The 288,358-nt window shown below is 43.5% G+C and overlaps 2 protein-coding genes across 11 annotated transcripts; one reads left to right on the plus strand and one right to left on the minus strand.

The window, feature by feature from the left end:
- The first annotated feature begins 17,235 nt into the window (after positions 1-17,235).
- On the plus strand, positions 17,236-43,364 carry LOC114597929 (NACHT, LRR and PYD domains-containing protein 1a-like). 3 transcript variants are annotated; one of them, XM_028731417.2, is made up of 16 exons: positions 17,238-17,428; positions 24,967-24,998; positions 26,621-26,668; positions 27,443-27,493; positions 28,126-28,155; positions 30,722-30,772; positions 31,892-31,935; positions 32,051-32,100; positions 32,716-32,936; positions 33,036-33,286; positions 34,098-34,229; positions 34,425-34,563; positions 36,859-36,912; positions 37,207-37,287; positions 39,616-39,888; positions 40,494-43,364. In XM_028731417.2, the coding sequence occupies exons 1-16, from the start codon at positions 17,391-17,393 to the stop codon at positions 40,520-40,522; spliced, it is 1,524 nt and encodes a 507-aa protein (XP_028587250.2). In that variant the 5' UTR covers positions 17,238-17,390; the 3' UTR covers positions 40,523-43,364. The 3 variants fall into 3 exon arrangements, with proteins under 3 accessions (XP_077785945.1, XP_028587250.2, XP_077785944.1); XM_077929819.1 differs by lacking the exon at positions 34,098-34,229 and having other exon boundaries at positions 17,236-17,428; XM_077929818.1 differs by lacking the exon at positions 27,443-27,493.
- A 44,508-nt stretch (positions 43,365-87,872) lies between these two features.
- SCHIP1 (schwannomin interacting protein 1) lies at positions 87,873-220,985 on the minus strand. Of its 8 annotated transcripts, none has more exons than XM_077929824.1 (9): positions 220,767-220,985; positions 176,119-176,883; positions 107,591-107,709; positions 97,849-97,966; positions 96,757-96,954; positions 95,839-95,962; positions 92,940-93,033; positions 91,603-91,653; positions 87,873-88,976 (listed from the first exon to the last, which is right to left on the minus strand). In XM_077929824.1, the coding sequence occupies exons 1-9, from the start codon at positions 220,770-220,772 to the stop codon at positions 88,925-88,927; spliced, it is 1,527 nt and encodes a 508-aa protein (XP_077785950.1). In that variant the 5' UTR covers positions 220,773-220,985; the 3' UTR covers positions 87,873-88,924. The 8 variants fall into 8 exon arrangements, with proteins under 8 accessions (XP_077785950.1, XP_077785951.1, XP_077785952.1 ...); XM_077929825.1 differs by lacking the exon at positions 220,767-220,985 and adding an exon at positions 177,223-177,377; XM_077929826.1 differs by lacking the exon at positions 220,767-220,985 and adding an exon at positions 177,146-177,354.
- Between the last annotated feature and the right edge of the window lie 67,373 nt (positions 220,986-288,358).

Below are 288,358 nucleotides of genomic sequence, written 5' to 3' on the forward strand. Positions count from 1 at the left end.
CTCATGCCAGCCTGGGACCGTGGAAAGGCTTGCATCTACATAGTTCGTCAGATGGCATGTTTAGCTTCCCATGCAAGCAGGGATGGGAGAATTTGTGAGTTTTTGGGTTCTCTCCCTTTCTCATTTCTCCAACATTAAGTTCAGGTCTCCATATTTCCAGATCAGGTTGTGATAGAGATATCTTTTGCCACACCAAGACTGAAACTCAGAAGTAGGTCTTAGCTTTGTCCCTAAAGCATCCCAGCCCCAGTCCCCGCTCCTCTTCATTGTTTCTACCCTGCTCAGCGTTGCCTGTTCACATTGAGACAGGATGTTGCACTTGGTGAAGTCAGCTTTTTGAAATTTTTTTTTATTACAAGGATATGCAATCAAAAGCATCTGTAATGAAATTTCACGTTCAGCTATCAGAAGCTAGAAGAGCTGCTGATTATGATTTCCAGCTCTAGCAGAATTATTCAGATTTTTAAAAAATCAAGCAAACCTGCATAATGTATATAGGTCACATAGTTCTGTTTTTCTAGCCTGGTGTGCAGAACTTCTTCTTTAAAAAAAAAAAAAAAAAAGCAAATGTAGCCCTGGAGATACTATTTGTGTGTGTGTGTCAGAAACACATGTGAAAATGTGCATTTTAGAAGTTTATATATTCACCACCATTTTAGTGCAACTTCTAAAATGCACATTTTCACATGACTTTCTGCCTAATATACACATTGCTGAAAAGCAATTCCCCCTGATATAAGGCATTTTTGTACACATTACTGGGCCGGAGGACTTCTTTGTGACATTTGGAAAAGTGCAAATTTTGAAGGAGGGTCTATGTTTCAGTTTGTGAACTGTTTTTGGAAGTATTCCGCTTGATGGTTTCCCCACAACCTCTTCCTATGTTCTTAAGTGTGATCAATTTGGTATGTTTACCTTTAAATGCAAACGTACCATATTTTTCCATGTATAAGATGCCCCTATGTATAAGACACCCCCTATTTTTGGGGACTTAAAATTAAGAAAATGGGGGGAGATTGCCCCCGTGTATAAGACTACCCCCATTTTTAACATTATTTTTTAGTAAAAAAACACAACCCTAGCCTTATACATGGAAAAGTACAGTAATTTGAACCCAGCTCCTAACACACATGCAAGTGGCATCCCTCTCACAGAGTTGGGAGATACTAAGTAGGTTAGAATACCATCAGAAGAACCCTGTGGACGGAATGCTTTACATGGATGTAAGTGGGTGTAGGGTTAACCATGGAGAGACCATAGCAGTCAAGCCGGCTGGTTTATGTGTAAAGAACCATCTTTAAAAGAACCATCTTTAAAACAAGCGTACCTCCTGCTTAATATGGGGCCCTTTCATCTGGCAAACCTGTAAATTCAAATGCAATTCCTTAGCATGGCTTGTGAGAACATCCTTTAATAGAGGAGGGGAAAGGAATATCTGCCTGCATGTTTCCCCCTGCGACTCTGTTGTCCATACATTTGGCTGCAAATATTGTTATGGCTTTCCTGTTAGATTTCTATGAGCAGAGCTAACAGTGTGGATTGCCCCCGTGCAATATCTGGACTTGACAAAGGAGTGTTGATAGTCTTCAGTGTTCCCATGGCAGTTCAGAAGGCTCAGTGATGGTCACAAGAGATGCATCCATATACTCAGACCCTTCTAACCAGGGGGCAGAGCCATGGTGTCTGAGCAGTTTGAGACAGAGAGCTCAGATTAGGCTTCATAAGCATCTTAGTGGGGGGGGGGGGTGTGTGACTGTCTCTCCCTGAAGATCTGGTGGGGAAGTGGACTTTGGCAGTCTGTTGGGGTGCTTAAGTTGTACCTCCACCCCTGCACAACCTGTCTGTCAGCAAAATACTCTCCCAAGTAAGCATTGCACCCCTGGACGTTTCGCAGCTGTGTGTGTTTCAGGCTACCTATGATGTCTATGAGTAATTGGGTGGCTTGGAGAGGACCCAGAAATGATGGATTAGCATAAAACCCAACATCCTTTTCCCCCTTTTGTTTGAACTCTTTCACTTTACTGAACGGATACCATAACTTAATTGCAAGAGTTTTATCAACCAACATTTCAAGTAGCTATGAGAGAGCTCCATCTGCTGGACATAGTTAGAAATTGTATCTCAGGCCGTCTGCAACAGAAGTCCTTTGCATTTATTTAACTTATGCTAGCAACGAATCTCAACATTTGGAACTGGAAGGAACCTATTGGATTTATTTAGTTCAAACTTCAAGATAAGATATATGCTGCCTAAAGTATTATCTTCGCACTGGGGCTTTCAAATGATACTGTTCACTCCCCTAAAAAAAAAAAAAAGAGAAATATTTATGTAGCATCAAACCAAGCAGGTTGCAGTTTACAAGAATATAGGCCAGAGGTTCTCAATCCCCAAGGCACAACTTGGGAGAGTTCTTCATCACACAAAAGCTACGATTATTCTGCGGTTGCACTAGAACCTTGCACTTTTCAGGTCCTGCTCTGGGCTTAGGCGTTCTCTGGTGTGACAGTCAGCCATAGTGGGCTTCTGTAGCTGTGGTGGCAGCAATCCAAGAAGTTCTGGGTCAAGCCACCCTTGAAATTTCCCACTGTGTAACTTCCCACAATGTCCCAGGATGATGCAGAATCAGGAGCATCATGAGAAGTTTAAGAGGGTGGTTGGATCCAGTGGTTTGGCACTACTCATAGGCCAAGCAGCAGCAGCAGCAGCAGCAGTCCCAGCCTGGGAACTGAGCTCCTGGCCTCTGCTCAGTGGTGCCAGATGCTGATTCTGTCCCTGCTCAATTTTAAAGTAATGCCCTACACATTTGCCTGTTGGTGCATTGACCAGCAAGGCAACCCTGTGAAGGAGGAGGAGGAGGAGGAGGAGGAGGAGGAGCATCTTATCCACCCTCCCTACTTGTCCAGTGGCAGGGTTCTACCAGCTGCCAGCTTACTCAATGACATGATTGTTGGGATGTGTCCAGGGAGACGGGGGCATTTGGTAGGCCCCCAGCTGGCTCCAGCCACTGGCTGGCAGCCGGGCGAACTCCGGTTCTCGGAACAGGATCAATCAGCGACACAAGCCTCAGAGACCTTTAGAGACCTGGCACGCTCTAATCAGCAGAGTGAATAAATTCTCACAATGGAAGTGGCGGGCAGAAACATGCGTAAGCGTTATTTACAGGCGTTTATTCAGCATCAGGAAACAAAGGAAAAACATGTCTGCTTCCCTTCGTGTCCAAGTAGAACAGCAGTATAGCAAAAGCAATATACAAAGGGAAGTTCCCAGCAAGCTGTGCTGGAATGTAAACAGGCATGTGACATACAACTATCCACACGTCTGTTCTAAAGGTGAAATGGAACTATATCCCAACAATGATGACCTTCTGATGGCTATGGTCTGCCTACACCACTGGAAGCAGACATGGTGGCTGGGAGCCACAGGAGGGGACAGTTGCTCTTGTGCTTGAGCCTTGCTTGCTAGTTTCTCACCAGCATCTGGTTGGCCACTGTAAGAACAGGATGCTGGACTAGATGGGCAGGCTCTTCTTCTTATGTACTACTGTTTATTTCTTCCTCTCCCAGGAGCGGGTCTTGCCAACATGGCTCTCTGTCTACTTGCCAACTGGTACAGGAATTATTATGTTTGCTCGCAGAAAGCTCATTGCTTACTTGGGTGGTGCTTCATAGAGTCACAGAATCGTACAGTTGGAAGTGACCCCAATTGTCATCTAGTCCAAGCCCCTGCAATGCAGGAATCTCAGCTAAAGCATCCATGACAGGTGGCCATCCAACCTCTGCTTTGACAAACCTCCAAGGAAGGAGAGTCCACCACCTCTCGTGGGAGACCGTTCCACTGTCGAACAGCTCTCACTGTCAGAAACCTCTTCCTGATGGTTAGTAGGAATCTTCTTTCTTGTAACGTGAAGGCATTGGTTCGAGTGCTACCCTCCAGAGCAGGAAAAAACAAGCTTGTTCCTACTTCCTTGTGACAGCCCTTATATTTGAAGATGGCTATCATATCTCCTCTCACTCTCCTCTAAACATACCCAGCTCCTTCAACTGTTCCTCATAAGGCTTCATTTGCAGTCCCTTGATCTTCACATGGTGACTCAGTTGAACTTTGCTGCCCTGAGACTCTCCCAGCCTCTCTTGTTCTGTGTGCCTGTTGACCAGACAGCCAATAAAGTACTGCCACCTCCATGGGAGAGAAGCGATTAAGCGAGCCTGCCAGTCAGGATGCCTAGAGCATGGCCACACTGCACTCTCTTTTCCCAAAAGGCTGGGAGTGATAAAGTCTCAGTTCCCCCCGTGTTTTGTTTTGTTGGAGCTTCCAGAACATCTTCCCCTGAAGACTAATGACGCTTCCAGGCAACCAAAAGTTACTTAATGCATGGGGCCAAAGTCAGGGGTGATGAACCTGGGTTCCTCCAGATGTTGTTGGACACGCTTCCTGACCATTGGCCATGCTGGCTGGGACTTGTGAGAGCTGGAATCCAGCAGTATCTGAAAGGCCACAGTCCATCCATCCTGGACAAGCTTACTCTAGTGAACATTAAAGAACCACACTTGAACCCCTCCTCACCTATTTGGAACCCTGGACTTATGACTAAGCTAATATGATGTCAGGGGCTGGACTGAGGAGGAATGGTGGGAACCCACCTGCCTTTCCTGCACCTTCCCGAGAAGAGGAGGACAGTATAGATTTAGAACAGTGGTTTGCAGAAGGTCATAGTTCAGAGGCTGCAGAGGGGAGAAGCTGGAAAATATTAGGAGAGGAGCACGAGGGAGAAGAAGCACCAGTGGAGAGACAGCTAACAGACTCAGTGTCTCTTGAAAGCATTCCTGATCCCCCCTCCCAGAACCAGGCGTGCCTTGAGAGTGTTGTTGTTGTTTAGTCGTTTAGTTGTGTCCGACTCTTTCTGACCACATGGACCAGAGCACGCCAGGCACTCCTGTCTTCTACTGCCTCCCGCAGTTTGGTCAAACTCATGCTGGTAGCTTCGAGAACACCGTCCAACCATCTCGTCCTCTGTCGTCCCCTTCTCCTTGTGCCCTCCATCTTTCCCAACATCAGGATCTTTTCCAGGCAGTCTTCTCTTCTCATGAGGTGGCCAAAGTATTGGAGCCTCAGCTTCAGGATCTGTCCTTCCAGTGAGCACTCAGGGCTGATTTCCTTCAGAATTGATAGGTTTGATCTTCTTGCAGTCCATGGGACTCTCAAGAGTCTTCTCCAGCACCATAATTCAAAAGCATCAATTCCTTGGCGATCAGCCTTCTTTATGGTCCAGCTCTCACTTCCATACATCACTACTGGGAAAACCATAGCTTTAACTATACGGACCTTTGTCGGCAAGGTGGTGTCTCTGCTTTTTAAGATGCTGTCTAGGTTGCCTTGAGAGTAGTAGATCAGAAAACTCAAAGGCAGAAAGCACAGATCAGCTGGCACAGGGGTGACATAGAATAGTAGGGGCTGAGGGGGTGGGACTTTACTTGGAGCAGCACCATTATCTAAGAGAGACCACATGCCTTCTTCTCTCTGTGCATATTGAATAAACTACTTGGTAAGAACTCTTTTTGGGTTTTTTGCTTCTAGGCATCCCACCTTGAGAGGGATAGGATTCCCTGAAGCCTTGACATATGATAAACACCACCACAGAACCTTGGGTGTGGAGGAAAATAGATGCCCCTTGTTACCCAGGGCTTTTCCCCCAGCCAGAACTCAGTTCCAGTACCTCTCAGGTGGGCACCATTGCCATTATAAGGGAACAAGGGAGGCGTTCATGGTCAGTTCTGGCACCTCTTTTTCTAGGAAAAATAGCACTGCTTCTGCCTGATCCTGTTAATGTTGTTATTAATTCCTATGCAGAATATTGTAATCCAGACAGACAGTCTGATTGTATACCTTATGAACACCTTCACCTTTTTAGGTTAAAATGTGTTTTTTGTTTTTGTTTTTAAAAAAGACGGCCAGTCCCTGCAGAGGAGTCTGTGGCGATACAGTTTAAAGATAAAAAGAAGGTACTGTAACTTCTTAAGATTACCACACATTAAACAACAAACTAATACAGTAGAGGGCTTACTTGCTTCGGAGTTATGATACTGGAAACAAAGTTTAGGGAAGAAAAGTATTGTTTTAAAAAGTGTATAAGCTGCTAATACAGCGGGATATGAGTAAAGCCAAGGGCCTAAAACACCTGCAGGAAATAGATTGGGGAATAGAAATTGGGGGTTGGGTGAGGAGAGAATGGATTTGGATATGGGAGAAACTCTCATGTCAGCTAACATTAAAGAGATAATGCAAAAACTTCCGTACATTCACAAAAACATTTTGGCATTATTATGCCAGCAAGACTGTAATGATAGGGGTAGTTATAGCCATATGTAGTGAAAGCATCGACATTCTGGGATTGGAAAAATGAGGAAATTGGCAAAATCACGTGTCAGCAAGTTATGAAAACCCCAGAGCTGGCACTGTTAAACTTACTTACAAATGAAAATCAGGGCTTGACTGACAAACCTTTCATTGGATTCCTTCTGGTGACAGCACATGTGGTCATTGCCCACTTCTGGAGAGGCCTTCTAGGGGCTACTTTAAAATCTTTTTATAGAATAGTGTGGCGCGTAGCCCTCACTGGAAAGCTAACACACCAATTACGCCTGGCGAGAGCAGCAAAACCCAAGGGCATTTTGCTGGAGAGTGGTGGAACTTTATTTCCTTTACAAATACTCTAGAAAGTCAAAGGCCCATCCCTGGGGTTTGCACTAATATATGGATTTCATGATAACTGCCCCTCATTTATATGAATGCCTGCTACTATTATGTGGGAATAGTGATTATTACAAGGGTGAAGATATCTCCAAAGTTGGAAGCTGTACTTCTTTGGTTTTAATGACTTTGATGATGTAACACAGCCGCAAAACGACAATAAAACTGTTGTGATTAATTGATGCAATATGTTTTGCGTTGTACATTGTCATCGCTTTTTTCTCATGAAGCAAAATAAAAATATTTAATAAAAGAATGCGTTTGTCTCGATTAATTTAGATCAATCATCCAATGAATGGGAGCGAGGAATAATGGCCATTCCCATCACCAGGCTGGGCAGTGCAGATGATGAGAATGACAACAGCGAGGGTGAACATTGCTCCATCTCTGCAGGTGCTCTGCACATTTTTCACACACACCTCAGTTTGTGGGGAGCAGGCAGTGGCAGGGTATTGATGAAGGCTTGGAGGGCTAGTTTAGGTTTGCAGGCCACCAGTTTGCCACTCTTCAACTAGAAATATTTGCACTCTGAAACATCCTTTCTCCACCTTGGGTCACCAGATGTGGTTGGACTACAACTCCCATCATACCTGATCACTGCTAGCTAGGGATGATGGGAACTGTAGTCTAGCAACTTTGGGAAATCCAAGGGTGAGAAAGAATGCTCTAAAGGCTGAAGTGTGTATTTTGTGGAAAATACTCTGGATTTTTTAAAATTTATTTGGTGTTGTACCGCTTTAAACAGTCATGGCTTCCCCCAAAGAATCCTGGGAAGTGTAGTTTGTTAAGGGTGTTGAGAATTGTTCAGAGGCCCTGTTCCCCTCACAGAGCTACAATTCCCAGAATTCCCTTGTGAGGAGGACTTGATTGCTAAACCACTCTGGGAACTGTAGCTCTGGGAGGGAAATCAAACTGGTCTTCTAACAACTCTCAGCACCCTTAACAGACTACGGTTCCTAGGACTGGGGGAAGCCATGACTGTTGGTATGATAATACCAAGGTATGATAATACCTTAAATGTATAGCTTTCATGCAGGTGTATAGTTCCACCCAAAGCGGTGGTTTCAGGGGAACTTACTGTCCACCTAGCGGCGCTGTGGGTTAAAACCACAGAGCCTAGGACTTGCCGATCAGAAGGTTGGCGGTTCGAATCCCCGTGATGGGGTGAGCTCCCGTTGCTTGGTCCTGCTCCTGCCAACCTAGCAGTTCGAAAGCACGTCAAAGTGCAAGTAGATAAATAGGTACCGCTCTGGCGAGAAGGTAAACGGCATTTCCGTCCACTGTTCTGGTTCGCCATAAGCGGCTTAGTCATGCTGGCCACATGACCTGGAAGCTGTACGCCGGCTCCCTCGGCCAGTAAAGCGAGATGAGCGCCGCAACCCCAGAGTCGGCCACGACTGGACCTAATGGTCAGGGGTCCCTTTACCTTTACCTAGTTCAGGACACTATAGAATGGAAAGGTAGAAAGAAAACAGAAGAAAAAGAAATTTCAGTTAATTTTTCTATATCAGGATTGTTTTGCCCCCAGCATTCATGCTTGAAGTACAGGTGGGTTGAATTTGGGTGCCATCCTGCTGCAGAATGCCCCTCTGCAGACATCCTGTCCTCTGCTACAGCAGTATTTCAGCTCACACCCTTGTTATATGTATAAGCAAATGGTAACCTAGCAGTCTCATTAGCTCAGCTCTCTTTGTGACCTTTCCATTGTCTGCAACACTTTACTCTATATAACACACTCAGCAGTTTCTGCCGTTCTGTGATATTCTCAAAGGGAGAGGAGATTAGAGCTTTCCTGAGAATTTGCATTGTACGGCAGAAAAATAAAAAATAAATAAATAAAAGATCAAGAAACTTTGAAGAGAGGGAAGGACAGAAAGGATGAAAGCCAAGACAGAATGAAAGAAGAGGGTTTTTTTTTTTTAAAAAAAGTCTCAAATAAGTAGTAAAATAAAAAAGCAGAGTGCAGAGTTATTAAGTTAGGCTTTTACTCTAAAGCTTAAAGCCCCAGGAAGCTCTCTGGATGATATGAAAAATAATGAATAAATACGATATTCCCAAATCTGCTACCTTAAAAAAATTATATAAGAAAGGACGTAATTTTAAATCCAGTTTTGAAAAGCTGGCTGCTGTACTGAGTCAGGTTAAAGAACTTCAGGTCAGGGTGATGGTGGACTGTGGCCCTCCAAGCCTCTCTTTGTGGCCCTTGGGAGAGTTAAAAGCATGTGACCTGCATAGCAGTGGCAACTCATGATGTCAGTGAGTCCCCTCTACAGGGGTACCTCGGGTTACATACGCTTCAGGTTACATACGCTTCAGGTTACAGACTCCGCTAACCCAGAAATAGTACCTTGGGTTAAGAACTTTGCTTCAGGATGAGAACAGAAATGGTGTTCTGGTGGTGCGGCAGCAGCAGGAGACCCATTAGCTAAAGTGGTGCTTCAGGTTAAGAACAGTTTCAGGTTAAGAACAGACCTCTGGAACAAATTAAGTACTTAGCCCGAGGTACCACTGTAATTGTAAATGCTTCAAAGCCCATTTTGCCATGTGGCTCTCACTGTGGCCAATGATTCCTCATAGCATTCAAAGCTTCCTTCAGACAAGATAGCACAATGACCTTGGAAGGTTGGCTTCCTGATTTCCGCAAAGGCTTATCCCTTTGCCCCAACACCTGGGTGCTTAAGGAGAAACTTCCAAGTCCAGGCTGCTGCTGCTGCTGCTGGCCAACTCAGGTTTTATGGTGATGTGCACAAGAGGGCCTCATTGAGTACATGGGATGCGGGTAGTGCTGTGGTCTCAACCACTGAGCCTCTTGGGCTTGCTGAAGGTCAGCTGTTCAAATCCCCACGATGGGGTGAGCTCCCATTGCTCTGTCCCAGCTCCTGCCAACCTAGCAGTTCGAAAGCACACCAGTGCAAGTAGATAAATAGGTACCGTTGTGGCAGGAAGGTAAACAGCATTTCTGTGAACTCTGGTTTCCATTGCACCAGAAGCGGTCTAGTCCTGCTGGCCACATGACCTGGAAAGCTGTCTGTGGACAAACGCCGGCTCCCTCGGCCTGAAAGTGAGATGAGTGTCGCAACCCCATAGTCGCCTTTGACTGGACTTAACTGTCCAGGGGTCCTTTACCTTTTTACCTTTTACCACTGAGGAGCACTACATGAAGGCTGGTTGCTGCTGCTTCTGTGCTTTCCAAGTTCACCCAATGCAAGGAACAGCTTTATCATTAAAAGTAGCTTTCCACTTTGCTTGTTCACCATGTTCCTTTCTTTGAAGATAAAAGTCCATGCATGCCAACTAGAATTCAGTTTTGGGGGTGCAACATCATTTTTATGGACCTATGAGCATGTGGGAACCAACCTTGGCTTAAGGTAACAGCATCTGGATAAACTGAGCCTCCTTTTTGCCTGCAGATGTGCTTGGTAGGCAGATAAGTGTCATCCAGATGCTATAATGATTAATTCCTGGTGGGAAAGATGAGTCACAACTGTCAGGCTTTGAACTGATAATTCTCTCCAAATGTGAACCATAGAATGCTATGTAGTGTTCAGATAATTTGGTCCAAAGTGCTGTTGTGCAAGACATGGCAGGCAACTGTCTATCCAAGTCTGATGGAGTGGTAAAAGGTTAGCATTGCTGATGGAGCCAGGTGTAAGAATGTTATGTACTGAGTTGAATAGGATTCAGAATGCAGCAGTCTGATTGGTCCACAGGAGCCACCCAATCCAGCTCCAGGTGGAAGTGAATCCACGACCTGATTGGCCTACAGGAGAATCCCGGAATTAGCCAATCACGTGGGGTCCATTGTGTAAATAATGTATATAAAGCAGACATTCCGGGGGAACTTTCATTCCTCCTCACTGCTATGAGCTGAATAAAGAGCATGAAATCCACTCTCGACTCCGAGTATAATTCAAAGAAGCAGGAGAATGATCTATAATTTTGCCTCACCATTATTATTTATGGAGGATGGGGTCCACCTTTTAACACAGCTATCTACAAAATTGGATGATTTGGGGTGATTTTCCCCTTTTCTAGCAGCCATTCGTACCCTGCTGGTTCAGGTTCTCTGGCTCTGGGTATAGCCAGGGTGGGGTGGGGGAGGTGCAGGAAAAAGAAGAGAGGAAACTTTCCTTCCATGAACTTCCTCTCGTTCGCTTATCTTAGGCTCCAGACAATTGTCTTTCAATGATGGATGGCTGCCAGCAACTGCATGACAGCACAAGCAAAAAACCCGACTGTGGTTAAAAAATTACTGTTGTAGAATCAGTCAGCATATAGTTTCAGGTACATACTGAGCGTGAATCACACTTCTGTAAATAAACATGCTGTGTAATTGCCTTAAGATCCTGATAATTTAAAAGATAAAATTTTTGAAAAGCTTCTCTGTAAGAGAGCACAAGCAATAGGGTTAGAGCTTCTTGCTAGTCCTTCAGCTCAATTAAGATACATGCTGCTTTGAACAGATTTCAAACCTGTGTTAGAAGACGGGGGCCAAGCAGCCTTGCCTTGGACCCCTTTCCTATAAAGAGCGGTGTGAAACAGGGTTGTGGTCTCACCCCAACTCTTTTTGGTCTATTCTGTTGCTCTCCCATGCCTTCATCTTGACTGAAGATGGTGTTTGTTTCCATCCAAGAAGTGACCTGGCACATTTCCATGCCAAGGAAAACGTTTGGTGAGTCCTTATGCAAGATATGTTGTTTGCAGAGGTGTAGCTGGGGGGGGGGGGGTAGCGGTGGGCACTGGGCACCACACTGCGGGGGGCAGCACTGCAGCATGCCTGAGGCACACATCTCTCCTGGGAGTGGCTCAGGTGCCTGCAGGCTCTGTGCTGCCTGAAATGGCAGCGTGGGGCTGCATCTGTCTGCCACCTCTCCCTCAGTCACTCTACAGCTGGGGGGCGGGCAGTGAGGCTCCTGCCCCAGCTTGCCCCGCCCCCACGGGTGGCTTGCCCCAACCCTGGGCACAGGGCACACACACCGCCCTGGGCGCCCAAGCAGCTAGCTAAGTCACTGATCATTTGCAGATGACATGGCACGCTCCGAGGAAGGTCTACAGAGACTCATCAACCATTCTGGCCAATATGGGAGTTTGGCCTTAACATTACCCAGACAAAGACCAACATCTTGGGTCAGGATGTTGTCAGCACTCTACGCATCAGCATTGACGACTGCATGCTTGAGGTGGTAGATGATTTTGTCTACCTGGGCTCCACCAGGACCAGCAAGCTCTGGCTCATTGATGTTGAGCTGGACAAGCGTCAAGGCAGCTACAGCAATGACTCGCCTCTCCAAAAGGCTATGGGAGAATGTGATGCTAAAGTCCAATACCAAGATGAAGGTCTACCAGGCTTGTATGTTGAGCATGCTGCTTTATGGTAGTGAGTCATGGGAGACCTAAACCTGCCAGGAGCAATGCCTCAATGTCTTCCATGTGCAATGTGTCAGGAAGATTTTGAGCAGGACAGAATCTCAAACAAAGATGTGTTCTCCCAAGCTCACATTCCCAATATGTTCATACTCCTGTCTCAGCGACGTCTACGCTGGCTTGGTCATGTCCACAGAATGGAAGAGTGCAGGATCCCCAAGGATGTGTTCTACAGGAAGTTGGCTTCAGGCACCAGACCTGTTGGCAGACCAAGTCTACATTACAATGATGTCTACAAGCGTGACATGAAGGCTGGCAACGTTAACCCCGCCATGTGGGAATCAAATTTGCAGGCTATTTCAGACAGTCCCTGTTTATAACAAGAACAACAACAAAAAGGAAGTGGGAGTGAATCAGAATTAGTTTCAAATGGAAGTGTTTATGAGCAAATCTGTTGATATCATGGATATTCAAATCTGTTCATATCATGGAAGACTTTTTTTTTTTAAAGGCTCACCTTTTAAAATGACTTTGGTGCAAAAACCAACATGCAAAAGTGAATATCCTACAAAAATGAAAATGGGATTGACAGGAGAGAATGGGCAACATTCAAAGAGGCAAATGAAGTTCAAAAGGGAAAGTTGAATGAATCACCAGTTTCATGCTTGGTTTCTCAATGTGTCTATTATGCTGCTAGGGGAAAACCCTCTTGAGCAGGTGGCCTGACCAACATTGTAAATAACAGGCAGGAGCAAAACACAGAATCCTCAAGTTTAGAGATCCAGGCAGTTGCTGCTTTTGTTATAGCTTCCTGCCATTGAAAATAGCATAGTTAGAGAACCCTGGGAAAGTAAATATTTGAAACCAAAAGAGAAGGAGTAAACAAGAAGTAGAAGCACATACAGTGGTACCTCGGGTTACAGACACTTCAGGTTACAGACGCTTCAGGTTACAGACTCCGCTAACCCAGAAATAGTACCTTGGGTTAAGAACTTTGCTTCAGGATGAAAACAGAAATCGGGCGGCGGTGGCACGGAGGCAGCGGGAGGCCACATTAGCTAAAGTGGTCCTCAGGTTAAGAACAGTTTCAGGTTAAGAACGGACCTCCAGAACGCATTAAGTTCTTAACCCGAGGTACCACTCTATAGGTAATATATCTGCATTCTGTTACAGAGATAGCTGACTGGTGACCCATGGGCCAAATATAGCCCCAACTAATATTGCCCAGCAATATTATTGTGGAAAATTGCACAATTTTGTGGATGCTACAACAAATTTTAATCAAATCTTGGTTAAGCAATTTCTCCACAGTATCCCTTCTGAAGTAAAGCAAAATGTTTTCACAATTAAAGCAATAGAGAGATTAGGGACATGGGAAGATGCATTATGTATTCTAGCTCCCCATTATTGGCACTGACTGAGAGTGGCTTTCCAGGATTTCAGACAGGGTTCTTTCCCAGTCCTACCTGCGAATTAAATCTGGGTCCTTCTGCAAAGCAGATCCCCCACCTCTGAGCTAAACCTTTCTCTTTCTAATTGTGTATGTTAGGTGGGTTTAATAGGATGTAAATGTGTATGTATGTATGTATGTATGTATATGTCGATAAAATGAGATAAAACAGCTAACTAGCAGATAAACTAAAACATGACAAATTTAAAATGCCACACAAAAGGATGTTAAGTGCTCCTGGGAACATAGGAATCTGCCTTATATAGAATCAGACCATTGGTCTCTCTATCTCAGTCTTGTCTGCATTGACAAGAGCAGTTGTCAATGCAGCTCTCCAGGGTGTTGGATGAAGCTTTCTCCCAGCCCTACCTGGAGATGCTGAGGATCTTCTGGGAACTTCTGCATGCAAAGCAAATGCTGCACCTAACAGGAAGGGCCATAGGTTAGTAGCAGAGCATCTGCTTTGCATGCAGAAGGTTCTCGTGTCGGCAGAAAAGAATAGTGTTTAAGAAACGTGCACCAGGACAGAACATCTCTGGGCAGAAATTCATTGCACAATTGCAGAATGCACAAATATCTTGCATTTCCTACAAAAGAGACACAAAGCTTTTGAATCCTGTGTGTATGAGCGCACATATATGTCTTCATGTAACTCATCCACGCTTCCATTTCCCCTGCTGCTTTTGCCCAGGAGATCCAATTCTTTAGTGCTGAATCAGAGCAAATGTCAATTGGGTTTTCTCCGAATTGACATTTGATCAGATTTAGTGCTAAAGAGAGAGTTTTCTGGGGGAAAGGAGCGGGGCAAAGGGAAAACCGCTCAGCCTGGAAAGCACAGAACAAGTGGAAGTGTCGGTGAGGTTTCTCTCTATGGAACTTACGTCTCTGGAGGTTTGCCAAGTGCATGCAACAGTGCCAGTGTCTTTTCTTTTTTCTTTTTAAGGAGAAAGGTAATTTCTGGGAAGAGAGCCAGTGGCTCTTACGCAACAGGGCAGTTTACAGACTTGTTGGCATTTGAGACAGTAACGTTTTCACGCAGGTATAAACAAAGAAGAAGCAATGCAACATGGATGCAACATATTCCTTTGCAAACTTGTACAGACAATAACATCATCTTTCTTCAAACTTCCTGGTGGGAGTTGGAGAAAGCCTTGTAGGCAATTTAGTTCAACTCCCCTGGTTAATATAGGAAACCCAGATGTTCTTGTGAACAGAAGCTGGTGCACGTTCTTATACTGTGGAGTAAACACTCTCCATGATTGCTTTCATTGTACACACATTTACAGCCTCCAAATTGAAGGTGGACTTCTTTTTCCTCTTCGTTCATGGAGATGTAGAGTTGGAAAAGGGCCCCTGAGGAGTCCAACTTCCTGCAATGCAGGAAAATGCAGCTGTCCTGTACAGGGATGGAACCTGCAACCTTGGCGTTATCAGCACCACACTCTAACCAACTGATCTATCCAGCTGATCTATCAAGCAAGCTGTCCACTTTCCTGTTTCCCCAAACATTTCTAGCATGTTTACCCACAGAAACATTTGTTCAGTGATATCCCCACCCCCAAGTCATCTATCTGTGTTCTTCTTGTTTTACTGTTGTTTTAATGTGACTGACACAATCAGTACTTAGCACACTCCCACCAGTCACTAATAGGAAGGGAGGGTTCCCCCGAACTCCGTCTGTGTGCAAAGAGGGTACCTGTGTCCACTGAGCATCTCTTTTTGCTAAGCTTCCTGCAAATAACCACAAAAACAGGCAGTAAAATGCAAAGGAAACCGATCACTTCTCACTAGGCATATTCATTCTTTCTTGCAGCTGTTTCATACATGAGGTTATTCCCCCCCCCAATAGTTTGCTGTAAGTTAAAACAGGCAAAGAGGAACAGGATCCTATTATCTATCTCGTTATCTCTATACATTATTCAAATATTCACTTGCTGTAGCTTTTGTGTGCAAACCAAGGGCAAATAATTGCACCAGGAAAAGGAAGGACAAAGTTTCCCTTGCAGCAGGAGAATAAACAGTCCTGTTTGTTTTAGCCACTGCTACTTGAACGTTCAGACAAATGCACCGAAGGCAAGTTTTGTAGAATGCAGTGGTCAGGTAGCAACAATCTTTTCCCAATGAAAACCCTAGTCTCTTCTTGCCCCCAGCCCCATAGCCACCTTGTTTCCCATTACAGCCAGCAGACATTCTCTACAACAGCAGTAGTCTTATTCCACAATGTTCATCAGGAAGGAGTGCTTTTCCTCCCCTATATGAGTTTCATCCCTTGCCTCCTGGGCAGCAGCTGCTGTTAAAAAAATGAGAGGCAGAACGTGGAGCTGGGATAGGCTTTTTTCTCCAGCCCAAGGGCCACTTACTCTGATGAACAACCTTCCAGGGGCCACATCCCCAGTGAGGGGCACAGGCAAAAGCATGTGGGGCAATGGATGCATGACTGTGTGAAGATGAATTTCATCCACACAAGAGTCATTGATGTCTCCATCAAGGCAGGCAAGCAAGATCTGCTATCACAGGTCAAAGGAACATTCCATCCAGGCAAAGAAGAAGGCATGGAGCAGGGCTGAAGGGGCACATTTGGCTCATGTGCACACACTGTCATTCAATGTGGTGGTAGAGCAAGAGAACAAAGCCCTGCCTCTCACTAAGCATGCCGAGGCAACATGTGAAATATACACTGCCTACCCATAGATGCAATGGTTTAATTCATGACATCTTCCCACCTCATTTATTTGAGGGGAAAGAATCATTGTCCACATGGGCCTCTTTGCACCCTGAGCAGTGTGTGCTGCTCCTCTGCCACCCAAATCGTAGCCCTGGCCTGGTGTATATGTATGAGTCAGGCCGTAGAATAGCAACTTCCTTGGAATGTCATTTCAAAGATCGATGAATGAGTTCATTCATTCTTGGAACCTGAATTATTGGGGTGCTTTCTTAAAAACCTATTTGAGATTGCATTAATTCATTGTGTATGCAGCTATGCTCTTTTCCAGAACCAGTGTTCTGCTGATCGCGTTCCAATTGACCTCATGTTTAGTTGGCTAAAGCTGAAAAGTATTTATGCTTATGTACTTCTCAGTCCCATTGATTTCAACGACAGAGGGAAAGGACATGCTTAAATCATCTCTTGAAATTAATGAGACTTAAAGTGGACCATGCACCTTGTAATAAAAGGTTGGCTGGCCATCCATCATATATGATCTAATTGAGTTTCCTGCATTGCACAATGTTGTTAAGGACAGGAGAGCGCTGTAGGCAAAAACAAGCAAGATGCAATAACAGTCATGAAATTCCTGCATTACGGGGGTTGGGCTAGATGACCCTTGGGGGTCCCTTCCAACTCTATAATTCTGTGTTAACTCTACAGCTGCGCGGGTTGCTTTTGTGGTGTGGAGAAACGTTCTTTTCATTGTGGCTTTTTTATTTTGCGCTACTAAGAACCTCGGAACAGCCTAGCTAAATCGGGTCGAGAAGCCCACATGGTGGGCTTGAAGAAGGAAAAGGACTGCCCTCATTTCATATCTGAACTGACGAGGACCACCCAACACCTTTCGGAGCTAGGCGCGGATTAAACTGCGCCCGGCTTCCCTGCCCTCTCGGGATTTCGCGCCTTTTCGATAATTGCCTCTCGGTTGCCAAGCCAACGCGCGGGGCTGGGCTTCGACCTGCTTGGGCTGCTGCTGCTGCTGCTGTTGCTGCTGCTGCTGCAGCCGCCACTTCCCCTCCGGATGCGTCCTCGCCCGCCCCCCACCCTCCGGCCGCGCTGCCTCGCAGCTCATCCTCCTCCGCGCGAGGGACGTTTCCCCCCAGCGCCTCGCCTCCGTGCACAATGACCAGCGGCCAGGAGTGCGGGCAGGTGCAGGCCAGGTGAGCCCGGGGCCCAGCGTGCGGGAAGCGGGCGGCGAGGCGAGGGTACCTCGGCGAGGCTCGAGGGGCACCAGCGCCCAGCCCTCGCTCGCTCGTTTCGGCGCCAAAGGTCGCCCACCCCGCGCGCGAGGAGAGCGGCTTGGAGCGCGCGCTTGCGCTTCCTCGCGTCTCCGGCGCCTGGACGTGGCGGCGGAGGGAGCACGCGGCGCTCGGCGCGATAACCACAACAACAACAATGAAGGGCGCCATTGCATAAGCTGAGGAGGATAATAAGTCCTGGCACTGAGGGGAGGGAGGATGGCAAGGATGGGGGAAATGAGGGGTGGGGGACATGAATCGATCCCTTCGCTCGAGGGGCGGTGTTCTGTGGTTCTTTGTGCCTTTCCCTCTTCTTCAGGGAGGCAGGGGAAGTCTCCCCACATCACCCCCTGCTCGGCTCCCCTCTCCCCACAGCCGCGGGGCGCGTCTCTTTCTCCTGAGGGAAGGCGCTGGCGGGGCGCGCGCGCCTTTGAAGCGCCTTTGGGAGAGGCAGGGTGGAAGATGGAGACGAAGGCTGCGCGCAATGATCGACCCCGGGGCCGGTGATTTCACCTTGCTCCTCCGTGATCCGGAGGCAGGGCTGGGCACGGGGAGAGGGCCGCGTTTGCTGCTGGTAGGTAGTCAAAGCGAGGGTAGGGTAGTCAAACTGAAACGGAATACAGAAGAACTCGCCAGGGGGAATGGAGAATGACATGATAAACCAGCCTGGATAGCTCAGTTGGTTAGAGCGTGGTGCTGAGAACAGCAAGGTTGTGGGTTCGATCCCTTGCAGATTCCTAGAGGATCCTCGGGGACTCTTCCAACTCTATGATTGTATGGTACTACTCACCTATGATTCTAAGTGTGTTGTGGTGTAAGTAGGTTTCAAGGGACTCGCACAGGGACAAAGAAATACCCACACCGCCTATTTGCACTCTCCAGCTGTGGGAAAAGTGAAATGACGGTTGGCGATCCTTTAGGAAAAGGGATCAGAAGCAAAATTTGCATAGTGCCACTTAACAAATCCAGGACCCACCTGCCGGAATGGTAGGCGCCATTCTGATCCACTGCACCTCAAAATGAATATTGTAGGCAGAAAAAGTTACCCAAGATGATCTCTCTGCAGAAAGGTTGCAAAGTTTAGGGGCCTAGGGGGTTAAAAAAAAAGGCACAAAAGGTGGGAGCATCATAGAGGTGCATAAAATTATGCATTGTGTAGGGAAATTGGATGCGGAGAAGTTTCTCTCTTTCATGATACTACAACCCAGGGCCATCCGCTGAAGAAGCTAATTAGCGGGAGATTCAGGATAAACAAATGGAAGTACAGTGGTACCTCTGGTTAAGAACTTAATTCGTTCCGGAGGTCCATACTTAACCTGAAACTGTTCTTAACCTGAAGCACCACTTTAGCTAATGGGGCTTCCCGCTGCCGCCGCGCCGCCGGAGCACAATTCCTGTTCTCATCCTGAAGCAAAGTTCTTAACTTGAGGTAATATTTCTGGGTTAGTGGAGTCTGTAACCTGAAGCGTATGTAACCTGAGGTACCACTGTACTCATTTGCACAGTATTTGCATAGCTGGGATGTTAGAGGAGGGGTAGTACTTCTGGTGGGGGACATGTCATGCTCCTTCTGGGATAGTTAGTCCACCTGCACAGGAAAAAACTTTAAGAACTTGAAATGTGCTACTTAAATACTAAGTATTATTCACTATAATCTCCAATAATAGGAGAATCAGCAGTAAAGGTAAAGGTTTTTTCTTTACTTAATAGGAGAATATTGGAATACTTTAGTGCCTTCCTTTAGAGAAATCCTTTTTACAGCTTCAGACTCAGCACTTAAGGTGCAAGTAAAGAAATAGGTCCTTACCAGCAGTCAGGATGCTTTTCAGCTCTTTACTGAAATGCCTGAAGGCAACATCTCTTTCCCTTCTCCCCCCAAAATAACCATACACTGTTTCTTAGGCTAGACCTCTGTTCTAGGTCTGTAAATTTTTTGACCCACATATTCTGCAACTTTTAATTCAATCAGCTGAGATGTATTGCTTGAGAAGAGTGATACTTTCAATATTACTAATAAGCGGAACAGAAGAAATATAAATAAAAGCAAATGGTGGGTATGAGACAGGAAATACTGCTTAAATACTGTACGGCACTATTATATCCTTTGTTCTGCTGCTATATTTCAGAGAAAGGGCAAGTAGGGCTGGATCTAGACACATCAAAGAAGCGATTCAGTTAAATGAATTGTAAACTTCATACAGCGGTACCTCAGGTTACAGATGCTTCAGGTTACAGACTCTGCTAACCCAGAAATAGTACCTCAGGTTAAGAACTTTGCTTCAGGATGAGAACAGAAATCGCACGGTGGTGGTGCAGCGGCAGCGGTGCAGCGGCAGCGGGAGCCCCATTACCTAAAGTGGTACCTCAGGTTAAGAACAGTTTCAGGTTAAGAACGGACCTCCAGAACAAATTAAGTTCTTAACCCAAGGTACCACTGTACAGGAAAATCCCATGGGTGAAAAACGGGACTCCACAGCACCATCTGGTGTCACAGTGTTATAACGCATATAAAGTGCTTTATATTTACGAATGTAGCTGAGTCCTAAGACAGAAGTGTGTAAAATTATACATGGCATGGAGGAAGTGGTAAGGTGTTAAGTGGTGCATCAGTTGCTGTAATAAATATATAAATAAAACAAGCCATAATAAAATCTGTTAGCGTTTAATGCACCACTTTCCTCTTCTCATCCCTGAACACCTGATGTGCCACTATTTCAAATCTTACATTCTTTTCTGGTGCACTTGAACACAGGAAACAATGGTTTGCAATTAAACAAGGATCCCAAACCATGGTTTGAGCCAAGCTTAAAAGCAAATGGAATTTGGTTGAGCTTGTGGTTTTGGAGTGGATTTGCTGGGAATCTTGAATTATGGTGCATGGGGTAAAAGGAGGAGCCTGAGGACTGGTTATGCAAAGATCACTAAATATATGGCTTGAGGTTACATCTGAATGCACCTAGTTATAGGCATGGTTCACACCCTGTTTTGTCTCACAGAGTGATCACTTTTGCTACCTTGTCAGAGAGAGAAACTTCTAGAGTCAAGATAGAAAAACATTGAGAAAAAGATGGCCACATCCATCTCACACAAGGCTGCTCAGCCAAGTACCCATTCAGAGAGAATTGCTTCTAGAGAAAAGTCTGAGGAGATTATGCAAAAACATATACCTCATTGTCTCTGACAAAGATTCTTAACAAGAACACATTGAGCTTTTCATGGCCTCATTAATTGGTTTTACAGGGTGATGCTTTCTGTATATACAGTTGCTTCAGGTTGAGTGCTTTCGGGTTGCGCTTTGCGGCGACCTGGAAGTAACGGAATGTGTTACTTCTGGGTTTCACCACTCGCACATGCACAGACTGTCAAAATGACGTCATGCGCATGCGCGAAAGCGGCAAATAACGAGATGCGCGGATGCGGGTTGCGTTCGCTTCAGGGTGCGAACAGGGCTCCGGAACGGATCCCGTTCGTATCCAGAGGTACCACTGTATAGTATATATATTTTAAACTTTTCCCAATTTTTTAATGCTAAGAAAGTGTTTTAATTGTGGAGAAACAAGTTGTTCCTTAGCAATTAAAAAAAGCACGAATAGGTTTGTCCTCTGAAGCTACACCCCCTGCTCCCAGTAATTTGGGGCCTATTCTTTTTTGTGTGTGTTTTAGTTTTTCCTCTCCAGCTGGAAAGATTAAAAGCTTACTGTTTCTTTTACATTTATGATCCTCATAAAATCATTAGATAACTGCCATGAGTCAGAGTTAGGTCATTATCAAGCATGTCATTCTGTGTATCTCTTTATAATACACAGAGGGCTGACAACTCAGGTTTCAAACCACATACTTCAGTATTATCTCACTTTGGAAGCAATGCTATGCACAAGAAGCTGGTGAAAAGCAAGAAGACATAAAGTCATCGCAGAGCTAAACCCGGTTCAGCAGTAGTGCTGCTGCTGCTTCTCCTCTGCCTACGCCTGGCAGAGGCAAGAAAATAGTGTTCTCCACCAGGTTGCCAGGTCATGTGACTGGGCTGAATGGGCCTAGGAACATTTATGGTCCTACCTCCACCATGCTGCTGAAATGCCTCTCTTTTGGGACTTATATCAAGCTCAGCTCAGCCAGCTTCAGCATATCACTAGCTGAGCCACAGAACCCCAGCTGAGCTGGAGATGTGCTCACCCTGGCAGACATTGCCACCTTATCTGCCAGTTTTTGACCCTGCTCTTGTAGCCTCTTCTGTTCATTTGATACATAGGTTTTGTGCAAGAGCAGTCTTGATGGACACTTCCATATTGACAATAAAGTTTATTCGTTATCATTTTTGTTTATTAAATTACTTACATAGTTGTAGGTTGTGCTGGCTTCCCATACGTAGGATAGATCCCTTAAGATTGTATTCAACTGAGGCTTACTCAGAGTATACTCATTAGAACTAATGCACCTAATGTAATCGGGTCCATTAATTTCAGTGGGTCTTTTCTGACGAAAACATAGCTGAACACTGCTATATATTCAATAGAAAAAGGAACAGCAATCAACAGCATCCTTTTCTTTTTGTAAGTGTGCTTTTATTATTTCTGGATTAATTTGTAGACAGATCTGTGGTCTGTGAAACACTGTTGTCGAAGTCGATAAATAATTTGAATAAATATTTTGCAGTGTTGTAAAATGGTGTTATTTTATAATGAATTTAAAAAATTATGTGTGTGTGTGTGTGGGGGGGAATGAAATTCAAACACAACGTAACCATAATTCTGGTGCACAGATACCCTTTCATTTGTTATCTCATGCAAGCAGTCACATAAACAGTGGCATAGAAGGAAAACAAAAGCGTGCAAGGCACTCCTAAGTTTGTATCATTATTTGCAGATGGAAAGCTTAGTCATAAGTCTCAAACGGTTCATAGAGTTGACTATCAGACTTTCAGGTCAATGTGATCAGCTATCAGTTTTTCTGAAGCTTATTGTTTCCCTAGCAGTGTTAGGAAACAGAGATATGAAAGACCGGAGCTAAATGGCACCTTACTCCTAGCAGAACATCTAGATGCACTTTTTAAATAACAAGAATACAAAGCTGAAAATGAAAAGCCAACAAGATGCCTATGGGAAACCAGCAAGCAGGTGCCATTCACAAGAGCACTATCCCTTCCCACAGTTTCCAGCAATGGGCGTTCAGAAACATACTTGTCTCTGACCGTGGAGGCAGAGTATAGCTATCATGACTAGTAGCCACTGAGAATTGTACCCTCCATGAATTTGTCTAATCCTCTTGAAAAGCCAGTATATCTGAATATAATTTATACTATATTCAGATGTATCTGAACAGCAAATTAGCTGAATATCGTAGAACTATATGTCTTAAACATTCTCTGAGTGTCAGCTCTTAACTTTGTTCTTCTGAGGCTGTGACTGTGTATTTTTATATCCAACATTTTTATTTTATGGATGGTTCACAATACCAGTATGAAATGGATTGATATTTTGTAATCTGTCCCCCCCCGAATAAGTATCAGCAGGAAACCATGCACAGAACTACAAAACTATATATACCTTTAGTTTAAAATCGCCGCTTGCATGAACATAATGCATGAAATGGCAACATTTAATATTAGTGACAACGCATTTTGAGAGAATTACGTTCAAGCTAAGACAAAGGTTTCGTTGTTTCATTTTTAATCAGTGCTATAATGCCTATTGATGTTTTGGAGAAAACAAACAAGGCACTCAAAATGACAGGTCTTCTTCTGCCCTACCCTTCACTACTGTTTTCTTCTCTGGTTTCCTAGGAAAGAAAATACCATTTCTCTGTGTCTGTTTCGTGGCCAGATAGCTTTTTTTTTTCAGTTGCAGTGGCTGTTTTGTTGCAAAACCCAAAATGACTTGGTGATAAAACTTCAGGCACGAGCAACAGAAACCCAAGATGCAGTGTGTGTTTAAATGTGTAGAGATGTGGAAGAAAAGGCACACTGAAATAAAAATAGCAATTTTAAAAAGCCACAATTAACAGGATTAAGCAGCATATTAAGGAAGTAATTATAAGAATGGGAACCTGGCTTAAAGTACATACGCCATAATCGAGACTCCGTTCAGGAGCGGGGCTACAGCTGGCTAAGCTGGTCTATGCCTGGCAGAGGGAAAGCAAGCCTTTAAAATAGAGTTTGATCTACAGCACACTTTTTGTGTTATGCTGGGCTGCCAGGTCATGTGACAGAGCTAAACAGAGTTAGCCCTTGCCTGATCTCGTCCCCGCCACTTCCTTAGAACACCCATATTTGAGGGCTTATGCTGGTGTAAGTTGACCCTTTTCCTTAAAAAAATAAAATACAGGTTTGCTGAAGGAATAGGATGAATGCGGCCATTCGGGAAAGGGTGGGGTGGGGTGTAATGTTTACACTCTGGCTCAGAGGATATCTACATCGGCATTTTTGCCAGGGGCATCGGCACCATGAAAGCTGAACCAGAATATTCAAGTAGCATCCCAGTACAGTCACAATCCTGGTTTAGATTATTACAGAGATCTTAGAAATTTGGCGTTATTTATTCCTACTCATTTGGAGGAGGGTGAAGTGGCTGTAAGCTTCAAGAGAGTCAGTAGGGTGAAAAAGAGAGAGAGAGACTTGCTTTGTTGGAGGCAGAGTCCTGGGTGTTATGTACTGAAGTTCTCACCCTGGGCCAGCAGGGGGATACTGTAGATAGTTTTCACTCAGGTCCACATATGCAAATAAGGGATTGAAAGTGACGTTCAGTGATTGGATAGTTACAGAAAGTGGTTACTGTTGCGTTGTAGTGGAGCTCTATATAAGCAGGCTGGCTGAACCCTTCAGTTCAGTTCTGTTCTGGCCTGTGAATAAACGAGCTGTTTGAAGAATCACTGTGTCATCTGATATGTTCACCCACAACTTAACACTGGGCACCTGAGGTGGACCCCAAAATGGCGCCTCCTTCCCCATCAGGAACGAAGGATGGTTGGGGAAGATCTATAGCGGAACTCAGGGAGAGGGAGAAAGAAAGATCAACATTGGGATGTGCTGCCCCAGTAGACCCTGTTGCCTGAGGCATCACTTCACCAGGCCTCAAGGGCAGGCCCTTGTCACACACTGATTCCTCAATCAGTAGGATTGATGTACAAAGCCTTGTATTGATGCTGCTGAGCTTTGACTCTCTGTTCTAGTCATGCTAGCGCAGAAACAGGACTGTGTAGGGGGTAAGGGGTAGTAAATATAAGAATCCTGCACATTCACTCTCCTAAACAGACAACTTATTCATAGACTTCTCTGGTTAATCTGGTTGTTACAGTATAGCTTTATGTGATGGACAACACAGAAATGGTTAATGAATGAATGTATTCACTATTATGTTTGTGACTCAGTTGAACAATTATTTAATGCTTCAAAAATGCTATAGGAGAGCTCATATTTTAGTTCTGCAGTAACAAAAAAAAATGGTTATATGTTCTTTATTTTCCAGTGAATCTGAAGTTTCAGCTTTGGATGATAAAGGTAACAAATTTTTGAAAGCCTATCATTCCCCCCCCCCCCCCAGTAGATTTGTTTTAAAGAATCATTAATTCTGTTGAAATAGATGTGGATCATGTAGCATGGTTGTACCAATGTCAGGTCTCTGAAACGTTTTATTTTGTTTTTCTAATGTTTTATCACTGTTGTTCTTCCTGCAGAGCTCTGTTATGTATTCTTATAAATGTGTTTGAAATTCAGCAGTAATTTTTGAGACATCCTATTCTATAGTAATCCTGTTAATTCCTGAAGTAATACTTCTGAAGTTAATGGTCCCATGATTGCAAACAGTGGATTTGTGGTCAACATTTTACACTGATGCTTCACTGGAACTTTAAAAAGTCACCACTGCCTTTTAAACAAGAAACATTTATGTTTGTTGTGGATTGATTTTCATGGAGGAAGGGCTGTAGCTCAGTGGCACAACATCTGCTTTGCATGCAGAAGGTCACAGGTTCAATGCCCAGCACGCCTGTGGTTTCCCTATCTGAAACCATGGCTTACAGTGCAATTCTATACATGACTATTTTGAATCCCATTTCCCTGAAATTGACTCCTAGGTAAATAGATATAGGATTGCAGCTCAATCTTATGCATGCTTTCTCAGAAGTAAGTGTCAAATTAGATAAGTTTAATTCTAGTTCATGACAATTTTTGCAGCTTCCATTTTTAATATTTTCCATCCCGTACTATTTCCAAAGTAATATGTGAATGTTTAAAGAGAATTATGCACAAATACTGAAACTCCGCTTTTAAAAAAGCAATTACTTATTTTTAAGATGTAGTCTTGGGGCTGCCTTAAATTTTTTCTTCTTCTTTGTTAGAACAGTTAATATATGCATACGTGCATGAAGCTGCTATAAATTACAGTTGCTGCAGCAGAAGTCTGAAAAGTATGGCAGCTAAAATACACCTGGGTTGTGACTGGAGCTAACAACATATGTTGTCCAATTGTAATGCTGCCTCGTTGCTCTTCTATTGTTTTCTGATTATGTGCGCTGCTCTGGAAAAAAATTAAATGACAGGGTGGCATGTACACTTTTGAAACAGGCAAGCAACAAACAAATTTAAAATATTGATTGCCCTTCTACTTTATGTAGACAAAGATTACAAGGATTTAGCAAGGATTAAGACCCAAGTTTAATATGTACTAAACTAAAAGATGAGCTAATCACATATCAAGTTACTACTGTGCATTGCAGAATAATAGCCAAGTTGACTTCCTCCCGAAAACACTAAGGATATGCCTTGAGGCTAATTACTCAGGCCCAGGCTCTTCCCCTTCAACTTTCTTTTGAATGTTGCCTTGAGCAGCAGAATTATTCCCAGGGCAGGGTTGGGAGTAGCCAACTTTTTGCTAAAAAAACAAAGAGGAACGATGCCTTGATCAGCTAATTCTTATGAATGGAAGGTAGTTGCTTAGAGGTCTGCGACTGCAATTATTTTAGGGATAGGGGCAAAACGTTGAGCTGGAATCATTCCCAGTGTTACACAACTGGCCCATGAGTCTGTGGAATAAATTTCATTTATTCCCCCGTGTTTGGGAAAAGGTGGGGAAAGATACTGTGTGCTGAATTCCCAACTGATATTTTATCTCCTCAAAACAGATAGTAGCAGTTCTAAAGATGAAGATTCTGCTCAGGAAAACAACTTGGGTAAATATGCTCGTAATGATATACCAAATACATGTGCATTTTAATGGAAGTTGGAAAATGCTACCAATAATCTAAAAAGCTGAACAAACACAGAATAAATTCAATATTACAAAAAACCCCAACAGTCTAGATTTAAGTACATAAATACAAAGCAAAGCAAGAGTTAACTGACACTGATACTGGGCTTCCTGCACTCCAAGGAGCCTGGCTTAAAGACAGGTCAGAGGGGAGGTGGTCCTCTCACCTGGCTAGATGACATAACAGCTGTTGCTAGTATCCTTGCTTGCAGCAGCAAAAATGTTGAAGAGGCCAATGATAGTCTCTTCCCCAGCCTCCTGGAAGTACCAGCTATTGGTGCAGGTCTTATTCTACAACCTCTTTCAGAAGAGCTGGTAGAATACACTACAGTGTATTGGGGTTGTGTTACAGTATAACAGGGGTGCCCAAACTTTTTTCAAAGAGGGCCAGATGTGATCAAGTGAATGTGCATGGGGGCTGACCAAAGTTTTTGACCTTTTTTAGGGTTGAAGTTGTTGAGCTTTTGTAAGGATTTGAGCCCAATAAATAAACTGCCCTAGGGGGGCTGGATTAGCCCCCCCCAACAGGCTTTGGACATGCCTGCAGTATACGGTTCAAACTATTATTATTATTATTATTATTACTACTACTACCACCTTGTGTTGTGGTCTTAACTGCACCATTTAAAAAGTAAAGCTTAATGTTAAATAACTGTTTCAAAATTGCCAAGGCTAAATAGATTTTCATTTCGTCAAGGTAACGACAGTTCCCAAAGCGACTCGGAAAGCAGCTCTGAAAGCAAGTCTGGTCAGTAATTGAATCATACCTATTCTATATATTAAAAGTGGATTTATTTTCTAATGTGAATCTTTATATAGCTGAAACAGCACCATTCACATATGAGAGGAACATATTAAAGGTTGGAGGGAACCCCCAGGGAAGAACACTTCCCGCCCCAATTGTCCAATGGCATCCCTGGAACCTTGGTGGGAGCACTCCATGCTGCAACACTTTGTTGTAGATCGCACTTGCTTATATTTCCTTAATGTCTCTTTAAAATGCATCTTAAATTATTGAAATGACAGCCACCAGATATGAATTTAAGCCACCTGCTTGCCTTTCATTGGGTATTCCTTTGCTACATTTTGTGTGTGCGTGGCTATTTATCAGTAAAGAGAAAAAGGGGAAAGAAGGCAAACGCGACATTGTATTTGTTAAATATTGGTGTTTAGCTGGTAGTCACAGCAACAGCAGGCCATAAATATGCTTAGAAATTGGCAACAAATGTGGCAAAACAGGATGATCAGGAAAACAATGGGAGGAAATGGCTCCCCACAGTAACTGGCAAATGTATTTTGTTGTTAATATGCCTGCACTTATTTATATTTTAAACAAATGGACACTGCAGTTTATGTTTAATGAGGCCTTTTCATTTACAGATACAGATGAGGCAGATCTAAATGAACCAAGTGAGTGCTTTTTTAAAATTTTATCCTTACTTTGAGAAAGATCTATAAGAGGATTCTTGCAAGGTAGTAAAAGCCATGTGCTTAGATGGGAGTGAGTGACTTTTGAGTGTTTATGTTAAGTGGGACATGAAGTAGTTTAAGGACGATTCTTATTGAAAATTTAGCTGAGACCATTGTATATGGCCATTATTGAATGTACATAAAATTCAAAGAATACCCTTTAATAAAGCACTATGGCCCTATAGTTAAATACATGACAAGTTTAAGGAAAGATGGAGGACCTCAGTGCTACTAGCCATGATGTCTAAACAGAACCTCTATATTCAGGTCTGGATAATTATCAGGTATGGGGGAATCATGCACAGATAGGCTCTTATTTCTTAAATATACAAATACAAACAAAGCTTTCCTACAACTATGTGTTGCAAATAATTATGTATGCAGGCATTACAAATAATAATGTTTTACCTGAGGTAAGAAAGAGGGGTGCTGGTTTTTTGCATGTATTTACACATTCTTTTCCGTGATGCCACAACAAACTGAAATTTAGTCCAATAAAGACCTTAGAAGGACAGCTGCTAATTCCATCAAAAACCCACAAATCTTTTCTGTCCTCGTTTATTTTTGTTTCAGTTTGTTATTGATTATTAGATTTCTCACTTGCTCTGCACCAAAAGGTCCTACAGCAGTTTACAGCAATTTTAAAAAAATAAATACAAACAGTTTAGAACAAATTGCAGTTACAAGCATAGGGTGAGTCCTGAACTAGCTGTTGTTGCTGTGAATTGTACTGTACCTTGCTAGGTATGAGTAGCACTGAGTATGAGTAGCGCTTACTACACTGTTAAACTGATCGTGGGGAGCAGGTGGCGCTGTGGTCTCAGCCACTGAGCCCCTTGGGCTTGCTGATCGGAAGGTCGGTGGTTTGAATCCCTGTGACGGGGTGAGCTCCTGTTGCTCTGTCCCAGCTCCTGCCAACCTAGCAGTTCGAAAGCATGCCAGTGCAAGTAGATATGAATTTGTATCAGGTACTGCTTTGGCAGGAAGGTAAATGGCGTTTCCGTGCACCCTGGTTTCCATCACTGTGTTCCATTGTGCCAGAAGTGGTTTAGTCATGCTGGCCACATGACCCAGAAAGCTGTCTGTGGACAAATGCTGGCTCCCTTGGCCTGAAAGTAAGATGAGCGCCACAACCCCACAGTGAAGAATCACAGAATGGCAGTCATGATATACTTCTAAGGCTGTGTGGGATACCAGTAGAGGAAGGTATACAAACAATTCTGCACATTTTTTTTTTTGTAGTACAGGACTTAGAATTTCCCATAACATGATATGTGGACCTCTAAGAAATCACCAAAATGGAGGGTTATAGACATAGGCTCCGTTACTTCTTCTTCTTCATCATCATCATTTCATTTCATTTCATTTCATTTCTGTATTGCTTTTTTTTTGGGGGGGGGGACTCAAAGCAGTTTATAACCTACATTAAAATATCAAATAAAACCCCCCAGAATAAAGCATTACTGAAAAAAGCAAAATATAAAGTATACATTTAAAGACAATTAACATTCATTCAAACATAATTAATAGGAAACTAAAATATCGTAAACATTTTTTTAAAAAAACACTAAAGAGGAGGTCAATTGCAGAATGCACATTTAGCAGAGCAAAGTTAACAAAAAGAAATCTTAAACATTTCAAAAGAAAGCATTACTAAATGAAGTCAAATATAAAAGGCACATTTGAAACAGCATAACTAGTAAAAGAATAAAATATTCTCGTAAGTATAGAGCATATCTGCTGCTGTAGCTGCAAATCCTGCCAATAGCGGTTCACGGAGGGGGCTTTGGATGCTCATCTTCAGTGAGCTGGGTCTCCACAAAAAGACAACCAAGACCAGGCTTCCTCAACCTCGGCCCTCCAGAGGTTTTGAGACTACAATTCCCATCATCCCTGACCACTGGTCCTGCTAGCTAGGGATCATGGGAGTTGTAGGTCAGAAACATCTGGACTGCTGAGGTTGAGGAAGCCTGAGCAAGAAAGTCTCTGGCCTCTTCAGCAGCCTCAGCTTTTGTAGCTGGAGTCAATCTGGGCCCTGCCCTCCCAGGCCAGGTTGAAAAAGGCCTGCAAGATAGGAGCAGGTCTTTCAGGACTCACAGCCAGCTTAGCTGAGCAGAAGCACTTTAGCCTGGTGAGGTGTAATTAACGATGCCAGGTTCCACTGTTAGGGGAAAACATAATATATACTAATAATAATTCTGCAAGAAGAAGCACTATACAGTATTATCAAAAATGAATAGTGAAGCTGGGAGAATTGTGGCTTCATCCCTGTGGCACAAGCAGATTTGAACAGATTTTTGCCCAGAACGTTGAAAGATGTATGATGAATAAAAAGTGTAATATGATAAAATGCAAATTTTAAAACCAAAGGAGCCTTCAAATAGCCACGGTGTCATTCAGAATGTCATCTTTAAATATCTGTGGAGAAGTCTTGCTTCAGTTTATGATTCATTCCAAATAATGATGTACAGAAACAAATCAAAGAGGCATTTTTTTGTGTTTATAGATGAGGATCTGAAAATGAAAGAAGAACTGCCGCTGCATTGTGTTGAATCAGGTATAATACTTTTCTTTAAGAATAACATGTATCTGACAGGAGGAAGGTTTCTGGTTTCCCCCGAATGTGATTTTATGCATTTTTTTCAATTCATTGTAGACAGAGTTCCAAATTTTAAAAATTTTGTTACACCCCCACCACATATGTAACATCGTTCCTTCCTCATTGTTATGCCTCCAGCATTTATTTGATTTTTGCCATAGGTGGTCATATACCATATAACATTTTTAAACAATTCTCTTTAATTGTGTAACATGCTGTGAACTTGATATCCTTTTGCCAGAACCTTTTCCAGTGTTCCATCTGTATTGGGTAACCAAAATCCATTGCCCATTTTACCATTGCCTCTTTTATCTCCTCATCTTTTAACTCCCAATCCAATAATACTTTGTAAGTCTTTGATAACAATTTCCTATTATTTTCTAGTAATTATTTTTCTATTTCTGAGATTTCTTTTTGGAACCCAATTTTAATGTCTGATTTAAACACCTCATTCAATTGATGGTACTGAAACCAATCTGTGCATAACTGTCTAATTTCCTCGAACTTTTTAAAATTTAAGTTGACCCCCTTCCTCCTCCTGGGAATTATGAATATCAACATCCCCAAGCAGAAAAAAAGAAAGTATTTTTATACGGCACAACGGTGGCGAGAATGCTAATAGCAAAGAGGAAGAGTGGCAACTCACAAATTGTGAATATTTATAGTTAGCAAGAATGACAGAGGTAATTAGAGGCCAACCTAGCCAAAAAGGATTGGCTATGTGTAAGAGATTACATGAAAAAAAATTGTTCTCAAGCTATATCCTGGTTATGTTTTGACTAAATCTTGTAATGAGTATAATGGAAAGAGAAAGAATTGGGAAAATTAAATGAAATAAAGAGTAAATAACACAGTAAGAAAAAGATCTGTAAAAGGAAACCTCAGTGAAGTCACGGGTGGAAAAAGATTTGTATGGGAAGATGTATAATGTATTAAGTTAAGAATTTATGCTGTAGAGAAATCAAGAATATATGTATATGTACAATTTATACTCAATAAAAATCATAACAGAAAAAACATGTATCTGACAATTTAAACTATTTTCAGTTTAAGAAACTTCTCTCTCTTTCCATTTAGAAGTTAATACCCATCGACACTGTGAACGCTGCAAGATCCCACAAGTAGGTGGTTTTTTTTAATCCAGATACGGACTAGTGTTAAAAGTCGTTTCATAAATCCAATGCTAATGTCCTCCTAATTTGCTTTTCCCATTTTTATTTTTATTTTAATATAAAGAACCAGCATGAACAAGTAGCTCCCAGAAAGCTTTCTAGAGGACGATTCTGGTAAGTTTTGGTCAATATAATTGAAAATTACATCCTAAAAAATGTCTTTGTTTTATTTTTATTTTTTTGCATGATTACACAGTACACAGACATATATTTGGCAAATCCGAATGCACACTTGTCTACTATTGTGCAGTAAAGGAAGCGGAAGAGCAGAAGGGGACCTACAGGGTGGAAATAAATGTTGCATTCTTCCAGTCGTTCTGTCTCTGCAAGCACAACAGCTTTCCAAACGAAGCAGTCCTCCTTTCTCCCTGTGCCTGTGTGCTGTTCTGGGGGTACCCCTGACCTCCTCCGCAGAGCAAATTTTGGAGGGTACACGAGAAGAGGAAGGGGAGCATGACATCATTTTGAGCATCTGCTCCGTTACTTCCGGGTTGCCGCGGAGCGAACTCGAACGCGCTCAACCCGAAGCACATTCAACCCGAGGAATGACTGTATATAAATGTATTTTTCACATGTATTTGGAAGGACAAGAAAGCGGCAGAGGAAGCACATGCATATATCATCCCCGTTTGTCAGAGTCGTCTGCGCCTGGACTTAACAGTCAGGGGTCCCTTTACCTTTATGCTGTATCACGTACTGAAAACTACGCCTTATGTGTCACATATGCAGGTTGAAGTTGGACGACGAAGGAATTTATCAGTGTACAATCACGGGGTTGATCTTCGAAGTAACCAAAGCCGCCGTCATTGAGTATTCCCTTTTGTCTTGGACCAAGTATGCTGCTTACCTTAAAGATCCCTGGATTGTCGTGGGCCCCATATTTGACGTCAAGTGCAAATCACCTTCTGTTCTTACTTCCATTCAGTTTCCACACGCCCTCTGCCTGAATGGTAAGACTTGCTCAGTGAATTTAAACATATTTGTCTATCTGCTGGGGCACTTACTCTGTTTTTAGGAAGCGTTCAAAAGCGTTCAATGTTTCTCTGCAGATCATTCCTCTGACATGACCTTCAACGTGTTCCATTTCAAAAGCAACGGCCCAGAATTTGAGCGTTCTGCTGATCACTCAACCACACATGTCAAATGGCGTGTGAGCTCCCTGTCCCCTGTTGGCCCAGTTATTGAGAAATACGATCCAGTGTGTTACCACGGGGTTGTTATTTTATACAAAGTTGTCAACGACCACCCTTCCTTGAAATTCCATGTGTATGTTGCCGGCAACAACAGCTCGTTTATAAAGGTAAGATCAACTTTTGGGCGATGTCTGAATCAGTTTCTTTGCTGCCAGCATGGCATTTTCCTGTACAGTGGACGCTCGGGTTGCGAATGTGATCCATGCGGGATAGATGTTCTCAACCCGCAGAGTTCGGAACCTGCAGCTGCGCGTCTGCTCATGCGCGGGTTGCGATTCGGCACTTCTGCGCATGTGCGACCACCAAAACCCAGAAGTAACCCGTTCCGGTATTTCTGGGTTTCGGTGGTCTGTAACCTGAAAAACGCCTGTAACCCGAGGTATGACTGTATTCCAGTGCCCACTGGAGCTGTCAACTCATGAAATAAAAAGTTCTAGCAAGTAAGAAGGACCTGGTGGCCGGTCAGGAGGCGAAGGCTTGTAGGACAAGGTGGAACTTGCAGACCCCTGAAGGCAGAGCCTATAGGAACACTGGGTTCAATTGGACACTGGATGAGGAAAGAAGGCTATCTTTCAACCCCTCCTGTCTGACCGCTAGAGCCCCAGATCTCAAAAACTTGTTTTTCCCCCAGTGAGTTGGAAACTCTAGTGTGTGCAGCTAGGAGAATCATTAGGGTTCCAGTTGCTACAACAGGATATTCAAATGAATACTGCAGAAACTGCTTGGTCCTAGTAATTGTTGTAAGAATCACATGATTGTTGCATTTAATTTGTTAGAAAGCGAGGGAGGGAACCACAATTTCTCAGTAAAGGAAAGAAGTTTAATATATAGACAAAATCTCCAACAAGTCTAGGTAGGTCTTTGATTTCTTGACTTAGGCAATCATGATTTTAAAAAAAAGTTCTGTTTTAATTTTAGGATGTGTCAAAAACCATACAGCGCTCTTCCAATAGATTCATTAAAATTGAGAAACCCCCTTGTCATAAATTACTCCAAGTTGGGAAGAAATACAAATTAACTAGTGTCCCAGAAGCTGACATAAACCCTGAGGTATGTTCTTTATTCTTCTATAATCGGATTGTCAAGATGCATGTCCTTGTCTAAAAGATGATGATAATTGTCATTTGTGCAGTGTTCCTGACACGTTGTGACATTGTATACATGCATTATATAAAAGCTTAGCTAGGAAAACAAACCTTTTGCTTTGACAAATGGGTTTTCAATATTCTGATATTCACTTTCTAGGAAATGGAGTTTGTTGATGACTCTACGCTAGCACAGAAACATTTCTTTGAGGTATATTTAGAACATCCAACAGAACTTGTGTTATCTTTGATGGATGTGGAGTCAGAAGAAACTGTGTGGAAAGCAAAGCTACGAGAATGTGAGTTTTCCTTAGACACAATTCATTACATAGTATGTGCAGTTAACAGTGTTTGATTTATTTGGGACTTCAATGATGTTTAAATCTGTTTCAATTTTTGTACAGTATATTGCATGTTGTTGTTTTTCTTATTTGCATTTTTCAGATGTGGTAGAAAGCGGGGTATAATTTTTAAAAGCGAACAAATAACCTGATTTACAGTTCAGTCTCATGTTACACTCCCAAGTAAATGTGCATAGAGCCTCAATAATGAATTGCAGCCAACATATTTGGCTGCAATCCAAATGAGACTATGCATATTCCGGTCACGGTCCCACTCACAAACATAGAGGTTCTTTTTCCTTCTTCTGATAAGAAAGCTGCCATCCAAAACATTGCAGAACTAGAGAAATTCGGTTGTGTGAAACAGCAGATTCAAGAAAAAAGAATATCGGGCAAAAATATGGCATGTGATGAAAGTACGCTGCCGTTAATGCAGTCTACTTTCTCCCCCAATCACCAAACTTGGGAAGAGTTAAGAGACTAGTCTGAGGTATGAGTTTAAGGGAGCAACTCTGCAAAAAAGAAAAGTGGAAGCATATATTGCTATTTCTGTTTTCTATCAACAACAAATAAAAATATCAGTGGGAGGATATTATTTTGAATAGGCAAATGCTTTAGATATACAATATTTTTAAAGCATTGTTTAATTTGTTTCCTTCCGCATTGTGTACATTTCCCCATCTTTCTAAATTATATAACCAATACAGCAGTACCTTAGTACTCAATCAGCTTGGCTCCCAAACAAATAGGCTCCCGAACGCCACAAACCCAGAAATAAGTGTTTCAATTTGCAAACGTTTTTCGGAAGCCAAACGTCCAACGCAGTTTCCGCTTGAGTGCAGGAAGCTCCTGCAGCCAATAGGAAGCTGCGCCTGGTTGTCAAATGGTTTCAGGAGTCGAACGGACTCCCAGAATGGATTAAGTTCGAGAACCAAGGTACCAGTGTATACAAATTTAAATGAATCTGTGCAATTATTGGCCATATTGACACTCATGCTCCAGCATTCTGTTTACTCCTTCAGTAGTTGAAAGATGTAGCATGAGTGGAGCCAAAAGCACTTTTCTCTCATATTACTGTCATTTGGTTCTCATGCAATGGCAGTTATTACCACATCATTTAATTCCCCAAACAGAATCCACTTTCAGTAAAAAGCAAGCTTCCAGATTCCTATTTTTCTATAATCGCTACTATCCAAAGCAGGCACCCCCAACCTTCAGTCCTCCAGATGTTTTGGACTACAGTTCCCATCACCCCTGACCACTGGTCCTACTAGCTAGGGTTCATGGGAGTTGTAGGCCAAAACATCTGGAGGGCCGCAGGTTGGGGGATGCCTGATCCAAAGCTATCAAAACAGTTCACCGTGAATAGTATGGCCTCTCACATGAGCCAGTATGGTGTAGTGGTTAAGAGCGGTGGACTCGTAATCTGGTGAACCGGGTTCACGTCTCCGCTCTTCCACATGCAGCTGCTGGGTGACCTTGGGCCAGTCACACTTCTTTGAAGTCTCTCAGCCCCACTCACCTCACAGAGTGTTTGTTGTGGGGGAGGAAGGGAATGGAGATTGTTAGCTGCTTTGAGACTCCTTAGTGTAGTGATAAAGCGGGATTTCAAATCCAAACTCCTCTTCTTCTTCTTCTTCTTCTTCTTCTTCTTCTTCTTCTTCTTCTTCTTCTATGGATGATGCATTTTCAAATTACATATGATGATGCTTCTCTCCAAATCCAAATCTCCAGGTGATAGGTCCCACCAGCTTCATATGTTAATTAGCTTGCTGTTCAGGATGGACAGCTCCTATGGTTCTCAACAGAAACCCTCCCATAATTACTTCCATGCTATGCTAAGCATAACAAGCTACACAAGGCAGTCTCTAGGCGTAGGGGCACTGACCACCTGATTTTTTTCTGATGCCATGTGACCAAATGGTTTTGAATGTCCTCCTAAAGCCCTACACGACCTTCTGTTTGGGTTTACAGAGAGTGTTACTTTTAAGATTGGGCACTCTTTTCCTTTTTTTTAACTTGTCATTTACTTATAATACAGTCAGTGAGATGCAGCTTCTTTTGTGGCTAAAAGCCATGGAGCAAAGATAATTGTAAAAAGTCCTTTGATTTATTTTATTTGTGCTTTACTGAGAAGCGGGGGGAACAGATTAATACTTCTTCTTTGTGAGAATTGTGGCATATTCGTTTGCACTGCCAATTACACGATACAGCAGGCCTTAATTTTCTTTTGAAAACATTTCTATTTAACAGGTGACTGGATCCTACATAACCAGAATAACAATAAGCAGAAAAGATCCACTAACAGTAAGTTATTATAAAGCAGTATGCATGAAACAATCAGCTGGGAACTTCTCCTGTACAATGTACAGCTCCCAATTGACTTACGACTTGTGCAGAAGTTTCCAGTGGGGCTGTTAAATATATTTGCTTAGTTCTTCAGGATTCCACTACATGACTAGGCAGCACTCTTGTTAGTGCACAAGTTGCTGATTTCCCTTTCCTTCATCTGTAGCTTACATTCAAGCCCACATATTCTTATTTAGAAAGCACAACAACTTACGTATTTTGAAACTATGTCCTTTGCCATGTATTCCTTAGGCACGAGACGACGGAAATCCAGCACCAGTCTTTCAGAAGATGAGCTTTGTAACAAACGGCTAAAAGCCATCAACGCTTCAGGTAAAGGATTTTGTGAAATTAAAGAAGATTAGCATCAAGCCATGTTCTAAGCCTTTCATACTGCAATGTATTAATGTTACATTTTACTTAACCTGGGTGCAACTACAATTCCACCTGGAAAACCCATGCATTTGTATTTGCACAAAGATTCTGAACACCTAATTTGAATGCAGCTATCTATATGAAAGCATAAATTTAACCTGTATATTACCGTGTCTTTAGGAATCCACTAGAGGGAGTTCTTCGATCATTTCAATACATTTTAACAAACCATATTTTTTAAAAATTTACATTGATCAGTATACCAAGGTTTGAACTAGATAAAGAACTAGTTGGCACAGGAACAAAATCAACCCTTTAACTCCAGTAGAAAATTGCTCATGATGCCAAAGGTAGTAAGAAACTGTTGCCATCATAATAGGGTTCTCCACAGATAGGATGTACCTATTTTTGTGGATTTGTGGTATCAAAAAGCCTTGAAAAAGAGCCTATAGGAAAACAGAATGCTAGAAAAGTGGGTGATGATAGAGATGGCTTATTTTGAACACAATGCGACCACACTTGGAATACTGTTAAAAGGTAAAGGTACCCCTGGCCATTAGGTCCAGTCATGGCTGACTCTGGGGTTGCGGCGGTCATCTCGCTTTATTAGCTGAGGGAGCTGGCGTACAGCTTCCGGGTCATGTGGTCAGCATGACTAAGACACTTCTGGCGAACCAGAGCAGCACACGGAAACGCCGTTTACCTTCCCGCCGGAGTGGTACCTATTTATCTACTTGCACTTTGACGTTCTTTGGAACTGCTAGGTTGGCAGGAGCAGGGACTGAGTAACGAGAGCTTACTCCGTCGTGGGGATTCGAAGCGCTGACCTTCTGATTGGCAAGTCCTAGGCTCTGTGGTTTAACCCACACCTCCACCCACGTCCCTGGAATACTGTTACCTCACCTCAAAAAGGATATTGTAGACCAGGAGAAGGTCCAGAAAAGGCCAATAAAAATTATGGAGGTTACAACATTTGGGGCTTTTTAGTTTAGAGAAAAGGCAAGTGAGATAAAGTGTACAAAATTACACACAGTGTAGAGAAAGTGGGTACAGAAAGGTTTTTCTTTCTGTCTTGTAATACTAAAACTTGGGGACATCCAAGGATGCTGAATGTTGGAAGAGTCAGGCCAGACAAAAGATTTCTTCACACAAGTACTTCTTTACATGGTTCAACTAAGGAATGTGCTCCCACAAGCAGCAGTGATGGCCACCAATGTCACTTAAAAGAGGATTAGACAAATTTATGGAGGATAAGGCTATAAATGACTACTAACCATGATGGCTATGTTGTACCACAGGTGGCTCTGTGCTCTAAACTACTGAGCCTCTTGGGCTTGCCGATCAGAAGGTCAGAGGTTCAAATCCCTGTGACGGGGTGAGCTCCCATTGCTCTGTCCCAGCTCCTGCCAGCCTAGCAGTTTGAAAGCACACCAATGCAAGTAGATAAATAGGTACCGCTGTGGCAGGAAGGTAAAAGGCGTTTCCATGCACTCTGGTTTCTGTCACGGTGTTCAGTTGCGCCAGAAGTGGTTTAGTCATGCTGGCCACATGACCTGGAAAGCTATATGTGGACAAATGCCAGCTCCCTTGGTCTGAAAGCGAGATGAGCGTTGCACCCCATAGTTGCCTTTGGACTTAACCATCCAGGGGTGCTTTACCTTTTACCTTTACCTGTTGTACCTCTATGATGGGAGGCAGTATGTTTCTGGAAATTCAGGACAGTGCTGTTGCAGTCAGGTTCTGCTTCTAAGCTTCTCATTGACTTGTCCACTATGAGAACAGAAGGCTGACCTAGATGGGATCTCGCCTTATCCAGCAGGCTTTTCTCACGTTATTGTGTAACATGGGTCTAAATAACCAGAGAAATTGAAAAGGGGGAAAGAAGGCAAACTCATTATCCTAAACACATTGTGACACTGAAAATTACCAAAAAGTTATACAAGTCTAAATGATGATGATGTTGTAAGCCACTTTGAACAGTGGAAAGGTGGCATACAAATCAAATTATGTATGTATATGTTGCAGGCCTGGAATGTTCATTCTCTTTGTGTTTCCTGATCTGATAATTTGTGTGTGTGTGTGTGTGTGTAAGTTTCTTCCAAAGAAAAGGCAGTGATTAGCTGCCCCTGCCTAAGATGGGAAGGAAGCACCCCAAGTTATATTTGAATGCTCTCCTTTCTTCTTCAAGAATAGAAATAGATGGTAATTTTAAAATATCCATTCCTCCCCCCTCAGGCCAACTAAAAGCAATAACGACATAACATAGTTGTATTCTTCTGCTTTTAGATGGAACGAAAGCTTCAGCAGTACTAACTGATCAGCAGCTGATGATTCTTGCAAAGAAGATGGGTAAAAACTGGAAAGTAATTGGCATTGAATGCCTTAGCTTGTCCATCGAAGACATCCAGCAGATTGAGGCAAAGGAAGAAGATGTTAATATGTATAAATGCATGATGTTGCGGAAATGGAGGGATTCGGAACAGAATAATGGAACTGCCCGCAGTTTATATGACTGTCTTAATGGTCAGGCATCCCATGATGTGCTAGAAACTCTGACAGGTAAATATCAACACTCTTTATACTTTGCGTATGATGTTTCAGATATTTAGGGTGAGGCAGAATATTTTTAGGATAGCAGAAGTGGTTTCTAAGGCTGGATCTAGACACATCAAAAAAGCGTTTCAGAAAAATGTGTTGTAAACCTTAAAGTGGGAAATCACATTGGCAAAAGATGGGACTCCACAGTCACAATGTAATAACACATATAAAACACATTTCTTTACTAATGTAGCTGAGTCCGTAGTGCCTTCACTTTATGGAAAACGCATCACATATATTTTAATGGCCTGGGGCAAGCTGTGGGAGCAGTAGATCCTGCAAATTTCCAGTATGTTAAGAGAACAGATATTAACGGCAGTCACTTGGGGAGTGTCTCTTCCATAACCACCATCCATTCAACTTCCGGAGCAGTTTTGCAATTGATTCTAAAGTGTTTGTGAATGTATTTATTTATGATATGGCGAAGGATGGACACACATGGATACAGATGCCTATGCCACATGTGGACCTCAACTTTGTTACTACTGTAAGAGGCAATAACTGTCTGTTACGCCATACTTAAATTCTAAGCAATTCCTTAATTCTCATTTATTTTTGTTTTACAGGTTTTTTAAGAGCAGATGCAAAGTCATGAGGAAACAGCTTGAAAAAGAAGAAACATCAGGAATCTCCTTCCATGTACATTTTCCAAAAAAAGATGAAAAGGAACTTTGTCGTGCTCTGCAAACTGTTTTAATCTCTGGAGGGTTTCCATGAAGTGACAAAGATAGGCCAGTTGTGGAAACTTTGGAGCAGAAGAAAGAAAGAAGAAAAGCATGTGGAACTGTGAACTCATGTAAATGCTTATCTACTTGTTGCTTTTTTACACATGACTTCCCAGCCTGCCCTGCTGTCGGAGATTCGGCCTTCATGTGTGTTTTACCCGTGCAAGGAGAATTAATGCCTTCCAAAACCCTCTCAGGTCTCCTTGGGTTGCACTGCCTGGATTAACTGGGATCTTCGCTATCTTGTCTTCCACGTTCATACCAGAGTTCAGGGACGGACTGTGGTCTTTCACATTTCAGCGGTCAAAATTCACTGCCCTCTGCCTGTCACCTGTCATTCTGCTCAATTCACTGTGTCATAGTTGCGATGTCCTGTGGCTCCCCTAGGCTTGGAATTCTCCTGCGGCAGAACTGGTTGTGCTGCCCTAAATCCATCTCTGCAGCGTTATGCATCAGACACACACCTGAGAAGGGATTTTTCTACACCCCCTTTGTGAAGATACAAACAGGTTTGTCTTTTCACTCCCCATGGGTGCAATTGCACACACTGTGGTTCTTCATGCTTTCCCTCCGCAGCATTCCTGCTATAGACTTTCCCAGTCACTTGTTGAAGGGAATGAGAAGAGACTGAAAGCTTCCACTTAGACATATTATGTGCAGTGGTACCTCGGGTTAAGGGACGCGGGTGGTGCTGTGGGTGAAACCACAGAGCCTAGGACTTGCTGATCAGAAGGTCGGTGGTTCGAATCCCTGCAACAGGGTGAGCTCCCATTCCTTGGTCCCTGCTCCTGCCAACCTAGCAGTTCAAAAGCACGTCAAAGTGCAAGTAGATAAATAGGTACTGCTCCGGCGGGAAGGTAAACGGCGTTTCCGTGTGCTGCTGGCCACATGACCCGGAAGCTGTAAGCCTGCTCCCTCGGCCAATAAAGCGAGATGAGCCCCGCAACCCCAGAGTCGGTCACGACTGGACCTAATGGTCAGGGGTCCCTTTACCTTACCTCGGGTTAAGAACTTAATTCATTCTGGAGGTCCATTTTTAACCTGAAACTGTCCTTAACCTGAGGTACCACTTTAGCTAATGGGGCCTCCCGCTGCCACCTCGTGGTTTCTGTTCTCATCCTGAAGCAACGTTCTTAACCCGAGGTACTATTTCTGGGTTAGTGGAGTCTGTAACTTGAAGCGTCTGTAACCAGAAGCGTCTGTAACCCGAGGTACCACTGTATAATGCTTTGAGCCACATTGAAGTCATCATGTGGTTTTGAAACAGCGCACCGAGCAAGCATAGGGCTCCTCAGAACCTTAGCAGGAGTTGCTCCGTGACAAAAGTGCTAATGTCAAAAAGCTCTCTGATGAGCAACTTGATTACAGTTTCTAGTCTTCTGGCAATGTGTAACTGTGGGGTATCCGGGGCACACTTTCAGGTATATGTGGACTGACAGGCACAACAGACCTCACAGACATCTCCAGGTGTTTTTTGTTGTTGTTGAGGGGAGTAGGAAGTGCAGCTTGGCAAAATACATAGGCAACTCTCTTCCCCAACATGTCAAGCTATTGAAAAAAATTATGTACCAAGAAAAGCTGGATTCTGAGACCTTTAACCATTCAAACATAGCAAATTTGCTTAAATTCTGTTTAGCTGTTTTATATAAGCTGGTTTTATTAGCCACAGGGTGGTGGTGGGTAAGCAAGCAGTGCAGGTCACTGAAGCCCTACCCTGAGAAAGACTTGAAATATCCAACCATTTCTCTGGCGTCTGACATTTTAGCAGATGTTCCTTGCAAACTATATTTTTTATAGCAATGGGGACTAGAAACTTACCTTTCTGAAAAGAGTGAGACTCTCAGGAAGATGAGTATTCTGCATTCAACACCACACTTTGACTTTTTTTTATTTAAAAAATGCTCTTGTTGAATTATGGTGTACGTACAACCTTGCTCTTTTTCTAAGAGCTTTCTAATACCGTATTGGCCTGAATATAAGCCTCACTTTCCCCCCACATTCCGACCATGAAAAGTTAAAGTGCGGCTTATATTTGCGACCTTGCTGTGGGCAAAACAGCAGCAGGAGTGTGGCAAAACAGCGCCCGCCCCACGCATAGACCCCCCCATCCTCTCTCCCAAGGACAGGAAGGGGGAGAGCGAGGAAGGGGAAAGGCTGCCCCCCCCCCCGCCCAGTATGCAGCCAGGAGCTGCGAAGAATGGAGCGGCTTATATTCGGGTACTTTTTCTTTCCCCCTCCTCCAATTTTAAAGGTGCAGCTTATATTCTTGTGCAGCTTGTATTCGGGCCAATACGGTAATACTTGATAGTAGATTCATCATCCCCAGTAAAGTGGCAATACTGTTATTGTTTTTAAAGGATGCAAAACGCTGTGAATCAAGTTTTAGATCCTCAAGGAGTCATGTAGTATCAAACTCTACTGCGCTTGGGACACATCATGTAGCATAAAACCAGCATCCACACACTGCCTGTTTCCTTTTAGAAGGGCAGAGTAGCTCTAAACATTGTAAAACCATTTTACAGTTCAGCATTGGCACTACGGGAAGATTTTGCATCTCTCTGGGAATGTAATTTACATGTCGCCCCCCCCCCCAAAGGTCACCCATTTCTTACGTGGTACATTTCTGTGTTGTACATATTTCCTTGGAAACAGACTTGACTGTATGTTGTGTTAATCCTTTTTTTTTAAAAAATAAAATAAAAATTGTGTCAATCCTTTTTTATTTAATGGAAATGAAATGGTGAAACCAGTTTTGCCTTATTAATGACCTTGGGCCAGTTAGGCTGAAATCTAAGTATTCTAACTGTTCAATTAGAGCTGTCATAAAAAACATCTTTAGCAACAACAAATGGCTGGTTGGTTTTTCCATCCAACCTGCTGAAATAATGTTATTTGATAGTAAGAGTGTTGAAAACCACACTTGTGCTTTCAATAAATGTCTCGCTGCCAAATCCCTGTTATGGAAAATGGCGGTTTGCAGATCATAGTTAGCTGGCTCTGACCTTCTCACAGTTCCTGGTAGTGTTGTAGAGTCATGGAATTGTACAGTTGGAAGGGACCCTGAGGCTCAGCTAGCTTGACCCCCTGCAATGCAGGAATATGCAGCTGTACCGTATGGGGATCAAACCTGCGACCTTGGCGTTGTCAGGACCATGCTCTAACCAACTGACCTTTTAAACCAACTACCACCCTCAGAAGGGACGCAGTTGGACTGTGGTCTAAACCACAGAGCCTAGGGCTTGCCGATCAGAAGGCCGGCAGTTCGATCCCCGCGACGGGGTGAGCTCCCGTTGCTCGGTCCCTGCTCCTGCCAACCCAGCAGTTCGAAAGCATGTCAAAGTGCAAGTAGATAAATAGGTACTGCTCCAGCGGGAAGGTAAACAGCATTCCCGTGCACTGCTCTGGTTTGCCAGAAGCAGCTTAATCATGCTGGCCACAAGACCTGGAAGCTGTATGCCGGTTCCCATGGCCAATAAAGCAAGATGAGCGCCACAACCCCAGAGTCATCCATAACTGGACCTAATGGTCAGGGGTCTCTTTACCTTTACCACCCTCAGAAGTGTAGAAAGTGGCTGCCAGGGAGGGGGGTTTCTTAGTAGCAGTCCCTAGGTTGTGGAACTCCCTCACTCCACAGATTCAAACCTAGGATCTTCATTGCACAGAGTTTGCTGCATGCTGGAAACACAACTCTTTATCCCGCCCTTTGACAGCATAAAGTTTTGTTTTCCTTCCTTGTTGAAATGAAATCATAACGAAAAGGAAAAATAAAATGAATGAATAACATTGCTCCGATATAATTTAAAGAATAATTTATTTGACCATAAATATAAATAAGTTTTTAAATACATTATATAAATTACTCATAAATTACTTATAAAGATAGCTTATTTTTAAATATGGCTACGCACTGCTTCCACCACGGGAGGCTGCAATGCTTCTGAATGCCAGTTGCTGGAATCCACAGGACAGCAGAGTGCTCATGTGCTTGAATCCTGTTTGCTGGTTTTTCCTGCAGGCATCTTGTTGGCCACTGTGAGAACAGGATGCTGGACTAGACGGGTCACTGGCCTGATCCAGCAGGCTCTTCTTAATTGGACAGCACCATAAGTGTGCAGAACGCTTGACACTATTAGCAAAAAAACCCAACCCCAATAAAAAAACAACTCTGTGTCCTGAATTTCTTACTTCTAAAGAAAGTAGTTTAAGGTGCAATATGACCAGATTTTTAACCCGGGAGGGGAAAAAGAAAAAAAGTGGAATTCTTCGTATTTTGGTTTTCTGCAACATATTTTCCCTACACAGACTTATGAAAGCAAGGCTGAAATCCTAGACCATTTACTTGAGAGTGAGCCCAACCAAACTCAATGGGACTCACTTCTGAGTAGACGTGTATAGGATTGCCTTGTAAATTCCTGACATTTTATTTAAGAAGGCACTTGGTTGTAATCTACACAGCAGGTAGCCACCTGACTGGCAAAGGAATGCATGTAGATTCTCAGCCTGCTGCAGAATTATGAGGATTTCATTTGGGAATTTTTTTTTGCCAAATTGATTCTGGGGCATTTCCCTTCTTCTTCTAGCATATGTGATGCAGCACACTGGTTTCAGCATGCAGATCTCTTATCAGGCACACATGTCGTGGTGGATTTTGCTCTCTACTTGTGGTGCATTATAAACCAGATTATGCATGATAATCTGTTATGGGTGCTGCTAATCCTGTTTCATTGCACTGTTTTTAAATAGATGAAGTGTATTTGAGCTGTTTCTATCTATGATTCTATTCTCCCCACCACCTCCCTTTTAAAAAAACTAAAATATTTGAGGATCCGTATTACATTTGCATTTCTAGAGACTTCCCATAGAGGTGGCTCAAGGTTCTGTCTATGGTCTGAGTGAGCTGCTGCAAAGTTAGAAGAATTTCGCATTCCTTCATCTCCATTTCAAATGTCTTCCTGGAAGGTTGTTGTGGTGAGGGTGGTGGCTGCTCAGTGATGTTCTGGCTGGCTTTCAAAGCCTATAAAAGATGCACAATCAAAAAGAAAGATGAATGCAGGGGCACATTCACACATAACTGATGCAGTACCTAATTGTTTGAAACAGAACAATGCCTCACATTTATGAAATGAGAACAGAAAAGCATGCTACCATGAGGGGGAATGGAATGGAAGAGTAAGAGTCAAAGTTATGTTAAGATTTAGAAAGCCACAGGTTCTCCATTGCTGTTTGTAACTGCTTAGAATATCAGACATGCTAATTGCAACATTTGTAATTGCTATGAATCATCAGTGTTTGTTGACATCATAATCCATCCTTCTGGATACATACACACACACGCCCATGAAAAGTAAAGATGTGAGTTTAATGCAACTATAGGTATTTTCTGTCTGATCAAATCAGTTGGTCTGACTATTACATCTTTCATGAAGTTTATGAAAGAGTTATGGAATTCAGTAACATTACAGGATTCAAAGAAGGCAAAGCAATATTAATAATAGTTCAAATATATATATCTACCTGCATCATAATGCTGACAGCACGAAAAAGATCTGAAGAATTAAAATCCTTGATTTCCACCATATAGTGTTTCAGAATTTTATAGATGGTGTCCATGCAAGCAGTCTGCAAGAAAAAGCAACAATAAAGATATAAGCAAAGGTTCTGGAAGATTCCTTTACACAAGACAAATAAACTTGCTGCCATCTGAGGATGGAAATTTACCTGATCAACAGCATCATTTTCTCCTGAGGGACAGAGTCCAGGCTGAAATCAAAGATGGAAGGTGAGAAGCATTAATTTCACTGCAACCATGAATTTGGCTAACCCGTTGCATTTGTTAGAAAGTACTTATTGTAATACCTTCAGTGAACTTCCTCCCATACAGGCCTTCTGGATCTTCTCTTCATTCTTAGGATTTTCAGGAACATTATATTCCATTGTACAATTAAATTGCTTCTATAAAAGTGAAGAAAATATCAATTGAATCAGTACACAGTTACTGGGTGCAATGGGAATTGTGTTGAAGACCTTGCATCACGGCTTGGTCATGGCTACTGACAAATATCCAGAGAGCACAGAATGGCCTAGGCTTTCAAAGAAAAGGAAGTGCATTTGAGTTGCACTTCTTCTTCCCATGCTTGTTTGCTTAGAGGTTCAGCCTGCAACATCTCCCCCACCCCCTTTGGGGCATGAAAGTTTACACATCTGTAATATGCACTATGAAGAGTGACATATGAGCTATGCTGTACACCTTGTAAACAAGTGTGGGAACCTCTGTAACTGCTCACAAAGAAAATGCTGCCCTTACTTTCAGACTGAGTTGGTTCTAACACCACCGTGAGGCGTACTAGTAACTGGGTTAGGACTGCAGCCATTCTTTTTTATTTCTATTGAACTTTCAGAGAAATCATTCCAACTCACTGTGCTTGCTATTAAGTATTTAGCATAAAAATGCACGAGATAATGTTACAATAGCGCTCAAGAATATGAACCTGCTGCGGTACAGCAGGTTGACCCAGATATTCCAGCAGTTGCCATCATCACCAGATTGGCATGGCAATGACTCATTCTGTTGCATGGTTCAGAAATCAGGGAGGGAACATAGTAGGTATTTGTTTCTGAATGTGAGAGAGAATATACTGCAGATTATTCATCAATCCCCACCACTGTCTCTTATTTCCGGAGTTCAGAGGTGAGTGCCAGTCCTTCATGTAACTAAAAACAACCCAAGGATGACTGAGCATGTTCAGAAGTATGGAGCACTGATTGACTGTTGGGTGCAGGAACAATTATGGAAAGCTGGAAGATAATATAGCTGGAACTCAACATTTTGTAGCATTTTGTTGCAGGCTCTACTTGTAATATTCCACAGTTTTTCACCTATGGCACTGTTTGGTCCTTCTACCTTTTCTGAGACAGGAGATGCTCTTTCACAGGTTCAGTTCCCACAAGGAGGAAAAAACTGAAGGCATAACAGTGTTTGAGCAATATGCAGTGGCGTAGCGTGGGGGGTGCAGGGGGGGCCGGCCGCACCGGGCACAACATCTGGGGTTAGGGCAAATCCACGGGTTAGGGGGCGCAAATCCACGGGTTAGGGGGCGCAAATTACTTGCCTTGCCCCGGGTGCTGACAACCCACACTACGCCGCTGGCAATATGTATTTACAAATATTTTAAGTGCAGCAGGACAAAGAACATGCAGGTCCCTAGACAGAGAGTGCTTCAAATCAGCTGCAAGGATTCAGTCCCATTTTCTTTTGTTTTGCTAGATTCAAAACTGCAGGATGGGTTTTGCTGCCCCGACCCTGGCAGGTATGTGTGGTCTGTATTCTGAACTCCAGGAACAAGTCAGGATCAAGGCAAAGTAGCTCTAAGCCATGCAAAAGCCTAGAGACAACCATATCTTCAGTAGACAGAACACGATAGTATTCCCATAGCAATATATTTCATGGACGTTCGAGCAGTGTGCCATTTGGAATACATTTGATAAGGTTTTGAGTGTGTATGCTCAGGCAGCAGTTTTTCACAGTGTGCTTTTCTGCAGAGCAGGATGCGCAGTCCTATCACCTTATTGATCCCAGTTGCCATTTAGCAGAGCTTACTAGAGAATGGATTGCGCGCGCTACTTTTTGAACTTCTGCAAAACTGATTATGCCCTTCATTACTATTAGTGGATTTTTTAAAAAACCAAACCTGAGCACTGCAAATCAACAAGCTGGAGTCTTAACTGTTCAGTTAAAAATGGTCACAATAAATGACAGGCTCAAAAATCAAAACAGAGCAAGTTTATATCACGTTATTACATAGGAATTAGCCCCGCTATTATATAAGGAATAAAGATTTCAGACCTTTGCAGCCATGGCTTGAATTTAAGAAAGAATTCAAGTGGTGGCTGCAAAGATCCTTCCTTTGCAGATGCAATGAATTCAAGCCACGGCTGTGGCTGCAAAGGAAGAATCAGGAACGTACCTAGAGGGTGCTCCTGGTTCCTCCTTTTGAATTCGGAGTTGCTGTTTTACCTGTCATGTGGTGTCAGGTGATACGCAACCGGGCAAGTGTGGTTTGGGCCAAACCACATTGCAAGCCAAATGGGGAAGACGGGCAGTCCTAATTAGGCCCAGGAGCTGAAGTCTCCCCGTCATTGCTGCAAAGGAATAGGTGGACTGTGTCCTCAGTTCTCTGCTGACAGGTGGCCTCAGTGGGCAAGAAGCACCTATCCCCAGCTATAGCTGTTTATGGACTGGAATAGCCCTAGTCCATGTCCTGATAAAAGAGGCCAAAGGCCAATTTACCCAAACCGCACCCACCTGTCCATCAACTGACATCACTTGTGGCATCAGCTGGTGGGTGGGAGTATTGGCTGAGGGGGGCTGTTCCTAGCAGGGAACAGGTGCTCAAGGGTGTCGTGGACTGGCCAAGATGGGACAATGCAGATGGACAATTGATCAAGCACTTGGGGAAGGGCCCAGGCTGGATGTGGGGACCTCTGCCAGGAGTGGAGGAATCTGCAAGCAAGGATCCTGGAGAGGCTACTCCCTTGTGTCTCATCCGTTGTTGCTACAGGAGCCACGAATTCTGCCTTCCTCTCCATCCCTGACTCCCATGCCAAGCTTGTCAGAGCCTCTCTCTGATATGCTCACCTTGGCACGTCAGATATTGGGAGTAGCTCTGCCCAGAGGCTGTTGTTTCACCTGTTCCAGCCACCTCTCAGGAGGCAAACACCTCCCCTGTCACGTAGGCCCAGGAGGAATCAAAAGAGAAGGAAACAGAGTATAGCAAGAGATTGCAGAAACGCTTTCAGCCTTAAGGTGAGCTCACTCCATTCCTATACAGTGGTGCCTTGGGTTAAGAACTTAATTCATTTCGGAGGTCTGTTCTTAACCTGAAACTGTTCTTAACCTGAAGCACCACTTTAGCTAATGGGGCCTCCTGCTGCTGCTGCACCACCGGAGCACAATTTCTGTTCTCATCCTGAAGCAAAGTTCTTAACCCGAGGTACTGTTTCTGGGTTAGTGGAGTCTGTAAACTGAAGCGTCTGTAACCTGAAACATCTAGGATAGACAAGGTGTGGGGCAGCACTGCATCAACATCCAGAGCTGTAGCTGTATTAAGGACTAACCATGCATATTGCCTGAAGTGCCTCAAGACAGAAATTTGCATATGCACTAGAGTAATATAGGGATTAAAGCAGGCTTCCTCAATCTCAGCCCTCCAAATGTTTTGAGACTACAATTCCCATCATCCTTGACCACTGGACCTGCTAGCTAGGGATCATGGGAGTTATAGGCCAAAAACATTTGAGGAAAGCCTTTATAAATAACTCTCCATCAAGCCTTCAGCAACTAGGAGCCAGGAAAGCAGCAGGATTAAACCCTTGCTTGGCAGATGCCATGCTGTTCAGTTCGGCTGCATCCTGCTCAATTCAGCTGCATGCACCTGTACCTTGTTGGGGACGAAGCACAGACAGCCAAAGGCAAGCCATGACAAGTACTATTGACTGAGCAAGGGAGAAGTCTCTTTTGCAATAACCTGCAAAAAGCAGGTTTCTCCCTTCTTTTGGCAGATTGGCTGTAAGAGGGATGTCTCTCAGTTCACACACGATGTCTGTAAAATATAATGGGTGTTGCCGGCCTTAAGTGGAGGGGGGAGGGGGGAGGTGGCAGCAAGAAAGAAGTCTGTAAAAAGTTTTGCAATGTCAGTGCCAGGGAGCATATGAGGGCTAATTCATATGCACACATATTATCACTTACAAACTGCTTTCTGCAGCTCCACTGAAACTCCTCTCAGCTCAACCAAAACCACTGGCACTCTCCTCATCTTTCTTGACTCCCTGATGCTTGTAACACCATGAGCCCTTGGCTGTTCTCTTTCCCCCAAATCACTCATTCAACATTTCTGTAGAAGAGGAAATACTTTCTCGACTTTCCCCCTCTTTCACGAGTTAAAACTTTTTAACTTTTTCAGTCCACTGTCCCTCAGACCTTCTGGGGGGCCGGACTATATATTTTTGGGAGGGGGTAATGAATGAATTCCTATGCCCCACAAATAACCCAGAGATGCATTTTAAATAAAAGGACACATTCTACTCATGTAAAAACACCAGGCAGGCCCCACAAATAACCCAGAGATGCATTTTAAATCAAAGGACACATTCTACTCATGTAAAAACAGGCTGATTCCTGGACCGTCCATGGGCTGGATTTAGAAAGCAATTGGGCCAGATCCGGCCCCCAGGCCTTAGTTTGCCTACCTATGAGTTAAACTCTATAACACTCTTTATATACTCATTGTACAAGATCACCTTTAGTCTGTCTGCATTTTGCAGGAAGGACTCAGGCACCTACCAGAAATTTAAAGGTAAAGGTAAAGGTACCCCTGCCCTTACGGGCCAGTCTTGACAGACTCTAGGGTTGTGTGCTCATCTCACTCTAGAGGCCGGGAGCCAGCGCTGTCCGCAGACACTTCCGGGTCACGTGGCCAGCGTGACAAAGCTGCTCTGGCGAGCCAGCGCAGCACACGGAAACGCCGTTTACCTTCCTGCTAGTAAGCGGTCCCTATTTATCTACTTGCACCCGAGGGTGCTTTCGAACTGCTAGGTTGGCAGATGCTGGGACCGAACAATGGGAGCGCACCCCGCCGTGGGGATTCGAACTGCCAACCATGCGATCGGCAAGTCCTAGGCGCTGAGGCTTTTACCCACAGCGCCACCCGCGTCCCTTTTAGAAATTTAGGTTTGTGCAATTGAAGTGGATCAAAACGTTTGTGTCACCCTGCTGCAACACATCCACTTTAAAACAAATGAACAGTTTGCAGTTAGGAAAGTGACAGTGAAACACACTGAAAAATTAATTTATTAATAGGAACACGTATAACCACTGTGTAAGGAAACCAAGGAAACTCACTGTTGTATAACCTCCCCACAAACAAATCAGAACAAATGCTCATTATAGACTGCACACAGTTTAATCTCTGTGTATGCTTTCTGCAAGCAAATCAGGATACATGCCAATGCTAATGCTAATAATGTTATGTTCTTCCAAGAAATAATGCTATACCTGGAGCTGATGCAGCGCCGTATCAGCTGCATCCATCAGATGCGAGGAAAGAACCAGGCAATCGCTTAAATTGGCTGCCAGGCCTTTGGTGGCTAGTCCTTTGGTGTGAAGATGATAAGCCAATGAGCTGGGCAGGCTTAGGCAGACAAAAGCTACCAGGAACCAGGAACCTGGAACAAAGTCAAGAGCCACATATAGGAAATGGAGGTCACAAAGATCCCTCTGACTTGGCAAATTACTTCCAACACTTTTTTCAGTTTCTTGTGCAACATCTTCCTGTCTATATCAGAAGCATAAAATAAAGAGAGAGAGAAAATGGTCCCAAACTCTCCCCTGCCCCCTGTCACCATATACAGATACTGCAGTAGCATTACAAAACTTGTGCATTTACTGATAAAGCCCCAAACTTACATAATATATAAAGACCATGTTTAGCTATTGCAACAGATGATATTGCACATATATGTGCTAGTACAGCTGATTTAAAAAATAAATAAAAATCTGAGCATGCTATACTCTACTGTGGCTTGCATACAAAACAGGATTATAAGACCGCAGTACATAATGTCATTAAAAACACTAGGATATCTTGGAAAAATCACACCATTGTTCTTTTTAGAAGTTTAAAGCAAAACTTCGGCACAGTGTCCAAGGACCAATGCTCATAGTCCTTGTTTTGTCATCCTATTCAGGAATGCTTAAGCAGGGAGGATCACAAGTTTTTTTTTTTTGGGGGGGTGAGCGTAGGTGAGTAATCTGCAGATCATTTGTAATGGGCTGGGTTGTAATAACTCCTGCCTTCAAAAAGAAACAAAATCCTAAAGGTGCTAATCCCATCTCTTTCCCTAAGGGTGTGTTCTGAATGCAACAGGCAGCAGTATTTCACAACAAAGTACAGGATACACAAACATTTTGGATAACCTGATGTGAAGACAAATTCAAAATTTGGCACTGGAAACAGCCTAATGAAAGCACTGGTGACATGCTGTTTTTATTGGAATTATCCGTATGTTTTTAATAGTTATTTTATATTTATATATTTTTGTAAATTCTATTAATGTGTAATTGTTTTTTAAATGACTCCCCCTATGGTTTTAGGACTTCCTATTGTCTCCTAAGACAGACATATGCCAACAAAAACAATTTTTTATCTTAAGCCATATAAAAACTAATAATAATAATAATAAATTGCACAATTTTAAATCCACACATACACCAACATATTCTACCCCCAAAATCCAACTAAACAAGGTGACTTGGCAGTAGTTAATCTCGAACACACTGCTGTACCAGAGAATAATAAACATCACTTTAAACAATGCTCCTTTTTGTAAATCAGCACAGCTCTGCAGGATATAACCCTTACTTCAAGTGTCACAACTGACCCCTGGAAGCACCACCGGGCATGCTGGCTCCTCCACAGTGGGGAGACGTCAGTGACTCAGTCTTGGCAAGACAGAGGGACGAATGGAAGAGCAAAAATAGGTCTTAATTTATGCCCAAGGCTCTTGATGTTTACAGAGCCAAGGCTTGCCCTTGGAGCATAGAGAGTTAAGAATAGACAAGGGTGCCCCAAAGGAGAAGTCAGGGATTGGCTTTCCAGAGCCTTTACCATTTAATCCCCGCTATCTCGTCCCATGGGGACGTGGGTGGCGCTGTGGGTTAAACCACAAGAGCCTAGGGCTTGTCGACCAGAAGGTTGACGGTTCAAATCCCTGCGACGGGGTGAGCACCCGTCGCTCGGTCCCTGTTCCTGCCAACCTAGCAGTTCGAAAGCACAAGAGTGCACCTCAAAGTGCAAGTAGAAAAATAGGTACCGCTCTGGCAGGAAGGTAAACAGTGTTTCTGTGCGCTGCTCTGGTTCTCCAGAAGCGGCTTAGTCATGCTGGCCACATGACCCGGAAGCTGTACGCCAGCTCCCTCAGCCAATAAAGCGAGATGAGCACCGCAACCCCAGAGTCGGCCACAACTGGACCTAACGGTCAGGGGTCCCTTTACCTTTACTTTATCTCTTCCCATAAGACGAGGCTTGCTGGATCAGACCAGGGTGGCCCATCTATCCCAGCATACTCTTCTCACAGTGGCCAACCGGATGTCCACAGGAAGCCCACAAACAGGATCTGAGCGCAAAGGCGCCCCCCCCCCCCTGTTGCGGTTTGCGACAGCTGGAATTCAGAAGACAGTGGAGCAGCGTTTCCGAAACTTGGGTCTCCAGCTGTTTTGGGACTACAGTTCCCATCATCCCCGACCACTGGTCTTGCTAGTGATGCGAGTTGTGGTCCAAAAGCAGCCGGAGAGCCAAGTTCGCTTGCTTTTTGGAAACACTGCATTGGACGCTGAGTACACCTGCCTCGATGTTTGACATTGAGCGCTGGGCGTAAGAGAGAAACTTTTATCCGGCTCTTTTAAAGAGGGAGATAACACCGAAGTGCTTAAACTTCAGACAACTCCTCGCGGTAGCTAAGCAACTTCCTCGCTCCTCTCCTGCTCAGCACCAGACCCCAGACTCGTCGCGATCTAGCCCCGCCGCGATTTGCATATCGGACGTGATTGGCTGAAACGGGGTCTGCTAAAGACCACTCACCTGGAGAAGTGGGTCCGGCGCTGCTGCTGCTCTTGCGCATCTTGGCTGCTCTTTCCAAACTGCTGGCTGGAGGTGTTGCTTCGAAAGGGGCTCCAATCGTCTTGCTACCGTCTCCGCTGCCTGCGGCAGCCTTTATAAGCCAGCGCGTTGGAAATGGATTTTCCCCTTTTTCTCTTTCTCCCTCAGCTTCGGCTGACTCATCGGTAGAACTTCACCTTCATTCATTTTTCTGGGTGGGAATTTTGCGCGGCTTTCCGCGCCACCCGCTGCGTAGGCTTTTCTTCCAAACAATCCCGAAGGTGCGAAAAGAAATAAATAAATTTCGTTTGCTATCAGTTCCAAGTACCGCTGGAATTGATTGACAGATGGAAGGAGAGAGCTTCCCGCAGCAAGTCGAATATGCTGCCATGCCCAAAGGCAATATTTGACGACAGAGCTGTTTCTTTGGGACTCATGGCATGTTCGATGCGACTTGGGCTGTGTGTATACGCTATGTAACTTTACTGTGGCCAGATTTCTTTTAGGAGGATAATAATAATAATAATAATAATAATAATAATACCTTTATTGTCAATGTACAACCTGTATACAATGAAATTAACCGAGTCTCCCTCCCTCCCACAAACACTCGGTCTCATTGCACTCTGTGTGCTTGTCGCACAACAGACACCAATCCCGAAAGTCACATTGAAAATGTGTTTTCAATGGGCTTTAAAAACGTTTGATAGTGTGAGCCTATGCAGATCATAGAATTGGAGAGTTGGAAGGGACCCGGAGGTCAACCCAAGCCTCTTCAAAGCAGAATAAATATATACTCAGAAGGAAGCCTCAATTGAGTTTGATCGGAGTTACTCTGAGGAAACTGTATGTAGGATCAAAAGCATATTATTAGAGAAGTTAGGCACAGGTTGCATCCAGACAATCTCTTTATTGAGCATTTATCCTGATTTGTTTGGACAAAGTTTGCAAGGACATCATGCAGCTTCCCATCAAGCGCTATCTCACACAGTTTCCAGTGCATTTCCCCCATCACTTTCTTTACTGCAAAAACTCCACTGAAGGAAAAAAAAAAGGGGGGGGAAGCAGGTTAGTTGTGCAAGAGCACCAAATTCACTTCAATTGTGAAAACTGAATTTGTGGATATGTGATTGGATCCCAGTACTGAAGTGGAAAAGCAACCTTCAGTGGCTAAGCCACCATAGAGCCACCACAGGCATTGCTTGCATGCATTGTTGTGGGATCTGGCTGTCTCCCTCTGGATGGTGTGATGGTTATATAGTCTCTGGGTACCTGTCCATTCCATCTGGAAGTTGGCCCAATCCTAACCAGGTGTGCTACACCTTTTGCCATCTCACAATTACATACCCGGCAGTATTCTCCATTTATCTCAATGAGGAGGATTGTATTGCCCAAAAGAGATGGATGCAAGCTGGTTCCCCCAACCCAGGTTTTTCTGTAACATGCTATTGAGTCAATAATAGTAAGCTAGTGGTGGGTTTATCTAGACTATCCACACATTGTTCCTCTTCACTTGTTATTCTGCAATGTGTTCCTGCATTTTTGCCAGCTGGAGCGGCACTCTTGCACCAGAATGTAACAAAAGCTAGACACTGACCTGGAACATTCATGAAAAGTTATCGGGCTTTTATCCTCAATTAAGAACATTCATACATAAACAGAAATAGCACAAGAGAAGCTTGAGGCAGTTTTAAGGCCAAACCACATGCCATGTGGGAGATCTGTGATTTATAGACACACATTCCAATTTGAATGGAGCAGCAGCAGTGGTGTGTGTGTGTGTGTGTGGGTGTATGCGCAAATAATCCTTCCTATCTCATCCCATTCCCTGTATCTAAAATGCCCTGCAGCTGCTGTAAGCCACAGTGAGGAAATGTAGGTATGATGATATAGACATCTGTATCTTGCATGCTACAGGCATAAAACCAGTTTTGGTTGGAACAATTAAGATCCCCCCCCACCTTGGTTTTACAGTTAAATGTACATTAAATGTGCACTTACTGTTTTAATTTTGTAGTTTGCTTTTTTTGTACACACAGTGGTTTCTTTTTTTAATGGTGGGCAGTTCATAAATTCTATAAATAAATAAAACTCCCTTTTCCCCATATATTTCGAAGGTGATGAGTTTACAGTGTGCTGTTTAGGTGTATTAATTGAAAGATGTATTAATACTGTTTGTAGATGTATTAACTGCTGTAAATTTATTAACTGAAATAAAAAAAAGGAATGCAAAATTGTCTATCTCCAGCTGGGAAGGCTAGTCAAGGTCTGGGTCCTTTTTCATTTTTATTACAGGGGGCTTTTACCTTTTATCATAAAATAAGCACTAAACAGTTGGATTCAGTATGCTTGAGGATTTGGTAAAAAAAAAAAGGGAGTAGCATCTACTAATCTTTCTATCTTTTTAAATTTGTATCAGTGCAATATGGAAATGCTACACTTTTCACAATGCAAATTCATACTCAGAATTGGAGTCACGTTGTGTGATGTGGCCATTGGCATGTTGTGTGAAAATGTATAAAATCCCAATGTTGTCCTTGAGCCATACATTAAAGGTAAAGGTAAAGGGACCCCTGACCATTAGGTCCAGTCGTGACCGACTCTGGCATTGCGGCGCTCATCTCGCTTTATTGGCCGAGGGAGCTGGCGTACAGCTTCCGGGTCATGTGGCCAGCATGACTAAGCCACTTCTGGCGAACCAGAGCAGCGCATGGAAACGCTGTTTACCTTTCCGCTGGAGCGGTACCTATTTATCTACTTGCACTTTTTGGCGTGCTTTCAAACTGCTAGGTTGGCAGGAGCAGGGACCGAGCAACGGGAGCTGACCCCATTGCGGGGATTTGAACCGCCGACCTTCTGATCAGCAAGTCCTAGCTCTGTGGTTTAACCCACAGCGCCACATATTGCAAACATACATTTCAGTTCCACTTGCTTGTGGGTATGACAGGGCTAGGAAGAGAGTTAATTCCTAAATTATCTTGAATTGTGAGGACTGATTTTTCCGCTTCAAATATATGTATATCGTGGCAACAAAGTGAGTTCTGTGGTTTTAACTTATCTATTTACCTGTTCAGTGTTAGTGGGCCAGATAGCTGTACAATGCACTACAATTTGACAATGAAATACCAACTTTAGTACACATGTTCAGGATGCAATTCAACGTTTTAAAGTCATACAGCAAGGCTCACTTTGATAAGCTGCAGTACAGAGTTCCCAACTAAACCCTGTAGGGTGGTCAAACGTGGCAGGGCTTGCTATCAAATTCAGAACTTACCATTACCCTGTCAATTCCCCTGTCACTGGTGGGGAAATCCAATCTTTACTGCAGAATCAGAGCAAATGTCAATTGGGTTTTATCCTGATTGATATTTGCTTCAATTTATTGCTTAAGAGTGGTTTCCTGGGGGAAGTAGGAGGGCAAGGGCAAAACCACGCAGACCTATGCCTAGGAAGCTTAGGACAAGTGGGAAACTGCTTGCACCTGTGCTTTCTAGGCTTGGGGCAAGCACAGGTCTGGATGAGCCCTTAGTCAGCTGATTGGTGCTTGCAGCAAGTGTCTCTTGCCAATTGGGAGCATGCATTAAGGCTATCAGTTGCTCCATTGCATACAATGCAGGGAGAACAGCTTCATAGGCCAAATTAGGACCCCCATGAGATCTAATTGGTCCATGAGCAGGTGGCACTAAAACATGTAAAGCAATATCTCACGACTGCTAACAACCTCCTTAAATCTTTCTAATTGACATCACTGGTATTTTAACTCTTGATGCACTGTGCATGTCAAAATGTAGCACCAAAAGTGAGACTTATCAACCATTGTGATAGTATATGTGATCAGCTGCTGCTTATATATTCATCAGATATAAGTAACGGACACTCCTAAATTCTTAACTATGAGACAAACAAGCAAGGAAGATGCAGGTTGGTACAGTTTCAGTTCATCTACTACAAGTAGTAGAAATGGGGAAGTCCCCAATTATCATTCATTTCATAACACTTTTGGAGTTCAGTGGGTTTGCATTCTGTCCACATCAGGCAGTAGGATTCAACATCAGTGAAAATGAATTTGAGAGGACATGAATAACCAGGTAGATCTCTATGAGAGATAACCTGACTGGCTCCATGTTGTCTTGGGCTTTCTGAGTCAATCCCCAAACCTTAAACTTGGCCTTGCAGCAAATTAGCAGCTAGTGAAGTTCTTCCAATCAGTAATTAAAAAAAACCACCCATAAAATTGCAAACTACAGAGACAATTAGGTAAGAGCCTGGTAGTAAACTGGCAGCCAATGACATCTTTCCAGTTAGGAATTAAAACAGCCATAAAGGCACAAATTACTGGTGCTATTAGGTAACCGTCAGCGACAAAACTGCAGCAGCACCCAAGACAATCTGCCACTACCAAAAGCCAAGCCTTCATCATACCATCAAAAATGAGCAGTGATTGGGTCAGTTGGGTTTCCTGGTAGAAAGCATTACAAGGATACTGCTCCCAATCACAACTTTTCACCCACAGCAAATAGCAGCCATTGGAGCCCCCAGTCTGGATTTTGAATACATCAGTGGCCAAGGGTTAAATATCTCCCTTACGCTCATGCTGCTTCTCCAATCTGGATTGGTTCCTCCAATGGCTGCTATGTTGTAAAAATATCAACCCACCAAGTATACCAGGGTCAGTCATCAGCTCAATGTCACATCTAGCTAGACCCTTTTCAAGCCATGCTCAGTGGAGTGCACCAAGGTTTTGAAAGGCCCCAAGGAAAGATGTTCTCCACTGGAAGATGTTTTTCCAATTCTATGATTCTATGGACCTCCTCTTATTTATTGAATATATTTATGTATTGGTCAAAACCCCATAGGGTGGTTTACAACATAGAACACTAATGTCAGTACATAATAATATCTATACAGCAGGCTTCTAGCGCTGCCAATAGCAGATGATTTTCAAGCCTAATTGCTGGGGTGGGTGTTGAATCTTCAAGGAGTGTGCAGGTCAGGAGGGAAATGGGACATGCAGCTTCTGGAATGTGGCCTGTGCACTGAAAAATATTCGCTGCCTCTGAACTAGAGAACATTTAAGTAATTCAATTATATCCCTGCTGTCACAGTCTTTTGCTTCTGCCAAGCCGCAGAATAATTCATTTTTCCAATTGGTAGAAGTCTCTCCAAGACATTGGAACAAGTTTCAAATTTTTAGGGCACTTCATCGATATTGTCGCAAGAGAAGCCAACCACTCCCTGGAGACAATGATAGAAACCATTGTTTAACCTGCAATGGGCTCTAATGTAACTAACTTTTAATTAATAAGGTGGTAATTCCCTGCTCTGATTTAATTAATTGCAAATTGTTTCAGCAAAGGGCTCCACTGAAAGAGCAAAGGAAAACAGTGAAGGGGAATTGCTCCAATGACTAATCCTTCCAGCAGCAAATGGTAAGGAATTATATCTACAAACTTAATCAAAGTTCTAGGTGTGACTGCAGTCACGTAAAGGCCCAGTTCATGTGTGACACTAACTAAGCCAAATGATGGATAAGCACCGATGCTCAAGCATGCAGGCCCCAGGAGAGGTCCTCTTTCTGTCCTCCTCCTTCTGCAAACTAAAGCTGCGGTTTGATTTAGTATGCTAAGACATGAACGTACCCAGGTTCATTATTTGGCTCACTCTAGACCAGGCATAGCCAAACTCAGCCCTCCTGATGTTTGGGGACTACAACTCCCATGATCCCTAGCTAGCAGGACCAGTGGTCAGGGATGATGGGAATTGTAGTCCCAAAAAACACCTGGAGGGCTGAGTTTGCCTATGCCTGCTCTAGACAAACCATGAGCTGTACCCAAGGTTTGTTCTATGTTTGTGGCTTGTCTGGAAGAGACCAATCATGAGCCTGAGTTTTGATGACATTGTTGGCCAAGGTAACGCAGTGACAGTAGACCCGGAGGAGGGACAAATGCTCTCTGCTCCAGGAACCCACACATTCACACTAAGTCATGGTCTAGCTTAGTGTTACATGCAAACTAAGCCTTAAGTATTCCATAAAACTGGAAGGGTGATATGCATTTTTAAAAAATTTATCTTTAGAATGACCACAACAGACCTACAATATTATTTCACCCCTTATATACCCAACTGATCGCTGTGCTCTGTGGACGAAGATCAGATATCATGTCATCTGTATGAAGTGGATCTTGAGCATGGGAGCACATGCCCTTTGGAATATCCTTCTGTTACATATCAGATGGGCATCATCTCTATTGTAGTTTTTGGGCTTATAGAAGGCCTTCCTTTTCAAGGAAGTCATTTAAGTGGATTTTTTAAATATCCCAGTCAGAATCTGTATTGGGGTGTGTGTGTGTGTGTGTGTGTGTGTGTGTGTGTGTATCTATATATGCACATGCAATGGTTGTAGTAGTTTTTGTTTTTGTTTTTAATTGTTGCATTGTTTTGAGATACTTTCTAGGAAGTGATTCATAAATGGAATGAAATAAACAAATACATCATAAATAACCCCCCTGTGTATGTGTATCGGGAATCTCCATCTTAGCTTTTGTTCAGAACAATTACTAAGGGACCAATCAGGGAAAGTTTTAAATACAGCAGGAAAATTATTTTCATTTTTGGTGTGCTTGTTTAATCTACCATGGTCCACAAGAAAAATGAAGATGCAATAGTAGTCCACGGTGAACCTCAGTTTATCCATACGACTGACACATGCTATAGGCAGGAAAAGCTACGTTAGCAATCAAAAGCACACTATTGGGTCTTTTTCCTTCCATTTTTTCCCAAAGGAACTTAGTGTAACATATATGGTGGATCTTATTTTATACTCACAAGAAACCAGTGAGGTCATTTAAGCTGAGAGACCATGACTGCCCCAAGGAAAATTTCAACCAGGCTCCCATTCCCAAATCTATAAAGGTAAAGGTACCCCTGCCCGTACTGGCCAGTCTTGCCAGACTCTGGGGTTGTGCGCTCATCTCACTCTATAGGCCGGGAGCCGGTGCTGTCCGCAGACACTTTCGGGTCACGTGGCCAGCGTGACATCGCTGCTCTGGCGAGCCAGAGCTGCACACGGAAACACCGTCTACCTTCCCGCTAGTAAGCGGTCCCTATTTATCTACTTGCACCCGGGGGTGCTTTTGAACTGCTAGGTTGGCAGGCGCTGGGACCGAACGACAGGAGCGCACCCCGCCGCAGGGATTCGAACCGCCGACCTTTTGATCAGCAAGTCCTAGGTGCTGAGGCTTTAACCCACAGCGCCACCTGCGTCCCCATCCCAAATCTATAGTTTCATTAAAGTTCATGGGAAGTTCTTGCACAGAAAGACCCAAACCCAGTGCTATTTTTCTAGAAGAAGAGGTGCTGGAACTCACCATGAGCACTTCTCTTAAATAAATAATAATTTATTATAATAGTGCCCACTTGAAAGGTGCCGGAACTGAGTTCCAGTGAGTCCCATCTGGGGGGAAAAACCCCCTGCCCAAACCATTCATTTTTTATGAGTCCCGTTAAACTCAATGGTGTTTTGCCATCTTAGGGGATTCATTGCTACAGGACCTTGTGATATCAATTAGGACAAAGCACAAGCCTTTAAAAAAACCCCCAACCTGAATAGCAGTTGTGGGGACTCCTGAATCAGACTAGGATTATGGTTCAGTCTCAATGAACTCCGTATTGGCTGCCTGGACTCAGTGGTGGAGGAGGCGGGGGTGCAGTGGGCATGGGCCGCCCCAGGTGTCATCACTGGGGTGTGTGTGTGATAAAATGACAAAAATATGAGTTTAAAAATGTTTTTCAAAAAAAATTGGGCTCACGAAATGTCAACAAACGCAATGAAACGTGGCTGGCACTGGGCACCACACCGCAGGGGTGAGCACTTACCTTGGGGCCTGCAATGTGTCCAAGCCACGCATCTCTCCTGGGAGTGACGTGGTGGCTTGGGCACCTGCAGGCTCTGCACTGCCTGAAACGGCATTGTGGAGCTTGTGTCTGCCCACCGCCTCTCCCTCAGCCACCCTACAGATGAGGGGAGGCTGCGCCACGCCCCCGGCTGCAGGATGTGTGCGCCACGCCGGTACCCGAGCGGCTAGCTATGTTGCTGCCTGGGCTTCCTGACCTGAAAAAACCTCATTGCTTCACTGTATCTTACCCTGAGCTTAACAAGAAGCCAAGGAGGCTGAGCTTTGAACGTCTGAGATTGGTGGACTTGCTTATTTTGTTTTAAAGGGATGTCCTCCCTTCTAACTTTCCACCAATGACCTTTCCCTTCAGATTCTGACTAAACACCAGGAAGACCTTTCTGACAGTAAAAGCTGTTTGATAGTGGAATGAACTCTGAAGAGAGGTGCTGGACTCTGTTTTAAAGCAGAGGCTGGATCGCCATCTGTCATGTGTGCTCTAGTTGAGATTCCTACACGCAGGGGGTTGGACTAGATGACCGGGTGTGTGTGTTGCTTTTTCAAGTCTGTAATGGGGGGGGGGGGAGGCAGAAAAAAAATGCTGGAACTATCTAATGTAGATGCACTGGGATTTAGCTACAGTTAAAGAAGTTATCAGAGGAGAGCAGATTCATGGAAGAAGGTTTGCTTCTGTGCTTGTGGTCAAACTGATCTTCATATTTTTGATGAGACAGGGTTCACACCAATGGCCCCCTCCATTCAAGAACAAATAGGTCTGGATTAATAAGATGGGGAGGGGGCTTTCCTCTTTAGCATTCCTATCTGGTATGACCAGCTAATATACTAAGGGACTTTGTGGCAATCTTAGCCTTGGTATTTAAGCCTTTGACTGAGTTGATATAATGTCACAGAATGCTCCTGATCACACTCTGCTGGATAATGAAACTGGAAGCAGCATTGCAGACAGCGTGCGAGAAAGTGGGAAGGAACTGAGAAATCTGTTTGGCTGTGACTAAAACCTCAGACTAGATCTAGGAATAGACGACATGTGCTTGTGATGTAAAGAGTGTAAGTGAGAAGGAAATCGAAAGGACCGAGGATGCATACACAATATACATTTAAAGCACACAGTCATTCCCCAAATCCTGGGAACAGTAGCTTGTTAAGGGTGCTGGGTGTGATGGAAGAATGCTTGACCTAACTTTTCTTTTGTTCAATTTGACGGAACAAGGCACTGATCTTGCTTGCATTACATACAGTATGGTATCAGCCTCTCTGTGACCTTCCTGACTCTGGAAATTGCAAGGAGTCAAGTATCGATAAGTCATCTGTGATGCTGGGAAATCTCCCAGAGTAGCAATTATCAAAGAACACACTTTTCTCCAGATACTGGGACCAGGGTATAATTTATGACATCTTGGAATTAGTAAGATAAAACTTGCTGACTCTAAACAAAGGAACTTGCACCAGGCATCTCACGTACACAAAACGATAATTATTAGGTATATCTGACAGGGAAGTTACCAACTCTTGCTTCCAAAGAAATGTTTATTGCACCCTTTCCACTTTACGCCAGATTTTGGGAGATCCAAAATCCCATTTAAGATTTTGAGTGGTTCAACCAGCCCATTGTGGCCCCAACCATTTCCCACCTTCTCAACACCTCTCTCAAGAACAACTGTAGCCCTCCATAGGACATCAAACCAAAGAAGGGGCAAGATATCTATTGCATAATTATATGCTGGGGAGTGCCTAACTTTCATGGTATAGAGGTCTTGATCTGAGCTGTGGGTCCTGAGCTCATTCTATTCATTCTGTTGGGGGGTTGCTTTAGGGGAGAGCTAAATAATTTTGCTTCTTTCGCTATCTTCTGAGTCCGTACCAAACGTTATGCTCACCCACTTTTGCCTTTACTACAGTTTAGGAGGATTGTGAATGTATTGGTTAAGTACAGCTGTGGTATTTATGCTGCCTGAACCTATTATTGTGAAACTGATCTATGTATGCTTCCTTTCTTGTAATAAATAATATCTTTTTTATTATAATAATAGTCACACAAGACTAGTAATTTATTATTTATATGGTGCCCATCTGACTGGGTTGCCCCTGCTACTCTGGGCAGCTTCCAATAAATTATAAAACCACCATAAAACTACAAGGTGTGTCCACAACCCCTGTCTAGTCCTGTTGTACTGGATGAGTTTCGGTTGGTAAGGCTCAAGGATACCCTTAAGTAATATTTCTTGGAACCTGGACCTCTACCCCAAAATCCTGCCTTAATGGCACCACAATCTCTGACTGTTTCCTAACTGTTTCTCTATTGATCTGACATCATGAATGGCCCTGACAACATTCCATCCCATAGAAAATAACTGGAATAATTCCTTTCCATCCAAAATCCCCCCCACAAAATCCTGGAAAGTCTTTAAGAAGCTATACTCATATCTGTTTAGTGATCACTTTCACTTCTTTTGAGAGAATGGTCTCCTACGCCAGACTAATCACCACAGCTAGAGTCTCAATAACTTTAGCCAAAGGGTGGGAAATCTACAGGGAAATGGGAAAATCATAGAAAGTCAGCAAGCAACTCTGTTTTCGTTAACCACAGCACCTTTATCAGAAATCAGTAACTAAGACAATAATACAAATCAGAAAGTGATGAAAGATAGCCAACATGAATAAGTAATGAACGTGATCATCTTTCCAATGAAATCAATAGCAAAACTGCAATTTGTTTGAACCCATATCTTTACTGCCACTGGATACTGAAGAATTCTCATTCTACAATATATTGGAAATAATGTACATATGCAATAATAGTAATAATAAAAAACCATTGGAAAATTACAATGGTAAATGTGACTTGCATTATTTCAAGGAATGTCTATGTCTAAAAGGCTGCTTTAAACTCTTCTTTGTCCCCCACCCCAATGCATAAAGAGGAGGGGCAGGGCTGAATTCTCTCTCTCTGACTTAATTTACTTATATTAAACTAAGAATGTTTATATTTTCTAAGAGTGAGTCTCACCTGAAGGCTTACTTCTGAGTAAATATGGACCGCTAATTTCTGTGATTTACCAGGGATTAGGCTCAAAGAACAGGGATTGTCTTTAGTAAACAGAAATAGTTGTGCCTAATGCTTTCTTGCATAGCCTGTGTTAAGGTTGCCAGACATCCCCGTTTCCCGTGGACAGTCCCCGGATTTATAAATCAGTCCCCAGACAAAATCCATTGAAGTTGAAAAGTGTCCCTGGATTCATTGAAAAAAATCTGGTAACCTTAGCCTACGTGATATGGGAGTTAGAGGTTGGAAAACAGGAAATGGGTGGATTATTTTCTAGCCAGCATATAGAAACACCCGCACCAAAAGTGCTCGTGTAGTCTGTGTCAATTATTTAATCTCTGCCAGTTCAGATGCACGTCTTCTCTGGTGCATCTTTAATCCAGAGTGACATCTGGAGTACAGAAAACTGTTTCACGATCACTTACAAGAGAATATAGTGACAGTGACCTAATAAGAAAATACATATTTTAGCATCGGTGGGAGGGGACCTCTGCCTCTGTGGAACTGACGCTGTGATGAAAACTCTCAACTGGTTTTACTGTAGATACGTCAGGTGCTTTTGTGATATCTCAAGGCTTCTGGAGCAGCCTGCGTTGGTTTAGGAACCCTCAGAGGACACCAACTTTATTTTGGAAGAGTCACAAATTATGTGGCCTAGAAATGTAACTTATGTATATTTATAGTATTATTTCGCACTTTTACTTTCTCTCTCCTTTTTCTCCCATATTTTTTCTTCTTCTGTCACTTTACTTTTGTAACTGAAATTCTTTTAATAAAATAACAGGAGCTAGGAAGACAAGGAAATATCTGAGAGGTGGTTTAGTGAGTGAGAGCAGGTAGCGGAAGTTATAGGTCTGGATAGGCACCCCATGATTGTAATTGAATTTATGAAACCACACACTTGTTAAACTGCAATAAATAAACAGAAGTTTATGTTCCAATTTAACCCTGACTGGACTCAGTATTTTACCAGGTAGGGCCTGGGTGGTGGCAGCAAGAAATAAAGTGGTGGCACAGGGATCAATAGACAGTGAAACGTCCGGGGACCCTGTGTGAACGCCACAGGGAGTTGAAAAGGAGAGGATTTGGAGAGACAGGTTTTAGCTTGGGAGATGGGTTGGGAGTGAGAGGAGAGAGAGTTGGTTCTGGGTAGAAATATCCACTCTAAGGAATATATCACAAGCTAGAGAAAGGAGTCTCTGAGCTTAGTGTGAAGGACAGTGTGTGGCGTCCTGTGAGAGTAATAGGCCAGGAATTAACTGGGAGGCTGAGGCTGAGCCAGGAGAAGTAGAAGCTGGAAAGAGACAGTCTACTTAGGTCTCATTCCAGTCAGGAGGGGAGAGATTCTGCTACAAAAAGAGAAGACTCCCAAACCAGTTAAGAGGGGTGTGGTGATCCCTTGGGTCTGTTGCTTGGAGTATCTCAGGAGTAGGGTTGTCAAAGGAGTTGTGTAACTGACAGGAAGTACCACCTTGTTTAAGAACCAAAGTATTAAGCGGCAACAGATGTGCAACAACCGAGAAAGAACTGAAGTGAAATAACTGGAAATAAGCTGAGCATTTACCCTTTAGTCTAAAAACCTGTAACATCTACCTGAAGCAAGGTAACTGAACATAAGCAACTGAGTTTAAATGAAGCTGTGCTTGATTAGAAGTCCAGAGCATCAGGTAGATTTAGTATAAATATTATTAGGTGAACGGTCACCTGAAATAACATTATAACCTGAAGTATCCTTTGTTTTACCCACTTTGTCATAAACTTCCTTTGTTCAATAAAATATTTCTTGTTTATTTGACCAAATCCTGCCTGAGACTCCAAATCTTTAAGTTTTCCCTCACACAAGCCCCCCACTAGATAATCTGCAGTAATTTGTAAAAAATCGTGTAATTGGTGTACTGTGAGGTGGTTGCACTATATTTAAGTGAGGGCCGGACCAACAGCACCAGGGGGGAAAGTGCCATTGTGATGTCGCAGCCGGCACCAGGCTTTTGTATCAATATGTAAGTATATATGTTGCAGAATTTTTATACCGCTTAATTGTAGAAACCTCTACGTTGTAAAAACTACTTAACTGTAAAAACATATATATATTGTGTATGCATCTGTGTATATAGGAATATGTGTATACATGTGATATCATGCATGCAGGCACACACAATATGCAAAAATGCAGCCTGGATATCTCTCTCTCTCTCTCTCTCTCTCTCTCTCTCTCTCTCTCTCTCTCTCTCACACACACACACACACACACACACACACACACACACTACTACAGTAGCAGGGAGCTGGTGTTTTTAAGAGTCAAGCTATGCAAAAGAACAGTAAATAGCCAGAGACACTTGCTGTATGACTAATGCATGATGTACTCATGGCAAGTCATGCATGCAGAATGTGCATTAAAAATGCTTTCATGGGAAGAGGCAGGGGGAGGGGAAGCTGCAGCCACACATCTTGCTTCCTGAGAGAAAACACATTGCGGAACCTTGCAATATGGAGTTACAACACTGAACGGGTTCCATGAAACTTAAACGTTCACTGAGAACTTCCAGTTGCATGTTGAGCAGGCAGAATATACTGTGGTGTTGCTTTTGTTACAAAACTAACAGTATAGGTTACATTGGGCCTGGTTCTAGTTTCACGTAGATACCTTTCTGTTGCAATGTAAATTTGTAACTTGTCATTTTTGCCTGTCAAATCAGATCAAACCCAGCTTTGCACAGATGAGATGTGACTTTCAAAACAACTCTGGTATTCACACATTGGAATACTTCTATCTGCCATAGGCAGATAGATAAACCACTATTTGGGGATGGTAAAGGTAAAGGTAAAGGTAAAGGTAAAGGTAAAGGGACCCCTGACCATTAGGTCCAGTCATGACTGACTCTGGGGTTGCGGCGCTCATCTCACTTTGTTGCCCGAGGGAGTACAGCTTCCAGGTCATGTGGCCAGCATGACTAAGCCGCTTCTGGCGAACCAGAGCAGCACACGGAAACACTGTTTATCTTCCCGCTGGAGCAGTACCTATTTATCTACTTGCACTTCGTGCTTTCAAACTGCTAGGTTGGCAGGAGCAGGGACTGAGCAACGGGAGCTCACCCTGTTGTGGGATTCGAACCACCAACCTTCTGATCGGCAAGCCCTAGGTGGTTTAACCCACAGCGCCACCCTGCTGGTACATGAGAACAAAAAATGCAATGGCAATCAGCTTCCATTTCACCCATTTGTAACCTTCTCCATTTTCACAGGGGAGCAATTCTCATCCCCAAAATTATGGTTGGCAGACCTGTTCAGCTCCTCCTTTTTCAGCTTCACTGTAGGACAAAGATACACATTTTATGAGGTTTTAACAGTTTTATTATTCATGGCCCTGGTATTATTTTTATAAGTTGGCAGTTTATAAATATTTTTATGAACAAGCAGACGTATATGTTAATGGGTTCATTATATTCTGCACTCATTAGCCTGAATGTAAGACAATCAGACCCCTTTATAAATTGTATAACACATCCTTCCATGTCTGAAAAATTCACCAACATTTTGGTGATACAGGGATTTACTGAACTTTATTTATTTGATTCATCAGTTAAAATACAGGCAGTTAATAAATTATAGTTGGTTTGCAGTCCTAGAAGCAAATCTTTGCTTATTTCTGAAGCTACATGATCAGGTTTTGATGTGATCTGTTTCTCTATCCATCACACGAAAATAATTCTGTTGAAGTTAACCAGGTCAACCTCGATTTGTTACATCATGAGAACGTGTTTGTCATTTTACAGAATGTGCATTTTACAATAGCCAGTGGTTTCCTTTGTGGTTAACTAATATTTTGGAACCAGCTAAGTTCAGGAAGAAATTGAAAGCTTGTGGTGAAAAGTACCAAGGTATACACTGTGGTTATTTATAGTCATTTGCCAAGCTTACTTTTGACTTTATGTTGCTTCTACTACAGGCAAACATTCTGAAACCAGTAGGATGTTTACAGTAACTGAATATGTTGCTATGGAAAGGAAGGTGAAAGGCAGTAAGAGAAATCTCCTAAGACAGGCATGGCCAAACTTGGCCCTCCAGATGTTTTGGGACTACAATTCCCATCATCCCTGACCACTGGTCCTGTTAGCTAGGGATGATGGGAGTTGTAGTCCCAAAACATCTGGAGGGCCAAGTCTGGCCACGCCTGTCCTAAGAGGAATCATTCTGATTCAAAGAATCACTCTGGTCCAAATGGAAGGCTTTTTAGTTTAGAAAAACAGTGATCAAGAGGTGACACAATAGAAGTTTATCAAATTATGCATGGCATAGAGACAGTGGATAGGGAAGAGTTTTTCTCCCTCTTGCATAAGGCTAGAACCTGTGGATATCTACTGAAGCTGTTATTAAGAAAAAACTGCTCCTTTCCCCTTATGGGGTATCCAAGAGCCCATATAGAGTCCTAACGTAGGTTCCCTATCAGAAGGATAAAATAGCAGAGGCCAACCAGAGAATATTTAGAAGCAAAGCAGCTAATAAGCCTGATCTTTGTTAAAACTGTTGCAACAGGTATCCCCCGCTCACTCTATGCAGGGAGTGAGGAGAGGAACCCCGAACAATGGTGTGCAAGCCCTTATATAGACTTTTGAAATTGCCCACCCTGTAGCTCAAGACCACCCCCAAAACATCATATATACATCAGAGGAGGCGGAGGTCTCCAACAGAAATAAATCACAGGGGGTGGTCTACTGCGGAAATCCTGTTTGTCAGGATACCTGACAATGGCCACTGATTGCTCCACCTGGGCAGCCTGGCCATTTCTTTTGAGATGCTAAATACTTAGCTCCTGAATCCAGGTCACAGGCTCATCATATTCAAATACGCCCTCAAGACAGGATTTGTGAGCCAAGAGGCAATGGGGAGGCTTTCCCATTTCCTTCCTCTCTGCAGAGAATATTTGAGGTCACTGGAAGAGTCAAAATGGCTTCAGGATTGCTCTCCTGTACTATTTCAGACATGTGGTTTATATACTTATGTGTTTGCCTTGTAAATTTATGAACATATGATTTTTATATATGAGGCCTTAGAATTCCTGTAACAAAGCTAAGTTTTGGATGCCTCAAAACAGATAAAAGTATTTCTTCATGAAGTGCACAGATAAATTGTTGCACTCTCTTCCACAGGAGGCAATAATTGTCATGACCCCTGACCTTGGGGCTCTCTTGAGTCTTCCATCTTGTGTGGGGGTTGTGTGTGCTTTGGTTACATATATACAAGCAAGGGAAGACTTGAATCAGTATTAGTATATCATGGAGAAATCTAAATGCAACAGAAAGCATTTACAGAAAGCAACTTTGTTTTGGTGGGGAAGCTTTCAAGTGATCTGATCCAGGAAAATGTTATACAGTGGTACCTCAGGTTACATATGCTTCATGTTACAGACTCCACTAACCCAGAAATAGTGCTTCAGGTTAAGAACTTTGCTTCAGGATGAGAACAGAAATTGTGCTCTGGCAGCGCGGTGGCAGCAGGAGGCCCCATTAGCTAAAGTGGTGCTTCAGGTTAAGAACAGTTTCAGGTTAAGAATGGACCTCTGGAACGAATTAAGTACTTAACCTGAGGTACCACTGTACTACATACTTCTGTGGGTTGTACAAACTATCTGTGAGCAGGTTGCATGGAACAGAAACAGAAAAGAGAACTTCTGAATTGTTTTGGTTTGATGTCATTACGATATGTTTCTGGGCACGATATTCACAGATCAATTGCCAACGCTAGATGAATGATGCCTCAGTAATGTAATGTTTTTGTTATCTGTAATAACGTAGTTCCCTGACATTTGTATGCCTCCTCCTGCATCTTGTCCTTCCCAGTTTTAGCTTCTGTAGGTGTAGAGACCAAGAGAGCTGAGAAATGTCTTTCTTCTCACTGCTAAGGAGGAAGTGAGAACCTGTTGCTGCTGTGCCACAAGAATCACTTGGCCTATTGACTCATACTTTCTCTGCGTTGCCTGAAACCCCTTAACATGGCCCTCTGTTTCTCTCTCTTTTCCTTTGTCAAGCCAAGTGAAAAACTTAGATCAGGATAGTTTCATCACCTTACATCAGTGCAGTTCATCACCTCCTAATCCATGCTCTCTTATTCTGACCAGCTTATTCTGTCTGGGATTTTAATTTTAAAAAACAATTGTTTCCATTTTATTTCCCCTGCCCCAATTTCCCCTCCCACTGTTATCAATGGGGGAGAGAGAGAAAATTCTTAGGTTAACTTCAGGGCTGTCAATTTCTTTCTGCTCTTTTCAGGAGTGTGTCAGAGGAAAAGGAGGCTTTTGAATCTGCAAATGAACCACCTGTGAACAGAGGAAGTCCATCTGGCCCAGCATTGTTGACAATAGCAGCAACTCACTAGGGCAGGGGTCAGCAACCTTTTTCAGCCGTGGGCCAGTCCACTAACCCTTAGAGCATGTGGGGGGCTGGACTCTATTTTTTTTTGGAGGGGGGGAGGAATGAACGAATTCCTACGCCCCACAAATAACCCAGAGATGCATTTTAAATAAAAGGACACAGTCTACTCATGTAAAAACACGCTGATTCCTGGACCGTCCACGGGCCGGATTAAGAAGGCGATTGGGCTGCATCTGGCCCACGGGCCTTAGGTTGCCTACCCCTGCACTAGGGTTTTAGGCAGGAGACATTCCCACTCCAGATAGAGCTCTGGACCTTCTGCATGGTTCTACCATTGAACTATGACCCTTTCCAACATAGGAAGCTGACTTACACTGAGTCAAACCATTGGTACATCCAGTATTGTGGACACTGGCAGCAGCTCTTTTGGGTTTCAGGCAATAGATACTCCCAGCCCTACCTGGAGATGCTGGGGATTGAACCAGGGACCTCCTGCATGCAAAGCAGATGACCCAGCACTTAGCTATGGTTGTTCTGCATGCCTCTTTCAAGCTGAACTGTCAATGAGACACTACTGGTGGCATATCTATGCTCACCAAAATGTTTGAGGATTCTTCTGAAGTCCTAAGTGTAGCACTACCAGGAGGGCTGTTCTCCTCCATTTCCACTTCATCCTTCGGCTGCCCTTTGGGCAGTTTTTAGGATTGTAGACCTGGATCCTTTTGAAAGCTCGACAAGTAATGAAAGCAGGGTGACCATCTATCCTACTTTTACAGAGGACAGTCCTCTGCTTGAAAGTGCCCTGACTTTGAAGGCTGCCCACTCCAAATCTGGTTTAAAGATAAGGAACTATCAAAAGAGAGAGCAAGGGCCTTAAATGAGGTCACATTATGAGTATTTATTCATTTATATAAAGCTTACTTGCCAAAACGGCTTCTAAGCAGTTTGCAAGGATAAAACTAGGTATATATATAAGATATATATATATATCTTATATATATCTATATCTATATATAGATATAGATATATATCTATAAGGTAAAGGGACCCCTGACCATTAGGTACAGTCGTGACCGACTCTGGGGTTGTGCCACTCATCTCGCTTTATTGGCTGGGGGGAGCCGGCGTACAGCTTCCGGGTCATGTGGCCAGCATGACTAAGCCACTTCTGGCGAACCAGAGCAGCGCACGGAAACGCCGTTTACCTTCCTGCTGGAGTGGTACCTATTTATCTACTTGCACTTTGACGTGCTTTCGAACTGCTAGGTTGGCAGAAGCAGGGACCGAGCAACGGGAGCTCATCCTGTCGCGGGGATTCGAACTGCCGACCTTCTGATCTGCAAGTCCTAGTCTCTGTGGTTTAACCCACAGCGCCACCTGCGTCTATATATATATATATATATATATATATATATATGCATGCATATTTAAAATACACAAGAAAACAATTTCATCAGAACATTAAAGCAAAAACCCATAACTAAAATGCGCAACAAACAAGCCCATTAAAACAGCAAAACAGTTACAATAGCGTAAGCAGGCAGTCAAAACAATTAAAACAGGATGTTGAGTCAGGAGATCGGTGGAATGCTTTGTCTAAACAGGTGTGTCTTCAAGAGATGGCAGAGTGCCAGTACCAATGGGGCACTGGTGCCACCACTGGAAAAGTCTGCCTCTGTGTTACCACACTTATGCAACTCTAAATTTGACAGCTCCTGGGCATCTTTCCAGGGAATTCTGGGCATTTCCACTACAGTATTACGCTTCCCTCATGTCAAACTGTTACTTGGATAGCATCAATTTAACACACTGTTTTAGGGAGATTTAGGGAGGGGGGGACTACCTCCCCAAACTCTAGGAATGAATAAGTGCTAGGATTTTGATTAATTGGAATATGGATTAGAGTACAAGCTACAGAGTTGTGCTAGACAGGGGATTCCTGGGCTGGCTTATGCAACCCAGCCTGGCTGGCTTAGTGAAGAGCACACCTGTTAACATGACAACAGGTGTTGATGAGCCATCAGGGAGGAATGGCCTGGGGAATGAGATGTTACCAAGGTGATAGGGTGTGGGTTTGAGGGGGCAGGAAAATGGACTTGTTGTTTTTAGCAAGGGTTGCTGGGAAGAAGGAGCAGGAAGAAGAGTTGGGATCCATCTTTGGGGCAGGCTGGCTGAAGAGATGCCTTGGGTCCCAGGGCTGCACTGCTGTGGGGCACAAACCTATATTTCTCATTCATGGCGCAACTCATTTGTGCAGTGATAAGCAGAACTGGAAGTCTTACTGCCTAGGGAAATGGCTCTGAAAATAGTCATCCCAGAAACCAGTGCTTTCCAAGAGCTCTTTCTTAGGCAATCTAGGAGTATAAACTTCCCAGCCCTTGCATCTTGCCAGTCAAAAATTTTGGGGGATGCCCTTTTGCTGAAGACTTGACAGTTTCCAAATCAAAATCTATTGAGTAAGAACAACAGGCTGAAGGCAAGAAATTGCTCTTAACTATGAATAATTTGCCAATGGAGCAGGGAGGTTGATGAGAGGGATTCGTGGCCAGAGGAAGCACCATAGATCAGTGGCAGAGCGCATGCTTTGAATGCAGAAAGTTGAGGCTAAAACCCCAGCATTTCCAGATATGGCTGGTAAAGACCTCTGTCTGGGAGATCCTGATTTGCTGCTGCCTTTCAGTATAGCAGACAATAGTCTGATTTGATATCAAAGCAGTGTCCTGTGTTCTTGCAGTTTCCATTATTGTACAGCACTTGAGGTGTTTTTATGAAAAACGCAACACTATAAATTAACAACAAAATGCCAATCAGTATGTTGTTGTTGTTTAGTCATTTAGTCATGTCCGACTCTTCGTGACCCCATGGACCAGAGCATGCCAGGCACCCCTGTTTTCCACTGCCTCCCGCAGTTTGGTCAAGCTCATGTTGGTAGCTTTGAGAACTCTGTCCAACCATCTCGTCCTCTGTCATCCCCTTCTCCTTGTGCCCCCAATCTTTCCCAGGGTCTTTTCCAGGGAGTCTTCTCTTCTCATGAGGTGGCCCAAAGTATTGGAGCCTCAGCTTCAGGATCTGTCCTTCCAGGGAGCACTCAGGGCTGATTTCCTTCAGAATGGATAGGTTTGATCTTCTTGCAGTCCATGGGACTCTCAAGAGTCTCCTCCAGCACCATAATTCAAAAGCATCAATTCTTTGGTCACCAGCCTTCTTTATGGTCCAGCTCTCACTTCCATACATCACTACTGGGAAAACCATGGCTTTAACTATACAGACCTTTGTTGGCAAGGTGATGTCTCTACTTTTTAAGATGCTGTCTAGGTTTGTCATTGCTTTTCTCCCAAGAAGCAGGCGTCTTTTAATTTCGTGGCTGTTCTCCCAAGAAGCAGGCGTCTTTTAATTTCGTGGCTGCTGTCACCATCTGCAGTGATCACAGAGCCCAAGAAAGTAAAATCTCTCACTGCCTCCAATTCTTCCCCTTCTATTTGCCAGGAGGTGATGGGACCAGTGGCCATGATCTTCGTTTTTTTGATGTTGAGCTTCAGATCATATTTTGCACTCTCCTCTTTCACCCTCATTAAGAGGTTCTTTAATTCCTCCTCACTTTCTGCCATCAAGGTTGTGTCATCTGCATATCTGAGGTTGTTGATATTTCTTCCGGCAATCTTAAATCCGGCTTGGGATTCATCCAGCCCAGCCTTTTGCATGATGAATTCTGCATATAAGTTAAATAAGCAGGGAGACAGTATACAGCCTTATCGTACTCCTTTCTCAATTTTGAACCAATCAGTTCCATATCCAGTTCTAACTGTAGCTTCTTGTCCCACATAGAGATTTCTCAGGAGACAGATAATGTGGTGAGGCACTCCCATTTCTTTAAGAGCTTGCCATAGTTTGCTCTGGTTGACACAGTCAAAGGCTTTTGCGTAGTCAATGAAGCAGAAGAAGATGTTTTTCTGGAACTGTCTAGTTTTCTCCATAATCCAGTGCATGTTTGCATTTTGGTGTCTGGTCCCTCTGCCCCTTTGAAATCCAGCATAGATATGTCTTATAGCCTGAAGGGAAGGCCCTGTGCTCTGTCTCATCACCTTTAGATGTACCATAAAATATGGGGGGTGGGGTGGGGGTGGAGCAGGTAGGCTCCACCTCGCAGAATTGATCACATGATGTTCCTTGTGCACACCATTTGAATGGCAATGCCCATCAACTGGGTGGAGGCAGCCTCCCCAAATACAGTGGTACCTCAGGTTACATACGCTTCAGGTTACAGACTCCGCTAACCCAGAAATAGTGTGGAGTCATAGAATCATAGAGTTGGAATAGACCACAAGGGCCATCAAGTCCAACCCCCTGCCAAGCAGGAAACACCATCAGAGCACTCCTGACATATGGTTGTCAAGCCTCTGCTTAAAGACCTCCAAAGAAGGAGACTCCACCACACTCCTTGGCAGCAAATTCCACTGTCGAACAGCTCTTACTGTCAGGAAGTTTTAGTGCTTCAGGTTAAGAACAGAAATCGTGCTCCAGCGGCACGGCAGCAGCAAGAGGCCCCATTAGCTAAAGTGATGCTTCAGGTTAAGAACAGTTTCAGGTTAAGAACAGACCTCCGGAACGAATTAAGTACCGTACTTAACCCGGGGTACTACTGTATTGAGGAGTTGAAACACTACTGGTAGAGATTTGGCTGCCTCTATTGGATTGCTTTTTCTCACGGCAGTCAATACTTTTTAAAAATTTCAACAAGCCTTCTGCTGCTGAGTTTAATATGATGATACTCTTGTTTCTTTGCTTTAAAATGGTGTTGCTTTATATTGATTTTCTATTGCTGTGGAAGCTGCCTTGATTACAGGAAAGTTTAGGAATTCCTTGCGAATAAACAAAGTAAGGGTAGTTGGCTTCTTTCTGATTCATCTTGAGTACAGGCTCCAACTATTAGTTTGTGATGCAATTTGCAGCTCCTGCCTTCCTTGTGAGTTATGTAGAGAACTGGATGTCACAATCGTAACAAATAGCATGCTTCTCAGCTCGCTTTATCAAAAGGATTTTGTGGGAAAAGCTGTGATTTATAACCCATGAATACTATTCATAAAAGACACGGTGGGCAAGTTCAGACTTAATGGCGAGCCAAACTATAGAGAATAAATGTGTTGGTGTGTAAGGGGCAAAAGTCACAGCCACTTCACTTCTCCTGGAATTCTGCACAGCTGAGACTTAAGCTATGGTTTAGTTTAGTGTTATGTGTGAACCACAAGTGGTAAATCAAGAACAAACTTCAATTAAAGTACATTGCTTGTTTGAAGTGAGGGAAACTGAGTCTGAGCTCGCAGGTAACACTAAGCCAGACCACGGCACAGCTCCTGGTAGTGCAACAGCAGAGGAGGTGTGACGTGGTGCAAATGAGGCCAGTTCCTGTGTGTTCAATGATCTGGAATAAGTTCCAGAGTATGAAGTGGCCCCCAGCAGTTAGCTAGGAAGGTGGGTGGGTGGGAATCCCGTTTTCTATTATCTAACCTAGAACACTGCCCTTAAAACAACTGTCAGCAGCTGCTCTGACCTTTAGGACAAGGTTTCTTGTAACCTGCACGCTTTTGCCATAATTAAAACAGGAACTGCTTATCACAGAGGATTTTTATCTTACTCTGCTGGCTGGGTGAAACCTGTTGACAAAGAGCTCTTTTAGTCTCGTTTGGGAAATTTGAACACCATCAACATGAATTCTCTGTGAAACTATGTAAACATGTGTAACCCCTCAACCCTACATAAACTTTGAAGCGAGTCCCATTCACTTTCAGTTGTCCTTACCCTTATATCAGCGGGTTTAGACTGAGGTACTAGTCGTCAATGTTTTGTTGTTGTTGTTCTCTTTTAAAAAGCCACACACACAATTTAAGGTTGTGTTTACATAGCAGGCCAATTATTACTATTTAAGCAAGGTTGCCATTTGAGGGGTGTGTGTGTGTGTGTGAGAGAGAGAGAGAGAGAGAGAGAGAGAGAGAGAGAAAGAGAGAGAAAGAGAGAAAGAGAGAAAGAGAGAGAAAGAGAGAAAGAGAGAAAGAAAGAAAGAAAGAAAGAAAGAAAGAAAGAAAGAAAGAAAGAAAGAAAGAGGCTCTTTAATTCTTCCCTCTCATGCAGTTTTTCTGCTGAAAAATCACCCCTTGTTGTTTATACTTTATTTAAGAAAAAGATAGATATCTCCCTTTCTCCTACAAGGCATACATTATGGCGTCATGGGAGAGACTGGTTTTCAGGATGCTCGCAGTGCATGTAAGATCCCTTTACACTCACTGACTTAGATGGATGAGAAGAGAAACCAGACTGGTGCCCTACATATTTTCATTTCTTTGAAATGCTGTGTACCTGAGCTCACTGGAGAAGTAAGCTGCTCCCAGTGGTTTCTCATCTGGATTGGTTTACGTTTCACTACAGGTTCATTGCCAGGGTAGAAAAAGGAACCATTTGATGCCTGGAGGAAAAATTATCCTAGGCAGTTTAAAGATGATGGAGTTACTAAGGGATTATTATTTTTTTAAGAGAGAACGTTGGAGCAGATAATCATCTTCCAGCACTTATAAATGTTCAGTTCAGGATTAGTAACACAAATGTTAAGGAATCAGACTCCCTTTGAGGATTTAATTCAGACAACTGAAAGTGACATGAATAGTTTGATCTCAGCTGTGCGCTACATCCCGTTACTTCTATCTCTAGATAGTAAAACAATTTACATAGCTAATTGAAAGGCAGACTTGGCACAGCATTGGCAAAACATCATTCAGAAGTTTGGGCTTCTCCCCTAGAACTGTTCATTGGCACAGCTTATACAGACACAGCCATATTACACTGATTATCTTAAGTATAGAAAAATTCTTGACTCTTAGAAACTGACACAGGGGAGAACTCCTTTCATAACCACAAGCAGCTTTCTGCAGCAGGAATGGCCATAGCTACTTACTGGCAACAGTGGGTTTGGGGCAAAATTTTGGGAGATTGCCCAAACTGAAAACATGCAACTCACCAAAAGAAAGAGAAAACTTCTTAGAAATGTGTTTTCTTTGGATTTCCCAGAGATCTCATCTGAAGATGTTAGGCCACAATATCACGTATCTCTATATTATATATACAGTATACTAATTGAAACGTACTTGTAAGCACAAGATGATTGATCTAATAGAGTGCAGCCCCTATTAAATAAAACTGCATAAGCCTATTTTCATAATGTATTTCATCCCATACTACTTCTATTTTTCAAAAGACTACATAAAAAAAATCTTTTTCAAAAAATTGTGCTTAAATGATAGCTTTAAAAGAATAGTAACTTTAGAACTAACCATTTAAACCACCAGAAAACAAAAACATGACGACAGAAACTGAAAACAGCTTTGGAGACCACAAGGTGGCAGGCACTTGTAATAACCATTTGTAAGATGAAACGATGATAGAGAATAGCTGTGATCGGAAGCGATATGACTGACTCAGAAAGAATGTTACTTTAAAAAAATGTAATTTAATCCATTAATCTTAGGATCTACACCAGCACAATATGTTTAGTGCAGGAGACAGCGAGTACAGGAAATATATAGTTATCCAACCATTTAAAATCACTTCAGTGTTTCTAAGAGATGGCTGTAGGAAGAGAAAACACTGGAAGTAAAAGTTAATGAAAAATGAAAAATCACTCATTTCCATGATGTAGTTAGAAGGCATTTATTGAGGTAAGAAATTGCCATTCTGATTAAAAAATGTTTACGCACAAGAAAACTAAAGCAACAATGTGTGAAACTTCACATTGGAGAACATATTCTAGGTTGATCCAACTATAAGGTTCTCCTGGGGCAAATTTTGCCAAGAGTGTGTTTGGTGAGTTGAGGGTTTGTTTGTGTGTAACAGGAAGACTTAGGAATGCTCTGAGATGGTCCAATGCCCATTTCTGCCTGAGGTGCAATGACAAAGCCTCTCTTGCTACTCAAGTCAAGATGCATATTATGGAAGTATGGCCAACTTATTGGGACACCCGAGGCAGCAAATGCCATAAGCATTCCTTCTCGTCCCTGGTAGTAAAGATACAGCTATGGTTCATTAAATATATAGCAACATGCTGCACTTTCATGACACTTATAATCAGCTGGTTAAAGCAGCTAACTCACTCCATTTATTGACTGTTATGGCCCTGGGAAATAAATAAATAATAATAATAATAATAATAATAATAATAATAATAATAATACAGTGTTACAATTCCCAGTGCGAATTAACAAATTGTTGTTGTTGTTATTTTACATCCCACCTTTTCCCCTGACAGGGACACAATGCAGCTTACAGATAAAATAACACAAGCTAAAAACATAGAAATAATAATAATAATAATAATAATAATAATAATAATAATAATAATAGACAATTAAACATAGGACTGTTGGAACAAGATGGTCTTCGCCTGCTAGCAGAAGAACAACAAGGATACAGTCTGCCTAACCTCTCTTCTGAGGGAACTTGTAGCTCTTTGAGGGGAATAGAAGTCTCATAGCAAGTGGGACAACCCTTAACGTATTATAGTTCCCAGGATTCTTTGGTGGAAGCCATGACGGTTTGAAGGGGTATGATTAGGAGGTAAATGTGTTAGTGCAGATGGAGCCCAGGCTGGGTTAACTTTCAAGGTGTTCAGATTACACAGTCAGTACAAAGTGACTACCCAAGATATGTGCCACATAGACTATGTTGGTTTTAAGACTATCAATTTCAGTGAAGATCCCTGAGATTCATGTCAGGCGAAGTGAGAAGGGAGCAGAGGCCTCAACTGTCTAGGCCACAGCTGTTCTGAAACGACTGCCAATACATCACACCGCCTGAGGCTGAGAACTCCTGGCTTGCCCGAGACAACTCATTACTTCTCATTTGTGGTGATGGGCCTGTCTCTCACCTCTCTTCCAATTATTTCAGTGGCAGTGAACCAAGGCAAATAAAGAGGAGCGAATGACTGCCGGCTTCACTGTGCTACACATTTGAAGTGCATGGCTGCTGCACACAAGGCCACAAGGTTAAATAAGCTCCCACAGGTTTAAAATGCCTGTCCAGGAACATCGTTGAAGGGCTCGTTGGCTTTTCTCCACTCTCGACTCAGGGCTAAAACAGGAATGATTGCAAGGAATCACGGTTTGCATTTGAGCTAAATGAGGGGAATTGGTACTTTTGGTAGGGTTTTCCGAGGCAAGTTCTGAAAAAACAAAACCCCAGTTCGTATGGTACCTGAGGTATTTGCATGGTAGAAGATCTGTGAACCTGTCCCTTACTGTGCAGATGGCATGCATGTACCATGATCTCCACACCACTAACCACACAGAATCCCCAGCTGCACTATTTCCCCTATTTTCTGAAAATGAAACTGCATGTTCACGTGAAGTGATGAATAAACACGTTGCTCCTGCACTCTCTGTTTTGGCGGATATTCTTGGAAGTTGCACTGAGCTCCACTAGCACCTTAAAGACCAACTAAGTTAGTTCTTGGTATGAGCTTTCGTGTGCATGCACACTTCTTCAGATACACTGAAGAAGTGTGCATGCACACGAAAGCTCATACCAAGAACTAACTTAGTTGGTCTTTAAGGTGCTACTGGAAGGAATTTTTTTTGTTTTGACTATGGCAGACCAACACGGCTACCTATCTGTAACTGGAACTGAGCTCCACTGTTTGCCTGGTGTTACCCTATCTGAGGAAACAGTTTGTGGAGAACCCATGCACCTGAGAGAAATGTCTACAAGGGAGAGCAGCCACACAAAATATTTATGACTGGAAGATCTCCTCTTCTTGGCATCATGGCTTTTCCTTCACCACTCCCTCCAGTTCCGAAGCAACATACAGACAAAGCACTGTGCGGACATGACTTTCTCAGCTGTGTGATGGAAGCAATTACCGTAACTGCATAACTAATGTTAGAAAAATTCTTGTTGATTGACAGGACTGCCTTTAGGCAGTGTGACGCAGTCAACTCAGGCAGCTGACATTGCGTGTTATGAAAGGGAAGTAAAATCATTAGTTCTTTACCATTATTGTCTTTGTACTCCTTGTGGCATTTTCTCCCTCACGTGCCAAAATATAAAAAATGGGCAGCTTTGGCTACTATGCACCTTGATTTTTGAGGAAGGAAAGAGTGGAGGCAACTTACCTCAGATGACAAAATATATTCTGTCCTATATCTGAAGGACTCAGGGGGAAAAAAAATCAATCTCAGGACCACACTTGATGTGATGGTGGCAGTAGGGGGTGTCATTTAAGGGAGTGAAACTTAATTGTTGCAGTTCTGTATGTATTATTATTATTGCTATTACTATTATTTAGATTTCTTAACCTCCACCATGAAGCCACATAGTGACTGTTCTAATTCTATGTGCTTTAAATATTATTATTATTATTGATTTCTTAGCTTTCACCATGATGTTTGAGGGTGGGTAACAAAATAGAATTTTAAAAGCAGTTTAAACAAATCAGAGAATACTCAATGTAACATGCCATCAAATCTAATGCCCACCCTAATTTTTGCAACATATTTGACAAAAAAAGTATTATATTCAAGTAAATACGGTTGTTTGGGTTTAGTCACACAACTGCCTGAATCAGAGCTAGAGGAGGTTGGCGCCCACTTTTAACCACAAAAGGGAGCATAAATGAGAGTAATAGATGTGAGCTTCCCTGCAATCTTTCACCCCAGTGCTTCTCTCCTCACGTGATTTTTGCTCAGCCACAACCACTTTTGGTATCATCAAAGCCGACTTATGTTTGGGTAGAGAAGCTGCCATGAAATAAGTCACAGGTGGGGGGAAAGTCAGTGCTCCTTAAACACACAACCGCCACCATCACATCTCGTTTGATTCTTAGACAGGGCTTCCACATATTTACCTTGATAATTTATTCACAGGAATCGCTTAGAAAGTACCTGCACATTTTGCCTTATAACTTTCTTCCTGGCACGGCTAGAGACTTCATTTTTTTTTAAAAAAGTGAAAGTTCAGATTATGGGACACCTGCTCTGGGGCACCAGTGAAAACCTTTGTGGGCACCATTGCATTAGCTCCTGGTTTATTAGATTTTCTGAACCAGACCAGTGACTTAATCAATCACAAACACAGTTTAATCAACCTTGGTTTATGTTAGCCATAGCTTGTTACATGCAAAGCAGGCGCAACAAATTTCTACAAAGCAACTTTTACTTGTTTATTAAAAAAGCATGTTTGCTATCACACTTTAATAATACCTTTATTGTCATTGTACAACCTGTGTACAATGAAATTAAACGAGCCTCCCCCCGCCCACCCAAACACTCAGTCTCTTATTGAACAACACACCACCTCGCAAGTCAATTTCGCTATGTTATTTTCCGTTCAACAGCCTAACAGCCCACGGATAGAAGCTATTTTTTTAGCCTGTTGGTAAAAAATACCATCTTCCAGATGCTCCATCCTCCAGATACATATACACATACAAATTTTAATTTTTGGGGGGGAGGGAAGTCAAGCCTATGCCCTATCTTAGAGAAAGCAGCTAAAAAACTGGCACCTTCAAAGCCAAAATTTCTACTTCACTCTGTGAAGCATAGGGATTGGAGGGTAAAATGGCTTCAGCTTTATTTTGGCTTAGGAGCAGGCATAGGGAACCGAAGGACCTCCATGTGCTGTTGGTTCTATTTCAGCTCCAGGCAGCATGGCCAATGGACAGGGACGATGAGAATGGTCTTCCAACAACGGCTGGAGAGTCTTTGGTTCCCTGTTCCTAACTCAGATGTACTTATATGCATATTTATTACACATATATCTTTAGCCATTGTTTTAACTGCTTGCTGCAGCCTCTTTAAAACCAATTCATTCCTTTAGGCCCAATAATCTGGTTACAGTTCAGAAGAGCGTGCATGGGAGGGAAGAGAGATGTCATTACATGGCTACCCCTGCAAACAATTAATCTTGCACAATAAATCACTATGGAATGGCTTAGCAGAGTTTCTCAGAGCAGCACTGGGCGTTGTGCAGTGCAGCTTCCACTGCCATTCAGATAGGTGGTTTATTCACCCTCTGTTTAATAAATACATACACCCACTACTCAAATTTCATTTATTGTGGGTCATTTTGAGTTGTGTTTTATTGTTATTAGCCGACATCTGTTTTTGTTTTTTTCCAGGGGCAGAAGTAGGATGTGGTTGCTTTACATAAATAGGTAAATTATAATGCACAATGGCACTCTTGCATCAAGTGCACAGCTTCGGTTAACAGGGAAAAGCTGAATTTGTGATAAGCATCAGAATACTGTTTAAACTGGCCACATGACCTGGAAGCTGTACGCCGGCTCCCTCGGCCAATAAAGCGAGATGAGCGCCGCAACCCCAGAGTCGGCCACGACTGGACCTAACGGTCAGGGGTCCCTTTACCTTTATCTTCTTCTCTTACTTACCAAACTATAAAAAACAAGCTATTTCTGCAGTGCATTCAAAGATTTGAGTTTCCCTTTCCAGAAGAAGAAAAAGATGGGGTGATTTTAATAAAGAAACAAATGCGTGAAAATTTAATGCTACCCATATTCAAAGTCGGGATGGTGAGTATTTAGAGAATGGCACTGCCTCTTGTCACCATCAACACCTCAGCTGCTCTCACTGGACTCTACTTTTTGCATATTCTGTTTCTGACACTTTCCAATTTGGACTTCCCACTCAAGAGATTGGGTTCACATCAAAGCTGTAGATACAGAATCCCCTTTTAAAGACGAAATCCTGACTTTAAGAAGCAGAAGGAAGAAATTAACTGCTAAAGGCAGTCAGATATTCCTGCAATCGTAACAACTAATTTAGCTTCGCGAACGCTGTGCTACCCCTGCTCTATACTGTGCAAATCTATGGAGACCATTTCCAAATGGTGCTTTTCCTAACTGATATAAAGCCTCTTTCCCTCTAACCCTACTATTCCATTGTATTGGAAATATGAACTTTTATGTTTCCTTACTTTTCCTGTCTTGCTTAAGCAGTTTCAGGCCTGGTCTACACATGAGCATAAGCCTTGCTGGATCTTATCAAAGGCCTGTCTATGGGTCCTATATCAGCCCAAGGGTCATACTCTCCTATAGACAACCTTCTAGGAGGCTGTGTTCGTTTCCTGAACCAAAGACTCTTCACTCTTGATATACCTAGTCCAGCATCCTTATTTCCCACATTGGTCCACTAGGTGGCTCTGGTAAGCTCACACACTAAACAAGGAAGCCTTCTCTGGTTGCTCTGGCAACTGAGAACTCAGATATACAGGCCACATCCTCACTATGCATTTAAAGAACTACGATGCCACTTTTAACAGTCCTGGCTTCCCCCCGGGGGGGGGGGGGAATCCTTGGAGTTGCCGCTTGTTAAGAGTGCTGAGTTGTTAGAGGAGGCCCCTGTTCTCATCAAAAGAGCTACAATTCCCCAAATGGTTCGAAAATCAACATGTCTTCTCAGGGGACTCAAGAGAACTTAAAGCTGTGTGAGGGGAATAGGCATTTCCTGTGCCGTAAGCCACCCAGCGTGGCCCAGCCAGATGGGCGGGTGTCAGGGGTTCAGGGAGAGAGGCACAGATGAGGGAGGAGACTGAGAGCGAGGGGGAAGAATCCAGGAACGAGGAGGAGGAGGATGACAATGACTTGAGGGTTTCCATGAGTCTTTCAAGTGAATCGGAGGATTCCCAAAAGGGGGCGCCCCTGGTCAGGCCAAGGGGAGCCACAGGGGGGACTCGTCAGGAGCAGGGGAGCAGCAGGGAAACCCCGAGTGGGAGTTGGAGATCGGGGCCGGCTTCCCCGCCGGAACGGAGTGAAGAGGGTGGAGTTCCCAGTGTGACAGACGAAGCAGAGCAGGAAGCAGAGAGGGGAAGGAGATCGGGGCAAGACGTCCTGCCGGAAGGGGCGGAGAGTAGTACAGAGAGTAGTGTAGCTGTCAAGAGGAAGGTCAGAGGTAGCGAACGCGCGCCAAGTTCAAATGTGGAGGCGCGCGGAAATGCGGAGAGCCCGGAGGAGGAGCCTGGTCCCAAAGCACGGAGGAGGGGGGAGCAGGCGTCTGGGGACTCAGCGTCAGGGGAAAGCAGGAGGGAAGGAACCCAGGGGGGCAGAAAGACCCTGCGGAAAAGGAAGGACAGGAAGAGGTGGACTAGCACAAGCCTCTTAAACTGGTGTAGAGGCGGGACTGATTCAGAGGGGACTTCAGCGGTCTAAGCGTAACAGACGTGGGGCTGCGCGCCTCGGCTGTGGAACAAACAATGTACTTCAATAAAGACTTTTGTAAATAAAGTGGACTTGGCGTTGGTCTCTTGTGAGCTGGGACCTGAGGCGGCCCTGACAGCGGGGTATACAGTAATCATTATAATTATTGTCGAAGTACAGTTACCAGGATTCTTAGGTGAAAGCCATGACTGTCAAAAGTGGCACCACGGTGCTTTAAATGCAGAGGGAGGATGCTTATTCCCCCACAGAGGATGCTTATCACCTATGGGCTCAACAGTCTCTCACACTGGGTACCCTAAAGATTGCAATTAGTCCTGTGGGTTAAACCACAGGGCCTAGGACTTGCTGATCAGAAGGTCGGTGGTTCGAATCCCCACCACGGGGTGAGCTCCCGTTGCTCGGTCCCTGCTCCTGACAACCTAGCAGTTTGAAAGCACATCAAAGTGCAAGTAGATAAATAGGTACTGCTCCGGCGGGAAGGTAAACGGCGTTTCCGTGCGCTGCTCTGGTTCGCCAGAAGCGGCTAAGTCATGCTGACCACTGTACGCCAGCTCCCTCGGCCAATAAAGCAAGATGAGCGCCGCAACCCCAGAGTCGGCCATGACTGGACCTAATGGTCAGGGGTCCCTTTACCTTTACGGTCAAACAAGCCCACATGCATCTGTCCCACTTCCCAATCCCATGCAACAATATGACGCCAGCAATATTTTAGCAAAAAAGAAAAAGAGAGAGAGTAAAGGGTGGAGCCCTCCCCTTCATTCCATCCCAGTGGGGTTGGCCTGCCAGCAGCAGCCCAGCTGGCTACAGTTGTTGTTCCTTTGGCTGTAGGGGCTGTCAGCCAGTCAACTGGCTGCTGTAGATGTGACTGTTGCTTTAAGGACCTCTATCAGAGAATACTGGGTCAGATGGCTAGAGCCGGGGAAGTTAGTTCAATGCAGCCTGGGTGAGACCTAGGCAGTTATTGATTAAAACAACATAAATGTTGTTCACCTTATCACTTCTGCAATTGTTTCCTGACCTGAAAGATACTACAGTGGCTGCTCAGCCACAGGTGTAACAAAGTCATAAATCAAAACTGCTGCTTTTGCCTCAATCTCTGGCAGTCTCAGTGGAAGTTCAGCTAGATGGTAGAGTCAAGCAAAAGGCTTTGCTGGTGGAGAATCAGGAGGTGGGTTGTTGGGTGGGGAGGCAGGTGTTTCCAACTTCCCATCCTCCCACTGGCAGCCACAGAAGTCCCACAACAGGGCCCTTGAATAAGCAGCAACTTTGAAAAAAACTGCAATGTGATCTAGGCCCCATGCACCATAACGGTATTACAAAAAAAAAAAAAAAAAAAAGGCTTAGAACATTTTATTTTTCAGCTCTCTCAAGGTGATTTTTTTCATAGCACAAATAACAAAAGCAAGAACCTAGAAGAGCATCTTTTTCCTTTTCTTATTTCACATTATACAGTGGTGCCCCGCAAGACGAATGCCTCGCAAGACGAAAAACTCGCTAGATGAAAGGGTTTTCCGTTTTTTGAGTCGTTCCGCAAGATGAATTTCCCTACGGGCTTGCTTCGCAAGACGAAACGTCTTGCGAGTTCTTGTGAGTTTGTTTCCTTTTTCTTAAAGCCGCTAAGCCGCTAATAGCCGCTAAGCCGTGCTTCGCAAGACGAAAAAACCGCAAGACGAAGAGACTCGCGGAACGGATTAATTTCGTCTTGTGAGGCACCACTGTACTTAGTAAATAGGGATGCTCGGGAAAAAGAGGTTAGTCCAACTCCAGCTCCCGTGAGCCCCAACATCTTGAGGGGTTCAGGTTCCCCATCACTGGCAAATGTAGTTGCTGCTTCCACTGAAGTGAATGGGAGAGATGCATGGTAGCTGGGTTATGAATTTGGGAAAAAGGACAAGACTCACAGAGGTTGTAGCTCGTATTAAAATGCATGGTGATAGCAAGTGCAATCTCAGCGGAGAGAAAGTAAAGAGAGAGAGAGAGAGAGAGAGAGAGAGAGAGAGAGAGAGAGAGAGAGAAGTAATCAATTCCCATATCAAGTGTGTTAGAGTTTAATTCAAGTTTACGTATACAGTTGAGGTGTCATTTTCATTTTTCAGCCCACATAGTATTTTTGTTAACTTTAAACCTTACCTTTGTGCCTGCCTTCAAGTGAATCTATAATAACTTATCTGTGTTCTAAGTGAATAGTATTTTTTAAATATATATATATATATATGAAGAGAGACTTTTCATATTATATATATCTATATATAATCTGAAATGAGAAAAATAGGAATTTCACATGTACTTCAATGAATATATTACAGGTGAATTACTATGTTGTCCCACTAGTCAACAAAAAGACATATCATATGAAAGAAATTTTTAATTTTTATTTTACATATTTATACATAAAACTTTCAAGGTAACTCTTTCAACTCAACTGCATGTTAATAGCACATCTAAAAATGAATGTCAGGTAGTCAACATTCACAAAATGTTGAAAACTGATTAAAATATACATATTACTGAAAGCTACAACTTCACTACGAGGCAGGCATGTATGTTTTCTCTCTCACTTGTATAGCACCGTCAAAATTACAGTCTCATTTGTTTAAAACTACGCTGAAAAACAATAAAAAGTAGCCAATGGTAAAATACTGCTTTAACTTAAAAGGTCTCTCTAAATAAACAAAAATAAAAGTTAAAACTACCCTCTCTCTTCTTGTTTCCTCTTCACGTTTGCAATGTTTATAAGTACTGTACATTTTGTTCTACAATAAGATTATTGAACTGTCCAATATTTAGTGGCACAAGTAAAAAATAAAATAAACCCAACAGCAAATAAATTAAAAAGCATAGGCCAACCACTGGACATAAAGCTTCAGACATTGGGAACAATTCGCCAAGCACAGTCGCTGTGCATCTGCCATTAGCTTCAAGGAAGGGTTCTTGTGGGGGGGTTCCTGGTGCTTGGCAGATTGCGCCCGGAATCAATGACTAACACTGATTTTTCTTGTGTGCCACCCGTGGAGCATCAGCGTTGGTACAACCACAGAAGCAAAACATTTTAGCTTGTTTCTTCAGTTCTGATGGCTTCCGGTTTTATTTTGCTGGCATCTTCTCTGCCATGTGCTTCTGCTGACTTTCAGCGTGTCTGAAGGGAAATGGGGAAAAAGGAACGATATTACGTAGATGCAATAAATGAAGATTTTTATTTTATTTTTTACTGGCAAAACTTAAAGGCTGCAGAGAAGGAAGGAAGCGCAGCGATTGCTGAAAAGATTGCTTGAAGAGATGCGTTAGCTTTTGCTGCAATTATCTAGCCGGCTTAAATAGTCCTTTTCTTCAGGACTCCTCTAGGCTGCAGAAATCCAGCACAGGAAGGAAAATAACAACCACAGTCTTCAGGAGGTAAAATCAAGAAGAGCACCGGGGGGGGGGGGATTTCAAGGAAATTGCTTTGGAATTGAAACTGTAAGTTGCAATAACATTGAAAGGAAGTTTTATTTGGGGAGCAAGGGGAAAAGGAGGAGAGTTTCACCTCCTTCCTATGGATAGGAAACTTATTTGTCTTAACACAATCCAAGGATGTAGCAAGATGACCCCTAGGTCCCTATTGTAGCAACGCTTCAAGATATAAAGAACTAAAAACAACTCGCATCTGACCAACTGCCCTCACAGAGGGCATCTGCATGGCTAATTAAATATGTTATTGATTCCAGTAACTAGAAATGCAAACTGCTTCCAACATGAGAAAGTAGTTTTGTAACACCCTTCCCCAACCAGGTGCCCTCCAGAAGTTTTGGATTATGACTTCCATAAGCCCCAGACAGTCCCCACAGGTGCACACTGTGGACCCAATAGAAGCCATGCTTTCTATTCATTAAAACAGACTCGTACTTCAAAGTTTCTGGGCACCAGGTTGGCGGTAGGCTGTTTTAGAAGAACAAGGGAAAGAAAAGAGTGCCAGGGTTGCGGAGCAGAGAGTCAGACCAGGAAGATACAAGTTTAGATAGACATACATCCACGAAGCTCATTGGGTGATGCTGGGGAAAGTCACCATCTTTCAGCTTAACCAACTGGTCAGAGGTGCTGAGATGGTAAAATTGAGGTGGGGGAGAGAGAAACATCATGCACCCTGAACTCAAACTCTTGATTATTTTCATATGCAATTTGGTATTCAAATTAGAGACCATCCAAGAATATACAGAACCATCTCTCTGTAGATTTAGCAAGAACTGTTCAGTCTTTGTATCCATAAAACATAAAACACCCACAAAACATCTCTCTCTCTCTTTTTAGTTTCTTCTGCTTAAACAGCTCGCACTTCAACTATGCAATGAGGCATTGTACCTACACTTCCTGTTGCTGATCTCTTTTCACCCAGAGACAAGCGGTTAGGGGGAAAAACACCCCATCACTGGCACACATTCCTTGAACTTTCGCTTGCTGCCTTCGTGTTTGTCCCTTCTTCTCCCCTCACTAACAATAGTTCATAAAGCAGGAAGTGAAAAGCACCAGCATTGTGTATGGTAGTGGCAGAATCTTCTTTTTTTTGCAAGACACAGGTGCTCTCAAATCTGAGCTACCTGTTGGCTCACAGGAGAAAAAACACCAACAACCTTCCTTTTCTCTGGAGGGGAGCAACAGGCAGAGTATGGGCATTGCTGTACAGTCATACTTCATGTTATGTTCTTTCAGGATACGTCCCGCGGTGACCTGGAAGTACCGGAAATGGTTACTTCCGGGTTTCACTGCAGACGTGCAAAATGACATCATGGCCATGAGCAGAAGTGGCGAATTGCAACCCGCGCGTGCGCAGACGTGCCGCTGCGGGTTGCACTCTTTTCATGTTGCGAACGGGCCTCCGGAACGAATCCCGTTCGCAACCAGAGGTACCACTGTATTACAAGGTGAAGCAGCAAAACCACTCCGCTGTCTGTGATTTGCAGCAGCAGATTTCTGCAAGAACATACTATAGTGAGCACACCGACCTTTTCCTCTACGCAGAAGTCCTCTGGTAGATGTCAATGACGACTTGCTCACCAGATTATAGTGGGGGAGGGTAATGGGGAAGGAAAATGCCATGCCGAAAGACAGACACATAATGGCATGCGAAAACACACACACACACACACTAGCCCTTCCCTGGTCTTTGCGTAAAGCGGATGAGATTCTGCCTCTCTTCAAAGTTTTCTTAGCTACAAAAGCAGAGAGAATTCAACGAAGTCAAGTGCTGAGGGTGTGTGTGACAGAGTGCTAGGGGTGGGCAATTATTATTATTATTATCATTATTTGCTGTGGACTGACACACTCTAATATTTCCAAACTTGCTTGCAGATCAGAATGCAACTCCCATTTGGATTACTCAGGTCTCCAGATTTTGGAAGGTACCCTGAAGATCATCTCATCCAACCCCCTGCAATGCAGGAATATGCAGTTGTCCCATACGGGGATCGAACCTGCAACCTTGGCATTATCAGCACCACGCTCTAACCAGCTGAGCTATCCAGATATATACATGTTCCCTGGAGTTGCAGAGGTTTCAGTGCAGTGGAATAGCAGGCAAATACCACAAAGCAAGAGGCTGTAAGAGAGGCGATTTAGCATTTTTGGCTGCTGAACCTTCTTTAACCAGCCAATCTGAGAAACGTGAAAATAACCTGGAACAGAGGGTGACAGAGGATAGATAGAAGGGGAGTACATAAAAGGTTTGCACTGAATAAGAAAAGGCCTGGATTAAAGGGATCTGGGAAAGTTGAGGCGTTACTGTATTTTACCTTGTTGGCAGCAATGGTGCTAAATTACCATGGTACTGATAGGGGGCCGCACTGTAAAAGAAATATTACAGAAAAAAGAAAAGAATAGTTGGGTTTGCTTTGGTTCAATTAAGTCTCATCTCTGTCTGCAGGTGGCAAACAGGTTTCTTCCTTTTAAGATTAAAAACCAGCACAGGATTTGACTGAAGGGCCACAGCAAGAGCAGAAGTAGATATACAGTATATTCAGACTGTTGGTAAGATGCTATGAATCAAACCAGAGAACAGTAACTTCATCCACCTGATAGTCTACACGCCTGCTTTCACTACAGAGGAGGCAGCAGCTGTGAACTGCACCCCCTGCGTCTAATTTTTGCAACAGGCCCCACTCTTCGACAAGACAATTGAAACCACTTCTGGACAAAATGAAAGCATGGTTGCTAGCCACTGACACTATTATTGGCCTTTTCCTCTGAACTGCCAGGACCTAAGGTCAATGCACACCCAGATTTTGCCTTTTGGAGTCTTCCCAGGTCTTGAAATTATGTCTAAAGTCACTCTGATTGATTCTGCCCACTACAGGGCTTGGTAGCTGGACTGAATATGTAAGGACAGCTTTTAGTACAGAGGGGCAAGCTGTTAATAGGGCACATTGTCTACCCAGTAAAGTAAGGAGTGAGAAAGGATTGTTGCAAGATCATTAAAAAAAGATAATTCAGGAAGGGAAGGGAAAGTTAAGAATAGATGGCAGCTACCTTATCAAATGGAGAAAACAGAAGCTGGGATTTCTAACAGAGGAGGCATCACAAAGGCAGATTCCAGAATAAAGGAAGTTTTTGTCTCTATCTTTAGGACCACTCTCTTTGTCTGCCCAGACAAATTTACCAAGTTTTACATTTCCTAGCAGCAATAATTTCCCAAAATTAAAGGGCTCAGCCCCATGTTGCTGCAAGCAATGAGAGAAAGTTATTAGGCATTGGATGTTAGATTATAAATGGATTCAATGGCCAAAGAAGTTTCACTTATAATCTGATAGAGAGTGTGGATCACTGTCCAAATCTGCCATTTGTCATACCAGTCATGGCAACAGGTGCTTAGAAAAACAGCAGCAAAAACAGTTGCTTCGGTGCAAACAGCACTAATAGTGGTAGACTTACGTTACTGAACCATTCATACACACATACCCTAGCTTTCCCCCTGACAGTTATTATGTTTCTGTAATTTTGAAATTACTTTGACCCTGAAATCTGTTTTTGGATGAAGGGCATTTTATACATCAATTAAAATAAAATATATCGTCACAACAAAACGGTCTAGAGAGACCTTTGCAACAGGACGTATCTGAAAAAGGTTACCAACCTGGTCAAATCCTCAATGTCTACCAGCATAGCATCCTGTTCAGTGTGCAATTCATCCCGAATTAGCAGCAGTTGCACCAATTCTTCATTCAAGCCTGACAACAACAAAAAACAAAAAGAGTGTTTAAGTTCAGTTAGCCACAGTTCTCCCCATGTCTAACATTTTGGAATCTGTTAGTCACCATGGTACATGGCTCTCACTCCAAGAAACAGAAGGGTATTTGGCTTGGCATATAAATAAGGGAGGCGATGAAGTAATGGAACAAGAACAATGGCCGGTATTGTTAAAAACAAACCTTAGTAAAAAAAATATCACCATGACACTACTGTAGATCTCACGAGAGAACCAAGGATGACTTCCCAAAGCAGAATGCACTCTTTAAACTCTTTAACTTAAGAACCAACCCATGGAACTTCTGGCATTTTTCTGGTTGTGGTTGGTGATGGAAAATCCTCAAAACTGGGTGTGATCTATCAAGGCTGAACTTGCATCAACACATTGGCAGGGAAATAAGCTTGGCTGTCTATGATGTCAGCCTGTTTCTACAGAGGCAAGAAAGTGTTCCAACTGCAACAGCTACCAATGGTGCCAGGAACTGCCATTGTGTTGTGCGCCCATTCAACAACCAGAGGACTAAAACCCCTGCTTTCTGCGCTGTCATTAGTAATGGTGAGGTTGGCGGGTACCAGGGACAGGGACTTTTCAATGGCAGCCCCACAATTCTACAATTCACCTCCCTGGTACTCCACTAAATCCTCATTCTGCTAGTTTTTAGACTTGGGTCATAGGACTTTTATTTATTTATCCCACAATCCTTTTCAGTATTGATTTTAGGATGGTTGTTTTATATTGCAAACAAATTATTTGCATTTTTAGTGTACAGTTGTATATCACTTTGGGAGATTTTTTGTTCTGAAAGGCAGGTGATATATAAGCAAACAAGCATATTTTAAAAATACAAACACAAACTCGAGAACCAAAACTCATGAAATGCATGTCACTTACCCAATGCTCTCCTTAAAAAATTAAACTAAGCCAAGTCATGGCAGAACTGATTTATGGGTATTTTCTAGCAGGTCTACTGATTTTCTAACACCCTAGCAGTAATTCCAAAGTAGCAGACAGCACTAACAGACTTCAGGGGAGAATTATTCACATTTGGCTGAGCATAGCTCACAGGTGCCTAGGCAAAGAGCCACACTGCAGCTGCTTTGACTAATTTGATTAATAAGCACACATTGACATGGACCATGGAGTCATGTGCTAATTTCCTTTTATTTAGAGCCTCTTCTGACTGTAATGAATTAATTCGTATCACTGAAAAGCATAGCAGTACTTGGGCTCTAAAAAGGACAACAACAACAAAAGAGCCCAGCGGAAGGACTGCTCACAGGCATAATAGCTTTAAAGGCAAAGGTACCCCTGATCGTTAGGTCCAGTCGCGGACGACTCTGGGGTTGCACGCTCATCTCGCTCTATAGGCCGAGGGAGCCGGTGTTTGCCCGCAGAGAGCTTCCGGGCCATGTGGCCAGCATGACTAAGCCGCTTCTGGTGAACCAGAGCAGCGCACGGAAATGCCATTTACCTTCCTGCTGGAGTGGTACCTCTTTATCTACTTGCACTTTGACATGCTTTTGAACTGCTAGGTGGGCAGGAGCTGGGACCAAACAACAGGAGCTCACCCCTTGCGGGGATTCGAACCGCCGACCTTCCGATCGACAAGTCCTAGGCTCTGTGGTTTAGACCACAGCAGCACCCGCGTCCCTTATAAAAGCTTTAGTATAGCCTAAATATTGCAAAGGGCTGAAGTTGTCTACTTATGCCTTTGCACAAGATGTAATGGAAGAGAGCTGGAAACATGGGAATCTCCTGCTTCCTCTTCTCTACACAGTTCCAGGTATCATGCAAAGCTGGAAGACACGTACAACCAACCATGGTGTGCAAGAGGCATCTACTGCTTTTTTGTGCAAGATCCCCACAAATGCATGGCTTCCTAGCCCCCCCATTTCTGCATCTCATGCAAAAGCACTCTAAATAGTAAAACTAAAGAGAGAACTCATATTCGAATGCTATTGTTTCAAGGATTGCTGAAAAGAGAGTGACGTGCAGAGGGCCTCCTTCTTCCTTAGTTGGCATTAGATTACTGAATAATAGCCATTCCTGACCTAACGTCTGAAGCTCAAAAGTCACTTCCAGATCTGTGATTTCTCTTCTCCATATCTAAGACGAAAAGTACAAGAAATACAACGTGCCACGAGCTAGCATGGAATAAAAAGCCCAATATGTTTTGATTTAAAACTTGCTTTGGGGACAATGGCCCCCAATGTTATCTGAAGAGAAAATGTTGGCATTGAAGATATTTCCCTCTAGTACAGTGGTACCTTGGTTTTAGAACAGCTTAGTTTATGAACAACTTGGATTAAGAACGCTGCAAACCCAGAAGTAGGTGTTTTGGTTTGTGAAGTTTGACTTGGAAGCAGAACATGTTCCATTTCCTGTTGAGTGTGTTTCATTTGTAAATTGAGTCCCCTGCTGCTATGGGAAAGCACACCTTGGTTTAAGAACGCTTTGGTTTAAGAAAGGATGGATTAAGTTCGTAAACGAAGATACCATTGTATTGGAGATGGCATAATCCTAGGAGGACAAAGATCACTGATCCATCTAGGTCTGTATTATCCACACTGACCAGCAGTGGTTCACCAGGATTTCAGACAGGGGGTCTCTTCCAGCCCCACCTGGAGGCCTTCTGCATGCAAAGCAGATGTTCTACCACTGAACTACAGTCCTTCCTTGGTTCAGTGTTGGTGTCAGCTCTCACATGCAACGGAACAGTTTCTATTCCCTTAAGCCGAGGTGCCACGAATAGCGAAAGGACAGAATACCAAGGGAGAAGACTTACTTTCTATCTGTGAATGTAGATCATTGACTATCACCTGTAGCTGCCCAATCGTCATATCTCTCAGATCTGTGGGCTTTAAGCTTCTTTTCATCAAGCATTCACTTATATGAGGCATATGTGGCAGCTAAAAAGAACGACAACAACACTTTAGGCCACTGTCATGGCCGGCAACAATGACAAAAAAGAACTTCTGTCAGCATATTTTCTAATGTATTAGCAATAATAGCTGATGATGGTAACCTACTATATATTAAGCACCCTGAGCATTAGTCATTAGGTACTGAATGCATAAAATTTATCAAGTTTAGATACCACATACTGTAATAAGATTTTATAAATACTATACTCTAACAAAGGGGGAAAAACTTTATTTCCCCTGCATGTTCTGAATCAAATATATTAAATAAGTATGCTCCACTTTTAAAACTCATTTTTTACATCTCAGATGGAGTTATAAAGGTAAAGTGGCCGCTGACCATTAGGTCCAGTCGTGGCCAACTCTAGGATTGCGGCGCTCATCTCGCTTTATTGGCCGAGGGAGCTGGCATACAGCTTCCGAGTCATGTGGCCAGCATGACTAAGCCGCTTCTGGCAAAACCAGAGCAGTGCACGGAAATGCTGTTTATCTTCCCGCTGGAGCGGTACCTATTTATCTACTTGCACTTTGATGTGCTTTTGAACTGCTAGGTTGGCAGGAGCAGGGACCGAGCAACAGGAGCTCACCCCGTCGCGGGGATTTGAACCGCTGACCTTCTGATCGGCAAGTCCTTGGCTCTGTGGTTCAACCCACAGCACCACCTGCGTCCCTTCCAGATGGAGCTATAGGCTCCCCCAAATTCCAAAAAGCTTTATTGCAATTGGAGCAACTTCCATGGCTAGAAACAACTGGCAGGCATTGATCTTCTATAAGATACTTACAAGGTCAGCTACGGGAGATTTTTTCCTGTTTTGCTTTTCCACCTCTACTTGCATTTTGGCCATTGGTTTTGCCATTGCTAAGGCCATTTTGGCTTCAGCTTGAAGTTTCTTTTGCCTTGAGAGAAAATCCATGTCATCTAGGGATTCAGATTCCTCTTCAGTAGTGTCTCTGTCAGAATAGGAAGAGCTCTGCTTGCTCTAGAAAAATAGACACAACACATATATATATACAATCAAGCTTGTCTAATTCAGCGGCTAGCAATTTAATCAATGAATTAAAACAATAAACATTAGCTCTAGCCTTAATGTGAATGGCATGAATCAGAAGTAAACCAGCCCTCTGCCAGAATTGTGTTTAGATCCTAGGGTTAAACCTTTGGCACCCCTGCTTTAAAGGACACCAGATGTCTGAGCTGGGAAAGAATTATGCCTGAGACATTAGAGAACTGCTACAAGTCTAAGCAGATGGTATAGATCTAAAAGGATCCCTGTGTTGCCACACAAAATACCTCTTTATATCATCATACTGCGACTGACACCACTCTTCACCTGCTGATGGCAGGTGCAGTTCAACCATACCTGGAGGGCACTAGGTAAGCTATCCCTGGTCTAAAAACTATACCCACTTGCCTAATTGACTGGCCAGTGCTAAAAGCAGCCACTTGCCCCATAATATTTTAGGGTTGCCATTTTGAAGAGCAAAAAAGAGGACACTTTTGCCTACTTTTAACTATGGATTGCTATGACAGCTCTACCCATGAAAAAGAGGATGTGTCCTGGAAAAAGAGGACATATGGCAACCAATGTTCTTAGGGCACACAACCCAGTCACATCAGTTATCCATAAAATGGTGGCGCTATTTATATATTTTATTTCTTTCTTAGTACTGTTTTGGCTGCCAATATTACGTTGCGTCAGTTTGTTTCTTTGAAGTGTATAATATTGTTTTGACAGTTGTAGCATTTCGTTCTTTTTCTTTTTATGTTTTAAAATTAATAAAGGTTAACTTTTTAAAAAAGAAAACCTGGAATTTGGTGCACATTTCCTGACATTTTTCAAGGGATCAAGACCTTCTGTAAGACTGAAACTCACCATGGGAGACAAAGGTGTATCCAAACTTGTTTCGGTCTTGCTGTCGTCAGCATCGCTATCTTTGTCACTTCCGCTGTCATTTACAAAACAAATCTGTAAATTCATCCCACTTTGTAACCTTGAACAGAGAAAAAAAGAGGGAGAGGGAAAGAGAGATTGGATTATCACTCCCTGCAACAACACAAAATGTACTTTGGCTCTTGGTTTCTTATTCTTCTAGAAACTTTTGCCATTTCTGCATACTCCATCAATGTTAAGTGCCAGTCATCCTTCGTTGGAATTGTTTCTTCTTTCTGTCTCTGGGCATAAATCATTCTGGCAGCTGTAGCAGTGTACATAAATAATTTTTTTTTGCTCTTTGGGTACCTTTCCACCAATTATACCTAAAAGAAAAGCTTCTGGTTTTCGTAACAAAAGTTATCTTCAACATTTTTTTCAACTTATTATAAATCACTTCCCAAAAAGCTTCTGCCACCTTACATGACTACTACATATGGAAAAAGGTACCCTCCTTCTTTTTACATTTCCAACAGGTATCTGATTCTGACTTATACATTTACTGGGAGTTTGGTATCATCCCCTATGTTTCCTTTTCTCTGCTGGTCTCTAGAAACCAGTTTACATGCTTGAGTAACTTGTTTACCATTGCTTGAGCTTTATTTAAAGTACAGTTGTACAGGCTAAAAAGAAAAAAGTTGGGTTATGTATGAGAGTTTATCATTACGACATATTGAGATGATCCAAATTTAGCAAAGTTTAGCAAATACATTTCCAAGTTGTAACTGTGCTAGATTCGAAAGCGAGGGGGGAAAAGAGCAAGCATTCTGAGAAACGTAATTTATTTATTTTTTTAAAAAGTTACACATGTAAATAATAGAGATTCTCATTCTGAAAACAGTTAACATGTCTGAATAATAAAATACAACATTGCATTTAGAACTCACTTATCCCAATTTGTTTTTACTGTTGGATTTACAGTTGACCACAAAAGACGAGTACAGATTTGTATTTCTACCTGATGGGGTAGATAGGCTTCAGACTTGCTACTTCTACTTTATATATTTTTTTACTAGATCCCCAAGAACTAGATCACCCAGAGTCAGGAGCAAAATGCAGTTAGAATGAAAGGGCAGGGGGCAACTGAGCCCATGATGTGTACCAGAACTGAACTGACTCACAGTGTTTTTCGTATAAAAATCCACTCCTAGTTAGCTTTCTCCATTTCAGCAGCCTGATTTAGGTGGGAAAAGCCATTTTATTGTTCCCATTGCTAAACAACTCAGTTGTAAACCCTTGCCAAACTATTGCAAGCCACCCAGGGATCTTGACCTACCTTCTGCCTAATGCTGTTTTACATTATTTTAGAGAAATGCAATCAGCTGCCGTTGCCTGTGTCCAAAACAGTAATTTTCCCTTCACCTGATTAGCTCTGAGTGCTCTTGTGCAGAATGGCTGCAATCAAATTCAAAAGGGCGTTCTTCACACCCAGAGAACTTACCGTTTTTTTGTACACTGTTGAGAAAAAATATATCACACAATCTCTTGTGCATGACTGGCCAGGAATGGCCTCCCCAATTAAAAAGAAGAAGAAGCTGAAGCATTTAAAAACCACTCAGAAGATCTTTTCTAGAACTCCGTGCCTAATAGCATTATTGGTAATCAATACCTGCTTAAAATGTTGATCTAGGCAAGCCTACCCAGACTTGCCATTATAATGTAAAAGATAAAGGTAAAGGTACCCTGCCCGTACGGGCCAGTCTTGACAGACTCTGGGGTTGTGTGCCCATCTCACTCAAGAGGCCGGGGGCCAGCGCTGTCCGCAGACACTTCCGGGTCACGTGGCCAGCGTGACAAGCTGCATCTGGCAAGCCAGCGCAGCACACGGAATGCCGTTTACCTTCCCGCTGGTAAGCGGTCCCTATTTATCTACTTGCACCCGGGGGTGCTTTCAAACTGCTAGGTTGGCAGGCGCTGGGACCGAGCAACGGGAGCGCACCCCGCCGCGGGGATTCGAACCGCCGACCATGCGATCGGCAAGTCCTAGGCGCTGAGGCTTTTACCCACAGCGCCACCTGCGTCCCTCCATTATAATGTACAGGTACATTATTATTTGTTTTTAAAATACATTGGTTTTTATCTACAGTTTAGCAATTCTATTATGTCTGTTTTAAAAGTCTGTTTCTATTGCTTAAAAAAAAAATTGAATATTTTATACCAGGGGTGTCCAACTTCCAAGAGACGGCGATCTATTCCCACTATAAATAAACTGGCAGTGATCTACCCATTGGATTGACCAAAGGTGTTGAGCTTCTTTCGTGTGTGGTTTTTTTTTGGGGGGGGGGATGTGTCTAAGATCAACCACTCCTGCCAACCTAGCAGTTCCAAAGAACATCAAAGTGCAAGTAGATAAATAGGTACCGCTCCGGCGGGAAGGTAAACAGTGTTTCCGTGTGCTGCTCTGGTTTGCCAGAAGCAGCTTAGTCATGCTGGCCACATGACCCGGAAGCTGCACGCCGGGCTCCCTCGGCCAATAAAGCAAGATGAGTGCCGCAACCCCAGAGTCGGCCACGACTGGACCGAATGGTCAAGGGTCCCTTTACCTTTTAAGATCAACCAGGGACACCCCGCAATTGACCAGTAGGTTGCGATCAACCTGTTTGACAGCCCTGCTTTATACCATTTTACATAAACGACTCAGATTATTTATTAAGCAGAATATAAGTCTTGATAAACAAACAAACAAACAAACAAACAAACAAACATACATACTGTACATACATATCATCTGTAAAGTTGGATCTAAATAAATGAATAAAATCAGAATACCTGGAAAATCAGTTCTATACAAATATGCCACCTAGCTTCAACACGTATTCATTTAGAAGACACCGGCCTTCTGGCACATAAGGAAGGCTTCTGTGGAGCAACTTCTGCTCCTTGGATTTGAACATCATCTTGGCATTCATTCAACTGCTCACTTTCCCCTCCTCATTCAAATACCCTCAAGATCTCCCAAAGTGTGTCAATCAAAAGGCTTTAGAAAGAGCACATGCCATAAATCTGCCCACACACCCTCTTTAAAAAACCCACCACAATAATTATATGCTCCTCACCACATGGCCTTTCCTTGCGATCTCATTGTTTTAATTTACAACCTTCTTCTCCCACTGCCCTACTGGCCATATATTCTTTGACTGAAAGCTTTGGGAGCTGGGGAATCCACCCTCTTTACAAATGTATGCTAGACACCCAAGTGGCCCATTTCTGAGCACTGCAGAAACCTCATGGCATAAGTGATTGGAATGGAATTCATTTTAAGAACAGAACGGTTGGTTGCAATTTAGGAGAACTTCAAATAGCCTGCAAAAACCAGCAGCATCCTGTGTTGTGTATGTTTCTTCTTTCTAAAGTTTGTTCTTATGTTTGTGGAGCATTGCTAGGATCTGCATTTTGCCATAAGGATTGCAATATCTCTTCCCAATCCAGTTCATACATGTGGGGAGGAATGAGGCCACACCTGCACGCTCACCAAGCCAATGCATCTGCCCTGTTTCTGATGCTCCTGCAGGTCGATGTGGGGCTACCACATCCGAGGCTTATAAGGAAGTGGAATTGTCCAGTCTGGCCCACAGGTGCCTTTATGGGTCCCAATGATAAAAGCAAATGTTGAGTGTTACAGAAAGACTGCTCTGAGCATTGTTCAGAGATGAAACTTTTCAGTTAACATTGTTTCATGATAGACACACAAAAATCATTTACAGTGGACGCTTGGGTTGTGAACGTGATCCGTGCGGGATGCACGTTCGCAACCTGCAGCGGCACATCTGCGCACGCGCGTGTTGCGATTCGGCCCTTCTCTGCATACACAAGGTGTGAATTAGCGCTTCTGCACATGTGCGACCGCCCAACCCGGAAGTAACCCATTCCAGTACTTCCAGGTTTTGATGGCCCGTAACCCGAAAAAACACAACCTGAAGCGTCAGTAACCTGAGGTATGACTGTATTGCACTAGTACTGTACAGTGGTACCTCAGGTTACATACGCTTCAAGTTATATACGCTTCAGGTTACAGACTCCACTAACCCAGAAATAGTGCTTCAGGTTAAGAACTTTGCTTCAGGATAAGAACAGAAATCGTGCTCCGGCGAGGCCCCATTAGATAAAGTGGTGCTTCAGGTTAAGAACAGTTTCAGGTTAAGAACAGACCTCCGGAACGAATTAAGTACTTTACCCGAGGTACCACTGTACTGCCAATTTTAATTGCTGTACATTGAGTACTATTTTAGGCAAAGGCAGGATAGGCATTTCCTTAAGGGAAGACCAAGAACAGTCCTACCCAGCAGCTCTATCCCCCAAAGAACCAGGGCTTTAGGCTGTGTTACTTGAACTTAGTGGAACTAAACACACTTATTATTTAAAACATTTAAAACCTTGTTCTTCAGCCAAAAAAGGGTTATAAAAATCAGTAATAAGATACAGTCCCCGTCTTCAGCTTTACAGCCTAAAAGATATGACACAAAAGAGAAAGCGATCATGAGGAAGAAAGCAAACTCAGGCACGACTTCTTAGTTGCATAGTGCTAATTAAGATATGTATTTTAAGATATGTATTTTAGTCAATTAAACAACCAATTAAATTTGTGTAGAGTTGCCTACAGGTAAAACAGTATATCTGAAGTAAGAAAGAACTTTTCTGATGATATACACAAAGGTACTGGCCCTGTGTGTGAATGAGTTTCTCGTAAGATGATGGCTGCCACCTGCAGTTTTTATAAGCATTTTTTTTTTTAAAAAAAGATTAATCTAGCTGAAGAATCTGTTAACCACTGTAACTCTGTTTTTTAAAAAAATCACCATTTATAAATAGGACCGTTGCCTGATTTTAAAAAAATCTTAAAGTCATATGAGGTTTAGTCAATTAAACCTGCATAAATGTGCAGGTGGGAAAAATAGAACTCTAGATGATTCGTGAATGCATCAGGGCAGACATCATAGGCTGTTTATTATCTTTAATACAAGTGTGTGCGTCTGTGTCTGTCTCCAGATGTCAAGAAGAGCAATTCCTTCCCGTCTAAAAAGGGGGAATGTCTCTTCAAAAATGATTCATGAAGCTGAGCAAGGATGCAGGGTGTGTGTGTGTGTGTCATGGTTCCAGGATGTTTTTCAGAACAGAAGCAACAATATGATCTGCCAGAGCACCAGGACACTCCTTGCTCTGGCAAGTGAATGAGGTGATAGATTTTCAAGTTTGTTTGGGACAGATTAAGTCAGGAAGTTGAGACAAACCTCCCTAGACCCATGGAAACATCTGGAGAGACCGACTGGATCAGAGTTTTCAATACACATTTTAAACTGGTTCTAAATCGTGGTTCTGTATGGAAGTGAGAGCTGGACCATAAAGAAGGTTGATTGCTGAAGAATTGATGCTTTTGAATTATGGTGCTAGAGGAGACTCTTGAGAGTCCCATGGATTGCAAGAAGATCAAACCTATCCATTCTTAAGGAAATCAGCCCTGAGTGCTCACTGGAAGGACAGATCCTGAAGTTGAGGCTCCAATACTTTGGCCATCTCATGAGAAGAGAAGACTCCCTGGAAAAGACCCTGATGTTGGGAAAGATGGAGGGCACAAGGAGAAGGGGATGACAGAGGACGAGATGGCTGGACAGTGTTCTCAAAGCTACCAGCATGAGTTTGACCAAACTGCGGGAGGCAGTGGAAGACAGGAGTGCCTGGCTCTGGTCCATGGGGTCACGAAGAGTCGGACACGACTAAATGACTAAACAACAACAACAACAAAGTCATGGTTCTAGTTTTAAGCTGCTGTTACAGCTTTTCCCAAGAAATGACAGACAAGCTGACATGGTTGGTGTTTACTGTGTTTTTAAATTGTGTTTATATATGTTAAAAAGCAATAAAACGCATTATAAAGAAAGGAAGAAAAGCAACAACAGAAGCCACCCAGCACCAGTGGATTGTCCAAAGCTGAATAGCAGTGCCTTTGGCCCTCTGTGCTCGCTTAAATCAGCAGGCAACACTTTAACAACCTATTTACTGGTATAATGTACATAATGGTTCCTTTATTCCAAAATCGAACATGATCTCAGCCACAAGGTGGCCTGTAGCACTTGCTTGCAACTTTAGGCATCCTTTTATCATAAATAAGGAATGGGTTGTAATGGAAGCCACATGCACATTAAAGGATTAAATTTAAAATTCACCAATCATCCAGTTATTTGTGCATACAGAGAGCACCTGCTAAAGTATTATATTAACTTGTGTACAAGGCAGGGAGAAGAGATTATTTTTTAAAGCGTTCTTTCGATGATGCATTCGGCTGGTCTCTCTAGTCAGAAACAATTCTTCCATAAAGGTGTTTATTGTGATTGTGGTGATGTTATGCTTCTGACCATCTGGACTTTTATTCAGCCATCTCCCTTGACAAAATTCCTAAGCTGTGTAATGTCAAGCCATAAAAATGCTAACTGTGATTTATAGCCGCCGAGACTCTGTAGACAATACAGAAGCATATGGGTTTTTTCCTCCTCTGGACAGATATGGAATATCCATACAGCGACTGCGATTCACAGAAGAACCATTCCTAATTTGTTATTTCATTAAGAACTTGAAATATGATGGTAAACAAAACATATCACCAGGCAGACAAGACATGTGTAACTAATAAACATGGGCTTTGATTCATGCTATTTCTCCTTTGCGCCCCCATCCCCAGGAGATTTAATCTTGTATTACTCTTCAGTGGAAATGGACAGTAAAATATTATTTTCCATTTACTTTAATGGCTCTTTGGATGCATTATTAATATGCAATATATAATGAATAATTGCATACTTACATTTTTACGCCATGTCTTTTTCTGCTGCACAAGACATTCAATGGGCTTTAGGCCTGAAGCATAAATTATAGCTACCCGGGGAAGGGTGTGATAACATATACTGTTCCTTTGCTTTATTCTAGCATTGTTTGCAAAGGGAAATAGATTAACTCCTTACTCCTTAGTGAGTCATAACCTCTGTTCTTAATACCAGCACACACGTTATAGGGGAAATGTTGAGGAGTTCAGAGAGAGAAAACTAGGAGACAAATGCTGCAGTCCTAGAGAGACTTGCCTGAGAGCAAGTACCACTGAACTCAATAGGATTTTTTCCTGAGTAGCCATGGCATAGGAGTATGCTGTAAGTTCCCATCCTATGCACATCAACTAGGCAGTGAGTTTGTTTAATATGATAGGACTTATGTCCAAGTAGCCATACATATGATCAGAATCAGGGCCAGTCTTCAATATCTATCAGGCTATGTATATTGACTTGTATGCTTAAATTGAGATGGAGGTACTGATGGCTACTGTACTATTAATATGAGCTGAAGCTTTCTTTTTCCCCTTTTCCTTCCTGACTCTTGTTGTTAAATTTTCTATTAAAAGGTAGCCAGAGTAAGAACCAGGCCTTCTTGTTCTTTGTTTTCCAAAGAACCTCGAAAATCAGAGGAAGAAAAACAACAGATGACTTTCAATCAGTGCTAGGGTAGGAAGTCCACACTTGGCTGCCCTTGCCTCCTCAAGGAAATCTGACTTTTGGGTTCCTGTGCGTGGAAAACAGACCCTTCCTGGAAACTCTGAAAGTGCCAGGCTGTGCCATTCAGAGACTATTTTGCCTGAACCCGTACCCTTGCAGGGGATCAATGAATGTGGCTTTGGGGTGCAAAGAAAAGCCTAATCAGTGAAGCAGTCAGGGCATTTGCATGTGTGAACTTGTGTCTGCTTGCATGAGACATCCATGCACCATATGTTTCGTGCTCTACCATGAACCTATGCCACAGAAGAGGAAATACTACCAGAGCAGTATTTGACCGTGTTGCAAGCTTGTGGAGTGGGACAAATCTGGCCTGGCACATGATACCTTTGTTAGGTAGGGCAGGCTTAGGGAGAGACTGGCCCAACATCACCCAGGAATCATCATGTCTGAACATAGATATGAACAGGGGTCTCCCCAGCCTGTGATTTTGGAGTACCCTTGGAAGGTGTGGCTTCAAGAGGAGGCAGGCTGTCATGGTGAGTTCCTATGCTTCAAAAATTTACCACTATACCACCGCTGAGGAGCTATTACAACTGCTACTACTGGAAGGTAACAAAATTAGGTGCCTGAAACATGAAGTTTTTCTGCAGTGGTTGTGGCCATATGCAACGTGGTGCGCGATTAATACAATTTTTACCCCCCAAAGTGCCACTTTAACTCAGGTTGTGTGCTCAAAGAAAAGTAGAGAGCTGAGCACCAAATATTTGGGGTGTGGAGGCACCCTTAGTCCAATTCTTATTATTGTCAACAAGGGATCATGGCCTCTTGTTTGGGCCTCAAAATGGAGAATGGGATGTTGAAAGAACTCTTGTCCTTTATCCTTCCAGTTAATGCATTGCTTGTTTAAATAACCAGGAGCCACAAAATCCTTTTTCCAGTGATAAACTGGAGAATGTATATTTTGATGAGTCTCCCACAGGCAATAACAGCTCACCACTGCATGCACAAATGCTCTTTGGTTTCTACATTTATGTTGAAAATAAATTTTCATCAGGACTGACCATTCACACACTTTTATTTATCATGCCTATATAAAAGTTTGGTTACCATTAAAGCGTTTACTGCTGCTGTGGCATTTGTCCGTGTTAAGCGTGCAGTATTCAGAATTTTACAACAGAGGCAAGAGACTGGATTTCTTACAAAGTATAAAGGGCCTTCATATCTTCTCAAAGAATATACAATTATATGCCAGTGTAAGACTGGGGGTTTGGGTGGCTGTACTCAAATTTATGTCCTTGAGTTCAGATGTCTGAAGGGAGGCAGTGCTGCTTCATAAAATTATTTGTATTTCTTTGTAATACATTTGAAATCTCCCACTAAATCCAAACCTTTATTGCTTAGCCCAGGCATAGGCAAACTCGGCCCTCCAGATGTTTTGGGACTACAACTCCCATCATCCCTAGCTAACAGGACCAGTGGTCAGGGATGAGGGGAACTGTAGTCTCAAAACATCTGGAGGGCCGAGTTTGCCTATGCCTGTCTTAGCCAAAGGCAAACAATCATACAATAGTACAAAAAGCGAGACGACACTAAATATATGACTTTAACAAACGAAAAGCATCATGACTAGCCACTGGAACAGCCAAATAAACTCAGTTAAGTGCAGTGTGTAACTCAGTGTAGACTTCAAAAGGCTTTTAAGTAACACTGATAATTCAAACAGTATCCATACTTAAATGTGCTGAGCGCTTTTAAAATCTTTAAAGCAGCTGAAGAAATTATTCATTACAGATGTTACTGACGTTTCTTTAAATATTTATATCCTCACCTCGGCTGAGTTTGAGATGGCTTATGGAACCATACCTTTTCCCAACATGTTTGAAAGGCACACAGAATGAAGTTCTGGGAAAGTGACTGACAGTCACAGAAATGGAAGCAAGCATGACATTCACACACAACATTGGAAATGCACGGGTACTGTTGGACAAACACATGCCGGGGGGAAGACAGAAGATGAGAAGCTTAGAAGCTCAGACAGTTGAGGGGTTTCTCTTTGTAGTTAAATCATGAATGGACAGAACACTGAAGATAATGTCACAGTCTCAAAAGCCTGGACTTGATGATATTATGCCACGCGGCATAACTCTATGATATTATGCCACATGGAAGCTATTAAAATGATAAATGTTCACCGTGCCATTTTCACTCACCGAGAAGAAAGGCTTGGCTTTCCACTTTTACTACAGCTGGTATAAATTCCTGGGCCATCATCAAAGAAACTTCCAAGCGCCAGTTTTTGCCTGATAGACTCCCTCTCATTTTTTTGAGCCTGGAAAAGAAAAAAAACACACAACCAGAACAGTCAAACCGCTGACAGCAAACCACATTCCTGTAAACAGAACTTTAAAGTTAATCCAACATTTTCAGCACTCAATGTTATAATTTGAGACGAGATAAAGCGCCAATGATATAATGTACCCTCTTGATTTGTTTCAAATAGAGAATACATGTTGAATATTGTCTCAGGCTAGTCACTAGGTGATCCTGACACAAGTGTTATTTCAGTTCATTTTCGCCTTTGTCTACTGCCTTTCAACACTGCTATACACAAGGCAGTGTATGAGCCACAGAAGCAACAGAATACACAACAAACACCACACATCTTATAACAATCTGACTCAATGCAAGAAGTCATCATTTGTTCCAAGTTCTTGAGTCCAGGAAGTGGGAAGATGGCTTGCTATGGATGGGGTTGCACTACTCTGGAAGGAGCAGGTCCATAGCTTGAGATTACTCCTGGATCCAACTGTCATTTGAGGCACATCTCTAGCTGGTTCACCAGCTATGGCCCCTTTGGGAGAGAGATAACTTGACCACGGCACTCCATGCTGTACTTCCAGATTGGACAATTCTTGCCTAAGCCAACCACGGTTCTGAATTTTATGATGATGATGATGATGATGATAATAATAATAATAATAATAATAATAATTTATTTGTACCCCGCCCATCTGGCTGGGTTTCCCCAGCCACTCTGGGCAGCTTCCAACAAAGATTAAAAATACATTAAAATGTCACACATAAAAAACTTCCCTAAACAGGGCTGCCTTCAGATGTCTTCTAAACATCAGGTAGTTGTTTATCTCTTTGACATGTGATGGGAGGGCGTTCCACAGGGCGGGCGCCACTACCGAGAAGGCCCTCTGCCTGGTTCCCTGTAGCTTTACTTCTCACAATGAGGGAACCACCAGAAGGCCCTCAATGCTGGATCTCAGCGTCCGGGCAGAATGATGGGGGTGGAGACGCTCCTTCAGGTATACTGGGCCAAGGCCGTTTAGGGCTTTAAAGGTCAACACCAACACTTTGAACTGTGCTCAAAAATGTACTGGGAGCCAATGTAGGTCTTTCAAGACCGGTGTTATGTGGTCTTGGCGGCCGCCCCCAGTCACCAGTCTAGCTGCCGCTTTCTGGATTAGTTGTAGTTTTGAAGTCCAGGGTTTGCAACCTGTGGTCCTTGGCCAAATTTCATTGAATGGAGAGAGCTTAGAGGGGCTAAAAAGCCAAAATGTGTGTGTGTGTGTGTGTGTGTGTGTGTGTGTGTGTTGAGGGGTGGAATTCCCCTGTAAGCAAACTGTTCAGATCTCTGGCAAGACCTGGCAGTTTGCAGTTCAGGAGGAAAGAGTGTAAAAGAGAAAAGGGGGGCATCAGAAAGTGATAAAAGTGGCTGCCCACCCACTCTTGGCCATGCCCCATTCACCACTAGCATATGGCCCCCATCAGCTTACCCCAGAGCAAATGCGGCCCTCAACAGAAAAAAGCCTGCTTGTGGTTTTCCCACAGGTATCTGGTTGACCACTGTAAGAATAGGATCATAGAATCATACATATGTAGAGAGTTGGAAGGGACTGCAAGGGTCATCTAGTCCAACCCCCTGCAATGCAGGAAACTTTTGCCCAAGTTGGGGCTTGAACCCACAACCCCGAGATTAAGAATATCATGCTCTACCTACTGAGCTATGTTGGACTAGATGGGCCTTTGGCCTGATCCATTCTACAAACAAACAAACAAACAAACAAACAAACCAAACCAAACCAAACTGCAAATACCCAGTTCCCTCTACGGATTCAGCCTAAGCAACAATAGGTTTTAATTCATACTTTTGTTTATTAGAGTTGGAAACTGGTGCCACGCTGTCTAATCTGAAGCAATTACAGCCTAGTGATTTTGAGGAGCATCACCATTAGCAGAATTCATTAGTGATTGCCCATAGATACGACTGCCAACTGAATGCTTCCAAGAACCATCCTTTGAAACGTATGGCGCACTATGCATCTGGTATATAGCTTTTCTGTCTCAAAAAAAAGTGCAGCGGCAAACGAACTGCAACATGAGGGGAAAATCAATAACTTTAAGAGCACAGTGGCTGAACTTAATAAGCTGGTATATTCATTTTCACTTTGCCACAAGTGCTGCTATAACAGAAAAGGAACCTCAGGGGGCTCTCTCATTAGATTTTGTTTTTCGTCCAATCTATTACATGCTACTGAAGATGCTTCCATCTGCACTGCTGTTTTATGAAGCTGTTTTCCTGCAGTGGGGGGAGAATTCAGAGAAAGATGTGGAGACAGCTGTGTAAGGATAATCTCGGACACTGTCAAAATAAAATATAAATCTAGATGTAGCAGCATCCAGTCGCCTAGAGGCTAAACCACTACAGAAGGAAGGAAAAGAAGAGGCATCATAAAAGAACAATACGCAAAACAAAAATACAATTAAATAATAAAAACCAAGAAATACCAGTCAAGCATTTAAAAAATCTGTAAGGTTTGACAGCGGCAGACATCAATAGCCAACAAAAACTATGGTGAACAGAATATTTTCAGCCAGAATGGCCTGTTTGGTGCATATCATAAAATAATAGAGTTGGAAGAGACCCTGAGGATCACTTTTGAATTAGCAGGAATATGCAGCTGCCCCATGCAAGGATCGAACCTGCAACCTTGGCACTATCAGCACCACACTCTAACCAATGGAGCTATCCACGAAGCTTTCGCATGGAAGTTTCTACATTACTCCCAACAGCAGTCCATGCTCACAGTAGCCACAAATCACTCCCAAAGCCCAAAAGGCATTTGTCAACTGCCGACCACCGGAAGTCCCCTCCTTCCTTATCACGCTGGCATTGATAGAAAGAAGACACTCGCTATTTCTCATGTTAGTAAGAACGAGTGGGACCTGCAACAAAAGGTGGTCCCTGTTTCCCCCCATTCTTTTACCCCCACCCTCAGTTCTATGCAGCCACTAACATGCCCAATCCTCACATGCTGCTTTTGCCCACTCCCAACCCTTCAAAGCTTCTTTCTAAATATTATTTGTACTTCTGAAAACCTTAAGGTTTCTCTAAACTGATAGCATCACCCTTCTGGTGTGTGAGCACTGTGGCTGTGTCTATGGAAAGAATGAAATGCATAGGCTAAAGAGGGAACGAGGACTATCACCCAGCACAACATCCTACAAGTAAAGTCCTCAACAAATCAATTTCCCTCATCTTCCAAGTTTGCTGCAGGAGCTAATTCCACCATCTGGGCATTGCACTGGCCAGTTTTTGTTTAAAACAAACTTTTTTTTCAAATACACATTTGCAATGTTAAAAAGCAATACCACATAATACGTTATCCATCCGTCGGTGAATCAAGTGTTAGTTCACAGAGCTTGCTACATGTGAAAGTCTCAGTGTAAAATCTACAGATTTCCTACACACTGCATGCAGCAGTTTAAAGGGCAAATATTGACTAAGGTTGCATGTCGAAATCCAGATCTATGGCTCTGAAGCTAGGGATGCTTTAGTCTGGAAAACATTTTTAAAAGCAAACTGAGCTGATTCACATTTCCTGGATTAAATACCCAAATTGGAATGCACTTTCAGTTTCCAGGATGCTTAGAACTTTGCGATAACATTCCCTGGCTCATAAAACATGCCAAATATGCATATGAAATTGCATGCATTGGGATAAAAAGCATATAAATATATTTATTTTAAATGCATGTTATGTAAAAAGATAAAGAAAATAAGGCGTTGCGTGTGTCTGTGTTGTATCCGACACTGCTGTTCCACTTGTGCAACAGAATTCCCGCCTCCCTTCTCCTGTAACCCCCCTTTTTTGTTTATTCAACACAATATATATATACACCACTTGATTGTAGCAAAACGTCTAAGCAGTTTACAAGAAATATTATGACTATCAATAAAAACTTAAGAACAAGTAGTTAAAAACATTAAAAAAAATAAAATCAGAAGTAATTGAAAAAGAAATTAAACATGTCAACATCTGTGTGTCAGGATAGGCTTGCCTAAACAAAAATGTTTTAAGCAGATACTGAAAGGAATAGATGTGAAGGGACCTGCCTGAGGTCAATAGGCAGGGAATTCCAAAGTGTAGGTGAAACTAAAAGAATGATTTCTTACAAGTGCGGAGCAAATATTGGGTGACACCTATAACAGCGCCATTGCTGGAGATTTAAGCAGTTGAGTGGGCACATATGAGGTTAAACATTGGGGACCCTCTGAAGTTGATTTTAGGGGTGCATGAGGGAAGGAGAGACAACTCCATGGTTTTAAATTGCAGATCAATGTGTGACAGAAACAGACTGCTCTATCTGTCCCTATTTGAAGCCATCACACTTGTAGAGATTAAAAGAGTGTGCAATTTTCAGCTCAAGTGCTACACAGTAGTGATTTGCAAGTACTTGTGCATCAGTGCAATTGATCTGTTGGTTGCATCACATCTATGCATAAGATCTGCGGCCGTAATACTTAAGCTACTCATGTTTTACCTACAATTAGAGTGGCTCATGGGAGGACACGGAGAGAATAAAAAGACTAATTAAATTGTGAGGATGATGAAAGTGCAAGCAGTAGACCCAGGGTTGAAGTTGTTGACCTTTCCTTTTCTTAGGATTGAAGCTTTGTTTGTTTCGCCCCCGTAAATGAACTGCCACAGGGGCTGGATAAAACCGGCCAAAGGGCCCGTTTAGCCCCCCAAAACGGACTTTGGACATGCCTGTGCGGGTGGAGCAATGACACAGTTAGCACAGTAACTAATGAGAGCACGGAAACTGGCATAATTAGCATCATCATAAAATGGCAGGCAGAAAAGCATCCTTATGGCTGCAGCAAAAGTCCACAGCAGACCACCAGAGGGTTACTAGAAAATTGTTTTATGCATTTTTAAAATATCTTTTTTTTTTTAAAGGAAGTGTACACACACTTATGGCCCAACAATGTTGGTTTTGTTTTTCACTATGTGGTAGCAGGGGTCATGGGGCCTTTCCGATCCATTAGAAAGCCAAATGTTGCACCTGCATATTGGAAGCTTGGGGTTTACGCTATGAACGTTGGCAGCTAAACAACAGTTGAGGAAGCTGGCCAACTCATCTAAAGAGAAGTTAGCGCTAGCTATTATAACAGGTTTACAAGTCTGCTGGCCAAATATTTATATGTTTATACACTGCAAGGTTGTTTCACAGGCCATGGATCTACTTTTTAATAATTCTCCTCTCCTCCTAAACGTTTGCAAGTTCAGTCTCCAAAAACTCAGCAGCCTTCCTATTGAAATCGTCCAGCTCATGGGGAGTTGTTGTTTTTTAATTTTAGACTGACTACTGGGCTGTATTCAATGCTAGAGACCCATTGAAGGCAATGGACATTGTTAACTTAGGTTCATTGATTTCACTGAGTTGACTCTGAGTAGAACTTAGGCAGTAACATACCACTTTAAACAGAATCCTTGGAAGCGCAGTTTGTTAAGGATGCTGAGAATGGAACCCTTGCTTCTTTAAGGGTAAAGGGACCCCTGACCATTAGGTCCAGTCGTGACTGACTCTGGGGTTGCGGTGCTCATCTCACTTTATTGGCTGAGGGTCATGTGGCCAGCATGACCAAGCCGCTTCTGGAGAACCAGAGCAGCGCATGGAAACGCTGTTTACCTTCTTGCTGGAGCGGTACCTATTTATCTACTTGCACTTTGACGTGCTTTCGAACTGCTAGGTTGGCAGGAGCTGGGACCGAGCAATGGGAGTTCACCCTGTAGAGGGATTCGAACCGCCGACCTTCTGATCGCAGCAAGTCCTAGGTTTAACCCACAGCACCACCAGTGTCTTTACAAAACTACAATTCCCAAAATGGTTTAACAGTCAATCCCTCACCCCAGGGAACTCTGCAAATTGTAGTTAGGTGTCCTCTAACAACTCTCAGCTAGAATGCAAAGATCTAACACAGCCACCATAAAACTCAGGATTCATGTTTGGTGCAATCTGGTTCCATTAACATGAATGGTTGTTTTGATACATGATTCAGTAAAACCTGGGTAATACCTATCATGTGATCTGCTGCACAGATATAATATCAAGAGATATTGAGATGTAACTCTCTGGGGATGCCTCCTAAAGCTTTAAGAACTTACAGGTCCTTCACATAATAGCGTGAATTACATTTTGTTCTGTAATACAAGCTTAATCTGTATGAAAGGGGGGGAAAGTAGTATAAACCACCACACACACAATGCAGTTGGTTTCACCACTGCCGTACCATCAAGGGTAGCCAATGTGGTGTTCAGAGGCCATGTCAAGTGTCTGCTGACACCCTGGGAGGGGGTCAGGAACACTGTCAAAAGCCCACTGGACCTACTGCAGCGAGGAGACAAAAATCACACAGGGAGGACACATGGAGAGTGTCTTGCCCAAGGATCCTACAAAATCTGGATCCAACATGGGTGGCATCCTCCAGTGCCCACGTCCTATTATTTCACAAAATGCTCATATTTTTTATGCAGCTTTCATGGTGTTAATTTACCAGGATATATTCTATTTTCCTGGATGGTTTCAATATGGCAGCTATATCTTCAAAACCATTTGCATGGCCAACCCAGTTCTACCTAGTTATGTCCTACTAGCTCAGATGATTAACACTGCCACTTCCTTTCAGTCCATTCTGTTCTCTCAGCAGGTGTGGTGAACAACTGTTGTCTTCAACACAGTTTGGAAAGAACCAATTTAGCCAGCAAGATTTGCTGCAAATATGTAGAAAATCACCCAGGGCTGAAAGTAACTCGGGATACAGGAAATCTCCAGATGTAGCACTTTATTTCCAAGAGTATTTCTTGATCTGGCCCAAATTGGTGTGCTTCAAACAAAACTTCACTGGATAAGCTTTGTGGCCCCTCTGTTTTATTGATGCTTTTTATGGTGCTTCAGAAATGCTGCCGACTTACTCCTATCATTTTGTCTGAATTGTTAAAGGAGAGCCTGAGTCTCACAAAAGCTAGCAGGATCATTAGCTGATTGCTCAACCGGCAGCAATAACACGTCAGAGGATAATTTTATTGACCCTTTTAAAGGACACTTTATTCCAGATATTACCAATAAATGAGTTTTATGTGTTAATGGTGTACATTCACGGTGAGCTTTACATTGCATACATGCACAATGAGAACAGTATGTCAACATTCATATGAAACTGACAGGTCTCTTATTAGGTATCATTGCCTCTTTCCTCTCACAATACAAGGCCTTTCCTATTAAGAGGATATGTTCATGTGCATATTCTCTAGAACACTTTACCAGCGTGGCATTTATAGCAATAGAAATATGGCTGCAAGGAGGGTAGACAGCCAGAAATGCAAGCCGTTAAGAGTTCAGAACAAGTCAAACTGTACTTCCATTGTTCCATCTCATTTACTGCACATAGTTTACTAAGTTTTCTAGAAACACGAACAAAACACCATAATTAGAATGTTTATTTAGTCTGATAGTAACATAAAGGCAATTCAAAGATGGCAGAATCCAAAATTAACTTGTATTTCAAATATCTAGGCTTCAAAAGAGCCAGAAGCAAATATTTTAGGTACCAGCCAAGGAGCGAGATTGAAAAATGATATATTCTCAGACACTAGTATCAGAGTTTCTGACCATTATGGGATTTTTTAAATAGCAAATTTATAAAGCTAGTGTGTTGGAAGTTCTCCAACTATGAACATATGAAGCTTCCTTATAGTTAGCCAGACTGCAAGTCCCTAAGTCACATTCTGACTATTTCATGCTACAGGAGATTCCACTAAAGGGAGATGTCGAGGGCTGAACTTTTGGGACCTTCTGCGTGCAAACTGCATGCTATGCTTGGAATTACGGCCTCCCCCAGCTGGTAGAACAGCCTCCATGTCCCACAAGGTAGGTGTCATTAGCTTTCCAAAATTAATACATAGTGTTGCAGAATTAAATAAACACAAAACGAATTTGTAGCCAACACAGTAGGTATCACTAAACTTTCCATTAAGCCAATGTGACAGTAAAATGTGTCAAATTCCCTACATAAGGGAAATCGGTGCATTCAGAAACCCATCAACAGATTCTTAAGGCAACAAGTTCTGGCCAGAAGAAGACAAATATAGAAAGAGTGGAACTTTTGGGCACTCTTAGGCTAAGAACTGGCATATTCTTGTAATTTGATGTCAAGACCTCAGCCATGCAGCTAAAGTTATTTTTAAGTATGTCTGTTATTACCAGACATAGACAATTACTATATTTAAAGTTCCATATTGCAGCTGGCATGCTTTTTAAAGACATGCCAATGCAGCAGTTTATATAAACTCTCCACACCCTGGGTAAACTCACTGTACTGTTCAATTTAAAAAGTTTCTATTCAATGGGTTGGTGGTGGGAGCAGTGAGAAAGAGAGAGAAAAGGAAAAAAAGGCCATTCAAGTTTCAAACATTAATCTAAACTGGATTGCCTAATTTACTACAACATACTACATCAATACACTCCTAGCACCTGATTCCCATCGATCTGCAACGCTGACAGTTAAAATGTTTTATATAGCAAAACCAAAAAGTATGTAGAATGCAATATTCTGAACTAAAGCTTAACAGAAAGTTGGTGAAAACATTTATTATAACAACAAATGTCATTATATAGCGAAAGAAAGAGACAGTGTCATGAACATGCACATTTATTTCTGTTTTTCCATCCTTGAAGGATGTTTTGTGAATGCTTTTTCTTTCTTTTTTTTTGCAACTGCACGGCCCTGATTTGTTTCTCTCCTGCAAACAGCAGCAATTGTTCCCAGACAAAAGAACCCCTTTGTGTCTCTTACCTTTTTATAATTCCCCTCCACATCCAATGTGGATACTTCAGTGATGATGTCATCCATTCCATTACTATCCAAATGCATTCCTTTAACCCTTAAAAACCCCTAGGAAAACAAACTGGTCACTTTCTCTTCTGCCTGCAACTTATTCTGCGCTTCAAGTCTCCTTTCCCGAAGCCCATTCATTAAAACTGCAGTTTCAGGTGGCAGCTTAAAACCAGACCAGTAGTTTCAGTCTTCTTTTTCGTGCAATGAGAAGGTCCATTCCCGGCTGTTAAAAGTCTCTTGTCCTCAGACACTGGGACCTGTCAGGAGCCTGATCTTCTCGCCAGCTGCTATCACCTACCTCTGAAGCATGCAGCTACAACCCACTCCAAAGTACGCTGCTTTTTCTTCTTCTCCAAATAAAGTAAAGGCTGGCTTTGAGCTGAAGCCAGCTGATTACACTTCTTCGCCAGTTACACAAGGAAAGCAACAATCTTCCTCTAGTCACTGGTAGTGCAGGTTAAAAATAGATGGAAAGGCCTGCCTAGCAGAGTACACCAGAGCAAAACACACACACCCCTGCTACGTACAAAGCAGAATGATATAAAAAGCCAAGGCCGCATGGCCCGCAGCATAAGCAGCAGGCCAGAGGGCCCAGAAGCACACGGTCGTCCCATCTTTTAAAAGGAGCCCCTCTATCCCAGGTTGTCCAGACCTGGGGCAACTCCAGCCTCCAATGCAAAAAAAGGGGGGATAGCAGAGGAGCAGGGGTCAAGTACAACCTGCATCCAGCCTTTCTCAACCAGTGGGTCCCCAAATGTTGTTGAACTACAACTCCCATCACCCCTAGCTAGCAAGGCCAGAGCTCAGGGATGATGGGAGTTGTAGTCCAACAACATCTGGGGACCCACAGGTTGAGAACAGCTGTATTGACTTCTTTTTCCCCCCCTCTTTCTTTCAAATTGGTAAGTAGGTTTCCTCGATCTAGCTAATTAACGAGAGCAAAGAAAAAAACCCAAGTAGATAGTTACAGAGCATGTCCAGTATCACTTCCATTTACAGACATTTCTTTGGATGCACATTACTTACACATGCGTCCCCTGAATCCTCTCTTGGGCAATTTTTCTGCTTCAGGGACTCGCTCAAAAAAACCCCCAGGAGTACTGAAAATAACTGGGCTGTAGCCAAAAGTGTTACTTAGCTGACTGTAGGGCTTTTCCACAGTGAAATGGGGAGGGAAGTGGTTCTTAGAAATTCCCTCTCCTCCCTGCAAGCTCCCTCCCCACTGGGAGACCCCCCCACCCTCCGGAGCAGATTTAAGAGGGCTGCTGTGGTGGTAAGTGGTGGGATCCCTGAAAATTCCTTCCTTCCCTGCTCTCCTGACAGAACCTTTACCATCAGCTGACTGATGCCACTGGATACAGCTAAATATTTTTACTATATACAGTGGTACCTCCAGTTGTGAACTTAATTTGTTCCGGAGTTCCGTTCTTAACCCGAAACTGTTCTTAACATGAGGAGCGCTTTCGCCAATGGGGCCTCTTGCCACCGCCGTGCGACTTCTGCTCGCATTCTGGGGCAAAGTTTGCAACCAGGAGCATCCACTTCCGGGTTAGCGGAGCTCATTACCAGAAGCGTTCGAAAGGAGGACGGTACGTAACCTGAGGGTCCACTGTAAGGTAAAGGTAAAGGTACCCCTGGTAAAGGTACCCCAGACTGTCACGGACCAGTCACGGACGACTCTGGGGTTGTGGCGCTCATCTCATTCTATAGGCCGAGGGAGCCGGCATTTGTCCACAGACAGCTTCCGGGTCATGTGGCCAGCATAACTAAGCCGCTTCTGGTAAACCAGAGCAGTGCACGGAAACAACGTTTACCTTCCCACCGGAGCGGTACCTATCTACTTACACTCTGATGTGCTTTCGAACTGCTAGGTGCGCAGGAGCAGGGACTGAACAATGGGAGCTCACCCTGTTGTGGGGATTTGAACCGCCGACCTTCCGATCGGCAAGCTCTAGGCTCTGTGGTTTAGACCACAGCGCCACCCGCGTCCTGAGGTTCCACTATAGTAGTTTACAATAAAAGCGTCTCTGAAGTTCAAGCGGCAGCCTGGAAGGTTGGCTGCCAACCGCAACGTTATGAGATCAGCTCGGGGATGCAAAATGCACGTGCTTAGAACACTTCGCCTCTCAGATTGAGACAAAGCCCCACTGACAGGTGCACATCTCAGGAACGCTCGGAGCTTAGTGACACCGCATGAGCGCACGCTTTGGAGATGAAACCCCACACATTCCCTGCTGCCTCTCACGCTGTGCATCTGGAGTCCACGCTGCTTTCCCATAAAAGCCAACAAGCCACTTTGGGGTCATGTCATTCATTAATCTTGTAATAGCAGATAACTGACACCATTCTGCCTTGTCTCTCTTGATTTTGTGAAGTCTCTTGTTTTTTATGAAACTTCAGAACAGTAGGATGATTATAGCACATGTTTCATGTTAATGGAAGCAGGAAACCACCCCGCCCACCCAAAGTAATTCAGTGAAGGAGCTATCATCAGGAGAATTTCCTGGAAGCACAAGGGATGGGGGCAGGGGGAGGACCGAAGCCATCTTGAGATTAATTCAAGCCTTAGTTGGTTAGACCTTATGGCTTATTACAGAGCCCCTGTGGACTTCTCATGTTGTGGTTTCATGACTCATCTTTTAGGGTCCAAAACAGTGAGTTAGCTACACATTTAGATCACAATACACCCAATTCAGCACTAGTACAGTGGTACCTCGCAAGACGAATGCCTCGCTAGACAAAAAACTCGCTAGACGAAAGGGTTTTTTGTTTTTTGAGCTGCTTCGCAAGACGATTTTCCCTATGGGCTTGCTTCGCAAGACGGAAACGTCTTGCAGGTTTGTTTCCTTTTTCTTAACACCGTTAATACAGTTGCGACTTGACTTCGAGGAGCAACTCATAGAGCGCGGTGTGGTAGCCTTTTTTGAGGTTTTTAAAGACTTTGGTGATTTTTGAAGCTTTTCCAAAACTTTCCCGACACCGTGCTTCGCAAGACGAAAAAAATCGCAAGATGACAAAACTCGCGGAACGAATTAATTTCGTCTTGCGAGGCACCACTGTAGCTGAATTTTGTTCTTGGACCCAATTTAAGGTACTGGCATTAGTCTACAAACAAGTGTTTCTTGATGGAGGGGCATATGATGGTCTTGGGAATGGGGTTCAAAAAATATGTGCAACATAAATAGAACATTAGAACCTGCAAAATTTTATTACATTTGAAAATTCCAATATAATAATTAGGAGACCCATGCTTGAAAGGTCTTTGTGTGGGATTTTTATGTTAGCTAAAAGGGGCATGGGTTAAAAGAGATTGAGAAATACCGTTTTCAAAGCCCTAAATGAGGAAGGCCCATAGCTTAGCAGCAGAGCGTCTACTTTGTAAGGCCCTGGGTTCAATCCCTGGCATGTCCAGACAGGGTTGGGAGAGGTTACTACCAGTCTATGAGTGGTGTTCCACAAAGCTTTGCCCAGGGCAGACCCATTGAAATTAATGAACATGATGAAGACAGGTGTATTAATCTAAGGCTTGCCTTCGGGTTGCATGTTCTCCCTCAGGAAGAAGCTGCTACAGAACATTTCCTTTCCTTTTTTTTATTGACCGCAGTTTAAACAAAGTTTAGGTTTCAGGTAATGATGTTAATCTTAACTGTGGTTGGTTAAGATTTGTTAAGTTTTACGACCCATTATAAGACGTTGTCTGTTTCAAACTACGGTATAGTTAAAATGAAACACAGCTGATTGTGGTCAGATGAAACTACAAGTTGAAGCTAATAAAAAACGTAGTGGTTTTGTATCTCAGAAACGCCCTCTGCACACAAAAATGTGTATTCCACACACCACCACCACCACTTCTGCTATCCTTCAGAAAAGCCCTAAATGCAGGTGTGCCCCCCCCATCTGCAATCAGGAGCTTTTGTGGTTGTTTGAAAATAACTGTTTAAACATTGTTTTTGCTGTTATTTCAAATCTTGGAAATTTCATTTTGTACTGTATTGGTTTGATGTAATCCACCTTGGGAGGGTAAATGCCCTAAAAAGTAGGTTAGAAAGCCATTATGGGGGGGGGGGAAACCCCACCCAAACTCAGCTTTGTGGCTGCAGGGATAGGAAGTAAATGAACCCAAGGTGTGCCATTGTCTCACTATGTTGCTGGCATTTAATCAGTCGAACCTGCATATCCAACAAAGGAAAAGCTTCTAAAATACTACGGAATACGTGTGTAACCAATGAAGGAAAATGCTTCTGTCTCTGGATTTTCTGACTCTTAAGGTCCTACTACAGCAGCACTGTCCAACACGTGGATAGAAGCCATGAGCGCTGGCTCCTCGAGAGAAAGGACTGGTTTGGGTGAGAGAGAGAGAGATGGTGCTGGACATTCCAGGAGCCAGCCCTGAGGAGAGGACTGCCTTGCCCCCTCCCCTAAACGCTGGCTGTAAACAGACTTGGCTTACTCCCAAGTAAACACGTGTGAGGGAATGGGGGACCCTTCCTAGCAGCTGCCATCCCACTCACACGCACTGGCTCCTCAGAGAGAGAAAGGGCTGGTTTACGTTTACTCAAAAGGAAGGGGTGGGTTGGATCCAGGGGAAAGGGCTTCTACAGGTTTCATCCAGTTCTTAAGGTGGTGCTTGAAGGCTGTCAACTCTGCAGTTCAGTTTACACAATTTCTGTTTCGAACTATGGGGGAAACTGCTGTGGTTGACCAGTGCCCCTGACTCATTTGAAAAACAGCAAGAGTCCTGGGGTACTTTAAAGACATAACACATTTGTTATGGCATGAGCTTTTGTGAACAACAATCCGTGCATCATGTTCTGATTATGTAGGACCCTGTCCTCAATGTTATTTTCTTATGCTATTACAAGTATACAAAGTATGTATTTTTAAAAATATATTGATTTATGATGAACTTTTCAGGTTTTATGGAAGCGATTATCATTTGTTATTATTTTTATCATGAGCTCAGCCAAATATAATGTGTTTAAGCTGAAGAATGACAATGGGAGAGTGTGGTAGATCACTGCCAGTTTTTGATTTTGGATGGTAGATCTCAGGCGACTTGTGGTTGGACTTGCCTGTACTACAACAGCAGAGATTTAAGGTATTACAACCTGCAGTTGTTGATGGCTACATCGCTTTATCAATAGTATTTTCAGCAACAAGGTGAATCATCTTTTTTGTCTGGACTCCATAATGACATCAGAACTTCCCAAGGCCTTTTCGCAAATGTAGGCTATTACATTTCACTTTCCTCCCACAAAAGCACTTAGGATGATGAGACTACTCATATCTACGTGTAAGTGCTTTGGAATTGGATAAGTGCCTAAATTTCCAAGGGAGGAAGCATTAAGGAAGACAATTTGGGTGACCCACCCCAATGAAACAAGAACTGGTGTGAAATGTATACTATAAGATTATGAGATTATAGAACTGCCTTTAAAATCCTCCCTCTAAATCTCCCATAAAATACCCATAAAAGATTTGACCCTACAACACATTTACTAGCAACTCTAAAAAGGCAAGACTATTTAAAAGATCTCTCTAATACGCACTATTCAAAAGTTTAACAGAAGGCATGCATTAATATATTGGGCCAGCTAAATTCAATTATTTTCCTAGTAGGCTTCTATGTAATTACTTTTCTGCATGTAGGAATTATGTTAATATGCTTTACTTTTTTATGGCTCCCATCCTCACAGCTGACTCAGCGTGTCATTTCCTAGTGTTGCTAAAATTAATTCTTCCTTCCCCCCCATTCTATCTCCCCTCCCCATAACATTGACTTATACCTATAAGCCAATTATCAGTTGAACAAAAGAAAAACCCATTCATTTACAGGGGTGCAGATTTACAAGGCAGGTTTGTTAGTTTTACTGCTGTGAACTTTAAATTGCAACAAAATGTTCACACGTCATTCACAGCTTTTCAGAATACTCACATGCTCCCTTTTCCTGAAGGCCACAATGGCACTGTTAGTGGGATGCAAGCTTTTTTCCCATTTCTCCGTGGGAGTGAAAAATGAGTCAGAATTAAATATGCCCGCATTACAAGCAAATTCATCTTTTATGTATGTGCTGCTGACAACTTAGTAAGGACATTAAAACCATCTTGCACAACCACCGAAAAATACTGTACTGCTCGCTGATGCTACATGTTGCCTGACTACAGTAAGTATAGGAGAAGCAGCAAAGTAAATGTAAAATTGTACAGATTATAGTTGGGAATCAAAGGATCCTCCTATACATATTCCTCATAACCCATGAGATCAGAGGGAGAATGAAGAAATTAAGATGCATGTGATAAATGCACATAGTAGTAGTAATAATAATTTATTGCTTGTACCCCGCCCATCTGACTGGGTTGCCCCAGCCACTCTGGGCGGCTTCCAACAAAATATAAAGGAACACACCCAAACATGAGACATTAAAAGCTTCCTGAAATAGGGCTGCCTTCAGATGTCTGTGAAAAATCATATGTTTGTTTATCTCTTTGACATCTGATGGGAAGGAATTCCACTACCAAGAAGGCCCTCTGCCTGGTTCCCTGCAACTTCACTTCTCACAATGAGGGGACTGCCAGAAGGCCCTCAGAGCTGGACGACGGGGGTGGAGATGCTCCTTCAGGTATATAGGACCGAAGCAGTAAAGGCCAACAACACTCTGAATTGTGCTCAGAAAAGTAAAGGTAAAGGGACCCCTGACTATTAGGTCCAGTCGTGACCAACTCTGGGGTTGCGGCTCTCATCTCACTTTATTGGCCGAGGGAGCCGGCGTACAGCTTCCAGGTCATGTGGCCAGCATGACCAAGCCACTTCTGATGAACCAGAGCAGTGCACGGAAATGCCGTTTACCTTCCCGCTGGAGCGGTACCATTTTATCTACTTGCACTTTGACGTGCTTTCGAACTGCTAAGTGGGCAGGAGCAGGGACCGAGCAATGGGAGCTCACCCTGTCGCGGGGATTCAAACTGCTGACCTTCTGATCGGCAAGCCCTAGGCTCTGTGGTTTAACCCACATCGCCACCCGCATCCCTCACCCGCTCAGAAAAGTACTGGTAGCCAATGTAGGTCCTTCAGGACCGGTGGGCAGGCACACATATCACCTGGTTGTAGTCTTCCCCACTCTTGATGAGGGGTAGCACAGTTGGCAGAGCATGAGACTCTTAATCTCAGGTTCATGGGTTTGAGCCCCACGTCGGGTGAAAGGTTCCTGCATTACTGAGGACTGGACTATACATGATCCTCGTGGTCCCTTCCAATGCTGACATGTATTGTATTTCTTTTTAAAATATAGCATCTATTCCCCTGTCTGCATATATATGTATAAATTCACATATACTGCTTTCAAGTCACTGTCATCCTTTTCCTTCTTCTTCTTCTTCTTCTTTTTTTTTTGTGTGTGTGTATACCCTGGAAATAGCCCATGTAATTTTAGCCTGTGAAAACAGCTTGTTGGTGAGAATTTTCTGGGTCTTTTCTCTAAAAAAATTGTTGAACATATTTCCTTGAACACATGGGTTGCACTCTCCCAGACGGTTACTCCCCACTCCCCGCCCCAAGCACCTGTCTTGGAAAAGAACCGAAACATTTTTTCCAAGTCTAAATGCTAGCTGGGAAGCAGTGGGGAAGAGTGTGCACGCATGTACATGGTTATAGCGTGTGCACAGTGCTCATAACCTTCTATTCATTTTGCAGATGTGTCCAAAAGCTTGGAGATGCCTGCTTCGACCAATGCTTATATCAGACTGCCTGGTCACACCAGGTGTCTAAAATCTTATGATGGCAACAATGAATTAGGCAAGTATATTTCCAGCACAGATTATGCATGGAAATCTATAAACCAGGCATAGGCAAAATCGGCCCTCCAGATGTTTTGGGACTACATTTCCCACCATCCCTGACCACTGGTCCTGTTAGCTAGGGATGATTGGAGTTGTAGTCCCAAAACATCTGGAGGGCTGAGTTTGCCTATGCCTGCTATAAACCTACTGAATGTTTTAAAAAAGGCATTTGCCTAAGCCAAAATCATGGCTTCCTGACAGTAGCTTTGGACATTTTAAAAGAAAGAGCAGGAAAGGAAGCACAAAATAGTTGCAAAGCCTAGGGGGGAAACCCATACACCAAACTTGCATAGGGGAGGTAGAATGCAGGAGCCCTGGACACAGGAACAACTTTTCCCCACCCAAATGACGTCCTGGAAATTCAGTTCACTTGTCCAAAGCTATTTGAGTAATCAAAATAGCCTGAAACCTCCTGCTGCTACTGTAACTACTGGACAGCCAGATCAACAAAAGATTTGGCTAACACAGCCCCAAACCCTGGACCTGCTATGGAGCTTGATCTGTCTCTGGCTGAGCAAACATTTTATTGGAGAAGGGGATAGTTTCCTAGAGGAATCGAAACAATATACTGTATATATATATTCCTTCTGTGTTTTGATGTGCTTTGTGTATATTATTGCCAGATCTATAGGTAAACATAGTTGTGGAACTCCTAGAGGCTTCTAGGGAAACGTCCAATTTATCCCAGATATTATTTTGTTTTTGGAAAAACAACATGTTAAGCTCTAAGATCAGCATGGGTATGAAACTTATATGTAACACCACCAGCTTCCCCTCCAAAGCAAAGGGAACATTTCAGGTTGTTTCTGGAACTGACAAGGCAACCCATTTGTGAAGCTCCCACAGTCCAAAGCCAGTTATTTGTGAGCAAGTCATTCCGACTCATAACTGCAGAATCACGCTTCAGACCAATGATGCATCTGTGCTGGGAACCACCATCTAAGCAGTTGAGAGTTAGAAGTGGGAGATAATAATTAGGAGCCATATTAAGAGTTCATTTAGTGTGGATTAATGTATAGAAAATGCACCCAGTAAATTTAAGCAGAGAACCAGGGACCCAGTAGGATATTCTGCATTAATAAATGTGTGGAGGTTATGAAAATTCTGTATTAATAATAATCTAATTTTGTGTGTCACCATTGATCTGGGAAGAGATTCAAACTGATGACCTAAATAATACGAAAGACTTTCCTCCCCCAGAACAGTTCTGCAATAGTAGATCTATAAACCTTTTAGTGTTTCCTTTAGCCATTAATGGCTTCTAATACATTGTATTCAGAAATAAACATATCATAAACCTATGGTCTTTGGCAAGGGTAGATACAGTGTTCATTTAAAATGTTCACATTCATGGGAAGTTGCCCTGAGTCAAATTAAAGTGGGAGAATCCTGGTCATTAGGATGAGCGAGATTTGTGTGTAGATTTCAGGGAAGGGTGAGTGCACCTGTGTTCAGAGCACTCATAGATCCAACCCCAAAGGGGTTTTCTATTGGTGGAAAAATGGGCCAACCAGCACCTGGCTTCCAGGCTTTGCAGAATTGCCCTCAAGACCAGGGCTCTCAAAAAGCTTTGGATGAATTGCTTCACCAAAGTCTCCTGACTAAACTCCTATGCTAGTCAACCTGTTGCCCACTAGCTGTGCTGGCTGGCGCTGATGAAGTCCAAAACTGGTAGAGGGCATCAGGCTGGTGAATACCTATGGCATCCAGCGTTCATGCTCATGCAATTAGCATTGTGTTAGGAGGATAACTGGACTGAGTCTACTGGGTCTTCAGAAGAGGTCTTCAGAGGGCAGTCTTCTCTACAAATGTAGATCCTTGACATGATTTAACAGCCTGATCATGAAGAGCCTGTGCATGTAAAGATAGCTCCCCTCTTCCCCAAAACATGAGGACAGCAGGGGATACAATTTGAGAGGTGGCAAAAAAGCACATCTTCTCCTTATTATGGGATGGCAATTGTGCAATTATGATGAATGTCTGAATAGAGCTCTGTTCAATATCACATATATACTGATGGGTTCTGAATTGGTTGTGACTACCCAAGAAATAGTAAAACCTTTTCTTTATTTTTAGGGGAAAATCAAAGCCTCCCCACTTGAACAATTGGACTTCTTGTTCTTCTCCCTAGTCTACATGCCCTCCAAATCCTCTGGCCCTCTCAGCTCCCTGGTGCTTGTTTTCAGTGTGTGCTTGGAGGGGGCCCCTGGAGGGGTTGCATGCATGGAAGTCGGTAGCGCAGGCATATTTGGAGCACCAAATACAGCCCCAACAGTACCTGAATTCAACAACAACAACATTTTTATTATTTGTACCTCGTCCATCTGACCGGCCACAAGCCACAGCACCCCTCAAATCAAAACACATGCTTAAAAACCAAGAGGCCCAGACTGCATAAATCATTTAAAAGGCCCAGTTTGCTTGCTGCTGAAAAGACCACACAGATGGTGCCATACGAACATCGCTGAAAGGGATGCTCCTTAAAATTAAGGAAGGTATAGATAAAGAGGAGATACAATTAGGAGTCACCCACTGAAACTGATCGGTAGTAAACTGAGGACAGACGAAAGAAAGTGCTTCTTCACACTGCACATAATTAAGTTATAGAATTCACCACCATATGATGAGATGGTGGCAGGTGGCTTGGATGGTTATAAAAAGGATTAAACAAATTCACAGATGACCGGCCTGTCAATTAAAATGGAATCTCTCGACTGACAACCTCTGGGACACACCAGGCGAAGGCTGGTGCCTTCAAGTCCTGCTTCTGGGCTCCCCAGAGGCGGGTCACTGCTGGAAACACGAAGCTGGACTTTGATCTCTTTGATCTGATCTGGCTCTTCTTTTTTCCTTCCCCAGAGGAGTAAGCAAATCGTCCCTAGGCACAATCAGGAGACACATGATGCAGCCACTATGCTGAAACTAAGCAGGCCTCCTGGGTTGGATTGCTGCCTGGATGGAAAAGCATCTGGGGACACTATGGACCTTTGTTCTCAGTTCCATCAAGACAGAAAAGCAGGATATAAATCTAACAAAGGAGTGTGTTCAGGAAATCACCAGGCTGTGAATGCTACTTCCAACGACCCCATTATCCAGGGCAAGGGACCAAATGCAGCCCATGGAGCCACTGATAAGTGAGCTAGTCTTTACCTTCCAACCTCTTCCTCAGGGTCCATTCTGTAAGTTGTCCAAGCTAAGATGCTAGTGGAGCTTTAAAAAATGTAACTACATGGTTTATCATTGATAGCTAGCATCTGAATAGTGCACAAAATTCACATTTGTAGCCAGAATTTGTGTTTGTTTTTTAATACACTGATGTCCTGCATTTCCTCCAAGGAACTGCGGGTGGTATACGTGGTTCTCTTTTGCCTCGTGGTTGCATGGGGATATGAGCCCTGGGCTCTCCTGGGTCCTAGTCCAACACTTTAACTACACACTGCTCTCATATTCAGTGGCAACAAAACCATGCCTATTCACTCACCTTACACATACAAAACTTTTTTTAAAAGCGGCTTCTACACTTAAGAAGAATCCTCTATGCCCATTAAACACATTCTGTTTGCCCTGATCTGCCAACAGTTTTGCTTGGAGACCATTAGTTCCAGTATCCTCCCCCAACTGCTCATAATTTTCTGAATATTTCATATCACCTTTAAATCTCAGGGTCCGTCACTCATTACGGGTAGTTTCTTAAAGCTTGCACACCTGGGTTTCACCCAACCAAGGCTGCGTACGCATGATACCTTTAAAGCACCTTTGTAGCACATTTCACCCCCTCAAAGAATTGTGGGTACTGCAGTTTACCCCTCACAGAGTTACGATTCCAGCAACCCTTAAACTACAGTGCCCATAATTCTTTGAGGGGGTGAACTGTGCTTCCAATGTACATGAAAGTTATAGAGCCAGATTTGAGTAAGCTGTGGCGCTAGTGGAAGTCAGAGCAATAAGTCTTGATAGCTCAAGAGGACTTCCCCTCGTTTCCTCCTCAATTCTGCTCAGGAGGGTTGGAAGGTCCCCCAGAATAGTACATGGGGGGGGGGGAGGAGAGGTTGTTCCATTAGTGCAAACATTTCTGCTTGCCAGATGGAACTATCTCCTTGGCATGATGGTATCACCCATGATGTGTACGCAGCCTATGACATCAGAATAGGCCCAATGGAATCGACAGATTTAGGTTAGTCATGATTGTCTAGCCTACCAATTTCAATGCATCTGCTCAAAGTATGTCTTAGTCAGACACTAGTCATAGCAAGGCACATAAAAGATCAAGCATGTTAGTAACAGTACCATACAGGTATGCTCAGAGAGCCAGGATTGGCTGCAGTTCCTTGACAAGTATATACTCAGCAGCAAGCACAACATTAGGTGGCAAATGATATTATGTGGGAAGGCCCTTATTCATCTTTTCTTCTAAATTAAAGGAGAAAGGGGCTCCAATATTTAAACAGCATAGCTCTGAAAAGTAGAGTGTGTTACACTTTAACAGGATACAGATATTCTCTGCTAAGGGCAATGGGGGGAAAAAAGCTCTGATCTGGCTTACAGTATGATGCAAAACAAGGCATTTATTATTTAACCACAGATGGCACTTGTGACAGCGGCAGCGGCAGCTCCTGACATTTTCCCATCCCCCGCTGAGAGAAGCTGCCCTTATGGCCAGGCCTGCTGAAATCTAATCATTTATAGCTTCCAGTGTGATGCTAAAACCCTGGATTCCACATCACAGATGGATTAAAAATGCAACCTCCAGGTTAATGGGTTTGTTGCTTTTGGGGTTTCCCCCCGCTTTTGGTGAACTGTGTCACCCTAACAAGGTGTTTTACACAAGACACCTTCCCTGCCCCACTTTTCTTTTAAAGGCAACAATTTTGTTTTGCAAAGGTTTCCCAGGTTCATATGCAGAACTCAGCAAGTGCCCCCACAGCGGAGATGGGTTATGATCAAACACATACATAAAATGCAGAAATGTGTCAAAGAGCAGGCCATCCCAATATCAGAAGCCGTTCTTGATGGTGTTCAGTGCACCCTTCTCTTAATCACGGTTGCCAAAGAAGCGGCTTCCATTTCAAAGGGAACAATGGGCAACCTTTGACCCCTACCAGATTACAAAATGTGGCTGTGGGGCATTCTTTGTGACACAGCAACTGGGCTATTTATTAAAATGCCAGGAGGTGTCAAGCCAAAGTGGTGCTATTGACTAAGCAGAACATGGGCTAAAATGTGCAGAAATCCAAAAACGGGAGAAAATGCAAGTGGAAATATTATTATTTTTTGGGGGGGGGAGCAGTTATCCTAAAACTGTTTAAATAGAATTTTAAAAAGCTGCAGCTGCTCATCACTTGGTTCCTATTTTTGCACTTCTACCTTCATTATGTGTAGGAACACAGAAACTAAACATGCTGTTCCCTACAGAGACTTTCCCTCTCCATCTTGGTTCGCCCCTTTCCCTACAACACTTGCACTTTTCTGTAAACAACTTGCAAATTCAGTATATTTGGCTCCTCTACACCTTTATTTTATTCCTGATTACGTGCTGTGCAAAAAATAAAATAGGCTGAATCCAGACTAAGTTAGTCACGCTCTAGCCCCACTGTAATCAATGGGAATTAAGTTCTCCATGACCCTGTTGATTTCAATGGGACAAAAGCATGACTAATTTGGTCTGGATCAAGTTCAATAAATTTTAGAAGGTGGGAGTTGAGATATATGTGCTAAAGATTGGAGTTGAGCCTATGAAAAGGACTTCGTTCCAAACATAGACTGGGTTAGCACCAACACCAATGCAACTTTCTGTGTTTCGTTTGGCATTAAATATTCTTTTAACTGTAGATTTAAAATGGTATATCACCACTCATGCAGCACCAACCACAGCAATCAAGCCAGAATCTAAATGAATCACTTCTACTGGGATAGGAAACCAGTCATGTAAAGGTGGAGTGCGAAGATATAAGATGGGAGAAATCCATTTCTCAAAGCAGCTTGAAATCTACACAACTAATATTTTGCTTCTCGGCGTGTCCATGCATACAATAAATGTAAAGCGTTTGAAAAACAAATCCCTCCAAAAAGAAGCACCTTTCAGGAAACAAGGAAGCAATATTTCCAGAGGTAGCATGCTAAATGATGTGCTGTCTACAAAACATAGTATCTGGATTCTTTGAGACTACAAACAACAAACATAGACTGAGCTACATGCATCAGACATGTAAATTCTTACACCTCATCACAGTCAAAACATGCCCACACCAATTGTGCTCACAAGGAGAATTTAACATTCAGACTACATTCAGATTACTACACGTATTTTAATGACAATTATTCAGTTAACCATCTTTCCCTAACATCCTCCCCACAGTATCGTCATCCACTAAATGGCACAAACCAAAACCTATACTGTTGTTTTGTTTTGTTTTTAAATCTGTATAATGCAGATAAAAAGCTGTTTTTGAAGTGGAGCCTTATCATTTGATATACGGAGCTGCTTTCCTTCCCTGTAAAAACAGGCACACACAGGGACTTGGCAATAGCTGCTTAACAACCTGCTATCTTAAAAGCAAAGTAAGGATTATTTGTCGGCTTCCCTCATTGTGCCCCTTAATAGTAGCCCTGAAAAGAGAACACCAACAAAACAGCAGCCCAGAAATCCTTCCATTTAGAAAGGTGACCCAATTTTACATAAGCTGAAAGGAAGCAACCTGCTGCATCGAAATAAAAAACAAGTAAAAAAGGCAGGCCTCTTCCCTCCTCTCTTCTAAAAGGGATGATGCCGATTATGGCAGAAGAGCTTTTAATTCTTACCTGATACGAACAGTTTTCCTGGTGTACCATCTCAGTGCATCATACAGAAACCAGACACCGAGAGCCAAGAATGTTTACAGAAGCTGCACAGTTAATTTTTACAGCATCTGAAGGAGAAAAGAACGCCCTTGTAAACCGAGAGGCTTCCCGCAGATTAAAATGGATGCTGTTTCTGCCGTTTCAACCTGCGCAATGGCACTGGCTTTGCTAGCGAGGAGCGCAGCAGAGCTGTTCTCCTTAGGGAACGAGCAATGAGGTTTAATAACATGTAGCCAAGACTGCTCTGGGGGAATTGCGGGGTGAGGGGGTGGGGGAGGCGAGCTCACTCATCACCAGCACAATCAGCCAATTATATTATAGACACAAAGAAAAAAAAGATGAGTGTGATGCTGGTGTGACCTTCTGGTGCTTTATGGAGGCGGTTAACTGATGTGGAAACATTCTAGTCCTCATTAAAGAGAAAAGGGAATGCAGAAAGATAGATCAATAGATTGCCTTGAACCGCCAGCCCTGTTCTCCGTGCAGTCATTTTTTCTGACAAAGCACATAAGACAATATTTGACTCTGTTTTAGGAGCTTAAAGAGAAAGTAGCATTTTTTTTAAATAAAACATCAAAATACATAATCCTATCTTTAAAAAGAAATACGCAGATAAAAGGACACATTCAGACAAATATTATGATAATGAACAACCTTTCCAGATGCAAAACAAAACCTCCTGGTATTTCTCTCTGCAGAATGATCATGTATTTTACTAAGAAATATCCAAGATATTAAATCACTCAGTAAGACATAGTAGTATGTGCTGGGGTGGGGTCATTACTAATATCTGAAAAACTTGGTTGAATTTTTGACAACCTCTTTTCATGTCTGATCTGGAGCAATTATAGGGTGCAATCCTATTAATCCAGTTCCGCGTGCAGTTTCAAATTTATCCTTCAATTTCATATCCTTGTTGGTGTCATTTTGTTAGCTTCTTTAATGCAAAATTAATGTTGGCTCCTAAAAAAAGAACAAAGGAGCTATCTCCTGTCCCAATTATATTTTGTTTGCTCAGAAAAGACCGGCTGCACATGTGTGTTCAAAAAGTGAAAAGGAAAAAAACAGAAGTACCTTGACCCAGAGATCAGAATGGACCCAGATGTCTCTGCAGCACACACAGTCCACCAAATAAACTACAACGCAATGGGTCAACAGGGAAGTAGGAACCAGGCATTACCAAGCTCACAGGACCAGTTTGGAAGTAAATTCAAACCATGTGTAAACACTATGCGCATGTGCTTCTGTGGGCATCACGCTCATATAATCCTCCGCTCCTACTTTCCTGGCATAACCACAGGGAAAGTAGAAGCTTTCAGCAGTTCTCAACCTGTGGGTCTCTAGATGTTGTTGGACTACAACTCCCATCATCCCTGAGCTCTGGCCTTGCTAGCTAGGGGTGATGGGAGTTGTAGTTCAACAACATCTGGGGACCCACAGGTTGAGAAAGGCTTTAGCTTCTGCTCCCAAACTAACCAGTGTTTCTTGTTACATCCAAACTCAGAGAACTCTGGTTAACAATTGTTCAAACAATCAAACCAGAGTTCAACTGCATTCAGGCTTTAACACTTGCTTTTAAAGCTTCCAATCCCATACCCCACCCCTCTGGTTGTGCCAAAGGAGGTGAGAGCGCATGGGCATGAGGTTTGTTGTTGCTCATGCATACAGTGCTAAACCAGGGATGACTAACCTGTGGACCTTCAGATGTTGCTGGACTCTAGGCCTGGGCCATGTATTGATACTAGTTTGAGGGCCAGGGCACAATGGTGTCTTCACCTGGTGGTATATCGCAGGTGAAACCGCCGCCACCGCTCCTGACTCAGGAGTGGCAGTGGTTTCACCTGCGATATACTGCTTGGGTGAAGACGCCATTGTGCTCTGGCCCTCAAACCGAGGGAAGAACGAGCCGGTAGGTGCCAGAAATGATGGAGCTTGTCCCTCCCTCAGCATGCTGGGTGCTGGTGGCGGAGGGACTCCCTCTACCGCCGCGCTTGGAGGAATGAGTTGGATTGGGCCTGGGCCTTCAAGGCACCAGGGTGAAACTGCCAGCCCGATGCAGCTTGTTTCTCCCACTGCTTTTCAACATCACAATGTATCACTATATCGCAATGTTTGGCTGGTGATACATTACTTTGTTGAAAAGCTAATACAGTCGTACCTCTACTTACGTATCCCTCCGGATACGTAAACTTCGGGTTGTGAATGCGGCAAACCTGGAAGTGTATAGTTCCGGGTTTCGCCATGCTCCCATGCACAGAAGAACTCTATTGCACCACATGTGTGCGCAGAAGCGGTGCCTCTGGATACAGACTTTTCAGGTTGTGGATGGATTCCTGGAACGAATTAAGTTCGTATCCAGAGGGTCTACTGTATTGCCCAGCACTGCTGGACTCCATCCCTGACTGCTGGTCGTGCTTGCTGGGGCGGATGCAAACTGCTGCCTGACAACATCCAGAGTGCCGCAGGTTAGCCACCAGTGTGCTAAACCATAGTTTAGTGTTACATCCTAAATGGGCCTCTCTGCTGTTGTTGCATGTAGCCTCTTGGACACCTTTCCTCATTTCTCTCAAGCAAGGCAATGGCTATTTGGCAAGGGCAAAGGGGAGACAGATTACTTGTCAGTAATGAAGCATGGGTGCTTTGCTTTAACCATTCTTTGCATTCTGGTCAATGCACCTAAGCATGCTACACTGAGAGCAGCAGTCTACCCCAAATTCTACTAGAACTGAGTTCAACTGAAATCTGTGCGGCTGGTACACATAAGAACATAAGGAGAGCTTGCAGGATCCTCTCTTTGCAGGATGACCCTGGAAAGCCCACAAGTGGTAAACTGAGGTTCTGCCTGTAAAGCAATCTGCAAGATTATGTATTTGCTTCCCAGGTGTTTCTGCTCCTCTCCCTTAAAGCCAAATACCTCACAAATGGTTCCTCTCTTATCTGCCCATTAAGCAAAAGCTGTGCAGTGCAGTTAGAAGAGAAGAGGTCATGCCAGCGGAATCCAGGCCTGAAATGATATATTAAAAACAGAACTGCCCAAGGAAGGGAGACTGTTTCCCAGCAAAGGAAATTGCCTGGAGCACACATAGTAGGTGAAGTATCTTGTTTGGTTTGGAGAAACAGGAAGCAAAAACGGCAGGAAAGTTTTCCGTATTTATTTTGTTGACAAACTCTTTTTCTTTCAACTGTGCATGAGAAGGCTTGTTTTATTTACAAGAGAAAGCTCTAATTTGTTCTTTAACTATAATTAATTTCTGCTATAGCACTGCCTTCACCAACCTGATGCCCTCCATATACAGTGGCACCTTGGTTCTCAAACGCCTTGGTACTCAAACAACTTGGAACCCAAACACTGCAAACCCAGATGTTTGAGAGCTTTCTTTGGAAGCCGAACGTGCTCCGTTTTGAGTGTTACACTTCTGGTTTGAGTGCCACAGTTCCGTTTTGAGTGTTACCCTGAGGTCTGTCTGTCTTTGCTATTTATTTTGTGTTTTTGTTTTTGCGGCTTTTTAGTTTTGTTTTTAGGGACGCAGGTGGCACTGTGGTCTAAACCACAGAGCCTAGGGCTTGCTTATCAGAAGGGTGGTGGTTTGAATCCCTGCGACGGGGTGAGCCCCCATTGTTCGCTCCCAGCTCCTGCCCACCTAGCAGTTCAAAAGCACGTCAAAGTGCAAGTAGATAAATAGGTACCCCTCCGGCGGGAAGGTAAAAGGCATTTCCGTGCTCTGCTCTGGTTCACCAGAAGCGGCTTAGTCATGCTGCCCACATGACCCGGAAGCTGTCTGCGGACAAATGCCGGCTATAGAGTGAGATGAGCGCCGCAACCCCAGAGTCGGCTGCGACTGGACCTAATGGTCAGAGGTACTTTTCCCTTTACCTAGTTTTGTTTTGTTTTTGTGACTGTGTGGAACCCAGTACATTGTTTATTGCTTTCAATTTTATGGATAAATGGTCTTGTTAGATAGTAAAATTCGTGTTTAATTGCTGGTTTAGGGGTTGTTTTTAAAAGTCTGGAACAGATTAATCCATTTTGCATTACTTTCTATGGTAAAGCACACCTTGGTTTTGGAATGCTTTGGTTTTGGAATGGTTTTCCAGAATGGATTATGTTTGAGAACCAAGGTACCACTGTATTTTGGACTAAAACTCCCATCCGCCCATGCAAAGGCTGAGGTAAAAATCTATTAAAAACAAGGCAGAGGATCACAGTGTGAGCATAACTTCTCCAGTGCTTTTTCTTCAGGCTCATATTACGTAATGCTTTCATGCCAAATATAGGTACTTTTTTGTTTTTTTAAAATCATGATAGAATTTCTCACTTCTTACATCGCTGGCTCATCAACAACTGAAGTGACAGTGACTCAGAGCTGTTTCACACCTAACAAATTTCTGACAAGTGTTACTTTTATCTTTGCAGGATACAGCAATGGTGTGGCAAGGTGCAAAGTAGGAAAGACAGCCATTCACATAACCGCTAATTTCTTTTCTGGCGATCCCTGCAGGATGGGGGTTTTCTTCTTATTTCATGCTACAGAAGAATGTGGTAAGCCAGTTTAAATGGGTTGCGGTCAGGACCCAATCCAGCAGTGAACTGTATAAACATCCACTTGCATCCAGATCTTAAAGGGAGACCATGGCTGAGTCTCCAAGTGTATGAAGCAAAGGCTTCTGATACAAATGAACAGCCTCCATCTGGGGTCCAATCTACCAGTACACCTAGAAATCTAAGGAACTGGCATGGGCAGCACAAGATACCGATTTTACAGAAGAAAACAACAACATTGTGCTCAGAAATGGCGAATCCTCGTGTTCTTTGCTGACCGCGAAACCCTGCCAGCTAGTGGCTAATGAAAACAAAACAAGTTTCTTGTACTTTTCTCCCCTTCAAGATGGCAGTTTTGAAGTGTGAAGCCACAGTACCATTGTACTGGAACAGAGACCAGCCGGACGTTCACTGGCTCAGTCCCCATTTATGACAAAATTATCTCTCTGCTGATTGGTCAGCAACCTTCTTGAAAATTTAGTGCAAATTAAAATTTAGAACCTGCCTCTAAGCTCCTCCATTCACCCCAGTGTCTCTGTTATTGTAAGAGGGAGAAGGAGAGATAGAGCAGGCCTCTTCAGTACACTCATGGTCCAGGTAAGGAAAAAGTAAGTTCCACCTCCCCCTCCCCTTGGGGGAGGATGAAGCTAATGGGGAAATTAATTGGGGACAACCTGGATGCGACACATAGCAAAAGTCAGGCAATGGGTAGGCATGGGCATCTCTGAGAATTTTTCAGTGGGGGTGTTCCAAAACACTAAGATGGGGAGAGGGCTAGTCATGAGAATAAGTCATAGGCAGGGCCAGATGACTGTGGGAAACCCTCAAGCACAAGAGCACACCTCCCCCGGTAGTTTTCAGCAGCTGGTATTCATAAGCTGACCTCTAACCTTGGACACAGACCACAGTCAACCTGGCAAGTAGCAAGGGATAACCCTATTCTCCAAAGTCAAGTAGGACATATGGTCATCCTAATCACTAGTTTTGGAGCATCCACTTGGATTACTGTCTGTTGTATGGCACTGACCTTCATTTTTAGGAAGTCTTGTGTTAGACTTCTTCATTGTCTTATTCGGCCTTTGGTTCACTTCAGTTATGAGGATTTATTTGTTGCTTCCAGTTTATTGCCTTTGTTTTAATTGCTGCTCCCTTTTACTAGCATTTAATTCATGCGTTATACTGCCATGTTTAACTCTTGCTTTTAGTAAATGTTCCTAGCTGTTTGTAGGGACGTGGGTGGCGCTGTGGGTTAAACCACAGAGCCTAGGACTTGCGGATCAGAAGGTCGACAGTTCGAATCCCCGGAACGGGGTGAGCTCCCGTTGCTCGGTCCCTGCTCCTGCCAACCTAGCACCTCAAAGTGCAAGTAGATAAATAGGTACCGCTCCGGAAGGTAAATGGCGTTTCCGTGCGCTGCTCTGGTTTGCCAGAAGCGGCTTAGTCATGCTGGCCACATGACCCAGAAGCTGTCTGCGGACAAACACCGGCTCCCTTGGCCTATAGAGCGAGATGAGCGCGTGACCCCAGGGTCATCCACGACTGAACCTAATGGTCAGGGGTACCTTTACCTTTATCCTTCCTAGCTGTTTTCTTTTCTTTTTCCCAGTTACCATGTCCTTTTACAGTAAGGTGGGATATAAACGCTTTAAAGGAAAAGAACATTGCGAACTCAAGCCAACCTTCCTTAAAAACCTCCACTAATATATTCTTATCTCTTCCTCCCTGAGCCAGGATGTGCTGAGAGCAAAAACAAACACTCTCTCATTGCTTAAATTCACACATGCTTTGAATTCACCAAGCCTGCCGGAATGTTTCACAGCCCTGCAGGCTCTGTTACACCCTATCCTGGTATTTCAGGTATTTCTATGGCTTGGAAACTCTTAATCCTCTAAGCAGCTGAGAGGGAAAAGAAGGGATATGGCTTTAGTGAATGCAGCTAACATGCAGCAATTATTAAACGCCTGTAGGAATAACTCCACACAAGGGAGGCCTCTAGAGAAATTAGTTCCCTTTAAAATATTATGTAGGTAGCAGTGGCATAACACATGCAGCATATCAGAACTTAACCTTCCATTACTGTGGAATGAAATCCAGTGGAGACTCGCTTAGAAACTGAAGGCCTGTGACCTATGCATCAGGATCACTTTCCCATTGTAATTAATTAGGAATACCTGAGTGAAAAAGATATGTCTACCAAGGCACAAATCAGGAAATTAATAACGGGTTCATCCGTTTGAGCACAAAAGTTACTGATAAATGCAGCTACAGTAATGCAATTTCAGATGTCTTCTACCTTTGTTTAGTATCAGAAACATTCATTTAATTTTTGTTGCCATAAGTAGCCAGGAGAGGTAGCAGATTATAGAGACCAGCACACCCTCCAACATTTCTCTAATGAAAATAGGAATGTCCTATTCAATTAATAATAATAATAATAATAATAATAATAATAATAATAATTTATTTATACCATACCCATCTGCCTGGGATGCCCAATCAATTCTGTGCAGGTTCCAATATATATAAAAACATAATGAAACATTAAACATTTCAAAACTTCCCTACACAGGGCTGCGTTCAGATGCCTTCCAAGAGCTGTATAGTAACTTTTCTCCTCGGCTTGAGGGTCACATAACTCCATACCCTCCAACATTTCTCCGATGAAAATAGGGACATCCTAAGGAGAAGCAGGACATTCTGGGATCAAATCAGAAACTGGGATGGCTTCTGTAAATCCAGGACTGTCCCTGGAAAATCGGGACACTTGGAGGGTTTGGACCAGGGTTGGCGAACCTCAGGCTTGGGGGCCCAATGTGGGTCTCCATGCCTCTCCAACTACCCCATGGGACTCTCCCCAGCCCCATCATCATCCCCCAGGCCCACACTGGCCCTGTGTCACATTCTTTAGTGTTTTTGCCTGTCTGGAATGTATCATTGAACCCTGAACATCAATCTTGCTTGCCCTGATAGAGGATATTGAGGGGTGTGCAAGGGTGTTTATAAACTAGCCTACTGCACAAATGTAGAATTTATGTGCATTGCCCCACCTCCTTTTGCCTCAGGCCCCATCCATCGCGTTGCCCAGAAGGGAAGGCAGCCTTGGGGTTAAAAACATTTCACTGCTGTATGGAAGGAACACTCTGCTCCCTTGTTCTGATGTCAGGAACCAGCGCTGAGGCACCAACAATCATGGAAGTTCCTTGGCCCAGTACATTGCATTAAGTAATATTTATATTGATACGGAAGGGGGGGGCATGTCTTCTTCACCTTCTTCTTCGCTACAATATATCCACTTATTTCCAATTGTCAATGTCAAAAGGGACTAAAATCTATAAAATTCATAGAAAATCAACGTGCCAATTTGCTCAATTTCTCTAGGACTCCATGACACCTCCCCTGTCCTCCATAATCCCTCAAGCATGGTGTCAAGACCCTAATCCTGTCAAATCACTCTGCCAAGCCTTTCCTCCGGGCAATGCCAGGTGGCAGGCTATGCATACATGGACCATTGTCTTCTCATCACCTGTACTCAGGATGTGCTTATCTGCGCATATCTCCAGCTCTGCATATTCCCCCTCCCTCCTCCATACGTTAATCCTGTGTAACCCAACCTCTTCTTAATGTATTCATGATGTAATCTGTGTAACCCAACCTCTTCTTAATGTATTCATGATGTAACTGGGATGTATTTTGCACTGTATTCTGGGACATGGAGGGAAGTTTCAAAAGTTCATGTCACCCCTTTCTCGCTGTTCAATCTCGCCTTCAACCTGTTGCGCAATAAACTTGGATCTTCTGCAGTTTGCTCCTGTCTCCGGCTGAGCTCATTTTCCTCCGCAGGGACCCGCGGACTTAGTCCGACGAGCTGGGTGGCAGAGCAGCCTCGCACCCAGATTTTACCGTAACAATATTTATGGACATATTGATTCCATATCTAAAAGACAAACAGTGACCACACTGGTGGATAATGCATAGCATTGCTGTATTTTTTCTCCAGGGCCTAGGAAACATGTAATTCCAGGTGTATGTGCTCCTGTTAACTTAGGACCCTTATACTGCACATTCTACTCTGGATGTCATGCTTTAAAATTCAGTACAGCTTGGAGTATGGAGACTCTTCCCTTATGAAGCAATAACTGCTCCATTGGCTCAGACCATCCATCATCAGCTTTTCCATTGGATGGCATTGGAGAGAAAAAAGCGAGGTTCTGAGGCCCTCTCCAACAACTTGACTGGGACAAACCCCCATTTGGTTCCTCCGCTCCACAAACTTATTCCAGCTGTTTCATTACATAACTCTGTAGATAACTTTCATAAGACTTTTGAAGACACACCTCTTTACCTGGGTATTCTATTGAACTCTTGACCTGAACTTCCAGCTTTAAATGTTTTTTATACTTTTAAAACTGCTTAAAGCCTATTTTGGCATTAAGCGATATATTATTATTATTAACAACAACAACAGCAACAACAACAACAATTACTACTACTACTGCTGTGGTCTAAACCACTGAGCCTCTTGGGCTTGCTAATCAGAAGGTGGTCAGTTTGAATCTGCATGCTGGGTTGAGCTCCTGTTGCTTTGTCCCAGCTCCTGCCAACCTAGTAGTTTGAAAGCACACTAGTGCAAGTAGATAAATAGGTACTGCTGCGGCAGGAAGGTAAACGGTGTATCCATATGCTCTGGCTTCCATCACGGTGTTCCGTTGTGCCAGAAGCAGTTTAGTCATGCTGGCCACATGACCCAGAAAGTTGTCTGTGGACTAACACTGGCTCCCTCGGCCTGAAAGTGACCATTGGTCCTGTTAGCTAGGGATGATGGAAGTTATAGTCCCAAAACATCTGGAGGGCCGAGTTTGCCTGTGCCTGGGCTAAGGCATAAACCCTACACAAATCCAGAGTGGAGTCTCTGAGACAGCTGGATGACGTCTTGTACACCTCCTTCCAGCAACGCCTGCAGTCAGCCTAGTGCCAAACGTACTTCTCTGCTTTCCTTTGGACTACATCAGCAAGGCCATGGGGGGGGGGGCTCTTGTCATCTGGGCAGCTCAGGACCTCTATACACCTGACCAGGCTTGTGGCAAGGGAAGGTCACTTGAGTGCTGCTAATGCCGTGGTTTGACTTCGACCCCGCAGTCACGCTCTTGAGACAGATGGATGCCTACAACAGTAATGTGAGCTGGCACCTTAATTTTGCTTATTCTTCTTCCCCTCCCCCCTTGTACGTGTATTTTGTACGCAATTTTAAACTGCAAACTGCCTTGGGTGCTCAGGTAGGAAGGTGGTATATACATGAAGCAAGCACATAAATCAATCACATGAGAGAGATACTGTGGCCAGGTTTCCTGCTGAGAAGGCATGGCACTACAAGAATATTGATCCGAGGTTCCACACACCCTTTAGAAGCTCACAGATATTCTTCAAGCTTATAATCATTATGTGCTTAAGCTCAATGTGGTTGGCACCGTTCTGCAACTGGCCTCAGGCCATTTTACCACACACCCACATTTCATTCCAGGAATGGGGAGCCTCTAAATGCTCTCAGACTGCAACTCCCATCGTCTCTGACCATTGAGCGTACTGGCTGGGGCTGATAAGAGTGTGAGTCCTGCAATAGCTGGAGGGCCACAGGCTCCCAGTTGCAGCTTTATTTTCTGATTAAAGCAGAAATCTACACTCCAATCTCTCTTATATTGTAATAACAAGTAATAGAGATTAGTCACTGGCTGGCCATTTATGAGACAGTTATATCCACCCAGCCCTTACTCACACAAATGACATATTACATTTTGCTATGCATACCTGCCCATAATTAGTCATACTTTTTTTCACTGCCAGAGGCTAGAGTTTGCACAAACGCCAGGGGAAAGCTATTTATTTAAAGAAGAGGCAGCTCTAGCTTTCAAGGAACTTGGAAATGTATGTAGAGAACAGTCTGGGGGGAAATACTGTTCTTTTACTCATGCTTTAGTCGTAAGGCTGACGGTCAAAGTATATCCTCATATTTATTTTTTTAAATAATTCTGAAGTATTTTAAAGTGTTTTGAGTGTAACCACTGCTATTTTTCTAGAAAAAAGAGGTGCTGGAACACCTCCCTCTTTCTCTTACAATGGCAATGGTGCCTACCTAGGAGGTGCCAGAACTCACATGAGAGGTGCCGGAACTGAGTTTGGGGGTGTTTCAGATGGGCGGGGGAAAGCCCTGAGTGCTCCTGGTAATGCTTTAGCATTAAAATTGGTAACCTTTAACCAATGGCTACCCCACAGCCTAATTTTCCTTACAGAAATGTTGTGAGACCCAAATGAGATGTCGAACATGAAACCCTGACTTTGAAGGAAGGGTAGAACTAAAACAAAACTGAACAAGTCCCCCCCCCCCCCCCCCCCGGGCCAGACTGAGAATTAGAAACCTGTCATTTAAAAAAATATGAAACAAGGACCAGGCAATAGAATGTGACCTGCAGGTCATTTATTATCTGCCCATATTCTGGGCAAAAGAAATATAAAATGTATTCTGTAATGAACAACAAAACATGAATCTTGACAGATAACAGTCTTGTTCTCCTAACTAGAAGTATATGAATCACTAAGGTATTAGATACTTATCCAAGGGGTTTACCATAATCCACATAAAGCTGTTTTGAATGCCTGGAAAAATCACTATCTTGTCTGAAAAACAAAAATAAGTAGATTGCTTCAAGGATTTACACAAGCATGAACCTGACAACAAATGACATTCCAGTGTGGAGCATAACATGTTTTCTCATTTCATTCCCTTGTTGCCAACCTTGCATGCTTCTAACTACAGCATTCCCCTGACGAGGGGCTATCTTCAGCCCCAAACACACTGGGCTTGTTATTGAATATATTTGTCTCCACACCCTTCTATGAACTTCTTTTGTCTGCTGCTTATTTGGGCAACCATCTGAAATAAATAAAGTAAGGTCATTATATATATATATATATATATATATATATATATATATATATATATAAAAAATAAAGGTTCATAAATGTACCAAGCAAACACGTACATAAATATATAAACCACATGTCTGAAGCAGCACAGGAAAACAGCCAAGAAGCCATTTTGGCTCACAAACTGACCAAATGTTTTCTCTGCAAAGTCAAAAGAAAATGGAAAAGCCTCCCCATAGTCTTTTCCTTCACAAATCCTGTCTTAAGGGTCTGTGTATGAATAGGGTGAGCCTGTGACCTGGCTCAGGAACTAAGTATTTATTATTACAAAAGACTGGCCAGGCTCCCCATGGTATCCAATCAAGTAAGCATTAACAGGTAACCTGCCAGACAGGAGATAAACAACACACTCAGATTTCTGATGTAGACCGCCCTTTCTGTGATGTAGGTATGATGTGTCTGGGGGGTGGTCTTGAGCTACACCCCTTCTGTGATGTATGTATGATGTTTCTGCGGGTGGTCTTGGACTCCAGGTGGGCAATTTAAAATGTCTATATAAGGGCAGGCACACCTGGGTTCTGGGTCCTCCTCCTCCTGCGTGTGAAGGGAGCACCCTGTTGCAACGGTTCAATAAAGATCAGGCTTACTAGCTGCTTTGCTTCTTAATATTCTCTGGTTGACCTCTGTTCTTTTCTCCAACCGATGGAGAACCCACAAAGGACTCTATAAGGGCTCTTGTGTCCCCCATAAGGGAATAAGGGCAGATTTTCGTTTATTACACATCCTTTGGTGGAACCCAGTAAATGTGTCTCATTGCACTCAAGAGATGTAGGTAGTATTTGCAGAAGTCTCAAAGTGCTGCTTAATCTGCTTCATTCCCATAGTGGAAGATGCCAAATATTGCGTCTACATTTTACATGCTCCTTCTGTGTCAATGCTAAAACTCCAGCAGTGGTGGAGCAGAAGTTGTTCTCCAACACCATTGCACCATTATTCTGGAGAGGAACCACATGGAACAAGAATGATGATCATTTATTTATATGCTGCCCATCTGACTGGGTTACCCCAGCCACTCTGGAAAGCTCCCAACTAATTAAAACACAGCAAGACATCAAACATTAACAACTTCTCTATACAAGATACCCACTTAAGATCAGACAAGGTACCCATTGATGGCAGGGAAAGGGTAGCTCTTAGCCTCTTGGCCTCCCCCCCTCCCGCCCCGCCCCGGGACTTCGTAAAACCTGCAAAGGTGAGCATGTTATTTGGAAATTTGAGTCAACATTTCCAAGAATGCTAATTTGCCTCTTCCGAAGCAAGCTTCTGTTTGAGTCACATCAGCTAAAGTAGCAGATCTCCTGCCTACAGCCTTGAGTAATTCACTGCCTCTGTGTCAGTTCCCTTGTGGTAAATGAATAACCCCAAAGGCCAAGATCACAGAGCTGTTGGATGGCTAAGCCGAGACAAGGAAATGCTTTTCGCCCTCAGTTTTAGAGAGCCTAGACTAAACGTACAACAAACCATGACAACATGTTAAAAGTCATAGCTATAAGCCTTCATTAATGATTCATATATTGTGCAACACCTATCCATGGACAATAGGAAGCAGGTCTGCACCAATGGCCATACCTCCTGATCCACCAGCATTGCAACTAACATTTGTGCATTTACGCAAAACATTTTCACAGGGTTATATATGCAGGAAGGGCTGAATATGCTGCCCATGATCGAGATCCCAAGCTCATGTTCATTGCAAACACATGACTGTAGGGAGAGTGTGCAATGGTGAGGACAGGGCCAGCAAGTTGCCAAAGATTCAATTATTCAAGCATAGGTTCTATAGTAGAGACTGAATTACCGTCCCTTCTGCAAGCATACACAGTCCTACTTGTGTAGAGGGCATGGGGTCATATATGTAGACTTGCCCCCAACAACATGCCACCCCTCTTGAGTTGTGGGTGAACATATAAGACGACACAGCGATTCTTCAAACAGCTCTTGTTTATTCACAGAACAGAACTGAGCTGAAGGGTTCAGCCAACCTGCTTATATAGAGCTCAACTACAACGCATCAGTAACAACTTTCTGTAACTATCCAATCACTGAACGTCACTTTCAATTCCTTATTTGCATATGTGGACCTGAGTGAAACTATCTACAGTATCCTCCTGCTGGCCCAGGGTGTGAACTTCAGTACATAACAACCCCCATATTCTCTACCCCAATCTGAGCATGAAGGCGTGAATGGAGAGATTCCAAGCACAACCAGACAAATGTTCTTGGAATTCTGCCTCAGACCTTCCTTCTCAAAGTGGGAAGGTCAGATTGGAGGGAGGTTGGGAGCCTTGGGCTGTGTGTGGCCTTGGGCTGATGTGGTTCTTCTCAATGTTCCTCTCCTCTACATAGAAGCGAATGCAGGATCTAAGCATGGAGTGTGAAGGGGAGGGAAGGAGAAATAAATACATATATGAAGAGCTGGTATGTTGTAGCAGATCCTCCTGCTCCGGACCAGGTGTGCTGCAAACCATGCTTTCACTGCCACTTCAGGCACACATGCTGCAGACTGGCTGCCTGTGAGCCATACAATCATCTTGTTTTGAGTTTGTGGGTGCCAGACGCCCTAAATTACTGGGTTTAGTAAGTGTTAGAATTTAATTAAGGCTTATGTGTTAAAACTGGCTGCTAGAACCATGTGCGTATTTGAGCTGTGCACTAGATATGCTTCTAACCCTCTGGAATCAACATTTGTCAAGAGCTAATTAAGCCAGGACTAGCCTGGCGGTAACAAGTGATTAGGATGACAAAGGATCAAAAATGTGGGCTCCCTTCCTCCCTCCCTCAACTGAGAGGTAGTTTAAAAGACCATGCCAGTGTTTTAGGTTATGATTTTTAGGAATGGAGTTATGCAACGGAGGTAGAAAGCCGCAGGCTAGAGAGAAGAGTCAGAGAGCAATGTTTGAGAGCAGTGGTTGAGGTCTGCTTAAGTCCAAGTCTGCTGTGTCTATGGGAGAAGCCAGAATCTCTTGCGGGTGTGAATGCTGTGAACCCCTCCAGTGTAGGCTCAGGTTGTTTATATGTGTAAATAAGGCATGTATCATAAAGACACCACAGTCTCCGCCGTGCCTCATTGTCCAAAAGGAAACTCAAACTCTGGGTGTGCACCTGGAATCTCGCATTGCTATGGAGATTGGGGTGACGTGTAACAGCATTAAAAGAAAAGGCAATCAAAGTACATGTACAGTGCCTAAAGTAAGGAAGGGCACCAGCATGCTGAGTGTATTCCTGCTGACTATTCAACATCTATGAGTCCTCCATGGGAAACACAATAGCATAGTGTTTTCCAAACTTGCGTCTCCAGCTGTTTCTGGACTACAACTCCCATCAGCCCCAGCAAGCAGGACCAGTGGTCAAGGATGATGGGAATTATAGTCCAAAAACAGCTGGAGACCCACTGCAATAGCAGAACAAACGATTTTTCTTCCTCTTTGGAGGCTATGTGCATCTCATTTCCAAATCCCTAAGAAATACACTGATTATCTCCCACCAGGTTAAAAATAAAAGAACTAAAGCAAATTCAGTAAGTGGATGGATCAGCTGGATAGTACCAGAGCTCCCAGAGAGAGCTTGCGTGGAACTAATGGAAGAAAAAGGGAAATCTCCACATACTAACTCAACATAATAAAGTCAATACATTGAACCATAATTTATTCTCCTATGTTCATGCAGCTGCATAAAATAGGCTTGCAACTGTAAATGGTCAGGATGAAGGTAGACATGTAAATATCGCCTCCAAGATCAAAGGATGTAATGCAATTTTAATCACTAGAGGTCCCTATGACACAGCGATAAAATACAGTGCTGAAGCAGGTGGAAAGAAACAGTGTTTAAGCTGCTTCTTTCCTAAGGAAAAGAACGATTAAACTTAATATCGATTTATCCTAGTTTGATAAGCATACGAGCTTTACATGACTAAATGCCTTGTATGTATACATTAAACCTTTGTTTCCTTTCTCCCATCTAATGTTACAGAGGAGCAAGGGACATCACCTTGCTTTAGAGCTAGCAGAGCACTTTGCCAGCATTTAGAATAGGGTTTCCCAAACTTGTCAGGTTTTCAACGTCAAGATGTCTCACCAGCCAAACATTGTGATCTGGCGACACACCACAATGTTGAAACAAGAAGCTGCGTTGGCCCCAGCTTGCAAGGTGTGAGGTGAAACTGCTGTTCAGCGCCTCAAGGGCCAGGATGACGCAGCTTGTTTGCACTGCTCTGCTTGGGGGTGGGAAGGCTCCCACCCCCACCTGAGTGAGCCTTGATATCCCACCCCTGCTCACACACAAACAGCAGGGACCTTGGGGCTCTTTGCAGGGGTCTGGCCCTCATACCATTGATACTTCGCCCGGGCCTAGTACACAGACTGTACACTCACTGAACATTACATGTGAATAACTGTAACAGCTCAAAAATGTGCGCACACAGATGGTGCACTTGTTGAATGTAACTTGTACCGAATGAACTTGAGCCATTTATTTATTTATTTATGTTACTACGTTTCTGAATCTTTAAGCCACTTAAAACTCTACTGTGAATGGAAACTGGTAAATTCCAGAGGGATAGCTGCATTAGTTTGTTTGTTTTTTGCTTCAGAGAGTCTCTTGGCTCCCTAAGCCTAAGGACTAAAATTCATGTACACACATAGGGAAATACTGGGAACAGTGGGGGCAAAGGGCCATGGAACATGCTGGGCGTGTGATGTTTCTATGCAGAAACCAGATGCACCAAACATAAGAAAGGAGCAGCTCATTCACAAAAGCAATCTCTGCGATGATGCTAATGGTCAATTCTAATCGTAGGAGATAAACGGCAGGGATGAAATTTCTGGATGTTCGTGAACTAACCCCCCCCCCCCAATTGTGCAAAACTTCCTTCAACATACTGTTTTCACAGATAACTGCCTAGCTACAAAAGATGGTGGCAGGCTTTCTGGGCTGTTCAGAGAAACCACTTGGGCATGCAGTGGTTACAGAAGAAAGTCTATCTATATTGAGGATGGTGAGCTGCCATGTTAGGTTTTCCAATCAAGCTGAGAGCCAAATTCTGTACATGACTTTGTATGTAAAAACATGCTACCATTTACTGAACGTTTTGTACCAGCAAAAGTTTGTGTATCCGATGTTCTTCCTACTCAGAGTAGGCCTGCTGAAAAGAATGGACTATTATAAAGTTACATCCATTAATTTCAGTGAGTCTACTCCTGAGCATAACTGGATACAAGCCAGAGTTCTTGAGCAAAATCAACCAATACTTTTTTTTCTAGCACAGCTTACAGTGGAAATTGTTGAATGGCTTGAAGAAGCCAGGAAGACAACAGCTGTGCGAAAACAGCAAATGAACAATGCATGCATCACTGAGACTCTTTGGGATAATTCTCAGACTAATGTTCTGGAAATGAAATGAAATTCACAATATCGTGAAAATAAACATCCCTGTAGTTTTGGAAAGACAGGCCAACTAAGCGGCTGGATGAATAAAACTAAAAACCAGCAGGAAGCAGCAAGGGTGAGTCTCAGCATTGCCCCTTATATCACAGAACAAACAAGTGTGTGTGCGTGTGCGTGTGCGTCTGTATTTGTTTTTCATGCTCTGACAAGCAGGTACTAGACATGACCAGGCAGTGACGTCTTGTTTTCCTCTGCCAGTTATTTCATCTAAAAGATTTCTTCCCACTTAACCCTATTTTTAGAAGCCAAAACATTTCTTTGTGCCAAAATAGTTGCTCTAATTTGCTTCTCTTATCTGCATTGAAATAATGGATGCTGCTATTGGCACCCAAGTGGAGTGATGTTGGCGTAGCTGCTGGATCCTAACCTCACTCATTCTTGTGAATCTAGTATTAGGACTGTGCCCTGAAATAACTGGGATTAAAGAATATGGAAACAAACATAAGCTTCTTTTATGCAAAAAATAAAAAATAAAATAATCATTAAGGCGTCTTCATGCAGTTAGACAGGAACAGGACTGTGGTTTTGGACTCCCTAGTAGCAGCTCCTGTATTGTCTACATGTTGGAGCTAGCAACTGTATTGTCTAAGCTTACATGCTTCCATGTAAACAGGCTGTCATGTAAACAGGCCACTGGGTAGGGTAGCAATTTGGCCCTGCTCTCCAGCAACTGAGTGGAAGCATCTATCTGCATGGGTAATTGCAATTAACATATGAAGGAGGCTATAGCTTTGATGAGTTTTGGAAAAGTTACACCCACTGCAGTATTCTAATCCTGTTGCCGGTCCAGTTATCCACCCCAAAGTGGCATTTTTAAGGGACCTTAATGAGACCCGTCTCACTGGGTTTCCCTATGGGAGAATGTGCCAGAAGATGAACTCTGTGGTCCCTGTTGCTAGGATGGAGCCAGACACAACAGCCAACCACAGTGGGGGAAGCACTTTACCTATCAGCTCACTCAGAAGGAACACACATGGAAAGAGAGATAAGGCATTCCATGCTGCTATTTTTCTAACTGGGTCAAAGGAGCAGAAGCTTCTTCTTGAAATCTGTTTCATGCTTAAAATTGAAGAGTGCATGAACCGAAGATGCGCCTCAACCTGAACATACACCAGCATATGGAGGACATGACCACATCCCAGGTTTCTGAGGAACCACTTTCAGCTGCTTTATGTCAATGTTTGTCAGGGACTGGCAGGACTCCACTGTGTGGAGGAGGCAGGGGACCAGAAGAGTGAACCAGGAGTGATCAGTGATCTATGGAGATGGGCACCACCCACAAGGCAGGAGCCAGGGGAGGGGGAGAGTCAGGACAGTCCAAGAAGGAGGAAGGTTCCCAGGATGTGGCTGAAGAAGGAGAAGCTGTTCTGGAATAGACAGGTCAGTAGACTCACACCCTTTCCCCACCCTAATGTCTCCTGGAAGCAGGAGGGGCTGGAAACGAGAAGAGCAGCTACAACTTCAGTGCAGAAGTCTCAGGTTACAGGCACACAACCCGTCAAGGGAGGGTGTATAAGTTTGGCAAGTAGGTGGGCCTACAATTGTAGACAGCTGGCTAGAGACATATGTGCCTGTGTTTCCGGAGCACTGTGAAAGCTGCTGTAAGCGCTTTTCTTGTCAATGAAGAGTCAACTATCTGGTGTGTGTCTTCCTTGGCTAGAGAGGACCAGGACAATGTTGAAGAAGAAGAAGAGTTTGGATTTGATATTCCGCTTTGATATCACTACCCTAAGGAGTCTCAAAGCGGCTAACAATCTCCTTTCCCTTCCTCCCCCACAACAAACACTCTGTGAGGTGAGTGAGGCTGAGAGACTTCAGAGAAGTGTGACTAGCCCAAGGTCACCCAACAGCTGCATGTGGAGGAGCGGAGACGCGAACCCGGTTCACCAGATTACGAGTCCACTGCTCTTAACCACTACACCACACGGTTGAAGAGAATGGGGGGCAAATGGAACCCTGCAGAACTTCAAGAGGCCACCAAGAGGCCCCCATCCCTACCTTCTAAGACTACTCCCAAATAAATTATCAGAATCACTGTAGCAGAACCACCAAATTTCAACTGAAACCGATTTCATAGTTTTAAATGTTTTTTAAATACCTTTTTTGCATTTTATTTCTTGTATTGCATTTAGAGACAATTGCAGCTCAATAGTGTACACACACACACACACACACACACACACACACACACAGCAAGATGCCCCCCCAAACTCATCCCCATCTGGTGGCTCCGAAAGTACAATATTGAACTGCATATGTAGGTGGGTTTGTCTTTAAAAGATAATATGCATGAACGAAGGATGACAAACGAAAGAACACTATATTTCAGAAAAATATCTGCAAGATAATGTGTCTATATGTGCATGTCTCTGAATGCAAGAGTATGAATGCACAGACTTCATTTTCTCTCTGATGCTGTCTAGTGGCTATGGGCTCCCCAGACCAGCATGCAAAACAGGCATTAAGTACAGTCTGCGAAACTAGTATCCATTTCCCATTCATTAGGGATTTAGCATCTCTCTGTCTCTTTCTCTTTTTTTAGATACACAGAAGAAGAAAATCAGAAAAAGCAGCCTTCTACTTTTTGCAAGGCAAAATTGTTTTTTTTAAAAAATATTGAAACCAACTGAAGGGAGATCCCTTTATAATCCATCACTAGTGGGGAGTATTTCGAATCTTTAGCAGAAGTAGCAGTTGGCACAGAGCAGCACAGAGGCTCTTAGCTGCTAATGATCAAGCACTAGATGTACGAAAATGTACTTGAACACACACATTTTAAGAAACCCCACTTGCTTCGCCACGTGTCACCCGCCCAGCCAATTCCCACAAACAAAAATGTGTTCTACGAAAACCAGACATTATCCAATCGTTTTAAGAGATGTAACCATTATGCTTAATGATAACATTTAAAGGGAGGGGGAGATGAGGCATTCTACATCTTAGGTGCGAAAAATCAACAAATATAAAACTCCTAAGTTATACAAAATATAAAACTCCTAAGTTAGAGAAACTGCAAACGATAAGGATGGTTTGTCTTTAAACCCCCAAACAAATCAGAATGGCCTTGCATTAAACACAAGTATGCAGTTCTGATATTCCCTAACTCCCTGCTTAATAAATTCAATATAGAACTTACATTAAATAAAAACATGTTTAAACTAAATTTTTAATAATGCACTAAAAGCATTTTTATTCTCTGTAGAGCAAGATGCACTGCTGAAACAAGCCATTTTATATGTCCAAACAGGAGGGAGGGGGGAGTGTTGGACAGATTCTGCTTTAGCCACTATTGCTAACTACCGGACCATTTAAGGCTTTTTCATCACCCTTCTCTGGCATTGCTCTGAGCTTCCAGCATTCCATTTCTCTGAGCTACAGCATGCCAAGTTATGCAGCCATAAAAGCAACTGCTGCTGTCCAGATTATTTGCCAAGATTAAGGAAGGGCGAAGCAGCTTCTGCTCCATTCTACCTAGAAAATCTTATTGTTTACCACTACAGCTGTCTTCCTCCCCATACACATTTTTTTTGAGAGGGGCACAATACATTGGTACATTCTACAAGATGCTATGGTTCCATTTAAGAGGTGGTGGAGAAACCTCTGTTTCTTTATTCTCTCTGGACGCCGTAGTATTTCCTGCCACTCTCCAATATTCTGTTCTACATAAAGAGAAGAAGAAGAGGAGTTTGGACTTGATATCCCACCTTTCACTCCCTTTAAGGAGTCTCAAAGCAGCTAACATTCTCCTTTCCCTTCCTCCCTGTTACAGCAGCTGTTACAGATTCATGCCTTGATTAATAAGACCTAAGCTGGCACCTAAATGGCACTGACGTAGGGCCCCTCCCTCATTTCCTTGGAGAGGGCATTAAGCAGGGAGCCACCACCAAAAAGACCCTCAAACTCATCACCTGAACTTCTGAAGGTGGAGACTCCAGAACAGAAGCCTCTATGGATATTCTTAATTAGGTACATATGGAAGAAGGCAGTCCCAGGAATACCAGTTGCTGCAACATTCAGTAGTGGTGGTGGTGGGGAGGCTTTGGCCTTCATGCCCTGCTCAAAGACTTGCTGGAGGCACTTGTGAGTCCTGGAATACCTGCTCCCTGCATTGCAGGACTTTTCCCACCTGGCTGGGAGGGCAGCGCCCTGACTGACTCGGTCTACAAAAGCTGAGGCTGCTGAAAAGACTCTTGGGCTGTGGTACTGGTTTTTTTTTTGGGGGGGGGGTTGTTGCTGTTATTTATTTTTTGTATCTTTTTTTTAGATGTTATGGTTGATGTGGAAAGTTGTCTGGTAGTGTGATTTTTGATGTTTCATTTATTTTTTTATGACTACTTTTGTTATGTTTGTAATTATGTACCTCATGTATTTCATGTTGCAAGCTGCCTGGGGTGTGGTTTTAACTATGGAAAGGAGGCATACAAATAAAATAATGTATGTATTATACATTAAAGGTAAAGGGACCCCTGACCATTAGGTCTAGTCGTGGCTGACTCTGGGGTTGTGGCGCTCATCTCGCTTTATTGGCCGAGGGAGCTGGCGTACAGCTTCCGGGTCATGTGGCCAGCATGACTAAGCCACTTCTGGCAAACCAGAGCAGCGCACGGAAACGCCGTTTAGCTTCCCGCCGGAGTGGTACCTATTTATCTACTTGCACTTTGACGTGCTTTTGAACTGCTAGGTTGGCAGGAGCAGGGACCAAGCAACAGGAGCTCACCCTGTCGCAGGGATTCCAGTCTTCTGATCGGCAAGTCCTAGGCTCTGTGGTTTAACCCTCAGCACCACCCGCATCCTGTATTATACATACTTCTGGGGGGTGGGGAGGAGCACTGTTTATATCAGAGTTGGGTAGACTATGCTCACAGTCCTATGTCGGTTTGGCCCATGAGGCCATTTCCCCAAGCCATGCCCACCTGAAGTCCTATGTGATGTCAGGTGAAGGGCAGGTGGAGGTGCAACTGCCAGGTACCATCAGTATTCTTAAAGTGTCTCCCTGCTGTGCATTGGCAAGCAAGGCTTGCTGACACCACCAATCAGCTGATGAAACTGATAGCCAATAAGGTAGCTGGCAGTGAGAGTAAGTCAGCTATTACTGGTTGTGCTACGGAATTCCCCATGGGATAGCCAGCCTATCCTAGCAGGTAAACAAGCTCCATAGGCTGTCACAGTCTCCTCCATGGAGACTCCATTAGGCTCTCATATGTACAGTGTAGCTCTCATGCTTGTCACAAGTCACTCACAGTTTTCATTAAGTGTCCTGGTTGAAAAAGCACCATGAAGGAATAAAAGAGGCCTGGATTTTTATTTTTATTTTAAAAGATAAACAAGCAAAAACTCATCATGATATTAACACTGCACACAAAATACAGAGGTACCTCAGGTTCAGAACTTAATCTGTTCTGGAGGTCCGTTCTTATCCTGAAACTGTTCTTAACCTGAGGTACCACTTAAGCTAATGGGGCCTCCCGCTGCCACCGCGCCGTAGGAGCACAATTTCTGTTCTCATCCTGAAGCAAAGTTCTTAACCTGAGGTACTATTTCTGTGTTAGCGGAGTCTGTAACCTGAAGCGTCTGTAACCAGAGGTACCACTGTATTTCAGATGACTGATCACACCTTTGCTGATAGCCAAGTAATCATAAGTGGACAAAACCATCAACCAAATAATGTTTCAGAATAATTGATGATTTGTAGTTCAGCATACACCGCACCTCAGGAAGTAATATATATGTATCATCTTTGTCACATGCCACCATCACATGCAAATTGACTTTAACCTTCCTGCTCATGATAAATTTGCAAAGGGACTTCACCCCCTGCTCTTCTCCCTACCGTCAAGAGAAGAGATGAGGTACAGTGTCAGTCTGCTGATTTAAAATTAGGCATGCATCACTGCAAGGACCCCAGAGCATACTCTCTCTCCACTGCAAGCAATTCACATAAGAAGTGAAAGTACTCATGTCTGACTGCTGACTGGCAATTGTCTGTGCAAACCAAGAAGAGTGAGTGCCCAGCTAGATCTTTTGCTCACACATTAACCCTTGAATTTTGAGTACATTTATTGAACCAGACAAGAGAAGTTGCCACTATATTCTGGTGCAGACATACTCTGCACCAGACTGTAGCCCATCCTGCCTCCTGAAGGAGACCAGGGAAGCAAACAGATCCACAACAAAACATAAAAAGGACTCTAAAACAGTTAGCATTATAAACTTTCGAAAAACAGTATCTCATCTTGCAACCTCAGAGTTAAAAGTAACAGTGCCCTTTAGACAATCAAATGCCTTGGTTATAAACAAATATTTCTTTTGAAAAAGCTGTTCAGCTTTAGTGAATGATAGAACACCCAAAAATTCAGATGTGGACCCGCCATAGCATCACATTATGGGATTACATTATTTCCTGAAGAGGTACCCAACAAACGCCATGGTGCATCTGCAGCAGCACAACCGGACGCCTTCATCTGCCCCAGCTGCAACAAAACATGTCTCTCCTGGTTCAATCTCTACAGCCACAGCAGGTGCTACAACCTTCCAACAGCTTGACCTGGAGGCAAATTCCTCCATTGTCTCCCAAGACAGAAGGATGCCAACCAAACCCAACACAGCTGTCTCAGGGTTTGGCAACTATAATAAGACTTGCACCAGCAGCTGGAAGTTCCATCGGGCTGAGGCTAGAGTGCTTGCCATCACTGCCCATCCCAGCAATTCCCTTTTTTTGCTGTTAGTATCCTCTGGAGCAGCCTTTCTCAACCTGTGGGTCCCTAGATGTTGTTGAACTACAACTCCCATTACCCCTAGCTAGCAAGGCCAGAGCTCAGGGATGATGGGAGTTGTAGTCCAACAACATCTGGGGACCTACATGTTGAGAACCGCTGCTGGAGGGTAGACAAAGGAGCCAGCTGCAAGCCATCTAACTTGATGAGAAGATCACTCCCCTCTGATCTGTATTTAAAACCAGGCTGCCAGCACCAGCAGCTGGAACTTATTGTGTCAACTTTCTTTTTGCCTTGTACTTCTTGGATTTAATCCTAGATTATTTCTTATACAGTGGTGCCTCGCAAGACGAAATTAATTCGTTCCGCGAGTTTTTTCTTCTTGCGAGTTTTTTGTCTTGCGAAGCACGGTTTCCCATAGGAATGCATTGAAAATCAATCAATGTATTCCTATGGAAACCGCCTTCAGACCAGGTCCGGGGACAGTCTGTCCCCCGACCTCTTCTGAAGGCTGGGGGGGGGGGGACAAGGGCTTTTCTTCCCATCGCCAGCCTTCAGAAGGCTGTTCTGAAGGCTGGCGGTGGGAAGAAAAGCCCTTCTCCCCACCTCCCGCCCCGCAAGCTCCGGGGACAGGAGGGCTTTGCTGCTGACCGCCAGCATTTTAAAAGCCCCCGGGACAGTGGAGACTTCTCTGCTGTCCCGGGGCGATTTAAAAATGCTGGCGGGCGGCAGCAAAGCCTCCGCTGTCCCGGGGCGATTTTAAAATGCTGGGGGACGGCAGCGAAGGCTTTGCCGCCCGCCAGCATTTTAAGATCGCCCGGGACAGCGGAGAAGTCTCCGCTGTCCCGGGAAGGCAGGCGGGGGGGGGAGCAAAGACTTTTGCCCCCCCCGGCCTTCAGAAGAGGTCCAGGACCTCTTCTGAAGGCCGGCGGTGGGCGAAAGTCTTTGCTCCCGACCGCCAGCATTTTAAAAGAGGTTCCCGGAGATTTCCCTATGGGCTTTCTTCTTGCGAAGCAAGCCCATAGGGAAATTCGTCTGGCGAAGCACCTCGAAAAACGGAAAACTCTTTCTTCTTGCGAGTTTTCCGTCTTGCGAGGCATTCGTCTTGCGAGGTACCACTGTACAATATTAAATTCATTCTGTGCTTGCTAAATTGTTTTGTAAGCTGCTTTCTCTCCCGTTCCCCCCCCCCCCAATATTTTGCATTTCATAATAGGTGGGTGTTTGTTTTCAGCCCCTCTGGGCACAGCTCACTGTGGAAAGGAGGCCTATAAATGACCTAAACCAAATCAACCAAATTATGAACCCCAGTCTGAAATATAAACACAAGCATGTGCTGGATAGCTCGGTTGGTTAGAGCATGGTGCTGATAATGCCAAGGTTGCAGGTTCAATCCTCGTATGGGACAGCTGCATACAGTGGTACCTCGGGTTACATACGCTTCAGGTTACATACGGTTCAGGTTACAGACTCCGCTAACCCAAAAATAGTACTTCAGGTTAAGAACTTTGCTTAAGGATGAGAACAGAAATCGTGCTCCGGTGGCGCGGCGGCAGCAGGAGGCCCCATTAGCTAATGTGGTGCTTCAGGTTAAGAACAGTTTCAGGTTAAGAACGGACCTCCGGAACGAATTAAGTACTTACCTGTGGTGCGGCAAGAGGAAAGTACACAAGGGGTTTGAAAATCATATTTTCAGAGGTCCACTCATTGAAATATGGGAAAGGTATAAAAATATACTAGAACCTAAAATCCCGCACTGGCTCTCACCCCTTGAAATGATGAGCCTTAAGAAAACTAACATGAGAGGTGACTGGGCAACATATGACCAGCTGTTAATGAAAGAGGAGGGGAAATGGAAAGTAAAACCGTATGAGCAGGTTAAGGAGTATGTGTACGATTGGTTGCACCATTTCCAAGTTAATGAGATGTTCAGAAAAGAGACTAAAGAGAGAGGGTATGCAGACAAAGAGTCAAAATTTCAGACGGAAATCATAAACAATGAGGTGAAAATAATATCTAAAATGTATAAGATTTTGTTGGATTGGAATTTGGCAGATGAAGAAGTGAAGACAGTAATGATTCGGTGGGCTAGTGATGTAGGCCATGCTATACAATTCGAAGATTGGGAGAACCTATGGAAAGAAGGCCTGAACTTTACTGCATGTATGACGGTGAAAGAGAATGTCATGAAGATGTTTTACAGGTGGTACATAACACCTGCAAAATTATCGAAAATGTATAAAGTAGATAACAAATGTTGGAAATGTGAGGAGAAGGAGGGTGCCTTCTACCATATGTGGTGGGAGTGTGGGAAAGTGAGAGAATTTTGGGAAGAGGTATATATTGAACTAAAGAAGGTGTTAAAGTACACATTTATTAAAAAACCTGAAATCTTTCTGTTAGGGATCTTAGGGAACGAAATTAAGAAGAAAGACCATAAATTTGTGTACTACGCAGTCACAGTAGCAAGGATAGTTCTTGCTCAGAAGTGGAAAAAAAAGGAAATGCCAACAATAGAGGAGTGGAGAGTGAAGTTATTAGATTACGCGGACTTGGATAGATTAACGGGAAAGATCAGACACCTAAGAGACCAAAAGTTCATCAAGGATTGGGAGAAATATGCAGATTACCTGGAATGTATTAGTAAAGGCCAAATAACGTTAAGGGGATTCAGAGAAGCACTGTGAAAGACTAAGAGGTATTGTTCTAAGGAAAATAGAGGAAGAGGAATGTATAATGACAATACAAACCAGGCAATGTGTATCTTTGATTTGTATTGCGGAAGATTTACGGGCGGGCTGAAGGAAGTCCAAAAAGAGATGATAATGTTAATTCGATAGGTGATAACTTTTTGTAGTATACATTGTGTGTTTACTTTGTGTTTTGCTGTTATCTTTATGTTTGTCATGTTTGTTTTTTGTCTTTTTCTTTTTTCTTTCTGAAAATTAATAAATATCTATATGGAAAAAAAAAAAAAGAATTAAGTACTTAACCCAAAGTACTACTGTATTCCTGCATTGCAGGGTCCCTTCCAACTCTACAATTCAGTGATTCTATGTCTGGAAAGTTATGTTAGGAAAGCCCAGCCAATAAACCTAGCCTTCACTACAAAAGTATACATGGTACGTTTTTAATTACTGGGCTCCCATAAAATACACCTTGACAGGCCAAGTGCGAGTCTGCAATCATGTACTGTAGCCTTCGAGATGACTGGAAGTTGCTTTGGGATGCTTTTTGTATGAAAAGTGGTAGATAAATAGCCAAATGCCTGCTAAGCAGCCAAAACACAACAGCAAAAGGTTGAGCCCCTCTTGGTGGGCCACCGCAGATGGCTGTTGGGTTCCATTCAGTTTGGTGTTCACAAGGCAGCCAGGTCTAGAATTAGTAATATATACCTGCAATGTCTTTATGGAGCTGACGCTCATAATAAAAAAGGAATTCTATTGAAGAAATGTTCATCATAATACAAGGCATAAACCAAATTATATGGAGATCAAAATTTTAAACACAATTACTGGAAGACTCCAGATAGATGCTCAAATGATGTATCATGTGGCTGATCTTTGCACGATTCCATTTTTTCTAGAAGGAAGAGTTCATAACAGTACCGTGTATCCATAGTAACTCAGCGCTTACAGCAACAAATGTCATGAAGCACTAACGCAGCAGGGCAAGTTTAAATAGTTTGTTTTTATAAAACCAGAAAACACCATTTTAGGGAGCAATCCTATGCAAAAGAAGCTGGGACAAAGCAAGCTGATGTAAATTAAGCTGGCACAAAAGATACAGCAGATCCAAACCCCATTCAGCAGTGGGGCTGCTGCGTTGCCTAGCCCTGGCAGAAGGAAAACAAGCCTTTAAGGAAAATGTGGGGCTACCTTTGAAGGTGACCCGGAAACTGCAATTAATCCAGAATGTGGCAGCTAGACTAGTGACTGGGAGTGGCTGCCGGGACTACATAACACCGGTTCTGAGAGATCTGCATTGGCTCCCAGTACATTTCCGAGCACAATTCAAAGTGTTGGTGCTGACCTTTAAAGCCCTAAACGGCCTCGGTCCTGTATACCTGAAGGAGCATCTCCACCCCCATCGTTCTGCCCAGACATTGAGATCCAGCGCTGAGGGCCTTCTTGCGGTTCCCTCATTGCGAGAAGTAAGGTTACAGGGAACCAGACAGAGGGCCTTCTCGGTAGTGGCGCCCACCCTGTGGAACACCCTCCCTTCAGATGTGAAGGAAATAAGTAGCTATCCTATCTTTAAAAGACATCTGAAGGCAGACCTGTTCAGGGAAGTTTTTAACATTTAACACTGTATTGTTTTTAATACTTGATTGGGAGCCGCCAGAGTGGCTGGGAAAACTCAGCCAGATAGGGGGATATAAATAATAAATTATTATTTAAAATAGAGTTCTATGTCAGGTTTCCAGGTCATGTGACCAAGCTGAATGGGCTCAGGATCCAGCCTAAATCCTGCTCCCACCCCTGCCACACTTCCAGATTGTCTCTTGTGGGGAGACTTATACCAGCCGTGGTCCAGCTGCCTGAGCCCCAGCTGAGTTGGGATGAGCAAGTTACACTGGCATATCTTTGGCTTGGCTGTGGTTGGGGACCTAATGATGGCTGAGCCCTGCTGAGTCAGGAATCAACCAGCTGAGTCATCGACCTGCTGCATCCTAAGGATCCAGGTCTTTCTCAGGATCCGTGAATAACAACCACTTAACATACCACATTTTCATGACTGATTAAAAATATTCGCAGAGCTGCATAAATATGCATCATGGATATTGTCGTGTGACATTAATTATAGAAATCACTACCAGCTATCAAAACCTTGGAGGCGGCAGCAACCTAGTTTCCATCGCACTATATCAGGAGAGCAAATTATAACATCTTTAAGTAATTGTGTTCAGAGCAAAGATTCAACATTGTCTGCAAAGGCAGGCAAGTTTAGAGAAAGGCAGAAAAGAGGGGGGGAAATACTTTGCAGAATTATAATAAGTGTGCAGTCTTGGAGAGCACTCATGAGAACATGTGATACAGCAACACTGATGGAGATCTTAGAGCTCTGGGTGCTACAGGAACTGTAGTCAGAAAACTGGCTTCAACCACTTAAATGAGGGGTAGCCAACATGGCAGCCTCTAGCTCTTGAACTCCAGTTCCCATCAGCCCCAGCTAGCATGACCAATGGTCATGGATGATGAAAGTTGTAGTCCAATGACTTCTGGAGGGCATTATGCGGACTACCCCTGATTTAAACCAACCTTTCAACATGGATAATAGCTTTTTTCCCTCCCCAAGAAGGAGGCATTAGTAAAATAAAAAATTCAGCTCCACAGAAGTAAGGTTTCCATGTCTAAAACCAAACTTTGTGACAATTTAGCTCAACTCTAGTTAATGTGAACAGCATCAATTTTAGTGTCCTATCCAAAGGTCTTCGAAGTTCAGGAATAAAATCTACCCCACAAGAAAGGGGTTTCTCCCCTTGAATGTAGCAAAAAGTCAAAGAAAGTTCGTGGAAGAATCCGATCGCACAGGCTCAACTGATGCAAGTTATTCCATTTGGATCACTGGGCTACTGGTTTAAAGGTTGAAAGACTGAAGTTCATCATGCTTTATTTTGAGACTTTTAACTTTTGTCAACTGCCTGTGGCAGAAATGAATTAAATAAAGATGCTGGTCCACAATTAAGCAAATGCTGAAATACCATGCATCAACATAATTTGCTTCTTTTGTTTTGATACAACAGTTTTAAAAGCCACTGATTTTATTTTTAGAAGCTGTTCATTTTTTGCCTCTGGTAAGAGGAAAAGGGCAATGTCTAGACAAGAAGATTCACAACATACCTTCTTAAAGGTAAGACATATAAACCATTTCATTTTTCCTCTTTCTACAGTTCCAAAGGGAGAAAGGTAGACATGAGACCTGTAAAAGAGCATCTTGTGAACTGCCCTGAGATCTTTGGAGGAAGAACATTACTATTACTATTACTACTACTATGTATTCCTGACATAGGTAATGGTTTTTGGAATCTTTACTAATTTTAGCTAACAAATATTGCAGAATTCTAGTGCAAAAAGCTGCTTTCTGTCAGGTCTACCAAAGCTAACAAAAAGCATTAAATTTGCCACAAGGGAAGTTCCACATTTTATTGAACTGAAACATATATTGATGTATAGATGCACATATGCAATGTAATATGTGCCTCTAGGCTGATCAATAAAGTACTAAAGAAGATAATAATTTCCACTCAGATTGCTAATGTGTGGTTGTGACCAGTTAAATTAAGTCAGATCTAGTGTGGTATACTGGATAATGCTGCTTTGGCAAAGAGTTCAATCAGCTTTGAAAATCTGGTCCAGGCACTATCTCTCAGCCTAAACTACCCTACAACGTTGTTGTAGAATAAAATGAGGGTGGGTGGGTTCCTGAGCATATCCAGTGTCCATTGGTTCTAGAACAAAATGTTGTCTGTGTGCAGACCCAGACTTTCTTAAAATGTTATTATTTGGCACAAAGTTCTGCTTCATTTTAAAAACTTTATTTTTTAAAAATAAACTTTATTGAACAGTTTAAAAACAACTGTGAAATAGAAAGTTTTGCTTCACTACAGCTCCCTGATAATCCTAACATTTCTGACTATATCTCTAAATAACGTTTTATATTTTACAAGGGAAGAGTGGGGAAAGAGTGCCTTTAAAGCAGAAGTTCTTGAAAGTCTAGGAATTCAAAGAACATGTGATTCTTGAGTTCATTTAATGAGTAGCATTAACATATGGTTGATGGAGCCATTACCCGAAGACACAGAACAAGAAAGATATATGTTTGTATGACCAACTGCCTCTTTCTGTATTTTGATGACTAAAGCCTGTTTCAACAGATTTCTTAACTAAGCAAAGAAAAGCACTCCAGATTGCTTCAAAACTCTGGCCTGATGTTCCCTCAGGTAACAAACCGGTGATTGGCTTGTACTACTTAAAAACAGATAGTGTTTGACATGATTGAATGCACCTCAATACAAAATAATTAGGGGTTACGATACAAACAGAAGGAAATTCGCAGAAGGAAAGCTTCTTGTGCCCTCTTCCCTTTTGTAGCAACCTGGAACTTGGCAAAAAGAGAGAGCATCTCTTGTGGTCAGGGAGCCCTGCTGAACAATGTAGGTATAGGCATTACTCACATTTAACTTTATCTTAGTTCTACATGAATCACCCTAAAAGCCTGCAGAACATCTCCCCACCCCTGAGCTCAACCCTAGACAGAAAAAAGTGTGTGTGCATGTCAAGGGCCACAATGCCTCTATCAGGCTTCTTAAAATGTAACATCTGTCATTATCCTTTTATTTGTGGTTTAGCAGTTTTGAAAGGGGGGAGGGAAAAAAAAACCTTTCTCCAGCTGTATGTGGGCCATGCTGCTTTCCTGCTTGTAATATTTATTTTATCATGTTGTGTTAGGTACCCTAAGGACTTTGGGCATGGTGAATCATATTTATTATTTACAAGCTTTGTCAGCAGCAGTTAACCTGTTTACTCCGGACATGCAATTATTCCCAATACAAGACCGGCCTGGCATTTTCAATGATGATTGCTACATATGGAAGACGCTTCATGCTTCGCTGAAACTACATTTTCATTAAACTACTTCCAGCTTATAAATGATTGTTAAAAAGGATTTACTGCGCAGTTTTTATACTATGGCAGGTGGTGTTTGTGCTATTCTGCTGTTGCAAGACTGAAAGTTACTACTTTCCTTTCATAACCCATTCCCTCCCTTTTCATTCAACAGTAAAAATAATAATAATAGCAACCCAATAGCTGTCTGCTGTGTATCATAGCTTAAAGTATTCTAATTCATTATCATTTTACAGTTACAGAATTTTCTCCCAAGACATTACATGTTATTTCCCCACCCCTTTACTCCAAATCCCTCCCACAACCCCCCCAATTTCTGCAAAATCCTTCCTTAATCCAATATATTAATTGCATTATTTATTCTGTACATGACTAAGCCATGATTTTATCCAAAAATACATTCCAAGTGATATATTATGATATCAATACGATATTAAAAACAGTAAAAACCAAACCGATACCCCAAAGAGCCTCATTTGCATGTCTGGCACAACTACTCATCATTCACCTGAAGCCCAAGACCACAGCCAGACTTAGTGACTGAAACATCAGTCAACAATTTCTCTCTCCCCTTTTTCCTTCTCCCCTCCTGTTCTACATTCACATCATTCTGTTTCTTGTCGCTCATGATTAAGAGTTCTTGGAAGGTTGCACAGTATTTTGTGATTTTTTTGTTCAGCCTAAAAAGGGTACTGTCCTAATATGGATTTTTGGAATCTTTCTTATGGGCCATTTAAAGACAACAGCAATGAAAACCTAATAAAACCTTAAAAAATTCCTTCCAGTAGCACCTTAAAGACCAACTAAGTTAGTTCTTGGTATGAGCTTTCGTGTGCATGCACACTTCTTCAGTGTGCATGCACACGAAAGCTCATACCAAGAACTAACTTAGTTGGTCTTTAAGGTGCTACTGGAAGGAATTTTCTTTGTTTTGACTATGGCAGACCAACACGACTACCTATCTGTAACTAATAAAACCTGTGTGACCAAAGAGCATGAACCTTTTCCAGGATTCAACAGATGAGTCGCACTAACGGAAGCCAGTGGAAGGCCTTCTGCTAACACAATGCGGTTTTTCATCTATTCTCCTCCCCCCAACTTGCTCAGGGGTTCAGGGGAACCCCCAGAATAGTGGAGAGGGGAGAAGAGAGAATTCCTTCAATGCAAGCATGTCTGTTATCATTCCAGCTTCCAGAGGTATCTCTTCTCTACTCCCCTGCACTATTGGCCACGATGGCTGAGGATGACAGGGGCTGGAGAGCAGAAACATATTGGGGGTCACTGGTTCCCTTTACCTGATGTAAAAAAAAATACTTACAGTCTGCTCTCAGAAAACAGACTGAAGATTAATCACATTTTGCTTGCAAAATATCTCCCAGTATTAATGCAATGCACAGCTACTTTTCTTTCAGTTATTTCAACGATAAGTGCAACCGTTTTCCCTATCGCAAACTATATTTAGATGACATTTATTGTAGATGCATCTCGAATAGTTTTATCAAGCCATCCCTCAGTACACAATCTTTCATTATGTACTATATGAAATTGTCACTTATCCAGCGATGATGAAGTGCAGTCAACTGATTTGCTGCCACACTGCATAGTCAATACACAATTTGCAAAGGATGCTTATGTGGCCGTGCACGTCCATTTCTAATAAGTGCTTAGTTCACACAGAATCCAACATCACCTGGAAGGCCACAAGTTGCCCACCTCTGCCCTAGTTTGTGGCCACAGCAACTTGTGCACAAACTTATATGGAGTAAAAGACCATATAATTATTCCAACTTCTTCATTTTTACAAGTCCCTGCAGAGTTTTTCATACATGCATCATTTCCTGAAAATATATCTATTGATTATCATTATGAGTCACAGAGAAATGATGAAAAGAATGAAGCTAACCCTATTAGAGCTAGTGTTGATTTTGTAAGAAATATTATTGATGATGAGAATATAAGAGGGTTATTTCCTATTCACTCAAGATGATCTTATTACACATGCTACTAAGTATAATAAATCATGCAATGACATTTTTGCTATTATTTCTAATGCAAGCTAAAAACGTGGAGTTGATGATAAAAAAAATTAATAGCAGCAGTTTGCTATAGAATAATAGAATCTTAGAGCTGGAAGGGACCCCAAGGGTCATCTAGTCCAACCCCCTGCAATGCAGGAATCTCAGCTAAAGCATCCATGACAGATGGCCATCTGACCTCTGCTTAAAAACCTCCAAGGAAGGAGAGTCCACCACCTCTTGTAGGAGTCTGTTCCACTGCTGAACAGCTCAAGTTTTTTCTGAATGTTTAGTCAGAATCTCCTTTCTTGCAACTTGAAGCCATTGGTTCAAGTCCTATCCTCCAGATCAGGAGAAAACAAGCATGCTCCATCCTCCATGTGACAGCCCTTAAGATATTTGAAGATGGCTATCATATCTCCTCTCAAGTCTCCTCTTTTCCAGGCTAAACATACCTGGCTCCTTCAAGCGCTCCTCATACGGCTTAGTTTCCAGACCCTTGGTCATCTTGGTTGCCCTCCTCTGCACACACTCCAACTTGTCAACATCCTTCTTAAATTGTGGTACCCAGAATTGGACACAGTATTCCAAGTGTGGTCGGACTACGGCAGAATAGAGTAGTACTATTACTTCCCTTGATCTGGACGCTATACTTCTGTTGCTACAGCCTAGAATAGCACTAGCCTTTTTTGCTGCTGCATCACACTGCTGACTCATGTTAAGCTCGTGGTCCACCAAGACCCCTAGATGCTTTTCACATGTACTGCTAGTAAGCCAGGTGTTCCCCATCCTATATTTGTGCATCTTGTTCTTCCTAAGTGTAGAACCTTACATTTGTCCCTATTGAAATTCATTTTGTTAGCTTGCGCCCACTTCACCTTCATTTTCATGAATCATTAGGAATTGACAGAAATGAAATTGATATTCAATAAGTGATTAGCTATCCATTATGTTTAGGCACCTAGGATCAGCTTGGAAGGTTTGTGTTTTGACACTTTCTGGGGTCAAGTGACTTCTAAGGACCAAAATAGAAGTGACAGGGCAGCCACGAGTATTTCATCCATATTTCTCTCCAGTTCTGTAAAAAGAAAGGGGTTGAATCTATTATTTAGTAGAGAGTGCAAGATCTGGGTAGGAAGGAGCTGCATCCCTGGCACTTCCCACAAGGTTATCACATACAAACTTTTGCGGAACGACATGGGCAGAAGCTCTTAGATCACTTCAGTAAGTTATTAGTCTATACACACTATACATTTAAATAAAGCAGTATCATGACTCCCCCCAAAGAATCCTGGGAACTGTTGTTTGTTACAGGTGCTAAAAGTCATTAGGAGACCCCTCTTCCCTTCACAAAACTACAATTCTCAGAATTTGCTGAGGAGAGAGATTGGCTGTTCTGAGAACTGCAGCTTTGGCAGGGAAAGACGGGTCTCCTAATGACTTTTAGCACCCTTAACGAACTACAGCTTCCACTTTTTTTTTTAAAGTGGTATGATAGTGCTTTAAATGTGTAGTGCAGATTGGGCCTATAATACCAGGAGAGGTGAGGGCAAACTTTTGCAATTCAAATAGTGGGTAGATGGCTTTACAGCGTCAAAGTTCAATAGCAAATATGATGGTTGCTGCAAATTAGCAGATCTGCAAGGGTTTGTTATGCATTTAATTGAACTTGGCCAAATTTGTTGACCTGGGAAAGCTTTTTTTTAAATGAGAGCAGCCCAGAGGTTATGCAGAAGCCCCCACTTTGCCTCATGAATATTCAAGTTAAATTAACATTGAAATGAATGATCAATAACATAGCCATGCAGACATTCGGTTCCCTCAGATTTGGTTACTGCAGACTTTCTGATGAGCCAGCAGACTTCTTCCTGCACAGAACCTATTATTTCAAAGATTTAGTAGAAGGCAGCAGCAGTCCCATGATTAAATTCACCAGAAGTAACACCTGACCTGCTGCAGATGCAAAATTTTTCAGTCAGCAAAGCCACTAAACCTCATCCCATGAAACATCTGATTGCTGGACAGTAGGATCAATAGAGGTTTACTACCAAGTATTAACCATGCTATTCTGCTTATCTCCAAGATATGCATTTTCTTCATGCATTTTCTCAAAAGGTTACTTCCTCTTTCAGTTTACTTGGGAAATGGCAGTGCCTCAATAGCTTGGGTTCAAAGCTGGCTTCAGATTTAAAGTGCCAATGGCAGAATGACTTATGGTCGGCCCCCTCATACGCTAAAGGGCCTGGCCCCCCCTCCACAGACAAGCCTGACAGAAAGGGGGCCCCCTGTCAATGACCTGATGCTACAATGGCACCAGGTGACCCATTATTGCCACTCCAAGTAATGTAACTGTGAGGGGAACAGGGGTTTCCTATCAACTCTCAGCACCCTTCACAAACTACACTTCCCAGGATTCTTGGGGAGACGCTGTGGCTGTTTGAAGCAGGATTGTGCTTCTTGGCTGTGAGTCCTGAAAGATCTGCTCCCTGCTTTGCATACCTTTTCACACCTGGCCTGGCGACCGACTGACTCCAGCTACAAAAGCTGAAGCTGCTGAATAGACGGGCTGGGGTGTGGTGTGTGTTTTTTGTTGCTGTTTTTGATATACAGTCATACCTTGGGTTACAGACGCTTCAGGTTGCGTATTTTCGGGTTACGGACCGCCAAAACCTGGAAGTACCGGAACAGGTTATTTCCGGGTTTTGGCGGTCGCGCATGCGCAGAAGCGCTAAATTGCACTTTGCGCATGCGCAGAAGCACTGACTCGCAACCCACGCATGCGCAGGCGCGGGTTGCAAACATGCATCCCGCACGGATCACGTTCGCAACCTGAGCGTCCACTGTATATACATATTTGTATCTTTCTTTTAGTTCTTTTATGTGGAAATTGTTTTAATTTGGTAGTGTGCTTTTTGATGCCTTAGTTATCCTTGCTGCTTTTGTTATGCTTGTAACTGTGTAACTTTTTTCATGTTGTAAGCTGCCTTGAGCATGGTTTGAACTATGGAAAGGAGGCATACAAATAATATTACGGAATGCATGGTGCAGATAAGGGCCTAAGACTGAGGAAACAAGGTTCATATCCCCACTCAGCCACGCAGATCAGTAGCTAACCTTGAGCTCGCTACAATCTCTCTGCCTAACCTGCCTCACAGTGTTGTTCTGAAGATAAAATGACACGGGGGCAGGGGGAGGACCGTGCATGCATTCTGGGACAAAAGGTGAGACAGGCATGAAATGAGCAAATGGAATAGCAACCTCATACGGCCAGTGCTTGGCTGAGGTTCACAGATGCATCGTTTAAAACTCTATCCAGAAGAAAAACTGGCAAGCCTCTTCTCTAGTCACATTGAATCATGTTTTAAAGATGCTTTTATTTATGAGAGCTTGTTATGATTAGTTTTAATCTAGATGTGCTGGCATGAATTTAAACTGAGATGTTTTATATTATTTCAGTATATGATAGCGTTATTTTATTTTTATTATTATTGATTAGTCAATGTTTTAACATCCCAGTTTCTGTAAGCCACTTCTGTCAGGAGTAATCCTAAAAGACAAGGTATAAATATAAATGAGTATCATACAAAAGATAAAATGTGTTAGGTTGAGGGTCATGTGGTGTGGTGATTAGGGCAGGCATAGGCAAACTCTGGCCCTCCAGATGTTTGGGACTACAATTCCCATTTTCCCCTCGCTAACAGGACCAGTGGTCAGGGATGATGGGAATTGTAGTCCCAAACATCTGGAGGGCCAGACTTTGCCTATGCCTGGGTTAGGGTATCAGACTAGGACCTGGGAGGCCAGGTTTCAAATCTCCACTCAGCCATGAAGCTCACTGGGTGACTTTGGGGCAGTCTCTGCCTCTCAGCCTAACCTACCTCACAGAGTTGTTGCAAGTATAAAATGGGAAGGAGGAGAACTCTGTACGCCACCTTGAGTTCCTTGAAGGAAAGGTGGGATATAAATACAATACAATAAATAAAAATAATTTCGACTGTGCACAAAGATCTTACATCTTTTCTTGACAGGATGAAATACACGCTGCAGCGCAAAACCTATCAGAGAAGTGTGCAATGCATCAAATCGATATGCACCAAGAATGAATCAGACCTTTTAGTCTAATTGCAGAACTTGATAGTTCTTATACTGCAACATCTGTTCCTATGCCATTTACAGTTTTCCTGTTGTAAATATTTACAGTTTCCTTTTTAACTTGACATGTATATTGTAAGCTGCCAGTCCTGTTTATTTATGCCATTGTCATTTTGAAGTAGCAGAGAGGCTCCAGTCTGATGTACATGCCCCTATGAGTCAGCCCTACTGGACCTGGTAAACATGCAAAGGATTGCACTGAAAGTCAGTTATCATTTATTCCAGCAAATATTCTTATGGTAACCATTGCTATCTAGCACACAGTCAGTACATGTCCTTCTGCCTTATGGGTATGCATTTTCTCTTCATACTTTCTGGAATTCTGCATCTATGTACAACTTTGTGTGTGTGTGTGTGTGTGTGTGTGTGTGTGTGTGTGTTTGTATGTATGTATGTATGTATGTATGTATATGTGTGTGTGTGTGAGAGAGAGAGAGAGAGAGAGAGAAAGAGAGAGAAAGAGAGAATGTTTATATATCTTCCTATATACATTTGTGTAAGGCTGTCATCAGGCTTTTAGTTGGTTACTTTTATTAATGTTTTTTCCAGCTTAAAAAACCAAGGGTTTTATTGTATTTGATTATATTATATTTTATTGTATTTGTGCTATTGTTTGTAAGCTATCTTGAGCACCATTTAGTGGAAATGTGAGATACAAATTTAACAAATAAATATGACTGGTCATGCCAGAAGTTTTATAGGTCAGCTTAAGAAATGAACTAGTTTAAGCATATTTAATCACAACACTTGTTAAAGGTTCTGGACACAGTTAGAACCAATGTGTCAACAGTCCAACATGATTATTGAATCAACATTGCAAGCCAGTGCATGCCTACTCAGAAGTAACCCCCACTGAGTTCAACAGGATTTACTTCCAGGTAAGCGTGTACAGGACTGCAGGCTAAAGAAACTCAAATTATTTACACCACACACTGAAACATGTATAAGCAGAAAAGAAATGCAAGTCTGTTCCATTCTGACAAATCTACCATTCATAAATTCCTCCTCCAGGTGATTTATACGTTGCAGCTGAACAAAAAGGAATTGCTTGTGCTCCAGACTGGAGCCAGGATGCTACAATTGTTACAGGAGAAACACATTAAAGTGGTAAAAGGAATCTTGCCAAAAGGATATGAAGAACTGTAATCTCCTTCCAGCACAGGCAGTGGAGCTGGGAAGAGAAGGGTATCCAATTCACTTGAATAATATAAGAGGAAATAACAGGCATATCTGAGGAATGCTTGATTTGCTGTTTTTTGAGCCTCCAATCAGTACTTCTTCCGTTTAAGTTGGGTGTAACCAATGGAATCGCTTCTAGATGATTTGGACTATGACACCCATCACCCCTACCCTAGCTATTCACCATGCTGGCTAGGACTGATGGGAGTTGAAGTACAACAATATCTGGAGGGTGGCACATTGTCTATCCTAGGTTTAAGTGCTCCTGTTATTTACATATTTTGAGGCGTGTGCATCAAATTTACATGTCAACATCTCAAACAAGTGGCATGCAACTAGAAGGAATGGTATTTTATTTGAATTCAGCACCTGACAGCAACTTGGAATTTATGTAAGCACATTTTTGATTGTTTAAAATTGCTTCAAATCCATTATCTCAGCGATCCTTACAACAGTCCTATAACTCCAGCCAGTATTATGATGCCCATAGTACTAATAGATACAAATCTGAACCAGGGACTTCTCAGCTCACACCTCCTGGATAACGGTGGGGGCATTTACAGGGTGCATTTACCCATTGTATGGTTTTACTACACCACCAAATCATCGGCGCAGTTGCAGTTCCACACATTCCCTCAGGTGACCATATCTGCAAACTACAGTGTTTCCTAAGCGGGTGACAGAGCTCAGAAGTATCAAGAAGCCACGCAGTCCCAAATGCCACCTGGTTATCACAGTGGGGAAAATGCTTTGCATCATTTTACGTTCCTGGACTACAAGAAACAAAAGCCTTTAAAGCCTCAACCCACATGTCCCAAGGGCAGCTGGTGAAAACAACAACAAAAACAGCCAGCTGGCAACCCACAGCCCAATTAACATATTTGTGAAATGCCATGGGTGCTGATATCCCGTTGTTTAATCCTACGCAGCTCTGGCAAGCATCTATGAGAAGAACCACATGGGCACCACTGAATGGCTTGGTTCATTCCTACACCATTATGCTTCTGGCGTGGGGAGGAACTATGCCACTCACCTGCCTTGTGTGGTCCTTCTTCTAGACACTGCCAAACTTACCTGAAACGGGACCTTTACAATCTTCAGCTGAGGTCCCTTTGTGTGTTCCAAGTTCATGTTCAGGACACATATACGGTAGTTAGAAACCAGTTAACCTGTGGAATTGCCTTGCCACATGCTGTATATACCCACTCAATCATTTCCTGGTACAGCTTTGGTGCTGCTAACACGGTGGTTTGACTTCACCCCCGGAGGTGCACTCCAATGTCTCCCAAGACAGATGGATGCCAATAATAATAATAATAATAATACGCTCAACCAAACCAAGGGTCAAGTCTAACTCTCTTCTCCAGGAGCAGCCAACCCAAGATGTGCAACAGAGCTTCAGGCTGTGGTAAGTGAGATAGCATCAAAGGCATGTGTCATCTCACCCACCCACCTCACTCTGTGCACTAAGCCAGAACACAGTTCCCAGAGACTTCCTTGTGTGCCATCCGAACCCCCCACGCCCACTACGCCCATGGGCTTCATGCAGGTTTCATCAGTTTGATGTGAAATGTGGAGCGGTGAGTCAATGGAGAAGTCTCCCTCAGGAGGTTGTGGACTCTCCTTCCTTGAAGGTTGGATGGCCATCTGTCATGGGTGCTTTAGCTGAGATTCCTGCATTGCAACTCTACAATCCCATGATTCTATGTGTTAATCCCCCCAAGAAAGATTCAGGGCAGACAAAACAAAACACCTCTTCACACAGTGCACAGTTAAACTGTGGAGTTCGTTGTCATAAGGTGTAGTGAAAGCCACTAACATGGATTGGTTTAAAGGAGGATTAAGCTAATTCATGGTGGGTCAATTGCTACTAGCCACAATGGCTATATTCTGCCTCTACCGACAGAGGCAATGTGCCTCTAAACACCAATCGCAGGGCATCCCAAGTAGAAGACTTAATAGAAGGCTGTTGCACTCAGATTCTGCTTCTGGGTTTTCCATAGACATCTGGACAGCCACTGTGAGAACAGGAAGGTGGCCTAGATGGACCTTTGGCCTTATTCTGAAGAACATAATCCTTCTTGGAAAGGGGGTTTATTCCTAAATAAATGGGGTTAGGATTACAGTCTTTGCCAGGAGTAACTCCTACCAAATTCAGCTTGGTTTAGTTCTGAGCAGACATGCACAGGATTTCACCTTTTGCGTAACAATCCATGAACATTAATAAAAGCAAATAATCAACTAGCTGAAATAAGAATAACAGAATTGTAGAGTTGGTTGATCTATTCTAGCGCAATCCCCTGCAATGCAGGAATATGCAGCTGTTCCATATGGGAGAATGGGGATCAAACCTGCAACCTTGGTGTTTTGAGCACCACGCTCTAACCAGCTGAGCTATCAGGAAGGAGATATGTGAGAACAGAGGAAGCCCAACAGATTTCCACAGGAAGGGTACTGTTATTATTTCAATTTACATCCTGCCCTTCCTTCCTAAAGGAGCCCAAGGCAGCCAACGCAACAATAACAATAAAATTAAAACATTCTAAAACCAGCTGCATACCATCACATTCTCTCAATACAGTGATTTCGGGATTGCCAGGAACCACATCTTTCTCCCATCAAACTAGGCCATTTTGGCCCTACCAACGAAAAGGCCTTGTCTCTTTACATCTGATCTCATGTAAAGAGAAGATGGAAAGCAGAGTGTCAGGTGCTATCTTGAATCTCAATAAGGTGTGTACGCAAGGCGGCTGTTCTTGAGGCAATTAAAGGCTACCTCAAAAGTTACTGAATCCCTTCCCCTGCAATCTCAAAGGCCGAGCATCTTCCAGAAGTGCTGTACAAGTGAGTTTACATGTGCATATTTATCCTTGGTGCTTCCAACATCAGGCAAGAAATTGCATGTCTCAATGACTATCACAGAAGATCTACCTCAGATGGCACTTTCCTATCGCTCCCACTGAAGCTTTTCAACAGGGGAATCTCACACTTTCTCACTGAGTGATAAGAAGCCATGCCTTAATTTTGCATGTGCAAATGAACCTTTGAATATTCTAGTTTCGGGGCTAGGAACTGACCCCAATTCTACCACATTAAAGGTGACAGTATAAAAAGGGTTTTTATGATAAAAAGTGCAGCATGACCACAGAGAGGGGGTGGCGACCCACAACCCTAGGGCTGACTTGCCCTTGCCCAAATTTTATGTCCCCTTTGGCTTACTTTCAAAAGTAATCACTTCAGACCTAAGGCAAGGGTGATCTCTCCTACCCTGGCAATCTCCTGGAGGGGAGGAAGGGGAGAGGCAAATTGAGGTGGCAGAAAGAGAGAGGGGGAAAGGAGTAGCTCCACTCACTGCTGGTTTGGGCCCTGCTCACAATCAACATACAGTCCTACCCTGAGGCAATGTAGCTCTCAAAATATTGCCCACTCCTGACTTCTACAAGTCTAAGTCAAGGGGTCCTCATACCAAGTGGGCCACAAGAGTACTTCCACACAGAACCCATGGGGCACACTGCCTTGTGCGGAGGGGGGACATGAGGCCAAAATTTGACATCCCCCCAGCCCTCATGAGGAGATGGCTTTGCAAAGGAGGCATAAGGCTCTGGCTGGGTCCTAGAGCTCTTCCACCATCTTCCCAAAGCTGGAAAAGTGCTAAATAGGCTTCGGCAAGGAGAGGAGAGAACTCTAGGACCCTGTCAGAGCCCTCACTCCTCCTTCCCAAAGCCCAGTGCCTTGCTTACCTGAAGGCAGCTCATGGGCGTAACCAGGATTTTTGTGGGGGGGGGCAGCCAAAGTTGTTGAGCTTCTTTTAGGAGATCGCCCACCAAAGTTGTTGCATTTTCTTGGGGAAATCATGGGTAAAAATACCCCCATTGCGGGGAGCAAGCTTTCATAGGGGGGTAGGCATCTGCTGGGGGGGGGCGGCAGAACCTCAATTAATTAAGTACTTTCAATGCTTTCCAATAATTTTGGGATGGGCTACACTCATGGGCAGCATGAGGGCTGTGGGGGGGGTGTCAATTGTAGCTGAGGGCCACTAAAAAGGCCGCATGTGTTGGACCACCCTGGTCTAGCCTGCCTCTGGAGGTACTTAATTTTTTCCACAATACCTCCAGTTTGGGGGCCAGAGAGGGGAGTGCTTTCAAAGAATAATTCACCGACATGAAATCTATAGTTGCCTGCACCCTAACACTTTCTGAACTTCTGAATTAGCCAGCACCAAGCACAGTTAAACTTGGAAGTTAGGTCAGGAGAAGACAATATAATTGGGGTGTTAAACCTTGCTGGGTATTTCATGGAGCTTCTCTTTCAAAGATTTATCCTGACTTGTCCCCCCCCCCCACTTGTTTAGCACCTCCCTTTTAACACAGGCTCCCTTACAACACAAGCCTCAAACTGATACCTTTTAGTGAATGTGTTCACACGCAGGGATTCTATAAAAATGACAACAAATTGATGCTTCTAGACAGATAATGTGGGGCCTTTTTGCTGATGGAACCCTGAATCAGGATATCCATCCAATTCTGACTCAGGATACTCAAATTTGAAGTCAGGATAGCTGCCAATATGAATTTATACATTCCTCCCTTCCAATTCATTATCAAGCACCTGCTTATCTTAAAGACTGGCTGAAGGGGGGGGGGGGGGAATCAAACACCAAATCAACCACTCCAGATCAGGCCACATGGCATCTGTCCAAAAGGCTTCCCAAGCCTCCAAATCTGAATAATATTTTTGGTTGGTTGGAAGTAGTCTGTTTGCAGAACAACATAGGAAAATCTTGTCCCAGCAGCAAACAAAGCAAGACATTTGAGTCCTGCAGTTCTCTCTGCAGGCAAAACAGTCTCCCTCAAAGCGCATGCAATCTCCAAAACTACAAGGTACTTAAAATGCAGTGTCATCAGCACTGCTGAATCGAAACCTCGCAGTATTTATCATTACAGTGGCAAATGCAAATATATACAGCTGCATGATTTGACTTTATACTCGATCTGCTTTTTTAAAAAAGGTTTTAAAATACAACACAGGAGCTCAAAAGGACATGTTTTCTCCCCTGGAATCTAGTAGATATTATTTTCTCCCTTCCCCCCATCTAATTAAAAGAAATACACAGGGTATCCAGAAAAAGGACAAGCATGTAGCAGCTATTAAGAGCAGTGAGGGGGGGGATCTTTCCCAGCAGTTCCATTATATTAAGGGAAAAGGAAGGCAGCCCCCTCTTTAGTGCCCCCCTCTTACTGAAAGCAGACAATTACGATGCAACCCCCCTGTCCCCTCCCAATAACCCTGAAGTTACTTATGCCCATGCCCTAAAGTCAAAGAGCAATGCACCCAATTTCCAGAAGGCTATGGATTCTCAAGTCACACCCCAAGGCATATTGTGATGTTAGCATATTCATTAGCTAGACTCAGCAAAGCATCCTTAATAGGCCAAGGTGCACTTAAAGGGGGGAAAACAACAACCAGCCAATACCACAAATAACTGCAACTTACTGCTATCTGAAAGGCAGCATAGGAAACGAAAGAACAACAATGCATCTAAATAGTACAAACCCTTCTCACTGGGGCAAATCCACACTGGGACATGTACCAGCTTGGCAAGGGTTCCACCTCCTTATGTTCCACCCCCCCTTTTTTTTCTTCGTTCCTCTCCTTCTCTCTGGATGCCACCCACACTGTCTGGCAGTCTCCGAATGCAGCCAGGTGTCCTTCTGATAAGAAACAGGAAGTAGCACCAAGCCCCCCCCCCTTTGCCACACAGAGGGTCACCTGCCTAACTCCTTCCTATTCCTTAAATCCTCTCTCGGCCAGGTCAGGTCAGAGACTCAAGCAACTCCTTCCCTTGCTGTAACAAAGAGGCAAGAGGCAATTCCAAGCCCTTCTTCTAAAATAAAATAGCTGAGTAAGAAAGCTGGTCTCTCTCTCATGCGCAACACACACATCATGCAGCTTCTCTACAAGCACCGGTGGTGACATATTTGGGAGGAGGGGGCCAGGACATGCATCCCAAACCCAGGAGAGCCACAGCTGTCCCTTTTGCAGCAACTGTCTGCAAATTGCCTTCTATGGGAAAGAGGGGAAAAAGCCAAATCCATCCCTCTCCCAGCGAGGGAAGTGACTCACCGCCTGCTCGACCTAACTAATAATTCCCATTGAAATTAACACTTCCCTTGCCATTCTCCAGAGCCGGGAAGATATAAGGAGACGGGGGGGGGGCTCCAACTTACGGAAGTGTAGTTGCTCTTCTGGCTCCGGATCTCCTGCTCCTGGAACTGCAGCCCCGCCAGGTGCTTCTCCAGGGCTTCCCAGTCCATGGTGGGCAGCGGGGGCTCCTGCTCTTGCCAAGCCGTGCCCCCTCCTCCTCCTCCTCCCCCCAAGGAGTTCTCCAAGGGGTGGAAGGCTACCAGCGAGCCCCCGTTGCTCAGCCTGCCCATGCCGCCCCCGGGCTGCCCTTTCTGGAGGCGGGGGGCTTTGCCGTAGCCGCCGCCCCCGCCCCCTTTGTGCCCAGTCCTGCGGCTAGAGGGCACCACGTTGGCATTGTGCCGGAGGTCCAGCGGGTGGTGCGGCTGGCGGTGCTGGCGCTGGGGATGCTGAGGAGCCGGGTGGCCGTGGGGAGCCGGGGGTGGCATAGCAGGGGTGGCGGTGGCGGTGGTGGTGGGGAGGGCGAGGCGGGCGCTCCTCGCCTCCTCCAGCTCTTGCGCTAAACTCCTCCTGGCAGGGGCGGTTCGGGCACAGCGGCGGGCATCGTCCCTGTCCTCCGCCCACGCATCAGTCACCTTCCTCTGGTACACCTGGAAGTCCTCCTCCCCCTCTTCCTCTTCCTCCTCCTCCTCCTCTTCCTCGTCTTCCTCCTCCGAGTCCTCCAAAGCAGCCAAGTCCAGGCTGGTGGGCGAGGGGGAAGATTTGCATTCCGAGCAAGGGGTCACTTTGCTGGAACTCGATTCCGAGCTGGAGCGGCTGCTGCAAGGGTCGCTGCCGAGATCCATGCCATCCTAGAGGACAGAGAAAGAGGGAGCGTTAGAAAAAGACCTATAGCCTAGCTCTCCTTTCCTTCCTTGGCTGCTGCTGCTGTTGGAAGAACATCCCCGCCAGGCACAGAAAGAACCAGACAGCCGCTTTCCCTCTCTCCAGATGCTGCCAGACTCTTAAAGGGAAAAGCGGGCGAAGGAAGGGAGTCTTGGGGAGGGGGGGGGAGAGAAGCCAAGGGGTGGGGAGGGGGGATCTCCGGCACTTCCCCGAAGTTTCCCACCCCACCTAGGCAGGGCATCCGCTTTGCGAGGAGAGGGCAGGGAGAGGTCTCCCAAGCAGGGGCGGTCCCTCTTGAGCCCCACCTAACGAGGAGGAAGGGGGCGCGCAGCAGCAGCACCGGCAGCGCTCCGCCTGGAGAGCTCAGGCGTCGCCGCCGCCGCCAACAGTTTCCTCTCCAGCACCGGCCGGGAGTCCCTCCTTGCCCGGCTGCGACGGCTCCGGAAAGTTCCCGGCTCCCTCGCGCGCCCACTTGCGAATACAGAGCGCGAGCTACGCCGGTAGCGCGAGGGAAGGGGGGGGGGGGAGAGGAGGGAGTCTGGGAGCCCCACGCAGCCGGCGCAAAACTGGAGGGGGGGAGTGAATGAGACAATGCCGGCCCCACACCGCCCCCTACGGTACAGCCGGAGAGATCCTGGTGGCCGAAAAGGAGCCAAAAGCGTGGCCCCGGGAGGAGCTGAGCAACCTCTTCCCGAATTCTTTTCAGGGGGCGCCGCGCAGTTATGTCTCCTCCTTCGCACATGTAAAAGCAGCAGGGGTTTATTGGAGGGGAGGGAGAGGTTGCCACTTCGCAGGGGAAGCATGAGTTTGAATTTGAAAAGTGGTGCAGCAGAGCCTCTACTACTGCCAGATGGCACGTGGTACCACCAGCCTCCACGGCACCTTCATGGATTGGGGTTTGAGTGGGGTGGCCGTGGGGGGGACGGGACACACATGACCCATTGGGCTGCAACATGTAAAAGAGGCTGAGAAGCCGGACCCTTGTTCCATTTCCCACTCTTGAGCGAATGGTGGATTGAGATTAATTGGGTGCTTGTTTCCACATGATGATGATATAATAATAATAATAATTTATTATTTGTACCCTGCCCATCTGGCTGGGTTTCCCCAGCCACTCTGGGCGGCTTCCAACAAAAATTAAAAATACATTAAAATGTCACACATTAAAAACTTCCTTGAACAGGGCTGCCTTCAGATGTCTCCTAAATGTCAGGTACAGTGGTAAAGGTAAAGGGACCCCTGACCATTAGGTCCAGTCGTGGCTGACTCTGGGGTTGCGGTGCTCACCTCGCTTTATTGGCCGAGGGAGCCGGCGTACAGCTTCCAGGTCATGTGGCCAGCATGACTAAGCCGCTTCTGGCGAACCAGAGCAGCGCAAGGAAATGCCGTTTACCTTCCTGCCGGAGTGGTACCTCTTTATCTACTTGCACTTTGACGTGCTTTCAAACTGCTAGGTTGGCAGGAGCAGGGACCTAGCAACAGGAGCTCACCCCGTCACGGGGATTCAAACCGCCGACCTTCAGATCAGCAAGTCCTAGGCTCTGTGGTTTAGACCACAGTGCCACCTGCATCTTGGGTTAAGTACTTAATTCGTTCCGGAGGTCCGTTCTTAACCTGAAACTGTTCTTAACCTGAAACACCACTTTAGCTAATGGGGCCTCCTGCTGCTGCTGTGCCGCTGCTGCACGATTTATGTTCTCATCCCGAAGCAAAGTTCTTAACCTGAGGTACTATTTCTGGGTTAACGGAGTCTGTAACCTGAAGTGTATGTAACCTGAAGTGTATGTAACCCGAGGTACCACTGTAGTTGTTTATCTCTTTGACATCTGATGGGAGGGTGTTCCACAGGGCGGGCGCCACTACCGAGAAGGCCCTCTGCCTGGTTCCCTGTAGCTTTGTTTCTCGCAATGAGGGAACCGTCAGAAGGCCCTTGGCGCTGGACCTCAGCGTCCGGGCAGAACGGACATGAGGGGTAAAAGTGTCCCCTCCTAGCAAGACTTTTAAGCTTCCTCTGAGAGCTGCAACCTCAGCACAATGGCTGTTCATCTGAGTTTCTAAAATAATTTACAGCACAATCTAAGGCACATTTACTCAGAAATGATGGAGCAATCCTATAGCAAGATCTACTGGAATGAGCCGCTTTAGGATGTAGTGGATCTCCAGCTAAGTTTGCTTAAACCTTCAGCTTGAACATCTATTCCAAAGCAGTTCCATTGAATTCAATGGGGTTTCTCTTGAACAAATGGACCGGAGTCTTCTACATAGAAGTAAGCCTCCAGTTCAGTAGGGCTTCCTCCCATTACATTATATTTTATTTTTTTCATGTTGATTTTTTTTATTAGCGTTTTTCATAATACAATAAAGTCCAGGGTTTGTACATTTTAGTAAAAATGCCAAATTATTTTTGCGCTCCCTTGGTCAAGATTTTTAGCAAGCCACAGAAAGCCCTCTATGCTTCACGGGTGTTAGCTCCTCATTGCAAAGATAAATGGAAAAAAAGTAGCCTGCGAAGGTTGTTTTTAAATATACAAATCAATTTTTAACACACCTAGCCAGAACTCTAGGCATCCTGCCAGGTTTTTTATTTATTTTTTTTAAAGTAAATCCATAGCATAAGAAAAATGCCACCATATAACCTGGCACTCATAAGAATAAAGCACTTCAAACAAGTCAATACAGGGGAAGCATTCCAACCTCTTCCAAAATAACGATAACAGTGGATAAATAAATAAATAAAATCCCAGGAAGGGGGAAAAAAAATGTCACATTCATATATTCTCACAATGAAGCCAAAGTTCTTCCCCTCTCCACAATCCCTCCTTCCTTGCAAAACAGCCTGAGGAAATAGATGAGCTCTGCAACATGCCCAGAAGGTCAACAGATTCAGACTTCTTATAAATCAAGACAAGTCGCACCAAAGACATCTTTGTTGATTCACAAAACAGCTGTATAACTCAGAAACAAGTCCCAGCAGGTAGACAAACTTGTAACATTCAGGAGCGTACAGATAAAACCTAACACTTTGATCTCCATCAGAAACTACGGTAGCTAGTAGTCACTAGACTATTTTCACAACGTAAGAGGAGGTCATGGTAAGCAACAGAAATGCAATACAGCTTCTATAGACCATGATGGTCAATGCAATGCACAACCTTAGCATCAAAATGTACTTAAAAAAAAAAAGTATGTTTTTCAGTATACAGTGGTACCTCGGTTTAAGAACAGTCCTGTTTACGAATGATTTGGTTTAAGAACTCTGCAAAATCAGAAATAGTGTCTTGGTTTGCAAACTTTACCTCGGTCTGAGAATGGAATCCAAATGGTGGAAGGGCACCGGCAGCAGGAAGCCTCATTAGGGAAAGGGTGCCTCAGTTTAAGAACAGTTTTGGTTTAAGAATGGACTTCCAGAAAGGATTAAGTTTGTAAAACGAGGTACCACTGTACTGACATAAAAATGTTGCTCCCAAATAGTAATAATGTTTTGCTTGGAATTTAAAACCTCAGTATGCACAGACATAATTGGGCAGGGTATAAATAATAAACTACTTCTTCTTCTTCTTCTTCTTCTTCTTCTTCTTCTTCTTCTTCTTCTTCTTCTTCTTGTTAAATAGCAGCATTTTGTACTCAGATGGGGACATCTAAAGGTAAAGGTACCCCTGCCCGTACGGGCCAGTCTTGCCAGACTCTAGGGTTGTGTGCTCATTTCACTCTATAGGCCGGGAGCCAGCGCTGTCCGCAGACACTTCCGGGTCACGTGGCCAGCGTGACAAGCTGCATCTGGTGAGCCAACGCAGCACACGGAACGCTGTTTACCTTCCCGCTGGTAAGCAGTCCCTATTTATCTACTTGCCCCCGGGGGTGCTTTCGAACTGCTAGGTTGGCAGGCACTGGGACCGAACGACGGGAGTGCACCCCGCCGCGGGGATTTGAACCGCTGACCATGCGATCGGCAAGTCCTAGGCGCTGAGGTTTTACCCACAGCGCCACCCGCGTCCCCACAGCATTGTTTGCTTCAAAAATAAGTGTACTCGATTTATTTTATGTGTATCCTGCCTTTTTCCAATCAGGGAAATGAAGGGGGTGTATAGGTAAATTTCCCAGGTGATTCCCCTATCTAGGCATTGGCCAGAACTAGATTTGCCTGGCTTTTGCAAAGTTGCCATATCCTGTACCTTCAGCCCATGCCCAACTTAAATAGTGGAAAGATATAGATTAGCATCTTCAAAAGCAACAAACCAACTAGTTATATCTTAAATGGTTAGCTAAAACATATAAAGCAAAATCAGATGTATGCTGGAAAGGTAAAGAGAAAGAGGGTACCTTCTATCATATGTGGTGGTAGTAAAAGAATTTTAGGAGATGATATATAATGAATTGAGGAAAGTAGTAAAAGAATTTTAGGAGATGATATATAATGAATCGGGGGGAAATCTTTAAAATAACCTTTTCTAAGAAACCAAAAGCTTTTCTTTTAGGAATTGTAGGTGTCAAAATTCCAAGTGACCAGAAGAGACTATTTCTGTACGTGACTACTGCTGCCCGGACACTATTAGCTCAGAGAGGGAAAGAAGGTACAGTCCCTACCAGGGAAGAATGGCAGATTAAACTGATGGACTATGCAGAAATGGCAAAACTGACCAGAAGAATTAGGAATCAGGAAGACCAAAATTTCAATAAGGAATGGGGAAAATATATAATTTATTAAAAACAACAACACTGTAAACAATTAAAATTGTTGGTAGGATTGGAATGATTCTTGTAGTTAAAAGTTGGACTATGGTTTTATTGAAGATTTAATAGAATTGGATTAACAGAGAAGATGCAGGAGAAAAAGTTAACATAAGGACCCACAAAAGGGGAGGAAAGAAGTCGAAGGGGAATTATGGATATTGTCTTATTGGCTCTCTTTGTGGTTGTTTGTAAATCAGAAAACCCAAAAATAAACTTATTATTATTTTTTTTAAAAAAATCTTAAATGGTTGCCAGACTTGCATCTTGACTATACCAACCATCAAAATATTGGCTATAAATATTTATAGCTGAATGGTGCACCACATCCTGGAAATACAGCTGATACTTTCTGACAAGTCCATCAGAGACAGCTTCTGCTTTGCACTTCTTTAGCCCCACTCATGAACACAGTTTGGATCTGGTGTAAAGTATTGCACTTGGGCAAAAAAAAATGAGAGGCACAAATACAAGATGGGTGACACCTGGCTTGAGAGCAGTACATGTGAAAAGGATCTAGGAGTCTTGGTTGACCACAAACTTGACATGATCCAACAGTGTGACGCGGCAGCTAAAAAAGCCAATGCAATTCTGGGCTGCATCAATAGGAGTATAGCATCTAGATCAAGGGAAGTAATAGTGCCACTGTATTCTGCTCTGGTCAGACCTCACCTGGAGTACTGTGTCCAGTTCTGGGCACCACAGTTCAAGAAGGACATTGACAAACTGGAACGTGTCCAGAGGAGGGCAACCAAAATGGTCAAAGGCCTGGAAACGATGCCTTATGAGGAACGGCTAAGGGAGCTGGGCATGTTTAGCCTGGAGAAGAGGAGGTTAAGGGGTGATATGATAGCCATGTTCAAATATATAAAAGGATGTCACATAGAGGAGGGAGAAAGGTTGTTTTCTGCTGCTCCAGAGAAGCGGACACGGAGCAATGGATCCAAACTACAAGAAAGAAGATTCCACCTAAACATTAGGAAGAACTTCCTGACAGTAAGAGCTGTTCAACAGTGGAATTTGCTGCCAAGGAGTGTGGTGGAGTCTCCTTCTCTGGAGGTCTTTAAGCAGAGGCTTGACAACCATATGTCAGGAGTGCTCTGATGGTGTTTCCTGCTTGGCAGGGGGTTGGACTCGATGGCCCTTGTGGTCTATTCCAACTCTATGATTCTATGATTCTACTCTACACTGGCTTAATTTAACTTCCCATAATTAAGACTGCTCCTTTAACTTACTTTCAGGAAAATATTTATAGGGCTGCTGCCTAAACGGAGCTGCTGGTTTAGCATAATGGCTAACAGCATATATCAGTGCTTGTTTACTTAGAAGGAAGTAGCCCGAACAAGCATTTGGGAACACGGAACACACTTTTTAAATTTCACAACATATATCTTTGCACTGATAGTGTTGCTGCTGCATCCCCCTTAAGGCAGGCCATGACCAGTTCTCTGAAGACCGGTTCTCTGGTAAATGTGCTCAGGACTGCATGGTGGTTTGAAAATGGCGGCAAAAGGTTCTCATACACTCACAGCCACACCAGAGGAAGAGAGGGAATGTGGGAATGTAGAGCAGAGGCTTCTTCACATAACGCTAAACCCAGACCCTCCAAGCGTCCCTATTTTCCAGGGATGTCCCTGATTTACAGAAGCCGCCCCGGTTTCTGATTTGATCCCAAAACGCCCCACTTTTCCTTAGGATGTCCCTATTCTCATTGGAGAAATGTTGGAGGGTATGGAGTTACTCCTGAGCCGTCTAAAGGCAATCCTGTATAGGGAAGGTTTTTTTTAAACGTTTAATGTTTTATTGTGGTTTTTATATATGCTGGAAGGTGCCCAGAGTGGCTGGGGCAACCCAGTAAGATGTGTGGGGTATAAATAGTAAAATTATCATTATGGAATGGGACGTCCCTGTTTTCATTGGAGAAATGTCGGAGGGTATGTAAACCATTGCTTAGCATTACATACAAACCAATGTGAAGTGGTTTGAACACTTGAAATGTACAATATGAGGACTAAATATTAATATTATTGCTATTAAACACTTCTGAAAAATATATTCATGGTTTTGAAAAACCAATTAAAATACAAAGAAGTAACCCACTCCTCAGTTTCCCATGCTACAACATATATTGGGGGTTTTTTTTACGCAGACTCCCTTAATAGCCAGTGTTGGATAGTGTCTTTAGATCGCCTGTAGTTTTCAAGAGTAGGCTTTGAAGGAATTATAACTCCAGGGATACTGAGTGCCAACTGCACCAGAGGGTGTATATTAATACAGGTACATCCACATAATTATCAGTTTGCACTAACTTGATGATTTAGCCAATTTTTTAAAAAATTGCAACTAATTACCAGTAGCCTATAAATAATATCTCAGTTAAAAAGCTAATCTGTTTTATTATATCCTGGTTCACTGAAGCCTGCTCTAATACAAATTTGAGGCCTTCAAAGAACAGTGTTACAAAGGAAGGCTTTCCGTAGCGTCGACTTAATCATCTTTCCGTTTCAGCAACACTTTCAAATTTTAATTTGCAGAAATGAGAAGGATGTGTGTTAACAGGCAGAGCTCGCAAAGTTTATAATACTGATATTTATCTTTGAAATAATCAAAGTTCATTATGGGCTGTTAGAATTGGATTGTTACAAGAACTTTTTGGATAGCAAAGGGATGTTTCTGAATGCAATCTAAAGCATGAGCTATACCAGCACTCAGACCTCAGTGCCTGTCCCAGGCAAAAATGGTCCTGAGTGGGAGATCCAGAAAGTTTGCCTGAAAATAAATAAGCAAAGGAGGCTGTGAGGTGGAGAAGTGAAAGGCAGATTTGTGTGCTGCTTTTCCTATTTGTCTTGACGTTAGCATCCAAGGACAGCAGTTTTAGACAGGGGCACAGGCCTTCTGAGCGCGTGCCTCTTTTATGGTCCTATAAAGTCAAACGATTTCATGACACTGCAGCTCAAAAATCATTTGTAGAACATTATGCTAGTAATTACATGATCCTCTGTAGCTGTTTATAACATGTTAAGCAATTAATGGCTATCAGCACACACTTATGGGCTCTGGGAACCAGCTTAGCTGCAATTTGTGCCATGCAGTTTAGAGGGTGTTATTTTATTTCTCAGTGTTCTGTTCCTAGACTCATAGCAGATGAAAAAATGAAAAGAAGAAAGAAAACCCTGCTTACTGTGTCTAGAATGCAAAGTTAAAATATAGTAAACATAACCCTCAAAGTCCTCAATAACTGAATGCTAAAATAAATATATTATACAGTGCCATAGTACTTGGGAAATCATGGAAGCCATCAGTTTGCATTTCTCTTTAAAATAATACATCCCTAGCTCTTAGCAGTACAAGAACAGAGAAAGTGGGTTTCCCTATCACCCACACTTGTTCATCTTGTCCCACAGGTTTACACCTTCCAAATGTGGTCCAAACTACTCTGAAAACACCTGCCCAAGTTTCTGTCCCAAGTTTAGACCCCCCCCCCAAAAAAAGGGAGAGAGACAAATTCTTTCATTCTCCTGAATTCCATTCCATACATCTCATGCCATACAAAGTAAACAAGCATGCAAACTGAGTACAATATAAACCTCCCTGGTTAAGCCGTTATCTGTGGGCCAAAAGAGGGCAGAATCAAAGGCCAAGTATCTGCCTGGTAGAACAGAGCCTCTCATCTCTTAGTACGACTTTGGAGGAGGAAACAAGATGCACGCGTGCTCAGGATTGGGGCCCTGCTGACATGCGGGAAGGGGGTGAGGAAGAATGAACTCTACAAAGCTGATCAGCTGCTGCCCATCTATTGCTTACACAACACCTTATCTTGCTCAGCACTGTGACTCTTCGGGTGTTACTGGACTACAATTCCCAACAGTCCAAGCCAGCATGGCCCAATGGCCAGGGATGATGGGAGTTGCAGCTCAGCAACATCTAAAGGGCTGCAGGTGCTTTAGCTGAATAGCTCCCTTGACCTCTTGAAAAACTCATTTATTTACTTCCTTACTTCTTACTGACTGACTGACTTATTTCATAAAATGTATGTACTGCTGGATTACAGAACAAACCTCAAAGCGGTTTCCAGAAAGGATAAAACAATACAATTATCGCTAAAATATTCACAACCGTAATTTAAAGCATAAGGAAGTTAAAACCGTAATAGAATGGACTAAGACAAATTAAAACTCGTACAAACTTTCTAAACATCCTAAACTTTACAGTTCAGCATGCAAGTGGTGTACAAGGGTAGGGAGAGGGGGCAAATGAGACAGGGCTGGGATTTTCTTTCTCTCCAAAGGACAATGATTTAAACGAGTTTTGCAACATAAATACTGTGCCTATTCAGTGTGGAGCTTGATGGTGAAAATAAAGGAATTACAGTGAAGTGTTGAATCAATTTGAAAGTAAAAATGCCTTGCTTGAAGAGAGATGGTCCTTGATGTTGTAAAATAATTGTACTTTTGCATCTGTAGTGTTTCCAGCACATCAGCATAATGAAAACCAAAGCACCCAGGGTAGCTGTTAATACTCAAGACACAAGGTTGCATTTTGCAAATTGTTCATAAATCAGTTACTCTCTTTGAAGTGAGCTACTGTATTCTATATATAAAAAAAACAATTTATATCCAGAACTTTGGATAATGTTAACACTGTTCGGGAAGATAAGTGGACTCAAATCATTCCCCACCCCACAATTTCATTATTCAAATAGCATCTTTTTCTTTGACCCATAGAGATGCCGTGGGAAACAATAGGTTTTTGTTCTGGAAGATAGTTTTTGTTCTGTCGTGGAGGATGACATAACCAGTGACAGGGCCCCCTCCCCCCCCCACTTGGAAAATTAACAGCCTCATGAAAGATGATGCATCCGATACTCAGTTTAAGAAGAAAGGGGTCTCTGTTAATCAAGAAACGTCCTTTGTATGTCAGAGTCGCGACAATTCTTTCAAGCTCCATTATTCAGCAGCAGCAACAATGCATTTCAGTGCCTGCAGCTGACACCTTGTCCTTCCCCCCCCAACCTCAGATGGGTAGTTGATGCAACATCTTGCAATTATGGCACTGCTGTATCAGAAACTCTGCACTACTGAGTACAGTTGCTAGTATTATGGAACACAGGAAGCTCCCTTGCAGTGAGTCACACCACAGGACTCTCCAGGGTATCAGACCGCAGCTTTCCCCAGTCCAGCCTGAACGTGTAGGGCAGGGGTCAGCAACCTTTTTCAGCCGTGGGCTGGTCCACTGTCCCTCAGACCATGTGGGGGACCAGACTATAATTTTTTTTTGGGGGGGGGGGAAATGAACAAATTCCTATGCCCCACAAATAACCCAGAGATGCATTTTAAATAAAAGGACACATTCTACTCATGTAAAAACACCAGGCAGGCCCCACAAATAACCCAGAGATGCATTTTAAATATAAGGGCACATTCTATTCATGTAATAACATGCTGATTACCAGACCGTCTGTGGGCTGGATTTAGAAGGCGATTGAGCCGGCTCCGGCTCCTGGGCTTTAGGTTGCCTACCCCTGATGTAGGGTGTTGAACTGTGACCTCGTGCAGGCAAGGTGGGTGTTCCACCACCGCAGAGCAACAGTGGAGGAAAAGAGTTGCCTTCAAGCTTGTGGGCTTCCCAGAGGCATCTGGCTGGCTGCTGTGGGTGGGGGTGGAGGGCAGGATGCTGAACCACATGGACATTGGGTTTGAGCCACCGGAGCTCTTCTTGTGTTTTTGCAACACCGAGCAGGGCATTTCAGAATTTGGGACTGGGGTGTGTTTGCATGGTAGCAGCCAGGGCTCTTGGTTCAATGGTGGCAATGAAGCACAGTGGAGAGGAGGCCAGTACAGAGGTACCTCGGGTTAAGTACTTAATTTGTTCCGGAGGTCTATTCTTAACTTGAAACTGTTCTTAACCTGAAGCACCACTTTAGCTAATGGGGCTTCCTGCTGCCGCCGCGCCGCCGGAGCACGATTTCTGTTCTCATCCTGAAGCAAAGTTCTTAACCTGATGCACTATTTCCGGGTTTGCGGAGTCTGTAACCTGAAGCGTATGTAACCTGAGGTACCACTACAGTTCTCTTCTGTCATTCTATCGAGGGCTCTGTGTCTTTTTGTGTGCATGCATGCAGAGAACCCGAGTACCAGCTTGGAAGTCTCTTGATTCCTTTCAAAGAATCAGTCAGGGTACTGTAGTCTGGCATCCCTCTAGATATTGCTGAGCTACAGTTCTCATCATACCTGACCATTGGCTATGCTGGTTGGTGCTTATGGAAGGTCAGCAATAACTGAAGTGCCATAGGTTCCCCCACTCTTGTACTCAAATGCTGGATTTGGTACAGGGATTTGGTACAGTCTCTGCTTGACATGAAACATTCTGAGTGATCTTAGTCCAGTCACACCTGGTCAAACCATCCTACCTCGCAGGGTTGTTGTGAGGATCAAATGGAGGAAACCTAATATGTGTTACTCTGAGCATACCAGGTGACATTTTATAGGGTCCCCTATGAAATCGCAGTGAATACTAAGATGCAGCGTGTGACATGTAGAATGCAAGCACCTGTGACGGCAAAATGTCTTGTGCTCTCTTTCCTGACTAAGCAAAGAAGCACTGCAGATGTCCCAGCAAAATGTCATAGGGACACATTAGTAGGTTATTAAATCTATTTGCCTCATTCATCACTGGCAGAGATGTGAACTTGTGTTAAGAAAATAAAGTAGATAAGGTGAACAGGATATGAATCTTTCTAACAGCAGGCTCCACTACTTTTTGTTTGTCTTTGGTTGGATTCTGATGCTTAAGTTAGGCAAGAAACTGTGCCTGGAATGGATTGCTGACCCAGGCTTTGAGCAGGAAGGTCAAGTCCTGGCCAATGAAGTAATTGTATGTTGACAGAATGGGAAGAGTGTCCCCGTTCTGGTTTTTAACCACTCTGGTTGTGCGTACGAAATAGCAGTTAAAGTCCTGAGGTAGCAAGCTTAATTTTTTTTTTGTATCTAAAACATGCCTCCAAGAGATATTTCCAGATGACATCCAGAGGTTTTGCCAGCCTCAGTCAGCGTGGCCAATGGTCAGGGGTGAAGGAAGTTGCAATGCAACAACATCTACTGGGCCGCAGGTTCATTGCCTCTGCTTTTAAAGTGTGTGTTATCAGTTCAGGCCAAATTTGCTGCTGCATCCTGAGGTGTTTGCAACTGTGTAGGTAGGACTGGAATGGGGAACCTGTGGCCCTCCTGATTTTGTTAGACTAAAACTCCCGACATTTTTGCTCTCACTCAATTCTGTTTCTAAGACTAACTGGAGATTTACATATCCTTCTTTTGTGCCTTGTTGGACTATAGCTCTCATCAGCTGCAGCCAGCATGGCCAAAGGTCAGGGATAGGGGCGGGGGAGAAATGTTATTCAGTTTCCATTTAAAGGCACACCTAGCTAATTTGAACTTTCTGAAATGAAACATGCCAAAATGCACACTTCTCCATAAGTCCGTACGTATGAATATTTTAGTACTAAAATACTAAGTAGTACTTTAGTATTTTGCATACTAAAGTATGTTAAGAGAAATTCACACGGAAATGCTGATGATATTCATGAGGACTTTAGATTAAGGTTACCAGATGTTTTTCAATGAATCCGGGGACACTTGTCAACTTCAATGGATTTTGTACGGGGACTGTCCCTGGGAAACGGGGACACCTGGTAACCTTACTTTAGATCAAACAAACAAACAAACAAACAAACAAACAAACAAACCACAAATTATTGTGGGAAATGCAGAGAACTAAATTTAAGGTTGGCAAAAATCAGAAACACAGAGAAATCAAAATTGGCAGGTTTGTTCATCCCTGGTCAGAGATGATGGATGCTGCAGTCCAGAAACATCTGCAAGGCTGCAGGGGCCCCATCCCTGTGGTACAATGTGGTATGGATGCTTTAGCTGAGATTCCTGAATTGCAGGGGAATGGACTAGATGACTCTTGGGGTCCCTTCCAACTCTACAATTCTATGATCTATTGCTCCCAGTATTTAAAAGAATGCAGATTTGGGCCTTGTTATATAATCTTACTCCTGCCAACCTAGCAGTTCGAAAGCATGAAGTGCAAGCAGATAAATAGGTACCGCTCTGGCAGGAAGGTAAACGGCGTTTTTGTGCGCTGCACTGGTTCGCCAGAAGCGGCTTAGTCATGCTGGCCACATGACCAGCTGTACGCCAGCTCCCTCGGCCAATAAAGCGAGAGTCGGTCACGACTGGACCTAATGGTCAGGGGTCCCTTTACCTTTACCTATATAATCTTACAATTGTGCGGGGGACAGGAGGAGGAGAAGGAGAAGGAGAAGGAGAAGGAGAAGGAGAAGAGTTTGGATTTGATATCCCGTTTTATCACTACCCGAAGGAGTCTCAAAGCGGCTAACATTCTCCTTTCCCTTCCTCCCCCACAACAAACACTCTGTGAGATGAGTGGGGCTGAGAGACTTCAGAGAAGTGTGACTGGCCCAAGGTCACCCAGCAGCTGCATGTGGAGGAGCGGAGACGCGAACCCGGTTCCCCAGATTATCAGTCTATCGCTCTTAACCACTACACCACAGAGGAATCACAGACCCTTATGTCTGAGTTTTGGAAACTTTTTTTTTTTAAAGAGTGGCAGACTTTATTTTCAGATCAGTTTGTCACAGGATGATTATTTTAAGTGTTACCCTTCAACTTAGAAGAGAGATGAGAACATTTTGTTCCGTGCTTCGGTTTTTCCAACTTTATGAAGGTTCTATTGAAATTCAAGGAGGATTTCCTGACTTGGAGCTTTTATTTTCTTCCAGTAAGCAATCCTGCTCAGTCCCCCAAATAAACAAGCAAATAAAAGAGATAATGAATTGTCCTCAATTTACAGAGGAGAAGCTGTATTTGGGGGGTGAGGAGGAGCCTCCTGTGATTAATATGTTTTAATGTATCACATTCTTGTCTATCACAGAAAGATACAGAGCAGTTGTGTTTTCAAATAAATATCCCTTGGTATCTTCAGACAGATAAATATTATTCCAAAGGGATGTGGTATGTAAGGAATTTTAATATAGTCTTACTTTCACTCCCCAGCATGACTGCTGTAGAGAAATGGCTCGTCTTTGAGTGATTTATGATACTTAAAACACACAACCAAATAATAATAATAGTAAGAATTACTTGGGAGGGGGAAAAATACAAACTTTTTTCCTGCTAAAAATCCATCTGCCTGGCATTTTCCTTAACTGTTAATGAAGATGGATGATAGAACATTTGGAAATGATCTTGCACTACACATTGTGGTCTGTATTATAACCATTATAATTAATCCATTGCTATTAACCACCATTAGAAACCTATATAGAAAGCAAGTATTAAAATGCATGTAATAATAGAAGTATGTCTGTTTTGCTAGCTATGCAATGCAAAGGACTGTCCATTTTATCAAAGCATAAATAATATAGGCGCATACTTGAGACTTCCTAGACTTACAAGCCGAACCATGTCTATTGGGAGGTAGGTCCCATTGAATTAAATGGGGCTTACTCTCAGGTAAGTGGGGTTAGGACAGCAGCCTTATCTATGGTACAGTGAGACTTCAACCAATCTGATATTTATATAATTTCATTGTGTTCGGCATTGCCAAATAGAATTCATTTTATTTTATTTTAGAAGATTTAGAAACTGCTCAATTAAAGAACTCTTTAAGTATGATAAAGGTGTAGATAAAACAACAGCTAAAAACTCAATGCAATGGAAAAAACAAACAAATATACATAAAACCACCAACATTAAACCACAGGTGCAAATCAGCAAAATTTGAGAGAAATATAGGTACCTAAACAATATGTCAACTTGCCAAAACAAAAAAGGAAGTCAGCAGGTACAGGGCACCTGCCAACAGGCAGGAAGTTCCAGAATCAGAGGATCACAGAATTGGAAGAAACTGGAGCTTTTTTTCAAATAAATAAATAAATAAATAAATAAATAAATAAATAAATAAATATGTTTTGGGGTACTCTCATTTTCCTACTCATATTGAAATACTGCCTCTCAATGAGGCCAAACTAAGATTCACAAATGTTTAGGGGAATGCGCACCCCTGCGTCTCCCCAGAAAAAAAGCACTGGAAGGAACCACAAAGCTGATGTATGAAATCTACTGCTTAGCATCCTTGATAGCTGGCCATCCAGCCTCTGCTTAAAAACCTCTTACAAGGCAGCTAGGAAAGTGCAAAAAGTGAACGGATGGAACAAGGTTGTGTTGAAATGACTTTTCACATCACAGGTAATCTTTGTCAATTTCTGACTTTGACTGCAGCTCCTAGCTGCCATTGCTTCTCATTTGGGCTACAGTCGCATCGTACATGTAGATCACTGTGATCCCATTTCAAACAGTTGTGGTTTCCGCAAAGAATTCTGGGAGTTTGTTAAGTTTGTGCTGAAAGTGGTGTAAGCAGCCCCGGATTTAGGGCAGTGTGGGTGGTTCCCTTGTACAGGGCAGCCAAGGGGGGGCTGGCTCAAAATTTAGAAGATCTGTCATGCAGAAGATCCATTTCAGGGTGCCAATTTTTAGCTTCGCTCTGGGCGCCATATTACCAAAGATTAGCAAAGTCAACCTCTGGGTGTAACAATCAAATCCTCTTTCTAGAAAATGCTCAAAATTGTGTCTCGGGGGGGGGGGGGTGAATAGGGGTCTCCTGAGTTCCCTCAGAGTGGTCCCTCAGAGTGGTTGTCAAACCACTCTGAGCATTGTAGCTCTGTGAGGGGAATAGGGCCTAGTCCAAACACCTCTCAACCCCCTTAACAAACTACACTTCCCAGGATTCTTTGAGGGAAGACACAGAATCATAGAATACAGTTATACCTTGGGTTGCGATCGCTGCGAGTTGTGCATTTTCGGGTTACAGATGCGCCGAACCCGGAAGTACCGGAATGGGTTACTAAACCACACTTTGCGCATGCGCAAAAGCGCCAAATTGCAGGTTGCAAATGCTGCGGGTTGTGAACGTGCCTCCCACATGGATCACGTTCGCAACCCAAGGTTCCACTGTAGTAGAATTGTTTAAAGTGTTATGATACTGCTTTAAATGCATAGTGTGGACAGGGCCAATAAAATTACAACATAGGAAGAGAGAAGTCAGATGAAAATAATATGAAGGTAGATGGACCAGTAATTTGACCCAGTATAAATGTAGCTTCCTGTGTTCCCCAAGTACCTTGAGTGAGCAGGGTATGGATTTCTTCACAACTCATCCCTGTTGTTTTGTGTATAACTGGAGATGGTTTTTCACGGTGAGCCATTGGATTTATGGCACGTTAGCAATATAAAAGGCAATTATAAAAAATAGACTTTAGGAAGGTTTTAATTTAAATGAATATCACTCAAGTACAGCATGCCTTGAGGACCACCCCTGCCTCTGGTAAGCAGTACATGATGAGGTCTCTTTCAGCTGAGCTATCTTTTCTTCACCCACCGATGCCTCCCCCCCCATCAAGGTCAATATTCCCTAGATCCCAAGAGCATGAGGTATTATGTGCCCACAGAGCTTTCATTTCCTTTGAACAGTTAAGATCTTAGTCTGAATGAGCCAATACATAATGTTGACAGCTGTGTTCCTTCAAGCCATGATGCACATTCATGCTACAGTGACATAAAAGTATATGAAACGAAAGGAATCCATAGGCATTTGCCAGTCTATACAGTGGGGGTGGGGGTGGGGAAAGCTTATTCTCTCTTGACATTTTGGTGGGTAAAAAGAAAAAGGTTCCAGACATGGCCTGTGAGCAAGTGATATAGTAATCTTGCTTAATCAAAAGAGATTGGGCGTCTGATTATTACCTGGGTGGGAGACCTCCTATATACTCTGTTTTGACTTCCATCACGGAGGAAAGGCAGGATAAAAATGGAATAAATAAATACAAATATGGAGTTGGATGAAATGGTCTGAGGCTTTTATATATGACGAGTGTGTATATTTTACTTGCATACCTGATGATCTGTCAGCACATATCTTGAGGGACACAATGTCTGGGAAGATGTAATGCAAGAATACATGTAAGGCAAAGTAATAATTGTTTCTTTTTCCAGGCAGAACTGAAGGCCTATTCTATTTGGCAGGCTGAACCGATTCACACACAGAGGCTATGGCATGGGTGTGACCCCATGCTGCAGCGGTGTGTGTGTGTGTGTGTTAAAAGTGAGACCATTTTCTGGCCTGGTGGTGCCTGTAAGTTAGCTACAAAACTGCTGTGTTACTTTCCTATCTACTATAGATAATTTTCTGTAATGAAATGTTACTGTACTTGATGCAGTATCTGAAGCCTCAAGAAAACAGTTGAATTAATTCTTTTTTGGGGTCTAAATGCAAATGCAGTTTGAGAAGATAACTGTTGATAATTCACTGTCTGGAATTGGGCTGTTTTTCTCCCTTTCCCTTATCCAAAGGTATTCAGCTGCATTCTTCGGCTTCAGAAAGCTTATCTGGTAGCTGCTTCAAAGAAAACAGCCTTTCTGAGAATCTGAATGCCAGGCGATTTTATTCCTAATGAATGGACCTTTAAGGTTGACGTGTCTATTGCATACCTCCAATCTTAGATAGAGGTTGCTGTGTATTAAGCGCATAAGGTTTTCATGATGACAGCCAGATAGCCAGGAAATACAAGAAGCCAGTTGCTTGCGTAAGGTCTGGTGTCTGGCATTTTGTGCCAAAGAATTCTTGAAATGAGCAACACAGCCATAAGCTCCATGTTCACATTGTATGCACACATTTATTGCTACTATTGCTACTTTTTGTTGTTACACATTGGCTGCATTTGGACATAATGAGTTAGCATTACAAGAATGAACCTCTTCTCACTCAGACTCGCGTGCTTGCCCATTTCCCTTCTTTCTCCATCATAGTCATAAGGAGGAGATCAGAAACTTCTGCTTCTGTTGTTAGATTAACCACCCTTTGTTGTTGTTGTTTAGTCCAGTGTTTCCCAACCTTGGGCCTCCAGCTGTTTTTGAACTACAATTCCCATCATCCCTGACCACTGGTCTTGCTAGCTAGGGATGATGGGAGTTGTAGTCCAAAAACAGCTGGAGGCCCAAGGTTGGAAAACACTGGTTTAGTCGTTTAGTCGTGTCCGACTCTTCATGACCCCATGGACCAGAGCACGCCAGGCACTCCTGTCTTCCACTGCCTCCTGCACTTTGGTCAAACTCATGCTGGTAGCTTCAAGAACACTGTCCAACCATCTCGTCCTTTGTCACCCCCTTCTCCTTGTGCCCTCCATCTTTCCCAACATCAGGGTCTTTTCCAGGGAGTCTTCTCTTCTCATGAGGTGGCCAAAGTATTGGAGCCTCAGCTTCACGACTTGTCCTTCCAGTGAGCACACAGGGCTGATTTCCTTAAGAATGGATACGTTTGATCTTCTTGCAGTCCATGGGACTCTCAAGAGTCTCCTCCAGCACCATAATTCCAATGCATCAATTATTCGGCGATCAGCCTTCTTTATGGTCCAGCTCTCACTTCCATACATCACTACTGGGAAAACCATAGCTTTAACTATACGGACCTTTGTTGGCAAGGTGATGTCTCTGCTTTTTAAGATGCTGTCTAGGTTTGTCATTCCCAAGAAGCATGCGTCTTTTAATTTCGTGACCACCCTTTAGCATGTTATTAAATCCCTAAACTGTGGTTAATCTTAGTTATGGTTAGTGAAAACAAGACAGCTTCAGGCTGAACTTGGTTTGTTTACACTAATATAGTGAAGAATAACCACTGCTTGCCCAGGTTCCAATCATATGGCAAGTTGCACTTGATAAAAAATGAAAGTGAAAGCTCTCAGATTCCTCTTTGTGCCTGCGATTGAGAAGTAAGGAGGAGCACACAAGCCCAGTGGGAGGCTAGGCTCAGTTTCATAACTGTAAACTATGGATTAGCATCACAACCGTTCTTGGCCATGTTGCCCCCCCCCCGGCAAAACAGTCAGGATCCAGACAATTAAGGTATAGCTGGGCAATTAAAATCCAGCCTAGCATACACATGCAGTGTGTGTGAGTATTATTGGAGACACTCACTAGAAAACACACATAAGGTAAAGGTAAAGGTACCCCTGCCCGTACGGGCCAGTCTTGCCAGACTCTAGGGTTGTGCGCTCATCTCACTCTATAGGCCGGGAGCCAGCGCTGTCCGCAGACACTTCTGGGTCACGTGGCCAGCGTGACAAGCTGCATCTGGCGAGCCAGCGCAGCACACGGAACGCCGTTTACCTTCCCCCTGGTAAGCGGTCCCTATTTATCTACTTGCACCCGAAGGTGCTTTCGAACTGCTAGGTTGGCAGGCGCTGGGACCGAACGACGGGAGCGCACCCCGCCGTGGGGATTCAAACCGCCGACCTTTCGATCGGCAAGTCCTAGGTGCTGAGGCTTTAACCCACAGCGCCACCCGCGTCCCATAGGAAACACACATACTAGGAAATAAAGCCCCACTGAACACCGTAGAAGTTGCTTCTGAGTAAATATAGCTTATGCTGCAAGTTCTTTCTTCCTCCACCATGGGTTATGTCCTACAGTTAAGGTTGGACCACTTTCTCAGTCCCAATACTAATACAACCTTCATATGAGATACCCTACATATGACCTATGCACAATCCTGTCACATGCACACGTCATCTTCCAGAAAGTCTATGCACCAAGATGTGCTGGATTCCAGAAGGGAATGGAAACAGGCTGACTCAGGTCCCTTAAGATTTATGTCCTACTCTACTTTTTGACTCATCCCTAGTCCCGTGGGAACCAGCTAAACCCACTAACTGCAATAGACGCAGCTGGAGATGTGCTTCCTTGTGGGTAGGTGTACACTGCTTTCTAAGCAGCTTTTAAGTTAAATGGTTTTCAAAAGCCATTCATTGTACGAAACTGCTTTAGGTATACATGCCTCCTTATCGTTAATTGTGCTTTGTAGAGTGCTGAATATCCCAACTGTGCTTGCGGCATCCACCTTTCCTCAGACAAGTTATGATCATGCAACTTATTCTCTACGCTTTAATAGCACCAAACTATAAAGCTGCTCAATACATTGCTTACATTAGAGAAAACAGCCTCTTTAAGTGTTCTAAGCATTCGAATCCCGAGAAACAGAAACATTTCCTAGAAACAGTCTTGAAAAATGATTAAAGCACCATGGGATGCGTATTTTATTCAGTCTTTAAGAATGATGCTTCTTATTCTCCATATCATTAGCTCTGTATAACCATCACAACCACAAGCTTAAATCATATTAACAGTGCAATCCTGACCGTGTCTGCTCAGAAGTATGTCCTACTGAATTCAGTGGAACTGCCTCCCAAGCTTACTCTCGTTTAATGAGAGAGTAGACTCCATTGAGCAGAATAGGATTTACCTCTCCCAAGCATATACCGTATTTTTTGCTCTATAAGATGCACCAGACCATAAGACGCACCTAGTTTTTGGAAGAGGAAAACAAGGGAAAAAAATTCTGAATCCCAGAAGCCAGGACAGCAAGCGAGATCGCTGCGCTGCAATCTTGCTGGCTGTCCTGGCTTCTGGCTTAGCCACGCACAGCCTCTCCCAGGCAAGGGGAGCCTTCATCCCCTGCCCGGGAGAGGCTGCGTGCGGCTAAGGCTCCCCCAAGAGCCACACTGCCTTTAAAGAGCGCGCGGAGTGTGTGTGTCTCTTGAGGGCTTTTCCCTGAGGAGGGAGAAGGGCAGCCCCCAACACACTCCACACGCTCTTTAAAGGGAGTGCTGAGCAGAGCCTCCTGCCTGCATTCGCTCCATAAGATACACACACATTTCCCCTTACTTTTTAGGAAGGAAAAAGTGCGTCTTATAGAGCGAAAAATACCGTAATTGTGTTGCAAACTGTGCATTAGCCAACTCAAAGCTGCAATTCTAAACACATTTACTCGAGAGTAAGCTCCACTTCTGAGTGATCATGCCTAAGATTTGTTGTCAGCCTTTAGCTCAGACCCAAGGACAAAATACAGCCTTCTCCATCAGGCCCTCGGGACTCATCCCATGCCACACCCCTTTTCATGACACATTGCTCAATGGCCTTGTTCGGTGCTCTCCTTGAGTGCTTTTGCCTGGCTGGAATGTGTCCTTGAATTGCAATAATTCCTCTTTGGGCTTTTTTGCCCTTACCTTTTGCTCTGCTCTTTCCAGGCACATGTCCATGCTTTACAGATTTGTGTCCAAGCATTTTATTTTTATTTTTGCCTTGGAGCTTCCCCCATGAAAACCCACTCTTTACCAACATCCAATATTGGTATGCAGTTCCTAAATGACGAGAGAATATGCCTCTTGGGCTGAGAAAAGGTTCCCCATCCCTACTGTAGCTGATCAGTTGGTAGGGGCTAACATTTGTCAGAAAGTGCAAATTTTAATAGGTGGGGCTGAAATCTAAGAGACTGACTTTTTTCAAAGGCAATTTTGTTTTTGGCATTTTATTGTAAGGGCAGTGAATGGCTATGAAACATATTAAAGATACCCTTTCTTTCTAATGATGAACTTTTGCTTATTAACTGGTCAATTTTCTCATGTTAGCATGCACATTTATTTAAACACAAAGATTTAAGGAGTCAATTAACCAGCTGATGGTATATGATGAATTAGTGACAATTCTCCTTGGGTTGATTAATCAAATAGAATCACTTGACAGCTTTGCGAATTGGGTATCGACGCAGGTCCATTTGCTCTGCCCACACTATTGAGATAGACTCCAATTCAGAGATGCTCACACGCCCTAAAGAATTGCGCAGGAGTGTTTCCACGTGTGGAATCCATAAAAGGGGCAGCCACAAACCAGAGACAGACAGGTGTTCGTATCTGAAGGCAGAGATAAATATCCATCTACTGTTGAGATCAGAGGCTTTGCACATTTTGAGAACTGGAAGCACTCTTGCATTCCATTCATACAGCCTGCTCTTGTTTTCTACATAGAGTGGGATGTAGGGTCAGGATGCACATACTGAAGAAAGAAGAAAGAATCAGCTGGATAGCCACTGGATCCTAATCCTGTTCACCCTGGTGGATCTAGCCTTAGGATTGCATCTTAAGCCAGCAGTACTAACCCCATTTATTTGAGAGTAACTCCACTGAATATTTCTGAGTAGACATGGCAAGGATTTCGCGGTAAGTCTGGAATGTCACCTTAAGGCTCACTGTTATTCTGGCAGAGCCCCCGTCTCTCTTTTTACATGTACAAAAGGGAGGTTTGGAAACCTACCCTTTCCCCTGTGTGCAGCAGCATACACATTTGCAATGGTCCCACCATATGAGATGGGAGATTCCCAGGTTGGGATGAAAATGCCTGTTCTAGCCTAGAAATAATCATTCTATGGGTCGCTGAGCATTTGTACCAAAAGAGAGCACATTTATTTATTTGTAAAATTCATGTACTGCTTCCCCACAAAATCAGTTGCTCCAAACCAACTGGAAAAACAACAAGGCTCTGCAACTTTTATACTTGCTAGCTCTTTTCAAACCACCAGCCTACAATTCAGCAATCTGCCTCAATTTTGCTCCAACACCTTTATTTGCAATTGTTGCTGATTCCTGGTTTTGACTCTCAAGTGCACCTGTGCAGTGGGATATATTCATGTGGTTTTGACTTTGCATCTTTAGGAGCTATTATACTTGCATTTGTGTGCCCTATTTGGATTTTTCATTGATGCCAGTCATGCTTTGCCTTTCTCTAGAGACCCTAGGAATGCTTTATGAGTTTTTCTGTGTGAGGTACAGCCCTGTCATCTTGGTGTTTTAAATTGACTATGAATATTTTTTTTTGTAGCGTGTTTTTTTTTTAACGGCAGAAACATAAACTCAATTCTCCAGGCTACATTTGCTGAAATGGTATGTATTTATATTTTAATGTAGCATCTCCAGACAATGATGTCAGGTGGACAGCAGTACTATTTTCATACACAGAGACTCAAATACAATGCTCCCGTAGCCATTCTTCATCTCCACAGAAGAGGCTGAGCATTGGGAAATTATCTTTGCACTGAAAAAGAGATCTGGGTGTTATGCAGATTTGAACCTGGTTGAATGGACAAAAATAACGAGGTGTGCCTCATGGCATTGCACGGCTGGGTTCTTTTGATAGGCTAAGGGAGTGTTATGTGTGTGTCAAATGTTCCATCAATCCAGTCTCTGATTCAGCTTTAATGCAATCTCTGAATAGGCTGCACATTGATGGACTCCATAGTCAGCTTTACTATAAGACATGAACATAATCATTGAGGGCCTGGACATTTTGGTGCCTGAGGTGAACCACAAAATGGTACCCACCCCCCACGCAACCAGGAAAGGAGGGTTGAGTAGAGATCTACATTAGGAACAAGGGGGAAATAATATACATTGGGATCTGCTGGCCCTGTGGATGCTGCCGCCTGAGGTGGTTGCTTCACCTTGCCTCGTGGGTGGGCCGGCTCTGGCCTGCCCACAGGGCATACTTAAGCAAGGAAAAAATGTCAGGAAAAGATGATGCAGAGCAGGGCCGGTGAGAGGTATAGTCTGGGCAGAATGCCAGGAGGCAAATGAAGAGGCTTAGGTCACATTCACACGACACATTTAAAGCACTATGATGCCACTTTAAATAGTCACGCCCCTTCCCGAATTCTGGCAGCTGTAATTTGTTAAAGGTGTTGAGAGTTGTCAGTCCCCCGTAGGGTTGCCATATTTTCAAGTGCAAAAAAAGAGGAAACATTTGCCGACTTCTACTTTTAACTATGGATCGCTATGACGACTCTTATTTTACATACCCATGAAAAGGAGAATGTGTCCTGGAAAAAGAGGACAAGTGGCAACCCTACAGTGAGATTCCCAGAGTTCCCTGTGAAGAGGTATCGCCTGCTAAAACACTCTGAGAACTGTAGCTCTGGGAGGGAACTAGGGGTCTCCTAACAACTCTCAGCACCCTCAACAACTCCCAGAATTATCTGACGGAAGCCATGACTGTGGTTTCATATGCTTTAAATGTATGGTGTGAATGTGGCTTTTTCAACCCTGGGCCTGAAGTTCCCCACCGCTGCCTCCAAGGTACTGGGTCTAGTTGAGATGGATGCAGTTCTGTAGGACTTGCTAGATATGAACAAACGGAAACTCAATTAGCCATCTCAAGGCACTGGGGGAAACCCTGAACTGTCTGGGTGAGTTCCAGATATCTTTCAGGACTAAAGAGGGCATCACTAGAGGGAATCAGAAATTTCACCTGAAAGTTGGCATGTCCAACCAACTAAGGGATAACCCACATCCCTCATCTCCTAACTCATAGTTTATGTGGCATTTGTCATTGGGGAAGAGGTTTTATGATTTTGCAGATGGAGAACTGAGGTGGAGACATTTTGGCCTTAAAGCCAGGTCCCCCATTATAAATATCTCCCTGCACTCTGCTTTCTCTCCTGACGCAACTTTGCAAGAAACAGATGTGCCAAAATACAAAGAGCTGCCTGAGGATAAATATCAAGTTTAGAAGGTCTCTGTCATTCACCTGCTTGTGTCACTAAGCGAGCACTAAGCAGAAGGCAGTATGATAAAAGCCCTGAAATGCACCATTGAAATAGCAAATGCAAGGTTTGCACTAAAGGTTTATAAGGCCAAGGATGCCTCTGATCTGCAGCTAACCTTCCATTCACGAGAAATGCAAAACAAAACAGAAAATGTGATAACATTTAAAAATAATTACAATGCCTAGGAGGATGAAATACATAATTACAACACTTATATTTATATCTGAATGGATACAATCTTGTTCTTGGTTTATTTTTGCTTAGAACAGATGCAGCAAGCCCCCCCTTTTTTATTCTGGTCCCCCGCATAAATTACCATATTTGCCTGAGAGCGACTGTAGGCACCATTCTATTTCTGATTTTCATTCTTGCACACATTTAAACAATGGGATTGGAAGGAAGTACAGTTCTTATTTACACCTGCATTTTTTAATCCATGCAAAATCCTGTTTAGGCAGTGCTGGGCTGAAGGATAAGGGAATATTACAGTATCTTCAAAGCCCTATGGAGTAGTGTGGCTGACACTTAGCCAGCGAGGATAAAGCAATCAATTCATTAGCTGTATGAAGCCTCCAGTTTCTGAGGTAGTCTGTCCCTAAATACACTTGGTAAGAAACAACAAGGAGAGGGAACTATTGCCCTTATGCTTGTGGGCTTCCCATAGGCGTCTGGTTGACCACTGTGGAAAAAGGATGCTGAGCTAGATGGACTTTATGTCAGATCCATCAAAACTACTGCTATGCTCAAAGCTGGATCTCACGCCACTCCGCTAGTGTTTGAAGGAAGGATTTTCTGTACAGTCTCAAAGTTTAGCTACTACCTGTATCTGTGCTGGCAACCCAGAATGGAGAGGTAAGGAATGCTGGCATGGATAGGACCTATGTATCCTCCATCCCACTAGAGGTCCAACCCTACTTTCACGCAAGATGAGGTGGTCCCATGGTCATATTATGGTGGAAAGGGTGTGGGCCTTAATGCAATGCAGTCTCCACTGTCCCATTACACTTTATCTCAGACCTTCAATTATATAAAGAGGGTGAAGTGAGAAACTATCATTCTGTTCCTCATGTCTGGCTGGCAACTGGTATTTTAAATTTCCCAGTTACTATTGCTACTTATATGGAACAACTGATTGGTTCAAAATTGGGAAAGGAGTACGACAAGGCTGTATATTGTCTCCCTGCTTATTTAACTTATATGCAGAATTCAAAATGCAAAAGGCTGGGCTGGATGAATCCCTAGCCGGAATTAAGATTGCCGGAAGAAATATCAACAACCTCAGATATGCAGATGACACAACATTGATGGCAGAAATTGAGGAGGAATTAAAGAACCTTTTAATGAGGGTGAAAGAGGAGAGCACAAAATATGGTTTGAAGCTCAACATCAAAAAAATGAAGATCATGGCCACTGGTCCCATCACCTCCTGGCAAATAGAAGGGGAAGAAATGGAGGCAGTGAGAGATTTTACTTTCTTGGGCTCCATGATCACTGCAGGTGGTGACAGCAGCCACGAAATTAAAAAACGTCTGCTTTCTGGGAGAAAAGAAATGACAAACCTAGACAGCATCTTAAAAAGCAGAGACATCACCTTGCCAACAAAGGTCCATATAGTTAAAGCTATGATTTTCCCAATAGTGATGTATGGAAGTGAGAGCTGGACCATAAAGAAGGCTGATCACAAAAGAATTGATGCTTTGGAATTATGGTGCTGGAGGAGACTCTTGAGAGTCCCATGGACTGCAAGAAGATCAAACCTATCCATTCTGAAGGAAATCAGCCCTGAGTGCCCACTGGAAGGACAAATCGTGAAGCTGAGGCTCCAATACTTTGGCCACCTCATGAGAAGAGAAGACTCCCTGGAAAAGACCCTGATGTTGGGGAAGATGGAGGGCACAAGGAGAAGGGGATGACAGAGGACGAGATGGTTGGACAGTGTTCTCGAAGCTACCAACATGAGTTTGACCAAACTGTGGGAGGCAGTGGAAGACAGGAGTGTCTGGCGTGCTCTGGTCCATGGGGTCACGAAGAGTCGGACACGACTAAACGACTAAACAACAACAACAAATTGCTACTTAGATGTCATTGGTGCTGACTTTCTCCTAGTCTGGTAGCTGGAGAGAGCATAGAAATGACATCATCTTAGCCTGCATTGTTTTTCTTATTTACCGGTAATTCTTTTTTAAATACAATTCAACATGTCAAATCAAAATATGTGGTTCTGTAGACCAACTCTGACAAAGCCCGGTTGGGCGAAACTAGGAATTATCCTGGAGTCCTTGTCTTCTTTTCTGCATGTGCTATTATTCTAAGTCTTTTGTCTGAAACCTGCATACAAAGAACGCTAGAATTCTTAAAAGCATCTTCACGTGGAACATTACAAGATTGATATAAGAATTCCACATTGTGGATATTGCTAACATAAGAACTGAATAGATTGTATTTCCTGGTCAGTCTGCTGGACTCTAATTTCTCATAATATGTTTTGTTTATATGATAAGTTGATCTACAGAACCACATATTTTGATATGACATGTTGAATTGTATTTTAAAAAGAATTAAATAAGATTTTTTTTTTAAAAAAACCATATAATTGCATACAGTCTGTCACATTGTATGTGTTGTTCAGTTTTGCATTTACGTGACAAAGGGTTTGATAGTGTTTTGGCTTACAGCTGGGAACAGGCAAAGCTGTCAACTTTGGTTCCTCTCAGTTTCTCAGTTTTCCAATCTTAAGTTCACCTTTTCCATATTCTCACATCAGTTTGCCATTGTTGGTTTTTTTAAGAGGTCTTCTGAAAGGTTGTCACTGTTCTCTACATTTCCCATTGCTCCTTGACCCATTGGCCATGATGGGTGTAGCTGATGGGGGTTAAGTCCAACAACATTAAAAAAATGTTATGTTGGCTACGCTTCTTGTAGCCACCACGCCATACCAGTTATCCAGTTGTCAGACATCAGGCTCTAACACTCCAAAGAGAAATGCCAGATAAAACGATGGTAGGAATCTAACTACTGCTTGTTTTGGTAGTGGGGAAGGAAATATTTTGCAACTTGATCTGAGAGAAAAGAGAGCAGCATAGGTATCAAGTGTAATTATGTTATTAAACTGTGAGCGTTCCTTCAGTTTTTCATAATCTCATTTAGTGTTTCTGATGTCAAGCTAAATTATTTTTAATTGCTTTTATGAAAAATATTAGATGCATTAATGGTTTTCTGAACTAGCTCTGAGAGTGCAATTTTGTGAGAGAATTTCTTTATCTTCTCCAAAGAGTTTTAGTTAATGTGCATGTATCGGTAATTGGAGTGACTAAGCTAGTAAGTAATCACAGTGTTATTATCATTAAGGAAAGCACACAATGTCACACCATGGTAATATTCCTCCTCCGCGCCGTTTCTTGTTGGGCATGATGGTGTTAGCATTAAACATTCATGCTGGCTCTCTCCTATTGTTCAGCTTCAAATATGTTGAGAGCCATTCATAACTAAAGCAATGGGGTAGCTGCATGCTATTCACCTCCTGCACGATCGTGTGCTGGGCAACACACACAAGTGAAAGCATGGGTGGTGGTTAAATGACAAAGCTCATGCTACAAAATCAGAAACGGGAGTAAGAATGTACCCACACCGTCACAATGTAGAAATATGTGAATGATCTTGGGATCCATACGCTGTCCCCAAAGCATGGTGGGGCATATGATTCACACCTAGCCCAATTAAAGATCCTCTTGCAGATGCAGCTCACCTTGCCGACAAAAAATGTTAAAACTGTTGCTATGCGATTCATCCCTAAGGATGTAAGAAGAACCCTGCTGGATCAGACCAGCTTCCTGTTCTCACAATGGCCAGCCAGAAGCCAACCAGCAGGACCAGGACCTGAGCACAACAGCAGTTTCCGCCACACTTGTGATTCAGGCTCAGTGTGCAGGAAAAGGCTGTCCTCAGGTGTGGTGGAAGATTTTGTCCCAATGCCAGTGTTGAAGTAATAAGATTCAACAGCAAGTTGGCTTGGCTTTTGTACATGCAATTGGGAGGCCTCGGGCACCACATTCTCTTGGTCTAACCCTGGCCTTCAGATGATCAGGTGCAAAATGGTGAAATACGTGGGAGAGGGAAAGAGGGAGAGGGAGGGAGAGGGAGAGGGAGAGGGAGAGGGAGAGAGAGAGACTGGCTATTCATCAGGTGGAAAAGAAGTGCTCACAGCAAAGGAGACATCAACCCTTTGCAGTATGAAAAAGAACCAAGTAGCATTTTGTGGCTGTATAATATTTCTGCTTTGCTTTAGATGCTATAGGTTGTTCCTCCCCTCCACCTTTTATTTTGGCAGTGTTTCTTCTGAATCACGAACACCACATGCAGAGTATGTGCTCCCAAGAGGCTGCAAGCAAATGTTTCCAGGAAAATAAAAACCACCCTGAATTTATAAGTGTGACATTTCTAAATCCCAGTGAATTTCTAAACTGGGGGTGGGGAAGGAAGCAGCTAATGAAATGGAAACCTTTTTTGCTTTCTGTTCCCTTCGGTGCTTCCAGGAGGGATGGGCAAAATAAGGGGCATAGTTTACAACCCCTGAGCAGTACAGAGCAGCCATCACTGGGAAACCTTATCTTGACTGTTCTTGTAAGACAGCAATTTCTGAGCTTGAAGCAGAGATAAGGAGAGACAGACAGACAGACTGACTGACAGACATAGCAACTTCAGAGGAGACTGAATGATTGAGAAAATTCAGATTCAAGCAGAGGAATTAAAGCTAGTTAAATTAAATAACCAGGAGAGTTGATAGGTTATTTGGGGCTAGAGCCCTGCTAGATTGGACCAAGGGTCTATCTAGTCCAAAATCCTGCTCCCATAGTGGCCAAGCAGATGTGTATTGGAAGCCTGCAAGCTGAACCCGAACGCATCAGCATTCTTCCCACTGGCAATTTCCAGAAACTAGTATAGCCTTATCCTCCACGAATTCATCTAATCCTCTTTTAAAATATATGGATTGATGGGAAAGCAGCCAGGGTCTGTCCTGGCGAAAAATATGAAGAGAAGTATTTGTGAAGTACTGGCTAGAAAGTATTCACTTTCCTACAGACAGCAGTGCCTAGCATCTTGAATAAACCAGCTCTATTTGAAATGCCTTCATAATCAGCATTCAACGTGTGGCACTTCAATTATATAAGGATCAGTACAAATTTAATCCAGCTCTTGATAGCTTTATCTATTTACTTTACACAGCTGTTGCAAGGCTGAAGCCTCATCTTTCAACAGCTCCTGAACTGCAATGTAGGCGGATTGCATATTTTGGAAAGCACAGCCCGGCATGTGTGATTTCAACATTTGCATTCCTTTGTAGGAAAATTGTTTCGTCTAGATGAGCAGAAGTAGATGCTTTAATAAACACTCACAAGTGAAATATACTGATCCAGCTTTACATTAATAGCCAGCCTGAAGTCATCATTCACAATATGTCAGAGCCATAGCTTAAGAGGTAAACATGAATGAGAAACATGACTATGGAGGAACTGCTTCCCTGTAATCTTTGTAGAGATTGGGGTGTGTTCTTGTGAATCATGCATGTGAGAAAATCAGGTATATGGCAAAGCAGGGTATGAATTTTCATGCAACAGGGCCTTAAACAAGATCTATGCTTGGCAAAGCTCTGGAAATGGCTCCTGGGACTGCATTTCTCTTTCCAAAGACAGATAAGTTCATTTTCACATCAGTCTTCAACATGTTTTCTGGTACAGGAGTATCTCATTTTGTAAGAGAGACAATCCTGAAAAGGAAGTGGAAAAACTGTAGCACCTGCCTCCAGATGTTTACTGGCTGAAAAACATTACTTTCTTTTCTGTCACTCCCTTTCCTCTAAAGATATATTCATAGCAATGACGTTTGCTATGCAACCCAGTTTTTAGTTGCTGAAATGAAACACTTCATACCATGCCAACAATGCATGCTATCAAGGCCAGCCCAATACATTTTGGCACCTGAGGTGGACACCAAGATGGCGCCAGGGAAGAAGGGGACCGGAACAAAGGGGGTGGGTGGAGAAAGATGGATATTGGGATCCACTACCTTGGTGGATCCTATCTCATGAGGCAGTCACTCCACCTTGCCTCATGGGATGGCAAGACCCTGCATGCTGTGACAATTACCGTATTTTTTGCACCATAACACTCACTTTTTTCCTCCTAAAAAGTAAGGGGAAATGTCTGTGCGTGTTATGGAGGGAATGCATACGGGTGGCATGCCTATGGATTTTCCTCCTCTAAAAACTACGTGCGTGTTATGGTCGGGTGCGTGTTATAGAGCAAAAAATACGGTACATCTTGATTGGAATGACAGAATTTTAACAAAAAGACACCATGTATTGTTTCTGTCAAAGCCCAAGCAGACATTTTGAAATATTAGAAATGGACAGGCTGTACCAGTTAATAGCTCCCATCATTTTGTAAATGCAAAATAGGGATTCTCTTGTATACATGAGACGCTCCATTTCTTATCCTCCCCACATACTATTGCAATGAAGGTTCATCTCTTTCCCACTGTACAGATGTATTCTGAAGTGGCTTGTTCAGCACTGCGTTCTGAATACAGTGGACACTCGGGTTGCAAATGTGATCCGTGTGGGAGGCACGTTCGCAACCCGCAGCGTTCGCAACTGAGCATGTATGGGTTGCGGTTCAGCGCTTCTGTGCACACACAAAGTGCAATTTAGTGCTTCTGCGCATGCACGAGCGCTGAAACCCGGAAGTAACCCATTCCAGTACTTCTGGGTTTTGGCACGTCTGTAACCCGAAAATGCACAACCTGAAGCGTCTGTAACCCGAGGTATGACTGTAATAGAATCATAGAATTGTAGGGTTGGGAGGTACCCTGGGTTCATCTAGTCCAACCTGCTGCAGTGCAGGAATCCTGCCCATAGAAGCCCCTGGGCTTGAACCACCAGTCTTCCGGTTAACAGCCACACACACTGACTCACGAGCTGGGCATGTTTGTAAAAGTGACCCAGTTTCAACAGTTAGGTTTATTAACAAATTTATAGTACAATCCTTGTAAGCCTCATTGAGTTAAGTCGTCTTTGATTGAAGCCTGTGACCTCCTGACAAAAGAACAAATCTTTCCTCCAACACTGTAGAGTGGAAATTGGGCAGGCTCACTGCTAAGAGAAAACTGAATTGAATTTCTTCCCCCACCCCTAACTTTGAGTGAGCACGGGGTGAATCCACTATGAAACTAATGAAGCTTAAGCTTCAGTGCCCCTCATTTTGGAGGGCCCCCAGAAGTGGCTTTACTTCATGTTTCTTTTTTTAAAAAAATGGGTCTAGTAGACCCACAGGACTCAAATTCATTAATTTTTTTGCTGTAGATATATTTCAACAATCCTTAAGTTTGAGAGTCAGTGGCACAGATGTTGTAAAGTTGTAAAGTCGATAACAGCAGTTACCCAGACCTCGTTGCTGGTTGTGAAGGGGCTCCCATAACAGTTCAAACTTCAAGGCCCCCCAAATGTAGGTCCACCACTGATCCTAAAATACACTGGGCACAACAAGGACTGCTCAAACACATGTACAACTCATTTATTCGTTTTCCAGGCATGTTTGGAGATTGTTAGCTAGCATGGTTTAGGTGACATAAGCATCTAATTCTGCAGGGGCAAGAAACCCAGAGCGCCACTCAACAGACGAAATGGCAGTTAACTGCAAACCAACTGGAGCATGCCCACAAAGGTATCCTTTGGGCCTCTTATTGCCATCTCGTTCATTACCTGGTGTTTACATTATGCTCTGAGCTGCCTGATTTAAAGAGATTGGACTCAATGAGCCAATAATATGTTAAGTACAGCAGTTTCACTTGCGTTACAAGATCTCTGGAACCGGTGATTAATTGCACTGCTCAGTTTATACAGAAAGCCACAGCGTAGCCACGCTTAAGCCAGGTCACCTTGGCAAACAAAATGTCTAGTCATGGGTTAGAACGAAAATGTAAATGTTCAAAACAGCCAGAGCAGCTAACGACACTATCCATGTCCATACCTTGTAATAAGAATTTTAAGGTCTTAGATATATAATAAATGTTCATAAATGTACCAAGCAAACACGTACATAAATATATAAACCACATGTCTGAAGCAGCACAGGAAGACCGTCCTGAAACCATTTTGACTCCTAAGCTGACCAAATGTTTCTCTGCAAGGAGGGAGGAGGAGAAAAAAACCTTCCTTGTTATAGGAATTTAGTAATCAACATTTCAAAAGAATGGGCAGACTACCAGGAAAGGCAATCAGATAAGGCATTATCATAGAATCATAGAATCATAGAGTTGGAAGAGACCACAAGGGCCATCGAGTCCAACCCCCTGCCAAGCAGGAAACAGATAACCTGGCAGACAGGAAAAACAACAACATTCAAATTTCTGTTGTAGACCACCTTTTCTGTGATGTAGGTATGATGTTTGTGGGGGTTGGACTTGAGTTACACCCCTTCTGTGATGTATGTATGATGCATGTCTTGAGCTCCAGGGCAGGGAATTTAAAATATATATAAAGGCAGGCACACCTTTGTTCTGGGTCCTCCTCCGTCCTCCTGTGTGTGAGGGGAGCATTCTGTTGCAACAGCTTTAACAAAGATCAGGCTTACTAGCTGCTTTGCTTCTCAATATTCTCTGGCTGCCCTCTGTTACTTTCTCCTACCAATAGGGAACCCACTTAAGGACTTATGGGCTCTTGGATACCCCATAAAGGAAGAAGGGCAGATTTTGTTTACAACCTTTCTTCGCAACAGAACATTGGTCCATTGTAGTAAAAGCAGCTTTGAGCAGCATAGTATGGGAGCTAGTGTGCTGCAGTGGTTAGAGTGCTGGACCTGGGAGACTCAGCCATGAAGCTCACTGGGTGACCCTGGGCCAGTTAGTGTCTCAAAGCCTAAGCTACCTTTACAGCGGGCATAGGCAAACTCAGCCCTCCAGATGTTTTGAGACTACAATTCCCATCATCCGTGACCACTGATCCTGTTAGCTAGGCATGATGGGAGTTGTAGTCCCAAAACATCTGGAGAGCCGAGTTTGCCTATGCCTGCTTTACAGGGTTGTTGTGAGGATGAAATGGAGAGGGAGAGAACTATGGAGGAAAGGAGAGATACAAATGTAATGATAGATAGATGATAGAATGAAAAAAAAAATCACCTTCTCCAGTTCCTTGGCCCATCATGATGAACAACACACTGAAGCACTTCCCCCAGTCAGGCTGGATGTATTTATATACTGAAAGAAGGATAAAGCTTTCGCTTGGCAGCCCTATCTTCAAATAACTTTGACAGCTTGACCTGAAGTACTATCAGCAGGCCCGTTTGACTATTGACTTGACACATGATATCAGATCTACATGGATTTACAGGAGGCGGCTCTGTGACAGGTTAGAGAGGTTGGCAAACCCCACAAGAAAGTGCAGTAGCACAGAATACAGTAATGGTGTTACTATGGTTATGCCTGGCTAATTAAGAACAGCAAACCATTACCTGCTGGCACCCGTGTACAATTATGTACACCATGTACAATTTGTGTGAATAGTCTACACACAAAAATACTTGGGGGAGCGGAGGAGGGAATTCTTCAGGTCAACTTGGCCTTTTGAATTCTGCTCCGTTTGTGGTTGATTGGAGCCGGGGTTAAACCTCAAAAGCTGTTTTGTGAGGTGGTGGGAGGAGAATTCCATGTGCAGAGTGCACTTCCTGCAATGTTAAGCAGCCATAGCTCCCCCAACAAACCAGCATTTAGTGGTGCCCTTAAGAGTGAGTTATATGGTCAAAGTCCAAGGTCTATACCATACAGCCTGGGTGGGTAGGGGTCCCCCCACCTAACAGAGAGAATGGAGAGCCAACAAGTAGCAGCATGTTAGGAAGTGAAGTGTCACACTGGCTAATTCTGCCTTCAGTTGCCCGCTGTTACCTAGACAGCATCTTAAAAGGCAGAGACATCACCTTGCCAACAAAGGTCTGTATAGTTAAAGCTATGGTTTTCCCAGTAGTGATGTATGGAAGTGAGAGCTGGACCATAAAGAAGGCTGATCGCCGAAGAATTGATGCTTTTGAATTATGGTGCTGGAGGAGACTCTGGAGAATCCCATGGACTGCAAGAAGATCAAACCTATCCATTCTGAAGGAAACCAGCCCTGAGTGCTCACTGGAAGGACAGATCTTGAAGCTGAGGCTCCAATACTTTGGCTACCTCATGAGAAGAGAAGACTCCCTGGAAAAGACCCTGATGATGGGAAAGATTGAGGGCACAAGGAGAAGGGGACGACAGAGATGGTTGGACAGTGTTCTTGAAGCTACCAGCATGAGTTTGACCAAACTGCAGGAGGCAGTGGAAGACAGGAGTGCCTGGCGCGCTCTGGTACATGGGGTCACGAAGAGTCGGACACGACTAAATGACTAAACAACAACATTTTAATTTCAATCATTGCCACCCCAGGATGAGTGGCAGCGAGCTCAACCAATCAGATGCTACCTTTGGGGCGTGTGAGCTCCAGAGCAGTGACAAAAGGAGCAGGGCAACCCCACCTCACCAGCCTCTCTCCCCAGACCTGGCAGTGTTTCTGAGAAAACTAGTATGTGAAGTATGTGACTCCCAAATCATTTTTAACCACACACAATGCTGTCATTTTAGATGTTAAGCACTGCACAGGCCTTGCTGAAAAGGCGACGTGTTCTAAAAATGAAGAAAGAACAGGTTACGAAAACAATACCCTCCAAAATAACGAAAATGATAAAATAAATATATAAACAACACAAACACAGCCCCACAAGCCCTCATAGCAGGATAGTGTCTCTAACTCAGTATCCAGTCATTACTCTGCCTGAATAATATATCAACACCATTTACTAGATGCCCGATCAGCAAGATCTTTTTTTAATAAAATTAGTCAATTGCTGCAGGGTTATAATTTTATCTCAAAGCATCGGGATTCATGCATGTTAACTCCAGTGCACCCAGATGAATATATATCCCTGAGGCTTTTCTGAAACTATATCAAGGACGCACCAGAAAATTGCTTTATCATTCTCCAAGATAATTGCTAACCTCAAACCACATAAATGCTGCTGCTTCCGCTCACCAAGCTTCCTACATTTTCACAATACTTTGAAAGTCTGAGTACATGAAGTTATAGGTTTGGGGGGGGCAAAACCCCCCTAAAATATCTGGATTCAGTAAAGGGTTGGAATTTAAGCAAACAACTAAATTCTTGGGTCTAGTGGGGGCTGGAGTTTAAACCAGTTTTTCTGTGTCCAGGAAACCGCCTAACAGAAGAACCATCAATAGGTAATCACCGGAATGGCCGATCCATTAACCCATTAAGAAGGCCATTAAAAGAGAGTCTCTGGGCCAGACACAAAATGGGGAAAGCCCCTCCCTGAGGTGATAGTTGGCAGAGACAAAAGGTCAGAGTTTCAGGGGGGCGGTGGCAGAATTGCATTGGGCAATGAGGTAGGCAAACAGGGGGAAAGTGTCAGTTCTGCAAGCTGGAGAATGGGGCAGAGCAGAAGGCAGGCAGTCTGTTTTAGGCTGCAAAGAAGGTCAGAACTATGATTGGGGTCTCTTGGAATTTGAGGCTGCAGCAATGGAAGGAACAGAACCATCCTAGGATGTGAATGCTCTGCACTCTCTTCAGGTTGTATATATGTGTAAATACCGTATTTTTCGCTCTATAAGACGCACCAGACCATAAAACGCACCTAGTTTTTGGAGGAGGAAAACAAGAAAAAAATTTCTGAATTTCAGAAGCCAGAACAACAAGAGGGATTGCTGCGCAGCGAAAGCAGTGACCCCTCTTGCTGTTCTGGCTTCTGGGATAGCTGCGCAGCCTGCATTCACTCCATAAGACGCGCACACATTTCCCCTTACTTTTTAGGAGGGAAAAAGTGAGCCTTATAGAGCAAAAAATACAGTAAATCATATATCACATACCTAGCAAGTGCTCTGGAAAAACTGGACAGCCCATTTTTTCTCGTGAGAGAAATGATGGCCATTTTGGGCGCTGTGATCTCATGTGATTTCACACCATGATCTCCACCCCCCCCCCCAAAAAGTGTTTTTTTCCAAGGCCAAGCTCTCACACGGTACCCTGTGCCTGAAAAAGTGCTTTTTCAGGGGGAAATCGCAACGCAAAATCGCACAAGATCATGGTGCCCAAAATGGCTGCCATCCACTCATGAGAAAAAAATTGGAAGATGGCGTAGCGGAAGATGATGTTCTGGTTTTTGCCTTTAATATGTTGGAGCCTTTATGTTCCAAAAGGAAACACAGTTCCTGGTAAGTGTGCCAGATACCCCTGAAATCTTGTACCGCTTGGAGATTGGGGTGATGTGTAACAGTACTAAGGAAATGTGCTAGTCTACCTGATAGGATGATGCAAAGGGCTTATTACATGCGTAAGGGCACGTTTGCAGGAGTAAACACATCTAAAATCTCACAGGCGGGAAAAGTTATGTGGGGGGAGTGGGGGGGGAGAGATGAAGTGTAAACGGTTAGTAGTGAAAAAATTAAGCACCCTTCCACTCAAAATGCAACATCCCTGAACTGCTTTTCCTTATTTCATAATATTATTAAATAATATGTGCATGACATAACCCAAAGTGGATGTGATGATTTTATCTATAACAGCAGCGAAAGCAACACAGACAAACCAAAGGACAGAAGAAGAGGTTGGCGTTGCAGATTAGAAAGGCCCCCTGCACATTTTTCAAGGCCAGCAAATTTTGGGATGGAGGGGGAAAAGACCCATTTGATGATGCAGAAAATGAAGGAGAGCATAAGAACTCTCAGCCCAGTGAATGCCATCACTAGGAGGGAGCTGGGGAGGTGGGGAAATGAAGTCCAGGTGAATGGTGCACATAGATTCTGAGTGTTATTTCAAGTGGAAGCTTGAGATCAGACAACCCCAACCTTCGGCCCTCCAGATGTTTTGGACTACAGTTCCTATCATCCCTGACCACTGGTCCTGTTAGCTAGGAATCATGGGAATTGTAGGTCAAAACATCTGAAGGGCCGCAGGTTGGGGATGCCTGCTTTAGATATAACAGAGGTTGGCAGCAGTAGCTGGGCAGCAGGAAGCGGACAGATGCCAAGAGCAGAAGTTTCAAAATCTGGTTTCAAAATTTGCTGGGATGGGTAGGACAAAACTCATGTTTCCTCTCGCCCCATAAATCTGATCAACAGAGGAAACAGGAGTTATGAGCAGCTCTTTGAAAACTCTGTGTGTGTATTTGGGGACTGGAGAGAGCCTTCGGTACCAACTTAATGTTTTATTTACAGTGCCAAAACACTCAAGGTCTGGCCCTGACCTACACACAAGCAATCTTCGAAGGCATTTTATTTATTAAACCGTATGCTAAGAAAGTCCTACCGTCCTACATCCTTCGCTCTGAGGAACTGAAACTTTTACAAGTGCCACATAATGTTCATTCTGCATTTGTGTGGTGTCAATCTTTTAGCCTGGCGTCACTTGTGCTTTGGAATTTGCTGCCTTTTGACGTTAGGTAGGCCGCTGTGGTCTAAACCACAGAGCCTAGGACTTGCTGATCAGAAGGTCAGCAGTTCGAATCCCCGCAACGGGGTGAGCTCCCGTTGTTTGGTCCCTGCTCCTGCCAACCTAGCAGTTCGAAAGCACGTCTAAGTGCAAGTAGATAAATAGGTCCTGCTCCGGTGGGAAGGTAAACGGCGTTTCCATGTGCTGCTCTGGTTCACCAGAAGCGGCTTAGTCATGCTGGCCACATGACCCGGAAGCTGTACGCCGGCTCCCTCGGCCAATAAATCGGGATGAGCGCCGCAACCCCAGAGTCGGTCACGACTGGACCTCATGGTCAGGGGTCCCTTTACCTTTACTTAGGCAACCTCACTATATTGTTTTAGAGATCTGCTGGAAGCTTTTTATTTATTATTTCAGCACATCTACCCAGAACTATAATTTAGTTACCTAGATTTGTTTTAAATGTTTTACTGATTTTATCTGTGCTCTACTGATAATTATCTTGTGTGTGTGTGTGTGCACGCGCATTAGTTTGGTGGATTTTAGCTGGGCTATAATTACGTACTCTGCTTAAAGGGCTCATGGATCAAATGGTTTATAAATCCTTCTAAAGAAAAATTAAACAATAATTAGGCATTTGACAGCAGTGTGTCAATGTTCCTATACTTCAGAGGTGTGGGATTATTATTATTTTAACAGATCTATGTACACACCATAAATTTAAAGGACATGCACTTCCCCAAAGGTTTATGGGAGCCGTAGTCAGTTAAAGGAATTGGGAATTTTAGCTCTATGAAATCCATTGCTTCTCACTGCTGTTAAGAAGTCAGTTCAGATCTACAAAAGACTGCATCTTCCTATCTCTGAAAATAGTGTGTGTGTGTGTGTCTTTGTCTGGCCCAGCCAGGAAGAGAGAACACACTCGTTGGACATGCTTCTGGGGGACTGCCTACATGAGAAGGGGCATGGTTGAGTTTCTCAGGCTCACGTGACCAGAAGATGTATAGATCAACATCACATACACCACTGGGGGAAGATGATATTCTACATGGAGAGAGCGAAAAAGCCAGAGATAGAGATGCAAGACATCCAGTGGGTCCCAGTTCCAAGGGATGGGAAAGAGCTCTGCTTCAGACTCTGGAAAATGTGTCTAAAGTGGTAAGCATGATTCACCAGTGTGGTGTAGTGGTTAAAAGTGGTAGTCTCGTAATTTGGGGAACCGGGTTCGGTTCCCCGCTCCTCCACATGCAGCTGCTGGGTGACCTTGGGCTAGTCACACTTCTCTGAAGTCTCTCAGCCCCACTCACCTCACAGAGTGTTTGTTGTGGGGGAGGAAGGGAAAGGAGAATGTTAGTCGCTTTGAGACTCCTTAGGGTAGTGATAAAGTGGGATATCAAATCCAAACTCCTCCTCCTCCTCCTCCTCCTCTTCTTCTTCTTCTTCTTCTTCTTCTTCTTCTTCTTCTTCTTCTTCTTCTTCTTCGCCTCCTCCTCATTTTATCCTCACGCCTACCCTGTGAGGTAGCTTAGGCTGAAAGATAGTGACCAGGATCACCCAGTGAGATTCATGGCGGAATGGTTTATGATGATGATGATTTATTATTAATAATTTATATCCCACCTTTTGTCCAAGGAGCTCAACGTGGCATGCACACCTCTCATAACAACTCTGTGGGTAGGATAGGCTGAGAGATAGTGACTGGCCCAAGGTCAAAACAAAAAAAATTTCCTTCCAGTAGCACCTTAAAGACCAACTAAGTTAGTTCTTGGTATGAGCTTTCGTGTGCATGCACACTTCTTCAGATCTGAAAGCTCATACCAAGAACTAACTTAGTTGGTCTTTAAGGTGCTACTGGAAGGAATTTTTTTTTGTTTTGACTATGGCAGACCAACACGGCTACCCATCTGTAACTGGCCCAAGGTCACTCACTGCTGAGTAGGTATTTGAACTCTGGTCTCCCAGATCTAGTCTGACCCTCTATCCCCACGGCACCTTACTTGCTTTCATTGTGTCTGGGATCTCCTCAGTCCTTGTCCATCACTTTTGGCCACTGTTAGACAACACTGTGCTAAGATGGGTCAGTAGTCTGACTCACTATAAAGCAACTTCGTATGTTCCTTCAGATGGTTTGTAAACAGCTGTTCTTAGTCCCAGCAAAGTGCCACTGTTGCAGATGGCTTTGCTGCCGAGATGGCCATTTGAGCTACTACTCTCCGCAGTACCCCACAGGATAAGTGGGAAATTTAGCCAGGAAAAATGTAGCCATCTTGACAGTATTCCTTCAGTGATTAGCACATCTCACAACACAAAATAATTTATGCAAATGTTATCTTTGCACACAATAAAATATAAATTATCATTTTCCCTAGAGTACAACATATCTAAAACTCTGGAGTTTTCTTCTGAGTTATGAGTGAGTGGTGCAAGAAAATCTTGAATGGCAGGGGATGTGAGAGAAGCCTCCAAATGCATGAAATGTGACACACATTATATTGTTCCTTTGATTTTCCTAGATCATATTACCAAAGACAGAGACACGGACTGACAATGATAGCTGCCTACAGATCTAATTTAGAAAAGGGCAGTTTTAAAGCCCACTTCCTTTTTGTTCTTGGCTCATTGTATAATGTCTCCCAGACGTTCGTCTGTATCATTTTGCCTGCACCAAGTTAACAGTAAAAAGGAAAGTGAAAGCATTAAGGCTGGAGTCTTGATGACACCTTTTACTTGGGAGTAAGTCCCATTGAATTAAACATGACTTACTAATGAGTAGCGAGGGTTAAGATCGCACTGCTATCTATTGCCCTATCATAGGAATGAGTATTGCACTGAGAGGAAAGAATCTGCAAGTGAGATGTAATCTGTATAAATTTATATATGTGCAAATGTGTTTCGTGCACACTCTCACACACAGCAAATTACGTCACAGACAGACAGCTTTCTCAGGAATTGCCAACATGGTGCTTATCGGTGCACATGCACCCATAGGTGACATTTTAGGCATTCACAGGGTCCCCTCCCCACACTGAAATTATGCTTGGAAGAAGAACATTTTTGGTTTTCAAAAACAGACCCAAAAAGGTTGGCATTCCCGGCTTATTGAATGGATGTTTGGAGAAGAGAAATTTGAGAAGGTTAGAGTGAATGATTTGTGGATATTAGCAGTGTTTTCATCTATAGTGTATTACATACACTACTTTGAGTGAGTGATGTATAAGTGCTTAAAAAAATACATAAAAAAGTAGACATTCAAAAGCAATTGCTTCCTGTGACAGATTCGGGTGGTTCTTCAGGTGTGCCCCACATAGAGCGCATTGCAGTAGTCCAAGCGAGAGATAACCAGAGCATGCACCACTCTGGCGAGACAGTCTGCGGGCAGGTAGGATCTCAGCCTGCGTACCAGATGGAGCTGGTAAACAGCTGCCCTGGACACAGAATTGACCTGCACCTCCATGGACAGCTGTGAGTCCAAAATGACTCCCTGGCTAAGCACCTGGTCCTTCAGGACTAGGGAGTCCTCCTTACCTGCCTGCCGCCTGTCCCCCCAAAACAGTACTTCTGTCTTGTCAGGATTCAACCTCAATCCATTAGCCACCATCCATCCTCCAACCGCCTCCAGACACTCACACAGGACCTTCCCCGCCTTCACTGGTTCTGATTTGAAAGAGAGGTAGAGCTGGGTATCATCCGCATACTGATGAACACCCATCTCAAACCCCCTGATGATCTCTCCCGGTGGCTGCATGTAGATGTTGAAAGGCATGGGGGAAAGGACAGAACCCTGAGGCACCCCACAAGTGAGAGCTCAGGGGTCTGAACACTCATCCCCCGCCACTACTTTCTGAACACAGCCCAGGAGGAAGGCGCTGAACCGCTGTATAACAGTGCCCCCAGCTCCCAGCCCCTCTAGACGGTCCAGAAGGATGTTATGGTTGATGGTGTCAAAAGCCACAGAGAGATCCAGCAGAACTAGGAAACAGCTCTCACCTTTGTTACTAGCCCGCTGGAGATCATCTACCAGTGCGACCAAGGCAGTTTCAGTCCCATGATGAGGTCTGAATTCCGACTGGAAGGGATCTAAATGGTCCGCTTCTTCCAGGAGTGCCTTCCAGATGTCCTCAATGAATATGCAACCATAAGGGGCAATGCCAGCAGAGGGCATGGCATCAAGGGGGTGGCCACAAGTAGTGGTCCTGCTTTCCATAAATTTAGCCCCTATGCATGGGAATAGGTTTGTGAAGCAAGCTCTTATCTTATTGCAAAATGCAGCAGTAATTAGGGGTCACGAGGAGGAAGGTTACGTGCCTCTGCTATTCATGAATTTGGGTACTGAACAAGAAAGAAAAAAACTGATGTAGGAAAGCCAGCTCCATCGCAACAATTCTTTACAGCAGCTTCTCACCACAAAGGCTGATGTGCAACCTCCCTTTTCAGTACAAGACTGAATTGCTTGCATTGGAAACTGTGGTTTGCATAAATGAGCTTTACAACTCATGACTTGAAAACTAGCATAACATAATAGGGTGTGGGACACTAAATAGGAAGCCCACGCTTCAAATTTATTCCCTTTGCTATACAGTAGGCAGCCTTAGGTGACCCACTCTTCTCCCAGCCTTAACCAGACACTTGAAATTTGGGGATAAAATTACTAAGCTACCTTGCACAGAGAAGTATTAAGGCTAACTTTAGAGGAATGTGGACAGCGCCTTCCCTTTATTTCATGGACAGCACTATCCTATACAAGCCAAAAAGCAAGTCCCATTCAATTCAATGGGGGCTTTCTTCCTGTTAGGGATACTGAACTGCATCCAGAATCATTTTAACAGTGTAATGTATTTTTGGGGTTTGGGGATATTTTTCGTTGGCATCCAGAAAAATTTGGCTTCATGTTAATGTTTGGTTCACAGGCTGCAATGCGAAGATGGGCTCCCCCCCCCCCCCCGGGTTGGGGAAGTAATCAACCTTTTCACCTATTCCTATGGAAATTGGACTAATTGATAGAAGCTAACATTGTTTTCATGCATTTCAAAGGCCACATATCCAAATGATATTATTTCATGTAAATACACACAAGCTGATTCATTAGGACATTTCCTCTGATAAAACTCTGGAAGCAACTTTGAATTAAAGCTACATCATTCATATCTCCAGCTAGCTCTGGGTATAGGGCAGTATTTAAATTCTATTAATAATAATCATAATCATAATCATAATAGCAGCAGCAGCTGTGGTGGAATGTAAATGTAGCTGGAAGAAAGCTACTTAAAGGCATTTTTATAAAGTACAAAATAAATCCAGTTTAAAACGTGTGACCCATAATTATTTCCAATACCAAAATTATTGGATCACAAAATAACCCAGCCAAAGCCTGAATGCCAAGGGTTTAAGAATCCTCTTGCATACCCAGTATTTAGAAACAGCATGAGTAATAGATCAGATCAATCCAGCCAAGAAAATCACATTTAGGAGTTAGGATTTATCCCTAAATGAATCTTGCATATAATGTTCAAACTGTACCTAATTTTTAAATTTTCCAATTCTAACACTATTTCCCTATACGTAATTAGCAATTGCCCTTCTAAATTAGCCTAGCTGCAGGCTTCAGCTTTCCTGCCTGTCAAAGTTGCAAAGCCTGCATAATTGATTATGAATAGCACTAAATCATAATTTTGCTATTTGCTTCCTGCCTTTTCAAGCAGCCGAGAAAGCTAACCAGGGTATATTTTTGTGCTGGGCCACTTTAGGCATTTGAAATTCTAAAAATAAAAAGTGTTCTCTTTCAGATTAGGTACCACCGAGATCCAATTAAAGAGTGCAAAAATCTGAAATGCATTCATGGGGCTGTGGCTTTTATTTGTTCCCATGCCTTCAGTTTCCGTTCAGACCCTGAGCTGGAATATCTGTGGACATAGTTTGCAACAAAGCCAAGCAAAAAGTTCCATTCTAAGAGGCTGGAAGAGTCCATGCACCGTTTAAACACGTTGCCTCCTACAATTGCTATTGTCGTCAGTTTCAGGGGAAATCAAATGGCCATTATTAAAGGCAGAAATGATTTGAAAGCACTCTTCCCCCCCTCTCCCCAAACCCTTTAGCAATACTCACATTCATCTTACACAAACAGACCTTCTCTTTCAAGCCATTTTGTAAGACATTCCAGTCATTTCAATGGAATAAATAAAGTAGGGTCCTGTTCTCCGTACCGGCTGCCTGGGGTATTGTTCATCGCCTCTCTTTCCTTTTGATAACCATTCCTTCAGGATATGGAAGTTGAGTTCAAAAATAGACTCCAATTCACTTGGCATCAAGCATGCAGACTTCAACCCTTCCCAGCAGCTGTTAGGCTCCCACTGAACCACAACCTGGTGCCAATAGATTTCAATATAATCTTTTCTTGGAGCTGGTACGCTGCGTCGCATGAACTTGCCTTAACCCTCCAGATGGATGGTGATCTCTCAACAGCGCTGAAAGAATATGAGCTGATCTGTCCTAAAGCCTTGTCTTTTTCATTCATCGACCTTGCAAGGAAAATCCCGTCTCTCTTCTGAATTATTCATGATGCCTTCCCTTCCACCACTCCCAGTATATATGCTTCAAATCATTTAATGCAGCACGACTTTTTTCATTTTGCCTTTTTTTTTTTTTAAAGGAGGAAAAGCTGTGTTGTATGTCTTTAACAATACACTTTGAAGACATATGTCACAGGTCCCCCCCCCCTTTTCTCTTTTCAGTGATATTAATTATATACTCTTCTGTAAACTGACCTTTCTGGCTGCAATCCTATACACATGCATAGGATTGGGCTCTGAAGATAACAAATGCCGTTTGAATAGAGCCGGCTATTATGTGAAAGTGGTTGGAAATAAAGTAATCATTACTCATTCAGCTTGCATACTGCTTATGTGCAGTCTGGAAGTATAAAGCCAGTTATGAAATCCATACGTAATTAATGTGCTTGAGAAACTTGAGATCTCACTTTTCCTTTTTTTTAAAAAAAATACAATTAATTTCCTTTATCTTTTCGCAATGCTTTCAAAGTTCAGACAACTGAAAAAACCCCACCCATAATTTTTATTTTTAAAGGGAGAGATCAAAGAAATACTCTACAAACTCATGGATATGCTCTAGTTTTCTACATTGTTCATGTACATCTCATATCATGCACATGATAAACTTCTCCTGCAAGTTCCATAGATCCCACAAGCCCACTCCTCAGTTAGTTGGAGCAGGGCTTTCACTGTGGCTGCCCCTGTTTTGTGTCATAACATCCTTGTTCTATTTTGACTGCAGATGCTGTTTCTGGATGGCAGATCAGCTTGGAGTAAGACCTTCCTCATCCATGTTTTTGTTCTTGTTTTTATTATGTATTTTGTGTTTTTTATATTGTATTTTTATGTTGCGAACTGCCCTTAGATCTACTGTAAGCTTCCCAGAGTGGCTGGGAAAACCCAGCCAGATGGGTGAGATAGAAATAATAAAATTATTATTATTATTATTATTATTATTATTATTATTATTATTATTAGTGAAGGGCGGTATACAAATCTCAAAAACAACAACAATATGACAGGCACCCACTATTTGCACTTTTTACACTGCCCTTCTCTGAACTTGCTCCTGTTTGCCTATATCTTTTTTAAATTGTGGCACCCAGAATTGGCTGCAGTAATCTAGATGAGGTCTGACTAGGGCAGAATAAAATGGAATTACCACTTTCAGTGACTTGGAAACCTTCAATGCACAAAGGATGCTCAGGCGTAGCTGCCTACCAGGGAATCAGAACAGATCCACACATTATTCAGAACAAGCTGGAAGAGTTATTGATTATGCTAGGGATGGGCAAATCTGCCATTTTTTATTTCTCTCCATTTCTTATTTTTGGGGAGATCTGCCAGGTTTGGCTCAGCCAGATGGGTGAGATAGAAATAATAAAATTATTATTATTATTATTATTATTATTATTATTATTATTATTATTAGTGAAGGGCGGTATACAAATCTCAAAAACAACAACAATATGACAGGCACCCACTATTTGCACTTTTTACACTGCCCTTCTCTGAACTTGCTCCTGTTTGTCTATATCTTTTTTAAATTGTGGCACCCAGAATTGGCTGCAGTAATCTAGATGAGGTCTGACTAGGGCAGAATAAAATGGAATTACCACTTTCAGTGACTTGGAAACCTTCAATGCACAAAGGATGCTCAGGCGTAGCTGCCTACCAGGGAATCAGAACAGATCCACACATTATTCAGAACAAGCTGGAAGAGTTATTGATTATGCTAGGGATGGGCAAATCTGCCATTTTTTATTTCTCTCCATTTCTTATTTTTGGGGAGATCTGCCAGGTTTGGCTCAGCCAGAGATCCATTGGATCCTAACCTCACTCATCTTGGCATATTTAAGCTTTAGGATTGCACCCATAAAATCTCTTATAAATATAAGATTGATAAACATGTTGAAATAATATCATAGTAATTATAGTGAAGGAAAAAACTCTGACTATCAATATCTAAATTATATATCCAACTTTCATTTGATGGAAAAGTAATACATATGCTCTAAAGGCTTCTAATGTTGTCTGCAGTGAGGTTTTTTAAAGGGGACCATAGCATGAAATGGTATTGGATTGGATTCTACTAATCCATACTGTGTAGATCAACACTCAGAACAGGGATAGGGCAGATTTTTCAGCCAAAGGGGTACATCCCCAGAAGGACAACATTCTGGGGGCTACATGCCGGTGTTAGGCATGACCAGAGTCCAAAAGCTAGGTTTCTATGCATGCATAGGGATGCATTTGAGAAAGTCTAAAGGAGGGTGAGGGATGTGGGTGGCGCTGTGGGTTAAACCACAGAGCCTAGGACTTGCCAATCGGAAGGTCGGCGGTTCGAATCCACGCGACGGGGTGAGCTCCCATTGCTCGGTCCCTGCTCCTGCCAACCTAGCAGTTCGAAAGCATGTCAAAGTGCAAGTAGATAAATAGGTACCGCTCCAGCGGGGAGGTAAACGGCGTTTCCGTGCGCTGCTCTGGTTCACCAGAAGCGGCTTAGTCATGCTGGCCACATGACCCGGAAGCTGTATGCAGGCTCCCTCGGCCAATAAAGTGAGATGAGCGCCGCAACCCCAGAGTCGGTCACGACTGGACCTAATGGTCAGGGGTCCCTTTACCTTTTAAAGGAGGGTGAAGAACAGGAAAGGTGAAGGGTATGGCCTATGCTGAAGGGGTGTGGCTTATAAGTAGGTATGGAAGAAGAAGAAGAAGAGTTTGGATTTGATATCCCGCCTTTCACTCCCTTTAAGGAGTCTCAAAGCGGCTAACATTCTCCTTTCCCTTCCTCCCCCACAACAATGTTCCAACAACAATGGCTTGGAAAGAATCCTAAGGGCTAGGTAGGAAGGCCCCAGAGGTCCTCAGTTGGCTCCTGGACCTTAGGTTCCACCCCAGTCTCACACACTTCCAGTGATGCCTTGCTGTTGTTCACAAACCGCTAACCCATTTACATGAATTTGACTTGGATGAGACATAATAATAATAATAATAATAATAATAATAATAATAATAATAATAATAATTTATTATTTATACCCCGCCCATCTGGCTGGGTTTCCCCAGCCACTCTGGGCGGCTTCCAACTGAATATTAAAAACAATACAGCATTAGACATTAAAAACTTCCCTAAAGAGGGCTGCCTTCAGTTGTCTTTTAGAAGTAAAATAGTTGTTTATTGCCTTGACATCTGATGGGAGGGCATTCCGCAGGGCAGGCGCCACTACGGAGAAGGCCCTCTGCCTGGTTCCCTGTAACCTTACTTCTCGCAATGAGGGAACCGCCAGAAGGCCCTCAGTGCTGGACCTCAGTGTCCGGGCTGAACGATGGGGGTGGAGATGCTCCTTCAGGTGTACAGGACTGAGGCCGTTTAGGGCTTTAAAGGTCAGCACCAACACTTTGAATTGTGCTCGGAAACGAGACAGAATTGGTGCTGAGTCGAATTCAATGCCAACTTGAACCTTGACATCAACACATGGAAAGTTCACTCTCTGATGTGTACTGGAGACATATCCTCCAACATAAACAACTCTGATAGGATGGAGTGTGTTTGGTTTTTTGATGGACAAAATAATGCTGCTTCTGCATTCAGTGAAATTTGGGTTTTCTTCTTCTGTCTGGCACAGTCACTGAGTGTAAACAGAATTACCTTGCCTGAGGTATATCTTAAACCATCCACACGAGAATCTTCTTAACCTATATCTTCTAGAGAATAGAAACAATCACCATAGCAACTGCATCCTCATACTAAAGCTCTATTTGTCTCTAAAGGCCTATAAGTTTTTTCTCATATATGGATGACACTTATTAATTTAAAATAAGATCTAACAATTAGCTCATCTACAGGAGGCTAATGCCTCATCTAGTCCCTGCTGTTCAGCTTACGACTAGACAGTTGGAAATCTTGGCCATGTTTTCTGAATTGCTAAACGGCATTTCACCAGCAGGGAATTTCTTTGAATAAAATCACAGCACAAACTCACAGCTTTTTATGATCAATTATATTACATTTCTATACTTGATGTAAATTTATTGCAAAGTTTTTGAATTGCTCCATCAGCAAAAAATCGGCTGTAGTCCTGGTGTGCAGTAACTTCATTAGGAAAAGTTTACAAGATGCATTTGCCGATCATGTCACATTTAAGAAACATTTAAAGTACCAAACACATTCATTTAGGACATAAAACAAATGAAGCACAGTCGGCAAATGGAAATCACACTCAGGGAGGTTTTCGTGCAGGCAGAATGTGACCCATGAGGCTGATATAAGAGCTGGTGTTTCGCAAGAGCCTCAGAAGTTTTTGATATTTGTCTGTACTAATTGGAGATTATTAATTGGAGATGAAAATTTGATCAAATAATAAGCCAGAGTGCACGGAAATGCCGTTTACCTTCGCGCCACAGCAGTACCCATTTATCTACTTGCACTGGCATGCTTTCGAACTGCTAGGTTGGCAGGAGCTGGGACAGAGCAACGGGAGCTCACTCCATTGCGGGGATTTGAACCACCGACCTTCTGATCGGCAAGCCCAAGAGGCTTAGTGCTTCAGACCACAGCGTCACCCATTCACAAGTGCCTTGGCCCCTCCCTGGCAGTAAAAACACAACAATGAATTAAATAAATTGCCATTTGCTGCCCTTTCATGGCCGCCAAAGCCACCATCACGGACAGGGAGACTAGTGATGTGAGAGGAAGACGGTTTCATCCTCAGTGCAGTTAGGAGCTGGTGGTTAGACAAGAACAGCCTTCACTGGCTTGGTGTCCTGCAGATGCTCTGGACTACAACTCCCATCAGTCCTAGCCAGCATGTGATAATATGTTTTCCTTATATCTAAAGCGAGCTGGTGGTTAGGGGAAAAAAGAGCAGAGTCAGGTTGCATATTGGGAAATATTACTGACAACTCCCAAATGATTAAAGGAAAGAAACTCAGACGGGTTTTATTTTATTTTTTGGTTGCTGTTGCCTCCAATGCTAAATTTGGAGCTTTGCCCTGCCAGCTTCTTTAAAGCTCCCTCAAGCCCACCCATAAGCACACAAATCAAGAATTTTTTTATCTTCCGCCAGAATCCATGGTATCAGCTTTTTCCTCCGCTGCAAAGCTATTTCTCCTCGGAGCTACCTCTGCCACCGCCTGCCTCCCACAGCAGTTCTCCTGTGCCACATTAACTCCCTGCCTTCCAACAGAACAGACCAGCAGGACAGTTTCAAGCATGCTCATAAGTGCGGGAAAATGTTTAACTAGCATAGCAAAAACATTCTTGCTTGGGCAGATTTGCCAGCAGTGCTAGATTTAACCATTAGACTAGGACATTACTTGCTTGTAAATGGAGGGCCTTCGCCCAAATGACACTTTCTGGGGTTTATGGAGAATGAACCCACTGAGTATATGGTGGTTGCTTCTCTGTCAAATGGCAGAGCATTTTGTTTCCTGCAGGGTGTATAGTACATGGGATCTGGTACTTACACTTCATGTCACTAGTTGGCGCAAGTGATAATGATATAAAATGTACCAAGCAAAGTAAAGCCTTCTTTGCAATTCAGCAATCTTAGAGGGTGTGCCTGCTCCTTCCTGCACAGTATCCACAACAGTCCATTACAGAGGGCTGGCCTGCCAAAGCAATCCTAACTATAAGAAGCTGGCATAATTAGCACTTACCCTGGCAAAAGTGACTCCTATTCCAAACTCCATTCAGGAGCCTCTGGCGAGACTACAGCCATCTGGGTGGCAACGGAGACTGAACCTAGGTTTTGAGGACTGGGCCCTACCCTAGCTCAGACTGAGATTTATGGGGCTTGGAACAGATGTAAATCTCTCTCATTGCCCCATCCTGTCTCGCCCCTTGAATGCAACTTTTTGGGGACATGCACATCATAGCTGTCAACCTTCCCTTTTTTGTGGGAAATTCCCTTATTCCAGTGCTGCTTCCTGCTCCTATCCCGGATTGTTAGATATCCAGTAGATTGTCCCCAGGACAGGTGAGGCCGCTGCTCCCTTATTTTTGGGCTGCTGATCCCTTATTTTCAAATCTGAAAGTTGACAGCTATGTTGCACAGCATAAATTATAAATTATAAACCCGGAAGTCTCCATAAATTATACCAGTTTAAGGTCCCCCTGCTGAACCCCAGCTGAGCGGAGCTGAGGAACTTAATGCTGGTATATCTGACTTATGCCAGCACAGTCCCAGCTCAACATGGAGAGCCCAAGATCTGCTGAATCCAAACTTTTCTGCTCAAGGCAAATGGCAATAAGGTGCTGGTGGGGCCATGTGCCCAACTTTGCTGCGTACAATCCTCTGCTTGAAGGCATTCCCTACTTAGCGGGCTGTCTAGACCACATCTGGGTTAAAAGATAAAACACCCCAAAGCAGGGTGAGCAAGAGGCACCTTGGAGTTGTCCACCAGCAGTTTGCAGCTGGAGATCAGGCACACAACTTTCCTCCTCAAAGTCTTCCCCACTATGAATGAGACCTATTGTAATTGCATTTAAATCATATGAATTATTTCTACATTTGTATCTAAAATATAAATCACTATTCACAAATTCTATACAAATCTTTGCACTGCAGCCTGTGCTTGGAGGGTTGTCTTCTCGATGGAAGTTGTAAGTAGGGATATCAGAAAAAAATGGAAAAGGAAGCTGAAACTGCTGCAGTTTGCGTGTTTATCTGTGGTCAGGAATGCACATCAGCCAAGCATCTATGATAGGTATTTGTTCACATTGTTGTTTTTAAGTCTGCAAATGATACATGATTTATGACTTTTAAAACCTTGTTTTCACATTGCCCTTACACTGAAATGAAAGAAAGTTATGTAAGTTACTAGGAGCTACTGCCCCTGCTCACGTTGCTCGCCACCCCTGCCTAGCCCCCGCTTACCAAACCTCACACTTTATACCTTACCCAACCCCCCCTCACAGGTGCTTCCATCCCACATAGTATTTGGTGTAAACTGAACTGCAGCAGAATGGAAACAGTACTGATTGTGATGAATACAGGTTGGAATGGAAATGGCTGCCTTCTTACACCCTCAAGTGCTATTTCGCCACATTTCTCTTGACTAAAAGTAGACAGGATCCGAAGTGGGAGCAATGACAGCTTTTACAGCACTGTCTAAATTGCTATCTTTCTCCCCCTCCTGGCAGGATTCCTGTGATTTTAACAATTGCATGAGAAGATGATGCCACCAGGTGAACTTTTGCTTAGGTTCCCCCCTCCCCTAAACATGGTGCTTTTTGTGGTGGGTAAAGTTTTCCCTAGCTATTTCTACTATTTTGATGCAACCTGACAAATAAAACAGCTGTACACCAGCCACAGCAGTAACAGGAAGTGTTGTGGAGTTATTTGGGTGGCAATTCTGTCATCATGAGGCATCTACCTAAACCCATGTTGGCATTGTGGCACGGCAAGAACAGGCCACCATAAATAAACTTCCTAAGATGCCAACCTCTCAACCCCAATCCATCATGGGAATGCAATGGAATCAGCAACTCCACCAACTCCAACAAGTTCCATCAGGCAATGGGGCAAGCACTCCATACTATTTCCACACACCCAATATCTCATATCCAAGTAGAGAAGAGAGAGTTGGATTGTACTGCTTGACCGTACATCCAATGCTGCCTGGGCAGCTGGCCCTGCCCTCTTGACTCCCCATGTGACAAACACTAAGGGGAGAGCAAAAGACGATGACAAAGGGGTAAACATTGAGGGGGTAGGGCCAGTGGGACATGCAACATTAGAGTACGACCAGCAGTAAAGTCCTGCTCTGTCTTCTCCATGTGTACTTTGTGTATTATCTGAAAAGGGGCTCAAATTGACTCCAGATGTAGGTGGCAACTGTGCATCCTCTGAAGTCAGGTAGTAGGCAGCCCGGACACTGAGATCCAGCTCTGAGGGCCTTCTGGCGATTCCCTCATTGTGAGAAGTAAGGTTACAGGGAACCAGGCAGGGGGCTTTCTCGATAGTTGTGCTTGCCCTGTGCGATGCCCTCCCATCAGATGTCAAGGAAAGAAACATCTGTCTTACTTTTAGAAGACATCTGAAGGCAGCCCTGTACAGGGAGGCTTTTAATGTTTCAGGTTTTGGGGTATTAATATTTTGTTGGCAGCTGCCCAGAGTGCCTGGGGCAACTCAGTCATATGGATGGCATAACAAGAAGAAGAAGGAGGAGGAGGAGGAGGAGGAGGAGGAGGAGGAGGAGGAGGAGGAGGAGAAGAAGAAGAAGAAGAAGAAGAAGAAGAAGAAGAAGAAGAAGAAGAAGAAGCAGCAGCAGCAGCAGCAGCAGCAGCAGCATAGGGACTCAGACAAAGTCTGAGTCCATGGTCTGCATCCAACTTTCTTTGTCTGCTAGTGGAAGAGCTCTTGTACTAGTGAACAATGAGTTTTAATGTGTAATGGAGGAATCCAACACAACTGTTGTTGTGGAAGCTCATTATGCAACAGATTGTGCAGTCTATGGTGCAAAAGTTACAAGCAATCTGCTTATGCATTCTCTTGTGCCACAATGCTCCACTGGTGCAAAACATTTTGCCAACTGAACAACTACACTGCTAAGAGACTAACTTGGTACTTCACTGGCTACAACTCTATGTCACTACCCAGACTTTATTAAATTAAAAAGTCCCCTTTTAAAAGATTGAGTTGTCATAATTCATTATTCTTTCTCCAATAGATTTCTCATATTTCTCCTACGAGCTTTGACTTTTGCCTCAGACATTACTGACTGGTTTTGAAACAGACATTCCTTTGTGGAGTTTATATAGGTATCACGATTGACTTTCAAGTGGAAACATTGTGGGAACTTTAATTTGGTGTTGTCTTGCCCTCTCTTAGATTGGCCTTGCGAAGCTCATTAAGCCCCTTAAAATTAGTGAAAATGTACCAACTCCCCCCCCTTCCCAGCTGGTAATAGTATCCAACTGAACTTTTATGTAGCTTACAGGAAATTGCACAGTGCTGAACACTGGGGCAGGCTAGCCTGCTGGGTAGAAGTACTTGAAAATGTCATAACATTAAACATAATAGCTTCCTAGACAAAATTCTAATGACTTTGGAGACACACAATTAACATTATTATTTAGTATAAGACTGATACAGCTGGCCAGTATATGATAACACTCCCTATGCAATCATTAAAAGAACTATTTCTTTATTAAAAAATCATAACAATCCACTAATTTAACAGTAGAAAAACCAATGTGTTGGTTTTCATTTATCATTAGAGAAGCTAATGAATATGTTATGTCCTATGGACTCAAATGAGACTACTCAAAGAGCACAAGCCAACACCATGCCAACAGTTCATGAGTTGTGGTTGTCATCCAGCAACAATTGGCATAGTTGCTCTGATGTCACAGAAAGGTTGGGAAGTTTTGGGGGGAGGCTGCTAAGCACTAAGGTAGGAGGGGAGGGTGTTTGCACAGAAAATAAACTGCATGTGAAAATTACCAAAGGGGAGAGAAAATGTCAGTGGAAAAGGCTGCAGGCTTTTTGTTACACTTACTTTACTTTTGAGGTGAATGGGGTGGTGGTGTTTGTTAGTGTCCTTTCATTCTACAAAACATCTCATCAGTGGTTTGCACTTTGCAGTCTTCCTGGATGCCCATGTATCAGTTAGATAAAGGCATTATGAAGCAACTCCTTTCCTGGGACTTTTTCAGATCAGGACATGCAGGCAGCCAGGGAAGCTGCAAGGTGCTGGAAAAATGTTTGCTGGAAAGAAAAGTACCTTTATCACCCTTGACCATGATAAGGCACAATGATAAGGTACGCTGAAAACCACACACATACACACCTAAATTCTAAATTCTAAGAAAATTCTGACACACCCAGAGAATGAAGCAGAAAAATGGAAGCCTCTCTTACAGAGGAAGAAAACATCTGAGAATCTGGAGGGCAGGTTTTGGCACTTAAGTGGGAGCAGGTGAGCTGTAGGCCAGACTGTAAGTGTAGATTATAAGCCTGTTTACGTCCACTTTGGTTCCTTAGTAGGAGGCTTTTGACAGGCTATTCAACCAGGAAATCTAAGAATGTCAAGTATTTTGCAGTCTTTCAGTGACCTTGTCTCTTTAAAGGATCCAGAGTTCAGGCTTTCATTTTTGTTTTAGAATGAGCGGGTGTGGCTTCACTGAGTGCAAATACCCCAAAGAATCGTGCCTTTTCTCTGCTCCTTAGCTGATGTAGACCATAACTTCCTACATTTATTTGGAGCTCTGTCAATCAACCACTACCACACGTTGGTTTGGTCACATAAGGGCTGATTTTGTGGGAGAAGTAGCCATATTGGTTTGATCATACACACACAGAGGCTTTCGTTGAAAGGAATTGGATGTGCCTTTGACACCCACAGAGTTAACACTTCCTTGATCCCTCTTCCATCACCGACTGACCACACTGTAGTAGTGAGCAGTGCTTTTTCCACAACTTTCTGGGTTTTCACAGATTTCTGAGTTTGAAACAGAGGGCGACCTGTTCCTTGAGCATTCGTCCTGAATGGTTTGCGAGGAGATTAGATGATGTTGGCTATGCAATTAGCATTCATTCTTCCATGGGGGTGGGTGGGATATCCAGGAATAAATTGCAATTTCCTCCTGTTCAGTCATTCGCTAGAACGAATGATTTAACTCACAGCTTCCTGGATTTCATTACTCTGTGGCACAACTGCCAATACTTAAAGATTGGAGGAGTGTTGCTTATTTGTGATGGCTTCAATATCTATCAATCGATTTGTTCTTCTGATATGTTGAAAACGTGTGTCTCATATGAATAGTTGCAAGTACCTGTTCCCATGCCTAAATCTCCACTTCATTTATTAAAAAGAAGAAATCTATATTTTCTCATATTGAAGACTAATTATTATATTAAGTTTTTCTACCACTGTTTACAGTTTTCATTTACTCTTATGGCAGACCTGGGAGATGGTTTGCTGTAACCAGTCCAAGGTTAATTAGGACACTTCATTAGATGAACCAGGGATATGAAGCTGAATGTGAATTTCTGAGGAAGTGAATCTCCCCTTAGCTGTGCAGATTTGTCAGTGATGCAGGTTTTCTTGAAAATTCTGAATGGGAAAATGTTCACTTTGCATCAGAACATTTTCTAGAGAGTGTGATGCAATATTTCATTTGTATTTAGTAAACAAAGAGCAAAACATTGAAACGGCCAAGCTTGATGATATTGTATTTGGACTGGTTTTGTATTGGATCCGACTGTTATTATTAATGTTTGATATTTTATTATGTTTTTATATGTGCTGGAAACCCTCCAGAGTGGCTGGGGCAACCCAGCCAGATGGGCAGGGTATAAAAATAATAATATATTATTATTTTATTTGCAATTGGCATCCATTACTTGTTACAAATGAAGCTTTCAAATGGATTTCTCCCATGGATTTGGTAGGGTTGCCATATGTCCGGATTTCCCCAAAATAGCTCAATGGTGTCCAGATTTTGACTTCTTGAAATATGGCAACTATATTCAACTAAGTTTTACTCAGTGCAGATCCACTGAAACTAATTGACATTACTAAGTTAGGGTCATTAATTTCAATGGGTCTACTCTGAGTAAACCTCAGTTGAATACTGCCCTTAATGTCTAAGGCTGCATTCCTATGCACGCTTACCTGTGGGTGAGCCCCACTGAACACAGTCCAAATAACCCTGCATAATATTATGCTGTGCGTTGACTTGAAGGACTTATTAAAAGAGGTTTCCTTCATAAACTGACTCAGGTCCGACCCTTCCAAGAACTAGAAGTTTTGTACCAAACTCTTCATTCCCTTGAAAGTTGGGTTTGCTGGTTACCAGTGCTGATACAAAATGCCTCATCCTTGTCTCACAAGCCTTTTCAGCAAACTGCTGGGATTTTTTGCACTACCTCATTATTCTTGCTGGAGGCCATAAATTACAAAGGTTCGCCATACTTCAAATGCTACATACAAACACAAACAATGAAGCAAGTGCTCTCTACCAATATGTTTTAAACATGACTTGCACAATTGGAATTCAAAGGGAATACGTAATAATTATGCTGGCATTTGTATTTCTCGCCCTCTTAAAGATTACCACATTTTTCACAGTCTGGCTGTTATCTCTTTGGACTGTTTTGCACTGTGTGTTTTCTTTTCCCCTCATCTGAGCATGTGTGCTCCTACTTTGATAAGCATGGTGTGCAGATTAGGGAATTACAGGTATGGCCAGAGGCTACTGCAATCAGGAAGAACTGTCTACCACCTCTGTGATTGCCCTGTACACAAGTAAAGGATGTGATCCAGTTTACACTTGCTGCCTAGGATCAGAGTGGGACTTGCTTTGATAAGAGTGGGACTTGCTGATCACAGCAGGACTTGCCTCGAAGTAAACATGGAAAGCAGTGCGCTGTGTGTTTATGCACCCAAATTCACATCAAAAGAAAGCCAGGAGGACTCATGTGGGAAAACAAACTTTGTGAACCATGAATGCATAAAAAAATAACAACTGTACCCATTAGAAATACAATAGACCCCAACAGAAGATACCTACATAAATTTCTTTCTTCCAGTTATCCAAATATTATTCATACTAATAAAGCACATAGCTCTCTATTATCATCTGATACTACAAATGAAAAGAATACAAATTCATTGCCAAGATTTGCATCATCCTATTTCTTGCCACTTATACACCCTGGCTTATATCTTTCAGACACATTTTGGAATGCAGGTCCTTTTCTGTAACTGGCAACAAACTAGTGTTTTTTTTTAAACAATAAAAAAACATAGTACAGTATGTAGCAAAGGATTGCCATCATTTCCGGTGTGGGACAACTGATTCTCAACACTTCATCCCCATTCTTCCCCTTCCACCCTGCAAATGGTGAGATTCAGAGATGAGCAGTGTGGTCTAGGGCAAGCAAGTACATAGCTTTCCATTAGAAAAGCAAAAATGACAGGAGTGTTGCAGTGCAGGCAGACATTCCAAAGGGCAACAACCACATAGCAAGATAGGGTCTGCTCCAAGTGAAACAAGTAGCTCAGACTGAAGATCAAGCTCCTTTTCTGAGTCTTAGGGCTTAGCCAACTAAATACCGTCAGCTCACATGGCAGTCTAAAATGGCGCCTTTAGGGAAAACAGTTGGCAAAAATTAAGCTTCAGTAGTGGAACAGCTAAGATGTTGGGGCTGCCTGCTGGGAACCTTACTTCAAGATCATCCATCCTAGTGCCCTAGATATTTTTCATCACTTTTCTGCATCCAATTGTCTCTATATCATGGCCTAAACTTTATAATATTTATTGTTCTGACAGATACCCACCTGATGAATTTTATTTGCTAAATTTTTAATCTGCCTGTATTTTAAATGTATGTTTTGCCTGCTACTATATCCTTGTTACACAACTCATCGGTGATATGAAAATCAATGGACTTCCGTAACGTATGTCTGCTAATTTTAGTGTATCTACTACTCTGACTTTATTGAATCCCACCTTATATTTTTTACTGAATTTCTTGTATCATTTTATTTCATTCCCTTGACATTTTTTTCTTAACAAGTAGAGAGGTGGGAGATAAAATATTTTAAATAAATGAATAATATTGTACAAACCAAACTACAGCGTCTTTTTCCTCACTCTGCTACTGTAATCTCTGTTTCACCAACTTGCTTTTCAAAGAGGGTTGCACAGAATATTATCCACTTTCAGTATGAAACTACTGGTTTCTCCTGAGAAAAAAATACATTAGATTGCAGATCCTGTTCATATTTCCAATTGTTTCCCCCTTGTGATGGCTTCTTTTCTCTGAGAGCCATAGCTTAGTGGTAGAGCACCCACACTGCATGCAGAAGATTGTTCCCTGGTATCTCCAGGTAGGATTAAGGAAAACTCATGTCCCAAACGCTGGAGAACTACTGCCAGTCAATGTAGACAGGCTAGGTTGACCAATGAACTGACATGGACCAGAAAGGCCGCTTCCTGTGTTCTTTCTGACTGTTTTTCTTACTCCTTTCTTGATGAGTCACATGGGCAGGGGAGGAACATCCCATGAAATGGGAAGGTGCTACTAGGGTTGCCATACGTCTGCAATTTCCTGGACATAACCAAAATACTGCAGTTGGAAGCAGTGTCTAGGCAGAAATTGTAAAAATGTCTGAGAAAATCTAGACATATTCCGTGGCGGAGGAAGCTGCTCAGGCGCCTGGGGTGGTGTGCCCAGGGACAGGGCGAGGTGAGCCACCCATAGGGGCAGGGTGCACTGTGGGGCCTCCAGAGTCTGCCTGCCTCCTCCCACTCAGCTGCCCTACAGCTGCAGGGGGGAGGGAAGAGGCAGCGGGCAGACAGTTTGGGCAGTGCTGAGCCTGCGTGCGCCCAAGCCACTGCGTCTCTTCCAGGCCCCATGGTGAGTGCCATCTGGCATTTTGTCACCCCTCAGTGGTGACACCCGGGGTTGCCCACACTCACCGCACCCCACTTCCTCCACCCCTGGACGTATGGCAACCAATGACCCATGTTGGCAGTGTCATTTTTGCCAACTTTCCTTAAAAACAACTCAAAAACTTCAAATTTATTTTTTTGTGATCTTGCCAAAAAAGCTCCTTTACCCCCCCTGCCCCCCCAAAAAGGAGAAAGGTCAACCCTAGGTGCTACCTCACCCAATCCTGCCACCCTACTTTCCCTGAAACCTCCCTGGGTTGCGTGGTGGCATCCACAAAGCAGCAGCAGTAGTCACGTTGAGTTCCCATGAGATCTAGCAAGCTCTTGCCAGAAGCCACTGCTGCTGCTGCTGTTGCTGCTTCTCTGCCCATGATGTTTAGGTGCCCCCAGGGCTTCTGCTGCCCAAGGCACCTGTGTCAGTCCGCCTCATGCACATGAGTGACCCTTCCACTATCAAGGATTGTGTAAAGGAATGGAATGGCCATCTATGTAGCCATTCTGATTGGGCCGCGATGGTTACAGGAGAGTAAGTGAGGGAAATTTAAAGAAGTGTTTTGCAAGGAGGACTTGAAGCATGTCAAGAAGAGGCAGCTGAAATTTATTTTTTAAAACATCCAGCCATTTCCACTCAGCCCTAATAAAAAGGAAAAGAAAAGTCAATGCTTGCGTTGGGTTCCCAGATATTGGCAGCAGAAATCCCCACTGGGGGCCAGGGTGGGGAGTGAGGAAAGGGAAATGCTATTCCTTTGCATGGTAAGAGTCCTTAATACAATCTTCTAATGTGCAATAAATTATTACTGGGTTGTGGTAAAACACAAATTATTTCCATGGTCTTAGTAATGAAAAAGCCATCAAATAATGTCATGGGCTCTGTCACACAGTAGATTAGCTATAGTAATTCACTTCCATGTGGTTATGAAGGATAAAGCAGCCAGTGGTTTATGAAGATGTACAGTGACAGCAGTGACCAGATATTAGTCAATTATCCATCTTCCCCCAGCCTATCCGCACTTTGCTTATGCGGACAATGATGCAATTATCCGAATTCCCTGTTCATTTGATTAGCTGCAAAAGTCTGAAAGGGCAGTATGCTTTACTTTGGCCCAAGTCCCTGCTTCCAAATCAATTTATTATGGTGGGTTTCCATTACCTTCCATTAGCACTCGCGGTTCAAGAGAAAGTATTGGTTTCGCGTGCCAGAATGACACTCTCTTTCTGTGCTCGGAACAAGAATGACAGTGTATTTCTGCTGCAAGAGGCTTTGATACATTCCTTTCATGTCCATCTCGTTTTCTGAAATGTCACTTGCCTGAAAGAGCATTCCTGTTTCTGTTTGTCACTTATTGTTTAACTCACAAGCGGATCCATACTGAGACTGGTGCAGAATTGCAGCAGATGGGCGATAAAGATTAAGCAACCCATACTGAAAGGGAGAAGAAAGAGGGATGTGGAATAATGTGCGGTTGATGATTTAAATTTTTTTACAAGGCACAGAAGAATCCGACAAATTCCACCGGTTAAACTCAGGACTCAGTCACATGTTGCCTTATGTCAGAGGGGTTAAAAGAAATGTAAAAATGGCATCCGGGGGGAATTTTGCCGGCAAAAAAGTTGTTAAAAAAAGCTCAACAACTTTGCCCAACAACTTCATGAAATTTGGCAACCCTAATTAGAATAGCTATGAATCAACAAGGCATTGAAGTCCATACTGAACTGCTACAGGAGAAGAGGCAATTGAGGCTGACATTCAGAGAGCCTTAGTACAGTGGTACCTCGGGTTACATATGCTTCAGGTTACATACACTTCAGGTTACACACTCTGCTAACCCAGAAATAGTGCTTCAGGATAAGAACAGAAATCAGGCTCCAGTGGCGCGGCAGCAGCAGGAGGCCCCATTAGCTAAAGTGGCGCTTCAGGTTAAGAACAGTTTCAGGTTAAGAATGGACCTCCGGAACGAATTAAGTACTTAACCTGAAGTACCACTGTACATTCAAGCAATTCCATGCATGCACCAGGGTCTCCTAGGTGGTTCCTGAAGGTCCATTGGTTTTTAAAACAGGTCATGCGGCAGAGCAAGGGCCCAAAGCAAGATTCTGTTGCATCAGGTAGCTTTTCCCACTGCCAGTACACTGATGCCTCCTCACTGATGCTAGACACACAAGCAGGGGCAGCTATTCCTCCTCACTGCCGCTGCTGCTGCTTGCATGCTCACATCTCCTCAGAGCCAGAGCAGGAAGCACTTGAGCAAGCAGATTGCAATGATGAAGAAAGAAAACAGGTCCAGAAGCAGGAACAGCTGCAATACAAAGCTAGCTTCCTTGCAGTGGTGTCACTACTGCTTACTGGGAGGGAGAGGGGCAAGGCAGCAGGGGGGTTGGCACGGTGTGGGTGCAGCAGCAGGTGTCCAACCACGCTGACCAAGGGCACTGGCCTGAAACATCATCTGCAGGGAGACCCATCGGCCATCTTCCTCTTGAGCTTTCAGGTGTTAGGTTAAGAACTCCTTATTTGCCCAGGAATTTGAAAAACAGCTATTTTTATACCAACTGCTGAGAACTTTTGCATAATGTTGTCTTATCTGCTGTCTTATTATTTTCACTGCTTAATGCTGCCTTTACCCTTTTGGTTCTACTGCAGCTTGATTTGACCCCCCCCCCACTGTATTTAAAATAATGATCATGTGCCATTTGGGACATTTTGTTTAGAGTTCAAAAGCAGAAATTGCATAATAATAATAATAATAACAATAATAATAATAATAATAATAGTAATAATAAATAATTTTATTTATATCCCGTCCTCCCCAGCCAAAGCCGGGCTCAGAGCAGCTAACAACAGTAAAAATAGCACAGTTTACATAAAATCACAGTCGGTTAATTGAAATAGATTCTAAAATCAGTTCAGAATCAAATTAATGGAAACCATTGGGCTAGAATTCTATGAGGATTACAGAAGGAGAGAGGGGGTCAGACTGCGCCTTGGCCAAAGGCCTGGTGGAAAAGCTCTGTCTTGCAGGCCCTGCGGAAAGATGTCAAGTCCCGCAGGGCCCTAGTCTCTTGTGACAGAGCATTCCATCAGATCGGGGCCATGGCTGAAAAAGCCCTGGTTCTGGTTGAGGCCAGCCTAACCTCCCTGTGGCCCGGGATCTCCAAGATGTTTTTATTTGAAGACCGTAAGGTCCTTCGTGGGACATACCAGGAGAGGCAAGTCCTGCCGAGTTCCATTAATCTTTTTGACTAGTAAATGCACTGAGAACTGCAGCCTAAACACACATATTAGGGCAGGGAAAACCAACAAGGTAGCCTCCAGATGTTGTAGGTTCAGCATAATCTGGAGGGGGCCAAGTTAGCTACTTCTCTACTAGGGAATAAATCACAATGAACACAGTAGGTCTAACTTCCGAGGAAACACTCACAAGATGGAGCTGCCCAGACTGTACAGCTTGCACTAATTCTGCAGTGCCATGTGGGGAGCCAGTGTGGTGTAGTGGTTAAGAGCGGTAGTCTCGTAATCTGGGGAACCGGGTTCGCGTCTCCGCTCCTCCACATGCAGCTGCTGGGTGACCTTGGGCCAGTCACACTTCTTTGAAGTCTCTCAGCCCCACTCACCTCACAGAGTGTTTGTTGTGGGGGAGGAAGGGAAAGGAGAATGTTAGCCGCTTTGAGACTCCTGAAGGGGAGTGAAAGGCGGGATATCAAATCCAAACTCCTCCTCCTCCTCCTCCTCCTCCTCCTCTTCTTCTTCTTCTTCTTCTTCTTCTTCACATGGGGACAAGATTGTTGCATCTCTCCCATTTGACCAACCTGAATCAACGCAGGGCCTACATGCTGGCAAGACTGAATGTACTACCTCAGCAGTGCTACAGGGGAGATTGCAGAAAACACCACTTGTAGAGAGACTATGTCCCTGTGGACAGAGACAAATAGAATTGGTCGCACATGTTCTTTTGTTCTGCCCCTGGTATCAGACAATTATGTTTACCCAAGATGGGGATAGGATAGGGATAGTAGCCAGGTTTCTGCAACACGCAGTGAGGATTTGTGAATGCTATACTACACTAACTTTTTCAAAAAATAAATAAATCGATATATACAGGGGAAAGTAGGTTATGAGAGCAATAATCCAGCATCAACTAGTCCACTCAGGTTACAAAATATTATTGCGGAATTCTGGACAGAAAATAATTATAACAATAATAGTAAAAGCTGCCTGTGTGTTTGAATGCTAGTGTAAGATGCAGAGAAACCGCAAGAGAATCATAAAAAAAACTGCAAAATCAACAAATTGGGTCAGAAGGAAATGTTAACTGCTTTGCCACGTCTCTGGCAAAGATCATGGCAGCTGTCAGAGCTCTGGCCGTTTTGTATATGGGAGATTTGACACCTGATGGACAGAGGTCCCTGATCCTTCCTGACCTGAGCCAAAAAATGCAACAGGAACCATCATACAACTCTATTTAAAAAGGTTTATTGAGTAGTGCGTCTCTGGCATCTTTTAGATCAGACAAAACGCAGGACAATTTACTCTTGACATAACCTCACTGTTCTGGGAAATTACCTCTGCTATGCCATTATTGGGGAGAGTTAAGAGAAAATATATGGCAGATGAAAACAGTTTGCTTGAAGCTTCAGACAAGCAGTAAATGATGAGGCTAATAATCCCAAGGTATTTTATTACAGAACTTTAGGAATAAGGTTATAGCTTCCTACTGCTCTAGGATGATGGCAGAAGTGCACTCCCTGCCTCTCCAGGAATTTTGGATTTCGCTAACTTTTAAAAAGCGTTGGGAGAGGATTAAGAACCTAAGACAAGCCCCGCTGGATCCGACCAAAGGCACAGCAGCCTGCTTCTCAGAGTGGCTGGATGCCAGGTGCCTATGGAAAGTCCATAGGCAGGATGGGGGGACAAACTCATGATTGTGAGATGGGCTTCTGTCACTGCCCCAGTGCTCCACCCTTCCAGTTAGGGTGATGTTGCCACTTTCTGGTATGGAGCAGGATGCAGGAAGGTAGGAGAAGCCATGGGCGGGAGCCGACAGGTGCAAGTGTGAATTCAAGTGTGGTGGCCACCAACAACACCAACACCAACAACCAGATGCTTCCTCACTATTAACTTCGGTGCCTCACCCGATCAAGTCCTAGTGAATGGAGGTGAAATATACTCAGAGTCGAGAGTGGATTTCATGCTTTTTATTCAGCTCATAGTGGTGAGGAGGAATGGAAGTTCCCCCAGAATGTCTGCTTTATATACATTATTTACACAATGGGCCCCATGTGATTGGCTAATTCCAGGATTCTCCTGTAGGCCCATCAGGTTGCAGATTCACTTCCACCTGGAGCTGGATTGGGTGGCTCCTGTGGACCAATCAGACTGCTGCATTCTGGATCCTATTGTTCTAGGACCAATCAGACTGCTGCATTCTGAATCCTATTCAACTCAGTACGTAATAGGAGGGCAGCAAAGAGGTGGCCCCACACCTCATGTACCATGGCTGTGTGAATGCAACCACCTTCTCCTGCTGTAGTTCCCCAGCAACTGGCATTCAGAGACTGTTTTGCAGGTTCATAATCTAAATGATATGTGCCATCAAAAAACATGGTGCAGGTTTTTGTTGTTGTTGATGAAAGCAACTATAAGCAGTATGCCATCATCAGAAGACTACAACAGATTTTCACTCATAAGTCCCTCAAGATTCCATGGTCTGCCAGCAGTATATGCATACTTTACTTACTACAAGTTCCTCATAATTTAAAAAAATTAAAATACTAAGGTCTCCTTCACAAGTCTCTGCTAGCCAAAGCCTCAGTGACATCAAAAAAGCAGATTTAGGAGGCAGAGAATTTAGGGTCTGGTCCGGAGAACCTCAGGGCCAGGGCCCAAATGCCCTATCAGGCCCTCAGGACTCTCCCCAGCCCACATCCCTCAGCAGCACTAATTAATAATCTGCTTGAGTGTTTCTGCCTGGCTGGGAATGTCAGCAATGAACTCTGATAAGGCCTCTTGCTTGTGGATGGAGGTGTGTGAGAGTGTGTGGAAACCAGACTACTGTCCAAAAGTAAAAATTCACATTAATTGCTCCGCCTACTTTTGCCTCAAGGGAGACCGGTGGCGCTGTGGGTTAAACCACAGAGCCTAGGACCTGCCGATCAGAAGATTGGCGGTTCAAATCCCTGCAACGGGGTGAGCTCCTGTTGCTCGGTCCCTGCTCCTGCCAACCTAGCAGTTCGAAAGCACGTCCAAGTACAAGTAGATAAATAGGTACCACTCTGGCGGGAAGGTAAACGCCGTTTCCCTGCACTGCTCTGGTTCGCCAGAGGCGGCTTAGTCCTGCTGGCCACATGACCCGGAAGCTGTACGGCAGCTCCCTCAGCCAATAAAGCGAGATGGGCGCCGCAACCCCAGAGTCGGCCACGACTGGACCTAATGGTCAGGGGTCCCTTTACCCTTTACTTTTGCCTCTGGCCGTGCCCACCACTAGCATGTGGCCCCCAGAAGGTTTTCCAGAAAGGAATGGGTTAGGAAGCCCCTCCACTCACATTTACTTTCTTCTGAGAATGTTAAAAATAAAAACAAAAGGTCAGAGAAAGATACACGTGAATCCATGCCATGTCTTCTTTTCACCAAGCAAGGTGGAATTCAATTGATGAGTCCCACTAGCATAAGCCAACATGAGGACATTTGCTAGTGCAACAGGGCTTTCTCTCCTCTCCTCCCTCAGTGTGCCCCCTGAAATTGGTCCCCACACTGAACATTTGCCAAAGGGCTTCAACTGAATTCCTCCCACGGGTTTTTAGATAGTTGTGAGATCTTGTTTTGCAACTTGATCCAGCAGTTAGCTTTTCTCTGACTACATTTGTATGAAATTGTAGTAGCTGTTTCTTCTGGAAGTACTCCAGGGTGACATGTCCCCATAAGTCACTGGCTGCCTGGCATGTTGATATATAAAATGTATTAAGTCAGAACTGGTCCTCGTACTGTAAAGTAGGGATAAGATTATAGCATATGTGCTGAGACACCTTTCAGAAATGGAAAAGCAATACAGTGGTACCTCGGATTACATATGCTTCAGGTTACATACGCTTCAGGTTACAGACTCCGCTAACCCAGAAATAGTACCTCGGGTTAAGAACTTTGCTTCAGGATGAGAACAGAAATTGCGCGGCAGCAGTGGGAGGCCCCATTAGCTAAAGTGGTGCTTCAGGTTAAGAACAGTTTCAGGTTAAGAACGGACCTCCAGAACGAATTAAGTACTTAACCCGAGGTACCACTGTATATAGATTGCATCCACTTTACTTAAGGGTTGCAAAGATTAAAACAGTTATGTTCTACTGAGTTACCAATGATTGACAGACAAAAACATGATCCTGCATGGTGTCTAAGGGACAAACATCAAAGAACAATTTGTTTTTTTAAAAAAACAGGCCAAACTATAATGAAATCAAATAAATTAGAGAAGATCAAAAGTTCCAGCTGGTCCCTCTGTGTGCATCTGACAAGAAGACATCCTGCTTAAGGGTTGAATCTCATTCTGTTTCCAGAAAAGCCCATCTGTTTCATTTCAAGGGTCCCACAGCACAGCCCACCTTCAGAGAGGCGCTCTGAAAGTGCGGGAATCGCAAAAGATGGAACACATACAAACAAAATTCCCTTCTAAAATTGATATATTCAGAGAGGTTCTGGTTTGGCAGACTCTTGAATAAATGCAGGAGACAGCTGGTGGCTAGATGCTTGGTCAATCTAGCCTGGCGGCAAATGCATCATTAGAAACTAGGTTACAATTGTTTTAACATTTAAGGCTAAGTCCAGAGGGTGGGATTTTCAGGAAGACCGCAATGTGTGGTGAGGGGAGGTTTGGCCCATCCCTCCCCAGCCATAACCATGACAAAAATTGTCCTCATCCCCATCATGAGTCGCATGGAAACAAATTTACCTTTCACAAGGTAGGGCAGTGTTGTGAGCCGACACCACCTCTCCTGGCGCTTCCTGACAGAGGGCTGCCTTTGCTGGTGAATCCCAGGCCAGCAAAGAGCCAAAACGGTTTCTCCATCAGTTGGGAAATTTGGATCTAGCCTGGCTGACAAATTGGCCAATGGCAGGTGAGCTTAGGGGCAGGCATCTGTGGGCAGGGGGGAGGGATGGAGACCCTTACTGAGCCTCCAGGTAAAAGGTAAAGGGACCCCTGACTCTGGGGTTGCGGCGCTCATCTTGTTTTATTGGCCGAGGGAGCCGGTGCACAGCTTCTGGGTCATGTGGCCAGCATGACTAAGCCGCTTCTGGCAAACCAGAGCAGCGCACGGAAACACCATTTATCTTCCTGCTGGAGCGGTACCTATTTATCTACTTGCACTTTGACGTGCTTTTGAACTGCTAGGTTGGCAGGAGCAGGGACCAAGCAATGGGAGCTCACCCCATTGCAGGGATTTGAACCGCCGACCTTCTGACCGGCAAGTCCTAGGCTCTGTGGTTTAACCCACAGCGCCACCTGCGTCCCTGAGCCTCCAGGCTGTCAGACAAATAACATCCCCCCAGACACTGGCTATACCAAGCCTAAAACCACCCATAGTGGTGCCACTTCCAGCCTGTCAAGAGTCCCTGCCTTTGTGAGAAGCAACTGGCAGTAAGTCTGATGCTCAGCTGGCTATGACTCCATCTCCAAGAATGCAGTGGTGTGAACAAGCTTTGAAAAGCCAACCTTTTCAAAGGAGTGCTCATTTGTTTGAGCAGTCCTCCAGATCTATGCGGGGTGTGAGAAGCAGCTGGGTACACCTGCCCTGGGCTTTGGAGGGTTTTTGGGGTTGTGTGTGTTTGTTTGTTTTTTGGTTTATAACTTTATTCTAACAAGACTTCCGCCCTGGGCCTCAGACAAGTTCTACACAGGCCTGCCTGAGACTCAGTTTGCTTACTGTGCAAATAGCAGCGCCTGTCCCTGCACAGAAAAAGGAAGCTGTTTCGTGTGCATATGTGTCTTGTTGGTTTAACACGTTAGCTTGCACTTAACCATGTATTCTAACCTAGAACAAATTTGCTCCATCTTCTGCACGACAGCCCTTCAAATATTTGAAGATGGCTATCATATTACCTCATAACAATCTCTTCTCAAGGCTAGGCATGCCCAATACAGAGTGGTTTAACAATTCCAGAGTGATTTAACAACAAATCCCTCTTCGCATGGAGTGCCGGGAAGTGTAGCTCTATGAGCAGAATAGGGTTCCCCTAACAATTCTCATCACTTAACAAACTGTAGCTCCCAGAATTCATTGGGAGAAGCCATGACTGTTTAAAGCTTTATCACAGTGCTCTAAATGTAGAGTGTGAATGCGGCAAAATAAAACAATAAAATAACAACAGTGCTCTAAAAATACAATATCCAGTCAAATCAATAAGTAAGGGGTCTTTTAAAAAAATATTGCAGTAATACAAAAATAACTGAGCCAGACAAAAAAATAATACTCACAATTGACCAAAGACCTTTTTGATGGGGCCTGATGGACATACTCAGCAAGACATTCCACTGAGTTGGGGACACAACAGAAAAAGGCCTAACTTTAGTTCACACCAGTCTTGCTTCCTGTCATCCAGGGAACTGGAGCAGAGCCAGAAAGGGGGATTGGGGTGTGCAGAGAAGACCATATCAAAGAAGATGGTTCCTAATGTACCCAAGGTACATCAAGAGCTTTCAAGGTTGAGATCACCACCTTGAATTGTCCCTAGAAACTGACTGGCAGCCAGCGCAGAACATACAGAACTGGCATGCTAGAACCAAACGGCCTAGGCTTGCATTGCTTATAAAACTAAATAGGAAGGGACCACGAGGGTTTCAAAAGCCAAGCTCCAAAACCAGCAGATTGTGACTGTGCAGAAATGCACACGGTGAGTGAACTTATTTTAAACAGGTTGCTAATTGTTAAGTTTCAACCATTATTATTGCTCATATTCCTTCATCTGTGTGTTTTAGCACAAAGGTATGGAGAAGTTTTGCTAGCCACATTCCTGTGTTTGTAGTCAGGGGTATACAGAGGGAAATGGGCTGGGTCTTCTAAGGTGGCACTGACTTTTTGAAGAAGAGACATGGATAGAACTACCTTTCATCTTGAAGTTAACAGCTTCACCCAAACAAGCTCAATTAAATATTTATACTGTTTATCTTTAGGAATGGGGGGAACCCTCCATAAACAACTGCAACTCTCCCTCCCTCACCGCCAGCCGCTTGTGCCTATGTTCCATTATTTAGAAGTTCTCAAATGCAGGATTATCAAAATTGCTGTAGCAGCTTCTGAGGAACGGACAACATAGCATGTAACAAGGACCCTGTCTCTGCTTAACACAGAATACTGCAGGGCTGCAGAATCACAGCAAAATTAGGAAGGAAAAAAGAAAGAAAATAACATGATATATTATTAAATAGTTTTTCAAAAGGAGGTTGACAGAAGAGAAGAAGAAATGGGAGCTGCATTTTTGCTTTGGGTGTTTTTTAACATTACACAAAAGTGCCCCAGTTAAAGCTGTATTCTGCAGTCCCACCCTAACTTCAGTTGTGGGGTGGGGGCTGTTGTGGGACTGATGCTATTCCATACAATAGGGGTCACCAAATTTTTTTATGCCTGTAGTCACATTTGCAGACCAGCTCTCCTTTCCCCATCTATAACCCTTGTGAAACTGGCTCTCTGAGAGCCAGTGTGATGTAGTGGTTAAGAGTGGTGGACTCGTAATCTGGGGAACCGGGTTCGCGTCCCCGCTCCTCCACCTGCAGCTGCTGGGTGACCTTGGGCTAGTCACACTTCTCTGAAGTCTCTCAGCCCCGCTTTATCACTACCCTAAGGAGTCTCAAAGCGGCTAACATTCTCCTTTCCCTTCCTCCCCCACAACAAGCACTCTGTTAGGTGAGTGAGGGTGAGAGACTTCAGAGAAGTGTGACTAACCCAAGGTCACCCAGCAGCTGCATGTGGAGGAGCGGGGAATCGAACCCAGTTCACCAGATTACGATACTACCGCTCTTAACCACTTCACCACACCGGCGCTCTCTGCATATTTTTACCAGCTTCATGAATGAATGAGCACATCAGCAAACCTGGACATGAGTTCAACCATCAGCCTTGTCTCTTTACAGTCATTTGCTTTCTCACTTGCTGCTTACACCTCCTCCTCTGGCCAGGGAAAGTTAACAAGGTACCCCTGTACCTTCCTGTCTCATGAAACTGGCTGCAGGGTGCTAAACTACATTTCCGCAGTCGTACAGGTAGAGCGAGAAGGAGGCAAGACTAATGGCTTGAACCAGCATTCAGCTGTCTAGTATGCTTACCTGTCAGTTCAATTGTGAAACCAAGCTGGGGAAAAGGGATGTTTGTATGAGGTGATCTCTGGGTACTGACCTGATCTACAGCACCCAAACTAATATATGAATCAGAACTTAGTTATTCATTGGCCTTCACAGTTTTCAACACAGTTCTTAACCGCAAAAAGGTATAAAATATATTAATATGCATATTTTGAGAGAAATACGTTTATAAATGTGTATTTTGATACCCCCCCCCGGCAGATTAATACTATGTGATGGAATGGAATTATGAGTGGGAAAGTGAATTGAATCAGAAACGTACTGATTTATCCACCCCTAACTGGAAACCTGGCAAAAGAATGTAATGCAAGTCCTTTTTATATGTCTGACTTCATCATTGTGGAACGTTCTTGTATGAAAACTGTGCCCCATGTCAAAACTCAGAGATTAGCTACACACATCTACTATGTGAAAAAACTGCTGGACGCAGGCTGGTTTCACTTTCATCAAGTAACACATCTTTTGTCAGACCCACACAACTGTGCCCAGACCACTAGCTCTCTTACAAAAATTAATATCCTGTCCCTTAGTATGGGATACAGTAAAGGTTTGCTTGCAGATTTATATAAGCAATTATTAACCTACACCACAGGTTCTATGTTGGCCTTAAAACCTGTTTGGGAGGGATATACAGGGAAGAATATAGGTGATAGTGTTTGGAATGTAATGTGGCCTGATCAGCCAGTAAAGTCAACTGGGTAACTGGGTAACCACACTTAGCCTTGGAGGAGGGGGATTATTGGTTTGGTGTTTGTTGTTCTTAAGTATTTTGTGTTCTTATTGGTGCATTTTTATGTTGTGAACCACCCTGTGAGCTTTGGCTGAAAGGTGGTACAAATGTAAACAACAACAACAACCTGAACCAGAGGTGGTAGAAGACCCTGGTACAGACTTCACAAATGACATATAACACCCTGTTGGCAAGGGTGTGGTGCTAGGGGAACATAATCACTTCTGATGGGAGTGCCTGTGGATCCAGATGTTTTCAAAGAAATTGCTGCAGTTACTAAGGAGTAAATTCAATCATTCCCTCTTCTTGCTCTCCTATCTATTTTTTGGACATAATAAGAAGTTATATTGAAAGATCTAGTTTTTTTTATTGGTTGCTGCCCACTTGCCAACTGGAAAACATTACAGGACTTGGACCTTATGCTTTGGTTCAAGAACATCTGGAATATTGCTGTTTTGGAAAAAGTTACACTCCGTCTTTGAATATTGCAAGACACAGCTACACCCAATGAATTTTTATGCCATCTGGTGGAATTTCATTTTGTAAACAAATGAACTCCACCTAACAGCAACAACTTATACTGGATTCCCATGAAATCTGGAACTCTTAGATTCCCCCCCCCCCCATAGAAAACAATATGCTATTTGTGCTATCCTTTGCCCATATAGTTCCTTTTTTCTCTTTGCATATTACTCACAGTAATATCAATATCGATATCGATATCAATATCTATCTGCTGGGTTCTACCTATGTAGAACCTTGAAGTCTCCATTAAGGCCACCTTTATAGGAAAAGAAAGCTAAGGGACTCAAAGCTCTTGACTGATGGCTAATCTTCCCTACTCCTACCACTCCCAACTGCTAAGAAAGATCATTTGAGTGAGAGGGGATAAAGGGGCAAGTGAGTTCTTGAAGCCCACTCCTTTGCTTACAAGGAGGGAGATTCTCAACAGGGAGAACAGGTCTGCATTCAGCAAATGTCTCTTGCTGCAGGGCTAGTGCTTCTGCAAAGGAAACTAGCAGAAACCTGTGATGCAGAACTGCTTGTTCCTTACCCACATTCTGTGGAAGAGTGATATCTGGTATGCCCAGCACGGCTCAGAAATAGATTTCCGCCTGCGAAAGTTTCTACTGTGTTTTAATTAGACTGAGTTAGGAGGTTAGCTAGCTGCTTGCACTATATCTGTGTTCCTTGTCAGTGAGACATCAAGCCATAAAAATCTGCCATGCAACAAACAGAGAGTACGGGTGTTCGGTAGCAGAACTGTATTAACAATGAGGAGTCACTGTCCTCTCACCTTTCAGAGATTAACCTATATGGATTTACAATGCCTCTTCATGGTAGCAGCACCCACGCAGCCTTAGGAATGAAAGGCATTCCCAGTACGGTAACTGAAGCAGAATGGGCATGCCTGAACTGCTTCCATTTTTTAGTATTCCACACTGACCTTTGTTCTCTGAAGGGAGAACCCAACCAGCCCCGGGTCTATAATACTCTCATTTCTGTGAAGTTACAGTTGCTGTAATGGACACCGTGGGAAATTTCATGGTCCCTGAACAGGCACAGTAGGCAGCATGCATGGGATCAAGACCCAACCACCCTCTTTGTCTTCTTTCTAAAAGTTTTCTCCCCTTTTATCTTCTATCTGCATTTGTTTCATCTTCATTTTTCAGATAGGAGGCTGCTTGATGCACCTGATTATGATGGATAGGATTCTGTTAACATGCAGGTGCCTAGAGAGAGGCCTTGTTAATATTGACAAAAGACTCAAATGCAGATGTTGGAAACCTTTGTCCCGGGTGGGATTCACCTTCAGTCCTGACTAAAAACACTCTTGCATGCCACCTTGTTCTGAAAGGGCTTTGCTATTCCAGCACTAAGTTTTAAGTCTTCCATTTATAATTCATTCTTCTTTTTATTTAAGGCATTTTAAAAACCACACTCTTCAGTCAAAATAAGGCTCCCACAGCACCTTGCAACGCAATAAGTAATAAGAAGCTTCCTGACCTCAGTTCCTTGCCTATCCCCTTGTGTCAGAATGAGGACAGGCAATCAAGTGGCATGTGCCAATATTGGGAACTGCTGGCAAATTCTGTTGGGAACTACTGGGATGGAAACAGTTCAGGCATAAGCAGAGCCCCATGGAACTGGTCTGCCAGCAGAGCGAGTGGAGCGGTCCTACTTCCCTTCTCTCCCTCTGCTTCTGGAGCAGAACATTCCAAACTAGAGGAAAGCAGTGTAAATTATGCCAGGGTAAATCAGGCAGGTATTTTTGTTGTTGTTTAGTCGTGTCCGACTCTTCGTGACCCCATGGACCAGAGCACGCCAGGCACTCCTGTCTTCCACTGCCTCCCGCAGTTTGGTCAAACTCATGCTGGTAGCTTCGAGAACACTGTCCAACCATCTCATCCTCTGTCGTCCCCTTCTCCTTGTGCCCTCCATCTTTCCCAACATCAGGATCTTTTCCAGGGAGTCTTTTCTTCTCATGAGGTGACCAAAGTCTTAGAGCCTCAGCTTCACGATCTGTCCTTCCAGTGAGCACTCAAGGCTGAATTCCTTAAGAATGGAGAGGTTTGATCTTCCTGCAGTCCATGGGACTCTTAAGAGTTTCCTCCAGCACCATAATTCAAAAGCATCAATTCTTCAGCGATCAGCCTTCTTTATGGTCCAGCTCTCACTTCCATACATCACTACTGGGAAAACCATAGCTTTAACTATGGGGACCTTTGTTGGCAAGGTGATGTCTCTGCTTTTTAAGATGCTGTCTAGGTTTGTCATTGCTTTTCTCCCAAGAAGCAGGCGTCTTTTAATTTCGTGACTGCTGTCACCTGGAGCAGGAACTGGCAAGCCACTCCAGTATCCCTGCCAATAAAACTCCATGGACAAAGACAACAGGCAGGTATAACTTACCCCTATTTCAAATTCCATTCTGGAGTGGGTCTACTGCCTGCTCAGCTGACCCGAGCCTGGCAGAGGGAAAACAAGCATTTAGAACAGAGTTTGACCGTGTAATTTCTTCTGGGTTGCTAGGCCTTGTGCACAAACTAGGACTTTTTAGGGTGAGTCCTCTGCTCCACAAACTGCCCATTTCTCCCTGAAAATCAAAACCGGGAAATACACACAGCTCATCGCTAGGCAAAAATAATGCATGGCACACTGAATTTTGTTCACCTTAAGGATATCCTTGTAAGCTGTGGGATGTGACAGTGTTAAGAGTTTCTGAGAAACAGGTCAAACAGGAGGAGTCGGTGGGGCATATCACCTTTTCTCCACAGAGCCCAAGGTGACATATACTCTTCTATACAGCCCCCTTTTATTCTCACAATGATCTTGTTAGGCTGAGAGAACATTGTAACTGGCCCAAGGTGAGTGAGTTTCTTGGCTGAGCAGGGATTCGGTTCTAGCCCATTACTTTAACCACTATAAGGTACTGATTTTCACTGACTCTGTATCAAGGGTAGCTAATCTGTGGCCTTCCAGATGTTGCGGAGCTCCAGTTTCCACCAGCCCCAGCAACCAATGATCAGGGATGGTAGGAGATGCAGTGCAGCAACATCTGGATGGGCCTTGCTCTGTATGACGTGCTTGTAATTTCTAGCCCTAGATCACTTAGTATAGTTACTAGCTAGGCTGTTTTACTCTCCTTCCTGCACACAGATATTATTACACTGCGCAGCGTGCACAATCTCTCCCTACCCCACTGTCCACTCTTTCATTATCTCCATATTCCCCATGGACGCATCTACAGACAAATTCATACTACAACCAATTTACAGCGTTAAAAATGGTAGGTTTTCAGGGGCTCAGGAACATCTCACAACAAATAAACAAAAGCTGTATACGACATACATTTAAAGCACATTTGTACCCAAAGAATCAAGGGCGCTGTAGTGTGTTAAGGGGAATTGTAGCTTTGTGAGGGGCAAACTACACTTCCCAAGATTCTTTGGCATGGAAAATGTGCTTTAAATGGATGGTGTGTACATAGCCAAAAACAAGAGTGATCTGGCGCCTTTGTTCACCAGAGGTCAAAGATTATACAAGCACGAAGGAAGGATTATGCTTTCGCATCAGGAGAGATGGGTTTCTGGAGGTTAGGATGAAGGACATTTGGCTGAGTGCGAGAAAGTGAGCTGCACAGACTGTCAGCTAAGCAGAGCATTTTGGTCTCTCCAGTGCTGTCAATCCCTCACTTTTCATAAGCAGTGAGGGAAAGAAAAATGGCAGAGTTCCAATATGCAGCAGAAAGGTTAAGACTGTCAAGCATGTACCACTGCAGTAAAAAAAGGAAAAAAGAAAATACAGTATGCCAGCCACAAGGAATCAGTGCTGGTTTTTAAACTGGAGAGATGGGATTTGCCTATAGCGAGTGAACTTCTTAACACCGTGCATTCATTTCCACTTACATACAAAACAAATGAAGTCAGAATCAAAAACACATTATCTAGCAAGAAGCAGGGATGCAATCAAAGCACAGGATATATGGCCGTGGGTTTTTGTTGTCGTTAATTGGAGGTCTTTGCAGGCCTGACCTGTCATAAATTGATAACTCAGACTACTTGCCCTGAAGTAATCTGCATATATATTTTATCAAGTCACCTTTAAAACTGCTGAAATAGCTGTGTTTAGTTTATGTTGTTAAGATTATACTATGCAGGGAGGTTTGGAATGAAAGCCCGAGAGAGCATTAAAGGCTTCAAAATTCCATCCACTTTTATCAAATCTTTGCTGACATTTGTCCAAAAGAAGAAAACCCAGTCCCCCAAAGGTTGGGTCCAGACTTGCCATTCTGTGAACAAAAGCATTGTCTGTTTACAGAAGGGACTGAGAGCCTGTGAAGGCTCTTGCGAGAGCAAGGAGGGAAGTGATTCTCATTCCCCCCCCCCCCACATTGTTCTGCAGGGTCTGTCAACCACCTAGAGATTTTCAGTAGGTGCAGCGGGTTGTTGGGGAAAGGAGTACTCAGCAAAAATTACTTTCTCTCTCCCACCCTTGCTCCAGCATGAGTATCCTGTGAGTAGAGTTCCAATCGCAGGTAATCTGAATCTACCAGGCAGCAGGGAAATGAAACACACATGGCTTCTCTGGTGAACTTGGGTACCACCTTCAATACCATCTTGGGTACTTGAGGAAATGATACACATATCTCCATCTCTGGATGTCAACGTCCGAACCTGCGATAAATTGATGAAGGGCTGCTCCAAATGTCCCTTTTATTGTGCAGCCACGACCATTTGTGTTCATGATGCATCCTGCTTTCAGTATTTTTGGCACCGGCAAACGTTTTTGCCATACTGCTTTGTTTTCAGTTTGGTATGTGTCCCACAGCTTCCTGCCAAAACCTTGTAACTTTTCATAGCACCAATGTTCTTCATAGGCTAAATTTGGTTGGCAAGGCTGCCTGCTACCCAGCCCAGTCAATCAATTGCCAATAATGCAGTTGCATTGTTTACTGAAACTGAAAACAATGATTTGCTGATTTGCCTCTATTGTGCTGTTGTTGTCTGCTGCACAAATGGCAAACTGCAAAGGAAATTTGCAACAAGGAAAATACTTGCAGATCCGACAAGAATAGAGCTCTTTGGCTTCCCAACTTCTGGGTTGCAGAAAATGCTGGAAAGGACCCTTTACTGCTATCAAAATGGAACACATAATTTCGGCTGTATTCAGCTAAGTTCTACCCAGCATAGACCCACTGAAATGAATGAACGTAATCATGCCCATTAACTTTGATAGGTCTACTCTGAGTAGGTCTAGCATTGAATACCATATTTTCACAGTGGTGTTGTGGGTGGGTGGGTGGGGAGTATAATAGTGACTCCTCCCTTCTGTCAGAATACAAGGTCAGCATTAATTTCCATGCAATAGTAGTGAAGTCATTTATCCTAATAAGAGGATAGCAGGTTGATGGGCAGTTGTTATCGCTGAAATATAGGCCTTATTCCTTAACTTCAGTAAAGCCTACTTTTCCCCGAAGGGCAAAGATGAGATCCATCTGCTGGCTCTAAGGTATAATATATTAGGGATTAAGTGCAGAAACCTGACATGTCAGGGATCAGATTCATCAGGAACTTTGTTTTTAAAGGTCTTTCCCGAAAGACATTCAATCATGTGAAACACAAGGTTATTTGCTTAAGAAGGAAGAAGAGCTGTTTGAAAGGGCTAGGGACTAGGGTGGGGTTGGTTTGGGAGCTTACAAACATAACATTGCAGGCTTAGCACTGTGTTTTGATCCTGACATTTTGGCTATATGACATGGCTCGTAGCTGAGGGAATTCTGATTACAGGTCTGGAAGGATATTCCGGAGTTTCAATAAACAGCTGGAACAACATCTGTCAATGATGTGTCAAGGGCAGCATGCCTCACTGTAGAGCAGCAGGTAGGGCCAAGCAACCCATGGAGTCTCCTACCAGCCCTCTGGTCATGAAGAAAAAAGGCACAGCTCTCCTTCACCTTGGAAAGCACCATTCCCTAGGGCAGCACAATCCCACTGTATCTCTCAAATTACCTTGCGATGGTTATGCTAAAAGGGATTGGTCCAAGATCCTACAGCAAGATCCAGTGGGATGAGCAGTTTAGGATGCAGTAGACTTCTGCCTCAGCCAGCCATTTCTCACCTCAGCTGGGCTCGGCCAGCATTAATCCCTAATCCTGGCTCAACTGAAAACACAATTTGCTCATTCCAATTTAGCCAGGGCTCAGCTGGCTGGGCTGAGGCCAGTGTAAACCCACAAAAAATGTGTGGGGTGGGGACTTAGTCTGAATCCTAAACCTATTCAGTTTGGTCATGTGACCTGGAAACCCGGGGTAATGCTCTGTTCTAAAGGCTTGCTTTCCCTCTGGCAGACTTGGGCAGAGCAGCAGCAGCAGTTTGGATCTGATGTAACTTTATGCCGCCTTAAATTACACCAGGTTCCACACAGGATTGCTCCTGTGGCAAGGATTTGAACTCAGTTCTCAGTGGTCCACGTACAACGTTCACTCACATATGTAAGAGGAAGGCTAAAACAATGCCACAGACTTAGCGCTTGGACAAACGTAGCCATTGCTTTACGAGTGGCTGGACTTGATTTTGTTCCCGACACAAAAGAGAAGTTCGTGTATTTAAATTTAATGTGACTGTGGGGTCTCTGGGGACTGTCTGCAGAGAGGCCTCTGAGGGAGCTAAAAATATAGTTGAGAAGGATGCTTTTGGATAGTGCGGTCCATGACACCAAAAGTCACCCTCAGGCAAAGCTGCACAGCTTGTCAACCCCCAAACATGTGTTTGCGGCAGCTCAATAAGGGTTGTTTTCCAAGTCTGCCTGGTAATTCAAAAACATGGGGAGGATGGGTGGTGGACTGCATTTGGCTTGGTGGGTCACAGGTTTACAGGCCTACCCACTGAGTTGGAGTTGTAAGCTTTGGTCTGGTAAGTCACACATACTGCACCAGCCTACCCTTGAGATATATAAAACTGTGTGATGGGTGTTTGGTGTGTCTGGGGACCAGTGCAGTATTATTGTTATTATTAAAAACACATTTGTATCAATGAGAAAAGTGCATTACTGACTACATAAGTGTCTTTTTGCTTCAAGTTCTGGGTAGCCAATATAAAGAAAAACTATATCTATCTATCTATCTATCTATCATCTATCTATCTATCTATCTATCTATCATCTATCTATCTATCTATCTATCTATCTATCTATCTATCTATCTATCATCTATATCTATCTATCTATCATCTATCTATCTATCTATCTATCTATCTATCTATCTATCTATCATCTATCTATCATCTATCTATCTATCTATCATCTATCTATCTATCAATCTATCATCTATCATCTATCATCTATCTATCTATCATCTATCTATCTATCTATCTATCTATCTATCTATCTATCTATCTATCTATCTATCATCTATCTATCTATCTATCTATCTATCTATCTATCTATCATCTATCTATCATCTATCTATCTATCTATCATCTATCTATCTATCAATCTATCATCTATCATCTATCTATCTATCATCTATCTATCTATCTATCTATCTATCTATCTATCATCTATCTATCTATCTATCTATCTATCTATCTATCTATCTATCTATCTATCTAATCTCCAGTAGCACCTTAGAGACCAACTAACTTTGTTCTTGTTATAAGCTTTCGTGCGCATGCATACTTCTTCAGATACACTGAAACAGAAGTGTGCATGCACACGAAAGTTTATACCAAGAACAAACTTAGTTGGTCTCTAAGGTGCTACTGGACATTTTCAATTTTTTTTTTTTTAATATATTTTGACTGCGTCAGACCAACATGGCTACCTACCTGAATAAAGAAAAACTGTCAGAGATAATATAAAGGCAGTTTTGAAAGGACCTTTGGGCAACATGTCCTCTATGCCCGCTTCCCTCAGTGAGACTTCCCTCACACTGCCATTGTTCCAGTGCCGGCCATACCATTAGGCAAAGTGAGGCGACCACCTCAGACAACAGGTGCTGGGGAGCAGCGGCATCCCCATCCTCCACTGTCACTCCTAAGCCCCTGTGGCACTGTCCTTCAGTGGCGGCTGGTCCATCAGGACAAATGGGGCACTGCTTCACCAATCTCAATCTGCCATCAGCCAACGCTAACCTGCCGGCTTTCTAACTTAAAACTTTGCCCCTCATTGGCTCCTGCTCCACCTATTGCCAGTCTCCTAGCCTTCCACGCTACCAGTCCCAATGAGCATCAGCCATTGGGACAGAGGACAGAGATGTGAATGCTCCATGGCATGTCCTGCTGCACCTCCACAAACTAGCCTGCTGCGTCAGGTGTGCCAGGGGGCACTACCCCACTACCAGTGTTGAATTAAGGCTTAACTGCCAGGCCAGTTGTCCTCTGGATGTGGAACATGCCTTAGGCAGCAGAATATCTTGGGCTCTCCTTGTTTCTGCAGTAGGTCCTTTTCTTCACCACTGCAATCACCTGCTTGCTTGCCAAGCAAGCGGTGGCAACTACTACTGCTGTTATTTGTTTGCTCATCTCCTCTGGGCCAGAACAAGATGCAGGTGAACAAGCTCATTGCAATGGGGCAGAGGAGGAGTGTGAGTCAAGGAGGCTCTTGCCAATGGGCCCCTGTTGGCACTGGGGCCCTTGGCAGATGCCCACGTATTATTATAACCCTTGGTGTTGATTCTGGGAGAAGCTTCTCTCAAAGAAAGCAGTGCTGGCAATGAAATGGCACTGCTGTCTTAAGAGTTTGCCCACACTGTGTGCCTCTACATATACTGTTGGGAGGCAGTATGCCTCTGAACTCCCATTGCTGGGAATTATGAGTGGGGAGAGCACTACTGTGCCCAGTTCCTGCTTGTGGGCTTTATTTAGGCATCTGGTCAGCCAATGTGAGAACAGGATGTTGGACTAGTCCAGCAGGGATCTTATGTTCTTAAGTTACATTCTAAGCAAATGACTGTGTATGTATCATCCTGCCAAGTGGTAATCAGGATTTCCCCATGCATTTGGGGTAGATGTGTAGTAAAATGTGCTTATGAAAGTCCTCTTCATCTGCACTCAGACACAGAGGAACTTCCAGATGCAGCTAGGAGAAGGCACACTTAAAGCTACCACACACAAATCTATCCTTGCTTTCACCCCTTTCTGTCACACACCCCAGGCTTCCTTATCGGGAGAGAATTTGTGGTCTGCTCTGCCACTTACTCACATTCTGTGCCCTTTGAAGGATAATGCTAAGGAGCACTAAAAGCCTTTCTATGGGGTAGGTAATTGGGTAGACTTATTACTTTAAAGAAAGCAGGCAGATCTCTTCATGTCTCTAGAGGGAGAGATTAAAAACCCGAAGAGCTATAAAATATCCTCATCAAAGAGGATGTGTTAAAGAAAGGAAGGGGGAAAAAATATTCCCAAGACTTCTATATAATGTAGAAGAAGTTTCCCTACCCCCTGGAAAAAATAAATAAGCCGAAGTAGTAATTCTTAGAACAAAACAAGTATGCCTTATATGCAGAGGAAGACTTTGGAGGCAAAGACACAATGTAAAGCAATGACCACATAACATTATACAGACAATAAGGATAATACTTTGAAGGATATCTATAATTTTGGCAGCCCTATATTTTGTACTATTTGGCAGTGCACAACTGCTATGAGATGCCAGCATTGCTGAAGTCAAAAGCAAAACAAAGCTGCAACACTTCAAAGGCAAACATCAAACGTGAAAGGTTTGAATGGAAGGGGTGTGTGTGTGTGTGTGTGTGTGTGTGTGTGTGTGTGTGCATGTTTAAAAGGTACCGGTGACTGGAACAGCTTTGTGATTCAGCATTCCAGTGATCCCTTAGTCTTGGAGATCACCTGTACTGCATCACTCTTAGGGCCTAATTACACGTGATGTTCACAATGTAATTAGCAACCACAATATGTGTTTCTAAAAATTAAATACAAGGCATTGGAGGCAGTGAAATCTAATTACAGAATGTGGAAATTTTAATCTCTGCCAAATTCCACCCTCTGCCTGAACATTGGGAAGATATCGTGGTCAACAGCGTCAAAAGCCACAAAAAGAAGCAAAGAATAATGTTGTATTCGCCTTGTCTTTCCCCCCATCAGAGCAACCAAGGCCAATTTGACCCATGGCCTGGTCTGACCCTGGATGGGAATGGATCCAGATAATTAGTATAACCTGTCCTGGGTTTTCCTCCCCAGTTAGTATAGCACCCAGATATGGGTCTACTGGTTACAAGTTCATAAAGCACAGCAGATACATAGCTAGGTAAAACCATGATCCAAAAACCAACACATTCTCCATGCTTTCCTTTTGAAGAGCAAGTAATACATAGCTATTTGCCTGATTCATATCTCAAGTCATGGGGCTGGGCAAGCAAACAGACACTCCTCTGCGGAGGTTGAACAAGCGAAGTCTGTACACACTGGTGCAGCCCCCTCTGCATTGTCTCACTGTCAGAAGCATCCCTAGGTGCCTCCTTCAATTGGGCTGGCTCCTCTTGGGTTGGAGGAGGTGTCTGAGACACCTTTGCTGGTGGTGACATAGCACCTGGGACATCAAATAACACAAGGCTGTTCCCTTGACAACCTGCTCACCCCTTCTCCAGCACCAAAGCCTTCACCACTCAAGCCACTGGGACCCTCCCTGTGATCAGACTTCTCTCAGGGTTCTTGATCTCCATACCCCAGTCTTTTGGGACCTTCCAGCAGATTGAACTCCTTCAACTGCCCTAGCATCTCCCACTCCTCCTTGTCATCTGCCCAGCCTCTCCATGACAGCTCCATGGGATTCATGATTTCATCCAAGAATGCCAGCAGTTGCCCTATCATGATCCTCTCCACCACCTTCCCTCAAAGGTGGCATGTATTACTGCTTAGTAGTTAGTCCAAAGGGACGCAGGTGGCACTGTGGTCTAAACCACTGAGCCTAGGGCTTGCCGATCGGAGCCTAGGGCTTGCCGATCGGAAGGTCGGCAGTTCGAATCCCTGCGACGGGGTGAGCTCCTGTTGCTCGGTCCCAGTTCCTGCCAACCTAACAGTTCAAAAGCAAGTCAAACTGCAAGCAGATAAATAGGTACCACTCTGGCAGGAAGGTAAACAGCATTTCCATGCGCTGCTCTGGTTTCACCAGAAGCGGCTTAGTCATGCTGGCCACATGACCCGGAAAAACTGTCTGCGGACAAACGCCGGCTCCCTCGGCCAGTAAAGCGAGATGAGCGCTGCAACCCCAGAGTCGTTCGCAACTGGACTTAACTGTCAGGGGTCCTTTACCTTTACCTTTTAGTTAGTCCAACTCAATGGGTCCAGGGCCAGCTTCTTCAGTAGCATTTGTACCCAGGGGTACAAATGCACCTGGAGGCTTGTGCACCTGAGGCTGGGCCAGCTATGGTTGTACCACTACCTTTTTCAAGGTGGCAGGGACCACCCCCTCATGCAATGGACATGCTCTGGACTAAACCAATCAAACCTCATACACTAGATTTGCTAAGCCAAGAGGCTCGAGGATCAAGAAGGCACACGGTTGGATGCAGAGCTGCAAGCACCTTGTCCTCATCATCAGGCTGCATACACTAAAAGTGATCCCACAATACATGACAAGCTGTTGCACTGGGCACTTAGATTGGAACTTCATCAACTGTGGAGTCAAGGTCCCTATGAAGCCAGCATACCCTTGAAATGTGCAGCCAGTTTGGTCACAGTGGGTCCTTGAGGATGCCAGGGCTTCAGTGCTTTATCTGGATGTAAGAACAGGGCAATAACAATGGTTACTTAGAACTAGGTTATCTGTTACTTTGCTGTGGGCAGTTCTTCCTCTCTCCACCCTAATATTTATGGTCTTTTCTCCATCATAGAGTCTCCAATGGGATGCCCTCCAGACGTTGTTGGATTACACTTCCGGTTAGCCCCAGCCAGCATGGCCATGGATCATGGATGACAGTAGTTGTAGCGCAACAGCAGATGAAGAGCACCAGGTTGGCAACCTCTGAATACTTCTACCCCTTGTTCCTGTATCAGGACAGCTGTTGGTGGGGGTGGAGTCAACTCATTACAGCCCTGAGGACTCACTCCAGAGATACCATTTTTAGTAGTGATCTCATAACCCCAAGACTGGCCTGTCTGGAGGCCTGGGCCTCTCATCTTTTCCAATTAAACCTTGCAACATAGATTCATAGAATCATAGAATTGGAAGGGACCCTGAGGATCCTGCAGAAATATGCAGGTGTCCCATACAGGGATCGAACCTGCAACCTTCACATTATCAGCACCACGCTCTAACCAACTGAGCTATCCAATGTGTATTTATTCCAGCAACCTCTAAGTCAAGAAACACATCCTTTACAGGGGCAGCATTTCTGTAGGAATAAAGATAAGGGGGAGACACTGAAATTGATGTAATCCCTTAGTCAGAAAAACAGGGCATATATTTATCTGATAGGGGGGGGGGGAAAGAGAGTGAGGGGATGCATGCTAGCAGCACACATAGATTTGGAATGCAAATGTTGCGGGGGTTAAACACCCAGCCCTCGGGAGATTTGAATTATAAAGCTGTGTTTTATTTCCTCTAAGCTATTCTCAAGCTGTTTTCAAAATGCATGTGTCTCTCTTCATTTTCACTTCTTTGTACTGCCAAGGGCTCAGAGATATCTCCTTCCCCAGCTGAAGTGAGGCTTACTGTAAGTGATCAATTTAGCTGAATTCACTCAAAGAATTAGCACCAAAGACTACTTCACTAATATTGTCTTCATCAAAAGAGAACACTGTAGAATGATCTTAATAATTTTTATTTCTTTCTAGCGGAATTAGGATATAAAAGTATTAAACAGCAATTACCCATTATCTAGTATGTAGATTGCTGCAATTTGAATATATGAATAAAGGGTGTTTTAATAGAGCAAAAAGAAGTGCGGCCCTTTTTAAATTAAGTAGGTGCTGTAAAATGCTTGGAATTACACGGTTTTAAAATTTTATCACAGAGGATTTAAATATTTGGAATGGAATCTTAGGTTAAAAGTGGCAAATTCCCAAAGTACTGAGAGGGTATGTTAAAATAATAAATCCTAGCAGTTATAAACCACAAACAACAGGAATGCCTCATGTCAGTATGCCTCATCGTCATCACTTATTAATTTTGATTACTTTTTCTTAGAAAAAAGTCTCAAAAGCAACTTACTTAAATATGTACAATGCAATGCAACTTAGAGAAATATTTAAAATACAAAAATACTATAAAATAAGCAAAGCTATAATACACAGAAATGCTAAGTGTTTAATTTCCACGTGGGCCGGAATTTTACAAAGACTTCCCTTCTTAGGAATTTACCCCACAAAAGTCACTGAGTTTGGCAGTTCTGTAGGGAGAGTATCTAAGATCAAAATATCCAGGTTCTTCTGCCCTGCAATCTTATAAATCCAGAGGTCGAGCAAACTGTGAAGATAGTGTCATTATAGAGTTTAAATTATTAGATGGCACAGGACTTATCTGTATCTGGATGAAGTCAGGAGTTTCTTGCTGGAGGGAGAGAATAAAGCTCTTGTCTAGCTTCCTGACAGGTGTGTCCTCTAAGAGTTCCTTGGCACAAGCTTTCATAGCCTTTGGATTGTACCCAGGGCCAATCCATTATTTCATTCAAAGAAATGAACAGCACTGATCAACCTATCTTAAAACAGCCCAATGTTGTGTTTTAAAAGGGAGGAAACATTTCATTAGCTATCCTAATCAAGTTCAGAGTTGTATAAAAAGTTCATTAAATGCCATTACTTTTGTTGCAAGTGTCAACCTTGAGTACTCAACCACAATTGACTGTGTGTAGCCAGGGGATGGCAGTCATTTTCTTCAACAATAATAGCGATGATGATGATGATAAGAATAAGAATAAGAATTTATTACTTGTACCCTGTCTATCTGACTGGGTTGTTCCAGCCACTCTGGGCAACTTCTAACAGAATATAAAGAACACACATTAAAAAGCTTCCCAAAAGCTTCAGATGTCCACAGAAGGTTGTATCGTTTATCTTTTTGACATCTGATGTGAGGGCGTTCCACAGGGCAGGCGCCACTACTGAGAAGGCCCTGTGTTTGGTTCTCTGTAACTTCACTTCTCACAAGGAGGGAACCGCCAGAAGGCCCTCGGAGCTGGACCTCAGTGTCAAGGCTGAATGATGGAGGTGGAGACGTTCCTTCAGGCATACAGGGCCAAGGCTGTTTAGGGCTTTATTGCAATATCAATTGTAATAAAAGTATACTACATATCTTGAAATTTATTCAGTCCATATCTTTCCCTTAGTGCTTTAAACCTGAGTGTTATTTTTTCCATCAGCCCTCTGTTCCAAACCTCATGGTATGAGTGTTGAAAGTGATTAACTGACTTAAAAGATTTCTGGTTGTTAGCAATCGTGAGTCATGCAGCAAGAAGTAGAAAAAACCAGATTGTTTGTTAAGCCACCCTGAGAATTGTTGCTCTGAGAAGGGAATGAGAATCACTTAACAGCTCTCAGCACCCTTAACAAACCACAGTTCCCAGGATTCTTTGGGGGAATGTCATGGCCATTTAAAGTGGTATGAAAGTGCTTTCAACATGTGGTGCAGATGGGGGTCTCAGTTTACTTGAACTATAGATTATCGGGGATTGAATTTTGTACAGTAAGTCTGCAACTTCCACCAGGGGTTACGTTCTGGGGATCACGCCCAAAGGCAAAATTGTGCATAGTGCAAACACATATGGTGAGTGGGCTTCCAAAGTCATTTCTCCCAGCACCCCGCCCCTTTTATAATTGTTTTTAATTTTTTGCCATGCGCATATAGCTGAATGCGCACAAGCTAAATGAACATAACTTGCAGGCTTACTGTACCACTGTACCTTGTGCCTGCAAAGTGTGTGCTATTGTGAGCCACGAACACTCTAGCATTGAAAGGCTTTTTTTTTGTGGGAATGGGAGGGGAGATTACTCAAGAGCTTAGCATGTGTGTGTGCAACCATTGAAATTTTACTCTGACTTAGTTTATACAGTCAAGTAATACAGTGCTTCATGCTGGCACATCATGTTGGCTGATTTACAAATTTTTGACATCGGCTCAGGAGAGCAGCGCTTTTCTTCGCTCCCGCTGGCTGCCTCAAAGGCAAGATGGTAAACAAGAATTTAAAAAATGATACTACTGACAAAGGAGGTAGTCATTCTCATATACAGTGGTACCTCAGGTAACATACGCTTCAGGTTACATACGCTTCAGGTTACAGACTCCGCTAACCCAGAAATAGTGCTTCAGGTTAAGAACTTTGCTTCAGGATGAGAACAGAAATCGTGCTCCAGAGGCTCCAGAGGCAGCAGTGGGAGGCCTCATTAGCTAAAGTGGTGCTTCAGGTTAAGAACAGTTTCAGGTTAAGTACGCACCTCCGGAACGAATTAGGTACTTAACCTGAGGTACCACTGTAGTGTGTGTGGAAACTCCCTCACTCCTCTCTCCCACCCCACCCCTCAACAATTGTAAGGACCCTCTGGTACAAAGGCAGGCTTAATAAGTAACAAGGGAATGTGATACTTACACTGGCGGAGGAAGAGGGGTGTGGGGGAACCGCCCCTGGCAGTGCAATCGCAGTGGGGTGCCATCGCGGCTGCCCCCCGCCCGCACTGGGCACCACGCCCCCAGGACATGCACCACACCCCTGGGATGTGTGCAAGCCACGCCCCCACCTGCTCTCCGCCCCCCGCTGCCGGAACTGGATATTTACAGCAGCTGGCAGATTATCACTCAAAAAAAAGAGAAGGCGTTTCAGAAAGCAAACCCCCTCACTTCAATGGATACGGTCCATTGTGAGATAGTTCAATCCCTGTCAGCCTGGATTGGAGAATGATATGTGACTGAGCAGCTGGAGGGAGACTATCTCATTGTCACAGTGGCAGGAAGGCTGCCCAGCCAACCCAACTAACTCCAGAACTTAATGAAATGACCCTTCCTTCAGGGATCAAGGGGTGCACCATGTTTTTCTTGGCAGAGAAAACTAGAAAACTGGTTCAGGAGTTGGGCCTCTTTCTTCTCACTGGTTAGTTCCCACCTCAAGCAAGGTTTCTTTCTTTCTGCTTGCTTTACCTGAGTTTTGCCGGTATTCTTTGTGAGTACCCGCAAGACTCCTTGTCCTTTTCATGGGTACTTACGACGAGTGCTTGCAAAGCTGAGATGGTTTTTGAGGTGAATAATTGGGGTACATTGATCCATCACCCAGGAAACAAATACAAAATTGGTATCATTTATTCTCATTCAGATCAGGCAGGCAGGGTCCTCCCCACCATTTGTGTAGACTTTTTTATCTGGCAGAATTGCACGTGAGTTTTGCAGGAGTGATTCAGCTGCATTGGAAAGTGTGGGATGAATGAATGAATGAATGACAAGTAACCATCCTGTAAGCAAATCAAGATGAATGCAGGAAGAACTCTTATTGTTGTATAGCCCCCATATAAACAAATCTGAATGAAAGCCAATAGACCAGATATAATCTAACGTCTGCATAAGTTTTGCGCAAGCAAATCAAGATAAATGCTGAATGTCTGAAGGGGCCCCTATTTCATGCACAGGTTGAAAGAGAAGCCCAGTTTCCAAGGATTTGCCTGAAGATGGGAGCCCTTTGTCATGCAGATCAAATGAATTTATAACTGAATAAAAAGTAAAAACCGGGGCAGATAACAGAAGTATGACAAAATGTTTCCTGCTCTGATAGACATCTAAACCTCTCTCTGACATTTCCAGACTGCAAAGATGGCTTTGAAAAACCCTGTGAGATTTTGTCGTATGTTTCCAAGTCACAAATACCATACAATCTGTTTCATTTCAGATATTTTTAGTCTTTGGCTGCATTGCAAATCAAAACAAATCTATAAGCCAGCAAACCTAGAACACTTGGATTTAAGAGTGATGTGGGTCAAGCTCATCAAAATGGTGCCTTGCGTGAAGTTGGCTGAGCAGGTTCATCCCACAGTGCTGTGTTCTGATGGCTCTGTGATGACAGAAACTATTTTAGGAAAGCGAATTGTGCCAAATCATTTCCCGACACCTCCCACATTTGATACACAGCTTAGGCTCTGTTTCTGTCCATTTCAGCGTGATGTCATAAGGAAATACTTAGCTACAGTAGCTGTCTCTGCCTAATAGTACAGAGCTATTCCACTGGGAATGGCCACCAGGACCACATAACACCGGTCCTAAAGGATCTTCATTAGCTCCCAGTGTGTTTCTGAGTACAATTCAAAGTGCTGGTGCTGACCTTTAAAGCCCTAAATAGCCTCAGCCCAATATACCTGAAGGAGCGTTTTCCACCCCTATTGCTCAGCCTGGACACTGAGGTCCTCCTCAGAGGGTCTTCTGCTGGTTCCCTCACTGAGAGAAGTGAGGTTACGGGGAACCAGGCAGAGGGCCTTCTCGGTAGTGGTGCTGTCCCTTAAAAAAACACCTCAACATTAGTTTTTAATGTTTGATATTTTAGTATGTTCTGATATATGCTGTGAGCTGCCCAGAGTGGCTGGGGAAACCCAGCTAGATGGGTGGGGTATTATTATTATTATTAGTAGTAGTGGTTGTTTGTTGCTGTATCACACTGTTGACTCCTGTTAAGCTTGTGGTCTACTAAGACTGCTAGATCCTTTTCACATGTACTACTGATATTACATTTGTTTGATTCTGAGCCAAATATTTTTAAAGCATGAAGGTACATTGTTAAAACAATTCTCTGTATGCTTCCACGGCAAGGATAAAAGAGTAAATATTCAGAAAAAGAAGATGATGCATGGAAAATACAGGTTTGCACCCAATGGCTGTCCTACTCAGAGCACGCCATTTGAAATTAATGAAAATGCTTGTTGAAATTTGCCAGGCAGTATCTGATGAGATGCTTCTGCCAGTGGCAGGATTGGTAGAACCCCCAGAATGGTTTAAGGTGGCACTTGGGGGAAGGAAAGGAAATGGAAATTCTGCTGAACAACCAAATGACCTTGTTGCACAGCCAGTGTTCAAGTGAGTGCTGAACAGAAAATGTAAGGTGACCTTAGTGCTGTTTACTTTCAGAGTTGTTTAGTCTCAGAGATGCAAAGGTATCCTGAGAGAATATTTGCTTAGAAGTATTTATGCAGCAACAAAATACATACACAGTCAAGTTAATTCCACATTTTGTCTCTGCCATGTATGCAGAAATTCTTTGAATATGCCCTACAAAACTGTACACTGGTTCCCCAAAGATGTGCAGGAAAATATCTCTCTTTTACAACCATGGATTCAATCTTTTGTAATGGTCCTTTCTATGCCAAGAATAATGGAAGCCCATCAACTCAGGAGCAGCTTCCAGGCAATTTTAATCGTTGCTGGCAAGTTCTCTATGGCGCGATCTACACTAGGGACCCCTTTGAAAACTTTCCTACTACTGCTGCTGACACTGATTCTTCTAGTTTCGCGTCTGCACTATAAAAAGCCTAATGCAGATAGGATGCCAGATGCCGCTGACATTATTTTTAGCATAATGTTGCTCAGCTTTGCTGGAACTAAGTCTAAGTGGCATGGTACTTTGTCTAACATTGCCAATCAGCAGTCTGTCTCCTTTGATATTATGAGTGGTGTGATGCCAATCACCTGTTGGGGGAAAGGATGCAAATGTCTCTGTGAGAGAACAATGTCAATTGATGCCAATCCTTGGTTCGGATATTCCTGCATCGCATTATACGTGATGTTGGCTTTGAAGTTCCCATTGGGGAAGACCTTTGGCTGGCACAGTCAGATTTACACATATGGGACACCACCCCACCAGTCTGCCCTTAGCTAGTCCCCACCTGTCTGCCCTCTTGCTTCCAACCAGCCCAGAGGGTAGCAATGGCTGTCAGTTTCCTCCTCTTCCTTTCTCTTCTTGGTGTTGCCTTTGTAGAACTCAATAGGGAGGAAGCTGGAGACAAGCTAGAAATAGCTGCTTCTGCTAGTTATTGGCTCTGACTGCTCCTACTGTTGGCCTTCTGCCTTATGGTCACCAATGGACACCAGCCACTACTGTACATATTGCGATCAATGTTTACCTTTCAAGCCCTAAAGGGATGGGGACTCAAATACCTGAAGGAGTGTCTTCTTCTCACTTGCCTGAACATTAGGACCTTCTGCTTAGGTCCTCCTTCCGTTGTCTTTAACAGAGGTACAATTAGCAGGGCAGCTCCAGGGCAGCTGCATTGCTCTCCTAGCTTGTCAGCTCTGCACTTTGCTGCTGCTTACTGGGAGTGGGAGAGGCAAGGCAGCAGGGAGCTCTGCAGTGCAGAGGTAGAGTCAATTGGATGTTCCTGACACCGCACCCACCTCTGCCAAGCTTCTTGCTGCCTTGTCCCTCCTGCTCACCCTCCCAGTAAGCGGCAGGAAAGTGCAGTGTTGGCAAGCAAGGAGAGCAATGCAGTCTCACCTGTGCCACCTTGCAGCAACTTCTGGGTATAATATGTGGCAACCAAGGAAAGAGCCTTTTCATTAGTGGCATTCTGTGTCTGGAATGCTCTCCCCTTGGAGGACTGCCTGGTGATATTTTTGACACCGAAGTTTTTTGCTCATCAGGGCATTTTAATCCTGGGCATGTTTTGAGAATTTAGTTCCCCCTTGTTGTTTTATTGTCGCATTTTATGTTTAATCTAACTGATTATACATTATCTTGAAATGGTGAATGGAATGAAGTGTGGTATAAAAATGTGGTTTTTAAAAGATATTTATAATATTATGCTTCTAATAAAATGTATATGCTAGATAAACATTTTTTAAAATAGAAATTGTAGTTATAAACATCTGGAGGGCACCAGGTTGGAAAAGGTTGCTTGAACTTGTGAGGGTCAAGTTTGGGGAAAATGTATTGGTACTTCTGCTTGGTGAAATATACATGTTCAACATTAAACCCACACTGGAACCAAGAAAGTTGGAATAATAATTATTATTATTAATTTATTATTTATACCCCGCCCATCTGGCTGGTTTTCCCAAACTGAATAAATTACAGTAACCAAGTATTAAATAATGTATCAATATCTGGTACAGTACATCTATCAATCAATTTATTTATTCATATAGTGTTTACTTGCTGCACTGGATCTCAGATAATAAACAGTAAATAATCACTATATTGGAGCGATGCCTAATGGGGCATAAGTTCTCCATTCGCCTCCAGATTGGCGCAATAAATATATTATGGTTACCTATTCCTTGCAATGCCTTAAAGCAGAATTTAACACTTAAGATTGCAGTCCTCCTTCTCTTTGTCCAGAACTATATCAAGCCTACCAATAGCATCTCTAATTCATGGACTGAGAAGTAAAGTTTGTTAGGATTTAGGGGACATAGTACATTAAAACTACAAAAAGGGACAGTCATCATCCATCATGCCATGAGTACAAAACTAATTAGTCCCTAGAGAGTCCATGGCATCGGGGTAATTTTTCTTATGGTTAAGTTTAGTTTCTCCAAGACTTCTGTGCCAGCCCAGATAAATGGGTTTGATCCTCCCTTCCAGCAACTGAAGATTGGAATCAAACAGAGCCGTTATGCTGTCACTCCCACTGCATAAAAATGCTGGCTGGCTAACCTGCTTCAATTATATGCATGACTGAAAACAAATAATAGAGAAGGGGTGATGCAATGCTCCTTAGACGAGATATTTGAGAGTGCTCTGGAGTAACATGCAACGCCAGATGCTGAATCCTTCCTCACTCAAGCCCAGCTCCAAAGAGCTAGTCATTGGGCTAGAATGTCATTAGTTAGACATTCTGAATGCTATAGAGATGTCATGGGCAGGTGGGACACAGAGGAATTGTGGGAGGAACCAGCTGGGGAACTACCAAGGGAAGAAGGCTCAGTTCTCAGGGAGTGGTCAGAGGAAGAAGAGGGAGAAGATTGGGAAGAAGAGATAAACAGGGCTTAGTGAGCTGGCAAAGTCTGTGGCAGAGAGAAGTCCAGAATCAGAGAGCCAGTGTGGTGTAGTGGTTAAGAGCGGTGGACTCGTAATCTGGGGAACCGGGTTCGCATCTCCGCTCCTCCACATGCAGCTGCTGGGTGACCTTGGGCTAGTCACACTTCTCTGAAGTCTCTCAGCCCCACTCATCTCACAGAGTGTTTGTTGTGGGGGAGGAAGGGAAAGGAGAATGTTAGCCGCTTTGAGACTCCTTAAAAGGGAGTGAAAGGCGGGATATCAAATCCAAACTCTTCTTCTTCTTCTTCAGAGGCAGAAGCTGAAGCATGAGGGTGGGAGGCAAGAGGCAGAGATGAGTCCGGCTTGTGAAGAGTCACAGGTGTCTTCTCCACCTGCTGTGAGAAGCTCCCTCCCCTCCCCTTGTCTCCCAGAACCAGAAGAGGCATGTAAAGGGTGGAGGAGAGGTTGGCTTCACACAGCAGTAGTCTCCTATTGCTTGGGGAAAGTCCTGGAGAGGGAATTTGACGGCTGTGAGGAGACAGAAACTTTCAGTCTCGGCAAACTGATCCATTGGTCAAGATCTAAGAGGGATGAGCTGCTGTGTTCATTAGGCCTGACATTCAGCCAAGTCTTTGCAGGTCACGTTCTTGCTAATGAAGAGTTAACTCCAACTTGCACGGTGTGATTTACTGCCAGCTTGCTCTTGACAAAGGGCAAATATCTGCCCACCATATGGTCTAGTTAAATACGATGAGGCAAACCTTACATCTTGAAGCTCAGTTTTGTATAAAGTCAGAAACAAACTAGGTCAGGAGTGGAGAATCTCAGGCCCTTTCCCCCCACACTTTTTATCCGCTGTTGTGAATGACACCAAAATATTCAGGATAATTTGTGTAGACGGTGGAAAGCTCCAAAAAGTCTCTCTGCTAAGTGGGTTACTGGGCAATAGAATGACAGACAATATTCAGGGAAACTGCAAAGTAATAATAATAATAATAATAATTTATTATTTATACCCCGCCCATCTGGCTGGGCCTCCCCAGCCACTCTGGGCGGCTTCCATAAAAACCAAAAATACAATAAAGTATCACATGTTAAAAACTTCCCTGAACAGGGCTGCCTTAAGATGTCTCTTGAATGTCAGGTAGTTATTTATCACTTTGACATCTGCTGGAAGGGCGTTCCACAGGGTGGGCGCCACTACCGAGAAGGCCCTCTGCCTGGTTCCCTGTAGCTTTGCTTCTCGCAATGAGGGAACCGCCAGAAGGCCCTCGGCGCTGGACCTCAGCGTCCGGGCAGAATGATGGGGGTGGAGACGCTCCTTCAGGTATACTGGACCGAGGCCGTTTAGGGCTTTAAAGGTCAGCACCAACACTTTGAATTGTGCTCGGAAACGTACTGGGAGCCAATGCAAGTCTTTCAAGACCGGTGTTATATGGTCTCGGCGGCCGCTCCCAGTCACCAGTCTAGCTGCCGCATTCTGGATTAGTTGTAGTTTCCGAGTCACCTTCAAAGGTAGCCCCACGTAGAGTGCATTGCAGTAGTCCAAGCGGGAGATAACCAGAGCATGTACCACTCTGGCGAGACAGTCCGCAGGCAGATAGGGTCTCAGCCTACGTACCAGATGGAGCTGGTAAACAGCTGCCCTGGACACGGATTTGACCTGTGCCTCCATGGACAGCTGTGAGTCCAAAATGACTCCCAGGCTGCGCACCTGGTCCTTCAGGGGCACAGTTACCCCATTCAGGACCAGGGAATCCTCCACACCTGCCCGCCTCCTGTCCCCCAAAAACAGTACTTCTGTCTTGTCAGGATTCAACCTCAATCTGTTAGCCGCCATCCATCCTCCAACCGCCTCCAGACACTCACACAGGACCTTCACCGCCTTCACTGGTTCTGATTTAAAAGAGAGGTAGAGCTGGGTATCATCCGCATACTGATGAACTGTGTATGCATACTATATATGGCTCTAGCTCCCTAGCAATCAGATCAAGTGCAATAGTATTCATCTCCCTCCAATATCAGCTCAGTGCAATGAGGCAGCAGAAAAAGCAAATTCAATGTTAGGAAATAGAAATAATCATGTATTGGATGAAGTGGATACTAGACAGTGAAATGCCATGCTTTAATACTTGTGCCATTAGTATATTTCTGAATACCATTTGCTGAGGATAAACAAGTGGGGATGGCTATTGTGTCAGGGCCATAGATCTCGGAGAATGTCTATTTGCATGCAGGATGTCACCACAAGGTCTGAAATCCTGGAGAGCCTCTGCCAGTTGGTATAGACAATACAAAGTTAGATGGATACTTGTTCTGAGGTAGTGTTAAGGCAGCTTCCTATATTCCTATGTGTTTTATGTGTGAGCTTTCCCACAGTATCTAATTGACCACTATTGAAAGTGCTGGCCCCAGATAGACCTTCAGCCTCATCTAGCACGATAATTGTCATGTTCTGTAAAAAATTCTGTACCTGAGGAATAAGCAGAACAATGAACTGCATACAGTCCACTAGCCTCCTTTACTACTACTTGAAATGTGAGTATTGACAACTGCAATCTGACACTCATTTACAGGGGAGTAAGCACCATTGATAGTGATGTATGGAAGTGAGAGCTGGACCATAATGAAGGCTGATCGCTGAAGAATTGATGCTTTTGAATTATGGTGCTGGAGGAGACTCTTGAGAGTCGCGTGGATTGCAAGAAAATAAAATGCATCCATTCTTAAGGAAATTAGCTCTGAGTGCTCACTGGAAGGACAGATTGTGAAGCTGAGGCTCCAATACTTTGGCCACCTCATGAGAAGAGAAGACTCCCTGGAAAAGACTCTGATGTTGGGAAAGATTGAGGGCACAAGGAGAAGGGGACGACAGAGGATGAGATGGTTGGATAGTGTTCTCGAAGCTACAAACATGAGTCTGACCAAACTGCGGGAGGCAGTGGAAGACAGGAGTGCCTGGCGTGCTCTGGTCCATGGGGTTACGAAGATTCGGACATGACTAAACAACTAAAGAACAACAACAACAAGCACCATTGAACTCAGTGAGACTTCCCTCTGAGTAGGCATATATGGGTTTAGGCTCCGAATTTCAGTTTCTTTTTTTAAAAAGTCATCAAACCAATTTCCGCTTCCTTCCATGGACAATAAATAGTCAAATGCTAAAAAAACAACATGTCTGCAGACCAGTTTGGTGTGGTTGCTAAACATTAGCTTCAGAAATGAGGCCTTGCATACCGTGCTCTTAAAAGCTAACCCATTAAGTGGCCAAGACTTATCTATCTTTGTTGTTGACTCTTGCATAAAACTCACAGCTTCCAATAGCTTTCCAAGCAGGAGCACACAGGGTAATAGATTATCTTGAATCCGGTCACCCTCCAGTGAAGCATTCCCTTGGGGGTTACTTATTTATTTTCACATGCAACAAGCTACTACAAAAGTATGACAATTAGCAATAAAAATGCCCCCTTAAGTATGCAGTGCATGCTCTTTCCATGAGCTGCAGAAATCTAAGCCATAGCACTGTTTGTCTTCATCGTCTGGTAGCCCGGATACTATTGAATACAATTTCCATTCCTATCATTTTATGCCCAGAGAACGCCAAAATTGTGAAATATGACTTTTAAAATTTCTGTGTTAGGCATTATTCTTTCTCCTGTTCGGTTTTAAGCTGTTGAACTAGATTGGTTGGTTTGTTTTGCTTTATACCAACTTGTATGGATTTGGTATTTATTTACTGATGATATTATTAAGAGAGAGAGAGAGAGAGAGAGAGAGAGAGAGAGAGAGAGAATTGTAATACTTAATTGTTCACTTGATATGCTGTGAGCCACTTGGGACACCATTTTGCAGGAAAGTGGCATATAAATAAACAGATGGTGAAAATGAAAAAAAGATAAACAGATGAAATGCAGACAGAATGAACTACTGGGTCTAAACCATGAATGAAAGATGAAGGATGGTTGAGGATACAGTTCCCAGTATGTCCCGTCCCCCCCCCCCCCTGCCTCCACTGGGCTATGAACATGTGGAATGTACACCCATACTCACACCCATATAAAATGGTATAACACAATTTTAAATAGTCATGGCCTCCCCCCAATAATACTGGGAATTGCAGTTTGTTAAGTGTACTGAGAATTGTTAGGGAACCAATATTCCCTTCACTGTGCTAAAATTCCCAAAGTATCCATGTAAAAGGGATTGATTGTCAAACGACTCTGGGAATTGCATATCTCTTAATACCTCTCTGAACCCTAGACAAACTACAGTTCCCAGAATTCTTCTGGAGGGGCAGCCATGACTAGTTAAAGTGGTATCATACTGCTTTAAATGTATAGTGCAATTGAGGCCACATACAGCTCCTGGATTCCATTTCTTGGTCACACTGTAAATATGCCCTCCAGATCTTTTTGGTTAACAACTTTGATCATTCACTCCAGTTATCATCCATTTAGATTAACAAACTCCAGTCAGGCATTATAGTACTCTGCCTTTTAAGGTAGTCGCTAAGCATGCACATTGTAATGTATTTGCTCGTCTTGTTTCAAAGGAAATAAAAAATAATGTAGGCAAACAGACCAAAACTGGGTTAGAGATCACTGGAGAGCAATTGAAGAATGAACAAGATGATGGACTATGGCGAAATGGCAAAGATGACCGTCAAGATCAGACACCAAGAAGATAAAAAATTTAGTCAAGAGTGGAAAATATATATAGAATATCTTAAAGACTGCTGTAGATACTTAAAAAACGTTAGCAGGATTGTTATAGCACTTACAATTTTTCCCTATTTGTTGCATCTAATTAAGCTGTTTTAATCCATTATAATATGATTTAAGGTAAAAAAGGAGATAAAATGGATTAAAACAACCTAATTAGATGCAACAAATAGGGAAAAATTGGAAACCAGAGGTGGGGGAAGTCCAAGTAATCGCAGAAGTGTAGAAACTGAAAATGATGTGAATGTATAAGAATATTGTTTAAAAAATGAAAATAAAATATCTGAAGAATGAACAAGCCTCTAAATTTAGAATTGCATGCATGCCCTTAGAAGCTTAAGACTTTAACTTTTCTTGTAATGTGAACAGTTAGTAAGATGTCAGCCAAATGGAAGACCATTTTCTATTCCCTATTTGGGTAGTTTGTTGGAAAGCCTCTGTTTAATCACTCAGTATTTTGTAGCGTGAAGCCAAACAGGTTTGTTAAATGTTTTATTTGAAAGGTTTCATTGAAAAACAGAGTTTTTGTTTGTGACCTGGGATTCACAGGCATTTATAAACCTGCCATTTGGAAGGGCATCAGCAAATCCATTCATAGAATGAATCTTCGGTTGCAGACCCTCGTTGATGCTGAGCTCTCCAAGTTTGAAGCTGATGCCTGGATACGCCACTTCATACCCAGCCCGTTAACACTAATGAGTTCCAAGACAGTGTTTTATCAAAGCAATGTGTCAAGGACTCACCGCTAAATGCCTCTTGTTTTGATGCGTTAGTGTTAGTTATTAAAGAGGAAACATACATTTTTCCCTCTTGACAGGGTATGCAGAGGGCTATCAGCGACAGAAAACTAAAATATGAACAGCTGGCATGCCTTTAATGATGCATTGTTGCATTGTTAACATAAAGCTGTTACACGCTTTGGTAAACACATAATGGGCCTCAAGAAATTAAGAAAAAAATTAAAACGTAAATGTTTATACAAGTCCCATTACTGTCACACCTGCAACCCAAGTGTAAATAAGAAGAGGAGGAGGAGGAGGTGTTTGGATTTGATATCTCGCTTTATCACTACCCTAAGGAAGAAGAAGAAGAAGAGGAAGAGGAAGAGGAAGAGGAGGAGTTTGGATTTGATATCCTGCTTTATCACTACCCGAAGGAGTCTCAAAGCAGCTAACAATCTCCTTTCCCTTCCTCCCCCACAACAAACACTCTGTGAGGTGAGTGGGGCTGAGAGACTTCAAAGAAGTATGACTAGCCCAAGGTCACCCAGCAGCTGCATGTGGAGGAGCGGAGGCGCGAACCCGGTTCACCAGATTACGAGTCCACCGCTCTTAACCACTACACCACACTGGCTCTCAGTCTGCATGGTGCCACCCCGGCTTATATGAACTTCCTAATAAGCCCTGATTGTAACAGGTCATGAGCAAATCACAAACCTTAACACACCTAGAGATGCCAGTGCAGACGCAGATGTGACCCCAAATCAGGGGGAAAGAAGGAAAACAACTGGAAATGGCAGAATCTACTTCCCAACTGAGGGATTGGAAACAGTCTACACTGGGTTCCCTTCAACTCTATTGACCCTATGAGACAGAAAGAAAATGGATGGGAAGCCTTCTTCAGCTCCAGGGCCAGATGCATATCTGATCAACCTTCCAAGTGGGGCCTGCTTGACACAGTTGCAGGGAGGGTGATCACTTTTTTGGGTTGCAGGAGTGGGCATAAACCCCTTACCTCCTCTATGTGCACAATAATATGTATGAAATGAGCGCTCTGTAGGAAAACTGGTATGCCTATAAGGCATTTCTGTGTTTCTAAGGCCTCAAATTATTGTGGGAAGGTGGGGGGAAGTAGAGAGGCTTTTACTGAAACCAGCAAACTCTGCCCCCGACTCCTCCCAATTTTAGGTGAATCACATACGCACACACAAACACATTTAGCCTTCTGAAGGCAGAAGCTAGCCAGAGAGCCCCTAAGGCAAGGGCACTGGAGCCCCTTCTGGACCCCTTGAAATCTGAGCACTGGAAAAACATACAAATTGAGTCTCCTTGTGTACAGTTGTCCAGAGTGAGCACTTGCCTCGTGAATTAATTATGTGTATGACGGTGGGGGTGTTGGGGTGTTGCATGGCTGTTCCTCAACCATGTGAGTGCATAACTTGCCCAGGAAGGACTCAAGCATATGCAAAATTGGCAGATCCTTAAGAATATTTGTAAGACATCATAAGGTTTGGGAACGCTGAACTTAAGGCTGCAATTCTAAACACAAATAAAAGGGGGGAAAGCTTCACTTCAAAGCAATTATTATTATTATTATTATTATTATTATTATTATTATTATTATTATTATTATTTTCTACACCACTCTTTATCTGAAGATCAAGGACAGTTTACAATATAAAAGTCAAAAAATGCATACCATTAAAATATGCATGGAATTGCATTGTAAATCTTAATTTCTGGAGGCACATGGTTCATTCATGTTGTATTTGGACACAAACAGTTAGGGGTATACACACATATTGATGTGCACACAGCACAGGTAAAAACATGGAGCTTAACAAAATTATCTTCCATTTCTTACTTAAATGACTTGCTGATGAAAACCATCCCGAGGGTGTAATCTTATACACCCTTTCCCCAGGAGTAAGACCCTTTAAACTACTTCTAAGTAAATATGCATAGTGTTGCACTGTAATTGCCTCACGCCTGAGATGTAACAGCCATAGAAGAGAAGAGTCTGTTGCTCCATAAAAGGCATTTCTATCAGTTGGTAGATTTAAATGGGTGAGGGTAACAGACATTAAGAAGCCCACGAGGGCTCCTGCCTCTCTCACACTTGCCTCGTTTTTATAGAGGGAAGGCATAAATTACTGAATCCCCGAGGCTGACAGAATTACAACAGACACAGGTTTTCTTAATGTGATTACAGGATTCAAGCACATGGACACAGAGACCAAAACGCACGCCACTCCCTTAGCAACTCTGCAAAGCCTGGTGGGCTTTTCGCGAGTCATTCTGAGATATAAAGTTCCTGCTTCTCCCAACCACCACCAAGACAACAGATGCCAGCAGGTGGCTTTGGCACAAAATGCTGAATCCTGCGCATTTTTATGCAGGCGTACATCCTGCTGTGTCTGAACAAGCCCGCTATGAAGACACGTTGCAACATTTGGGAATTTTTTAGCTACGAAAAAGGCAAGTAAGCGGTTGGGGCGGGGCGGGGGATAAAATAGCAGTGTATACAGGATATGACTATCCGATTCATTAATTTCAATGGGTCTGCTCTAAGCAGCTCTTAGTTCATTGCAAGCTCATGTCAGTCCAGAACGAAGCAGTTTTATTATTACGTTTATGTCTCACCTTCTCCTACAAGAAAGTGGCATATACAGTGGTTACATACACTTCAGGTTACAGACTCTGCTAACCCAGAAATAGTGCTTCAGGTTAAGAACTTTGCTTCAGGATGAGAACAGAAATCGCGTTGAGGCAGTGGGAGCCCCCATTAGCTAAAGTGGTGCTTCAGGTTAAGAACAGTTTCAGGTTAAGAACGGACCTCTGGAATGAATTAAGTACTTAACCTGAGGTACCACTGTACATAGTTTTCCCCATCCCTCAGTTTTATCCTCAGTTTAGGCAACTGGCTCACCGTCACCTGGTCAGCTTCATGACTCATGAGTAGGGACTGAACCAACATGAACCACACACTGAGCTATGTAGGCACCAACTTGAACAAAATATTGGGGGGGGGGTGCCCTTCTCCTGCCTCCCCACACTTCTGCGGAGTGCACCTTCCTCCACAGTGCGCAGCTAGGTGCAAGCCTCCCATTCCCCCGCCCTCTTGCCCCCATACCTGACTCCCCGGCCACCCATTTGCCCTGTAGCCTCTCCTACCGGCCGGCCTGCCTGTCTCTCCCTAGCTGCCCCGGCTCAGATGCACTTGGAAATAGCACTGAAAGCCAGCAGCCAAACCAGGAAAAGAGGGTGGCACCCAGCGCGGGGGGTGGGGGTGGCGGCTGCCCAATAGAGGGAGGGATGTACCAACTTGCAGAAACAGAGGGCCAGCTAAACATTTTATGGGGGGGGGGGGCCAAAGGGACCAGGGCCCTAGAGTTGGCACCTATGCTGAGCTATGTGGCAGTGCTAGACATTCTTGGTACTGGTAACTCACCACACTTCTATTGGACCTGTGCACTAAATGTTACTGCTTCCTGCTTGGGGGGGGGGGAGGCAGGAATGTCCCTATGTGGCTGCAGGAACGTGCTTCCATGTGGCTGGAGGAATGAGGGAAGTGCCCTCAGGACACTTTTATATCCTGTATAGCAACAAGCATATGCCAAGCAGTTGTTGTTGTTATTGTTGTTTAGTTGTTTAGTCATGTCCAACTCTTCGTGACCCCATGGACCAGAGCACGCCAGGCACTCCTGACTTCCACTGCCTCCCGCAGTTTAGTCAAACTCATGTTGGTAACTTCGAGAACACTGTCCAACCATCTCGTCCTCTGCCATCCCCTTCTCCTTGTGCCCTCCATCTTTCCCAACATCAGGGTCTTTTCCAGGGAGTCTTCTCTTCTCATGAGGTGGCCAAAGTATGGGAGCCTCAGCTTCAGAATCTGTCCTTCCAGTGAGCACTCAGGGCTGATTTCCTTAAGAATGGATAGGTCTGATCTTCTTGCAGTCCATGGGACTCTCAAGAGTCTCCTCCAGCACCATAATTCAAAAGCATCCATTCTTCGGCGATCAGCCTTCTTTATGGTCCAGCTCTTACTTCCATACATCACCACTAGGAAAACCATAGCTTTTACTGTAAATAAACTTTAAATAGCATTAGTTGCCAATGTCTCAGCATGCCCTTTCCCACCCAAAGCAGGATTACCTCCTCTAAGCTAGTCTTTGTGAAAAGATGCCACTTCTGAAACGGCACATTTCTCTCTCTGCCACACACCCCATTTATAAATTGAAAAGGGCTTTCACTTGTAATACTGGTAATTACATGTAAATGATGTGCTATGCTTCCATAAATGTTCTCCTTAACAAGAATGCCTAATTCGTTTTCAGAGCAACATGGATAATCTCTCTTGATCCATGAAAGCATGTGGATTAGGTCACAAAAAATGATAATATTTAATAATTTGTGTCAAGAGGTAAATGAGTTTGTGCCTGTTGGCTTTTCTCCTCTGCCTCATTTTAATTTAATGCACCGTGAATAGCCTTAACATCGTATGCAGATTGGCTTCCATCATTGTGAACTCACTTAAGCTTTGATACTTGAAACTGATAGTTGCTAATTCCTACATAATCCCTTGCAAATGGTTCTCTAGCGCCAGGAAGAAATTTCATATTTTTGAGCTAAAACTTAAGATTTTGTCACATGTGGTAGTTAGAGCGTGGGTTTCTGATAATGGAGCAACGTGCCAAAAGAATGTTTAATTGTGTTTTTCGTTTCTTTTGTTAGCTTGCTAACGTGGATTTCAACCAGGGCCAAGGGACCTTTGGCCTTCCAAATGCCGCTGGACTCCAACTCCCATCAGCCCCAGACAGCAAGATCAATGTTTGAGGATAGTGGGAGTTGCAGTCCAGCAATGTTTGGAGATTCCCAACCCCAATTCAAACATAACATTATGAAAGGCATTCAATATATTTGCAAATGTTTCTATTATCTACACACAACTGTTGTCCCTCACTGTTTTTGTGAGTTGCTGAGCATAATCTGGATAAGTGGCATACGCATAAACATGATGATGTTGATAAATAGCATTTTTTAAAAATGAAGGTCTCTAGGAAAAGAAAAAGCCCCATTGGCCATGCCAGTGGAAGTCCAGAACAATTTGAGGTTGTGGAAGGCTGCACTATGTCAATACCTGAGAGGTACAGCCAAGAGGCTGGTCTTTATTGTTGTCTTGTATTTTGAAAAAACACACCAAACATTGGCACCTCCATATTAGCACTGTGTTATCACAGTATCTTAAGGCTTAGGTAATAATACTAAAAAATAATCTCTAGGGCGGGATTGACCCATTGAGTCGCATCAGCACAGGGCTTGCAATCCTGCAACCCGGCTTCTCTCCCAAGTTTCCCCTGAAATTGGTTTGGGAGCTCAATAGATCCCGCAGAACAGTGTGGGGGGTGAGGAGAGGGGGGTCATTTTGTTTGGGAAGTTGCAGTAATTGTGTTGAATTCCACACCTGGTTAGGGTTTTGGGGGGGGGAGGGGATTGGTAGTCCGCTATCCCCAAAGACACGGGATTATTCTGGCATCTATCAATTTATTGTGTTTATAAAATATCCTTTTTTCTGAAGGGAGCCCACAAGCACTCCATACCTGTCAGGGAACTGCCATCGGAGCTAGAGGCGGAGGGAAGGTTCCTGAGTGATGCTGGAGAGGGTCCCAGTAGGGAGAGAGGCAGCCCATCTGCTGGGGAAGGAAATCAGCGTAACACCAGTGGAGAAGGGGGGCAGATGGGGGAATCGGAGAGGAGGCTCCAGGACTCCTCGCCGGAGACCAGCGGAGAGAGTACAGGTACTCCGCTGCCCACACCCTCCCTGCGCAGAAGACTTCCGCGCAGGGAGAGTAGGAGGAGACTTGGCGTCAAACAGCTTTTATGCTGGAAAAGGTTCAAGAAACGCCCACTGACAAATTCTGCCAGCGACTGAGACAGTCACGATGCTGGAGGCTGTTCAGTCAGGCAACCTAGCCAGGAGTGGCGCCAACTTAAGCACGAGCAACCCCTAAACCCATTACAATACCATAGAAGCACACAACAATAAGTAAAAACTATGGAACTAAAACAGTATAGCACACCTGCATAGCACTAGAACAACACTAGTAATGTGTTTACTTGTGGGTAAATTGCATCGAGTCAGGATTGCAACCTCATAGTCCAGCCTGTCATGCAGTTTACGGCGGCGCCATTCAAATAATGATAATATATTGTATCCATTATTTATTGCAGCTGCAGATTACCCTATATTACTTTGATGCAATCAATACGTTGCTCAGATTTATATTTCCTACCCCCAAAAAATCTATTCCAGCTACAGAAAAATGATAAAGAAGCATTTTGCCCAGCGACATTCAATAACACAACTTTATAGTCATTTAATGTCTGTGATCTCAAAAGTTCTCATCCACACTCGCAAATATATCACTGTGGCAACAAATAAAAAGCTTTGGCATCTGTAGGAAAATTGCAGCAACTATTTAATATAGCTCAGTGGTGCAACAAAATTAGTAGCAGGTCTGGACTTAACAGAAAAGGGGACCCTCAGCTACATCATATTTAAAGGTAAGATCAGCTCACTTAAAATTCACCCACCCCTGAAAGTTTCCAAATATCCCCATACACACTTTTGTGTGTGTGTGTGATCTTGTATAATTGGAGGGAGTGATATTTGGCCCAGCTTCAGCTAGGAGGCTGAGCAGCAAGGAATGCAGTAGAACAAAGAGGTATGAGATCCAGCTATAGGGAGTTTATTTAGAACAGGACCAACATGCAGCTGGAAAAGCAGGGAAAAGAAGCATAAGAACACATATTCTCCAAGTGTCCTGATTTTCCAGGGACAGCATGGCATTGCGAAAGCCACCCCAGTGTCAGATTTGATCCCGGAATGCCCCTATTTTCCCTGCCTGTGTTGCCGTTGCCGAGCTTGAGAAAGAGGATGAGCCAGCGCTTGTCCTGAGCGATGGCGGCAGCTGTGAGGGAGCATCCCGTTGCTTCTCTATGGCCTCCCCATGGCTGCCGCCACTGACCTCCTCACTTGGGTAGAGGGTGTGTGTGCTGTGACACATTGTTGTGGTGGTGGCGGCATTCACCCTTCTTCTCTAAGAAATTCTGTGTGGGGCAGGGACTCAAAAATTGGGGGAAAGATTGAGGAGGGTCAGTTGTGTGTGAGAGAGAAATGTCCCTATTATCATCTGAGGAATGTTGGAGGTAATGGGAACCTAAGAAGCTGACCTATGCTGTGTGCTGTGTGGGGATGTTCTTGAAGGTGACTTGGAAACTTCAGTAACCAGATTACTTGCTGGGTAGCCATATAACCCCTGGGCCTAATTCAAGAGGCTCATGTGAGAATTTAAAGCTATAAATGCTACAGGCCTCAAATAACTGAAAGACTAGTTCCTTCCCTACAGACCCTCTGTAGTATCAATCCAGGAGAGGGGGACCACCCCTCTTGATTTGGAGGGGTAGCCCAGGAGAGGAGATTCTCTGTTGGAGAGGTCCTTCTGGTACTTTCACTATACAGTGGTACCTCAGGTTAAGTACTTAATTAGTTCCGGAGGTCTGTTCTTAACCTGAAACTGTTCTTAACCTGAAGCACCACTTTAGCTAATGGGGCCTCCCGCCGCCACCGCACAATTTCTGTTCTCATCCTGAAGCAAAGTTCTTAACCTGAGGTACTATTTCTGGGTTAGCGGAGTCTGTAACCTGAAGTGTATGCAACCTGAAGCATATCTAACCCGAGGTACCACTGCATGGGTTTTGCCGAATGCTGAAGATGCACCACTTTACCCTGACCTCTGATGCTTGAGATGTATATATTTTAAGACCTGGCCTATTCTTGTGGTTGCAAATGTTTTAAACTGATTTTAATGTTGTCTTCTAAATTGTTTCGGCCCACCCTGGGACCTTAGGGTGAAGGACGGGCAATAAATCAAAACCATCGTCATCTCAGCTTTGTCTATGTTGACTGGGAGCTAGTTCTCCAAGGTTTCAAGCAGACAGAGGGCTTTTCCAGCCCTGCATAAAGATTCCAGTGACTGAACCTGAGACCTTTTCCAGGTGAAGCATGTGCTGAGCTATGACTCCTCCTCTAAAAGACAGGCAGAGTGGAGAACAGGCAATCAAGCTGGGAAGCACAAAGGCTTGGAGAGCACCTGGAAAATGATGCAGACACAGTGAGTATCTGGTCACTCACTGGGCAAAGAAGCTGAAAGAAAATTATTAAAATGTGCTGGAAAGGGGAGGAGTTTCTTAGAAGCTGGAGCTATGCTGGAATCTGGAAAGACAAAACAACTGTCTTCAGCCTTTTCCATGCAGTCCTGAGTGGCTGGCTTGCAGCGGGCAGCAGAATATAAATCAGGTGCCCCTATTTTAGCCCCAGTAACTCATGACAAAGAATATTGCTGAAAGATGAAAATGTAAGGGCAATTTGTGGAGACTGAATATGCAGTAATTATCCACACTTGAATTTGAGGATGGTGCATAAATTGTACATGCTTTGCTAAAGGTGACAATAAGATTAATGCAGGCTAAAGAAATAAAGCAGTCGTCATTTTAATGAGCTCAACTCTCCTTCTGCCATTAAGTAAAAATTGCAACCATTTGAACTTTGTTGTTCTGGGATTTTGCTGTGTGTCTCTCCCTCCACCATCCATTCTATGGTCAAACTGAAAACTCCTTCGACATAGTTAAAATAAAAATGAATTTTCAGTGCTGAACACAGCCAGGAGATAAAATCTTAAAGAGCCACAGAAGATTCATTCTTTTCCATTTCCAAAGTTTACATGAACTAGCAAACATTTTTCTTGCCCCCTACTCAGTAATGGGATGAAATAAATCAACCCCTGATTGCCTATTACACTCCTGAGATTACATTAGAATGAAGTCGGGCAATAAAAGGCCCAAACTCAAAGGAGCTCTCAACATACCTGTACGAGAAGCATTCAGTGGAAAAGCATTTAGCAAACAATGGTATTTGGGGAACTTCAAATTCTCATCAACCCATGCTTAATTGTGAATAATATATGTGAAACATGGAAAGAATTTTGTCCCTCTGTAGGTGGTGTTCACTGAGTACTTGTTAAATTCAGTGTGAATTTAACTCTGAAAGGAAAGAAAGCAGAAATCGAAACAAGAAAGAGCACATTTTTCTTATCAGTCCCACAATAAGGGAGGCAGCATTTGTTTATGCATATATTTCCAGGATCTAAGGGGGAATGCCTCTGGGTACCAGTTGCTGGGGAGCCCAAGCAGGAAAGAAAATACAGTGGTACCTCAGGTTACAGATGCTTCAAGTTACAGACTCCACTAACCCAGAAATAGTACCTCGGGTTAAGAACTTTGCTTCAAGATGAAAAGAGAAATTGCACAGCAGCGGCGTGGCGGCAGCGGGAGGCCCCATTAGCTAAAGTGGTACCCTAGGTTGAGAACAGTTTCAGCTTAAGAACGGACCTCCAGAACGAATTAAGTTCTTAACCTGAAGTACCACTGTACAGTATTTGCACTTGGTGTGGTAAAATGCTCCTTGTACTACCTCAGATATTGGAGGCAGAATGCCTCTGGGCACTAGTTCCGAGAAATGCAAGTGGGAAGAGCGCTGTTTCACTCAGGTCCTGCTTTTGAGGAGGGAGTGCTGGTGCAATTAATCCGGTCGAGTTGAAACAAAGCTTCAATATCACTGCCTTTATATGATTAACAACATCATGTATTAATTCTCTTCCTCTTCCATCCCTAATTTCCCCTTGATGTATTGAATTACTGGATTCCAGCTTCTCAGAGTCACTTTTACATTTGCAGCTTCCTCAGGAGGATTGTCCATAATGAACCAACTCCAACTGTTCCCATTTTCTCTTTATTTTTTCCTGTCTCACTTCATTTTTGCCTACTTTTCCGAGTTATGGCAAAAACAATTCTAGCTAAAGCATATCTACAACGTCAGGGGTGCATTTACTTGCTTACCTTCCAGGGGTTGTGGCTAGCAGAGGTTTTTTAATTTTCAGACTCCAAATCTTTATTGAATTAGAGGTTCCGGTTGTACTAAGCAGGTCAGTGCACATAACCTGCATATTCGCTTGATCTGCTTCTCATAAAAGCGGGGCCCAGTTTTTTAAGCTGACCAGTAACAAAAGAAACCCTTGGACCATTTGCCATGACCTGAGACAATTGCATTCTTCTTGTTGACAGCAGAAGGCAGAGCAAATGCCACAGACAAAGTTCAAACCTTCTCCTGCCAGCATTGGAGTTAAAAATCGATCCTTTCTGTTGTTTTTCCCCTTGCCTGTAACTACATTGTTATGATTGTAAGAAAAATGCCTCTGTAATAATGGAAGCTGAAACTTTAATCAGGAATTTTGATTAATGAAGTATGGTACGTGGGAGATGAGGAAAATCTTTTTATAATGACTAAAGTATTGAAAATGACAAAATCCCAGTAAAAACATGGATGCTGCAATGAGAGCATTCTTCCTACTCCTAAAATGTCAGACATCTGGCATTTTACTTTATGTCCCATCTTTCCTTCAAGGAGCCCAAAGAGTTGTATGTGGTCTTCTCAACAGCTCTATGAAGTAGGTTAGGCTTCAGGTGTACAATTAGAGAGGGACCATAGCTCAATGGGAGAGCACATTCTTTTCACGTAGACTGTCCCAAGTTCAGTTTATGGCAATTCCAACTAAGGCTAAGAAAGACCCCTCTCTAATGCTCCAGAGAGCAGCTTTCAAGCAGTGTAGACCAAGGTTGCTAACCTTTTTGGGTCAGTAGGAACATTTGGAAGTTTGAGAAAGTAGTAGTCAGCAGTCACAAAATGGTTGTTGTGGGACGTAAGATAATTTATTTATATAGCTCATTATGTAATTTATTTATGTAACACAAAATGGCTGCCATGAGGGCCAAGTGTAGGAGTAGCCAAGGCCATTCAAGGAGGAACTGAGCAGGAAGAGCTAACAGTCTCTCATGCATTGTTAATTTTTGAGGGTATATTTATGAGTTCCTTCAGGAGAAAGGCGTCATGGGCTGGTGTAGTCAGGAAGATACAGATGGATAGTTTGCCAAAGACCTGAGGGAGGGCCCCAGTGGGATATGGAGGTCTCTGCCAGAATTGATGGTGAGGCTCCGGGGGGCGGGGTCCTTCAACCTGCTCTCTTACCTCATTTGTCGGAGCCTCTCTCTTACACTTACACAATGCTGGTGTGCCCCTTTCCCCAGCAGCTTCAGACACTAGGAGTAGCCCTGCCCCTCCAAAGGGGGATGTTTTGCCAGCCCCACCCACCTCTCAGGTAACTGAGACATCTCCCTCATCACCTGGATCCAGGAGTCACCAAAGGAGGAGATAGTTCTACCCTTTATTCCCATGTTTGCATACAGGGAGACAGACTGGGAGAGAGTGGTTTGACTAAGGCCTTTCCATGAACTCAGGGGCTGTCAACAGGCTCTGGTGTGTGACTTTTGTGTGTGCCGTAACACAAAATGGCTGCCACACTGCAAAGAGCAGAAACAGGACCACAAAATGGCAGGCCAGCCACTCCCACCCATGGGGGAAAAGGGACCTATATCAGCCACCACTGTGATGACAGAGAGAAGCTCTTTGCCCCTCTTGTCCATTCAGAACAGAGGAGAGCATGGGTGGCTAATCCAGCGAAATGTGGGTATGTTTAAAGGGACATGTTCAATGTAGGTGAGGCTAAGAGAACTAAGATGGGAGACCAAACAGCCTCTAATGCATTATAGAAGTTTGAAGGAATTTACTGAGACTTTTTATGGGTGATATGGGAGGTAGTGGCAAGCACCATGGTGCCCATGGGTGTCACGGGGGACAAGGAAAGGGAGAATCGAGTGGCCTTGATATTATTTAGAACCTCAGCTAATGTCCAGGCTATTTCCTAAGGGCAAAAAGCACAAATAAAAGCCTCCATAAATTTTCTTCAGTTTCTGCTTGAAGAAAAGCTAAACCCTTCTCTGTGGATTTGACCTTCTTTAGCTCATCTCATTTTCTTGCTCAGAAAGGTTAACTGTGGTGTGCCATAGCGATAAAGTCAAGACAGCAGGAAGCTCTTACTTTACATCCCACTGGTTAAAATGGACAGCTAACTTGTACTGAGACGAACCACTCAAGTGGTGGCACAGGAAACTTCCCTAATGGCTCAGGTTCAGCACTTAATTGGGGCTTCTGTTATAACAGACCTCCTTCAGATGTTCTTCTGAAGCAACATTATTTGGAACAAATTCATAGAAGATAAGACTATCAATGACTACTAGCCATGATAGCTGTGTACTACCTCCACTGCTGGAGAGGATGTCTCTGTATAGTCTAACCCTCTGCAGTGAAAGAATATGCAGGGATCAAACCTGCAACCTTGGTGTTGCTCTAACCAACTGAGCTATCCATAAGAATGTCTTTATGAGATGCCTGAAAGTGAAAAGTGAAGATGCTTGCTGAAAGTCTGCTGGAGTTGTGCTCCACAATATGGGACCAACAATACGAAATGAGTTGAGGCCTCTGTAACATGGGGGACAATTTGTGAACACTTTGAATGAATATATTATTTCGGTCACAGACCAGTTCCAGCCCACATACAATATCAAGGAAGTCATAAAACACAATAGGGATACATTTGAATTTGCAATCAGGTATAACAGGGACAATACAGATATAGCAACTATGTTTCTTTATATGTGGCAGCCTTTAAAGCAGAGGAGAGCCAATTATGTTTTAAAAGAATTTAGAATGCTGATGCTCTGTGGAGAAACAATGTTGGGCTACAAAACTGCAATATATAAATAGATAAGCACCTCTAGGAAATTCCATCTTTAGATTCCAATAGCTGCCCGTTTAACCTTCAGCCTCTTGCTTTATGGTGTGGCTAAGGGCTATTAATGGAATTAAAATCTTGTGTAATATGCCTGCTTATCTTGTATGCTGCAGCCTATTTAAAGGAATTTGTGAGTTTTAAATTAAATTGAAAAAATTTACTCAAGCAAAGCAATATACATACTTAGCAAATAATAGATAATTAAACCTCAAATCTCCCTGTCGCAGCCTTCCTTTGGATAGACTAGTATGCAGTTTGTTAGGAGAAGAAAGCCATTTAGGGTAACGAGGATGAAACAGCCGTGCTTTGGGTATAAAATTATCCCAGGGGCTTGTGCTGGATCTAAACCTACATGAAATATTTTGATGCCATTTCTATGGCATGGCAAATGGACTCATGCAGAGTAAAGACTGTGGAGAAGATATGTATTTCAGTGGTTCTGAAAAATAAGGAGCCAGAAGGGGAAATAAATGAGATTGAGGTTCATGGTTTCTCCCCTTCAGACAAATGACAAATGGTAAGCCATAGAGTAAACCTTGGCTACAGATGGTGGTTTGTCTGGACTGAGAAAAGCCATGAGCCAGGGTTTGGATGGCACACTAAGTCAAACCATGGTTCAACAGCACAGCAGTAGCTGGTCAGTCCACAATCTCCTCTCTGGGAGCCTATATTCTTGCACAGGCATAGGCAAACTCAGCCCTCCAGCTGTTTTGGGACTACAACTCCCATCATCTGGTCTTGTTAGCTAGGGATGATGGGAGTTGTAGTCCCAAAACATCTGGAGGGCCGAGTTTGCCTATGCCTGTTCTTGCACGTTCCTGCTAAGCCATGGTTTGGCTTAGCTTTAAGGGCAAACTGGAGCTATAGATGCACACCTAATTCTGATCTTTGGGATTGGAATCACAGTTTTACAGCTTTTCATGCTGTAAAATTTACTTGGATTTTAAGGTCAGTTTATGTTTAAATTGGTGAGACGCGGGTGGTGCTGTGGTCTAAACCACTGAGCCTAGGGTGTGCTGATCGGAAGGCC

Source organism: Podarcis muralis, chromosome 6 (genome assembly GCF_964188315.1).
Source record: "Podarcis muralis chromosome 6, rPodMur119.hap1.1, whole genome shotgun sequence".
NCBI classification, from domain to species: Eukaryota; Metazoa; Chordata; class Lepidosauria; order Squamata; family Lacertidae; genus Podarcis; species Podarcis muralis.

Bases quoted from the DNA above. Each gene is read 5' to 3' on its own strand.
- LOC114597929 (XM_028731417.2), top strand. From the start codon at position 17,391: ATGACCAGCGGCCAGGAGTGCGGGCAGGTGCAGGCCAG. The intron at 27,494-28,125 runs GTCAGTAATTGA...TTTCATTTACAG, and splicing joins CAGCTCTGAAAGCAAGTCTG to ATACAGATGAGGCAGATCTA. The intron at 31,936-32,050 runs GTAGGTGGTTTT...TTTAATATAAAG, and splicing joins AACGCTGCAAGATCCCACAA to AACCAGCATGAACAAGTAGC.
- SCHIP1 (XM_077929824.1), bottom strand. The intron at 95,963-96,756 runs GTAAGTATCTTA...CGTTCTTTTTAG, and splicing joins AATCTCCCGTAGCTGACCTT to CTGCCACATATGCCTCATAT. The intron at 88,977-91,602 runs GTAAAATACAGT...ATTTCCCTTCAG, and splicing joins GCACCATTGCTGCCAACAAG to ACACGCTGAAAGTCAGCAGA.